The sequence below is a fragment of the Bradysia coprophila genome, unplaced genomic scaffold (genome assembly GCF_014529535.1).
Source record: "Bradysia coprophila strain Holo2 unplaced genomic scaffold, BU_Bcop_v1 contig_193, whole genome shotgun sequence".
NCBI classification, from domain to species: Eukaryota; Metazoa; Arthropoda; class Insecta; order Diptera; family Sciaridae; genus Bradysia; species Bradysia coprophila.
In genome coordinates this window covers 2,385,316-2,643,888 of record NW_023503456.1, presented here as the reverse complement: position 1 = coordinate 2,643,888, position 258,573 = coordinate 2,385,316, and the positions used below count along the sequence as shown (strand labels likewise).

Sequence of the window (258,573 nt, the reverse complement as noted above, 5' to 3'; positions counted from 1 at the left end):
GACTGGATTGTATTTATTGGTTTTTGTTGATCCGATATGACCTAATTGTCCTTATAACGTAGCTATTGTTGTCGATATAATTATTGTTGCCGGATGGAGTTTAATCCAATAATTTGGTGTTGGTCTTCCCGACCCCAAGTACGTTCATCAGCTCTACAACGAATTTCTTTTGATTGGCCACCAACTCATCAAGGATTTGTTGAACAATTTTCCAATAATTTCCAAACGGTAACGCCCATTCTATGATTTCGAAAAAAAATTGTCACGTTCGGACCAAATTTGAAATACGTTGAATTAAACGCAACGCCTTTAAATGGAAAATCTTCGATTCTGCTTGCTGCTAACGGTTGATTGATTCAAATACGACGTAAGGGTTTCGTCGATTGTAGGTGCGGTAGACTTTCGCTAATTGATGCTGCTGCTTGTTGAATTCTGGCGAGTTTGCCAGAACAGTGCCATTACATTTTCTTTTTGTTGTTCGATGACCCTCACTACCTCGCTTATTTGAATTGATTGATTGGAACTTTGTGCTTCCAGAAGGTCGAAGTATGAATATGTCAGCACAACGGAAGCATCGAAAATACTGAAAGCTACGTCATACTTTTTCGATACAGTTTCTTCATGTTTGATTTGAAAACTAAAATCTGTTGACTCCATCATCGTTGTATTAGCATCGTAAATTTTGTCCCATAAAGTCGTGACGACCTTGAGTTTTCTATCGAGAAGTATCTTTGTAATTTCATCGACCTTCAATTCCTCGTAGAATTCCTCCAAATCTTTGATATTCTGTTCATGTATCTCCAATAATCTTTGCATTTTAATATTTTCTATTCATTTCCAGATATTCAAACACAGAACGTTGATCAATTTGCTCATGATGACGAGGTCAACTCTACGACCGGTTTAATTATGAATTTAATAGATTCCAATGTACGGTTGATTTTAATAAAATTGTTGAATTAGTTGCTGACTTCGTTGTTCCTCTTCACCAAATTAGGGAACCCTTGGCCAGATGAACTTTACGTTAATGACCGTCGATCCACAGAAAAATGTTATGCTGGCAAAGACTGTTTCTCGTACTGTGTATAGTATGTGTGGCGAACTTTTCTTTTGTTCGTCCGCAATTCGTTTACTGATGATGGTTTGCACTTTATGTGATTTTATTAAAAAATTAATCTTGTGCGGCCGTTTAATATGCTGTTGCCGATTATTTGATTTTATTACAATTTATTTGTGGCCGTTAATTTTTCAGTAGCCGTTTCTTTAATTTCTCGGTTTTTTGTCTGTTTGGCCGGAACTTTTTCACTGTCGGCGTTTTAACTTTGTTTAGCCGATAGTTTTATGTAATTTTATTTTAAATTGTTTGGTGTAATTGATCGATATTTAATAAATTTTTAAATTCGCAGCCAAATTACAGATGGCCTTCCTTTGTTCTTTAATTCAATTTTTAATAGTGGACTGTATTTTATTTTATTTCACTGGGGAATTAAAAAATTTGACTATTGTCTCTCGCATCGAAATCAACAAGTAGAAATGTATGACAAATCAACAAGCACGACCACTTTTGTATGCATAATTTATGCATAGAAAAAAAGACTTGTGTAAGTAAATAAGAAAAGTATACATCTAATCCGGGTAATCTCTAAAGTTAAAAAAATTTTCTCACCAACTAATTTGCTATAGACCAGCACTTTATTTCTATAATGCATATTTCTTCATACATATTTATCTTGAAATCGTTAAGTTTTGTCCTATTGAAGGCAATTTTCTTCAGTCCATCTTGCACACGCAAATTTAATGCTTATTATCCCTTTTACGAAATTTTAGTGAAGTAAAACTGTGTGTGAGTTCACCTATTACGCAGTTGAAAATTGCGTTATTTTGCACCGTGTGCCAAATTACCACACGCCATTCAGCTCACTATTTTATAGAAAAAAGCAAATCAAATTTTACGTCTAACGTCTTAATGTCAGTCTTTATTTCTATGCACAAATTATGCATACAAAGCGACGACAGTTGTCGTGTTTGTTGATTTTTGCTATAGGTCAACGCACTTCAAGCAAAAGTGATCATAGTTGACAGCTGCCAAATAGAGTAATATTTTGTATGAAATGGTTTTTTACAGTGCTGTACAGTTGTGTGACACACTGTCACGTTTCGGTACCCCATTTAGAGTACCACGCATGCTTGAAGTGCGTTGTATCGGTACATCTCATAAAAGTGAATTTTTGAACGTAACTTTCACAGAATTTTTGGATCTGTAGGCAAAAACGGTCGTTAATCGAGAGTTAAAATGCAGTTTAGGGAATAAGTCGTAATGAAACTAAGTCAAATCATCACAAAATCCTTCGCTGATAACATTTATGTAAGAATTGGCCCGCGAAGCCTATGTTATGATTTTACTTGAACAAACATACGCCTCTCTGGAAGACATTGTAAACGTTCTGGTTAAGGTACTGCGAAATTGTGCAACTTTTTTTTTTATTATCACATTTGGAATCAATTTTCATAAATTATTCTGTGGAAAGAAATTTGTATCCAAAACGACGGGCCCATTATAGACACTCGGTGGCTACATGCAGATTTGCAACAGATTTGTTGGTGTAGTCTTCGTTCTTCACTCTAACACCAGCTCGAACACCAGCTTTATGTTGCGCAGAGGCATTTCGTTTTTAGATGCGACAATTAAATGAAGCGGAGACGCTTAATTGAGATCGTGCACAAACGACTCCATATATCCACTTGAATCGACAGAACAAATCAAACATTCTTCAGGTCATCTTTAATGATCGCTAAACGTAGGAAATTGCGACTTCCTCTGATCCATCTGTTCAGTTTTTGATAACCACATACAAAGCTCTCTTTTTGTCACCGTCCGATCGAAGTTTCAAGCAGTCGCAGAGGCAGATGAAGCGGTGATACAAATTTCCTTAGCAAGCTATCTTCTCTCTTCGTAGTTGACGCAGTGAATCTAAATCACAAGCACTTCTTATCTAGAACACAGCATCTACCTCCGGTCCCAGTAACAACAAATAATATTGTCATTCTTTGGCTGGCACTATGCGACCAACTTTCATGTAAGACAAATATCTGTCGAGATCTCAAAACTGTTTTGTCCTCCCGAAGTAATCCATGAATTGTCGGCATTTTATTTGCTTTTAGTGTAACACTTTCAAAATAGATTTAATTTTAACATTTAAAAAAGTCAAAAATGCAAAAAAAAATGATTTTGTCATTGAAAAATAGATAGAAATGACAAAGTTGCCGATCACAAAAATATGTCGTCGATGTATATGCATTTTTTATGCATAGCAAAAGAAGGCAGGAACATAATATTTGTCTCGCAGTTTCTTTGCGCTAAATGAATTTCACTAAACAATACCACGTATATCATCTTATTGACATTGCAACTACAAAGTTCAACTTTCTTATAAGAAAAATATTCCTGTCTTATTTTCCTATGCATAAAAAATGCATTTTAAATCGAGGACATATTTTTGTGGTCGGCAAATTCGTCAATTTTAATTTTGTTTACGATATCTCAAAACTGTTTATTCCCCCGATCTTATGGAAATAAAACCGATTTTGATTATTATTTTTTTTAATCGACGAAGAATGGAATTCCGAGATTAAGTTCAAAGATGGGCCTACGGATCTAGAAACTTTTCCAGAAAAACAGGTTTTTACTCTGTTGATAGTTAAATGTATTATTCCGTCGACTAGAGATGAGCGGGTTGGGTTTTTTTTTGTCTTACATGAAAGTTGGTCGCATAGTGCCAGCCAAAGAATGACAATATTATTTGTTGTTACTGGGACCGGAGGTAGATGCTGTGTTCTAGATAAGAAGTGCTTGTGATTTAGATTCACTGCGTCAACTACGAAGAGAGAAGATAGCTTGCTAAGGAAATTTGTATCACCGCTTCATCTGCTCTGCGACTGCTTGAAACTTCGATCGGACGGTGACAAAAAGAGAGCTTTGTATGTGGTTATCAAAAACTGAACAGATGGATCAGAGGAAGTCGCAATTTCCTACGTTTAGCGATCATTAAAGATGACCTGAAGAATGTTTGATTTGTTCTGTCGATTCAAGTGGATATATGGAGTCGTTTGTGCACGATCTCAATTAAGCGTCTCCGCTTCATTTAATTGTCGCATCTAAAAACGAAATGCCTCTGCGCAACATAAAGCTGGTGTTCGAGCTGGTGTTAGAGTGAAGAACGAAGACTACACCAACAAATCTGTTGCAAATCTGCATGTAGCCACCGAGTGTCTATAATGGGCCGTCGTTTTGGATACAAATTTCTTTCCACAGAATAATTTATGAAAATTGATCCAAATGTGAAAATAAAAAAAAAGTTGCACAATTTCGCAGTACCTTAACCAGAACGTTTACAATGTCTTCCAGAGAGGCGTATGTTTTGTTCAAGTAAAATCATAACATAGGCTTCGCGGGCCAATTCTTACATAAATGTTATCAGCGAAGGATTTTGTGATGATTTGACTTAGTTTCATTACGACTTATTCCCTAAACTGCATTTTAACTCTCGATTAACGACCGTTTTTGCCTACAGATCCAAAAATTCTGTGAAAGTTACGTTCAAAAATTCACTTTTATGAGATGTACCGATACAACGCACTTCAAGCATGCGTGGTACTCTAAATGGGGTACCGAAACGTGACAGTGTGTCACACAACTGTACAGCACTGTAAAAAACCATTTCATACAAAATATTACTCTATTTGGCAGCTGTCAACTATGATCACTTTTGCTTGAAGTGCGTTGACCTATAGCAAAAATCAACAAACACGACAACTGTCGTCGCTTTGTATGCATAATTTGTGCATAGAAATAAAGACTGACATTAAGACGTTAGACGTAAAATTTGATTTGCTTTTTTCTATAAAATAGTGAGCTGAATGGCGTGTGGTAATTTGGCACACGGTGCAAAATAACGCAATTTTCAACTGCGTAATAGGTGAACTCACACACAGTTTTACTTCACTAAAATTTCGTAAAAGGGATAATAAGCATTAAATTTGCGTGTGCAAGATGGACTGAAGAAAATTGCCTTCAATAGGACAAAACTTAACGATTTCAAGATAAATATGTATGAAGAAATATGCATATAGAAATAAAGTGCTGGTCTATAGCAAATTAGTTTGGTGAGAAAATTTTTTAACTTTAGAGATTACCCGGATTAGATGTATACTTTTCTTATTTACTTACACAAGTCTTTTTTTCTATGCATAAATTATGCATACAAAAGTGGTCGTGCTTGTTGATTTGTCATACATTTCTACTTTGTTGATTTCGATGCGAGAGACAATAGTCAAATTTTTTTAATTCCCCAGTGAAATAAAATAAAATACAGTCCACTATTAAAAATTGAATTAAAGAACAAAGGAAGGCCATCTGTAATTTGGCTGCGAATTTAAAAATTTATTAAATATCGATCAATTACACCAAACAATTTAAAATAAAATTACATAAAACTATCGGCTAAACAAAGTTAAAACGCCGACAGTGAAAAGTTCCGGCCAAACAGACAAAAAACCGAGAAATTAAAGAAACGGCTACTGAAAAATTAACGGCCACAAATAATTGTAATAAAATCAAATAATCGGCAACAGCATATTAAACGGCCGCACAAGATTAATTTTTTAATAAAATCACATAAAGTGCAACCATCATCAGTAAACGAATTGCGACGAACAAAAGAAAGTCGCCACACATACTATACACAGTACGAGAACAGTCTTTGCCAGCATAACATTTTTCTGTGGATCGACGGTCATTAACGTAAGTTCATCTGGCCAAGGGTTCCCTAATTTGGTGAAGAGGAACAACGAAGTCAGCAACTAATTCAACAATTTTATTAAAATCAACCGTACATTGGAATCTATTAAATTCATAATTAAACGGTCGTAGAGTTGACCTCGTCATCATGAGCAAATTGATCAACGTTCTGTGTTTGAATATCTGGAAATGAATAGAAAATATTAAAATGCAAAGATTATTGGAGATACATGAACAGAATATCAAAGATTTGGAGGAATTCTACGAGGAATTGAAGGTCGATGAAATTACAAAGATACTTCTCGATAGAAAACTCAAGGTCGTCACGACTTTATGGGACAAAATTTACGATGCTAATACAACGATGATGGAGTCAACAGATTTTAGTTTTCAAATCAAACATGAAGAAACTGTATCGAAAAAGTATGACGTAGCTTTCAGTATTTTCGATGCTTCCGTTGTGCTGACATATTCATACTTCGACCTTCTGGAAGCACAAAGTTCCAATCAATCAATTCAAATAAGCGAGGTAGTGAGGGTCATCGAACAACAAAAAGAAAATGTAATGGCACTGTTCTGGCAAACTCGCCAGAATTCAACAAGCAGCAGCATCAATTAGCGAAAGTCTACCGCACCTACAATCGACGAAACCCTTACGTCGTATTTGAATCAATCAACCGTTAGCAGCAAGCAGAATCGAAGATTTTCCATTTAAAGGCGTTGCGTTTAATTCAACGTATTTCAAATTTGGTCCGAACGTGACAATTTTTTTTCGAAATCATAGAATGGGCGTTACCGTTTGGAAATTATTGGAAAATTGTTCAACAAATCCTTGATGAGTTGGTGGCCAATCAAAAGAAATTCGGTTGTAGAGCTGATGAACGTACTTGGGGTCGGGAAGACCAACACCAAATTATTGGATTAAACTCCATCCGGCAACAATAATTATATCGACAACAATAGCTACGTTATAAGGACAATTAGGTCATATCGGATCAACAAAAACCAATAAATACAATCCAGTCAGCCATTCAACAACAAAAAGAAAAACAAACTCACTGACCGTATCATCACAAAAATTCCGGAGCGTTTCATGAAGTCATACAAATTTTCGAGTCACATCCATATCATGGTCATCCGATACAGTTTGATGACCGAATCGTTTGAAACAACCCACGAACATGGTTGTTCCAGTACCCATGTTTGGGGTCGCTATTAGTCCCTAACTTGGCCCACTTGCAAACCTAGGATTAAGTAAAAGGGAAGTTGACAAATGTAGATAAAATATCAACAAACACTTAGCTTTGATCGAGTTTCAGTTAAATTTTTGTGTTGGTTCATCGCTTTAATAAACAACTGAATCATCCAACGTTGCAGTATTGGTGTCGAATTACAGGACTTGGCCGTTGGTTTACTCCACCGAACGCTTCCTTCCTTTATCACCAAACGATTCATCTTAAGCACGTTTCGTTCCCATCAACTAGTGCTCCATTTATGAAATAAATATTCGTCACACACTAGTCAAGCAAAAACCAAACTCATCACTTCAAATGGGTTCTCGCTGAGAATTTCATTTTTCTGGTCGATCTGGTTATGGTTTATCCAACAAGGTCCTTTAAATTTCAATCCGTTTAGGACAAATTTATCGAGCACAATTTTAGTTGAATCAAAGAGAACGCGGCGTCAAAACAAGTGTTTCGAGTGGAAACTGGTCAACGATGTCCTTTGTTATGATTATGAATACGAATGTCAATCACCACCTCACAGCTGATCAATTGGCTTAGTTCAATGACCTGTATGCGATATCAACAGCTGAGCAAACGAAACAATCGTGGGAAACAATTCAATTTTGTATAATATCTTGCTTTTCTTTTCCTCACTGAAGGGTTCAGGCCATTCTCCGGGTCAATAACGTTAATAGCGCCACCGGTTAGGAATTATTATAAGTAAAACTCTTTGTCATCGTATATGCCTACGGGCGATGATATTTGTTAGCAATCATACGGGATTGAATTCCCACAAATAAATAAGTTGGAATCATTTTCAAACAAAATTTCTGAAATAACTATTATATCAACTGGGGAATTTAAAAAGTTACGAATTTCTTCTCAAACAATCTCTGGAAAATTCAGAGATTTTGTACACGGATGAATTCGACTTTTCTCACTGAACTACATTGCTAGTACAGGCAGGTTCCGTTCAACAGAAAATGTTACAGAAAATGTTCCTCGAGAACCTTGTAAGAATTAGCCCCGGCGAAAGCCAATTTCTGTTTTGTCATTTTCCTTTTACAAAACATGAAATACATTATTTGTCTTCGAGCCAACTTAATTCTCCTTATACATAATGGAAAATATAAATCTAACTTCCGTTAGCTCATTCCTACAGCGGACGATTTTTCTACAATTTGACTAAAAAAAAGTTTCATTCTGTTCCCTAAACACAATTTTTGCCCTAAACTGAATGTTAACTCTCGATTTAACGAGCATTTTTGTCTACAAATCCGAAAAGTCTCTGAAATGTACGCATAAAAATTCACCCGCATGCCGCATAGAACAAATCAACAAAGACGACAATAATCGTCGTCGCTTTGCATGCATAATTTGTGCATAGAAAAAAAGACAGGCAATCTTGATATGTGCTGCAAGCAAGTGAGAAAGGTAGACTTTGTGGATCATCCGGGTAATCTCTAAAATTACAATGTTTCGTACTACATAACTACAATTCAATTTTCGAAGGACGCTTTTTTCTGAAAATAGTAAAACTCGCTGAATTTTAACTAAACAATTTTCTCGCAGGGAATGTACCGTCTATAAACAGCCCAGCTCACAAAACCATTTTGGTGTTTATTGTTATGCTACCAACTTTCTTGTAAGACAAATTGCTTGTTCCTGTTATGTCTTATTTTTCTATGCATAAAAAATGCATATGATTCGACGGCATATTTTTGTGATCGGCAACTTTGTGAAATCAAAAAGAAAATGTACGCGTACGAGATAACTTCAGATATAATACCATTTGATTTCGATGGGAGAGACAATAGTCATTTTCTCACCTCCGATGAACCTCCGGATGCCTTGTGAAAAATTATGTGTCGACCTCGGGGAAAAAGTAGGAAATTTCATTTTCTCGGGTGAAAAATTCGCTACGCTCTGGCCACAAAGAAAACACAGTCGAAATGAAATTTCCATTTTTTTTCCTTGGTTAACAAATAACTATTATATCAAATGGGGAATTTTAAATGTTTCCAACTACAAATTCCTTCTCAAAAAAATATAAAAAGGTTTGTGGGCTCCCTCTAGGTATAATTACTCGTAGATAATTCGACTAAAAATAAGTTCCCTAAACAGAATTTTTGCCCTAAAGTGACTCTCGATTTAACGAGCATTTTTGTCTACAAATCCGAAAGTCTCTGAAATGTACGCATAAAAATTCACCCGCATGCCGCATGAAATAAAGAACAAATCAACAAAAACCTTGTAAAAATAAGCCTCCGCGGAGACCAATTTCAGTTTAGTCATTTTCCTCTTACATTCGGGCGAACTTAATTTTCCTTATACGTAATGGAAAATATAAAATAAGCTTCCGCGAGCTTATCCCTACAGAAATTATATTGGACGATTTTGCTTTAATTTGACTAAATATTAGTTTCATTCATTCTAAATATTTCTTAAACAGACTTTTTGCCCTAAACTGAATTTGAACTATCGATTAATTAGCATTTTTGCCTGCAAATCTTCGAAAGATTACTTGCATTTAATCTTTCGAAAATAATCTGTCGATGGATTAGATCGAAATCTTCAAAGGGATTTCAATTTTATTATTTTGAAATTAAAAAATTTTTTCCAACATTTATTTGAAATATTGAGTCAGATTTAATTGTTTTATTTATTCTGAAATTGGAAATATTTGTTTAGTTGAAATTAAATGTTTTTTTTTTTTACTTAATTTGATCAGGATTTGAACTCGTTCACCTCGGTACCTCCGTATCTCCAGTCCTGTACTTTACCACTGAGCTATTGGGTTCGTAATCTTAGCAAGATTTATTTTCGCACCGTTGTTACGGAGATTTTACTCTTTCAAAGATTAAAAAATTAATCTTCTGAACGAAAAATTTGTACCAACTGAGGTAACCATCATAGTAGACGAGTTCAAATCCTAATCGAAGGCAACATTTTTTTTTAATTTTACCAATTATTTAATAAACTATTATCATACTTCATAAATCTGTATGAGCAACGATAAGGAAGTTGAGCCTGGCAAAACTATTGAAAAGTACCATAAGCGTATGGAAAATATTATAATAACGATATTTTTCACCCATATTTAATTGTACCATTGATTAAGAAGTATAACAGACCAGTTTGCATGGAAGAATTATTTACTTTTTCACCGATTTTCTTTACTCGAAAATCAATATCCTTTAAGAAAAGCAAAAAAAAAAAATCTGAAACATTTGGATGCTGTGGTTTTTACTTTTGCATCGCTAACAGATGACTAAAAATTACACATGGCAGTAGCTTCTAATCATAAACTCTAGATACCAGGACAATGAACTTTTAACAAAAACAAAACATTTTCGTGGCAAAATCTTCACTTCTAATTGCTACTATCAATTTTAGACATTTTAAACCGAAACTCAATCTATCGAAAGATTTAATTTTTGTAATCTTTGAAAAAAGATTGAAACGAAATCTTTCGAAATATTTAAAATATTCGTAATCTTTCCGTAGATTAAACATTAAATCCGAATTTTTTCTCTGTGTATTCAATTAATAAAATGATTCAAATAAACAATTGAATTGCTAAAAAGTATTTCACCGAATGTTCCTTTTTAAATGTATTTGCGGTATTCAATTTACTTGTCTTTTTTTATATGCACAAAAAATGCACACAAATCGACGACATGTGTGCTGAAACGAAAGAAATGGTCGTCTATTTGCGCTAAATGAATTTTACTAAACAATTCGACGTTATATCATTTTATTGACATTGAAACTATAAAAAAAATATTTTTCATTTCAATCCAAATTTTAATTGTCTAGAATGCTCACAAAACGATTTTGGTGTTTATAGTTGTGCGACCAACTTTTATGTAACACAAATATTACGTTGTATGTTACTGTCTTCTTTTGCCACGCATAAAAAATGCATAAAATCGACGACAAATTAATTTGTCAACTTTTATTTTGTTTACGAGATCTCAAAAATGTCCCCCCGAAGTAATCCATGTAATTCGAAGTAATTCTATTTGCATTCAATGCAACATTTCAAAATGTATCTTATGGTTGTAATTTTAACATTAAAAAAAAACTCGAAAATGTAAAAGGAAAAACTGACAAAGTTGCCGATCACAAAATATGTCGACGATCTATATGCATTTTTTATGCATAGCAAAAGAAGACAAGTACAAACACCGTAAGATTTGTCTTACAGGAAAGTTGGTATGTACAATACACGGAAAATAATTTGTTATCTCGTATCACGATGAGTAAAAGTACCTAGATTGGAAGCTACTATTTTTTATATAGTTTCAATGTCAATAAGATGATAATAACGTCGAATTGTTTAGTAAAATTCATTTAACGCAAATAAATGACAATTTCTTTCGCTTGAGTACACAAATTTGGAAAAAGAATGGGACATTTCTCTTCCATAATGTAAATGTAACACATAAACAATTGATTTTGCTTTGTTTAAATTACATGCACATCACTGATGTTGATTTATTATAAAGATAAACATATTTGTATAAAATGATAAACATTTGGTGTGATAAAAAAGTATTTCACCGAATGTTCGTTTTTAAATGCATTTGCGGCATTCGATATAGTTTCTTTTTTTGCTGGGATTGGGTTTTTGCTACTGGGAGAGAGAACGTACTAAAACGTAAAAAGCTGTCAAAAGATGTGACAGAAGGATTAGCTAAATATACTGAAATCAAACATTTTAGAGAATTACTCACTGTAAATTGTTTGAAAAAAAATCTATTTTATATTTTTTTTATTTTATGCGAATCATTTTTAAGAAAGAGTGGAGCATTAAAAAAAAATCCGAACCCCTTTGATCAACCCCTTCACTTTATTTGGCTTGTTTTTGTTAGTGCGATTTTTTACCTATAAAAATTATGAATACGTTTCTTAATGATCTTTAAAAAGTAATTAGGTTATGATTTACATCTCAAAAGTTTTCAGTTTTTTTTAATGGAAAATAAAAAAAGAAAATTCTTTACATTTTCCAAAAATTTCCAGAAAATTTCCCTTGTATATGAAATCGTATCAGTAAAAATGTATGTCTTTCTACTAAATAGTTTACATGATCTTTTTGTGTAAATTTTCAAATAAATTTCCTCTAATTATCTATGAATTATCAAATAAATTTTCTCGAGTTTTCCGTGAATTAAAAAAAAAGAAAAGGAAAAAGCATCACGAGCGATTCCACAAAGTTTTTTTTTGAAAATTTTATTTAATGAAATTCACTTAATTTTCAAAAAAAACTCGAGAAAATTTGTTAGAACTAGAGAAAATTTATTGGAAAGCTCACGAATACATAAGATCATGAAACTTTTGTAAACAAATTTAAATAATATGGAAAAGTTCACATCATAACAATAATTAATTCTTTGAATTATTAGATAAAATTACGAAAATCGAAGACATCTACTACTTCGAAATGATAAATTATTTCAGGTATAAATAGGAAACACATTTTTCAGGTCTTTTATTTTCAATGTATCATTTGATATTAGTAAATCAGAGCTTTCCAGAAGAACGTTTTAGACTTTTTAGTTTAGTGACACAACCAATTAGCAGAACATTATGTTTAATTGTCTCTGCTTTGTTTTTATTTTTTTATTTTTATAAAGACCTAGACATGTTGCAGCCACTAATATAACATAACAATTTTATTTGACGATAAGAACAGGTTAAACATAAAAAAATTCATTAATTTTATCTAGTTTATCAATCAAACTGATAGATGCGTCATGTTTTATAATTTGGTTGAAATTACAAAAGCTTTTTCAGAAATGAGCAGTATAAAATATTTTAAATTAAAATAATTCCAAGATCTACAACTTCATATTTTCATTAGAAAGTCATACATCAGATCTAGTTCTTCATTCTTCATTACTATGCAAATGCAACGGTTCACGTGTGACGTGAATTCAATTATTTCAGTATTTCTCATTGTTTCGATTAAAAATGAAGACTCGCATTGTGATTCCTTTTCGTGAACTGGCAAATGTCTTAAAATTAAATTACAATAATATTAATATCCTGATATTGTTTGGTGTGACAGACGTGTTTCGCTTTGCTCGTATGATTTTGTTGGATTTCTTGATATTTTCGATCGTTTTTTGAGCTTTTTGCTTGACTTCAGTATAATTGTGCTAGAAAGTTTGCATTAAAAGTGTCGTTTTAGTGAATAATCACAACAAAATACGTTTTTTTGGACTTTTTGGAATCAACAATCAAAGTATAGAATACAAAAAGGTCATTCCCATTGTTCCGATTTTGTTCCTGCCGATATTGTGAAACGGAGAGTAAAGTGGAGAGAGAAAAATTTGTCATTTATCATTCGCTCCGACTGGCAATGGCGTCAAAATGCTATAAGTGCGATTGTTCGATTACTAATTCGGACTTTGTTTCATGCGCCGGAATTTGTCAACAACTATTTCATATCAAATGCGTTGGTGTACACAAATCAATGCTGAATGCTGTCAATACGTGTCCTAATATTCATTGGTTCTGCCATGACTCCAACAGTGGAAACAGAAACATTGCTGCATCGGTAGATCGAATCAATGAGTCAATTGGCTTATTGACAAAATCACTGTCTGGCGATCTGGTTGAATTTGTTCACGGCTTTCAGTCCTTGACTGAAAATGTTATGTCGACAATTGGTGCAGCGGTTGCAACGAATTCCACGAATTTCATCACACCATCAGCGAATGATTGTTCAGACGAAGGGATTGTTCGTTCGTTCAACAGTAGTCCAGTGTCAGAGCTTGAGCATCAGTCGTCATGTGTTGGAAATATGGTGAAATCGCATGACGTTCCCCATTGTGATCGTGAATCTTATAAGAGCGTTGTTGTTTCGAATATTGGAAAGGATGTCTCTGCCGATTACTTGACCGAATATTTAGTTGATAAGCTGAACTTCGTCAGAGGGAAGACTCGTGTGTCGCTTCTGTTACCCGCTGGTAAAAGTATAGACGGCTTGAACTTTTTCCAATACAAAATAACTGTTCCCGAAGACAAATATAGCGTAATAATGTGTCCGAATTCTTGGCCGCCTGACGTTTGTGTTCGAGATTTTTTTCATAAGCGAAAGATCGACGTTGTGCCGAAGCGAAAGTTTATAGACCAATAATTCTTGATACCAAAACCTTGAGCTCATCATGTTACATTTTTGAATTTACAGTGAAGAACTTTAAATTGACCTGAGTTGCTTTTGTTTTTGTGCTTTGTGAAATTAGGCTCTCATTATGTATGCTGTAGTATTTTTGTTTTTGCAAAATATGAACTGAAACTGAGAAATTTTGTACTTGATCATGTCCGGAGCGATAGCGGAGGACTTGACGCAGTCTAACTTCCAAAAAAAGAACGAAGAAAATTTTTTGAGACGCGGCAACTATATATAGGCGAGAATTTAAGTTTCTTTCCTTTGGCCTGTATCACCACAAATCCTATTCTATCTTATTCGCGCTTCAAATACGAGCAAAACGAGCTATCACTCGACTATGTAACTTTAAAATTGCCGGAGATACATCGTTTTGAAGTTGGTCATTTTGATAGAAAATGCACCAAATTAACGTTTTCCAAACAATCAAAATCTTTCAACTTACTCTGTATGTTTCTATCTGTCTATCTGTCTATCTGTCTATCTGTCTATCTATCGACGGTCGATCTCGGAAACTAGTCAGCCAATCTCCATGAAATTTTGCAGGAACCTCAGGGTGGGCATAAAAATGAAAATGTGATACGCCACTACCCCAGGAAAAACCAGAATTTTGTTTTATTGGCCTCGAAGTGGTTTCTGAGTGTGGTTTTCGAGGGTCGGGAACGCGTTTTCAGCTGTAGCTCAGCTGTATTGAAACCTGCAGGGGCGTGTGACCCATCAAATGAAAGGTATTCGCCACACGAATCGAACAAAAACATAATTAGAAAAATTGGTGCAGATTTGGTTGAGCTAGAGTGGTCAGAGTGACCAAATTTTGAGCTACTCGAGCGTAGGATGAAAGGACTAATATTTTTTGGCTTATGAGAGATAGAGATTTACTTTCTTCGGCAAAGTCTCAGAGTTTTACGAGTAGAACACTTTGGCATATGTGAAAAATGTCGAAAGTTGGAAATGGGTGGGTCAATTATGTTTTTAGAGGTATTTCTTGAATGGTGGCAGATAGAGAGTTACTTTCTTCGGCAAAGTCTCAGAGTTTTACGAGTAGAAAAGAAGGGCATTTGCGAAAAATGTCGAAAGTTGGAAATGGGTGGGTCAATTGGGGTTTTGGAGATATTTCTTGAATGGTGGCAGATAGAGAATTACTTTCTTCGTCAAATTTTCGAATTTCGTCAAATTTTCGATTTTCGTTAAATTTCGTCGAATTTTCGAATTTCGTCAAATTTTCGAATTTCGTCAAATTTTCGAATTTCGTCAAATTTTCGATTTTCGTCAAATTTTCGATTTTCGTCAAATTTTCGAATTTCGTCAAATTTTCAAATTTCGTCAAATTTTCAAATTTCGTCAAATTTTCGAATTTCGTCAAATTTTCGAATTTCGTCAAATTTTCGATTTTCGTCAAATTTTCGATTTTCGTCAAATTTTCGAATTTCGTCAAATTTTCGATTTTCGTCTTTTCGAATTTCGTCAAATTTTCAAATTTCGTCAAATTTTCGATTTTCGTCAAATTTTCGATTTTCGTCTTTTCGAATTTCGTCAAATTTTCAAATTTCGTCAAATTTTCGATTTTCGTCAAATTTTCGATTTTCGTCAAATTTTCAGGGAATAGTCAACATAGCTGTCACTACACAGTTTACATTACAATTCGGAATCAATGGCACCTTCTCAATGATACAAACTTAACGACAAAACGTTGGCCACGTTTGGCTAAAAATGTATATGTTCTCTTCTATGAAAGCGTTTCTACACGTTAAGTTATATAGAATTTAGGTTTTCATATTATTTGCATTTGTAATGTGTGCAACATTTACAACGATTTTAATAAACATTTTATTACCAACTTTTTTACTTCAAAGTGAAATATGGTTTCATTGAGCGGCGTCTTACAACTAATATTGGTATCCTATGGATATAGACCGTAATTGCGCTAGGTTAGAATGGTCCGGAGCACTGAGTATGAGTATACTAGATGCGGCACTTTTATGCAAAGATTACTGTGTAGAGGTAGACTTTACTATTGCGAATTTTGACAACATGCACATACTTGAAACATTTCAAATCAAAGATGTGCAAAATTAGCGTAACAAAAAGACTTTTGAAATTTTTGCATATCCTAAAGTGTATAAAAAGAGACAAAATGTGGAGCCTTGATTATCAACACTATTTTTGTTCACAATTATGGACCATTTCATCATTGGTACGTATTAGCGTGTTACTAAAACAACTTTATGCAACTCAGCATCACAATGTTATCAGCTGAGTTCTTTCGAAGTTTGAAACTAAGTCAATGCGCCGTTCTGAAATAATTTAGCCTATTTTAAAACCGGCACACACCTCTAATTTTCGTCAACTTCCGACTTAACTTCTAAAACGACTGATATCCCGGCAAAAACTCTTTCAGAGCAAAGTTGGACGCAGTCTACAGTCTATATGTGTGATAACTTCTAAAACAAGTGATATCGCTAGAGGTGACGCTGTCAGCGTCGTTACGCAAAATTGAATTTCACAGCCAATTAATTGAAATTAGCTGATCTAGTTTTCCAAACCATTCGCCAATTTTTTTTTTTCAGAAAAAATGTTAACCAACAGAATTTTGACTGAAAAATTGTCAACAAAAAATTCTGCGTCGCATGTGGCAGATTAAATGTTCTCGTAGGTTTGTCCGTGAGCATCTGCCACTTTGCGACGCAGAATTTTTTGTTGAAAATTTTTCAGTCAAAATTCTGTTGGTTAACATTTTTGCTGAAAAAAAAAAATTGGCGAATGGTTTGGAAAACTAGATCAGCTAATTTCAATTAATTGGCTGTGAAATTCAATTTTGCGTAACGACGCTGACAGCGTCACCTCTAGCGATATCACTTGTTTTAGAAGTTATCACACATATAGACTGTAGACTGCGTCCAACTTTGCTCTGAAAGAGTTTTTGCCGGGATTACTTTTTTGGAAACGATATGTCTTTTGATTTTGTTATTGTTATTGTTCATTTAGTCATTTTGAGGCTGTGCTCTAATTTAAGTGTTCATTGTGTGTTTAAATGATGTAAATAGTTGAGATGTCGTCAGCCAGTTAGCTTTTTGCCGTTGGCTCAGAAATAAATAAATAAATATCTCAAGTAAAATCCAAACATAATCTAGACAGTGATGAGCTCGAAATTGTTACAGTTAAACTGCGTTCTTTTTACAAAAATTTTAACAAGAAATTGCTGAAGTGTTCAAATTCTTTTGAAAGTCTTTTAAAAGACCCGTGGATGCGTGAAAAGATCGAAGTAGAGCTGAAAAAGAAAGAGGACCTAAAACGGAAAGTTGGCAGACCGACAAAAGAATTCGATGAATGTGCTGCACGGACAAAGAGACGAAAAGTGCAGCAAGTTTGTGAGTCCATCCCGAAAGATCAAATTGAACGTGCTGCTATTCGGAATGTCAAGAAGCCAGTTGCAAAATTTGTGAAACAAATTTTACATTCATCTGTTACTGAAGTAAAGGAACATTGCTACAAGGCCACCAAAGAAGATATTGTGTCACTTACGGAAGCACAAGCTGTGTCACTTTTGGTTGAAATCGATCTTAGCGTACATCAATATAAGACACTCCGAAATGTGTGCAAAAAGCAAAACGCTGATATCTTCCCACCATACTACAAAGTGTTAGAAGAAAAGAAGCAGTGTTACCCAAAACCATCATCGATTGAAATCACCGAGACACACGCGTCCATCAAATTGCAGGCACTCCTGGACCGAACATCGGAACGTTTGTTGCAATCGTTAAGTACCAGTGACCTATCGAAATTGCCGTTGAAATTAACGCTCATGTCTAAGTACGGGGCTGATGGAGCTGCAGGGCAGAGCCAATATAAGCAACAATTCAAAGATGACAATAATGGAAATGATGCACAAGTATTTATGATTTCGGTTGTACCGATACGAATGGTTGATGAGACGAACTTGAAGAGTGTTTATTGGCAAAATGATTGCACGGGCTCACCTCGTTATTGTCGGCCGATAAAATTTATGTTCGCTAAAGAATGTAAGGAACTGACAAACACCGAAGTGCAGAAAATCAAAGAGCAAATCGACGATCTCGAGAGCAGTATGATTTCGATCGCTGAGAAACGTTTTTTCGTAAAACATAAATTGTTTTTATCGATGGTGGATGGTAAAACTTGTGCATATGTAACGAACACCGATTCATCAACAAGTTACGTGGTATGTAAAGCGACACCGAACGAAATGAGCGACGTGGATGCACTTTCTCTTAAAACTGTCGATGAAACCGTGTACGACTTTGGTCTTTCGCCACTCCACGCGAAGATAAGGTTTATGGAATTCGTGTTACATCTCGGCTACAATATGACATTCAAGAACTATTATGCTACAGTCAAAAATGGGTATGCAACTGAAAAATCGCAAAATAAAGCACGCATCCAGAAAGGCTTTAAAGAAGAAATGGGTCTAAGTGTAGATTTTGTAAGACAAGGAAGTGGCACAAGCAATGACGGCAACACAGCTCGTCGCTTCTTTGCTAATCCAGATGTCACTGCTAGAATTACTCAGGTTGATGAAGTTATTATCAAAAGGTTCCGAAATTCTAATTTTTTATTGAAAAACAACTATGAACTCTGTTTCGTTGAAAGATTGGACGTAGTGCTAAAGACGTTGGCATGTGGACGCGACATTAATCCGGAAGCGTTCAATGTATACTCCTTGGACACGTATAGAATGATCGTAGAGAAATATAATTGGTACAAAATGCCTTGGTCTGTGCACAGAATTCTGATGCATGGAGCAGCGACAATCAAACACAACGTACTACCAATTGGTCAGCTCACGGAAGAAGCGGCTGAGGCCAGAAATAAAGATTTTCGTCGTTTCCGTGAACACCATGCACGAAAGGTCAACAGAGTTCTGACAAATCAGGACATTTTAAACGCTCTTCTGGTAAGCTCTGATCCATTAATATCAAGTTTACGATCAACCATTAAGAAAAATCATTTGGAATTGCCGAATGAAGTAAAAGACTTGTTAGTGGGAGATGATTCTGATAACTGCGGAGATGATGTTGAAGAGGAATGATTTAAATTTATTTTTTTAAATTTTTTTCTCCTTTTTCTTTTTTTTTACTTTTTTTGCTTTTAAATTTGCTTTATTTTTCTTATTTTATTACAAAACTGAATTTATGAACATTCTTTTATTTTAAACGTATTTAATTGATCTATTTTAACACCAATTTGAATTGTTAATAATTAAAGCATTTTCAATAACTAAATTTAAAAGATTGAAAACGTGCAATTGTCTGCAGTGATATTTTGAAATGTTTAAAATATTTTTTATATCAAAATGGAAATAATATTTTATACGATTTTTGCGTTCCTATTTTCTTTACGTTTAATCCAAAATTAAACTGGAAACGAATCTGATTGTGATAAAAAAATAATAAAAACTTAATTAATTTTTAAAGCCAAGCTAAACTATTGTAAATTAAAAGGATTTTGAAATATAATTTTAAAAAATGGGAAATGTTGTTCAATAGTTTATATTTCCGGAGAAAAATCTACGAAAACTTTCATCTGTTTATATCGAACTCTCAAAATTCCTTAGCAATAAAATAACAACCAATTAAAAAATACTAATCTGTTACCGACTACCAACTACAACAGATTTATTTAAACTTTCGCTTCCAGATATCGATCGATCAGTTTATTTCATTAATAGGGAAATTACCTTTCCTCAACGAATATTAAGATTCCCTCAACGCACAATTTTACTAATATCAAATGATACATTGAAAATAAAAGACCTGAAAAATGTGTTTCCTATTTATACCTGAAATAATTTATCATTTCGAAGTAGTAGATGTTTTCGATTTTCGTAATTTTATCTAATAATTCAAAGAATTAATTATTGTTATGATGTGAACTTTTCCATATTATTTAAATTTGTTTACAAAAGTTTCATGATCTTATGTATTCGTGAGCTTTCCAATAAATTTTCTCTAGTTCTAACAAATTTTCTCGAGTTTTTTTTGAAAATTAAGTGAATTTCATTAAATAAAATTTTCAAAAAAAAACTTTGTGGAATCGCTCGTGATGCTTTTTCCTTTTCTTTTTTTTTAATTCACGGAAAACTCGAGAAAATTTATTTGATAATTCATAGATAATTAGAGGAAATTTATTTGAAAATTTACACAAAAAGATCATGTAAACTATTTAGTAGAAAGACATACATTTTTACTGATACGATTTCATATACAAGGGAAATTTTCTGGAAATTTTTGGAAAATGTAAAGAATTTTCTTTTTTTATTTTCCATTAAAAAAAACTGAAAACTTTTGAGATGTAAATCATAACCTAATTACTTTTTAAAGATCATTAAGAAACGTATTCATAATTTTTATAGGTAAAAAATCGCACTAATAAAAACAAGCCAAATAAAGTGAAGGGGTTGATCAAAGGGGTGCGGATTTTTTTTAATGCTCCACTCTTTCTTAAAAATGATTCGCATAAAATAAAAAAAATATAAAATAGATTTTTTTTCAAACAATTTAACAGAGTAAAACGATTTAATGCAAGTTTTACATATTCACCCACTTTCACCACCCCCACCACCCCCTATCATGATCGAAAAATTTACATCTAATGCATATATGATACTATGGTTCTCTAGCTCTCGATAGAACCTTAGTTGACCAAAATCGGTCCATTACTTATCAAGAAATATAATTTAGACCGCTTCGATGTCCAAATTACAGTCTGGTCGGCGTTTGTTGGTCAACAATATTCCCCTCCTTAACCTTCATATAAACGTCCAAAATTTGATTTTATTCACATCTTCCATGTTGGAGCTCGTTTGGATCGCCGTTGGCGGTTGGCTTGAATATCGACTATTCGAAGTTTTTGCGAATTGACTCTTAAGCAGAATTTCCGTGAATAAGAATTGGCTGGAATTTTGATTCACTGAAATTATCATTCCCGAGGACCGTGGAGCACCAAGGTATGGTCAACATAGTTTGCTTTCTATATTAAAGACATTCCTCTGGATAATTGCACATGAACAAGTTATGTTCGTAGTATACACACACCTACCACATAAATTGTATCATCAAATCCTATCCTTTCAATAAAATCATGAAGTTTCAGTACTTCTTATGCAAACAATCGTACAAAATGGAATTAGAATACCCAAGAGAATTTCCCAGTATACCAGGCAACGTTTGTTGTATACTGTTTATTGGTGTAGTATACGTTCCATATATTGTAATATTATATCCTGTGTGTACATATCTGGTTGATATGGAATAAAACTTATGCATCGACACTCACCAAGAAGTTTACCTTGTTTGCATTTGAAATTTTGTTTTGAGAAAATTTTCACAGAAAAAACATAAACAATTCGGAGTGAATTGAAATGGATATAACATGTAGTTTGGACGAACATTACATGTGCACCGGATAAAATATTAAAACTGTTTGGCCCGTATTCAAACTGAAAGTCAGAAACTAAATTTCAATTTCGTGGCAATTAACTTATTAATTAGTAATTTGGTTATTGAAACCAAATAATTTCAAGCTGTACAATGTATGCATATAAGCGAGTGTAATTATGGTGCTCAGTTTGACAATTTTGTAAAACTTTCTCGATTTCTCATTGGTACTATGTCCCACTTTTGGGGTGGGTCAGGTCCCTTGACTGCACCGATTCTAATGCGAACGTAGCTGTTGTTATTTGCTGGACTAGTGTAACGTTAACAACTTAATTCATCAAGAGCAGACGTTAAATATTCGTAACTTGACAGTTGAGTGTATAAAATCCCAGAAGAACTGTCAAGTTACGAATTCTTAAAGTTACGAAAATACGAGAATCTGCACCCTGACGTATTTTCTTAAAAATTTCGCAATCCTTTTATTTTATAGACAACACATTTTTAGCATAAAGTCTTACATTTTCAAATGATCGTAAGTCCTATTATGGAGAAGTGTCGTGAATACAACATCGACATAGTCTTGCTATTCATAGACTTCGAAAAAGCTTTCGATTCAGTGGAAACATGGTCGATATTGGACGTATTAGACGAATGTAGAGTAGACTCAAGGTACTCCAACACAATTCGATATGTGTACAAAAATGCTACTTCATGTATTCATGTACTTCATAAAAGCACGGAGAAATTCAGAATCGGCCGAGGTGTAAGGCAGGGTGACACTATTTCACCGAAATTATTCACGGCGATTCTGCAGAGTGTTTTTAGCAAGTTAAACTGGAGTAAAATGGGAATAAAGATAAATGGAGAGTACCTGAGCAATCTCCGCTTCGCTGATGACATTGTACCGATAGCAGCGAATCTAGGTCAGGCTCAGATTATGCTACAACAGTTAAGTGAAGAGGCAAGCAAAGTTGGCCTCAAGATGAACTTATCGAAAACAAAAGTCATGACCAACATCGGGGGCATTGAACGTTTATTCATTGAACGAGTCGACAGCTACGTATATCTAAGACATAAACTGAAGTTAGGTCTGGACAACCAAACTGCAGAAATAAGACGTAGGAGTAGTCTTGCATGGGCAGCGTTCGGAAGTCTCAGCCTAGTTTTCAAAAGCAAAGTGAATAATAGTCTGAAACGCAAAGTTTTCGATACTTGTGTCCTTCCAGTGCTCACTTATGGAGCGGAAACGTTGACTTTAACGAAAGCATCCGGAGATAAATTGAGAGTGACACAAAGAGCCATGGAACGGAGTATGCTTGGAATAACACTCAGAGACAGAATGACGAATCAATGCGGATTCGACAACAAACCAGGGTCGTTGATGTCATGGAAAGAATAGCATCTCTGAAATGGAGCTGGGCGGGACATATTGCAAGAAGGACAGACGAACGTTGGACCAAAAAGATCATGAACTGGCGACCATATAAAAGACGAGCTATAGGTAGACCACCAGAGAGATGGACAAACGGAATTAAGAATATTGCAGGTACAAACTGGCAGCAAATGGCAATGGATCGTACGAAATGGAAAGAAGTTGGAGAGGCCTACATCCAGCAGTGGATAGAAACAGGCTGAAAAAGAAGAAGAAGAAGAAGTAAGTCCTATTGTCTGCTATTGTCAAAAAGAATTCTTACTTATGTCTTGAACAAAAATGAAACTCGTGTGCATAGCAAACATTCGTTCAATTTCCAATACTCTAATACAATTAGTTTCAAGAGTTGTTGCTAGATATTCAAAAGTTTTCTTGTGTTGCTATCGAGTTGTCAGGCTGAATCTGAAGTTAACCTATATTCAAAGTTTATCGTTAAATACGTTTCCCCACCGAACGAAACACATTAATATATTGATCGATAGTTTACCTGGTTTATGTAACGAGACGTAGTACCCTCGATCCATAACACTAAATTAATACCTCCCAATCCACACTTAAAATAATATTTCTTCATCCACTAGTTCGTTCTACGTGCAAGATGTACGAAGAAAAAAGTGTTTTTCGTGTCTCAAACGAATATGCATCACAATTTTCCAAATAAATATTGATGACTGTGCTCAAATTCCGAGTGTCTTGCTTATATCAACCTCCATATAATATACACTTTGTGAAAGTAAGTGTAGAATATTTCTTCTGGCTTCTGGTTTTTTTTTTGTTCGCTTCTCTCTTGCCTCCCATATACCCGTAGCACGAAAGACATATTCTTGTTTTTTATTTCAAACATTTACTCAAAGGATTTGCATATAAATGTGTATATCATGACACATCTATCTAATAATAATACACACACGCATAAGGGCTCTGGCATACTTGAAAAATATCGTTTCGAATATATATATATGTATGGCCCGACAAAATGCATGGTACGACCGTAGCATATCGAAAATATTGTGTAATGTTTTCTTCTGAAGGAGGAGGACACATTGGGACACATTTTACTCGAGTTTGTTATATTTCCATTCCGTTTTCTTATATATATTTGTCAGAATAGCTGATAGGAATTTTGTTGCTCGGTCTTTCATGTCCCATTTTTATACTCGGTTTTTTTGTTGTTGCTGGGAAATAAAAGATATCAAAAATTGATAATATTCATAAATAATTTTTTTTTCCCGTAGACATTACGAAGTATCCTTTTTGTACGTAGAATATTGAGAAATAATTTTGATAAAGGCATGAAGAGCCGTTGAGAAAAAAAAACCGCTTTAGTCGAACAAACATCCTAGCAAAATCGGACGGTTATAGGCTTTCAATATTGGATGGGTGTAGTATATGGTTGGAAAATGATAAATGTTTTCGGAACGAAAATTGATTGCGAATTGTTTTAGGAAAATTGGAAAGTAGTGCAAGACACATTTATCGGAAAAGGTTTCGAACCCTTACCCATCAATATCAAATGTTGCACGAAATGATGTCTGTCAGTAAAATGTTAGACTTGCACACAAAATGTGCCGCTCACAATGTTGTCATGCCTTCAGAATGGAAATGTGAATGGTACGAACACTCGAAAGTCAAGCCATCACCGATCTAAATGATTTATAGTTCCGATTATTGCAAGAATATTTTTTTCACGACCGGCATGGCTCACGTAACTCAAATGTTATCGAATAATAAGAAAAATTAAATTTCATTGATATCAATATTGTGAGTTTCTTTTCAAATAGGCTAACGATGCCAATAGAGAAGCTTCTTTTTTTAGATAAATTGAAACAAAAAAAAAACATCATACAGTGAACGACATCGCAAAAGTCTCATACATTATGATTTCCACGTTTTCAATGAATTCCACACAATCCACACAGCTCACACTCTGTATCAGTATGATCCGCTGTGGTTGCCAAGGTTGTATCAGTATGATCCGCTGTGGTTGCCGAGGTCGTATATTTTAGGATGTAGCGCCAACAGCCTTTTTTCGTGGTGACAATAAATTTTAAAAAAATGGTCGCTGGTGTGTTGTGTTTCAAGTAAGTTGAATTCTTCATTGTGACATTAACGCAAAAAAGAAGTGATAGCTGCGAAGAATTCACCTTAATAAAAATAATCTCGTTTACTGTGACAGTGAATCGCGCAACCATCTAATTAAATATCTAAGTCGATGCGGTAATTTATTTGGTTTCATTAGACGTCACACGACAATCCTATAGGGAGAGATTCTTTTGAAAAACAGCCTACCGAAATCGGGCGTGTTTTCTAGTGGAACTTTTTATAGGTACCTAGAAAGGACTTCGACCATAGAAGCCAAAACCACTCTCAAAAAAATTCTTCGAAGCTTTTATGGCTGGTGAAAGGTGATCGAAAGCCGAAAATTTGCACTTTTCTTACCAAAGTTTCTCCGGATACACGAGCCGTACAGGGTCGTGTGGGGTGTCATTAGAAAGGTAATCACATGTTCTATTGAGCCGAATAGAGACTCATTGGTTTTAAAATTAATCCACACTGAAATATGTGCAGTTGAAGTTTTCAACAGAAAACTTGCACTTTTCTTACCAAAATTTCTCCAGTTACACGAGCCGTACATGGTGGTGTGGGGTATCATTTGAAAGGTAATTTTATGTGCTTTTGGGCCAAATAGGGTCTTATGGGGTTTGTATGAATATGCGATGAAATATGGACACTTAAACATTTCAACTTCTCATATTTCATCGTAGATGCTTTCAAACCCCCATAAGACCCTATATGGCCCAAAAGCACATAAAATTACCTTTCAAATGATACCCCACACCACCATGTACGGCTCGTGTAACTGGAGAAATATTGGTAAGAAAAGTGCAAGTCTTCGGTTGAAAACTTCAACATCACATATTTCAGTGTCGATGAATTTTAAACCCAATAAGTCTCTATTCGGCTCAATAGTACATGTGATTACCTTTGTAATGACACCCCACACGACCCTGTACGGCTCGTGTAACTTTTTTTTTTTTTTTAAAAAAAACATGGCATGAAACCATGTTTTGACACCTTTATTGGTATGCTATAGTACAATCTTAACTTATATGTTAATTTATTACTATTGATGACAAATGTTACCAACTGTCTCTCTGTTAGAGACAACCAGCCGAACGTGTGTGAGTTTTTCCATTCCATTGATTGGATCTCATTTTGATGATGGTAGCATCGTTCACTGCGACATCTGTATTTCAGCAACCCAGACCTTGAGAACATTCTCTTCAACGACATAGCCAAGCACCTTACTATATCGCTTGCTTGATTGCTGATTGAAGAGCTTTTCCCATGATAATACCGACCAGAAATTCTATGAGAATGTCTTCTACGACGTAGCCAAGCACCTTACTAAATCGCTTGCTGACTGCTGACTGAAGAGCTTTTTGTTCCCACCATTTGCTGATAGATGGCGATTGGTGTCTGATGTATTCGCTCGTTGGATTCGTATATCACATAGCATTAATAATTTTTTTATTAATGTGTCAGCGATTTCGAACTTACGAACTTTCAGCACAATAATTCAGTGTGAGGCTAACGACTTACACACTGCGCTATTGAGTCGACGGCTCGTGTAACTGGAGAAATTTTTGTAAGAAAAGTGCATGTTTTCGGTTTTTGATCACCTCACACTAGTGATCCTTTCTAGGCACATATAAAAAAGTCCACTGGAAAATGCGTCCGATTTCGGTAGGCTGTTTTTCAAAAGAATCCCTCCCTATAGGATTGTCGTGTGACGTCTAATGAAACCAAATAAATTACCGCATCGACTTAGATATTTAATTAGATGGTTGCGCGATTCACTGTCACAACATACCAGCGACCATTTAAAAAAAAAAATTATTGTCACCACGAAAAAAGGCTGTTGGCGCAACCGCCTAATAATATACAACCTTGGCAACCACAGCGGATACAGAGTGTGAGCTGTGTGGATTGTGTGGAATTCATTGAAAACGTGGAAATCATAAGATATGACACTTTTGAGAACTTAGAGTAAATTCATTACATTTCATTTTTCACCATTTAAGACACATAAGAAAAGTCTGCGTAGGAATTGGTACAAAAAATAAAGATGCCAGAAATTGGCTTAAAGGGAATTTTTAAAGGGTTTAGATCTTCCAAAAATAAAACCAAAATAAGACCTAAACGGTCCAACTGCGATTTATTCTGAAAAAAGTAAATTCAAAAACATAAATGACAAACTTGATTTAGGTTCACATGTATGCCTTTAATGGACGACCAGATTAAGCAATACTGATTGAGTTCCGAGTCTGTGGCGAAAAGGGTGTTTTTACATCTTTAATATCAAAACCAAGTTTCCCGTCTTCGCATTATTTATACAGCGGCGGCCCAGAAAAAGCAGACTATGTTCACCGTACTTTAAAAAGAGAGAACACCGTCACAGGCTCTCGCCCAGATGACGAAATGCCGTTGCGGAGCTCGTCTCTTGAAGCTCAAGGATAAATCCTTAACAACAAATGTATTCAATCGCTTACGATATATGACCTGCTCGATGGATCGGACGGAATGACCGAAAATATAGTTATTTGTGTATCTGTTTTGGACGATTGATTTAAGGCAATTTCGCGGATTGTATGCCGAACGAAGTGAGAGCAGAGTGCAGAGGGCCGAAAACCTGAGAAAATTTGAAAAATTACACTCACTTTTGGCCCCGAATCATGAAAATGCAATTTCCGTCGACGTGGTAAAAACATATATGCGAGTGGTGAAAATATGCTAAAATCTCATGACAAATGATTTTGATGTAATTGATACGTATACATTGTATACTATACAAATGCAACAAAAGGAAACGATGCGATTTCCGTGAAGTTCTTACTCCTTTTTATAAAAAAAAAACAGCGTCGTCCTATCGCGATTTAATTATATTTTCATTTTTATTCCTCCATATACTCGAAAGCAGCACATCTTACCCTTAACTACACAGATATATGCATGGAAATCTTCAAAGTATTTTTTTTTTCGCTGGAAAAGCAACATTTCAATCGTTTTAAGCAAGATTTATGCACCGAAATTTCGAGATACCTCCATCTAAATTCTAAGTTCGTATATAATACATATGGAAGCATATTCAATCGCAACTACACGTAACATTCCGTTTGCCGTTCGAGTTTGTGAGTTTTTTTTTTATTCTTTCAATTTTCTTTCTATATTTTCTTTTCTTTTCGGTTTTATTTTCCCTCCTATTTGTAAAAGTCTCTATCTTGACTAGAGAAGGTAAATTGCTGTATGCATTTTTTATATGAAAGCGTTTATTATTTTTTAATGCGGAAAAGGTGGATGAATGTGAATGAATGCCAAGCTGCTGTGTATAGACGAGAACTTGCCCTGATACATTTCAGTATCATACATGTACTCTGTGTACATTGGAATATATATGCTTTTTTCCGTTCGTTTATGTGAGACGATATAGGCCTCTTCGTCCGCCAATGAATGCAAGAGTTCAACAAAAAAAATTTATTGAAATAAATTTTTATGTTTTTCAGGATAAACAGATATTCTCCACAGACTAAATGTGAATCGTTACGAAATTATATTCTAAAATCGGTATACGATCGATGTTCTGTGCAATAGATAGAAGATAGACGTACGTACATATATGATAATCGTAGGGATGCTTCTAATTAGTTGTTCGTACGAGATTGTTTAACGGGTCGCATGCAATGTGTAACAATCAGTGATCACACTTCACCACCGATATCGATCCGCCAAGGCATTCCGCAGGGCCCTTCGTTTTTAGCCCCGTACGAAGTACTGGGGGCTTTAGTTTTCGTAATGTTTTTCGCTTTATTAATTTATCTTTCTTTCTTTTACTTTATTCTTTTATTTTTCTTTTTCGATGATTGAGGCTCTTGTCGTTTATTAGTTTGTTTTTGTTTAATTCTTTTTTGTATTTTTTTATAAGTTGCTGATTTTGAATTATCTGTGAACATTTGTATAAGGAGTGATCCTTTTTGTTCTGAATTAATAAACCAAATTGAAATTGAAATGTTAGAAATGTTTATCCATCCGGCAAATCATCAATTACATCTCCAAAATAAAGCCATCCCTAATTCTTGAACAAAAATCAGGAAAGAGAAAGTGGCTGTGAAATGATTTTGCAGGAGACACTTGATTACGTTTCCTAAATCATAACTATGTACCTCTTAGGGGCCCTTTGAGAAAACTCTTTTAATTATCTTCGCTCCGCTCCTACACTCATTCCAAAGTGCTTTCACTTGTTTATAAGGGTGAACTATGGCCTTATAATCAAAAAATCAAACAAATTTAGAGGATTTTTGTGGGGGATTTGCAATAAATTTGAAGATTTTCTTTCAACTGCTACGGATTCTCAGTCATTTGGCAAAGGAGTTTTAATCAAATTTATTTGGTCACGGGCACCTTCTGAACCAGTCGATTCTTATATCCTTTGTAGTCACCGTTGCATGCGTTGTAGTCGTGAAAGTTTTTGCTCGTCGAATTTTTCAGTATTTTGTGTGTTTTTATTGTTTTTTGTTCGGTTTCTGTTGTTTTGTGATCTGATAGACTCGGAAGTGTGTTCAAGGTTGTGGGTATGCTGGTTTTTTGTTCCAATAGTTGCGAAATTCGACGAAGATTGAAAGTGGAGAAAGAGCATCAAAATGCTGTATTATGGCAGTTTCGTGTTTGAGGGCTATGGTGTGTGGTAGGTCAATGTAAGTAACGTTCCAGTACAGGAAAGTGGCAGGATGGAAAGTGTCACGTTGAAGTTGCGCTGGACTGAATGAATGGTATGGTTTCTATGAATGGTGTTGCGTGAAAGCCGGAAGCACGGAAGCAGGTAAACTGTAAGAACAGGAACTTGAATGTATTGAAGTTTTTTGAATGAAAAGATTTAGTAGAGTAAAGTAGGGCGAGTGGCGGCCCAGCGCTGCAGACCTTAGACTGGCCTGGAGAATTCTCGAGAGACAACCAGGACAGTCTCTGGACAGCTTGAATGGCCGAAGAGTAACAGGAAAACACGACGTGCTTTTCCCTTGCTGTTCTAAGAGAGCCTGACTGGGATCGGAGCCTGGTCCCCAGCTCAAGATGTGAAGTCTGAGTCTGAGTCAGGAGCATCTTCTGAACCAGTCGATATCTCTCAAAAAAAAATTACTTCTCTTGGCTAACGGGATCACTGAATGTCCCGTGCAGTAGTCGAAAAGTAGAAATTCTTTTCCGAGCCGTAACATTTTGAAAGAGCAGTTGCAGTCCACTTGATTTATGGTGAACGAAATCCAGAGCAACATCATAAATAAAAGCAGCTTCATCTAAGCCCATCAAAACTTACTTTTTTTGTATTAAAAAAATCAAATTAAATTTTTGCAGATTTTGTGACGAACAACACAAACCATTTCCGCAATGCAGTCAAAAAAGCTTCATACATTATACGATCTTGCTGAGGCGAAAGTTATAAATTATATCCTTTTTACCTCATCATCATAATAATTTTGTACTTCAGACGGAATGTACAACCAGAAAGGTATGAGAGAGTTTTGCTTCACGGTGTTGTATGTACGTTACGAGGTGGAAAAAGTTTCGGTATTTCACTGTGTATGCTATACACAAAATCTTATTGTTTGGTTTCATTCAACGGTAGTTGGTGCATTATATTTATGTGCTTCGAGGTTTAGCTGCACGAATTAAGATTTCCATGCAATTGCTTATACACTTGAGGTGTTTAATTTGTTAAATTTGAGTCAAATACTTTGAAATACAATTAATTTCTGCTGGTTGGAAGGTTTGATTTAATATTGAATAAAAAAAGTCCATTTCATTTCTGTAATGAATAGTGAAGGGTATTTTACTAAACATTTTATTTATTAATTTGGTGAACATACGGGTTGGACATTAGTATTTGTTTCGATTGCATTCTTGTAGATTTAATGAATAATTTAAACGATATGTTCAATAATCTACTAATCTACAAGAAGGCCTAGCCGTCTATCTCTTCATGCAGATCTGAACACAATCATCCAAAACGCTCTCCATTCGGCTACCATTTCTTCGAGAAGAAACCACCAGGAGTGTTTCGTGATGATGGGAAAAGAGTTGACGGAGTAACCCTTGTGCCATGGAGTCATGTTCCGCCACACGTGCACCATCTTACTTGAATCAATCATCTTCCAAAAGTGGATCGGTCGCAGAGTTGGCAGCAAAAAATAAACATCGAAAATACAAAGGACTACTAGAGCATAATTTCTTTATCCTTCCATTTGCTGTGGAAACTTTGGGGGTTTGGTGTTTAGAGACGATAGATTTTATCGACAAACTCGGCAGAAAAATATCACAAGCAACAGGAGAAAGAAAATCAAAGACGTATCTAAAACAACGGATAAGCTTAGCCATTGAAAGAAAGAATGCTGCGAATGTGATGGCTACATACGTTACGTCCGAAAGTATGAATGAAATATTTTACATTTTGTAAAACGTTTTGTATAAAAATTACTGTTACCTCATCTCATTAATTCAATAATTAAGAGCGCTCACCCCTTGGCAAATTTCTAGCCTACATTTGTGCGCAAAAATATTCGTTTTTTGATGATTTCTATGAACAAAAATCTTTTTTTGAAAAAGTAAAAACATTAAAACATGCAAAAATGTGTCACTGGTGAGTCATAAGTTTACCCACTTGGAGGAACCAATGCAAAGTGTAATTTACACATTTTGCAAAGGTATCTCCAAGTGGGATAAGTTATCAACCACAAACCAATTTTTCCTTTTAAGAGTCATATCGCCAAGACTTCAGGCGATTGGGGAACAATCGGTCTCCGATTTTAATGAGTGATAGCTCGTTGGTTTCATCTTTCAATTCTAGGAAACACGTATATTTCTCTTTTTCTAATAAAAAAAATATTTTCTGTCAAAAGCTCTCAAAAGTAAAGACATGTCAGAGGGTACCGAAAACAGTTTTTCGGCAATAACTCAAGAAAAATTATTTTAAATTGTTGTAATGTTGTACGAATGTCGGCCTTGGAAAGACCTACGGGTAGAGTATACGCACTGCTTGGTGCGAGTACATCCACGAGAGTTATGACTAAAAATATAGTGAATGTTCGGAGAGTCCGGATTCTCTGCAGCTTCGTTGTTCCACGGAACTGAGTATGGGGTTTTGTAGCTGGCCTCACCCACTATCGTTCCAAATATAAATGAATCCAGTACTTTTGTGCTGCAAGCCCACAGATGTGTTGGAAGAAAAGTTGGTGACAAAATGCAGATTTTTTCTTTTTTTCTGAGGACTCTACAGCTGGAACAGCATCTGGAACGGTACTACGGCAGTAATTTTTTATCGTCTACTATTCCTTATCAATATAAAAACGTTCAGAAAAATCATCAAAAAACGAATATCTATCGCACAGATGTAGGCTAGAAATTTGTCAATGGGTGAGCGCTCTTAAATAATTATCACTGCAAAGATCCATCAGCAAGCTAAATAACTATTTAAAGGAGCTACTTTACCAACCGTCTCAATATAAAACTAGTCGAGAGGGGAACGGAAGGTCGGCGTGTAAGTAATGGTTTTGCGCGTTGTGATGACAGTTCGCGGGATAGTTGTTTGTCAGCATAGGGTGACAAAAAGTAGGAAATTTCATTTCGACTGTGTTGTTTTCTTCACCAAACTGTCACTCCGGTTTTTATTTTGAAATAGCGTAACGAATTGCAGTTTTTGTTTGGATAATGTGTGCCCTTGTAAATTATGTGGTCAATTTGGGGGATTCTCTGAATATTTTGATTTTCTCAATATTTCAATCGTTTTCAATCGATAGGACGGACCTTACGATTTGGGGCTTAATGAAAGTAATTCTTGAGGAAATTGAATGTTAATTCGAAAGACTGGTTTCGTCGAGATTCGATAATTCCTGTGTCTGAAGATCATACCGCAGTAAACTTTTTTTATTCACGAACGAGTTTAAAAGTATTAAATCATGAGCTATACAATCTCGTTCGTTCATGATTGTTATCTACCTTCAACGTTTAAAAACTTTAAAAAATATTTTTTTTTATTTCATAAATATTTTTGTTGTTGAAAAATAAGTTCAGCAACTTTATAAAGCTCGTTGCGAATTCCATTTTCTCTTTGTTTAGAGCAAAAGTTAAAAAAAAAACATAAAATGAACTCAACATATTTCGTTTGCGGTTCAACTTTGTTTTCAGTGTATATATGCTCGCACAGGCTTTTTTTTCGAAGAACTATATGAATGAGTGGTATCATGTCTCACATTAGTACAGAGTGTGTGATGCAAGTCCAAGCGACAAGAAATTTCTCTGGCTATTTATTTTTATGTGCACTCTTGACTTACTGACGTTTATTTTCTATGATATGTCACTGATGATCGTACTCGCCAGGACAAATAAAAAATTTTGTAGATACCAATTTAAACGTCAGTACCACCAGAGAGTAAAAAAATACCTTCTTAGAACGGATGCTTATGTCATCTCTTCGGATTACATCGTTATTTAGGTATATGTTGTCGACAGTAGATTTTAGGCAGGTTCGAGAGTTGTAGCCAGAACGATGTGAGATCATAAAGTTTTTATACAATTTTTGCTATTGACAACACTGTCCAGAGGTATTTTTGTGACTAAGAATCAATTCTAAAATGTTGATGGCAGGTTTTTCTACAAACCTAATCAAAAAGAATTGCCTGTCACTATCAAGCCAAATAAAAGTTCGCAATAATAGCAGAAAATCTGCCTTCTAGGAAGCGTGGATATCTTGACCAGGCAACAGAGAAAAGTTCGAAAGGCACTGGCTTCAACTTGAAGGTGTGGGATTACCTCAAAATTCTGGGCTTTTCCGGGTTACTTTTCGTGACAACTCCCGCATCGACGCCACAAAAAAAGTTGTTCTACAAAATGTGAGCACATTCAAGGGAAAAAAATTGAAAAATCTTGTATTACAGGCTTTAACATTTCAAATGTCTCACTGTCATTTTTTTCAAGGAATGTCATTGTGAATTCGCAATGACACAATGAAATTCTCAGAAACATTTGACAGTGAGACATTTGAAATGTTAAAGACTGTATTCAGGAGAAATTTCAATTATAAAATTTTATTCATAGAAACAGCTTTTCCGGCCGGAAGTAAAACTTTATAAAACGTAAGGGACTGAAGTAATGGGACCCATTAACTAATTATCGACGTCCGAGTGAGAATTGGGGTAGTAGTCAAAACGTAACACTTGTTACCGCGATAACTTGAGTCTTAGCCGATTTTCAAAATTTTGGTTTTAATCGACGGAGAATGCATGCAATTTTTGCAATTTTTTGGTTGGCTCTAAATTTCTTGATAACATGTTATCTTGAGTAATTCTCGGTGGATTTCCAATGGATCTAATAATCTTGAAGTACTTCTCAAAAGTTTTTCTGATTTCTTGATAGCAAGATCACTTATGAAATAAAATATTTGAACGAGTGTGAACTTTGCCAGGCCGTAAGCGAAGCGAGTGCCGTAATTTACACGAGTTTAATTTATTCAAGAGGTAGGCAAGAAATAAGCCATCTTTTTAGCGCTTCTTAGTACTCATATTTAGTGGGAGTAAAACATCGCTCGCTGAACCCAAAGCTCTCCCAACTAAAAGCTCTCTTTTTTTCTTCAGAAAATTAAAATGAATTTGAGTTTTCTAAACGGCCAGTGAAAATAAAAGAGATGCACAACTAATGATGTAGCACATAGACCATTCTTGCATCACTTTTTAATCTAACTCATCTGACTATAATTTTGTGATCTTAAAAACCACCTCATTTAAACATGGTAAGAAAGCTGGGACTGCAATTATTAAAAAATAGTCAGTCAAGGGACTTGACCCACCCAAGAGGTCGAGCACAGTAGTTATTAGATTCTCGCAGTATGGCTTTGGAATGCGACCTGCATCACGTTTACACTTGTTTTGTGAAATTTTTCTGTAAATGCGAGAGAAAATGCAAGTTTTTGTTCGAATAAAAATCTGGGGGTTGGTATTTTGAATGAGATGTTTAAACGGATATTGCGACAAAAAAGAACTACAAGAACACCAACAAAATACCTCGTTGCTAAATGAAAAAAATTAAAATAAACGAAATAATTAATAATAGTGGATTAAATGGTATGAATGTCTAAACTTGATAGTATGATGCTATGTTGAGTACATGCATCACCTGTATATATACCCAGTTTTCGGGTGTCATGTGAAACATTTCGTACTTTCAAACCATTTAGTCGTCCATTAGAATAATCCACTTAACTAATTACAATCTTCCTAGGGAAAGCTTTCATACTTTCGCGAAAATTTATTCCATTCTGCTGTCTGTTTTTTTAAAATGTCCCCATTTGTTACGTCTAGTTCGTGCCCCGGTCTAATATTATACGTCAAAAAGGCTTTTGATTGTAATCAGTTTGCGAATCTTGAGAAAAATGTAAATGTAAATGAGTTACATTTTTCTGATAATTCGCTTGTCATGCACATGCATAAAACTACGACTAGCATCCTTCTGTTTAGAGTACCTTTGCCACTGCCTGTTGAGTCGCAGAAAATGTTACCGATTATTTTTGTCGATAACATCGACATTACACTTTAGTATTTCAGGGTTTGCAAAGTGGCCAATGTGTGAGAGGTTCGTTGTTGCAGCATTTCCAACACATAGCAGATACAACGTTATATCGTTAATTACTACTTAGGTCTGAATAACGGAGGGACAGGAGACAACACTTCAACGTGCAAAAATAAAACTTTTCATCCTGTAGTTCGAAAAACGTCACATTCTCTCACCAAAGTTAGTACCAAAACAGCAACATTCTCCCCCACACTTTTTTCCCACATTTTTCATTCCCGCTTATGTCATTTTCAGTCCTATCTCTGTTCTTTCCCAGATGTGTACTATAACAAATGAAGTGCTACACATGTGATATCACATGCGATCTCGCAAGAAATTTTGGGATATCGATTGTCATCTCGCATGTGATTTCGTATGAGATTTTGTGTTATCGCATGTGGTATATACCAGTTGCACTTCTATAGAGATCGCAGCTGAACTCTGTTGTTATGTTTTGTTCGGAATGTGACTTTAGTACTCCAGGGTGAAAAATCGTATCATCACTCGGATCAAAAGGTGTGTTTTCGACCACAGTGGTGAAAACGTCCGAGGATGTAGCGACGCGAAGCGAAAACACACCTTTTTGATCCTAGTGATGAAATGTACTATTTTCTCATTAGTGCGAAGCAATTTTATTGCACTCGAAACCTGCCTGTAACAATCTTCATCATTACGTTATCGAATACAGGTATTCTCATATCCAATGTATTAATAAATTAGATAACTTGGATGATACAAAAAGGATATCTTCAAAAAATGTATTTTCTGACTGTCTCAGTGGACCATACTGTTCTCAAAAATCATAAAACATTAATACACGTTCGTGCAATTTTGCGAACAGTTTAAAACAGTTGAGATGGTGTTTTTCGTCACAAATCTTTTTAGGCTTGATTTCCACTTACTCCGTGTGAGAGACAAAATTTATTTTTTTCAATTTTTGTTCTGTTTAATTGACAGTTTGCTCTCTCACTGCTCTCACGGAGTACTTTTTGTTGAGTGGAAACCACACTTTGCGGTCCAAGCGCCTACATACTTTTTATTTCAGAAAATTGCTTTTCAGACATGGACATATAAATTGGTACGCCGAATACTACTAGTCAAGTGCGAGTTGTCCAAAAAAGCCGTTTTGCCTTTATTGAAAAGCGATTTTATGGTTGATTATCGTAGATGGATCGACCAGTAACTCAAATCGCGATGTTGCCAAGCTGGTATCGGCCTGGTTTGGTCTAGGGGGCCGACGTTGCCTAACACTTCTTTTTGCTCTATGAAATTTTGATTTTTGAAAATTTATTTAAAAATACAAAATGAAATATTTTTGACATGGTTCCTTGGGCCAAGGTATTCCGAAAGGTGTCTATTTTATGTTAAAAATAAAAAAAAACATTAATTACTTAAAAAAAAGCATTTACCGGATTTTCCAGATTTGCAAACTTTTTTGTATTGATGGGCGCCATCTTGAATTACAGCGCCATACTGCATACTGCGTACTTTTTCAAGCACTTATATTTTTCTCGTATGCAGAAATGTTCAAGGAACACAAGATTTTTTTCCCCACTCAATTCGGGTCAAAATTCAATTTTATAGAGCCGAAAGAAGTTTTAGCTGACGGCGGCTCCCTGGCCCAAACCAGGTCGATCCCAGCTTGTCAACACTGCGATTCGAGTTCTTTGCCGACCCACCTACAATAATCAACCATAAAATCGCTTTTTACATTCAATATGAGCGAAAGGACAACACCAGACTACAACAGGGTACATTCGAAGAGAGGAACTGGTCAATAAGTGTTCTCTAGTTCGGAAGTACAGGCTGTGTGGTAAAGAGTGTGATACAAATTTCTTCAATGAATCCTGCATAATCATGAAATCACTTTAAACCATTTTTGAATGAAATTTGATGTAAAAATAAGCAACATTTACCATTACACATTATCAAAATACCATTCGGTTTTTTTTAATTAATTAAGAAAATTATTTTAAGAGAAAAGTCTGACGTCAGACTAGTGCGATCGCTTATATGTAATGTAATACATACACTCATACTCTGAAATGTCAACATCGAAGTGAACACATATCGATTGTTGTCATTTCATTTCTTGTGAAACTGTTTGTTTTGAAATGAGTTTGAAATGCATTCTGAATGCATGTTTATGAAATCAGTTCTGAATGCATTTCGACCCAATTTTTTTGTACACCTGTGATGTCACTAGTTGTTCGATTATTTACATCCCAACATAAAAAAAAACGATAATATTAACAAATACATGTTCTTATGTAAACAACTACTAGTAAATGAAAATAATGACGTCGACGATTTCATAAAATTTGAACTGTTGATTTAAAATACTAATTAACATAATTGAGCGAACAAAATTTGTATTCATGGGTTTTAGGACCTGAATAACCCGAATAAAATAGATTTGGATACTCATGCATGTAGTATATTCAAACTTAAGGGCGTGATGTTAGTAATGAAATTGTCCGCATGAATAGATCAATAGATTAATGTTAGCTTACTTAGCATGTGTTCATTCCATATAAGAAAAGCACAGGTTTCCAGAGGGTACAATGTGAAAATAAAACAATCAAAATCTAACCACTGCTGACCGGTGGCGACTCGCTTGTCGAACGAATAATGCAAGATAAAATTCATTACTCTGTAGTATAGAGTCTATACGCTGAGTAACAGAGCAGCACTTTTATTTATACTTTTTATGCGAATAAATATTTTCTTCTCTGTAAATTGGCATTCAGGGTGCAATATCTTCTAGCTACGGCCCTGAGCTCTATCTGGAAATTGACCGAAACGAAAATAGGAAAATTCGTCACTTTTTTTACAATGGACAACAGTATTGTATTCGTAACTCTAGAATGGTTTTGGTGAGTAGAATTAAAGGTTGAATAGGATTCAATGAGGTAATCAGGTGGATTCTTTTTGGAATTGCGTTTCAGCGTTTCCGAAAAGCGTTTCAGATTTTGAATATAGCAAACAATCAAACCGTTAACTTTTTTGGACACGTAAATACTCAGCGACGAATGCACTTTTTTATCTCTCCAAAAATATGGAATGGACTCAACCATCATCGAATCACAAACTAACCAATTACAAACATTTCGGTTGAGCTGTCGAAATTTCGAAAACAAAATTTTTACGCGAAATGCCTTCACACAAAGGTGACATCTAAATTGAGTTGTTTTGAGGTGGAAACACACACCGAAATGAGAGACTTGTTAACGAAATGAATTGAAAGAGACCGTTACATTCTGTTTGGAAAAGAAACAGCATGCGAATAGATACCCAAATGTTACCCCAACTGAAACAAGTATATATGCAAGAAAATGTGGTTGAATGGTTGTTCCACTCTAACTGAGTCACATCTGAAGCTTTTTACACAAACACAGACACCACAGAGCTTTCCACAGAAAAAGTGTTTGTATAATTTCGTGTAAATGCAACCGAAACGAGATATTGAACATAGAGGCCACAAAGCTACTGCTACGTACATTATACACATATACACATAAATGTGTGTATACGTAACGAGTAAGAATTGTTTAATTATTAAACAATGCCTAATGAGTTTTGTGTGTACATACAGATATGTGAGGACGATAAAAAAATACGGCTCGGCATTTCTCTGTATAGGTTCGACAGGGATGGCTTTCAGCGCTTTTGATTATGAATAAAATTTGTAATTAAAATTAATTGGTTTTTCACGTATACGTATTGGGATATATAAAATTCTCGCATTGTTTTCTGTTAACTGCACGGTCGTTAATTTGAAAGTATTATTTGGCATCGGGAAATCTGGCGGTAACGGGGGTTGAGTGAGTGCGAATTAACTTTTCCACTACGGATTTTATTGGATTTCAATTGTGGCAATTGATTGATGCATCTTAAGTTTGGATGGTAGCGCTGCAAGAGCGAAGGAAATCTTAGGCGTATCTAAAGGAAAGCGAGGAAGAAGAAGAAGATTGAAAAAGAAAAACAAAATGTTTTTGAAAAAAAAATTCACACAAGGAAATTTGCGTCACACTGATTCGGCAGATGACTCGGTTTTCTGTCGTTTAAATTCTTTGAGTACATTTTTTAACCATTTTCCTAACAATAGGATCCTCAACATCTGCCACTTGTGACGCAAATAAATTTTTGTAAAATTTTCTTTCACAAATTTTTTGAGTTAATTTTTTGTTGATATAACTTTTGCTTCACATTCAGTCCGGTGGTTCAGATCGTTGACCGCTTGCTTCATACGCAAGAGGTCTCGGGTTCGAATCTCATCAGAGCGCGTATAACAAAAATTTTATTTCCAAATTTCAATTTGATTTCTCATACTTTGCACTCTTCAATTTCAGAAATTTAACTAATTTTCATACAAAAACCAAAATTTTAAAATTCAAAATATCTCAGCCAAATTGTAACCTACTTCAACATGTGATAGCTCGTTGAACTCGTATAGATTCTAAATATGTTTGGGGGTCATTGAAGTTAAGGGGGAGAAGTTAAGAAGTTGCTGTAAATATGCTCCGCTGTAACCAAAAAAAAATTTTTTTAAACATTTTTGGACATGCATCACGCCCACTTGCGTAAAAATTGTTATGCGAATCAATCAAAAAAAAATACTGTCACTGCGCAGTGAACTTTTTTTTAGCATTTTCTTTTAATAAAGCCATAGAATAATTATTTTTCACGTAAAACCCTTAACCCTTAAAATCTCCTGACGGTCCTTTACTTTGCTGTTGAAATTGATACGGATAGTAAGGCTGTGGATACATGCAATCCGGACATCTTCCAGCCTCACCTGCTTGTCCTCTTGGACCTTGGGGACCTAAAAAAAGGCATAGACGATCAAGCGTCACTAATTTCTAATCTAATTCGAGGAGCATATTTACCCGGCCTTCCTGTGTCACCTTTGTCGCCATGCCTTCCGGGAGCACCATCATACCCAGGTGGACCTGGAATGTTAACAAAATCCCAGATAAACGCGATTTTCCTGTCAGTTTAAAAAATATTCTACTAACCTTGAATGCCCTGTGGTCCTGGTGGTCCTTCGATACCTTCGCCCGTTTCTCCACGATCTCCTTTCTCTCCGCGTTCACCTTGTGGTCCCGTTGGGCCTGTTAGACCTGGATGACCTAATTTTTTTTTGCATAAATTGTTTTTGCAATGAATTGACGAAGAGATGAAGTCATCTGATATATCCGTATAAGAATCGTGTCAATTTACCTTGTGGTCCTGGCATTCCCACGTAGCCCATTACACCTTGACGACCTGGCTCACCTGATTATATAATTGAAAATGCTTGAACTCCTTATCAAATTTATCATTTGAGAAGACAAATTCTAAATTTTGATCTTGTCTTCTTAAATGAGAGGATTTTTAGAATTACAGAGAACAATGTACCCAACAAGGATGGGCTCAGTGTTTGGAATGACGTGCTTTGACATTTTTATGATTCGAAGTAATTTTAACGAATTAAGTAAGAAGTAGTGGTGAGCAAAGATCATAGATCACAAACAATTCGAAAAGAACATCATTTTCTAACACTTCAGTATTGCCTTACCTGGTGGTCCAGGCGGTCCTTGTGCTCCTGGATTATTTGATTTACATTTTCCCGGAGGACCAGGAGGACCGACTAAAGTGTCTGCGAGAGCGGCTAATTGTTCTAATGAAATGTTGCGTCACTTCTAATTCGATCAGAAAACATTTGTGTCAAACCTGCCACAACTACAGCGCAAATATTTCTTATGTCGCCTTCATTAAGTCCATTGCCATTACCATCGCTTACAACAGGTCCTGGCGGTCCCGCTGGACCTCTTTCTCCATCTCTACCAGGTAATCCAGGCAAACCCTGATAAAAAGATGTTAACCAATTTTACTACGATTCAAATTGAAATTTAAATACATCTGTTCCATTATGGCCAGGAGGTCCCTGTGGACAAACAGGACATTCTTCTTCATAAGGGATTCCATCTGGTCGACGTCCGGTCGACGCTGGAGCTACATAGCTTTCCTATAAAATGTGCTTAATCTTACTAGTTTCGAAAATAGAAACAGGGCAACATATAGCATACCGGAATTTCGTTGCAGTTTTGTCTGGTTGGTCGAGTTGGATCACAGCTTAAGACCATCCATTGCAAGTCGATCTAAAAATGAGTGGTTCAGTGCAAATTTTTTGCCGAAGTGAAGACTCGCAAGACCGATATTACAGATAGTCCAGTCCCTTGTGTCGCAAAAAGGTTTTTTTTTTCTTTTTTTCTTTATTTCATGCGATGGAGCATGAAAAACTGTGTCGGAACTAAATTTTTCCCCAACGAACATTCGAACGGCACTGACTCTAGCTTTCCATAAAAAAACTCATTTAATGAAATCGGTTTAGAATCGACGGTGTGAGGTAACCTCAAAGTTTAGCAATTTTTCGTGTCAAACCCTAAATCAACGCCATTTTGTCTCACAAGGAAAAAAATATGTTCCGCGAAATGTCAAATCAAACTTCAAAGCAAAAAAATTATTTCAGAAAATGTTGTCTCGTTCAGGAGGCATTCGACTCTGAATTTTTTTTAATTTTCAAATAAATCGATTTTTTGAATTTTTCCCAGATAAAATGTTCCACAGTTTTTCATGCTTATGAGGCAAACAAAAAATGTAAAAAATCTGCAGCGAGCGGATTGACACAAGGGACTGGACTAAGACTAACATTTTCGTAATCTATCGTAGACTGTCGTAATGTATGGGTCAACGAGTCAACGTATTAAAATACTTTTCATTCAACGTTAATGAATTGTCGAGTTCAATGCGATGGCATGCAATGCGCTTAAGATTGTACTAGAAAATGTCTAACTCACTAAAGGCGACGACTGAAATGAAACAATGGTTATAAAGCGACAATTAAATACTGGAACTAAATTGAGCATGGAATCAAAATACAGTCTTTTCGTAATAATCACATACGGGAACAGTTTCCTCAGCCATATCTCTGTGTGTTTTCATCATTTGCGACACATACAAATGACCTCCTCTTGTATCGAATCGGCCTCTGGCCTCCAGTGGCTCCACATAATCACCGTGCACGCCAACAACCTGTTTGCAATCGACCCAGAGTCGGGCTTCATTTGGCGTAACACCAAGCATGACTTTGTGCCAGGACTCGTCAAATAATCGTTTATGTTGAAAGAATACATTCTGCAGACGGCCGTTTGCATCTGGTAATGCTAGCCCTAATGTTTCCTGCTCTGGATACATTGTTACAGCTAGCTGAGATTCTTCATAGTAATTTGTGACATGAAATAGGTACCACGGCGCCGTTGGCGGTTGTCGTGCTCGGAAAGCACACTCGAACGAAAACTGGTGTGGAATACCTTTCGTAATGCGGCTATTATGAGACGAGTTATTCAGCAAACACTAAAGGAGCTAGAGTACCTCGAGGAAATGCTTCGAATGAACGTAAAGTCAAATTAGACTGACGCTGCAAGCGATAAGCTCGCTGTATGCCATTCGATCCGGCAACTTCGGTAATGCCCTCATACAGACTTTCGGATTGGTCCAGTCGAAATTCTCGAATCAGATCAAATGTGTTCAGGTCAGCATCACCAGGCTGCCATTGACCGCAGGGACTTCTGTTTTGATATTCATTGGCATTGTTTTCTGTTGGAAGTTTAAGTTTTATAGTCTTGCAACTGAACAAAACATCGTTTGTAATGGACACTCACGACAAAGTCCTAGCGTTAAGGAAGCAGATAGTGTGAGTAGTCTGAAAACAAATTTGATATGAGTTTGTAGCGATTGTAATTTCACTATTTTATCGACATGCAAAATATTTAAGGTTTTGATTTGATTTCGGCTTAAAGCTATGTGTACTGTTGGTCGTGAATTCCGAACAGTTATTTTCCTGGATACTCAGGAACACACCATTTTTGATTATTTTGCGAAAATCTCGATGGGAAAACTACGCGAGCAAACTCTGTCCCATTTACTTCCATTGGCGTACGATTTCCTATATTTGGTCACCAATAGCAAATAGCACCTGTCCCAGTATTTGCTCTCGTAGTTTGCCCATCGGTAAATCAGCAATATTATAGTTTAGTGGGTTGTGTTACCCACGCAACTGTATCTACGTGACCTTCCCAAAAGTATACACTGTATTACTACACGTATGCGCCATGTACCTACACTGCTAATTATACAGTTCGTTATTATGTTCAGACAAAAGAGCAAGGTTTTCGTAAGTTTCTATGAACTTTAGGCTTCTTTTCTAATAATTGAGACACTTGAAGCCTGCCGGCATGTCACACAAACAAAAATTGTGTCCATGTACGCGATAGCCGAACTTCGAAGATGAAGCGACATAAGGGCTAGACATAAGGTATCCGACTTTTAAGCAAATCTTTGACGGAATTCAACTGTTTCTTGCCTCTTTGTGATATCGTATGAGGAAGAATCGTATGCTCTGGACATTATCACACACGATAATTATTATTAACTTCGGCTTCACATCTAATGCGACAATATAACTTCATACTATCAAATAACAATCAGATGCGAAAAAGCTAATAATGTCGGTTCAACCCCACCCGCGCATCAGATATGGAACTGAATTGTGTTGTCACTGTGTGGTTTCAAAACTTAACCGCACATAGAATTAGAATATCTAATTGTCCTTTTTCGAGTGGTCGTGCGAATTCTACAGATCCTAGGTGACGCGATTCCTGTGAGGAAACTACTTTTCGGAAAAACATCGTCACATATTTTCCTGATATTTAATTCACTTTAAATTTTTCGCAAAAGTATTTGGGAAAATCCATGAAAATGGTCGGAAAATTCAAGAAAATACGTGAAAATATTTTCACAAAAATAGTAGGATAAGCTTACCAATCCTCGGACAAAAATGAGTACTCGGACACCTATTCTTCCCTTTGACAACATAAAATGCACCTAACGTATCACGTTCACTATGATTAAAAATGTATGGAAATGTGATTAAAAAACGTTAAATGTAACTTTGTGCTTTGTGTGTTAACAGATAACTTGAGTAAATCTCAACGGATTTTCAAATAGCTATTTTCATAATAAGGTAGTAAATGGAAGTGTTTTGCGCACTAGATGTGAGATTGCCGATACGAGCGAAGCGAGTTCGGCAACATATCGTGTGCGCAAAACCCTCCCATTTACTTCCGTGTTAGGAACATGGTTTTATCTACAGTAATGTCATAATCACAATTAAAAACTAATTTAAACGAGCCATCAGAACAGTCGGAGCGTTTGCTGCGACTGAGCCCCGTACAAACCCGTATATCTATTGCGTACGTGACCCTAGTGCGTCTGTCACCCTACTTTGACCGTAAGCCTATGCGCCGGTTAAAGTAGTTAAAGTAAAATTATTATGTAATGTGTACATCTTAGAAATTGCGCATAGCGCAATTACGAAGCCCCGTACGACGTTCCTTTCAAATAAAACAAAAATTTCAAATAGCCCTAAAATTTTAATTTATTGAGTATAAATACACATAGGGCCTAGTATCGGCCTCAGTCATAGGATCCAAATATATTTTTTTTCAACTACATTCTATTCGGCCTTTGATTACCTTCCAAATGAAACAAAAAATACGAAAAACGGATGAAATTTGCTCGAGTTATATGTAAAATACACATAGGGCCCTAGTAGCGGCCTTAGTCCGAGGACCCAAATTTAATTTTTTTTCAACAACATTCTATTCGGCCTTTGATTACCTTCCAAATGAAACAAAAATTACGAAAAACGGATGAAATTTGCTCGAGTTATATGTAAAATACACATAGGGTCCTAGTAACGGCCTTAGTCCAAGGAACCAAATTTAATTTTTTTTCAACAACATTCTATTCGGCCTTTGATTACCTTCCAAATGAAACAAAAATTACGAAAAACGGATGAAATTTGCTCGAGTTATATGTAAAATACACATAGGGCCCTAGTAACGGCCTTAGTCCAAGGACCCAAATTTATTTTTTTTTTCACCAACATTCTATTCGGTGTTCGATTATCTTTCAAATGAAACAAAAATTACGAAAAACGGATGAAATTTACTCGAGTTGTATGTAAAATACGCATAGGGCCCTAGTAGCGGCCTTAGTCCGAGGACCCAAATTTATTTTTTTTTTCAACAACATTCTATTCGGTGTTCGATTATCTTTCAAATGAAACAAAAACTACGAAAAACGGATGAAATTTACTCGAGTTGTATGTAAAATACGCATAGGGCCCTAGTAGCGGCCTTAGTCCGAGGACCCAAATTTAATTTTTTTTATACAACATTCTATTCGGCCTTTGATTACCTTCCAAATGACACAAAAATTACGAAAAACGAATGAAATTTGCTCGAGTTCTATGTAAAATACACATAGGGCCCTAGTAGCTTTTCACTTCTAAGGCCCTAATTCACGGTCCACTCACCCGATTTTAAAAAACTGTTTTTTCCTGGATTGGTATTGATAATACCTATCATTTGCCGTGTCATTTACATTTCCATCGTTTATTTTGCCATAAATATCACCAAAAGACCTTAAATCACTTAGGTGGCCCTAACTCACGAAGGGCCGACCCGAATATGCCCATCTTCGAACTTAGCCTCACTATTTTGACTATCTTTCAGGGAATTTTTTTTTTTGAAATCTGATTTGATTTACTCAAGATATCGACGTGACGGACAGACGGACAGACGGACAGACGGACAGACGGACAGACGGCCCAAATTTTTATTGCGGATTCGTCATCTATGAACATAGGCAAACACTTTGCCCTTACCGTCTGCTTCGAATTCCATCAATTACACACGGCATCGTAATCCTATAAGCCCCTTCGTACTTCGTACGGGGCTAAAAATCGAACTGAAACATCAACACACCATGACACCGTCAAATATTCATACATATTCCCCACAAACAAATCTAGTACATACACTGTCAAGAATCTGCCAATTTTCAATGAATAAATGTTAAATTATCGAAGTTAACCGTGCGCAAATGAAACATTAGCGAAATTTTCAGTTCATAAATTGACGTTCTGAGAATGACGTGTTTAAATCTAGCTCATTTAGATTCTAAAAGTGTCACCAAATTGTCAATATTATGACATTACAAGAGACAAAACTTTTTTTTTGATCGGTGAAATATTGAAATCCTCAGGTCAAGTTCGAAAATTGGTGGTATCGGCGAAACCGTCGGTATTTCTCAAAAGAAGACTTTGCAACCAAGATATTACAATAAAAGAGTAATTCTCAACCGATTAAAAAACAAGCCGTCAGAACAGTCGGAGCGTTTGCTTCGACTGAGCCCCGTACATTTCGTAATCCTATTTCGTCCGTAGCTATAATACGTCCCGTAGCCCTAATACGTCCGTAGCTCTAATACGTCTTCAACCCTCTTATGTGTCCGTTATCAAAATACTTCCGTAACCCTATTGCGTACTTGCAATTATTAGGACATTATTTCAGGAACCCAATTTTTTTTTGACAATTTTCGGTATTCAATTACCTCTCATCTGAAATAAAAACTAGCAAAATCGGATGAGATTTACATACTCGATTTATGTGCAAGAGACACTTAGGGCCGAATAGCAGCTTTCAGGGCCTATTATTTGGGAATCGATTTTGGGAATATTTAGGAATTTTGGGAATATTTGAGAATATTTGGGAATATTTGGGAATTTTTGGAAATATTTGGGAATTTTTGGGAATATTTAGGAATTAATTCCAAAAAATTAATCCTTTTGAATATATTCTGCCAAAATGTTAGGTTTCTTTTTTTGTATTGTTATCAACCAGGCTTTATGAGTCGTGTCTAAATGCCACTGACATTTAATGACATACATCAGAAGTTTTTTTTTGAGTTTTTTTGAATTTCGACTGACCGAAATCAGCCCCATTTTTTTCGGAACTTTCTTATATGTAGTGGTAGTATATAAGAAAGTCCCGGAAAAAAAACGCTGATTTCGGTCAGTCGAAATTCAAAAGAAAGCTAAGAGTAGCTGTTCACGAGTGACTTAGGAATATACAGCGACATTACAGCAGGTATTTTCTATCGTATACATTTCTTCAATCTTCTACTTCCCAAATATTCCCAAAAATTCCCAAAAATTCCCAAATATTTCCAAATATTCCCAAATATTCCCAAAAATTCCCAAATATTCCCAAAAATTCTCAAATATTCCCAAATATTCCCAAATATTCCCAAAAATTCCCAAATATTCTCAAATATTTCCAAATATTCCAAAAAATTTGGAACCTCGGACGTAATGTGCTTGACGTGATTAGGCAATGTCAATGCATATTCCTTATGAACAAGTGTTATTTTCATTGCACTTAACACTTAAATCTTTTGGGGTTCCTCCATCGGCTTAAAACAGGTCATTTTGTGTATTAAAAAGTTTATAAGGATAATATCCACTGATCGTTCAAATATTTAAAGGGTAGTTCCTGAGTGAAAAGACATCTGCGTCTCTACAGACGACTTCTTCACTTCAGTTCAATATTTGGGAATTTTTGGGAATATTTGGGAATATTTGGGAATTTTGGGAATTAATTCCCAAATAATAGGCCCTGGCAGCTTTAGCCCAATGACCTAATTCTAGAACTTTTTTCACAACACGCTATTCGGTGTGCAAGTACCTGACAGATAAAACAAATATAAGAGAAATCGGATGAATTTTCCTTCATTTTTACCGATGTATATCGTTTTTATTAAAATCCAATATGGCCGCCGGCAGCCGTTTTGTTAAGAGACCGGAAATAGTACGACCGCTTTGCATTCGTTAATACCTTTCAAACAAAAAAAAATCATGAAATTCGGTCAATTCGGTCACTCCAAGAGACCTAGCTAACGCTATGGTGAATCGAATTTCATCAACTTTTTTCCCCTGTTTGGTACAGTCAATACCTATCTAATAAAGCAAAAATAATCGAAATCTGTTCAAATTTAGCTGACCTATGTGAGAAAACTGCTTGGCGCCCTTTGCCTGGTTCACACCAAGGGCTCTAACTCACGAGTCGGTCATCCGAATTTTAAAAACTTTTTTTTTGCCGATTAGTATTGTAAATACCTTTCGTTTGACGTATCACTTACAACTGTAGCATTTAAATGTCCAGAGATATCATTGAAAAACCCTCATTCGCTTATGGGCCCCAGCTCGGTTAATCACATCAATAAAAAAGAGTGGTTTCCCACTCGGAAATTTCTGAGGTTAGGTACCAAGATTGATTATTTTGCTCTGAAGATCTAGCTGATGTTGCCAACCGAATTTTTGTACCTATTTCAACAGTATGTGACGTTGCCTTGTAAACAAAAACGGATAAGTAGAACTAAAATTAACGAGTTAATTCACACAAGTTTAGGTTTTATTGAAAGGTGTTGAGAAATTTCGCGCCGTGTCATTCACAATAACGCACAAAATGACATCTTCCTTATACAAAATGTGCCATTTTGTCAATTATTGTGAACGACGCGGCGCGAAAGTCCTAACAGCCGTATTACTATTGAGATTTTCAGACAGTCAATTGATCTGACACACCCAACCGGTGGGACCTAGTTATTTCATTTTTTTTTTGACGACTCATTCTTGTCCGATGATTGGTACAAAAACCATACCTGATCTTTGTTTGTCTTTCAACAACCAACTGTAGCACAAATACTTCATTAAATTGACTGAAAGTCAGGGGTATTATGGATGATAAACACTCTAAAATGTTTGTCACACAATGTTCACTAGTATGATCGAAGATGCATGAATGCATGACCAACAACCTTAAATACGTGAAATTGTTTGTTACACTTTGTTCATTCCTTGATAACGCGATAGCTTCTATAATTTTCAACGGATTTCCAACAACGGTTTTTTATTAGACGAAGAATTAAGATCCTGAGGTTAGTCTCGCAGACGCAGACTTATGATTTTGACGAGTAGGAAGTTTGTAAAATTCTACTAGCCACGAAATCAAGGTTTAAACGGAGGTTTAAATAATTATGTTGTGAGTAGAATGGCTCTCCTCACCACCAAAATGAGTTTAACTAATTGAGACCCATAAATAACAGGAATACATAAAATTTGTATCGAACTCTTCGTTTAATTTTCACTGTTTCTACCAACCCAAGATACACTCTTGCCATGTTGTTCGGTTCAACTTGTTCACTATAAATCTGATTATTGTGTCGATTGCAGCAATGCCATATCGCTTATAAATTCTAGCACACAATGTTTAGTATGTCCCAATCTTCTGAGTACCGAATCGAAACTAAAATTTATTGATTCTTCTTTCATCGAAAGACTATCCAAAAAAATTGATTCGTTGATCACAATTTAATTGAATGTCTGATGGTGATACCATTATACAGCCGAAATAATAATAATTCCCTTGACTGAAAGTTAAGGGTCTTATGCCAGAATGTTGATTATAGCCTTAATCGAAAAAGATTACTTTGATGAAATTTGATTTGGTTGGCTAACAAATTTGATAGTTGACTAACACCTTGATAGTTCTCTTGACTGAAAGTCATGGGAATTACGGATAAGAAACACTCTTAAATGTGTGTAACCCAATGTTCGCTGCTAAAATATACTTTGTCACACTTTGTTCATTAATTGATAATAAGATAACTTGACCAATCCTCAACTCATTTCCAACTTTTTTTTAATTCGACAGTGATTTAAATTCCTGAGGTTAAGTTCGAAGATGGGCTATATCAAATTAAACAATTTATGATAAAGTAAGACAAAGAGCTGCTTTGAGCACGAACAATCTATGATGTTTTTGTTAGAATTACAAAAATCTATCATGTCCGGAGCGATAGCGGAGGACTTGACGCAGTCTAACATCCAAAAAAAGAACGAAGAATTTTTTTGAGACGCGGCAACTATGTATAGCCGAACATTTCAGTTTCTGTCCTTTAGACTTTATCATATTCTCGCTTCAAATACGAGTAAAACGAGCTATCACTCGACTATGTAGGTTTAAAATTGCCGGAGATATATCGTTTTGAAGTCGGTCACTTTTCATACAAAATACACCAAATTGACTTTTCCCAAACAATCAAAATCTTTCAACTTACTCTGTATGTTTCTATCTATCTATCTATCTATCTATCTATCGACGGTCGATCTCGGAAACTAGTCAGCCAATCTCCATGAAATTTTGCAGGAGCCTCAGGGTGGGCAAAAAATAAAAATGTGATACGCCATTACCCCAGGAAAAACCAGAATTTTGTTTTATTGGCCTCGAAGTGGTTTATTTAAAAAATATTTAGAAAAATTGGTGCAGATCCGGTTGAGCTAGAGTGGTCAGAGTGACCAAATTTTGAGCTACTCGAGCGTAGGATGAAAGGACTAATATTTTTGCGATTATGAGAGATAGAGAGTTACTTACTCCGTCAAAGTCTCAGAGTTTTACGAGTAGAACAGATTGGCAGGCATATGTGAACAATGGCATATGCAAAAAAATGTCAAAAATTGGAAATGGGTTGGTCAATTAGGGGTTTAGAGCTATTTCTTGAATGGTTGCAGATAGAGTTACTTTCTTCGTCAAATTTTCGAATTTCGTCAAATTTTCAATTTTCGTCAAATTTTCAATTTTCGTCAAATTTTCAATTTTCGTCAAATTTTCAATTTTCATCAAATTTTCGATTTTCGTCAAATTTTCAATTTTCGTTAAATTTTTGAATTTCGTCAAATTTGAATGAAAAATTGAATTTTTGTGTAACGAAGCTGAAAGCGTCAACTCTAGCGATATCATTTATTTTAGAAATTGTACTTCATAGACTGCGTCACACTTTTCTCGAAGAGATTTTTGTTGGGATTGAGAAAATAGTCAGTCAGTCACCAAAAACATTCTTGAAATAAACAGCGTCAGACGAACAAAAATAGTTACATCTTAAAGAAGATCTCAAAATCAATTGGGTTGGGATATGTGCCAGCTGAATAAAAAATTCGACAAATATGAAATAGTAATTTATGCAACTAGTTGCGACATAATTTGTTGCGACATCGTGTGACAGAAACTACCACTTTCGCAACGTGTTGCATACAAAGTTTTCTGCAACAAGCTGCGAAAAATGAACTTTTGAAATGTGAAACATAACTCTACCTTAACATACATTCTATTGTATCAACGAAATATTGTATGAACGATCAAGTAGACTGCTATAATGTACGCTTCAAATATTGGTTAAGGCAGGACAATTTCCCGAAAATAAATGGAAAATTTAATCACAAAAATTCACCGAAAAATTCAAAGCAACTCAGCCCAACTCAATTCTAGCCCATAACCGATCGATTCCGAGCGACTCTTTCTGAAAAATAACTACAAAAATACATTTTCCTCATAGTCGGGAAGCCTCTTTGACTCTAGGGAAATGGTGGAGCGATGCAGAGTGAACACAGTCTATCTTTAAAACATTGCTAGGCACGCCAGAATTACATACATTTTGATTCTGTTGCAATTTAACAGATTGAAGAGGTTTTGCGATCATCTTTATATTGAATATTTCACCTACGGCGTAGTATAGATCGGTCAAAAACCCTTAAAAAGGTAAAAAGTAATGCAATTCCTTGTGTATACTTCCAAAACAACTGATATCGTTGTAGGTGACGCTTTCTGTACCTGTACGCATAAATTGTAAAACAAAAATTTGACCGAAAAAATTCTAGAGCTCAGCTATGCGAAAAATGTGTGAAAATAGATATTTTTCGAAAAGAGTGGCTCGGAATCGATCGGTTATGGGCTAGAATTGTCCCCCAGACACGTTACTAATAAAAAAACTACTTTGGACCTGAATTTGGTTCAAATTTACTCTTTAAACTCTCCGTAAAGGTCAATTTTTTTTAAATGGTCCGCAATTCCTGCAACATCAAACTTCTGTGGTGAAATTTTGATATGTGATGGTGGCTGAAGCCAGCTACCATAATATGTAGACGGCCCATCAGAACAATGATGTTGTAGAGATTCCGTTCTATTTGAAAGTTGAGCATACTTTGAATTATGGCTGGGCATGGGTGGTGAGTGCGACGTCAGAGTGGGCTCAAACTGTCGGCCGTGGTTGGGCCAACAATCCCACAAAGTTTCAACTTATTGTGTTGCTCCTTCCTCAAGTAAATGCTAAAAAAATGTTTTGACCACCCTCTGACATCATATGACATTTAGACACATTACACTCAAAATGGATTTTTTTGAAGAAAAATGGCAGACACCCCTTCGCTAGAATTGAACGACGAATCGAATGAGCTATAACTCAATAATATCGGGGATAGCTTGTTTCAAAAATTGAAAATTTGGCTGACGAATTGGCGAATTGACTCTTAAGATGCTTTGGATAGAATGAAAAATAAGCTGTTCAAAATTACATTGGAAAAATTGTCAGACAAGGAACCTGACCCGCCCAAAAGGTGGGACCTAGTAAAAAAAAACATTTAAAATATCGCCCGAAATAGTTAAATTTGATCGTTTATTTTTCAATTGAGCAGACCAACATATTCATTTTATGTGGTAAGCAGAAGAATGGGAGTTTTAATTTTCTTTATTAAACAACATCAAGGGAACAATTTATGACCCATATGAGACAACCATATCAATAAATTTTGATGTTGAAAATCGTTAAAACATTATGCATCGAACGTGGAATAGCTGTGAAAACAAGTAGTGAAAGAAGTAGCGATTTTTGTGACGCATATGGTACGATTTTAAATATAACGTGCGTTGTAAATGACATTTAATGTCCGGGAACGCGCCTCTTACCTTCTTACCTCAAGCAAAATAAATTCACTGAATTAGGTGGAGGTCATGCAGATGCAGATAATTCACCACGAGATACAAATTAAATTTTGGTGAATTTGTTTGTATGAAAAGATGTGTTCCCGCGTAATGGATTTTGGAAGTTGCTATGGTCAAAACCGCAAAAATCAACGATGACAGAAAGCAGGTCCTGCCGACAGCGTCAATCATTGACAGTCCTGTGAAGTAGTGCTAAAATCCATAACCTATAAAATGGCGATATGCGTGACCTCCCCAAAGTTTACAGTCTTGCTGAATGGTTCCAAAAAATGATAGACTTTATGTTGAATTTCTCAGGAATTTAACAGTAGATTATTCACCTCTGTTTATTTAGACAAGTGTCTAAATAAACATGTGGACAGAGGTGAATACGCTATCTTATCTACCTAGGCGAAATATTCCGCCTTCTTTAGGTTAGCTACAATAAGCTAGCACACAAAATAGTCAAAGTGAACTAAGTACTGTCATTAGTTTCGCCAACTGAAGAGACCTGAGCGAAAACGGTGAAAACAAAATGGAGGAATGACAATTTCCCCTGAATATTCACAGTATGATTTAGACCTCTAGGTATGTTATAACATAACGTCACAACATGGCTCGAATACGATAAACTATTTTTGCGCTTTTTACAACTAGTACCGAAAAATTCAACTTTTCACCACGATTAACAAAATATTCTATTTTGTATGTGACAATGTCACATTGTGACATATTCGTATTTTTTGTTACGAGTGATGAAAAGTGATTTTTTTTGTACTAGTTGTAAAGATCATAATGAGAGATATATACGACATATATAGAAGAAAAACATAGGCCAAAAAAACCTCAGTTGGTCACCCTGATTTTAAGCTAGTATTTCTTGTTAAATTTCATAGTTAAATGAAGCTACGCAAGATGACGCTAGATTGTCCCCATACAACACTAGCTCAAAATCAGTGATACCAGCCTTGGCGTACATATCACTCTTTCATATATGTAAAAATTCCGCTTTCATCACGAGTTACGAACGACGTTTTCTGTGTCTGAGGAACATAATGAGACGAAACCACAACAATCGTAGCAATATCGTTATCAAATATCGGTTTTTTCCATATTCGATCTGTCAAAGTGACGTTTTAAACGTCAAATGAAAACAAATCGTCGAATTGATCGCAAAATCGTTGATTTGTCATTTATACAGTCAGCCATGAAATGATTTGACAGAAAACGCATGCTAGCGAAAAAAGGGCGTTCGGACAAAACAACTTTCGGACAAAATAACCCCGGACAAAATAACTACGAAACACATATTTTAAAAACAAATTGTGAATAACACCCGCTAGCAGAATATATTGCGTAGGGTCAGTGTACCAATCACCGGATATCTATGAGAAGTCGTACAGTCAACATAAACTTTGCGGGGGGTATTTTGTCCTGTAGTTATTTTCTCCGGGTTATTTTGTCCGATGTTATTTTGTCCGGAGTTATTTTGTCCTAGAGCCGATTATCCAAACTGTGTAATCTAACATTTATTTTCGCAGGAGGAAAATAGTCAACTTTCGCATGGGGTGCCTATAAAAGCATTAATATTGTTTTTATAATGCATAAAAAGTTTTCTTAGCGAATGAGAATCGCATTCGCTAAAAAAGCCTTTTTTTCAGTTGCTAACAACGTTTTTCCTATTTTGATGCTGAGATGCTGAGAAATACGACGTTGTCATACAGTCATACAATCATGCAGCCAATATTTCTTATTTGGCAGTTTATCTGTCAAATATTATGGCCATTTTAATATTGTGTGCGAGGGGCATAAATCTATACGATCCATCCGAGTATTTCATATTTGAGTCTTAAAGTGCCATCTTGGATGATGTGTTGAAAGTCAGACCAGATCAGATGTGTTGAATGTATAAACATACTAAAAAAAAACAAGTTTCATTCTCACAGTTTATTGTCGATTCTCGACGTATCATTTTGCCGAGAGGGATACAACGTTTTTGTTTGTTTTTTTATAATAATCATAATTACAATAATATTACAATAATAATAATCATAATAATTTTATATGTCTCTCCATATTTTGTTTGGTAAAAACTAAACAAACGACAAGTCAAATGAAAATAATGTTTGATTTTATCATAATATATAAATGTAGTTTGTGTATTTCAATGTCAATTTAAAGTTTTTCTTTTTTGGTTTTTGTTTTACATAAATATAATTTTAATAAAATTGAGACACTTACATTTAAAAATCGTATTTTTGTGTATTTTATTTACTTTTTTTGTTTTTTTTTTTAATTTTTACTTTTTATTGGACCAGTATTTTTTTACTCAAAATTATCAATGATTTTTAATTAAAAGTTTTTTTTTCCATTTTTTTTAATGGTAAATGTCTCTTAAAAATCTGATTAAATGTACAATTTTAGTCATAGTTAATCATGCAAGTTGGTTTCTTTTAATATTTTTCAAATTAAATATTTTTTTTAATATTTTTAAAGTGACAATTTCGTGTTCTCGTTTTCCTATTTAATTTTTTGTTCTTTTTTATAAGTTTTTTTTATTTTAGATTTTTTTTTTACATTTTTTTAATAATAGGTTCTGGGTTCTTTTTTAATATTTTGTTTTTACATAAAATGTATACGGTTTGGAATATCAAATGGAATAATTTAACATTAAGTTTTCTCTTTTTTACAAATCATTTTTAACCAAATTAGTATTTACTGCATTTAAATCTAAGATACATCTCGTGTCCGCCCGATAAGTCACTAATTTTTAATCAATATAATCAACAATTTAGAAATGGAATCATTAACGCAGAAAAAGAAGTAACGCAAAATATTCTCCATCACAACGTATCAATATCCTTGGATATGCACAAACATAATTCACCTCCTCTTTCTTTACAACCATACGCGATTTACAAACCGATGATAAGTATCCTAACGCATGCAAAAAGTTTTTTTCCTAACGAATAAGAGGTCTCCCGAGCCGGAGGCGAGTTCTAAAATTAAACTCGCTAAAGAAGCCTTTCAGCATAAGTTAGGAACGAAATTTTTCCTAAATAACGTTCAACACTAGATTGGAAAGAGATTTGAAGAATGTCTCGGCTAAAAATGTGCCAGTGAGTCTTACGATTCTATGAAGAATTGGTTACTTATATATCATCAAAAAATAACTAACACCGAGTAGAACGACTTTCCGGCTTGTTAGAAAGGTATTTTCAATAGCTTTCAATCAACATCAAATTTGACCATATCATGTCACTGCAACTGGACATAAAGCATAATTTTTGGATGTTAAATCACCGAATTTGAACGCCATAAAAGTCCAGAGGGAAGTCGAAGAACAGCAAGATAGGGCTCGATATTACTTTTCGATTGATACCAAACACGATAAAATTCATGGACATTTCATGGTCTAAGAAATGGTGATGATTTTCGTATCTTCGAAATATTTTTTGACTTTGGGACAGTGACATTAGCGGTATCAGATTTTTTTGTACTCTATCTTATAATCCCATCTATTCCTTACGCAACAAAAAAAGAAACATGAAAAACGGTTGATTTTTCCCTGAGATTTTACTCACGCGCCGTCTTTTCGGTTTTTTGAAACACTGCCGATGGGTAAGCACCTAACAAACTGTTGTCTAGACGATTTAGAGCTGTATTTGATTGAAAGTTGTACTTTACTTCACTACAAATGCATTTTTTCCCGTGTATTTGTCAAGCAGAAAAAGCTTTGATAGCAGCACAGAGCTTTATTCAAGTTCATTGCGCAACGTAACGAGAGCGGATAAACTAGAAAATCATCTGTCACCCTTTCATACGAAAATCCTCAGAAATCTGGAGAAAAAACTATTCAAAATCCAAGAATAGCTCAAAACTTAAAAATCAATCGAAATCCTTAAAAATCCTGCAAAAACTTGAAAGAAATTCCTAAGAAAATGATTGAAAATCCTCAGACGATTTTCTTTATCCGAAATCTTTTGTTTACAAATATCCCCGCTTCGTAAATTAACACTATTAAGAAACTTGTTGTACCGACACCTACACCTCGATTCCATCAAGTTGCCGCATCGACAGAGCACAATCGAAATAAATTACAAGAAGTCAATGGATCGATTTCAAAATATTGATTCGTTTCTAAATATAAAATGATTGCGTGTGGACTGTGTGGTGTGTAAACAATAATGTATGTTATGTAAGAAAAGACTAAACGAAATTCAGATGAGGGTCTTCATTGATTCAAGATAGCTTTTAAAAGGTTCAATTAACTGCAGCAAATACTAAATAAGCAAAATGATATAGGCCATAATTATCATGTCTCGTAATGTATATTCAAAATATAAATCAAAAACAATAAATTTATTTACAATTAAACGACAGATTCATATAATATATTATCATTTCGTCCCAGATATGCTGTGCATAAGACGACTTTTTTTGTTTGCTTTAGATGTATCTATTTCTCTTTTCCGGGTATATTCTTGGTATATTCTTTGTCGCATTTAAATCTCCCATTTTTTCGGTATTTTATTTATATAAAGATTTTTATGTACAAAACATTCTCTTCTTTTACTATTTTGTTTTCTTAGTAGTTTTTCTGTTGGTTTTGAATTTTTTTTAGTGTTTACTTTGCTAATGTTTTTTTGTATTATAAGTAATCTTCATTCTAAAATTTTCTTCTTCTTCTTTTTGTTTTGATTAAGACATTAGGTTGTTGATGTGTTATGCAAAATATATTTAAGGAATTTTTCTTCTTCTTTTAATTTGTGACAGCTATGATCAAAAGTCGATCTATTCCATCTGTCAAAGTGACGTTTTAAACGTCAAACGAAAAAAAATGCAAATTAGTCACATAATCGTTTATTTTTTCTTAATTCTATCAGTGAAATAGAATTAAGCTTAGTAAATAGTCAGCCATGAATGGAATTTTGATACACAGTGTCGGGCTTTTAATTTTGTGCACGATTTTGATTCAGATGTTCGACCAGCTTTCTGTCACTTTTTTTCGCTAACAGCATTATGTCGCTAACAGATTGTCAATACCTTTTCTGTCAAATCGTTTCACGGCTGAATGTATGCAAGAAAAATCAACGATTTTGTGACCACGTCGATGATTTATTTTCGTTTGGCGTTCAAAACAACACTTTGACATGTGAAATTTGATCCGACTTTTGATCCCAACTGTCACATTTTACGAACTTAAAACCATTGATGTTCAATTTGTTAAATGTTCAGAATTTATTTTTTTTTCTGTTGTATCGCAGCAAATAATTTTTTTATTTTTATTTTGTACTGGGTCGAAGCTCTTCACTTTTAATAAATTACATCATAGCAAAATATATCTCAAAATATATCTGGTGTGTCGGTTGTTTTTACTAAAAAGCAAATTTTAAGTAACTAATTTTTGTGTTTTTAATTATTTTCAGTTTGGGCATTGAACTGGTGTAAAAGAGATTGCGATTTTCATCGGTAGGTTTGACGTAGAACTCACACACACATTTTGGATAAATTACGCATAGTTTTACAGTTTTACACTCGCGGAAAAGTGAAATCCAACTTATTTACTGATTTGGAAGTTGTGGGGGCTTGTAATTGTAACAGTTGGGATCAAAATTTGATCTACTCCATCTCTCAAAGTGACGACTCAAAGTGTATGATTTGATAGAAAAGGCATGGACTATCTGTCATTATTTCACTGCTAGCGAAAAAAGTGACAGAAAGTCCATGCATTTTAAAATTTTATTAACGACTGACTGTATACTTAGCTTAATTCTATTTCACTGTCAGAATTAAGAAAAAATAAACGATTATCTGACTAATTCGCATATTTATTATCGTTTGACGTTTAAAACGTCACTTTGACAGATTGAACAGACACTTTTTTGATCCTAACTGTCACAATTGTTTCTACATTTTTTAACAAATGAAAGTTTAGTTTTAGTGTTTCAGTGGTTCATTGCCAGTGGCGTGCTCGTATTTAGCTAAAATCTAGATTTTCATTTGTTAGGCGAAATTTATGTATGCACATTTAGAAACCACTGTAAATCCCAACCCAAAACAAAAATCGCTATCTCCCTAATATAAAGAAATTGTGTTTTATAAACCTAACGTGACACACAACAAGGTCTGTTGTGTTACACAGCAAATCAAAGCGAAAAACCGATTGCAAAATTTGATCATTGTTAATAAAATTGTTTCAAGCGAAAAACAAATCAAAAGTTTTCATCCAATCGACGACCTATTTTCACATCAAAACTAGTGCCAGGTAAATAGCCGAAGTGCAAATCGAGCAATACCTCGAAAATATTTTTAATTTTGTCCAACGGTCTGTTCTATTCTATGAATATTGAAACAAATCGATCAATCCTATTGAAGTTCTCAAACATTTGAGTAATTTAACACTCAAAACATACTCGTGGACCGAAACATACAGAGAGATTCTTTTGAAAAACAGCCTGCCGAAATCGGACACATTTTCTAGTGGATTTTTTGATAAGTTCCTAGATAGGTATTGGTCCCGAAAAGCCAAAACCACTTTCAAAAAAATTCGTCCAAGCTTGTGTGGCTAGTGAGAGGTGACCAAAAACCTTAAACGTGCACTTTTCTTATGGAAATTTCTCGTAGGCCACGAAACGTACAAGGTCGTGTGGAGTGTCATTATGCTTTTGAAACAAAAAACAAATTTCTTGTTTTCTCTTGGTGATATCGGTGTTATGTTATGCTGCAACTGTCTTCATTGTAATTTTTTTACTAACAATCACAGGGACCACATTTTTTCCGAGTTCAAGAAATCATTGGTGATTTTTGGTATACTGCTCCAAAGGACGTTGGCAACTATTTTCGGTATATTCGAGCAGGTTTAACACTGTTTTAACACTTTGCCGGTTACTGTGACTTGTCGACTTTAGACACCCTGGAAATCAGTAAAGGAGTCGAGGAATACCTGCAAATAAATTTCTAAAAATCAAAAATTAAATTTTCTAAATTTTATTTGGAGGTAACCCTCGACTCCTTTACTACTTTCCAGGGTGTCTAAAGTTCGAGCGTGTGCATTATTCTGCAATATATTAAATAGAATTGTATGAATAGTTATTTCATTGCCGCGGGACAAAATTATAGAAAAATAGCTAAAAAAAACTACGAAGCGCACCCTGCCCTGACCATAAAACGTAAATATTCATCTCATTTCAAGCCTCTATGACTGTTCTATGAAGAAAGAGTTCTGCATTTTTAGACTGTAACTTTGGGAAAACTTACTGAAATACATATGACCGCCATATGACAGATATGCCAAATATGACTGCATCCGAATTCCAAACATGGCCTTGATTATCATGATAATTTTTAGCAATTTTTACTAAATCGTGAAATACAATCGCTAAACCGAACTGGTGTGCATACGTTATTTTGCACCAGCTGTTCCCATTTGGAATTGTATGTGACCAGCTGGTGCAAAATAACGTATGCACACCAGTTCGGTTTAGCGATTGTAAATCAATATATCGAACTTGTGGGGCATGTCCAGCCCACGTTCAGCTCAGACCCAATGTTTTATGTTAAGTTAAGAGGAACGGATGATTTGTTTTAAAGCCTACATCACGGCGCTCTTTCTGTACTGCATTTTTGCCAATAACTTTTTAGAAAAATTCTTTTTGAAAAATGTACGACCGCAGCAACCAGTTCTGCCTGAATTAACGAAAAACTGGCGAGTTTTCTCAGAACTGCCGCGAACAAATCTAATTTTTATTGCAAGTTGTGGTGGTAAGTTTTTCAAGAAGGATTCTGGTGAATATGCAGTACGAAGCGCCTGAGAGCTCTTAAATTGGTTCATAAATTTTTCGCCGAATCATTTTGCCATAGAATAATCACGACAAGCAATGGACGGATTTTGGCAATTGCAGCAATACGGAAAATGTTCATGGTCGAGGTTAATGGAGCTTTTGACATTGTCTAAAAACTGTAAATGAATTTCGTAAGAAATTTTCTGTTTTGTGTGTAGCTCTAATTGTGTTGTAATATCAAAATTTACGTTTTATTTCCATTATACTTTTCCATTTTTATTTATTTTTTTTATTTTTTATTCTTATTTTGAATGATTGTAGTTGTATGTATAAAATACTCGGGATAAACACTATAATTTATAATATGAAAAAATGTACTAAGTATCGGAAGTAGTTTTCTTTCTGTTTAATTTAATTTAATTTTTATTTTTTTTGTTTTCTTTCTTTATTTAATATTTAATGATAAATGTTTTGGTTAATTATTTTACTTTTGTTTTGTTTTGTTCTTCTTCATTTCATTAAACTTTCATTGTGAGATATGGTTCGTTTGTTTTTTTGTGTTGTGTGGTTAAAATAACGTTTCGTCTTTCAAACAGAAAAAACCGAGCATAAACGTAAATTGCGAACGAAAAAAATTGATCCAATGTAACTGAAGTGTTCACTTCCTAATATCCGATAATAATCCGTTCGGTTGAAGTTGATTTTAATTTACTCTTTCACACCAACGACAATCAGTAAGAAAGTACAAAAACTGTCCATATTGTACTCAGAAGACTTCGACATAACTTTGGCCATAACTCAAAGCTCCAGTGATTTCGTAAAATCAAATCTCGTGTAATTTCTTCGTAAAATTGAGCTCATCGAGTGCGGCCTTTTTGTCACATTCGTAAAATATTTTGCAGAGTTATTTGATTAGTTCGTTTGTTTAGAGAACCTCAATAACAGCCCCTTCTACGGCCAATAACAAGTGCAGTCTGTACCACCGGACTAGTGTGACTTTCGAACCACGCCTCGAAGTATGCAATTTCCGAATCACGACTCGAAGTGTGCAAATACTCCTTGAGGAAAATTAGATGCTTAATTGATACCTCGCCTAAATATAGGCTAGACATAAATAAATCGTATTTGCGTTACGTCATAACTACCAAAGTCGTGAAGCTTGATGATCTTACTGTGGATTTACATAGCAACGTAAAAGTGACAGATGCAAAAATTTTCTCATACGGCAACTCGAAATTTCATTCATAATTTTAATTTTATGAATGAAATTTCGGGTTGCAGTATTTAAAAAACATTGCATCTGTCACTTTTACGTTGCTATGTAAATCCACGGTTACGCAACCTGTTGTTGCAACATTGTCGTTCGCCGATTCCAGAATTGATTCAGACTGTTGGAAAAGCCGCCATCTTTTCAAATTGAGAATGGAATACAGCGCCTTCTATGAAAGAATGCGACAACTTTTATAGTTTCCTACATATTGTCGCCAATGTCCTTCGAAAAACTTACTTTCACAAACACAAGCAAAAAGCAAAAGTTGGAACAATGTTTGTTGTAACTAGAACAAGACAATAAGTTCATAGAAACCGATCGAGTTTTATTTTATTTATTTTTAGGTAAGTTCTTTATGCATCTTCGTGGTATATTTTAAATATTTCGATTTTTGTTCTTCGTCTTTGTTGTTTTGAATTTTTTTTAAATTCTTTAATTTCTCAAACACATAATTAGTCTAGGTGCTTATGTCACGAAAAGCTCCCGTAGGATAAAAAATTACTTCTACAAAAATTGGATCTATGTGACATAGTATGAAAAAGTATATGTCCTGGTACTGGTAAACCGGTTGTTCCAGTAATTTTCCGTTTTTTCTTTGTAAAACGAAAAACTCAAAAGTAGCTCGGTTGACTTTACCAGCACTCGTCCAGCCGCCATTTTAGCACTTTTATTTAGTAATTTATCTCAAACGTACACCAATCATGGAACCACTATACAAATTTAAATGAAATTTAAAAACGGTGACTCAAAAGTCCCTAAAGTTATCGTTTTCATTTTGTATTGCCTCCATAAAATGTCGGTAAGTGGGTCTTTCTCATGCAAATAAAAAAAAGTTTGACAAAAAATGTTGCTTCTTCTCTCGAATTACTTTAGTTTTTCGCTTAAACGAAACAGATAAAATACCGAAACTACCTATAGAGAAAGATAAATGTGTCAGTCGAGATCAAGAGATCGTGCAGTAATTCTTCGTTAACGTTAACCAGTGAATTTTGACAAGTCTATAAATTAGATGGGTAAAGCTGTCAAAATTTTCACAGTAAACTTCACCGGCATTACTGTACGCACTCCAAACTTCGATGTATTCCTTCTGTCAAAGTGACTGTTACTGCTAGCATCACTAGAACTCGTTCAGTAACTAGAAACTCGTTACCCAAAGTGAAGATTTTGACATATTTTTTATGAAAGAAGTGTCAAAATCCTCACCAGTGAAACTTAACGAAGAGTTTCTGAACTAGCTCCTAATACAGTCATGTGCAGCTTCACATAAGTTACAGTTAGAATCACTGGCACGCGCTTATCGAATGCGACTTCACGCGGATCGGAGTGTCAAAGTCCTCTTTCCCAGAAAGTCATCGCGGGATGAGCACGTCTTTTTACGTAAAATGAAAAATTTGATTTGACCTAGACGACGTAAGCGTTTTAAATTCGATTTAATTGTATAACGTCCTTAATGAATTGAAAGGCCGGATTGTGGTCGTTTCATAAACGTAAGTTTACTTGAATTTCCATGCTTGAAGACACATTCTCACTGGCATTATTACATATAAAATTATAGCTGCTCGAACATTCGATTCCAATAAGCCATTCACACGAACGTCTCGACTGCTCATTCATTTTTACGACCGCAATACGGATCCCGCCAGCAACAGTGATGTTTTAAACGTCAAACGACAATAAATAAGCGAATTAGTTTCGTTTATTTTTTCTTAATTCTATGAGTGAAAAAGAACTAAGCTAAGCATACAGTGGGCCGTGAAATGATTTGAAAGAAAATCTATGGACTTTCTGTGGCTTTTTTGACTAGAAGTGAAATAATTACAGATAGTCCATACCTTTCCTGTCAAATCAAATCATAAAAGAAAAATCAACGATTTTGTGACCACTTCGAAGATTTATTTACATTTGACGTTTAAAGCGTCACTTTGACAGATGCCATAGTCTGACTTTTGATCGCAACTGTCACAAATTAAAAACCTTGAATACGACGAGATGACATAAGCACTAGAACTAAATCAACTTTACGGAGGAAATCATAATAATTGTTTTGACGTTTTTTTCTATTTAGATTGTTATGTAGCTACGTTAGGGTTTCTTTTTAATTTAACATTTTTGTTGTTCTTATACATTTCAAATTGAGTGCAATCAAAATGATTCTCTTCGGTTAGTTGTCGTTTTTTTTCTCAGTTTAAAATTTTGAAAATTAAACTTTGGTGGTTTTTTTAATATTTTTTGGTTTCTTTAATTTTTTTAAATTTTCTTCTTTTTTTGTTTAAATTTATGTGGTATCATTTTGCTAAGTATTTTATCGTAAAAAAGCTGTACTTTCCTTTATAATAATGTAATTATATGAGTTTTTATTTATTTTTATGAATAATATTTTAAGATTTTCTGTGTTGAGGGTTGACTTTCTTACCTTTTCTCTTTTTTATTATTTGAAGTTTCCATTTCGTTTTTAAATTTTATTTTTAAATTTTTAATTTATTTTTGTAGTTAAATTTTATAATTTGTCAATTCCAAAGAAGCATTTTTTTAATTTAGATATTTTTTTCTTATATTTTTATTAAAAAAATCTGATTTCCGTCGCCATTAGTTCATGCGGTTATGTTACAAAAAAGGTCATCCGTGGGATTACAAGTATTTTTGATTAACAAAATATTTTTAAAAAAAATATGGGAACTGTCTGTCTGAAAAAAGGCAATCTGGTTGCTATTCGAACGGGTTCACCTTTGAACTACCCGAATTAAATTACGCAACTTCTTCTTTCCTTCACGAGCTAATCACACATTTACCCACAAGAAACTAACACAAAGATTCAACCGGTATGAGTTAATAACTATTTTATGTGGAAGACGCTCGTTCCATTCAACTTTGTTTGAAAAGCAGTATCGCATTTGTGTCGAGCCTATAGGAAACCTGCGTTGGCTTGTAGACTGTAGAGGCGAAACAATTTTTTTTTGCGCTTGAAAACTGAAATTCGACGGAATTCGACACGCAAACTATCATCGAAAAGTTCAACTTCTCATAGCTCGTAACTATTGATGAAAGCGGAACTTTTTAGGACCCGTCGGAAGCTTGTCCAACTAGTCCTGAAAAATTCCACTTTTCATCACTCGTAGCAAAAAATACTATTTTGAAATTTGAGTGAGGTCGACGCAGAATACAATTCTTGAGGTTAAGTAGATGAATAATATTGGAGTAGTGAGATGGGAGTTATTTTATGGATAATTGAATAGTGTTCGCTTAAAAAGCATTTCAGAATATGTCTGGAACTATATTTTGTCTATTGAGTGTCGGAGACCCGCTGTTTATAAACTCCGACTTAAATAAACGCAAGTTCTCGAACGATCTGAAAGTATTTCACGATATAAGTTTTTTCGTTTTGCTCGATAACACAATAATGGGTTGTGATTTTCGCCATTTTAAGAAGAAGAAGAATGACGTTTCAGGTCTATGACGCTCAGTAAATACACAATTTGTGAAACTATTTATGTTTCAGGCATGTAGCATACGTTGAATAAAATGGTTTATTGAGTCTATGTCTCAATTTCAATAGATCATTGAAGTGAAAAATCAAAAAGAAAATGTTGACATTGGCGCTGGCGATCAGTTTCGACGGTCAAACCATGAACTTTCATCACAACCCATTTCAATAAGCATTTACTACTGTGTGAAGTTGCCGCCAGAACGAAGCGCGAGATAAATGTTGCTACACTTTGATATACGGGTAGAATCAAGGAGGTCAAGCAGATGCAGATACGAGGGTGACACACACAAAATTTGACAGTTTCATACATTTTCATCGAATGGAACGAACAAAATCTTCTTTTTTTATTATTATTTTAAAAAAATTGATCAGTTTAAGTGACTTGACTTATCGATAGGTAAAATTATCGGAAAAACTTGTTTTTTTTAAACCATTTTAGTTCTGAAACATTTCCGACAATCCCAAGCAGAATACGACATATAAGAATCTCGGAATCCAACAAGATGACATAAACACCCAGACTATGTTCTCTTATTTCTTCAAATTTTTAATCCATTTTTTTAAATTTAAAGTTAATTTATAATTTTAAATATTTTGGTTGTAAATAGAAATTTCAAGATATGGTTTTTTTGGCTTTGAATATTTTTCTTTTAGTTTAATTTATTTTTTTCCTTGCTTTCTTTATCGTGTGTCTTGTTATAAATTTTTGTATGACAATTTGTTAAGTTTATTTTTAAGCTAAATTTCTTTGTCTTCATTGTTTTGTTTTCTTTGTTTTATCAAAATATAGAATTAATTGTGTCTGTACAAACCGCAAAACGGAAAAAATTGAAATAAAAACTCATATAATAATGGGTTTTTAGTTAGATGATATTCAAGGCAAATTATTTCAAAGTAAATTATAAAATCTTAATGTTCAACAATAAATTTATTATTTGTTTGTCTAACATTTCCTTTTAATTATTTACAAAGAAGTTCCTCTTTTTAAAACCTTCTTTCCCCTTATGTCTCATGCAGTAGTTTCTTTATTTTATTACTTTATTCTCTTTTTTTACGTTCAATCGTTTTTTTTTATTTAAAGGAGTTTAGTTTTTATTTTTTAATAATATATTTTGTTTGGAAGGCTTTATGTATGTTTTCTTTACTGATTAGGATAATTTTCTTCTTTTTAGTATATACATATTTTTTCTCTCTCTCTCTCTCCATCTGTCTCTGAAGAGTGTCTTTTTTCTTTGTCCAAGAAGCAGTGTAGATTTACTGAAAGTTAGAAATTTTCCATTGAATTGTCTATCTCTCTTTCATATAATAATACAACGAATAGAAAAAAGCGAAATCGTTTTTGTACGTATCTGTCTTGGATTGCAAACCGTTATTTTACCGAATCATTCAACAGGCCAATTTTAGTCATATAAATACCGGTTTTATATGATGACTTGAAATTTCATTTTCAATTATGTTTCGCTAGAGTTGCCTGCGGTGTGGAAAATGATATATTGTGTTCTATATAGTACCGCTGTCGACATAGCCGGAGAAATTGTATTTGTGAACTGCACATTTACAAATGAAAAATGTCGAAGATGTACTTAATAAGAATGAATTTGTAAATGTTTCGGACAACCAAGATTCAAGCCACATCCGATTCGAATGATCAATGGATTTGCGGAACAGTTGAACTATCCTGGTAAATTTAGGGAAAAACTTTTCTTTGGTTGCCATTCTACTTTTGGCTGTAGAGTTGCCATGTCATACAGAAAAAAAAAATAATTTGTCCACTCAAAGTTGAAGAACTTCGACAATAAACAGCCGATTCATTTGGAAGAGTGAAGGTAGAATTTACAACGGAGTTTACCCAAAAACAGGTCGACAGATGTTCGTATGGACACGGTAGACAACCAAAATCGATATTTGGTTTTCGAGTTCGGAATCTCTTGGACAGCAACAACCAAAAGTAATTGGATATTAAAGAGTGGTCAGAAGTTCAACGACACATTTCATTTTTTTTTTACAAAAAGAAAACGTGTAACCTTTTTTGGAATTTTTATCCGACTTGCAATTGATTATTTAGGCTACGTCGCTTATTGTATAATATGGAATATGGCTCCATGCTGAATTGCCTCGAATCAAACGTCCAAGACAGATAGATACACAATAGTTTTGTTCATGCAAGGGGACGTTTCTTTGCGTCCTCGTAGCATGTACGAACAAAAAAATAACTAAAACATTTGATAAATGGATGAATCTGAAAATTTGATGAAGAGTGGTCGGCGGCGGTGCAAATTATTTCGTTTCAATTTTGTGCCCGCGCAGATTGTCTGAAATACCACGGGCCATATTGTTACATTGGCAAACACTGTGGGCTTAAAGAGTACCTTTACTGCTAGGAATTTCGCGCCGCGTCATTCACAATAATTGACAGAATGACACATTCTGTATAAGGAAAATGTCACTTTGTGGGTTATTGTGAATGACGCGGCGAGAAATTCCTCAACACTCGTTACAGACCATACAGAATTGGAAAGACTGAAAACCCTCATTGTCCCAACGGTTTGAAAACTAAATTTCTGGCACCGAGAATTGAAATAAGACAGACTTCCACCTCGCTTCACTCGTATGGAAAATTTGGCTAGTGTTGAAAAAATCAACATTTCAAAACTGTGTGCACAAGATACTAGAACTAGGGTTCGAAATAAGTGTTTCAGTATTAAACAAACGAACAATTTAAATAATGATTCCAGTTGATCCATTTATCAAATGTCTTGGGCTTGTTTTTCGAAAATATTATACGCCATTTTGCTGCAGTTCAGTTCATGGATAAAGATGTGATCCATGTGGACTGTACGATTTAGTAAATATTTACTATGATCTTGCTAAGGCAAGGGCGACGTAAAGTGACGTAAATAATTTGCAAAAAAATATATTGCAAATGGAAAATAAATGACTGACTGACACAAAATGTGGTAATGATTAGAAGAAAAAAATGATCCACTACCCATCTAACACACGTATAATACATGAACATTGCTTAAATTAATTATGATTGGATGAGTTTAATGATATTATAGTTTACATTTAGTCAAATTTGGAATTTACACAATCAATGATACGTCATAATCTGAGAGCACCACAAGATGCTTATAGCATTATCTCACAGGTCGAAACAAGGGTAGAAACCTTTTTTATTTGAACATCTCCGCAATAGGTCGAAAACGGGAGAAACCAATTTTAACAGGCCGAAAACAACCGACTGTCATCCGCAGAAGCAAACATAACCGTAATTTAGAGCCAAACCACATCGAAATTTTCTGTCGTGAAGTAACAGTTTTGACATTGACATTTTTGACGTTGTCATTTTTGACATCTGAAAAATTTCGTCATAACCTCAACCAAGTTCACGTTTTCAAACTTAACACAAAACTTGTCTCTAAACAATTATTTTTGAATAATATTACAGTATTGTCGTAAATATCACATCAAGGCTACTGTAGCACTGTAATATTGTTCAAAATTTAATTGTTTAAAGACAAGTTTTGTGTACAGTTCCTTAGAGTAATTATACCTAGAGAGGAAATTTGTGCGACGAAATGTGGTCCCCACATCAGTTTGTATATAAGATACACATTTCGTATAATTTTACACCAATACTTGACGCTTTTTCGCTTTTGATAGTTCAATTTACCCTCTTAAATAAAAGGGCAAACACACATACCAATATACATTTCGTATTTCATGTTGGGACCACATATTTCACGTAATTTTATTCGAAATTTCCTCTCCAGGTATAATGACTCTTAGTACAGTTCACGTTTTCTATAGGTCTGTTCCAAGGCCGTATGAATTGTCAAATTTCATCCATAGACAACATAACCTAAACAATTTCTCATGAAAAATGAGCTGCCGAAATTAGCGCGAAGCAGCTTCAATACGTAAAATTTTTTGAAAGCTGTCACTATAATTATACGGCGCCTCAAAATTTTTGCAAAAAACAAAGGTTATGTCGTCTGTGGATGGTGAAGGAAGGAAGGAAGGTGAAAATAAAATTTTTCAAATATTGCACAATTCAGACAAATTTTGTAAAATCCATTCTCGGCGTTTAATAGAGCATGGAATCCTCTACCAATATCGCCATGCAAAGTGTTTCAAACATTCTTCGTCTTGCACATATCACCATTCAAAGATGTCGAATTTTCGACTTTAGCTAGCTGTAGCTACGTGGTCAACTTGTCGAGGGGAGCCATTTCAATACGAATTAGCTTAGAATTAGTCCCTCTATCCGTTGCGATAACAATCTGTATTCAAATTGACTCGTCGGTCCCGCGCGGCCATGAGTGCCGGTTCTCCGAAATGGCTGGAAAATTTTGCGAACTGAATGTGGTTCCTTATAGTACTCGAGTCCCTCAATAAGAATATCAAAAGAATTCAGAGGTGGTGTGGCCACTCTATTTAAGTTTTGTTCAGCCCCTCCGTGGGTTATGACGAAATTTTTCAGATGTCAAAAATGACAACGTTAAAAATGTCAATGTAAAAACTGTCACTTCACGACAGAAAGTTGCGATGTGGTTTAGCTCTTAAAGAAATTCTTTCGTTAAAACTTCAAAGTGAGGTTGAAGGTTGGCTTCTCTATGTATGGAGATTGACATTTCATGAACAGACCTATACAATTGACAATTAAAAGTGAACGCGGTCTCTTAATTTGATATAATGGGTTGTGATGAAAGTTCATGGTTTGGCCGTCGAGAATGATCGCCAGCGCCAATGTTAACATTTTCTTTTTGATTTTTCACTTCAATGATCTATTGAAATTGAGATATAGACTCAATAAACCAATTTATTCAACGTATACTACATGCCTGAAACATAAATAGTTTCCCAAATTGTGTATTTACTGAGCGTCATAGACCTGAAACGTCATTCTTCTTCTTCTTAAAATGGCGAAAATCACAACCCATTGGAATTTTAAAATATTCATTTCTTGACCGCTACACGGTGAGCTTGAAAATGTCCATGTCCATTTATGTTGGGCACATGATTTTTAGCCCCGTACGAAGTGCGAAGGGGCTTATAGGATTACGATGCCGTGTGTAATTGATGGAATTCGAAGCAGACGGTAAGGGCAAAGTGTTTGCCTATGTTCATAGATAACGAATCCGCAATAAAAATTTTGTCCGTCCGTCCGTCCGTCCGTCTGTCCGTCCGTCTGTCACGTCGATATCTTGAGTAAATCAAATCCGATTTCAAAAAATTTTTTCCCTGAAAGATAGTCAAAATAGTGAGGCTAAGTTCGAAGATGGGCGATTTTGGGTCGACCCTTTCGGAGCTGGGGCCCAATAAGTGCCTAACTGTTTTTCGACGATATCTCCAGACATTTAAGCACTACACTTGTAAGTGATCCGTCAAATGAAAGGTATTTACAATACCGATCGACAAAAAAAAAGTTTATGAAAATTGGATGACCGACTCGTGAGTTAGACCCCTTGGTGTGAACTAGGTACAGGGCGGCAAGCCGTTTTTGCTTGTAGGTTGGCCACATTTGAACGTATTTAGATGGATTTTGCTTTATTAGATAGGTATTGACCGTACCAATCAGAGAAAAAAAAGTTTATGACATTCGATTCACCGGAGCGTGAGCTAGGTCTCTTGGAGTGAGCTTATATGTGGCTACTCGGCCGTACAGTGAAGGTGGTGTTTTTTGTTAATATCTCGAGTAAACTTTGACCGAATTTCATGATTTTTTTTTGTTTGAAAGGTACTAACGAATGTAAAGCAGCCGTACTACTTTCCACCTCCTAACAAAATGGCCGTCGGCCGCCATTTTGGATTTTTGTAAAATCAATATAAATCGGTGAAAATGATACTTACTTAATTTTAGGTCAATTCGAAATTTGTGTTACATTTGAAAGGAACGTCGTACGGGGCTTCGTAATTGCGCTATGCGCAATTTTTAAGACGTACACATTTCATAAGAATTTTACTTTACCGACGTTTACGGGCGCAGTAGGCTTACGGTAAGAGTAGGGCGACGGACGAACTAGGGTCACGTACGCAATAGATGTACGGGTTTGTACGGGGCTCAGTCGCAGCAAACGCTCCGACTGTTCTGACGGCTCGTTTTTTATTGATATCAGTAGAGGGCAGCCTAGTGATTAAGAATCACATTAATTAAAATCAAGTGTACGGCAAAATTTTGATATAGACGAATTTTTCTTTGTTTGGGAGCTGCGTTAATTATTTTTTCACTGTAAATTTGTATTGCTGAGTTAGCTTAGAGTCTCACCTTTCCAACGATACCAAACGTGCTGTGTTTCAACATGGACAAATAACTTTCATACGGACTTAAGGGCTACCTAAGGACTAGCTTGGGTACGTAAGAAAGTTATTTGTCCATGTTGAAACACAGCACGTTTGGTATCGTTGGAAAGGTGAGACTCTAAGCTAACTCAGCAATACAAATTTACAGTGAAAAAATAATTAACGCAGCTCCCAAACAAAGAAAAATTCGTCTATATCAAAATTTTGCCTTGATTTCAATTAATGTGATTCTTAATCACGGGCTGCCCTCTACTAATATCAAAAAAAAGTAGTCATGTGCCCGACATATCAGTAATGGACATTTTCATGATCACCGTGGCTAAAGATTTAAATTTATATGAAAATCCAACGACTATTTTCGTTACTATGTTGGATTTTCATACAAACCTGGCTGTCAGATGTACTTTCCGTGCTGAGATCGACAATATTCTGCTGTATTCACGTGTGCAGCACTACAAATCTACAAATCAAACTACAACACAAAATGCAGAATAATTGTCGATATCTGGAACGCCAAATGGTGGTGTGCTTACGACCTTTCACTCTGATTTGACTAAATGACCACCACAATATTTTGATGACGAAAACAATAGATTACTCTACCAACATGCAATTACTATGTGACATACCTATTTACTAGAACGGGAAAGACGATCCGAGAGTCTACTAAATAATTTTTCTAGTGATAAGTGGTAAAATTTTGATTTCTATTTTTAGGTTTTCTTTTTCTTTCTTAGAAGTGGATGTTAGACAGATTTATAGAAAAAATTGATCAAAATTTAAATTATGAACGTAGTGTCTAATAGATACGCCAAATCTGTATCGATCTTGTATAACATCAACAGTTGTTAAACACAATAAATTACAAACACAATAAAGAGTTAAATCATATAGAAAAGGAAACAACAGTTCAAATTAAGTAAGAGAAAAAACAAAAATAGAAAGAGAGAGAGTGACTGTACAGTTACAGCTTTAAAATGTTCGTTTTTGACGTGAAAACTACCTTACCACACAAGTGCAAAAGTGAATTTAACTGAGGAGTCTCGGGAAAGGTACATTTATTTCAAACACCTCCACCCCTTGTGTGTCTGTTTTTCCTACACTTCCAGCCAGTCTGGTTGTTCCGGGAATATTTTGTATTACAAAAAGGATGTCAGTCGCATCAGCTATGTAAAACTCAAATAACATCACCGGCCGGTTATATGACTTTTATGCCGATGCGTATTCATCTATGATCACCATCTGGATAACACTATTTCCTGATGCAAACAAACTTTTGCACGTAAAATATGTCATACGAAAATCCGGTGGTCACATTTGAATCACAGTGAGACGTGCGACCAAATGTGATGCACAATTACCTTTCCCGCATCTCAATTTTGTGTCTGTGTCATTTTTCGAATTGATAGACTTTGTTGTCAAATGTTATGCATGCATGACATACGTGTCCTTGAGACTGAAGACTTTTGTTCTAGGTCAAATTGTTAGGTCAGTGTTCTACGTCATTGCAGATTTCAGTAAAAAAATAAATGAAATTTAGAGTCCAGTTTGATAGTAGGATGGTATTTGCGTACAACAAAAACACAGCAAATTTTATGGTTACATGATGTTTGTGTTTGCGCCTTGAATAAATGGATTGGAGCGGTGGAATAACTGGACAATTGACAAAATCACAAAAAGAAAAATTCGAATAAAATAAAAAACGGAACCAAAAAAAACGAACGGTACATGAATGACTTCATTTGGTTTTATAGCTTAAGTGAGTCGAGTGATGCTAATGAAGAACGTCTAGATAGACCCAAACTGGGTGGTCCACTGACCAGTGATGTTGTTCCAAATAATTTGTACCATCCAATGACAATATTCGATAAATTTAAATCGTCCAGCATAATTTGGGCAACACCCATGAACACTTTTTTTCCCTCGATGCGACCATAATCGCCCCAAACAGTAACCTGTTAAACGAAAAAAGAAAATGTTTTTTTTATCGAAACCTTTAATGCTGTGCAGATGATTCAAAGTAAATTTCCCGAAAAAATTAGTATCCGCTCCTCCGTGAAAGTGTTTTTCTTGCTCACGTAACTCACGTTTCGGTTGAATGAATTTTTATTAAACATGTGGATGCACTTTGGATAGCATTACTCAGTTTGAACAAGGTTCCACAAAAGAAAAAAATATTTACGACCGCACCTTTTGGTGCAGCGGAATCCATAGCATCTACGGCTACAGAGAGAACTGATTTGAAAATCAGAAAATGACTAGCCCGACATGCTAGTTTTCGGTAACTTGACAGGTTTGAAGTTAGATTTGATTTTATCAGGCTCTGGTCAAGCAGGACATACCGTCATCATCACTCTTAAAGAGAGCAATAACTAAGTGTTAGTGTACCTACATTAGTAATCGGACTTAAGCGAAACTTGATGACTCACAAAAACTCGGCCAGCAAACTTTTTCAATTTTTTTTCTTTTTTATATGTTAGAAGGGACCTCATAGAAAGATAAAATGCTGTTTTAAGGTTGAAAAAAATGTTCAACCTGGTCACGGTGGTTTTTAGAAAGGGAAATAATCGGCTACTCGAAAATTTTCAAATTTTGATTTTTCGCAACCCGGAGATGATGAAGAAAAAAGTTTGTATGTGGCTTTTTGGTACCTATGGGCCACTAGAATTTTTTCTGGAGGGGTCCATTTCCGATCCCAAAAAATCGACCACCCCTAACCTACATATCGACGTGAAAGAGATCCAATTAAAATTACTACTATTGTTCTTCTGTCAAGTTCGACAGTGGAAGAACAAAATAAAAATGTTAACTAGGTCTTCTTCGCGTCATTATGTGCATAGCTAGCGTAATTTTATCTGAAGGCAGACAGAACTAAGAAACTATGTTTTGCGTAATGTTCTTCCTGACTTCAATTATTCTTACCTGCAGAATACACCCAGCAAACGGTTCTCGAAATGCCAATTGTTGTTGATATAATGGATCTAATGTTTTTCTAGCAGTCGTTGTTTTCATTTTAACTAAACATTTTTTACCAGACACTAAATATACTTTTACATAAGGCGCGGGAAGAATTTTCGAACCAGGCTTTGACTGAAATTTTCAAGTTATTGAGAAACCTCGAAATTTGTGGACTGTCATTAACATCGAAATATTTACTTGTAATCCTCTTGCTCGTATGACCTCCACTTCCAGATAACCTTTTTGATGGCACATTGACAATTGAATATCACCTCTAGACGGATCGCCGAGAACTTGTCGTCCGACTAACTGACCCGGACCCAAACCGTCAATAAAATCGGACAACGGTCCACCATCAGCCATGCGCAAAGACGGTGACCATCTGTGTTTTTCGCATCAATTAATCATGCAATTGAAAAAGTTTGTATTTAGTGTAATGGAAGGCAACGGTAAAAAATACGAAATAAAGAAACAAAAAAAATTAAAAAAAAAAATCTTCTAAATTGAGCATGAGCTTCAAAATGGTGAAGAATAAAATTTGTGTGTTTGATTGAGCAATACAGTTATGAACGCCTAAAAGCGCCACCATGTGCTATAATCTCGTATTTGTTTCAGACCACTTCGTTCCTTGTGAATTAAGCGCATGTGAAACGCCTGTGAAAGTGTGGTACAAAGTGGACTAAATGAAAATGACAAATTGATACCACGGCGACACTTTTAGCTGTTCATAACTGTATGAAACGATTCAGAAACAAGATGTTAAAAAAGTTGAAGTAAAAACACAATTTTCTGATTAAAAATTCCGTTGTTGTACAGGGAGATATAGATCTAGAAAAATAAAATGAATCTAAGGCGACAATCTAATACAACAAGGCCAGTCTACATGAACAGCACAAACATTTAAAATAAAAATACTTAGAACTAAACGTCCTTGTCCAGTCCACAAATACCGTGCAAATTTTGTCGATTTCAATCATTTAAGGGTGTCATCTCTGAGGCGACTGAAGTATTGTAAGTATATGTACGTGTGTTACAATTGCTTGCAGCTTTCACGAGTACGGTTGTGAAGATTGTTTTATTGTAATAGATTGTTGTGAGGGAACGGAGCCAATTCAATATAATAATGAAAAAAGCAGAGAGATGCTAATACGACGACTGGGTCGTTTCGACGGATAGGGGGAATATGTCGAATAATTTTGAAATTGGTTAAGCAAACATGTATTGAATTCTCTCTCAAAAACCCAACTGCCATTCAACATATTCCCTCTTCTCTCTCAAAAACCCAACTTTCATTCGACATATTCCCTCTATCCGTCGAAACGACCCAGTCGTCATATTAGCAACTCTCTGGAAAAAAGACGGTATTTGACGCAAGCTTATGTTGATCGATATAAGCTTGCGTCAACGCAGTCTGTTTTCATTGAGCCGGAGGTAGCTTAGAATTGTAACGCATACTGGAGCTATGCGGTGCGATTAGTTTAAGAAATGGCTTTTCGAAATAAATGAAATTGAAATGAAATTAAGGTATTGTGATAATGAGTTGGCGGCGTCTTTGTTTGCAACGTTTTTTTAGTATTCAAAAGTTTGCCAAGGTCAAATTGTAAAAACGTTATGTAGTGTTACGATTCTTCTTGTATGTTGTGTATGTTGTTTGTGCATTCAACATCAACCTCGTAATTACACATACTTTAGCTAGTCGTATTTTCTGTTCAGTGTCGTCGATCAGTTATGAAAGTTGAAGCATCGAAAGTGCACAATTCTTGATTGATCAAAGTTCTCTGAATTCGTCGTTGTTAACTATAGTTAACAGGAAAAGTTCTCAAAGTAGATAAATTGAAGAAAACTACAATTTTCCGTAGCTGGAAAGTAAAGGGGAAATTTCATATTCACAGACCTCCACATCCGTCTGTGATAGAACAAATGTCTCATATTCACATTTTAAGATGGTATGGACTTACCGGAATGTCTAAACATGCAACACAAAAATATTTCTCTAAAAAGTCAGCGTTCATAAGAAGTGAGTCGTCAACTTATTTCCTCTACTCATGCTCAAAGCATAACTACAGTGATAACCATCACGTCGATTTCAGCTGTTCTAAACGAATAACGTTCGTGTATAACAAAATGCATGCACTGTTGTGGTAATAGTCGAGGTCTTAGAATCATTCATCTCGCATCCAGTTCGCACCTGGGTGCATTAGGCATTATTCGCACCCGCCCACAATTGACTGGTGTCCCGAGGAAAATATCTTCCTCGGCAAATAAACTTTTGGAAACTTCCCTTTTTTGTGTTTCAAGCAATAATGATGTTCCCATTTTTCGTTTTTTTTTTTATTCCGTTCCCAGTTTATACTGACACCTTTTATGATCTACCCACTCATCTTGCTTTTTGGAACTGCTGAAGTAAATATACCGTAAACGATAAATGTCTACTTCAGATGCGTATGGAATAACATAACCATACGTGGACGATGTATAACATACATGCTGCAAGTATTAAATTTTACTGTGACCACACTCAGAGCCATTGTTTTCGAATCATATGGCTTGTTTGTATACGGTTTGTTTGCGGCTTTTCCAGCGTTTAATAATCACACTCAAAGAGAGGAAGCCGTGTTTTTTCTAACGCCATAGACGCAACGATTTGTACAGACTTTTCGCCTGTTGGGGGCCTCGATTCTTATGCGTTCGTAACTCCAAAATATTCGTAGTGTATAAGAACTGTCAGGTACAAACGTGTGAGAATGCAGAACCTGTGATCTAAATAGTTTAATTAATTTAAATTTGGTGATTGTGTCTTTTCATGTGTCCATAGCTTTTTAATTCCGAATGTAGTAAACAAAGACATCTCAGAGCTTATCGAGTTTGACCCGTACGACCGAAATCTATCAAGATCCAATCATAGAAGCACATCGATGTGAAAAACAAAGCCCAAATTTACTCATTTTGACATTGTCCATAACCCCAACCAAAAAAATTGTTCTCCCAATGCTCTCTTACTCTAAAAAATTATCTTTTGTTCAGAGAGATGCTATTATGACGACTTGGTCGTTTCGACGGATAGAGGGAATATGTCGAATGATCTTGAAATTGGTTGAGAGAAAATGTATTGAATTCTCTTTCAAAAACCCAACTGTCATTCGACATATTCCCTCTATCCGTCCCAGTCATCATATTAGCATCTCTCTGCTTTTGTTTGACCATTTAACAAAAGCAAAATTTGAATGAGGTCTCCTTCGCATCGATTTGTATAGCTATACAGTTATTTCGCACTGGAAAACGCATATTTTCGATTGAAGCTTTGTGTACATTGATTCAGTATTGTTGACACTGAACCAGAGACGTTTTTGGGAAAAACATTTTCCCATATTTTCTTGAGCTTTCGCACATTTTTCTAATTTTTCCTTAGTTTAAAAAAAACATATTTTTGGGAAAATTTGGAAAAAATTGTGTAAAAGGTAAATGATTCAGGAAAACATGGAAAAATATTTTCCCAAAAATAATCCATGCACTGAACTGTCAATATTATTTAGTCACGTGATTAGATGTAATCTGCGTGATTGGTGAGTCTTTTTCAATTCAGTTAGCTTAAAATTGACCGACGCATTGGAAAAAGAGAGTTGCGGCCAGATTACGGCGACAGTAGTGGTTAGGCAAAACTTTTATTTCGAGAAAGTCAAAGGTTCTAAAGAATGTACACGAAGGAGGGTGTCGAATCATTATTAATATACTTGGGGAGAGTAGACATATACCTCACACATGCTGTCCTGCGTTGCGCTCTTCTTTTTTTAAATACAAAATATAGCTAAAATGCATACTACACGCACAATTTCCGAAAAAAAATAAATGGGAAATACATAGCCACATTAAAATTATTGGTTGATTAAATCGAATAAAAAATGACACCAAGCAGTCACAAAGAAATGATTTGTTCGAATGTATAGTTGTCCAACAATATGGAGAGTTTTGATTTTGTCATAAATGTTATAAAAGTTGGAGACAAGTAAGAGGAGAAAGACATAGATTTTAACGTTTATATTTAAACTATTGTTTGATTGGGCCAACAAAAATAGAGATAAAATGACCACAGAGAATTATTTGATTTTTTTTTTTGTTACATTTTGTTTTAATTCAACGTAAGAAAAGAAAATTCAAAATAAAAATGGAAAAAGTTAGAAATAAAAAACAAGAAGATTTTTGTGTCCAATTAGATTTGAGAAAAAAGTGACGAAACTCAAGCAAAATTATATTTTCTCTAAACAAAACAAAAAACAAATTCTTTAAAATTTTCTTAATTTTTGTGTGGTTATTGTCACTCTGTTATTTTTGCGCAACTTACAATGAGCCTTCGGAACTGGTAGATATGGAATGAAGACTTCCGGCATGACAAGTGGATTGAGCCGATGAAGCAGGCGATACTTCAACTGATCTTTGAATACTTCCCGCGGATGCCCTTTTTCGTTGTGATGATCCCTGGTCTGTATGGTATACATATTTGAATAATGTCAGTATTTTTATAAGAATTCATTTTGATTGGATTTTGACTTTAATTTTATTTTAAATTTTGTTTTTGGTTTTTATTTTGTGGAATTTAATGTGTTTTTAAGTGTTAGAGGGAAAATTGGGGAAATTTATTAGAGAAAATAGTGGAAGTTTGACGATGATGATCAGTAGTAGGTTTGAAGAGCACCATAGTTTAGTCGAAATTTTCGTCATGTCTACTAAATGATTTAAAAAATCCAATGACCAATAAAGACAATCGTAGAAATAATAATTTCAGCACTGGCCTGACACTCAACGATACTGAAACGAAGTACCGATTTCGTTAGTCTAAACTCAGTGACTTACATTTACTTTCCAATGAAAGTAGGAAAAAAGAATCTCTAAATTCGATGATTGTATTTCATTAACTTCTAGACTTATACATCCTTCGTGTAAACGATTGTAATTGTCAAAAAAAAATTTCTTGCAGACGAACTGCACATTGCACAGTATGAATTTTGTGTAGAAAATAACAACGACCACAAGACATTGAAATTAGTTTCGAGTGAAATTTCCTTCCTTTTCAAAGGTTACATAACGGTTGATACATACGACTCTGTATGGATGGTAATGTTGATATCGCATTAGCAATGAATGACATGAAATGGTTTTGTCGGATCTTACAATTCCACGCCTGTAGTTCCAAGTAAAGGAAAAAGTCAGAGGATAAATACTTAGATTAGGCTCCCTAATCACAAACGGTACGACGTTTAATTCGAAACTCAAAAATTTTCGAAGCGATTTGTTGTTTCGATTTTTTTACAAACGTATTAAAAAAGAGTAATAGATCGTTTGCAAATTTGCAGCCAACATTTAGGCGGAAAAGTATTCTCTTTTTGCCGATTTCCTGAACCAATTTTTTTTTTTTTTAAGCAAAACCACGCAAATATGTGTTACTTCATTAAAATCAAGTACACGGTGGGGCTGAACCAAATTTAAATAAAAAGGTATGATAACCTCAAATTTTTTTCATGAAATGTTAGCATGGGTGGACTGTAGATAATGTACATATAAAATATAAAAAAAAACCACCGAGCCGTTTTGCAGAAAGTTCTTTTCAACTGTTTGTAGACGTTGTTTTGATATGCTAAACTAACGTAAATATACCAAATTTATTTTTTTATAATAACCAATGCTCTCAGCTTTCGATTGATACGATACTTGCCATGTAAGTTTGGAAAAATTAGCTGCTACTGGCCACAGTATTATTTTATCTGATTCCCTTGACAGGGTGTTATGCCGGAAAATACCCTAAAATGTTTGTAGGAAAGGTTGTATGAAATGTTAGGAAAAACGGAATCGTTTGTCACAATATTTTGCTTTTAAACACGATAACTTGAGTAATTATCAGGTTGCTAGGAATCTCGCGCCGCGTCATTCACAATAATTCACATTTTGTATAAGGAAGATGCCACTTTGTGAGTTATTGTGAATGACGCGGCGCGAGATTCCCTAACACCAATTATCAACCAATTACCAATTTTATTTTTTAACAGCTATCACGGTGATAGTCAGCTATCATGGTGATAGTCAGCTATCACGGTGATAGTCAGCTATAACGGTGATAGTCAGCTATAACGGTGATAGTCAGCTATCATGGTGATAGTCAGCTATCACGGTGATAGTCAGCTATAACGGTGATAGTCAGCTATCACGGTGATAGTCAGCTATTACGGTGATAGTCAGCTATAACAGTGATAGTCAGCTATCACGGTGATAGTCAGCTATAACGGTGATAGTCAGCTATCACGGTGATAGTCAGCGGTGATAGTCAGCTATCACGGTGATAGTCAGCTATCACGGTGATAGTCAGCTATCGCGGTGATAGTCAGCTATAACGGTGATAGTCAGCTATCACGGTGATAGTCAGCTATCACGGTGATAGTCAGCTATCACGGTGATAGTCAGCTATCACGGTGATAGTCAGCTATCACGGTGATAGTCAGCTATCACGGTGATAGTCAGCTATCACGGTGATAGTCAGCTATCACGGTGATAGTCAGCTATCACGGTGATAGTCAGCTATCACGGTGATAGTCAGCTATCACGGTGATAGTCAGCTATCACGGTGATAGTCAGCTATCACGGTGATAGTCAGCTATCACGGTGATAGTCAGCTATCACGGTGATAGTCAGCTATCACGGTGATAGTCAGCTATCACGGTGATAGTCAGCTATCACGGTGATAGTCAGCTATCACGGTGATAGTCAGCTATCACGGTGATAGTCAGCTATCACGGTGATAGTCAGCTATCACGGTGATAGTCAGCTATCACGGTGATAGTCAGCTATCACGGTGATAGTCAGCTATCACGGTGATAGTCAGCTATCACGGTGATAGTCAGCTATCACGGTGATAGTCAGCTATCACGGTGATAGTTGGCTATAGTCAGAGATAGCAGGTGAAAGTCAGCTATCACAAAGGATAGTTTTCTACAACGGTGATAGTCAGCTATTGAATCGTTATTCAAATGTATGAAATGACACTAAAAAAAACAATCAATCAGAAAACTTTAAAACTCCGACGAGTGTGAAGTTTGCGGCCAGAGCGAAGCGAGGGCCGTAATTCGCACGAGTCGTGCTATTTTATTCATGATTAAAGGTTTTGTGAATGTAGAAAGTACCGGGGGCTTTCTTTTTGTACATAAGTGTAAGGGAAGAACGACTGCTAAGAATTTCGCGCCGCGTAAGAGTCCTCTAATCGTTCCAAATTCGCATCTTTTACTTTTGTTTAACGTTACAATAAGACTATAAAACTGAATAATAGACGACTTGTACGAGTGGAAAGTTTGCGGGCAGAGCGGAGCTAGAGCCGTAATTCACACGAGTCTCTGTCTACTTATATATTGTTGATTAAAAATCTGGCCGCAAATTTACAAGAAAATAGAGAACAGAAAAAGTGGTTTTCCAAAGAACTTGTACTCAAGCGAAGGTTTTAACATCAGTTATTTGTGATGTTTCGGAAGATTGACAACGAAAAATAAAATGAAATTGATTAAAAATATATTTTAAACAAATTGTCTGTCAGGTGACCTGACCCACCCAAAAGGTGGGGCCTAGATTCTGTTTATTAACAAAAAACGACTTTAAAAAAATGTTTGCTCCTAAAATCACTCTTTTTTTATACCACACAATAGGGACGGTAGCAGCTAATTTTTCCAAACTTATATGGCAAGTATGGTATCAATCGAAAGCTGAGAGCATTGGCTATAATAAAAAAATAAATTTGGTATACTTACGTTAGTTTAGCATATCAAAACAACGTCTACAAACAGTTGAAAAGTACTTTCTGCAGAACGGCTCGGTGTTTTTTTTAATATTTTATATGTACATTATCTACACTCAATCCATGCTAACATTTCATGAAAAAAAGTTGAGGTTATCTTACCTTTTTATTTAAATCTGGTTCAGCCCCACCGTGAAATGTACGGAAAAACGTTGAGATAGACGATTTTTTCTTTGTTTGGGAGCTGCGTCAATTTTTTTTGCTCTAAATGTGTATTGTTGAGTTAGAGTCTCACCTTGTCAACGATACCAAACATGATGTGTTTAAACACAAGTCAATTAATTTTCTTACGGACTTAAGCTACACTGAAAATGAACCGAACCAAATTTTTTCACGTAATGGATCGTTTTCGCATGGAGCAATCTGATATGCAGTGGTCAATTTTCGAGTGGTGCATAAAAATCATTTTCACGAACATAATTGATCCGGAATGTAACGAAAATTCAGAGTAAAATATTGTTTCAATAACACTTGACATAAGAAGTGCACACCATAAAATAAAAAAAAATCGGAAATAGTTATTTATGCAATTCCGTCGCAGAATCGTATAGATAAACATTTTACGATCAGTCGTTCGGTACTGGATACAGGATATTATTTCAATTATATAATGGTAAATAAAAATGTTTAAAATTAGTTAATACGATTATGATTATGTATAATAATAATGTTAGCGTGCAAATATTTCTAAGATTTTTTTTGGCAATGTCATTTTTTCTAACCAATTATACGCCCAATTCGAAATGGATTATGTACACGCCCATTAATAATGTAAAAAATTATAAATAATGCTAAACACTACAATCGGTATTTTGTTCCGCTAAAGCATCTAAGAAGCTACACTTTGCTTCTATGTCTCCCTGTGTAGATTATTTATTGTCTTATCAATTATAAATTAAAAACAGAAATGATTGATGTTGAACATTAAACAACTCAATGAATTCGATTGAGTTCTCGACAACAACAAAAAAATAAATAAATGAAAACTAAAGACGACGATGCACTATATTTCGTAAAACTAAAAAAACTGATCAATCAACAAATCAAAAATTTAAAAGAAAATCAAAAAAAAATCTAATCTCTCGAACCTGTCACCGTCGCCACCACTTCCCTCGCCATCGCTTGATGCTGAAGAGCCTCGCGACAGGCCCCCTCGCATTTCCCCTGGAAGTATTTCTTCGCTTCGATGTACAGTAAAGGAATTCTTACCCTTTTTTCCGAAACCCATACGTCTCTTTCGACCTTAATCATACAACATAATGACATTAATTTTAACAAAATATAATCATCGACGAATGTTGCTCTGCGGGTGAATTAACATAATTTACAATATATGTGTTTCATAAACTGCTCTACAATATTCTTATATTTCGTAGTGTAAGTGTGACAAGAGAGATAGACAGATAAGGAGAGGGGGAGTGAAAAATGGAAAAAGGTTGGCGGAATTGGAACTTTTGATGTTATTGTTGTATATAATAGTCGAGTGAGCTAAGTACAGAGAATGTGAGTTTGAAGTGAGAGAGGAAATTCTGCACTGTAAAAGTCAGAAATTCGACACAAACATTGTACGTGTGTGTTGTTTTGCCTTGCAGATTAAGAGCAATGGACCCTTTGCAAATTTGTAGTCTATATTTAGGCGGAAAAATGTTCGTTTTTTGATGATTTCTCTGAACCAAAATCTTTTTTTTTTAAGTAAGACCAATAAAGCATTTATGAAAACTGATCTCTATGCACTTGCCTCTCCATTTCTAATGAATTTACTTCGACTTTGACGCCAATGTACGGGTATAATTGGATTACTTAATTTCAACCGAATTGAACGAATTAGTAGTCCAGGTGCTTATATCATTTAAAGAGTGGCTCTCTGTAGGATACAAGTTCACAAGTTCTAGATGATAGAGTGAAGGGGAATGCCCCGACATGATACCTACATCAGAGCTCTGCTTCTAGCATGAACCGAAGAAATATTTGGAGTCTTATGCATAAAAAAAGGCATTTTCTCGTAAAGATACAGGAAACTGGTGCGATTGGTAACCGTTTTCCGGAAACACTGCGCAAAAAAACACTAAGTTTGAGGAACCCTACAGCCGACATGTTTATTTGACTGTCGACGTAGGTTCATGATTCATGTTGCTATGCGGCCCATTAACAAATAGTCGATGTCTGAAAGTTATTCGAGTTTTTCTTTTTATAGAAAAACGGTAAAAATACCGGAACTACCGGTCTAAAAGAGCAGGGGAAAAATTTAGTTCAATACTTTTTCATACTCAGGACAAAAGTGACCGAATTAAAATTTTTATTGTGACAGAAGAACAAAGGAAAAAATTGAATTCTTTCTTTTTAACTCTTTCGCGTTGCTTTGTACTATGAGTAATTACACCTAGAGATAGGAAATTTCGAACAAAATTACGTAAAATGTGTGGTCCCAACATTGGTGTAAAATTATACGAAATGTGTATCTTATACAAACCGATGTTGGGACCAATGAAAGTAGATAAGTAGGTATGGCCAGTCCATACAAGTCGGAGCACATACGGATTTGCATGGCGCCACCTCAAACGAACTCATTTCTTGTGCAAATTTCCACTAGAACAAATTTGAACGTTTGGCCATACCTATCGATTTACTTTCATTGGTTGGGACCACATTTCGTCGTTCAAATTTTCTCTCTCGGTATAATTACTCTTAGGCTTTGTGTAGGTCGGTTCGCTTTATTTATCATAAAGTTTGTTAGAATGTTTAACTAATTATGAGCGTCATGGGTTACGTGAATACTTCAGGACTGATACTGATCTTCAATACGAATTCAGTGTTAGTCCCATAGTCTCGGACGCAGCACCTTTTTTCCGATAATTTCAAACTCTAGTCACTAAAGAGAGCTAAAATTTCAATTTTGTAAGAATCTGTGCTGGTTGGCATGAAGCTAATATATTTGAATATCTGATGCTTAATTCACTCGACTATAAGTCGTGTGTGGAATTTTTGTGGTTACGATTCCGTCATTTTAATAGAAACTTTGCGCAGAGTTCTTAATAATAGTCTCACCTGTGGCCGACAATTGTGATGTGGAGTTACTTTTCTTTCCCATACCAGAGCCGAATCGATCTCTGTCCCGATTGAGTGACGTTTCACTTTTCGGCGAACGTTGATCAGGTCGTCGTCGTGACATCTCCAATCCTTGTAAACTAACTGCTGTATCACTTAAGCTACCATCTTGAAGTCAGAATTTTTTTTGTTGTTGTTATTGTGTTTGAAGACAGATGTTTCCACATTAGACAACAGAGCAAAAGTAAATCGTCTTACCAATCTTATCATCTGGTGTTCCCTCCGCATTCGACATACTGCGGTTAAATGAACTTCGGTTAAATGATTCTCTTTGTTCCCGATCGCTCAGCCCTCGGTCTGAGTCCCGTTCACGATGGTGCCTGTCCCGATATGAATCTCGGCCACCATTACTGTTCCGGCCACGTCCTCGATCACGTACATCATAGTCACTGCTTTGTTTCAAATGTTCGTTGGATGATTTTTTGAGTGATGCACGTTTTGGGATTGCAGGTAACGGAGCAGTGCCAAGCGATTTATGAAAAGTGGAAGCAGAGTTAGCAATACTACCAGCTGGATTGTTTAAGTCAGAAAGCGTGGATGACTTTGGATCAAATTCATAGTATTCGGGCTGATCGTTTATACTAACGGAACTACGATTTCGATTTGTTAACTGATTTGACGGAAATGAAGGATTTGATGCCAATGCATCCAAACTACTGCTACGTCGTTTAATGAATCGGGGACTAAGTTTACGATTTGGTGACTCAAAAACATCATCTGAACCACTGTCAGTTGATGGAGTAGACACAGCTTTGTCGTCTTTCGAATGAGTCTTTGCTTCGGTCGTCGTAGACTTCGCCTGACAGACCATAATTTCTTTGCTCAACCTTTCAGACAGTTTCCTCTGGTGGGCCTCTGTCGTTTCGGTTCGTTTTTCGGGACGTTCATTTCTCCTGCGAATGCTAGGTGATTCTAACCTTCGATCTACAGGATTTTTTCTTCTTCTTGACGTTGCAAATTTCGAATGATCATCATCATCGAACTCATTCCACTGCCTGACTATATTTAACGACATGCTCGATCTACGAAAATTATGTGTTCCACGTTCAACCCATCTTCGGGTCATGTTATCATGGCGGTTACATGATTTTCTGTCAGTGCGTTGATTACTCCAATTGGGTTCCGAGTCATATCCCCCAGTCGCATCAAAAAGATTGGTCGCAAAGTTATCAGAATTTCGAGTTCTCAGATTTTTTTTTGCTGTCGAAAAGCATTGATCGAATGGAACTATCTTCTTCGGAGCGCCACAACTCAACGCTTTCAATGATTCAGATGATGTTGGATAGGCATATGTGCCAGCATTCAAATTGCGTTCGTTTGTTCTTTCGTTGAAAGATTCGGCTTTTGGTTCCACATTGGAGAATGACTCAAAGTATCTGGAATTGGGGACAGACATTGACATGACGTTGGCATTCAAGTCGTCCGAATACATGCCCTCAAATTTACTCGAAGGTAAATTGTCTAAGAAATTGTTCAATGTGTAAGCATCAAGATGATCACTACCTTGCATATAGCGATATTCGAGCATTGAATTACGGTTGGGTACCGCTTTTTTCGCCATACCAATTTTACTGGGGACATTCAAGGAGTTAGACAATGAATTACTTCTGGGTAAACTTAGGTTAAGATGGGATAAAGGGTTTTGGTTGATTTTACAGTCGGTGTGACTATTTGGGGAATAGTATCCGGTAGAGGGTACTATAGGTGACATCAAGTTCGTTGAGCACGTGTGAATCGAGTTTTTACGAAAAGTTTCCAAGTTCGTTTGACGACCCGACAAGTATCGCGATGGTAAACTTTGCTGCTTATTTGTTCTAATGTGAATGTTGGTTGGCATGGTGGTACACAATTAAATAAAATGTCAAACACAAAAACCAAACATTACCTGAGTCCACGAGATCCTCGTGGTCGTTCCGATTGTGTTGAAAATGCACTTGAGGTAACACTAACTACCGATTCCATATCCGAATCACCGAAATCGCCCATAAAGTCTTTATCTGGAGACAACGAATGTCTCGGTCTTAATCTTGGCTCCAGCGAATGCATTGTCAAATCACTATCCGATAAACCGGCATAGTGTCGCTCCCAGCCGCCCATACCAGTACTTCGATACGTTTGTTGATGCTGATGATGCGTTTGTCTAGCCCGATGCCGACTAAAACGTCCGACACCGCGCTCCTCAAAATCCTGCACTAACCGCTCTCTCAGCGCCGATCGACTATTCGATGTGTGTGGTACCTGTGGAAGTTGTCGTTTCTTTGGCGATCCAGTTGGAGTGGCTGTGGCAGACCGTGACTGAAATCTGGATCCATACTGTTGAATCGGAAGAGCTGGATAATCGGCGTACCGCTCATCTGGTGGTGATAAGGAACCCCTTCGTGGACTATTGCTACGATAATGGTCGCTTGGCGCAGCCGAATGACTTCGCTGATTTAAAGACATTGTACCGTTTCGTGGTGGAATTACGTTCTGGATTAAAGAAAATTGGTTAAAATATGGACGTCGTTCTTAGTTCTGATAAGTGTGAGGCAATTACACTAACGAAACAGCGGAAAATGAATGCAAAAGGGATGTTTTTGAGGCTGCTGACCAAGCTTTGGAAAATAAAGTTTAGAAGAGATTACTACCATAACACCTGATCAACTGTTTTCAGTCGAATGGAGTACTAGCGCACATGCTTCGAAACCTGTTTGTTGGTTCCCAAAGTTAAACTACTCCTCATGGTCCATCATCTTCCCAGTTCTAGAACTTTAGGATTTTAAAGGATTTGTGAGTTTTTTTATTGGGTTCCCTTCTTGAATTTTGAGATTGTTGAGGTAGTAGTATCGTGGTTCCCAAAATATGAGAAGGTTGGTTCCTAAGATTCCATCATAAATTTATGGTCGTGAATGCTTTTTCCTAAATTTGATTTTTTATGAAAGGTACTTCGGACGGCCTTTCGTAACTGCGCAATTTTTAGGATACATTCGGTAAAATTGTACGTGTCGCACTTGGACTACGCGGGAAATAGGATTCAGTATACGTTATATGATCATGCATACAACAGGTATACGGGATAGTACGCTCTTCACTTGTTTTTACAACAAAATCTAACTTGACAGCCAACTAACAATACCCATACGGTTCGATGGAAATCAACGGCTACAGAACAGAATATACTTACATGTGATGTCACTTGATTACTGTGATAGCTTTGTCCGATCCCCGAAACCGTTCGACAATCACGTGCTACCATTGCAGTTGCTCGTTTACGACCTTGCGGTGACATGTCCCGCCGAGATCGCCTTTCCAAAGACTCCGCCTGAAAATACACCATGGAAAAATGTCGTTTTAAGCCACAAGCCATGACCGACTGATGGATCATTCATATACATATTGTTCTGCTTACTTTTGACGTGGATATACTTTGATGTTAACTCAAAGTAGCTAAACAATATGTATAAAAACGTGGTTCGTTAATTCGTAAATTTTGTTTCGACGATATAAGGTTTTACTATTTGAATAGAGATTAATTATTGTATATGCTTAGGTTTAATCAAACAACGCCCAACGTTATTACTAAAGCTCTACTAGTCCGGGTGCTTATGTCATCTCGTCGAATTGAATATTTTTAATTTGTATTTCTGTTCTATGTGATAGTGTCCAAAAGTGTGGAACGATTTTTTTTCCCGGGTACGGTAAACCGGTAGTATCGTTTTTACCGTTTTTTGATTTTATGAAGAAAAATATTTAAAAAGCTCGATATAAAGAAGCAACATTTTTGATCCAACTTTTGTGAAAAACAAAATGGCGGATAGCTGACTATATATGTTCCACCAGCGTTACAATAGTACCACTCTTTTAGTTCCACTTTTTTCGTAAAAGGAAAAAGTGGAACTATCTTCACGCCACATATATGCAGCGTTACAATAGTTTCACTTTTTTAGTTCCACTTTCCTTATACAAGTAAAACTATTGTAACGTTGCATATATGTGGCGTGACAATAGTTCCACTTTTTCCCTTTTACGGAAAAAAGTGGATTTAAAAGAGTGGTACTATTGTAACGCTGGTATATGTTCCGGAAACACTGCGAAAAAAAACAGCTAACTTTGAAGATCTTCAGAGAAAAGCAAGAAAAGATTCTCAAATCTTAGAAAAATTTTGAATCGTTTTCTCAAATTCGAAAAAATGGAAAAAATTAAGGAAAATTCGAGAAAATCATGAAAACTTTTTTCTAAGATAGACAGTACTTTGAGCCACTCTCCAACCGTCATCTTTATTTAATTTTTATTTTGGGTACACGGTTCATGTAGTAATGGAGCCCAATAATACCTTTCTCGATATCTAGCAGTGAAAGGTGCATGCGATCCTAAGATATTTACCAAAAAGTTATTAGTCAGTACTTTTGGTTCACTTTAATATGTTACGTAATGATCAGAGCGGAAGTTCCGAAGGCCAGTTAATTATAACTTGCCTTGGGATATTTGATAAATTTTTGACATATACTCCAAGGCTTCTTATCATACAGAATTGCATTGCCTGTATTAGAATGGCAAAACAAACCATTTTTGAAGCCTTTACAGTTTAGCACTTTCGTTTAGTCATTTATTTTAAAGTAAATTTTGACTAACGACTTTTGGATCGGGGTCAATTTGACCATTATCCTAACCAAATATTTTGGGATCCTGGAAACCTTTCTCTGACGGACATCGAGTATTGGATTATGAGTCCTGTAGACGATACATAAATCATGAACCCACGATAAAAATTAAACAAAAACGGTGGCTGGAAAGTGCCTCAAAGAAAACCGTTCTTTTCAGCAGTGTTTCGGAAAATAGTCATCTATCCGTCATTTTGTTTTTCACATAAAAACATTCTTCCATAAACTGTCGGCATTTAAGGGGGCCTTTCAAAGACACAAAAGGTTAAATTGAAAATTATTCAACATTACGTGCTTTTGGTCAGTAAATGCAATTTTTTGAGCACATTTTTCGCATTTACCGACCAGAAGCACGTAACGCACTGTACGTACGAGGTTCCAAATTTGTCCTCTTCGGGCCGGGCCATAACGTCCCCACTCGTCAAAATAAAAATTTGGAACCTCGGACGTAATGTACTATTCTTGAATTATTTAAATTTTTCGCTTTATACTTAGTAAAACGGTAAAATTATCGTAACTGCCGGTTTACAAGAATCGGAAAAAATTAGTTTGATACTTTTCAGTGCCTATTTTCAGGAATTAATTTCTTAAAAATTCATAAACTGATCTCATCATAAGAATACAATTTTGGTGGATTTCGTTTGTTTCTTTCGTTTACATACGTACTCTACCACATAAAAGTAGCGTTTGTATTTACGTCTCTCCAATTCCACACGCACGTGTGAGTGAAACGTCACTATTTGCGCTTCTTTTGTTGACAACGTGTAGAACGTAGTGGAACGATTAAAACTAGAATGCAAACCAATTGCAAACTTAAATTGAGTTGAGTTTAATATTCTTAAAAAAATTAATAAAAATTCCTTAATTTCTTCACTTACTAACTAAGTAATTTTAAGAATTTTTTCAAAGAGTTTTTTTTTGGAATATTAAGAATTAAAAATTCCAAAAAAATTGGTCCTGATACTTTCTCATACTCTATCACATAGAACTAACTTTTGTTGAAGTAAATTTTTATCCCACTGGAGCCATTTTTCGTGATATAAGCACCTTGGGCTATACATAATTTTTCTAAAAATAAAAAGAAAATTCGACTAAGTCAAAATATTGTGTCATATAATCGAACAAACCGACTGATAAGCGAAAGCTGTGATCATTCTCAAATAAATAGATTGCATTTGGTAAATGGTTATGCATTTTTTTACTTTTACTTTTATTTTATTGTTTTTTTTTTACCTTAAACCTAATGGAAATTTTGGTGACTTATTTCGAGGTGTGAATTATTATATAATACGCTTTTCATGTGTTTGGTGTGTGTTGTGTAGTTTTTATTTTTATTCATTTTTTCGAAGAAATTAAATTATTTGCTCTTTCTTCCTCTCTCTCTCGATTATTTAAAAATTCGAACGGAGAATATTAAAATGTGAAAATAAAACGTACCTCTCTCGTTAAATACTTATTTTCGATAAATACTTTTTTTTCGTTTAGTTGTTAAAAGTGTGCTTGTGTTATGTTAAGTTTCAGTATAATAAAAGTTATTGTATTGGTGACACAAAGAGACTGAAAAAAGGAATTTATAGTGAAAAAAGATAGAGTTAGTATTAGGCATATTTGGTTGTTTAAAAAAGAAAATTCAAAGATGCAATCTTCAAACAGAAAATGGAACAATTTTTATTGGAAATCAAAAGTAACAGCAACTCAAAATCTAAAATTAATCACTGTCAAAACCATAAACTCATTGTCTGGACGGATGAGGCACAGATCATTTGCATGACATTGTAAACGTCAGACACGATCCCATGTCGAACTATATCGAATGAATTGAACGAACGATTTTCATGTAAAAACCAGTAAATTGAACGCAGTTAACGTCAATTAATTGAGGTTAAGGACTACTTGACGAAAAATTAAGTGGTTTAACGTTGACGAGTACCGTATAATGAAAATTATCTATTGCAAAATTAGATAGAGCGATGGTTTGGCAGCACAGTCGACCAATTAAAACGTGTGTTTCGCTCTATAACGTTTCACAAGACATATCATTTTTTCGTCGAAGGGAAAACGACGCGAGCAACAGATAGCGATGCACATAGCGAAGGAGACCTACAGTGGGGTTTTTGTAGTTCTAACCGTATTTGAGATTTTTTAGTTTTTTTTTAAAAAGTCATCGATGTTCCCGGTCAATACGTATTAGCGAATTCAAATTTTGCGCCATATTATAAACTGGTAATCATGTTATTGACATGAATGACTTTTAAAACTAAAATAATAATCTAAAATTCCTCACTTGGAAGAAATGTCATTTAGCATTTAGAAAAATGTCAGGATTTGACTCATTCCAAGTTCATCGTCTTAAGGTGAACAAACTGTCATTCAAATTTCTTCTTTTCTTCTACTGTCAAGATTGACAGTAAATATAACAAAAGAAAATTTTTAATTTATGTCTCTTGCGGCGCTATATGTAGCGACAGTATCTACTCCTAGTGTTTAGCACCCATTTTCATTCGGGTCCATTTCCTTCTATTGACATCATATCAATGACAGGCGATTTACTTTTTACTAGTAAGATAACACAAATGTTTCGTCAAGATTGGTTTTCTTATAAAGAAGCCAAGTGTCCCAAAAGGTGACAGTTCCGTGAAGGGTCCTATATAGTAGGAACGAAGCGCAAATTGAAGAGTTTAGATTTTTCGTGAATCAAATGAATTGAAAAATAAATTTCAACGCATGAGAATGTCATGAATTGTTAGCCATATATGGCGCTACATTTGATTTGAGTTTGAAACTTGGACCAATTTGAATTTTTAGTGGACTTACGGCGTCAAGAGAAGAAAATAGTCGCAGGCCAATAGTTTCTTCCTATTCACTTATTATTATCACCAATGGCGACCCTAGAGATAATTTGCTCTTTCACTCTTCTACTTGCCTCCTGAACTCCTAACGACGAAAGGAGATATTAGCGAATACGGCACATTTTGGAACATCCGTAAAGTCGCTGAGTGGGAAATGGTCAAGCGGAATTCAACGCGATTTTCCTAATTATTACACAAAAAACACAGTAGTAGCATCATCGATATCATCGAATAAGCGGCACAGGTTATGGGCTGCATTTTAAAACTAATTAGAAAATCTGTAGACAGGCGTTATTTGTCAATATTTCCGAGCCTACACCAATAACGTTTACTCAATCTACAAAACCTGACGTGACATTTCATTATTGTAGTAGCATCTCGACACAAATGGTTCCCAAAATTCGTTAATGAAGAAGACTTAGTATTCACGGTTTCAGTACAAGAAGAATTCATTCATTTGCTAGAAGTGAGAAAGAAAAAAGAAAGAAAAACAAAGAAAAAAGGAAACAAATTGAAATAAAACGTAAAATCATGAAAATTACACGCATCCTCTGGCATTTTTGTTTGTTTGTTTTTTTTTTTCTGTGAATGTTTACCTCTGGTGGAGGACTCGATGAACTTCCTAATGATGATATACTTGCACCATCTCGGCTTGCCGTAATGCCATCAATATCACATTCAGATGTTGTATCCGAATCACTTAGGCGGGATGTTGTGCTTGGCGGTGATAAATGATCAGTAGGAGTTAATATCATTTCCATATCATCATCTCTACGTAACTATAAAGATTTTATTAAATTTTATGCCATTTTTTGTTTCTAAAAGTTTAATTTCGAAGTTAGGTTTTCTGTTTTTTTTTAAAGACATTTAGAAAATAAGAAAAAAATTGTTGGGGAAAACAAACTACCCACAGCACGACTGAATGGAATTTCATTGAAATTAGGATTCACTTTTCATATTTTTTGAATATTATTAATCAGCAAGGAGCCCTGAACAAGGTTCCACAAGTATTATTGATTTTCTACCTCATCGGTAAGGTAAGGCTTGGAGTGCAGAAACTACGATTTGCTGTAGATCGTATAAGTCGGGAATCATGCGGAACCATTCATTTTTATTAGTTATAGCCATAGTGTCTAATGTTCTCAAAAAAGAAATTTTTGAAAATGATCTGTACGAACGCTCACTACTGTTAAAGGATTTGCACGCTTTCTGAACAATTGAATGTCACTGTTGAATAGCTGTGAGTGCCAATACAGGTCGTTTTTAAAAATTTCCTACAATAATTCCTACAGCAATGTTCTCCATGTATTCGTTATGGAGAAATAAGAAATTTATAATCATGATCCTTGCACCCTAAGCATCAATTTCTTGTACTGCCACTGTCAGTTCTCTATGACTCTCTCATTTGCCTTAGGTGCCGTGGGATATGTGGAACCAAATGATGCGGTTAAAAAAAAGTGGAATCTTGTTCAGTCAAATTCGCTCCGAGCTGAATAATAATATATCCAAAAAGCCTTAACTGTCTATTCAAATTCCAATTAAATTCCATTCAACCCCTACCATTTTACCTAAATCGGATGCATGTTCACTTTTACCTATTTTTTTTTTTTTTTGGAAAAAATAGATTGGTCACGGGATATTAGATGATCCTAGACAAGAAAAGGTTGGGGCATTTCCATTACACATTACTTAGATTGGACGAAGATATCATCAAATCCGAAAGAGTCATCTCAAAGAAAGACGATTCTAATCGAATCTGAGTCCATGGTGTATTCCACAACATCTATCAAAAATGTTGCAAGTGCAATTGGAGGAGTGATTTCACTGGCAAGCGAATCGCTCCTCCAATTGCACTTGCAACTATTTTTGACAACATTGTCGAACTTTTTGAGCTATTATAATAATGTTCAACTCTAGTAGATTTGGTAGAAAATATTACTTTTGCGATCTTCGCAGAAACATCTATATAATCAAGCAAAAGTGCTTTTGATGACAGCTGACAAATAGATTAATATTTTGTTTGAAAATTTGGACAGTGAGCAACACAAGAACTTGAGACCAAAACATCTGTCTTAAGTGTCCAAAACTGTCTGTAAGCAACACTATATAGCACTCAGCATAGCAAGCTGTTAATCTGGGACGCTTGGTGTTTTTCTTAGAAAAATCTAACTTGATTAAAAAACATAATTTTCGTCAGGTTGGATTTTTTTGGTTGTAAATAAACCAAGCGTCCTATGAATTGACAATTCCGCGAAGTGGTATATAGACTGCGGTTGCGGAACATAAGCATTCAAATAGGGAACGTCAGATTTTCTGAACAGAAAACACAAACGGAAAGGTTTGACAGATTCACATAAAAATAACTAAATTCTGACTGCAAGGATTTTAATTAAACAAAATGTCATTGTGTAGCCCATGATCTCAGGAATCTGGTAAACTGATTGTTTTTTCCGAGCGAATTGCATGTACTTCCGGTGTAAATAGGGTCTTATTGGGCTTAAAATTCATTCACATTGAGATATGTACAGTTGAAGTTTTTAATCGAAAAGTACTGAAAACTTACACTTTTCTTCTCTCTGTACACGAAATGCACATGGTCGTGTGGGGTGTCATTAGAAAGGCCATTACATGCACTTTCGGGGAAAATAGAGGCTTATAGGGGTTTGGAAACATCTACAATGACATATGTGAAGTAAAAATGTTCAAGTGTTCATGTTTCATCGTAGATACTTCCAAACCCCCATAAGACCTTTTTTGTCCCAAAATTACAAGCAATTACCTATCTAATGATACCCCACACGACCATGTACGTTTCGTGTACCTCGAGAAATTCTGTAAGAAAACTGTAAGTTTTCGGGCCTTTTCGGTTGAAAACTTCAACTGCCCATATCTCAGTGTGAATGAATTTTAAACCCAAATATTTAATAGGGTCCTATATTTGCCCCGGAAGTACATCCAATTTTATTCCTAATGACACCCCACACGACCATGTAAGGCTTGTGTAACTGAAGAAATTTCTGTAAGAAAAGTGCATGTTTTCGGTTTTTGATGACCCCACACAAGCTTCGAAGAATTTTTTTTGAAGTGGTATTGGCTTTTAGGGTCGAATACCTTTCTGGACTCACGTAAAAAAGTCCACTTCAAAATAATCCCTCTCCGCATATATTGGAGGAATCAATTAGTGAACTGGACTTGGACTACTGAGATATCATGTGCCACAGAATGGCATTTTACTCAATTAAAATCCTTGAAGTCAGAATTTAATTATTTTTCAAAGAATCTGTCAAACTTACTCTTTCCGTTTGCGTTTTGGTATGTGCTATCGTTTTGATTTTCTGTCCAGAATTATACCGAATAATACCGAAAAAGGGCGAACAGGAAATGCGTCCGATTTTGGTAGGCGGTTTTCCGAATTTAAAAAATCCCTCAACCAAAACGAAAGAAAAAGAAAAATTGATTAAAATTCAATGGAAAACAATGTGAGAAATCGGTGGTTGTATAGGAAACATAGACAAAAGTTGGTCAACGAATTCATATTACGCAAATTTACTAAACGGACAAAGTGGCGACTGAGGAATTATACAGTAAAATATTCTACAACTTAATCAGCGATTAGAAAATGAAATTTTCAGCTCTGAAAATTGAAATGAAAAATTCAAATTAAAATTGAAAAAAACGAAAAATATCAAAATTAGCAACATGCTCCCTATGACTAAGTTTGAAACGAAAATCATAAAGAAAATGAATATCGTACACACGACTGACTACCAATAGTTCATTTAGTAAAATATAGTTTTACGCCTTACTATAGTCAATTGGTAAATAGTATTTTTGTTTGCAAATCAATTTCATTTTTTATTCACATACGTGGTAGTTGTGGGAATCATGATGCGAATGTAATGTATACCATTCAGCTTCATCATCCAGCGGATGATTCGATAAACCTAGAACTACTTCACCAAGAAAATCATTAGCACCAAAGCGTAGATAGTCCCAAGCAGTAATCTAAAAAATAAAATATTTTCTTTGAATTTATCGACAAGATCAACGGCCATTGAAGAAAAAAGGGTTTCATCGCAATGCTCTCGGCATTGCTGCAAAAACCAACATCTCCCACATAGGCCACCGTTCATACCCTGAAAGACTAAAGGTGCCAGCGCACTTCATTGTTTTGGGTCTCCGTTTAGATATTGCGCATGATCACAGAGAGAATTTTCTCTCTGCGCATGCGCATTGTCAATAAAATTCTCTCTGTGAGCATGCGCAATATCTAAACGGAGACCCAAACCGGTGAACTGCGATTGCAGCTTAAGACTAAAATGCAATGCAAATATTTACCGACCACAAAGATCGTTTAAGCATTTGCCACGTCTTTACGGGCATGGTAGAAGTACTCTCAATAACGATGCTAATCATAGTTTCATGCATGTGCATGTTAAGCGAATCATAAGAAAAATGATTTTTTTACCATTTACCGCTTAACTATCCATGTATCAAGCTAAGACTAGCCATTGCCTATAGAAATGGCAAATGTTTTGGTTGCTCAGTGTATAATGGTTCTGTGTTGTTGCATCGAACTAGTTCATTCTGTCACAGAATGTGACTTAATAGTACCATACTGTTTTGCTGGAACATTTTTTGTTGAGACGTGTGGGACGGTTGTATTTCGAATACATCCCACACGTCGAAACCAAAAAAAAAATCCAGCAAGACAGTATGGTACTTCATTGTCTTGCGGACAGAAAATGTGAAAAACTAGTTTTGAGCGAGACGGTAATGAGCCGTTTTCTGGCCGCAAGCCAACAAAACATTGTATGCAACACGAGCCGTATACTGGCGTATTTTGTCGCACCGGACTAGAGCAGCCAGAAATTAAAAACTTTCGAACTCGAATATGTCCATACTGAGACAAGAATGTAGTTCAGACAAAACGTCTAAAAATGTTACATTTAGCTTTCGTGTCGGATGGATTACTTTTTACTTTAAATAAAATATTAGAAAAGAATCGCTCGACATGTTCTCGAATTAGTCGGATTCTGTTACAATAAGCACTACCATGTCAATAGCATTTCCCAATTACGTAACGGTAACCAAGGCGTGTCGTTTCGCTTACCTCGAGTACTTTATTATTTAAGTCAGTCCTCCTGAAACCAGAAAAAATGAACGTTTGACCCCAACGAGGATCGTTTGTGCTGGCTAATGTTGTCGTACGACGTTTCGATTTATCACTTCGATCGGGAAGCAAGTAAATCTGAAGAAAAAAAAAACAAAACAAATATTTTGCTTCTGTTCTGGTGGCTCAATAAACTCTGCATAAAAACGCGGACTCACTTTAAGATATGGATTCCTAGAAGCTCCGTTCGCTCTAAGCGTCAGTCCGACTGCACAAATAATTGTAACAATCAATTGCAAAGAACTCGATTCAAAGCCCAGTTTTATTTGAATGCGTCCACCAATGTTTGACTCGATCGGTATTGGTCCAGCTGGTGTTAGTCGATTTGCGTAACGTGTTGTTTGAGCGGTTGTTCCACGACCACTTATGTGTATGTCTGGCGAACCGGGTGATGTAACTAATACTGCTGGCTTGTCACGTCGATCATACGGTTCTGGAAGTACGGTTCGGTAAATATATTTTTTTTCAATCAAACACTCAATTTTGATTTAATTCGCCTACGAATTCAAAATATTGTGACACACAGTTGGACATTCTAACGCATCAGTTGATAAAATGTATTGTATAAGGAGTGGAACACCTGTCGCGCCTTATACTTCAAAAAGAAAATGGTCCGCGATTAGTCTCCCGCGTTCGGTAATTTGTGATGTTTCTGATTGGTAGAAGCAATAGGAGAGGCGGGAAAACGAAGACATAATATTTTCGTTTGAAACCAACGGAACGATTAAACTAGAGGATTCGCTCAGTTTCGCTGAACATGTTATTTTAGTCGCTGTACGGTATTGTTGAAATTTCCATTTAACCCAATCCCAGAGAATGAGAGAAACTCATAATTTGCTAGCAGCATATCAGCAGACATTTATGTATTTCTCTCTTTTAATAACTTTCTGTTCAAAATATGATTTTCAAACGTTCATCGGTTTTCACCATTTTGACTTAATATTCAACGTTTTGTTGGCCGATTGTCCGTCAAAAACATTTTGAATTTTTTGGCGCAATTAGGTAAAAAAAAATTAAAAATTAATAAAATTCTGTTAATGTGTGTAATGTGTGCCCTATTAAGAAGGTTAACTTGTTTGATGCGTGGTCCATTATTGTGTTTTTACTTGGTTTGTGTTTAAGAACAGTGGAAATCTTCGCTATAAATTCTCAAGTTGTTGCTCCCATATAATTCAAAAATATAATTTTGTTTTTGTAAATCTTTCAAACTATTGACTGATTCGATATACTTTGTCTTTTCAATTATATGAGGAAATTTGTTTCTTCTTCTTTCTTTTTTTTTAAACAAATAGTCTAGCTCAAAACTAACTCAATCAATTTAGTAAACAAAGGACATTTATGGTAGTATACAATAGTAAATGATCAAATTATTTGTTATACAAGTTGACTACTGGGTGACAATGAGGAACAAATAAAAATTCATTTTCGTCGACAAAACACAACAAAAGAAAAATGTTGATCGTTTGGTTGTTTAATGGTACCTTTGTGATAAAACCTAGTAGGGGAATGAGAATGAATCCAAGATGACTGAACAGCTCTTCGATTTGTAGCTGCTATTAAGCGTGATACAATTAATTCTACTTGAGATTCTTGCCTACTATCGGCAACTAAATCGGCAACCTCAGCCGACGATAAGCCATGTAATGGTCTTCCGTTCCATTCAATAACTTCATCACCTAAAACATATCATTTTAAGTATAATTGTACTGCGCACTGCAAATTATTTTAGATCGGCAATTAAGATCGACTTTACGTATTATGCTTGCACTTCAATATAACAACAAAATCTATGGAAGTTGGTATACACACAACATCTGCAGACAATATATTTTGATCACCGTTGATAGTTGATTCCTTACTTTAGCTATACACAGCGACGCGAAAGAGACCTAAATTTAAAAAAATAATATTTTGCAGTCGAACTTCTGAGGACAACAAAAGAAACAAATTTGAGTTAGGCATCCTTCGCTTTGCTATGTGTAGCTACAGTTGACAACAAAATAATTTTGCTAAAATGACAATACTGATTTTCAATGCATATAAGCTGACAAACCTTACGGTATGCACAGTCGAGGTGAACAAACATTAAACTGAACGTAACGATCACAAATAAAAATTTGAGATTAGGATTTTAGGTCAGTGTAGGATTACTTTCGATTCGTTTGGAACGGTTAGCGATTATACAACAGGCATTTTTTTTTCTCCGTAACAACGATTCGAAATAAACTACGACTGGATTGCAATGGGTCATAGTGGTGTGCTGTATGTCGTCATAAAAAATGTCTCCCTACGTGTAGTAATAATTCAACTTTACCGATTCGAAATGTAATGAAAGTAATGCCTGATGGAATTAAAGTTTAATTCCAGAAAAGGTTCGGTTTTCTGTTAATCTCTAAATTATTTAAATCTAGCTCCATATTTCCATCTGCGCTCGAAGCGATTACGTTTATAAAATTGATTTCGTTTGATTTTGTCAGCAGGCATCAGAGACTATTTTGAGGAACTAATTTTTGGGAAAATCACGGAAAATATAAGGAACTACTTTTCTTATATTGTCCCAAATTTTTCCACAAATATTTAATTGGAAAAAATCGGAAAATTTGGGAGAGCACGAGAAACGCAATATTTCCTCATACGTACACCATACGAAATCTCACCACTGCTAGCTAAAATCATTTTTAGTAGTGGAATTATATTTTTAGCAACAGCTATCTCAAGCGGTGAACCATTTTCAACACATTGGAAGGTCAATGAATCTGCAACCAGGTGAAACTTTACGTCGAGTCTATATTCGTTTGAAAGCCCTTGAAATTCCCTTTAAAATGAGCTACGACACGACTATTTTGCTTCCCAGTCACAGATTTTAGAAAGCTTTAACTCCAAAAAATTTCTGGAAAAGTCATGGTCGGGAACACTTTTTGTAATGTTTCAACGGTGAGTCGAATTTTTTTAAATTTTAAAGTATGCCAAATTGAAGCCACAGTCTCTACGAGTAGTTAACACTTAACAAATTTGTTTCAACACAGGCGGTAGAACTGCTCTCACTATGGCTCTGTGAGCAAAAAGTCGGTTTTCAGAGATGCGCATGGGAGCTTCGAACTTTAAAACTTTTTTTTTTTTTCGTTATCAGTGGACCATTCTGCATCAAGCCTACCGGCAGGCCTTAAAAAAATAAAAAAGACTGCAAAACGCTACACCCAATTAGTTATGTGCGTGAATATTTGTAGCGAATCATAACGAAAATGAACGCATTGATTTGGTTGTCGTTTTAAATTACAAAGATTATTTAGTAGATCATCTTGACCAGTGGTATTTTGTAATAACTTGCCACAAGCAAATAAAACATTATTGTTGTTCAATTCAACCTTCTACCGTCATTTCTCAGGGCAAAAATTAGTAGAACTTTTACTTCATCGGCGCACACATCCATGTATTATTATATTGCAACGCATACAGACAATAAATAAGTGACGTTGGCTGTCTTGATTGTTCCGAGCTATAAAGAGCTTTCAATGACATCAAATACAGTTTTCATTAAAGCTTTCGCTAAGCATTGTCATAAAAAAAAAATTGAAAGAAAATTAATCAGTAAAATGTAACGTTATGTGATCATTGACATCGAACAGAAAAAAAAACAATTCGAAATAGTGGAGTGCAAACACAATACATTTATTAAATAAAAAAATAGACGGACAAAAAATGATAATAGTTATTTATGCAACATGAATCGTATGCTGGTATATTATCGATGTCAACATCGACTGCGCCTTCCGTACAACTTATTATGCAATTCTGTGACGGAATGAATGAATGAATTTTGACTACGCCAAAATATAGAACCGTACATTATCCGATAAAAACCATATATTACCTGGCCATGGCAGCCGTTGCAGTCCCGAGAGCCTGCTGCGCAATGCAAATGTTAACATTTTCATGCAAAATTAGACGAATGCTCGGATGAATATTACACATGACTGATAACTATGTCACGCTGATCAGTCTAAGAAAATGTCGGTCGGAATGTGGATATCGTTCCAAGACATATCGCTTATACATTGGCCAATTCTTTGCAATGGCCCATGCATTCTCAACATAACGAGACTAGTCTTAGCTTTATATGCATGTGCATGTTAAGTGACTCATAAGAAAAATGTGACTTTCTATGAGAATTTTCTGAATTTGTTACATTTCTTATGGTTAACATGCATTTATTGAGAGTGTTTATGGCACTGTCTGTTGACACGTGTCAATTGGTTGAAGATTTTTGTTGCCATTAACATTTGAATTTCACTTTAGCACGGCAGAGTAAAGTAAACCAGACAGGAGCGCTTGATTTGACTAGAGACCTGATTTTTTTCCCAATTTATGTCAGTGTTCATTTGAATTTATTTCATACAGTGTATATTAGGTCCCTTATTTGAAGTTTCAAAAAAGAACCGCTCCTGCCTGGTTTATGTGAAAGAGGTTTGCTGCTGTAGTATTTTGACGAAATATATATGGAGTCGCTCCCGGCAACACTTTGGAGTTAATATTTTTTGCACGCTAAGCCTGTGTGCAATGATCTTTCTCATTACGATACCACAAAGAGCCAGTTCAATTCCGTCACAACATTGCCGAAAGAAAATTGACTTGCATGCCATTTATTATTGTTTCATGAAATATGCACGTCCATCAACACAAATTTCATGCAACAATGCTAATCGGACCGGAATAATTATTCGTTTTTTGTGTCTCTCCTTCCACAAAATTCGAATAAATGTTCGTTTTATCACGGTCAACAATACAAAAAAAAGATATCGTTCAGCGCACTCTCAGTCGAAAAGAGTTTAAATTGTTGTTCAAATTACCTGGTCGGATATGTCCTTCTTGATCAGCTATCGATCCCCGCTTAACTTTTTCAATAATTGCACCTAATCGCCCGCTGGATAATATTTGACCACCAACAATTTTCAAACCCAATATATCATCACCTTCATTACTTTTACGTAGTATCATGTGACCGATAATACGTAGGCCATCCGATGATACTTGCCAATTTACAGGATTCTAATGGAATGTCAAATTTTAATGTTTATACACGTGTGAAGGGTGTGCTGCCAATTTTTAAGTTTTTCTTTTCTTTTCTTTTCGCTTTTGTTTTGCTTTCAAGTTCTGCGTTTTGTTCTTTTAATTGTTTCATTTCGAATTCGCAGATAGATAAATGTTTCGCAAGTGTTTTTCTTTTTGTTCTGATTAATTCGTTCGATTCATATGTTCAAATGCTCGAAGTTAAATTACAAACACACACCAAAATGTTAAGTGGTATAATGGTAATTCTATCAAGAAACATGCTCATCGAAAACAAAATCAAATGATTAGGGCATCTAGGATAAATTCTTTCATGCAGTTTATAGACTAATAAAATGAAATGGGAAAGTCGTTAAATATTTGGATGTTAGGGATACGATAATTGTATGTGATTGCATGCAAGTAGAAAAGATACGACCAGTCTAATCAAATCATACTCATATTAAGAGCAATAGACCCTTTGCAAATTTGTAGCCTACATTTAGGCGGAAAAATTTTCGTTTTTTGATTATTTCTCAGAACCAAAATCTTTCTTTGAAAAAGACTGCCAGTTGAAAATATTTAAATTTTTGGCGGACTTATGGCGTGAATTCAGAGTTGATGTTAAATTGGCTCATAATGAGAGCAACGTGAGTTCCGCAAAGTCTTCAAACATTTAAGAGTAAATTTGCCAATACTTTCAATAATCAAAATTCAAGCCATCTTACTGGCTATGGCTGATCGTGACTTTGACATCAACTGGTGTCGCACCAAACGTGTTTTTTTAAAGTGAAACTCGTTCAACGACTCGTTTACTTGAAATTCTATTTCTGAAGCATGAATTGTTGCTCTAACTTCACATATCGACGCGAAAGAAAACTAACTCAATTTTCCATTTGTTATACATGTCATACTTAACATCACAACAAAATAAAAATTTCGATTACATCTCTTTTGCGTCGCTATGTGTAGCTACAATCTATCAATGAACGTCAACACAAGGTATGGTCGAACGTCAAACTTTGTATGGAGCGGAAGACATAGCGATTTCATATAAACGAATTCACCTCTCATGAGAGGTTTTTTATTTATATGAAATCGCCACGTCCTCCGGTTTGTATGAACCTGGTTTGTACATTCATTGACAGTTTAAAGGTTTGTTCCAATTAACTGTAAACCCGAACTTTGACAACACGAACGACAGCGATTTCATCCACAGAGATGAACATAGCCTAAACGTCAACCAATTTCTTTGTAAATTTTTCGTTAAAATTTTCGTCAGTCTGAAAAGGTTGAGGTTAAGTTGCCTTGCGTGGATTAAATTTGACATTTCGAAATGACTTCGGAACAAACCTATGTGCAGTGCCGGACTGGCTCAAAAAAGCCCTTCGGGCGTTGTATGAAGAAATTTTTCAAAAGACCATTCGTTGCCATTTCTTCATACAAAAATCAAAAGGCCCTTCGGGAATCGCCCGAACGCCCATAGGGCCAGTCCGGCACTGCCTATGTGCAGCGTCCGACACTTTAGGCCAATATGAGCTTAAAAATTGCCATCTTCAAAGTCTAGCTCAAGAGGACTTTGAAGCGGAGTTTTTTTTATTGGGTGGTCGCTCAGCAACAACCAGTTTTTGTTTTCTTTGGACACAGTCCCAGACCTGAAGCAAAAATTTTCTTTTTCCAAGAAAGATCCACTCAAAATTTAGGTAAAGTCACAGGAAAATTAAATGTAACAAAAAAGTTTGGTGCAATTTGAGTCTGACTGGTAATACACTCACATTTAATAGAAACGAGACGGTAAGTATATCACTACTACATAAGGAAGCAATGTTACTGTGTAAAATAAAAAGTTCCGACTGCTCTAGGAGCCTAAGAATTGTTTACAGCAAAATGTTTCTAATAATTTTTGGCGCTTCATTTAAATAAATTACTAAAAAAAAATTATGAATGTTTTCATTGATACGAAAAAAAAATTTGTTTGTTGTAAATTTGTACTGTTCGATTGACGATACCTTCGGCACATCACCACGATTCGAATCTTCGCTACTCGTAAACGTACTGCTAGTTTCGATACCCGAATCCTTTGTGGCAGAATCTTGACTACCTTGCCGTTCCGCTTCCCATCTGCTCCAATCGTCCGAGTCCTGTCCATCAAATCTTACCGTTTTCTTTCTTCGTTCGGTAAATCGCCGTGTGTCCGCTTGTTCATCCCAATATGGATCTGGATCGATCGGATACCGATCATATGTGGTTAATGATTGTTCCGTTGTTGTTAAAATATGCTTTTGATTGATTGGATGTCGTTGATGGTTTGAACGATTGTAATTATGATGATTGACATCCAGTTTTGTTGGATTATCGATTGGATTTGAGCTGAGCCGAGTATGATTAAGTGGCTTGGTGTGAGTGGCCGCTGGAAATAATTTTTTAACATCGGTATACACAGTACTTTCAGTCGACACCTGGTTTTTTTTGTTATGTTAAATCATTTAAAGATTTTTAGAAGATGGTACTTCTTGTCAAGAATCGAATCGAATATATTTTTCAAGCTGTCTGTCGTGAAAGAATATATTTGAAAGGTAAGAAGCAAAAAACCAAACCAATCAAATAAGTCAATAAAAATTGTCTAAGATATATCTTTGTTAGTAGCAGCTTGTGCCGTGGCCGCATCGCGGATACAGAGGTATCCAAAGCATTATTTCGCGTCACTTTTCAACCCGACAGCAATCGGCTTCCTTGAGTTATATCGATCAAACGAATAGTTAAATGAAGAAGGGGCACATGTCTCTCATTAGCGAATTGTAAGAAAAATTAAAATTCATTTAGCTCCGTTTCGAATCAGCCTTTTTGACGAAGAGCTAAATGAATGAAATTGAATTTTTCTTATAATTCGTTATTATGAGACATGACCTCTTTCTGTATTTAGCTATTCACATTATGACAGCCTAATGTCAAGTTGAAAATCTAGTGTTAGGTTGTGGTTTTGGGTAGTAAATGAATAGCTACACATTGTCGAAATCAGAGCTGTATACTGTTGGGAAGGGTAGCATCATTACAGGCTCGCTGGTACAACTGTATCAAAAATGTCACTTCAGCACAGGATGTGAATTAATGGCGTTGTTGAAGTGATATTCTTTTCGACTACTATGCGGCCTGGATGAAAAACAGTAGTTAAAAATATCAAAGAAAGAGAAGCCAGAAGCAGGAAACAGTAGTGTCGAACAAAGTATACGTCCGTGACTCTGCCTGTAGATACACATAGAAATGCCAAATAGATCTAATTCACGCCGTAAGTGTGCCTAAAATTTGAATTTCAAGTGAACCAGTCGACGAAAAAGTGAACCGAAAAATGCATTTCAACGCTAGAGCTCGTTCAGGAACTCTTCGTTAAGTTTCACTGGTGAGAATTTGGACACTTGTTTCATATAAAATATGTCAAAATCTTCACTTTGGGTAATGCATTTTAGTTCCTGAACGAGCCCCTATATGAAAATGACGCTGCGTTAGAAAGACTTGCGTGAGAAACATTTTGAATTTCGACCGCACTTACGGTGTGAATTCAAATTTTTAGGTGGATTAGGTCTCCTTTGCGTGCAGCTAGAGTAAATCAATCTTTTGACAATAGGCTGCCTCTGAATTTAAGAGTGATATCGCCAAAACTTGAACCAATTTGAAAACAATGGTTCGGCGATCCAGGCAAGCTATAGCTCGTTTGAATCATCTTTCAATTCTACGAAATAGGGATCTTTTACTTTTTCGGTTAGTTTCCCATTTTCTGAGTGAACACGTGAAAAGTGATAGCATGTCAAGGGGTGGTGAAAACCGTTTTTTTGTGATAGCTCAAGATAGACATGTTTCTAAAAGTTGAAAATTTGTAGGAATATAGGCCTTTGACAGACCTTCATAAAGAGTATAATCATCGGTATGGGCCGCCACCCGTTCTGGACTTATGACTCAAAATATGGTCAATGTTTGGACAGTCCTACTGGCTTGCAACAGAATTTATCCGCGGAACTGACTATAGGGTTTTGTAGCTGGACTTACACTCTTTCGTTCCACATATAATAAATCTCAGATAAATTCTGTTGCAAGCCATAAAGTTAGTCGAAGTAAACTTTCGCTCCAGGAGACCCATATTTTTCAGTGTTTTCAACTTGTTTTTGGTCTTCAAACAGGCTGGAGCGATGGAAATGAAATAAACTAAATCAAAATTACATGTTCAGTTTTAAAATAAGAACATTAGACGTGACCTGTTCTTATAAAATATTTTTCACCAACAACAAAAAATCGTGTGTAAATGTGATAAAGAAGTGACTTATGTAAGCATAACCAAAAGCTTCTTTCATTTTCAAAACATAAGCAGAATTGCAGAACACAAACAGAGACAACAAGAAGCTATTTATTACACAATTTCCCATCGACAATGTATACACAACTATCGTAACAAAGTTCGATTATTTTTTTTTTTCTCGAAAAGAACTTTATGTATTGAAAATTGAAGTAGGAGCAACAACACCGTCTTCTCTGTCGTATGTAGGACTGATAAATAATTTATGAGTAAGCTTAAATTGTCCTAGTTTTGTACACTTGTCGTGTTGTGAACAATGTATTGTTTGTGTGTGTGTGTGTGTTTGAAAGTGTGGTTGATAAGTATTTCCAATTAGATCGTTTCCCTTATTTTCTTTTTATTTTTCAATTTTGTGATTCGTTGTACTCATAACAATAATTTTAAAATAAAATTGTTCATATCGATTTAAGCGGCCCAGTGACAATATATTCCCTCTACCATGGTCAAGAAAAACATAGACAGAAAATGACGAACAAAATTACGTAGAATTTGTGGTCCCAACATAAAATGGACAAATTAGCGCAAAACATTTAAATGTTTCTACTAGAATGATCAAAATTTTCAACGCCTTCATGTGTTAGTGAAAATTTCTACGAAAAATTGTGCGAAATGTGTATTTTACACAAACTGGTGTTGGAACCTCATTGTATCGTGCAAAAATACCAGTCCATGGTCCATGAATGACTAGTCTAAGCGACTATCACTATATTTTCAGTCCGCTGTCAATTTGATGTCACTACACTGTCAGTACAACAAAATCATTATAGTGTCAGTTTAGTATACTCTCAGTTTCGTATTGTTGTTTTGAGTGAATGGATCCCATAACAAGAATAGTATGAAGGTACATAGTCGAACTAGATGTCAATTGTCAACCCGAAACGAAACCTTAATATACCAGAGCATATGATTAATTTTGCATGCAACACTGTGACGGAATGAACTGTTTCTATGCCAAAACACTAAAACGTACAGTTTACGCCACAAACCATATTGCCTGGCCAGGCTAACGTTCCACTCAGTGGAAAAACGATCCCATAAGGAGACTAGTCTTAGTATATGTTCTGGATATGTTAAGCAAATGATAATGTTGAAACGTTGAAAATGTCTGAAAATTTTCTATGCGAACGATTCTATTTTTCTTATGACTTGCTTAACATGCATGAAGCTAAGAGTAGTCTGCTTATCTTGAGAGTATTTTTGTTGCTTTCTGGTGAGATGTGGCAAATATTAATTGTATTTTTGTTGTCGGTAGCATTTGCATTCCTACTTTCAGGCCCTGAAATTCAGGGTGTGAACAGTAGCCCATGCGGAAGAGAATTGTCTATCGTTGATTATCCCTCACTAAGCCTAATGAGGACATTACAACTCAAAGATGTAAGAAATAGTTTAATTCCGTCACAGAATTGCGTAAAATGTTGTTTGCAATACATTTCGAATACTGGTATTTTATCGCCCACTATGTCTTCTAGTCAACCGAGGGAAGTTGCATACATTACAATAAATGTTCGATTTATAATGAATGAAAAAAAAATGGTTCAGACATCTTCCGGGACTTTGAATATTTAATGTCGGCTTTTCGGAAAATGTGTTGCACTCATTCATGTACAAAATTTCAAATACAAAAAAAAAAATTAAAATGAACTATGTGTAATGAACACCTTCTCATATTATATACATATATAACTCCACTACTTACATTATATACTCTTTTGCTATATAAAATTTGAAAACATAAAATATTGATTGACCAACATTGAATGTGTACTTATACACAGCAATAGCAACAAAAAATAGATAAAAAAAAGAAAGAAAATATCGTACATGTAAATATGTTCAAATGTTCAAGTAGCACACCCACTACCACTTTCAAATATGATGGAAATTATTTCCCAGAATTCTTTCATTTATAGATCGGAATTAAAATCAAACATCGCTTACAGCAGCACAAATAGCCATTCTCGATGGAAATATATAAATTTTTCATAGATTATAGGAGAAAACATACCAGCAGCGTTTGGTTATATTGATTTTTTTTTAGGTCGAACACTTCCTCCGCGGTACCATTCCGTTAAAAAAATTTCATTTGGCTATTACGATGAAAAGTTGTAAATCTACAGAGGATCAAACCAATGGAACCCAGCGAATATGATGAATAGCAAGAACGTTGGAAACATATTTCAATACTGACAAAATCCTATTAAGATCGTAAGGGCTACACAATGAAGTAAACAGTACTGCATCCGAATCGTGGATTCCGTGCGCATTTTCCGGATTGGCATCATCTGTCAGTGGATGATGGGAGTGGAGAATCCGAGTGAAATGTGTGTAAAGTCAGCCCAAAGTTTAGTAAAGACAGAAAAGCCTCTGGTGAATTTAGCAAAGATTCGAACCGTAATTAAGTCAAGTAAAGTAAAGTCGGGGATTGCATCGATTTACAGCTTTGTTGTTGAAATGAAATCGTCAAATTTCGCAAAAGTTCTAAAATTTTACAAATTTCGTCGAATTTCGTCAAATTTCACAAATTTCGTCAAAAGTTCACAATTCCTAGTATATAATAAATTCAGTCAGTTCCCTGAATGAGGAAACACTGTACCGTTATATTGATCGGATTTAAATACTTCCCGTGTGTGTTTGTGTATCCCATAATATGCACTACATTATTGAGTGTCATCTATAAAGCATAAACTATGGTAAACGAAAATAGGAATGACTTTTCCATGAACCGACGTTAAACAGCTAATTAATTTCGGAAAATATAACTCGGTAACTATGTTAAATACGAATATAACTCTGCCCACACACAAAAATATTCTCGTAAAATCATAACAAAACACGAAAATATTTTAGAAACTTTTCTAAATTAGAAATAAAAAGTTTTTATTATAAGCCCAAGCTTACCGGAGTAAAATCAAAGTTTTTTTTTCCGATTTATAATGAGGAAAATATTTTTACCAAACATTATTTTTACCTTTTTTTTACTTCATTTCCCAGAATTAAATGATAATAATCACTTTCTGATGACACTATATTGCGCTGCTGGTAACATTATTCCGTAATTTATGTGAAAACTTTTTTTCTTATTTTTATTCCAACTTCGATGAAAAGCAAACGGAGAAAAATTATATCGAAATTTTTATGGTGTATACATACAAGAACTATGCATGAACGGGAAAATTTATTTTATTTCGCAGTAAATTACTGCGATAACACAAGACAGAAAAACAAAAATGTTTTTTCCGAACTCAGTACAGTTTTTTTTCCTCGCAATTTAATCAATTACATAAAGTTTCAGGTTGTCTTTCTGTGCCACACATACTCTTATTATATATGTACCTCTGGCCCGTCACATATGTATTCCCGAATTATGTTTCACTATTTTCATTCAAGCCGAGTATTTCTCCGTTATTACAGTACAATGAATTCACCAAATTCGGTCGAAATAACAGTTAAGGTAGCCAGTTTCAAATCATCAAAACGTTTTCGCTTCAAGTTTATTCAACAAACAAACAAAAAATGAATTCACAGCACAATGATATATTACGTATTGATCATTTTTCAATCTTCGAACGGACAAGTCGACAGTTGGCGCTAATGTGAAACAGCGCCGAATAAACCTACCTTCGGCGGTGCATTTCGATCAATGGAAAATTATTCCAATGCTAAACTACTCACGAAATACACACCACACACACATACCCATACATTCACGAACATCCGATAAATTCTCTTTTCCACCGAAAAAATATATAAAAAATTTTATAGTCTCTCCATGCATACATATATAATTACACGAATAAGGGTTTTTCCGTTTCAAGTGAATCAGAAATTTGTGCCACACAACTCTTCCAAATTTCCATTTGGTCACAAGTGACTTGTGCACACATTATACATATACACATAATGTGTATTTGCGATGGCATTGTTTATTTTGAGATAGAGAGAGAGAGAGTGAAAGCACACATTATTTCAACACTACACCAAAAATACACCGAACAATTTCGCGTTTACCCCTAAAATATTCCGAATCCGAAATGAACCGAACAGTTGGAATGATTCATATCTAGAGAGCACAGGGGTGTAATAACTTAGAACAATCTTTATTGACGGTGCCTTAGTACATTTTTGATTTTTAACTAAATTATAAAAATATTGTGTGTTTCATGACTAATTGCCTTAAATCGATGGTATTTCGATGGTACACCAGTGGAGAACTATCTTCATACATACACTCATTCGCTAATGGAGAGAAACTTGGAAAATTTATCACGTGACGTCACATTGGAAAGCTTTGTTTGCTTATTTTTCCCACAATCAAATACATTCTCGCATAACTTTACTTCATACTACAGTATACGTATATATAACGGATGTGTGCTCCGCTCTGTACTTTTGTAATGTATCATCAGAGGAAAATCCAGATTCTTTCGATGGAACTTTCGATTATATGGAACTTTCATACTTTCATCATTTGTTTGTATTGGTATTTCTTTATGACGCACTGCATCGGAATCAATATGTATATATATTAAGTAGACAAAACCTCACATTTTCTGTTAAGAGCACTAGAAAAGAGCCAAAGAAAATGGAAAACTTTACAGCCAGAATGGAATTCGATTTAGAAAAATCGGAATTTGTACCGGAAAAATCGCACATCCATTGAGTGAGTCTTCAGAGACGTCGGTAGAAATGTGCTGGTATTGAATCAATTTTCGTTTTAGCATGGCAATAACAGCCACCACTGTACTGCATATTGTCAGCCGCTCAAGACTTGACTGAGGCCGTTTGTAGTCGCGGGTAGACGAAATTTGTTTGAGCTGCCCGGTAGCTAGTATATGTATATGTTTGACCACATCTTTGATCAGTATAATGTCTCAGAACAGAGTAAAATCCAAGATGTGGGTATGACATTTTGTAATTTTTTAATGGACGGCTGTACGTTTTGTGACGACTTATAAACAAATCGGTTCATTTTAGTGGGATACCGTAGAACATTTCTTGTTTAGATTCATGCTTTGCATTGATTAACAATAAGTTGGTTGGATGCTCCAACCTAATTTTAAACTCTTCACTAGTCGCAAATGTATAAATCGCACCGATTTGGAGGACATCAACACCATAGTCAGAGTAAAAATGACAAAACAAGGACACAGTCCCTCTACTCGGTGTCGAGACCATTGTCTTTCTACCACAGTAATCTACTACTATTACTACTTATTACTACATGTCTTTAAGTTCGTTCGTACAATAAATTTTGCATGCGGTAGTGAATCATGTAACCCAATAATTTATCCCCCGTTAGTCCGTTATTGTGTCAATTCGCTCGGTTGACGTCTGTCAATTTTTTTCTTTCTTTGTCTTGTGTGATTAAACATGAAAAACTGTGCAAACTGTGCCGAATAAAATTCAAATCAATAAGTGCTGGTACTTAATCCGGCTTTCAATAAAAAAAAAGAATTTTTGAAAAATGTTGTTTCATTCTGCACATAGTCGACTATAAATAAAAAAATGTCTATAAATTGCTTTCCCGGCCCGGAAAAGCGATTTCCCATATTCCGGAAGAAAAAAATTCTAAGAACCCAGACCACTTGAGACAAAGAAAAAATTTGAAAAACGGAAACCAACTTTTTTTGACATGGCGTGCCAGATATGTCTTCTAACAATAAATCCATCTATCAGTTGGTCAATTTTACCTATTTCAAGAGCAGATATAGTATTCTAGTTAGTTATAACACAAGCCTGAACTGTTTGAAAACTGTACTAACTGATCCGATTATTCTCATTGTTTTTCCGAAAAAGTACAATATACCTTCCAGTTCGTACTAACACAATTGTGATCCGCAGCCTGAACTATTCTAAAACTGTGCTACTTCATATTGAAACAATTTGATCGCTACAGCCTCAACTTTTCGGAAACTGTGCTAACTGTTCGAACTGGAACACTCTATACTAGCTGAGATATATGTTGAATCTCAGACTTTTTCCAATACTACAATGTCCTTTATACCGAGCATGAACCAATGATGCAATAACTTATCAAAAAAAAAACTTGAAATCTCAGTAGTACCAATTGTCCTTGAATGGAAAATGCACATTTTTATTGTTCGGGATGAGTGTGCATGTAATTAGAAATCCACTTGAAACATGGAGAAAATAACACTAAATTCAATGTCATTTCAACCTCAATTGATATACGTACATGGGTGTATGAAGAAAAACACACAGTGTACACAACATAAGTAGTTTCGTTTCGTTACAACCTTCCACATCCACATTATGTACATTATCCATATAAAAAGTCTGACGCGGACAGAACAGCATCATTTCAATCAGCACATATATTTTCTGACAATGACAATGAATTTGAAACGGAAAGACGACGGTATGGATGCGAACGAACGAACGAACGAAAAAAAAGTTGATTAATTGCTATCTCTCTACCAGTGGATGGGGGTGTACTACAAAATATATTTCACAGCATCAGCAGAGATTTATTTCGTTTCGTTTTTTTCTTTTTCTTTTTTTCATCGATTCAATACACAAAAAGGGGTATCCTTTGGAGCAGATAGAAAATTTACATACAGAAAAACTGACAATGAATGGGGGGGAAGATGCCTCATAGGAGGAAGACAAAGAAGAATTTGCAAATTGAGCCCGAAACCATAAATCTTCTGTGAATGATTTTCTGTAGGTGCTAATTTCTGTTTTGTCTGATCCAATTATAAATGTCATTGATGTAGCGCAGCCCACACGACAGACGTCATTAGATGACACCACAAAGTGTAAAGTAATTGCATTTTGTCTATAATCATCCGATGCCATGCACTCCACACACACACACACACACACACACACGCACAGTGGTCAGAATTAATTACGTATCTTATACCAATACCACAACAGTCAGCCGTTTAAGTTCATTCATTAATTATTTAAAGTTTTAGCACTCGTTGTCCGTTTCTGTGCAATGAAAAAGTTAACTTTGCTCAAATGTCCGTTTCTGTGCAATCTTTGTCGCCCATTGGGTTTGTATAATGTTTAATCTTTGTTTTGCAATTGGGTAGTGGGGGAAACCAGGAAGCTAGAAACACCAAATCGACAAATAAATCTGCAGTCATTTTTATCAGAAAAAGCAATCAAAATTGCAAAGCGAAAACGATCTGTTCGAACCGGTTGGAAAATTATTTGAAACCGTTTTGATTTTGTGATGCCCAACGATACCGAACAGGGATGTAACGGATGTAATTTAGAACAATTTTTATTGCCGCTGCTTAGAACATTTTTGGTTTTTGTACCAGCCCTGTTGAATGTCGTTCAAAATGATCGACTTGTTTTTTAAATTTTCTGAATGTTACAGTCCCTAAACCTGTAGAAATGTTTGATTTGAGTAAATTTAGCTTTTCTTCTGTCACATCTTTTGGCAGCTTGTATCGTTTTAATACAATTTTTATGGTAAAGTGGTACACCCAACGACATTCCGAAACCACCTACGCCACTATTATATACTTACTGTTTTATATGGATGGATGAAAACTTACTCACCATATGTCTATAAAGTGACGATTATTTTCAAAACTCAACTTTGTTGAATTTTGATTTTATTCCATTGTTTAAATTGAATGGAATAAAATCAAAATTCAACAAAGTTGAGTTTTGAAAATAAAATCGTCACCAATCACTCGATGAACGACTCTCTCAAACACATACGCAGAAAAAGCCACGTGGGTGTTTGAACGGAACGATAAAAATGTTTGAAAACCTTCACAACGACACAATTGAAGTTTTAAGTTCGTTTGCGTGCGCTGTACGTTTTTTGCCATTGCATTAACACACATAAACTAATACACACACAGAGATGATTCCACACCTATACACACTAGTAAACTAGATTTCTAACGTTTTTTCTGCTCTCCAAACTATCCAGAATCTTCTAGTTTTTTTTCGAGATATCGACACTCTAAAAGCTTTCTTGTCAATGCCAAATGGATAAGAGAAAACGTTTTGTTGGCACTTATGTATTTGCGATGGTATGGCATTGTTTATTAATTGAGAGAGAAAGCTTATTATATCTTAGTGTGTGTGAGATAGAGAGAGAGTTTAAAGGGGGAATGGCAATAAAATATATACACTCAGATCAAGCAGGCAAAATCAATTTTCTCTCTCGCGTATAAGGGAAAAAAAGCTTCATTCTTCCTGCTTTCAAGCATTTTATACGTGTGTGACACTTTGAACGAACTACAAATAAGAAAGACCAATGAAACGCAGATTTTGCTTTTTTGTTTGGTCTTCTGTAATTAAATTAATAAAAATCTGATTTTATTTAAAAAAAAATCTTTGATACGAGCTGAACAATCCGTCTGATTCCAATTGTATTCCAGAAATCGGTTAAATTTGCATTTAAAATGTTTGTCGATTTATTTGGCTGGGTTAGCGGAAGGTAATCAAAATTCCAGATCATATGGAATGTTCTGCTCGTCCCAAAGTTTTTTTTTTTTACAAAAAGAATCAGATTTTAATTAATTTAATTGGAGAACTTTGGGTATATTCAAGATGTGATCTGACATGAGCATTATAAATGCTTGCCAGACACTGAACGTTCCGGAATTCTGCACAAATCCTCTTTAAAAAGCCCAACATGGAGAACGCTTTGGCAAAATTAAAGCTCCCCTTTTACTCACTCGACAGCCGCCAAATATGTGGCTAAGGCCATTCGAAGCGGCGATGTGAAAAAATTTGCCGTAGTTATCTGGTAGCTAGAACAATCAGTTAAAAAAACGGTAAAAAGTAAATGTGACGTAAAAGTTTTATCAACAAAAATTGACCCAAAAAGTTTTTGAAAGAAAATTTTACAAAAATAAATTTGTGTCACCAGTGGCTTTCTTCCGTTTAAATTCCGTGCTTTCAGCCATTTTTGAAACATTTTCCTAACAATAGTTTCCTCGACATCAATCGAAAGGGTTTTGATTTTGTAAGTATGTCAACAAACCTAAAAAAAATCTAGAGAAATCAGTCTGAATCCCAAAATCTAGGAACCAATCTTGGAACACTCATGTCGAATATAACTAAAATCCATTTAAAACTCCGAAGTTAAAAAATGCCAGAGGAATGATCCGTCATCCGAAAATTGAGGAACCAACCCAGTGGAAGTTAATGCTTAATGGTCCCTACAATTTCCAACAAGAACGCTATCCATCCAAAAACAACACACAACTTTCACCGCAATACCATCCATATCATGTGCCAGAATTATACAACACACACATGCAAATTAGCTTTTATATGGCATTTTTATGGAGACTTAGGTAGGGCTCCCACGGTATATGTTGTATCCAGCTTTTGAAAATTGCATTCTTATTTTTGGGACATTATCATGGCCCTACGTTAGTGAAGGGCCGTGACGCAGGTCCGTTCACACTGAAAAATTTGACAATTTTTTTTTTCTGTAGGACTGAGGAACATATATACACGAACTTTTTGACTTTTCCCCCTTTGCTCCTACTACCCCCAAAGTATTTTATTCATAATCTGTGCGTCCATACGAGTTCAACGAGCTATCACACGCCTCATAAGGTTAAGATTTGGCCAAGATATTAAATTTCAAAACTTGGAAATTTGTAGAAATTTGTATGAAGAAATGGATTTTCATGCATTTTGAATTAGATGAATTTTACCAACCTTTGTTACTTTGTCACTTTGTTACAACGAAACTTTTGAATTTACTGGTGGATTTGGCTGAAATTTTCAGGGTATGTCAAGGAAACTAATTTGAAGTAATTTTCATAAAATCTTATAATTTCGGAGCTATGAGCGTTTTAAGCTATTGAACTATAGGACCCATAACTCAGTCGACACGTGTTTCAGTGTTTTCAAAAAAAAATCTATCATTTGGGAGCTATGAGCGTTTTAATTGCGAGCTATATCAGCTATGACCGAGGCTATGACTCGGAAAATACGGCGGATGGAAACCTCGTGTAAAAGACAAATTTATAGAGTTTCAAATTCTAGTCGATGCGTGTTTCATGGTTTCCCTAAAAAGTCGCTTATTTGGTAGCTATGAGTGTTTTAAGTGGCTATGTCCACAATAGCTCGGAAAATATGGCAGATAGAAACCTCGTATAAAAGACAAAGTTATAGAGTTTCACATTCTAGTCGATGCGGTTTCATGGTGTTCCTAAAAAGTCGCTTACTTGGGAGCTATGAGCGTTTTAAGTGCGTCAAATTTTCGATTTTCGTCAATTTTTCGATTTTCATCAAAGTTTTGATTTTCGTCAAATTTTCTAATTTCGTCAAATTTTCAATTTTCGTCAAATGAAAGCTGGAAGATTCAGATCAAAGAGAAAGTTATATAGTTTTGTAAGAAGAATATTTTCGTTCAAACTGCACAATCTGTTATCTGCCACCAAATTCTAAATAATCAAAACTTACAAAAGAGCTGATATCGCCCAAAACCACTTACAGTGGAGGTGTGACGCAAGTCCTGTTATCCACTTACAAAAGAACTAATATCGGTGTAGGTGAACGCTTACAGATTCGACACACAAAAAGATATGCGTCACAAATGGCAGCTGATGAGGAAAGCACGCGAAAGTTTGATCAGCAAAAATTTGACCCGAAAAATTTTAGGAAGAAAATTATAACAAAAAAATTTGCGTCAACAAGTGGCAGATGATTCTGCTTTCTTCCGTTTGAATCCCATTCTTTAAAGCAATATACTTCACAATTTTAAAAAATTTCCTTCCTCAACATCTGCCACTTGTTGACGCAAACTTTTTTTATAATTTTCTTCCTAAAATTTTTCTGATAAGATTTTTGTCGATAAAACTTTCGCGTACTTTCCTCATCAGCTGCCATTTGTGACGCATATCTTTTTGCGTGTCGAATCTGTAAGCGTCACCTACACCGATATCAGTTCTTTTGTAAGTGGATAACAGGACTTCCGTCACACCTCCACTGTAAGTGGTTTTGAGCGATTGACCTATAGCCAAAATTTCGGGAAAATCTATGGAAACGTTTAGGAGTTGCTGGATCCACTTTTCCATGGAAACTAACTAACGTATGCATTTTTAGTCATCTGAAAATGTGAAATTTTGCTTATTTTCATACAAATGTCCGAGTTTAGGGGTCGTTGGAGCCAAGGGAGAAAGTCAAAAAGTTGCTGTAAATATTTTCCTTAGTCCAAAAAAAAAAAGTTTTGGTAGTGGACTTGCGTCACACTTGATTAATAACATGCGGGCATGATATGTTTGGCCGCTTTTTCAATCAGTAGAATATCTTAAAACAGCCTAAACTCAAAAAAATTAGGTCGATCATTTCAAAATTTTATGTCGGCGGCTGCGCGGATTGACGTTTGAACCAGTTTTATAAAAAAAATCGGTGTATTTTAGAGGAATGCCTGAAAGTAATTTTCTGCTTAGAATGATTTTTTACATCGATTTCAAATAATTTACAAGAATTGCCTCGATTTGTGCGAACAAATGTTTTCTATGCCTAGAACTTTGCTAAGTCGAGTCACAGTCTATGAAACTATTGGTCTCGCTGAACTTACTCAAGACATGATGTATGTGTGTTACTCTAATGAATAATAATCGCGACAGATTACTGTCACGCTGCTGGCTAACGATTAGTGCAGCTTCAGGATAGTGATTCAGACCATCTGAATCAGATGAAATTCGTTTCACGACACCATAATTTTGGAACAAAACACACCTAACGTCTCAGTCAAAACAAACAGATTATGTTACATCCCTTCTAAGAAGTGTGTCTTCAAGTATCAGTATAAAAAAAACGAAATTTTTCAAATATACAAAAGAGAAATCCCAAAACAAAAAATTGCGTCAAAATGAATACTTACCATCAAAATCAGTGGGTGTGCAACGTAGTTCCTCCTCGGAACTGCTAAATGATCGTTGTTGCGTTAGATATGGTCCTCCGAGAGGTCGTTTGTGCTTGTTTTGTACGTCTGAACTAAGACCTAGTGTTTGTGGCATTGAATGATGCTGGATATCGTGTTGTTTTTGTTGCGTGTAATGCTGTTGTTGCCTCGGATGCACCAGGTGTGGATGTTGACGCATAAGTCCATCAAGTTCACCCTGTGCAAATGGTATACTCTATTGAGTAAATTGACTAAAAACAAATGTCTCCCATCAGTCGGCGGTGTTAACACGTACCTGATAATACTTCGGATCATCATCTGGATACATCGAATGTGTGTGACCGATCACAGAATGTTGTGCATGAAACTGGTGCGGATTGTTTGTACCAATTTGTTGTTGGTGACTTTGATAAACGGATGGTTGTTGGTACTGTTGATGGTGTGGCTGTTGATGTTGTGGTTGCTGCTGCTGCTGCTGATGTTGAATTTGTTGTTGTTGTTGTTGTTGTTGTTGCTGTTGGTATTGTTGGTTCTGTGATTGCATTCGCCGTTGTGGCAGCATCATTGTACTATCCACACCCTCTGAGGACATTCGTCGCGGTGGCTCTTGCTGTGAATATTGGCGTCTCAATTGGCTGCCCGATCGTTGTAGCGGTTGATTTTCTTTTTCTGCAGCGCTTCGGGCCCGTTCCAATTTCGGTCGCTTATCTGACATATCTTGTGAATCCGGTAGAAGTGACTGAAAATCGAAGGAGTTTATGATTTAGAAACTAATACAATGTCGCTCACGCCTCAATTCGCTTACTCCACTCATATGAGGCTCGATGCGACGAATGTAGCTGTCACTTTCAGGTACTTTATTTATCCACTGACCGGTTTTCGATAAAAGTTCTTGTTTTTTGCGGCATAGGATACAGACCCAAATTACCTAGAATAGAAGAAAAGGCAAAACTATAAGAATATGACAAGATGTTTGTGTAATACAGATACACAGGAAGGCGATTGGTAGAAATAACGACATTGTGATGTAAGACATAATTCGACCACTGTTTCGATCTAAGAGAAAAAGCATCTAAAAAATATCATCAGACCATGGCGACAGTAGCACTATATCATTTTGTGCACGAACAATTCTAGCGAATCTTAATTGAAATGAAATTTCAGTTCATCACTAAACCTAAAACCTGCAAACTGGTGTCTAAACGCTAACCTCGGTTTTTCCCTTTCATCCACAGCACCAACTTCCATTGTAATTTGAACAAAGGAAACAAACAGAAATTTTCTCCGACACACCGCATTGAGTTGTCGTAATATTTGAATAAAACCTGGACAATAGACAGTAATTTCCACTACCAACATCCAACTCAACAGTTTCCATTCTATCCGTTTACTTGTCTGGGTCTCGTGTTATGCTAAATAAAACGGAAAATTACTTCTACATTCACATTGTGTCAACGTTCCAAATGCACATACAAAGTGCAACAACAGAGACTCATAAAATATTGTCCGAAAAATCGGTAGACCAGAAAGTGCAAATTAAATCGATGAAAATGACGGAACCTGCTGCATATATATGTGACTTGACCACATCAATCATTTAACTATTAAGGTCAATGCGTTGCAATTGAGTTAATATAAGAGGAGACTACCGTCGAATATTCCAATTTAGTTATTTCCCATTTTCCGAACGCATCGATGGACATAAAGTTGTTGCGTTAGAAGAACAACGTATTGCAGTTCAATTAGTTGAGTGAAAATTTGTCTGAATTTACCCCTAGTGATTTGAGTGAAGACGATAATATGGGAAAAAATTGTTCCTTTTAAGAGCAATGTGTAAGAAAGCAATTTTCATTTTACTTTTGTTTAACGGATATGTCCTGAGCACAAGTTCTGTGGCTGACTCCTGGTCGGATTTTGCAGAGACTATGAAAGATTCAATGAAAAAATGTCCAGTGAATGTAAGTGTTGCCTATTCTCGGTAGTCGATATAGAAGTTTAACAGAAATTGATTGTTTTATGTGTTAGATGTGAGATTACCAATAAGTGTTAAATGTAAATTGCTGGCATCAGATGAATATCTAAATGTAAAAAGGGGACGTGTTAAATTAGCAAATTGTAAGAAAAAATGAATTTTCATTTCTGATAGTCTGATAGTAGAAGGTTTTTAATTCACAGAGGAAAAAACATCGTCAGCCTATTTGGAATGGAGTCAAATCATTGAAATTTCATTAGCCAATTGAACACGTCACATTTTTGCATTTAGATAATCATGGCATTACTATGTGCATCGAACCATTCTCTTTTTCGATGTACGAAAGAGGCAGAAAGACATGCATGTACAGATATCGAATTATAAGAAAAATGAAATTTCAGTGATGTAGTTTCATTCCCAATAGGCCGACGATGTGAAACAAAGTAAAATCAATGAAATTTCATTTTCCTTAAAATTCGCTAATTTGAGACGCCCGCATTTTGCATTTAGATATGTGTATCGGAATGCTGTTGTTTTGAATATGCCCAGAATATGAGAAGAATACGTAAATAGCTATTTATGCCACTCGGTATCATAATATGCAAAATTTGCAACCTTTGGATGCCTCTGTGGCATAAAACGTTGTATGAATCTCGGTGCAAAGTACTTTATTAGGCTCACGATGTGTATTGTGACTCTCGACCTGCGGTCTCGAGTCACAATTACACATCTAGAGCCTAATAAAGTACTTTGCACTCAATGTCATAAATAACTATTTCCTAACATGAGCGTAAATGTAAATTTAGCGCAATAGATGTCAAAATTGTCAACCCGAGGCGAGGTCGTTGTCGACAGCACATCGTATGAACAAAATTCCTCTTAAATTGGGGAACACCATTTCGATATAAAGATCAGCCTCAAAATTCTTCTCCATAGATCTTAGCAATGGAATTTACTTTCAGCTCAACATGTTTGATTGCATCAGAGACTGCAGTCTTGATGTTTTCGATAATATGATAGCATCCGATGTCATACCATTGACAGTTGAAATGAAACTCATACGAAAACATGCACTACAACAAACACCGATTGCTGACATCGAACAACCCCTTGACAAAACAATAGATCGCAGTAATACAGCCCTATCAAAAGCGTCCTGGTCCGGTTATATTTTAAAAAAATTGATCAATCTCTTGAGCACACATACCCTTAACATTGATTTAACTCAAACAGCGGCTGTGGGAAGAGGTTTTGATAGATGGATGTGTTACTAGAACTGAATTGGTTCGCTAATGAATACCTTCCTGCTGAAACAGGTCCCAATCGACGTAATCGTAATCAAATGATACCGATGATGATATTGGGAGTAACTGCATTGGGCGCCTTTACAATACCAATGGGATTTCAGTTCCTATCGATAGTAAGCGGGAAGGCTCTACTACTGGCTAAAATGGCACTGATTATGGCGATAATGAACGGAGCGAAAAGGGTAACATTTCTCTCATATATGAATGCATTGTAGTTTGACTACACGACTTTCTTGTTGTTATTGTTCATTGAAGCGATATGCGCTTCTCTGCAGAGCACATGCACTCTGATTATTTATTTATAATTACAGGTAGCATCGTCAGGCGTACATTACGGTCTATATCACTCGGAACCACATCATCAACATGGCTATCATTATTTGGATAGAGGCGATACCAATCAACCTAGATTCAGTCGAATGTAAAATGAAAAAAAAAACAATTCTGATCGTGAACGGTCATAATGCCAATAAAAAATGTTTTGTTTTGTTTTGTGTGAATCCGGATTGAACATTTATTTTCGTGTATGGAACATTACGCTCTTTGTAAGAAATATTAAAAACAATGGCCGCATTTGTGCCCGTGAAAGGTAAACAAATTCTTAGAAACTGAGCCCCCAGCTGAAAAGTGTTAAAAATTATTTTTGAACTTGAAGCATCGAAACCTATTTTCAGCGAAGTAATTCCGTGACATTTCAGGTCAGAGTTTTGGGAACTCTGCCTTTTTTATAAGTTAGGACAAACTTTGAAACGTACTGCTGTCCATTAAAAAAATACGAAATCGCGGACCCAGTCTACGATTTTCCACTATTTTGGAACATTCCATGTAATTCTATAGTTCTGGGCTAGGGAAGACAGTGGACCATGAAGACGTGACTTATTTTTAGGAACTGACCTCTGGTGACTTCAAACTTGTTAAAAGTTCAAATGTAAGCCGAAAAAATTGCCAAAAACGTGAGAAATGTCTGTCTAGTGTCTAGAACAAAGAAGAGCTAGAAACGTAAGGATTCGACATTATTTTGGATGGGTTACTCCATAGACAGTCACAAAAATTATTTCATCCTGGAACGGGACCAATAAAATAGTTATGTCACACGAAAATGCTTTCGTAAAGTAAAGAAATATTTTCATAGGGAATAGAGGTGAGCGCCGGCGCCAGTTGCGCCGATCGCCGCCGAAAATTTCAGTAAAAATTCAGCCGCCGCCGGTTGAAATTTTTTAATTGTTCAGCCGATTGCGCCGCCGCCGGTAAAAATAAAACACTGCGCCGCCGCTGCGCCGCCGGTTTATTTTTTCCTCATTTTTCGGCGCAAAGTAGAGGTAATTGGGAATGAATTTGTTACACTAAGTACGAGAAAAAATAAATTTTTATCAAAAAACACAATAGAATTGAGTGAGGATAACCAACATATTGCATGTGTCCAAAATGAGAACGCATGGTAGACAACTAATACGTGACTAATGATTCGAAAAATCTGTATAAGTGATGGTATCTTGTGAAAAATGGACTCGCGTGTAAAGTCAACTCCTTCGCTGCGCTCGTATACGTTGATGTTGATAAAAAGAGAAAATAATATTTTGGTAATTCTATATCACCAATTAATAACTGACAGATTTTTCAACTTTCTTCTTTATTGACCATGAAAAAGTTTGAAACTAGTAAAGATTTCGAAAAATCTGGCAAAATAAGTTTGAGTTTCGGCTGGTATGTAGCTGATTGGAAAATCGAGACTTTTTCGGATACTTTATGTACATTTTGGATTTTGAGAACTTGAAACTGGTGGAACATTGGTGGTCTTTTTACATAAAGTTTAATAGAAAATCAATTACTTATTTTTCCGTTTGTATGTCCAATTTTTCTGGTAGCAGCTATTTGAAATTTGAGTAACAACAAGATGAATTAAAAAATGGTTTCTGAGGTATTAGTTTCACTGAGAATGTCTTGAACCGGTTTTTGTCTAAACAAGAAATTGAATATTTAGGAATGGTCTTCAAATGAAATATTATAAATCTAGAGTGAAGCGAAAAAACTTTTCCGAAAAGTAATAACAATTCGCCATATAGCGCCGATTTTTGCGCCGCCGCCGCCGGTTAAAAATTGTATTACGCCGAAGCGAGCCGACGAAAAAAAACTTCAGTCGATTCACGCCGCCGCCGATACTCTGAAAAATGTTTACAGCCGCCGCCGAACAAAAGCTGAACCGGCGCACACCTCTAATAGGGAAAACCATCAATAACATCCCAAATATGGAACTTCCCATAATCCTTGAACCGAAATCAAGGAGAGGGGAAGTAGTGACGAGTTGTATGTATAAGAAACACTGGAATTAGTATCCCAAATTATAGTTACCTATCTTTTATTGATCTAGAAAAAACTTGAAAAATCCTTATATGGACGGACATACATGACTTTCCCAGGTCATATCTCAGGCTCCCGAACATGGATCATGCCCGGCCGGCTGAAATCAGAAGTACTTGAATGTAGCTTTCGAATGACACCACTTTTATGAAAAATAAATTCGAAATGGCCAGGGAAAATGGCTTCAAAGTTGATGAATTTTCCGGGACACTTTTTAGGTGAACCCTAATAACGACTCCATTCCAACTCCTCTGAAAAAAGTTCTTCCATGAAATATCGGTAATGAGCCATACTTTCAGAACAGAAGAAATTTTTCAAAAAAACATTGTATTTTCGGAGATATTCGACTTTGAAGGTTTTCATATGAATGGCTTTTCCGGCCGGAAAAACGATTTTCCATTTTCCGGAAAAAAAATTGTTCCACAACTTTTCGTGGCAAAACACATGGAACAAAGAAAAATCTTAAAGAACTTAAGGCGCACGGAGCCCTTTTTTACGACACAAGGACCTGGACTAAATTTTAGTAATTCCTTTTTCAAAGATACGCCATGTAAAGGGTTCATAAGATCAGGGCCGAATTATCGATTCCAGTGCCATGGGCAACAGTTGTTGTAAGGTGATGGAATTATCTTGGGCGGAGCGAGCGAGAAAATTTTGGTGCTTTTACTTTCAAAATGTTCTATTTCTCAATTCTCATTACATCGCCTTAAACAGTTCCAGCATCCTGCGCCGGGCTCTTGCCGCCCTTGCCTAAGATTTTGTGAGTAGTATACTTCCAGATTAAATTTGATCGAACGACTTCACTTTTAAACTTCTCGTATACGTAGACGTTCAGTTATTTTTATCAGCGTAAATCATGTGGCGCCAAAATTTCTATCAAATGTTCGAAGTTATTAACAAATGAGAGACAAACTTAGCTCAGATATTCGAGTTACGTAATTTAAAATATTTTGATATAACACGACCATCATTATAACAATATTGAAATAAACTTCCATATAAAGCACCACACGTCTGACTATATGTAACGCTTTTCATGTACATGTATTTAGAGAAGAGCAAAAAAAAAGAAAAAATGGGGGATGATAAGTTGGTTTGGCATGGCTCCAGGAAAATATAGCTGTTGTGAAATATGTTGAACTACAACACACACACATATATATACACACTACTATTCTTATAACATTTTGAGGAATATAATTTTCGGGTGATTCACTTTGAATTTTGTGTGGTGCTTTTCTTCTTCTTCATTTTCAGATTTTGTATTTTATGAACTTTGCATTTTCACATATATGATTATGGTTGGTTCCTATAATGGAACCGATTCAGTATGGTTGGAAAATATGTAACACTTTTTTTTCACTGATGCCGATGCGATGCCAAGAACCATTATCTTATAAACGAAGAATGAAGACATGGCAAAAAAATAAATAAATTTGAAATTGCTTTTCAATTCATTAAAAGTCAATTAAAAAACTATTAGCCAAACCATATTTTTTGTGTTCGTCTACTCCTTCGCTCCTTCTTTAAATTATATAAGAAACTTGTTGTGTGGGTTGACGATTTCGAAAAGAAAAGAATAGGGATGAGTCCGTTATGTGGGAGCAATAGGTTGCTGCACTTTTACCCACTTATTTTCAATGATTCAAATTGAATCAACGCAAAACATTCTTCGAAGCATGAAAACCAGATCCCTTCTTATGAATGCAACCCTTTATCAGCCATTAAATACAATAAAAATTAAATTTATTTAATCCTAAATTTGTACATGACACCAATTCCACCCATGGAGTGGCTTCTATTAAATCCCAGAACATTAGATCGATTTTGTTCATGGATTTGATTCTTCAATGAAGGGTTCAAAAATTTTGAAAATTTGTTCCCATCTAGAAAATAGGTAAAAATTCTTTTGGGGATAACGGATAACTCCGAGATCATTGTTGCGCAGCAGCATCTCAATGTGATCAAAAATATTATTATCATCGAAGAAGTCAACGACAACATTGCCTGACTGAACGACATGGCCTGAAAGCGGTCATTCGCCTGTCTGAATCGAATTGGAACAGTTGTCATTTAAGTTTATCATTAAAATCCGTCTTTCAAAGTCGCAAAAATTTAATAATTCAAGAGTGATTGAGTTTGGTCTTGTTAGCTGATGTTCCTAAGGAAGTAAACTTTTCATTGAGTTTTGTTGTTGCAAAGTAAGTCTGAATTCACGTTCACCATCCATTTTCATTCCGTCTTGTCTTCGTGTACAATGTATATGACAGTTGACATTTCATACAATAGAGCAAAGTGGAGACAATGTGGAATCAAAACGGATGACTTTGAGGCTACCTTAAGGTTAAATCTTAAATCACTATATGATTTGGACTCGCTTTAAATTAGTAAGGGCGGTTCATCAAAGACGTTCAGTCGTTTATGGTTTTTTGGATTCCGCATTTCGGTACAGCCAATCCGATTTCAATGATTTTCCCCCTCCACTTTTAGCACAGTTTTCGTTTTTGTAGTAGTCCTAAGGCCTTCAAAACTTTCGTAATTTTCGGAAAATCTATGATAATTGTTAGACGGGTTAGACGGGTTAGACTAACGATAATGACGCTAACAATATGGTTAACTGTAGAGGTTTCATTTTTCGATTGCCGATCTAGGCTTTTGATATTTTTACATTTTTATAGATTTAAAGAAAAGCCGCCATACAAAAGCTCACTGCTCACGTACCTTATTGCTACGCAAGGTGACCTTTCCTCCACATCGCGCACAACACCTAATATTACAATAGTGGCATATGTGTCCGACACCATCCGCAAATTTGGTCTTCAAACAAATGTGGCACGTTGCGTCTAATTCCACTCCAGCTTTCTTTTGCTGCTCCGATCGTTGCCGTATCGTATCTTCGAGCACTGCTACTTCGTCTTGTTTTCGCCTGAAAACGACGACCATCGAACGCAAAAAGTTAGTTGGGATCACTCCACCAGTCATCGACAATTTAAAAAAAAAAGTTTTCGATCTTACCTCATTATCTCGTTTTCTCGTTCCTCCTCCTGTTTCTGGCGCATCATCACACCCTCGATGATAGCTCGCTCTTCAGCGGTCAGATGCGATAAATCGGGCATGTCGGCCATCTTAATCTGGTTGCCGGAAAATTAACGCTAAATTCCCGTTTGCACGCGTGGCACACACCAGATTGTTACTGGAAATTTCACAACATACACATGTAGCACGCACACTGATCGTCGTTTAACATTTTTTTACAGTTTTCCACGAAACATTATTTTTGTTGTGAATTTTTGAATTTTTTTTTGGATTTTAAATTATTTTCAATATTTATCGCGAATGTGTTTTTGCTCCGCCTCTGAATTCATTCAAACCGGCATGTGGTCTTATAATCTAAATTTTAATTGCAAATTTCATTAGTTTCCGGAGTACCAATAGCGCCGGTATTATCATTGTGTGTGATGTCGTGTGAAATGGATAGAACAAGGACATAAAATAGGAAAAAGGGTCTTCCCAATTTTTAGCGCACTTTTTGAACCTCCTATCTTGCGCCTACATTCGGAAAAACTTGTAAAACTTTAGTATTCGAGTTTAGAATGATAAACCGTTATGGTTCGTAGGTATAGAGTAGTGAATTGGTTCTCGCATTCTTTACATGCATTGGTACATTATACCCCCTGAAAACCCGTGCTTTCACCTACAAGAAATGCATACTATGCGAGCTAATTGTAATTTCGTGAAGTTTTGACATTTCACGATTTCACCCATATATTTTATGTCATGATGACGTAACCATTAAGTAATTTATTCACGCGAAAATTGATTACAAAAAAATCACGTAAAATGAGCCGAAAATATTCTTTCTGTAATGGATCACTGCTATGTGATGGTAAACTTTCGCTTGGAGAAGGCCTTAAAGAAGGATTCTTTTGAAAAAAAAGCCTGCTGAAATCCGACGCATTTTCCAGTGGACGTTCTTAAATGTGTCTAGAAAGGTAGGTATTCCCAGAAGCCAAAACTACTTTCGAAATTAGTCCTCGACGCTTGTGTGGCCAGTGGGAGGTGATCAAAAATCTACAACATTTCTTATGGAAATTTCTCCAGGTACACTAAACGTAAAAAGTCGTGTGTGGTGTCGTTAGAAGCTAATGTCATGTACTTTCGGGGCTTATTGGTCCTATTGGCTTTCAAATTCACTGAGATATGAGCAGTTGAAAAAAATAGAAAAAATTGGACTACTTCGAGTTGAGGAATAGGGTGTAGCGTTTTGCAACCTTTTTTTAATTTTTTAAGGTCTGCGGGTAGGTTCGATGCAGAATGGTCCACTGAACACGAAAATACGATTCACTCGTGCTACGGGTGTAGCAAGCATACAAAACTGAATACGTCACGCGGAAATGTCCTTGTGACATAACTGTCAAACTTACATAGACACCCATGCAAAATGATTGAAAAATGTTGACATAAAATATGTGAGCCATATGTCAAATATTTTTCATGCTTGATGTAAACGCTTATTTTTCAGACATTTTACATGTATTTTGCACGGTCTCGTGATTGATAAGATGAGTACAAAGTCCGTGAAAAATACATACAAAATCGACCACTACAAAATGCTTGCACAATATGATCAGATAGCCAAATGGCGGAAAAATATGTGGAATTACAAAGTTACCAAAAAGTGTATGCCAGACGGTATGCTATTTTCCAGTCATTTTTCAAACATTTTTCAGAAACTGTATACTCATTCTTCAGGTTTACACAAAGGTAAATATATTGGCAGAGGTAATGCCATACAGACACGCGGCCTAGCACAATACTTCGATCCTAATGACACCTTTTTTTAAATGGTTGACTATGATTTACTTGTGTTTATAGCGTTTATAACGAACTTTCGTGCCACTGCACATCTGATTCGGTTATATATGGCATGGCATTACCTCCGCCCATATATCTACCTTGGTTTACACTGAGCTTCCATAATATTTGACAGATAAGTCATACATTTTATGTCAACATTTTTCAATCATTTTGGCGTGGGAGAATGAAAATGGAACTTAAAACTTAAACAAAATCCCAAAAGAAACATGTAATTCGACAATTTTGGCCAAGCATTGTTGGCATTAATACAGTAGCACAACTATTTTATGAATGGACTTTGTGTAGCGAATTTGAATGAATTTTGCGAAGAAAATAAGCTTGGCAAATTTTCTGCGAATTTATACAAATTCAAAGTGGAAGAGAAAGAGAATAGACGAATGGAAAAAGTCAATGTGGGAAAGGGGGACGGCGTACGATATATTCTTTTATTGTAGCTAGGAATTTAGATTGAAATTTTTTTTTTGTGCTGCGACATAGATATTGAGATGCGAAAATTTAATGCACTCTTGGTTTTTTAATTAATTTTCAATCAAAAATTAATAAAATCATCTACGATATTGCGTATAAGCGTAAAAGCGTTTATTACAATGGACACGTTACAAACGTTACTGTGATGTTTGAATTCAATTGCTACATTCATGGCAACTATTGAAATAGATGCAAAAATTCTGCTAGCAACATCAGCTTGTTCGTTAGACCAACATAATCTATCTTAGAACCTAACCTCAGGAATTGATTCCATTCTCCACCAAACATTTTGTTTTTAAATCGGTTGAGACTTACGCCAGTTGTCGTGTTAACAAAGAGCAGAAAGGGCTTCTTTCGAGAACTACCACAGATGGTTGCACCGATTCCTCCCATTTTCGAACTTGACCTGAGGATTTCACTACTTCGTCGAATAAAAAAACGTTTTTGAAAATCGGTTGAGATTTACTCAAGTTATCGTGTTAACAAAGGGCACAAAATTTTAACATTTAACGTTTTTTCATCACATTTCCATACATTTTTAATCATAGTGAACGTGTTACGTACGGTGTATTTTCTTTTGTAAAACCCATGACTTACAGTCAAGGGAATAACAAAGGAAAAACAAAAATTTGAAAAATTGGCTAGATTTTGAACCTGAGTTCGAACCATTCGAACTTTTTCGCATTGAATTTGCAATAGATTAAGTTGAAAAAAGACTAGATGGTCTACAAGGGTAAATTGACAGCTGACAACAGTAATCTTCTTCTTCTTCTTTTTCAGCCGGTTTCTATCCACTGCTGGATGTAGGCCTCTCCAACTTCTTTCCATTTCGTACGATCCATTGCCATTTGCTGCCAGTTTGTACCTGCAATATTCTTAATTCCGTTTGTCCATCTCTCTGGTGGTCTACCTATAGCTCGTCTTTTATATGGTCGCCAGTTCATGGTCTTTTTGGTCCAACGTTCGTCTGTTCTTCTTGCAATATGTCCCGCCCAGCTCCATTTCAGAGATGCTATTCTTTCCATGACATCAACGACCCTGGTTTGTTGTCGAATCCATTGATTCGTCATTCTGTCTCTGAGTGTTATTCCAAGCATACTCCGTTCCATGGCTCTTTGTGTCACTCTCAATTTATCTTCGGATGCATTCGTTAAAGTTAACGTTTCCGCTCCATAAGTGAGCACTGGAAGGACACAAGTGTCGAAAACTTTGCGTTTCAGACTTTTATTCATTTTGCTTTTGAAAATTAGTCTGAGTTTTCCGAACGCTGCCCATGCAAGACCAATCCTACGTCTTATTTCTGCAGTCTGGTTGTCCAGACCTAACTTCTGTTTATGTCCTAGATATACGTAGCTGTCGACTCGTTCAATGACAGTGTCACCAAGTTTGATTTCTCTATCGCCCCCGATGTTGGTCATGACTTTTGTTTTCGATAAGTTCATCTTGAGGCCAACTTTGCTTTTAATTACTTTATTTCACTTTAGTTGAACAAAAGTTAACGAAAGTGATCAAAAGTGAACTGATAACAGCTGCCAATTTACCCCTATAAACCATGTCGTCTTTTTTCTAACGTTACAAAGTAACACTTAATACCCCGTTATTTTTCTGCGGAACAACGGTACGAAATTAACTCTAACAAGATGCACTGACTGAGAAGTAATGAAGTAAATCGAGAAATTCAACATGGAATGCTAATATAGCAAAACTGCAATAAATAGCTCTTTGAATATAGTCTGGAACTAAAAGAGGAAACGACGACACGTTGAAAATGGGCTTTGTCGAGACAGAGTAATGCGTTGACCTATATTTATGAGTCAGATAATGGTTTCGCATCATCATCGGAAAAATGTCACTCTATATTCAGTTAGACTTGCAGTCATTGCATATCGCACAAAATATTTTTTAAATAATGAGCTGATGGGAAACTGCTATATAATGTACATACAATCAATAACTATACTGGGCCGGATATTACAATGATAAACCGATTACCACCGCCAAATGAGAAGAATGATTCTGTGGTTATTAATTTGGTAAAATGAAGTTATGGCACGAACAGCGAGCTAAAAGAACTGAACGTGAGAAAAACGGAAGAATGGAGTGCATTTCTTTTGCAATCTATAATATAACATAGTGGAGAAACAGGTGAAAAAGAAAAATCCCCAAGAGATCACGAACGTTGCGAGGACGAGACAGTACATCATATTCGCAAAATTTCATTTGAGACACAAGTTAGGAAATAGTTATTAGAGAAGCGTAAAATTACGAAAAACGTTGTGCCTAACTTGTGCAAAGAGACTGTTTTAGCGAGTTTTACCGATGTTTGTTGTCGCTAAAATTACAAGTGCACCATAGTGTCAATGTGTCTATGTGTATGTGTCAACCTCGCTTTCGCCTCGGGCTGACAATCGGCATCTAGTGCGATGATACCCCTTCATACGATTCTTGTTGCTTAAATAACTAAATTTATGCTCACCAAGTTAGGAAAACTATTTTATGTAGAGTAACGGTATCTGTTGGAATTGTAATTCGTACTAGTCATATGGACGTTTGATTTAGGCTTGTTCTGTTGTCTTTATGTAAGTTGAACTTGTCATCGAATAAATCACTCTTGTCTATCACTTTGAACTGTAAAGAAGTTTTTATTTACACTGCGAAATATATATGAACAACAGGTTATGGCAGCCCAGTTGGCATTAAATAAAAGTCGAAAAGTGAATGTAAGAATCAAGTGAATCGTCTAAATTGATTTTCGTGAATGGATGTTTTGAGATTCCTGGGAAATATTCAGATTGAATTGTGACAACATCGCTGGTCTACAAAATGTTAGGTGAAGAATCGAGCACGAATCGATCAGTACCGAAGCTGATGGGAAGACACAATTATGATACGTGGAAAGTGTACGCAAAATCGTTTCTAGTCATCAAAGGTTTTTGGACGTGTACTCAGACAAAACTGGAAGAAAATGCGAGTGCAGTCAACAAAGAAACGGATCTGAAAGCATGGTCGACAATAAATTTGCATGAGAGTATCTTGTCGTACATCATTGATACCGCAACAGCAAAGGACGCATGGGATAATCTTCAAAAAGCATTCGAAGACAGCGGATTGTGTCGCAAAGTCGAACTACTGAAGGAATTGGTTCAATTATCTTTAGAAGAATGTGACTCAGTGGAGGATTATATAAATCGATTGACGATGACGTCACTCAAAGTAACAAAAACCGGATTGAAACTGGACGATGAATTGCTGGCATCACTAATGTTGGCGGGCCTACCGATCGAATGTAAACCGCTAGTAATGGCAATAGAAAATTCAACTGCGAAATTGACGTTGGATTCTGTGAAGACATTGCTTCTACAAGACCCGAAACTAGCTACGAAGAAAAGTCGCGGTGGTGCATTGATGGTAAGATCGTCGAAAAATGGAGCGTTTAGGTTTCGTTGTCATACATGCGGTGAAAGGGGTCACATGGCGAAAGACTACGAAGAAACACGAAGAACGCGAAACAGACGAATGGAATTGTTCTACAAGAAGAGAAGTAGAACAGAGAACGCCGAATTATTCTACAAGAAGAGAAGTAGACTCTAAAGTATCGAAAGGATTTTGAATTATTGAAGACAGTGAAGTAGTTGTTTTACGTAATTTGCCTTGAAATTTTTAACTGAAGCGAATTGATCAGTTTAAGGGACTTTCCCATTATTGTTTTGATATGACCGTACGCATTAAGGAAGTGTGTTGGAATCGTAATTCGTACTAGTCATATCAACGTTTGATTTAGGCTTGTTCTGTTGTCTATCACTTTGAACTGTAAAGAAGTTTTTATTTACATTGCGAAATATATATGAACAACAGTATCCTCATGTTGCGAAACGTCAATTTTACGCACTAGTGTGTGTATGAAAATCCATTAACGCACTACTGTACATAATTCCTGTATCAGGAAAATTTCGCGACTCAACACAATGGTCACAAACATAGGAGGAAATCACCTACACACAAGAAGTGTATTCCAAAAGCAGTGTACGAAATTCGAATGGAAAATACTTTTGTCCCACCTCCATTAGTTTTTGATATCTTAGTTGATGAAATTTAAGGTTATTATCCATAGGATACTCGCTACTTAATGGCTGTTGGTAGTGTTGTACATTGTGAACGGGAAAATGAATGAAACTCGCTAATTTTACACTTTGTACATCAACACCACCAACTACTGTAAGTTATCGAAACAAAGAAGAAAATCACATGATTTAACAATGTAGCACCGGTATTTGTACTGGCTAACACATTTTTCACAAACTCTTTATCATCTCCACTGATGGAAATGACCCAACTGCCTCATTAGTTTCACCGCGTCTCGATAGTCAATTAAAGTCAATTTCTGAATATTTTACGAAAAACTGGTGCCGACAATGAAGAACATGACCACAGTTTTTATCACAATTTCCGATTTCACATGCTAACTCAACAACTGTTTCGGTGTGTTACAACCGATCGATTTTATCAATTTAGTTTTCGCAGTACACCCCGAAAAATCGAAGAAAATCATCGAGAGACTAAAACAAAGAAGTGTGCACACATATCATCCCACTTATATTCCACATTATTTCACAATAGAGGACAGCGACCCAGAAAACATATTCGTCGCTATGCATAGATTGATGAGACGGATTTCAGATGTTCTTTCGGGATTGGAAAAACTGATTTTCCTCCTTTTTGTTCAGTTCAAATTGTTGGATAGCGATTTCGACACATTGAAATTAAACACCGAAAAAGGGTCACTGAAATCTTAATTGTATGAACCCGCTGGTAAAGCGAACAAAATTTTATTGGAAGAAGAAAATACAATTAATCGGCGCATGTCCAAACAATTTTTTTTTTTCACAGACATAAATTGGATGTGTATACCATTGTACATGGCCTCATAATCTGAATAAAATCAAAATGTAATAGTGTAATGGAAGCACAGCTGTTCAATCTGTTCAATTCGATGACAAAAAAAAAGTTTTTCTTTTGTCGAATTAGTAATTCCGAAGATAAGATCAACAAAAATCAATTTGCCACTTTCAGAATGAAAAATGTTTGAAAGTCGTAAAATGGGACAAGTGATTGCCAAGCGTCAATAGAAATATTTTCTAACGTTGTTGTCTAAATTTCGATTTCTTAAAAAATAAAAAAATAAAACGAGTCGAACAGGGGCTGATAAAAAAAACAATCAAGAAAGTACTCATCGGAACAATAAAATGGGTTTCAAGTTAATTGTGAACTACTGGTCTTTGCACTCTATACCGAAAAGTAACAGTGTGGTATTGCAGGCATTAACCTCTAGCAAAAAAATCGGGGTAACACAAAAAAAATCGCTAAGAAAAGTCTGCATTCGCACAGGCCATGACACTTTCGCACGCTACATTTGACTATACATTAATTATGTTCGATTTTGCATTTTGATCGACTAATAATCAAAAAATAAATTCGACAATTCTGTGGCAAGTGATAATTAATTTTCATTTGCCAAAAAATATTACTAATTAACAGATTAATTAATAAGAAATAAAGAAAATGAAAACAAAATCCACATTTGATCGTGTAGCATTATAACTAACTTTTTAAAAACGAAATTCGTGATAATTTGGAAAACATTTGAGCGTTTCAGAAATATATCATCGCCGTGGTTAGAACACATTTATTTTTGCGGGTGGGAAATTGTTTAAAAACAAATCCATGTCAATTTGTACAATATTTCGGTAAACAAATTAGAGCACATAATTTCACTGAAAAAACGATGATTGGGTCAGACACACAATAGAATTCGCTTAGACACACACAGCTTTCCTTTTTCTTTAAACAATTTATCACTGTCCATTTGTATGCGATATTCATTGATATATACACAGTTCTCTTCAATTCTTCCTACTTCAATTAAGAAACAATTTGCGAGCATCATTTTAAGACAGCCTGCATACACGGTTGTAATAGGTGAAAACTCTACTCGAATATCAATCAAATATCAAAAACAAAAAGAAAATCCTTATCGAGAAAGCGAGCACAATGATATGGCTGACAGTGTTGTGTGAAAATGGTCCGCAACGAGAAAACTTTTTACTCACACTTTTTTACACAGAAAACTTTTGTAAAATGGCACGTCTGTTACACGAATCGATCCGCATACGTACGGACATTGTTTTGCGCGTGAAATTTTCTAGTTTTAAACATTTTTTCTGCCGAAAATATCACAAAAAACCCTAAGCACAAGTCGTAACAAATTTCTTCTTTTTTTCGTTTAATTCGGTGAAACTTTGGTGTGTGTCGTTTCGTTCGTTTACTTGACGTCACACAAGCAGTATTGATTTTTTCCAAGTTTTACTTGGAAAAATTGACGGCAGAGCTTTTCGATGTACCAGATTGTAGAAGGGTTTTTTTCGTTTTGTTAGGTTGTTTTTCCTCCTACACACACACAAACACATTGTTCGTCCAGGGGTGCGGCACCTTTAGTTTGCATTGTGGTTTTTGGATTTATATCTTTTGAAAAGGCTTTGTTTCAGCTTTTTATGGTAAGGAAAGTCGGGGTGAAAAGTGAAAGTAAATTTTCTGAGAATTTTTTCTTGAATTTTCATTAGTAGTCCAGGACCTTGTGTCGTCAAAAACGGCTCAGCTTGTGTTTAATGGAAAAAAAATTGAACACAAATTTTTCTGAGAAATGGAAAACCGATATTCCTTCTGGAAAAGCTATTTATATGAACAACTTAAAAGTCTCCCAAACTAAAGAATCTTTTTTAGAATTTTTGTTCTTGAACAATGCCGATAATTTATGTAAGAATTTGGTTTTGATGGAAATAGTGGAAATAGTAATTTATGCAACTCGAGATCATAATGTTCGAAACTGCTACATAAAACGTTGTATGAATCTCGGTGTGAAGTACTATAATAACTGAATAACTATTATGCAACCGAGGTGCAAAGTACTTTATTAGGCTCTATTATAAATAATAATAAAAAAAAAAATAGATCATGTCCGGAGCGATAGCAGAGGACTTGACGCAGTCTAACCCCCAAAAAAAAACGAAGAAAATTTTTTGAGGCGCGGCAACTATGTATATGCGAGAATTCTATTTTCGCCAAAATGTCCAACATCGTAACTAAATTATTGTCACTTGAAATACAAAGAAAATTATCTATCATACGCCTACCAAAGTGCTCGGGAACCGGATATATTGCGTTTTCAGCATGAAAAATGCATTCTCCAAACAATAAAAATCTTTCAAGTTACTCTGTATGTTTCTACCAATCGATGGTTGATCTCGGGAAACCCGCAGCCAATCTCCATGAAAGTTTGCAGGAACCTTAGTCAGGTCATAAGAACTTAAGTTTCATTCATCATTATCCCAGGAAAAATCAGAATTTTGTGTAATTAATTAATTAATTAATTTTCGGAACATATAAAAATGTACAGCTATTTTGTGATGATTTTGTGAAGTTGGTTGTAATTTGGTCGAAATTTCAAAATTCAAAGCTTTTGAATATTATGGTTACCCACAACCCACCATGTAGGTAATTAGAAAAATTTGGGCAATTTCGGGGTATGTTGGGCAACTGGAAATATTTGGTCACTTTCGGTGTAGCTGATTTTCACCAAATTTTCAATTTTCGTCAAATTTTTGAACCTCGTCAAATTTTAGATTTTCGTCAAGTTTTGTGAAATTTCGTCAGATTTTTAACCTAAAACTTCCAAAACGAGTGAAATCCTTTCAAAATTTCTACGAGAAAAGTGTGACGCAGTCTTTGTAGTACAATATCTAAAATGAATGATATCGCTAGAGTTGACGCTTTCAGCTTCGGTACGCAAAAATTAAATTGTGCACCCAAGTAGTTCAAACAAGCTGGCTTAGTTTTCCTCATCATCTGCCAAATAATTTTTACAAAAAAAAGATTGACTGAAAACAACAAAAATCTGCGTCGCATGTGGCATGCATTGACAACCAATCATCGACTGAAGTATGTCATTGTTTTGGCAGAGATGTTTACTCTTTGACAGCCAATCACCGACTGAAATATGTCCTTGTTTTGTCAGTGATGTTTACTCTTTGACAGCCAATCATCGCCTGAAATGTACCATTTTTTAGGCCGAGATATTTACTCTTTGACAGCCAATCACCGACTAAAGTATGTCCTTGTTTTGTCAGAGATGTTTAGTCTTTGACAGCCAATCATCGACTGAAGTGTACCATTGTTTAGGCCGAGATGTTTACTCTTTGACAGCCAATCATCGACTGAATGTCCTTGATTTCGCAGAGGTGTTTACTCTTTGACAACTCATCACAGATTGAAGTTAGTTTATAGCATATCAAAAACTAAATTATTGTATCGGCGATAGTTATTTAAGATACTTAGGAAGTTTAAGAATGAAAAATAAGCTGATCAAATTTTACATTACAAAAATTGTCAGTCAAGGGAACTGACCCACCCAAAAGATGGGACCTTTTCAGATGATCTTTAAGACGTAAATATTGTTCCAAAGGAAACAGTTTCGAAAAAGGAAAAAATAGCTTCCAGGCCCTCAGTCCCACATAGCCCATCTTCGAACTTAATCTGGGGAAATTAATTCCATGCACTGTAAAAAAAGATTAATCGAAATTGGTTGAGAATTACTCAAGCTATCGTCTCAACAAAAAATTGTTACCCATATTTAACGTTTGTCATAACATTTCATCATTGCGAATCACATTTTTCTCCGCCGGCGTAAGACCCTAACTTTCAGTCAAGGGAATAAATGTCGTGGTAAGCAATCAAAAAACTATACGAATGTTAAAACCACTGTAATCACTGTAATAAGAAGAATCGAGTGGTAGTTTTGAATTTGCCGATGGACCTGACTAATTCATAAGAAGAACAGGTAAGTTTCATCAATTTTTTACTTTTATTTTATTCATTAAAATTAACTAAAAATAAAATTTGCCACCGCAGACGGTAGGATTCGAACCTACGCTCCCAGAGGGAATCTGATTTCTAGTCAGACGCCTTAGACCGCTCGGCCACGTCTGCTCTTGCGTCGAATGCATTTAACGCCATGTACACCACTTTAATGTGTTAGAGAGAGTAAAACACTCAATAAAACGAAAAAAGAGAGAGAGAGAAATTTATGTAGAGCGATTCTCTCTACATTCATTCATTCATTGGAGCATTTTAGTGAAAATACACGTCGGTACACATTTTATACCATGCACACCATTGCGAAGAGAAAAATACTGAACAAAGAGAAAAATGCTCAAAAATATTATAATAAAAGAGAAAATTGTGTGCGTACTCTCTGTGTCTGTGCATCCATTCATTCATAAGCGCTATTTAGAATTATACCAGTCGTCGGTCGACCGGTGTTTTCGTATTATCTTTATACCAAATTAGATTTCTTCGATGTAATGAGTAAAGATGCCAGGTGTTTTGTTGATATGTTTGCTTTTGAAATATAAATAATTGTAGAACGTCTAGGCCAATGTTAATTTCTTGTTCAAAATTGTTCAAGACTTATTCCGGCTTTTAACTTAATTCCCTCCTGGAAACTACACCCTTGGAAATTGCATTATCAGGAAACCTCGGTTGGCCTACAGTAGAGACGCTACAATTTTCAGTACTTTATTCTCTGTGCTACTCGTACACTCGGGCGAATAGTCCATAAGATGAAACCTTTTGATTTATTTGGAACAAATTTTTTCTTTTTTCGAAATCGATAAGACTTCGATAAGATCACGAACGCTTCATATATAAATAAGCAGCACACTCGAAACAAAAGCAGCACACTTTCTCTGAGTAGTTGCACTCGTAAACACACAAAATAACAATGAAACACTACGCATTATCGTGTCTCATTTTAATGTCTATCCAGGCGACGCCGATCCATTCATTACCAAATCCAATAAATAAAATTTTACTGGAAAAAATTGAAGACATTCGTAGCCGAATGCCTTGCGGAATAAATGGAGGACCTGGTCTGGTACCGTTTCGTGAACAATTTGTCGATGTTACCTATAACAACAGCACCAACATTGGGTGAGTCGGCTTTCGTAATTACCAAAATGAAAAGTTTGGTTCAGCCCATGTCCTTAATTTCTAAAATTTTAGAATCGATGGTTTCCTGCAAGATCTTCTAATCGACAATCTAAATAGCTTCGTCGTGGATAAAATCGACTTTAGCCTTCTACGCCTGAAACTGGACTTTGGTTTCACACTACCGCATACACTGATTCAAGGTCAATACAATATTACCGGCCAGTATTCGAGTAGAATCAAAATCTGGGGTAGCGGACCATTTTCCGTTGAATTGAACGGTATACGACGTACAGATGCTTTTGAGATACTAGCCCGAACATAGAAAATGATATCTGTGTGTCTTTCCGATGCATACAATGCTCCTTTCACTCAAATGTAACACTACGTATCCGTTGGTCCTAATAACGTCTACCTCTAAATTTATACAATTTGAATTACGCAAATCGAGGTTTCTCCATTCGGAGATATCCCCTGCACCAATAACTGTCCCATTATTTTTCAAACTTTCTTGTGAAGCGGGTGCAGCCGTCATTGGGACTAACGGATGCGTGTTTCATAGTCAGGGCACCGAGACCATAAAAAGTATCAAATTGTTGAATCTTCTTCGTTCGGACTAGTTTCTCCAACAGCTCTACAAATTAGAAAAAGGATTTTTCCTCAAGAACGGAAACCAATCGAAACGTTTTCTACTTTCCCAAGATTTACAGCTAAGCGGCTCACTGCTTCTAAGAATTCACCAAGGCTATTTAGATATGACACAATTACAGACTTTGCTAGCGTTAAATTCGCTGAGCTCGAACATTGCTGGCATCTTAGGTTCCGACGAGGCTTCATTCGTTTTTAACAAGATGATCGAAGAGTTGCTACCAAAAATGCTCGATACATATAGCACTGACATTGGACAGATGATAAGTGAATATTTGCGGCCAATTGCTAATCAACATTTGCATAAACTGACCCTATCGGATATTATTGGTGGAGGAGGAACTGATAAACCACCATGTGACGTTTGATATCATTCAGTTGTTAGATGTTAAGTACTTCAAAACAAGAATCGAACTTATTGGAAGAAAATACAGATCTTGGATCGATCAAATCGTCTAGGCCAATGTTAATTTCTTGTTCCAAATTATTCAAGACTTATTCCGGCTTTTAACTTAATTCCCTCCTGGAAACTACATCCGTGGAATAGCATTATCAGGAAACCTCGGTTGGCCTGTAGTGTAGAGGGCGCTACAGTTTTCAGTACTTCATTCTTTGCGCTCTATTTTACTGTGAAATAACTTCACTCTGGTCCAGTCTCTGGTAAATATCCATGAAATGTCTTTGCAGTTTGCCTATTTTGATGAATAGAATTTTAAATTAACAGGAACTTCAGAAGAATTATCTTAATAGAACCTGCATATTTACCATCAGGTATGATCCACCCTATAAAATCCAAAGTCAGTGTGCGATGATGGATTTGTGATATGTATTTCCTAACTATTTTCAAAAACGAATCAATGAGCAACATTTACAACGACGAAATCGATTTGGTATAATAAATACGACAACTGAACCTATACGAACTATACACTGACCGACATGTATTCTCACTATATTGCTCCAATGGTCAATGAATGAATGAATGTAGAGAGAGTCGCTCTGCACACATCTTCACATAAATTTCTCTCTCCGTTTTTTTTTTCGATTTATTAAGAGGGTTTTACTCTCTCTAACACATTAAAGTGGTGTGCATGGCGTCCGCCGCAAAAGCAGACGTGGCCGAGCGGTCTAAGGCGTCTGACTAGAAATCAGATTCCCTCTGGGAGCGTAGGTTCGAATCCTACCGTCTGCGGTTAACAATTTTATGCTTTTTTATTTTATTTTATTTTTATTTTTGAATAAATGAGCATGAATTGGTTGCGTAAACTTGTGACAATCGTACAGTTGGATGTAGGTCTAAAATTTATTTATATCTCAAGTTCAATTTTTGTTTTCGTCCATCGGGTTTCAACGCATGTGAGATGTACACATACCCAAATCCAAAAATGGAATTGTTAACTGGAGCCCAACAGGAACTTCCTTTTCGTATTGACTTTTTTCAACTTCACCTGTTGTTTGTTACGCCTTCTTTCTAATGGAAAGTAAATCTAAAGCACGCTAGGGGAGAGTTTTTGGGTATGACGGTGAGTTTTGTCTGTAATTTACATCTCTCGATGGATGGCTGTAACTGAAAATTGTGAAAAAAATTCTCAAAAAATTTCTGCGACTTTTTGCCGAAAGAATAATTCAAATATTCTTCAATAAATTGGAGTGTGTTCCACCATTTTGAAAAATCTTAAAAAAAAATACATAATATACATCGCCCAAAACCACTTACAGTGGAGGTGTGACGCAAGTCCTGTTATCCACTTACAAAAGAACTGATATCGGTGTAGGTGACGCTTACAGATTTGACACGCAACAAAATTTACGTCAAAAAGTGGCAGATGATTTGGCTTTCTTCCGTTTGAATTCCATTCTTTAAAAGAATATATATCACAATTATGAAAATTTTCCTTTCTCAACATCTGCCAGTTATGACGCATTTTTTTATAATTTTCTTTCTTAAAATTTTTCGGGTAAAATTGTGCAGTTTGAACGAAAATATTCTTCTTACAAAACTATATAACTTTCTCTTTCATCTCAACCTTCCAGCTTTCATTTGACAAAAATCGAAAATTTTACTAAATTCAAAAATTTGACGAAAATCCAAAATTTGACGAAAATCCAAAATTTGACGAAAATCCAAAATTTGACGAAAATCCAAAATTTGACGGAATTCCAAAATTTGACGTAAATAAAAAATTTGGCGAAATTCGATAATTTGACGAAATTTAAAAATTTAACGAAAATTGCAAATTTGACGAAAATCAATAATTTGATTAAAATCGAAAATTTGGCGAAAATCGAAAATTTAACGCACTTAAAACGCTCATAGCTACAAGATAAGCGACTTTTTAGGGAAACCATGAAACACGTGTCGACTAGAATGTGAAACTATACAACTTTGTCTTTTAAACGAACTTTCTATCTGCCACATTTTATGAGTTATGGGTCCTATAGTTCAATAGCTTAAAACGCTCATAGCTCCGAAATTATAAGCTTTTATGAAAATTCCTTCAAATTAGTTTCTTAAAATTACGTCCTTGACATTCACTGAAAATTTCAGCCAAATCCACCGGTAAATTCAAAAGTTTCGTTGTAACAAAGTGACAAAGGAACAAAGGTATAAAGGTTGGTAATAGTACATTTCGTACCTAGGACTAAAAGTGTGAGAAGTTTCCAGACATAGCCGAAGGCGAACAAATTTTGGCACTGTAAAAAAATCTTGAAAAATGTTTCATACAAAATAGGACTATTTGGCAGCTGTCATTCGAAGCACTTTTGCTTGGAATGCGTTGCGTACACACTTTCGTGTCAGTTCAATCATCTGTGTGCATTCAGAGCTCCCACTTAACTATTTTCAAGACACATTACTGGACTGATTTCGCGAAAAGTTGGATAGTCCATCTCAATCGACTTTTTGTACAATCACGGAATTTTGAAAACCGACACAGTTTCCATTTTGTGGTTTACTGGCTTTTTGTCAATTTTGCATGTATTTTTATATGAAGAAATCAAAAACTCAAGTCAAACACAGAAACAGAAAATGAGTCGGTTTTCAAAATTCCGTGACTGTAATTCGAATTGCAAACTCTTTGAAGACTTTTGATGGAATATACGTCACTGTGAAGCTTATTATAGTGTGAAAGCTAATTCATTGCTTCGAACTAGCGGATATTTGCAAATTTCGTTGACAAAGGATTTTCAAAAAGACGATCCTATGAGGATTGTCAAGGATTATTCTATTGATTTGATTTTAGTTGGATAAATTTTCAAGGATTTTTTTTTTCAATTTTCAAGGATTTAAAGGATTTTCTATGATTTCGCGGAGTTTCTTTGGCTTTGGCTATAGAGCCTGAGTTAAACTAGAAGAAAACTTTCATTCGAGGTCGAGGTATTATTGGAAAGTGAAAACTAAGAAATCCTTTAATCTTGAAGGGCGGTTAATCGGTAAATGCAAAAAAAATCCCGGACGTAAGAAGTCTGAAAACAGACGAAGCATTGAGAATCTGTTTCGATCAAAGTTTGCATTGTTCTAATGTCACTCTTGACGTTTAACAAAAATTAAAACAATGCAAATTTTCATCAATGCTTCGTCTGTTTTTACCAGGTTATTCGCGTTTTCCCGGTTTTAATCTCCCGGTTACATTCCCTAATTATTTTTTTAAAGATTGCTGGTGGCGCGAACCTATCTGAAGGTAAGGTAATCTTGAAGAAGACATGTGGGACGTCTGTGCGGTGCACATTTTTCCTGTTGATACATAACACACAGTTACACAAAATTGATAATGGTTTTCCATGAATTTGGTTGCACTACAATTTACATAATTGCTGTTTATGCGTGCGGATGTACTCTTATTTATATAAGTACTAGTGTACCCGGCTTTGCTCGGTATTATTTTATTAATGAAAAATTAATAGTATTTTACATAAAAAGGAATAAAAAGATGAAGATGAGAGTTTTCAAGTGAGTTTTGTTGATCCGAGGCGTAACTGAAGTCGATTAACACCTAAAAATTAGACTTTTCATCTTTTCCTCCAGAGTTATGTAATGGATTTTACATGTTGAGGGCGCCGAAAGCAGGTAGAAAAAAGGAATAATTTAATGAAAGTTCTCCAAATCAAAAGTACAATTTAGACTGACTCATACTTCTTCTATGTCGAACTGCTATGATTACACAAATTAATTTGATTGCTAAGACCAATACTCAACAAAATTCTCGCGTCAAATAACGCATGAAAGTACAAAAAAAAACAAATTGGCGCTTTCTTCCTCACTTTCCTGCATTAGTTGGTATGCCAAGTGTCCAGGAGTTTCAGTCTGGGATCTTATAGAGAGACAAGCAAACAAACAAACATTAAACTTTATATTATAGAAAATACATTAAAAAAAAGTTTTTCAGCGAATGGCAGCAAGGTAAGTAGTACATCATATGAATACGTAATTTATGAATGACTAAACTTTTGCCGGAATTGTACTTACGCGATATTTCAGAAAATACGGCACAAAAGCAATTACAATAAACTCATTTTCATAATGCCACGCGTCACTGATCAATTGTTCTTTTTTAATGAATTAGGTTCTCGGTAAAACAAACATGGAATTAGATTATATTTTTTCCTCATTATGCATGACTATGTGATGCGTATAATTATAACGGTTTTAGCAAGAAAGTTTTCTAGGAGTGGTAACACTCGTATACATTGCTGTTTATTTGTGTTTTAGCAAGCATGATCCGAGATCATGTCCGGAGCGTTAGCGGAGGACTTGACGCAGTCTAACTTCCAAAAAAAGAACGAAGAAAATTTTTTGAGACGCGGCAACTATATGTAGCCGAACATTTCAGTTTCTACCCTTTGGCCTGTATCACCACAAATCCTACTCTATCTTATTCGCGCTTCAAATACGAGCAAAACGAGCTATCACTCGACTATGTAGGTTTAAAATTGCCGGAGATACATCGTTTTGAAATTGGTCACTTTTCATACAAAATACACCAAATTGACTTTTCCCAAACAATCAAAATCTTTCAACTTACTCTGTATGTTTCTTTCTATCTATCTATCTATCTATCTATCTATCTATCTATCTATCTATCTATCTATCTATCTATCTATCTATCTATCTATCTATCTATCTATCGACGGTCGATCTCGGAAACTAGTCAGCCAATCTCCATGAAATTTTGCAGGAACCTCAGGGTTGGCATAAAAATGAAATTGTGATACGCCATTACCCCAGGAAAAACCAGAATTTTGTTTTATTGGCCTCGAAGTGGTTTCTGAGTGTGGTTTTCGAGGGTCGGGAACGCGTTTTCGGCTGTAGCTTAGCTGTATTGAAACCTACAGAGGCGTGCGACCCATCAAATGAAAGGTATTCGTAACACGATTCGAAAAAAAAAATAATTTAAAAAATCGGGGCAGATTCGCTTGAGCTAGAGTGATTAGAGTGACCAAATTTTGAGCTACTCGAGCGTAGGATGAAAGGACTAATATTTTTTTGGGTTATGAAAGATAGAGAGTTACTTTCTTCGGCAAAGTCTCAGAGTTTTACGAGTAGAACAGAGGGGCATATGTGAAAAATGTCGAAAGTTGGAAATGGGTGGGTCAATTGGGGTTTTGGAGATATTTTTGAATGGTGGCAGATAGAGAATTACTTTCTTCGTCAAATTTTCGAATTTCGTCAAATTTTCGATTTTCGTCAAATTTTCGAATTTCGTCAAATTTCGAATTTCGTCAAATTTTCGATTTTCGTCAAATTTTCAATTTTCGTCAAATTTCAAATTTCGTCAAATTTTCGATTTTCGTTAAATTTTCGGTTTTCGTTAAATTTCGTCAAATTTTCGAATTTCGTCAAGTTTTCGATTTTCGTCAAATTTTCGATTTTCGTCACATTTTCGACAAATTTTCGATTTTCGACAAATTTTCGATTTTCGTTAAATTTTCGATTTTCGTTAAATTTTCGAATTTCGTCATATTTTCGAATTTCGCCAAATTTGCGAATTTCTGTTATAAACTGTTATAAAAAGCTGTATTCTAAAACTTCTAAAACGACTGATATCCCAACAAAAATCTCTTCGAGAAAAGTGTGACGCAGTCTTTGAAGTACAATTTCTAAAATGAATGATATCGCTTTCAGCTTCGTTACGCAAAAATTAAATTTTACACCTAATTAGTTCAAACAAGCTGGCTTAGTTTTTCTCATCATCTGCCAAATAATTTTTACAAAAAAAAAATTGACTGGAAACAACCAAAATTTTACCAAAAAAAACTGCGTCGCAAAGATGTTCAGGAACAGACCAGCAAGAAAATTTATCTGCCACATGCGACGCAGATTTTTTTGGTAAAATTTTGGTTGTTTCCAGTCAAATTTTTTTTTTGTAAAAATTATTTGGCAGATGATGAGAAAAACTAAGCCAGCTTGTTTGAACTAATTAGGTGTAAAATTTAATTGCTGAAAGCGTCAACTCTAGCGATATCATTCATTTTAGAAATTGTACTTCAAAAACTGCGTCACACTTTTCTCGAAGAGATTTTTGTTGGGTCTATTTTTTCGGAACTCTCAGCCAAATGGTATTAGCTTATATTTGCCTCTTAAGGCTCGTTTCGTATTTTATTTTCCATGAAATCGTTTCAACAGAATCCTTTCTGAAAAATGTAAGGTCCTTGACCGTGATTTGTGGTATTGTGACAATTTTTAACTTTGTACGTCGTTTTCTTGAAATCCTTTGACATCCAGGAGTAATGGTAGACTTTATTATGAAGATTGAACATTTGGCTTCGCAATTAATCAAAAATTAATCGATATTTAAAGAAATTCTTTAACTAAGTTTTTTTTTTTTATTGGATCGAGATTTGCGTTATGGTGTCCGTGATTTGTGGTATTTTATATGAAATTCAATAGAGACCGATATTTGGAGGTATCTAAAGCGTATAACAAAGCTGGAAAATTACCGACCCATAAGCCTATTGTCAACACTCTACAAGTTGTTTATGAAAATCATTACGAAGAGGAACACTAACAAGTTCGACTTCTACCAACCTGTTGAACAAGCTGCTTTCAGATCTGGTTTCAGCACAAACGACCATTTGCAGGTGATGAGAACGCTTATTGAGAAGTGTCGTGAATACAACATCGACATAGTCTTGCTATTCATAGACTTCGAAAAAGCTTTCGATTCAGTGGAAACATGGTCGATATTGGACGCATTAGACGAATGTAGAGTAGACTCAAGGTACTCCAACACAATTCGATATGTGTACAAAAATGCTACTTCATGTATAAAACTTCATAAGAGCACGGAGAAATTCAGAATTGGCCGAGGTGTAAGGCAGGGTGACACCATTTCACCGAAATTATTCACGGCGATTCTACAGAGTATTTTTAGGAAGTTAAACTGGAGTAAAATGGGAATAAAGATAAATGGAGAGTACCTGAGCAATCTACGCTTCGCTGATGACATTGTACCGATAGCAGCGAATCTAGGTCAGGCTCAGCTTATGCTACAACAGTTAAGTGAAGAGGCGAGCAAAGTTGGCCTCAAGATGAACTTATCGAAAACAAAAGTCATGACCAACATCGGGGACGATAGAGAAATCAAAATTGGTGACACTGTCATTGAACGAGTCGACAGCTATGTATATCTAGGACATAAACTGAAGTTAGGTCTGGACAACCAAACTGCAGAAATAAGACGTAGGATTGGTCTTGCATGGGCAGCGTTCGGAAAACTCAGACTAATTTTCAAAAGCAAAATGAATAATAGTCTGAAACGCAAAGTTTTCGACACTTGTGTCCTTCCAGTGCTCACTTATGGAGCGGAAACGTTAACTTTAACAAAAGCATCCGAAGATAAATTGAGAGTGACACAAAGAGCCATGGAACGGAGTATGCTTGGAATAACACTCAGAGACAGAATGACGAATCAATGGATTCGACAACAAACCAGGGTCGTTGATGTCATGGAAAGAATAGCATCTCTGAAATGGAGCTGGGCGGGACATATTGCAAGAAGGACAGACGAACGTTGGACCAAAAAGATCATGAACTGGCGACCATATAAAAGACGAGCTACAGGTAGACCACCAGAGAGATGGACAAACGGAATTAAGAATATTGCAGGTACAAACTGGCAGCAAATGGCAATGGATCGTACGAAATGGAAAGAAGTTGGAGAGGCCTACATCCAGCAGTGGATCGAAACAGGCTGAAAAAGAAGAAGAAAGCGTCATACAAATTTTACCGCAAATCAAGATCCAACATAACCGTGATTTGCGGTATATTTTATTTTACATGTGCATAAGCAAATCACGATCAGGTTTTCGCATCCGCACATCACGGTCAGGGACCTTAAGACAAATGTGCTAGCTATCAATAAAAAATAGATTTGGTTGTAGCCGTTTGACCAGTCCCGAGAAAAGTCAATGCATGCAAATTTCGATAAACTGCTGATTTTTCTTAGGGGGAAACCCTTCTTAACCCTTGAGATTGTTTTTTTTTTTTAATCTGAGCACAGCTATACTTTTTACTGAAATCTGACCTAAACCGTAATGGTGTCAGCGCAATCTCTCTACAAAAAATTTCTGCTTAATTTCCTATTAATTTCACAAACACTTTCTCAGTAACTTCTCTCAACAATTTATTTTTACGATGATAAAATGATCACACAAACACATACACACAAAATTTCAAGAAATTTGTGCACCTTTTCGTGTTGTGACATGCAAGAAAAACCCTCATAAAAAGACCACTGAGTTATGAATCACCTCGTTAACTGATCTCACAATAAGGTGAACATGTATAATGTTAGAGTATATTTGCCTTTCGGTGATTGAATTTTTTTTTTGTTGTAAGCATGCATGTTGTAGTAGGTGAAGTCTTTTGATTTTTATTTTACGTTTGTAGCTGATTCGAGTTCACTTTTGTTGTACCTTTTATCATTCACGGATTGTACTTTGATATGGAAATGTGATTAACTTTGCATGGATCCACTGCTAACGACTTTTTCGCATTATTGCTCCCTTGACTGAAAGTCAGGATTTCACGATCATGTTTTACATTGGTAAGAACCAGAGAAGAAATGATAAGGTGGTATGTCTGTGGTGAGATAGAATAATTAGAATACACATGTGAATGACAGCTTGTCACCTACTTGTGCTGGAAAAATCGTCATTTTCTGTCTTGGTACGAAAAATACTATTCTTGGCCGCAAATACCTCTCTCTGAGAAGTACAGAACAATTAAACTTTATCTACTGTATGTTGAAAAAATTCATAATTTTCAGCAAGTTTATATATTTAGTTATATACTTTATGCATATAACCAATATAGCAACTTATGCGCACGCAATTGACAGAATCCTACTACGATCATATGTAACAGGATTTTGTGCTGATGTGTTTTGCTTGAAAATTATGAATATTTCAACCATTTCAGCTAACAATAGATAAAATCATGTTGCTAATATCCGACCAAGTCGCACTTTTCAGGTACTAGGTGTGAAATAGTTATTTACGTCACAATGACATTTCAATTTCGCGTGACGTATTAAGTTTTTCATGCTTCATACGCGAGCCGAAAGTGAAGAAATGTCAATTTTACTTTCGCCATAGATGATTTTCATTATACGGTACATGTCAACGTAACCCCACTTAATTTTTCGTCAAGTAGTCCTTAACCTCAATTAATTGACGTTAACTGCGTTCAATTTACTGATTTTTATATGAAAATCGTTCGTTCAATTCATTCGATATTTTTCGACATGTCTGACAGTTGGGATCGTGTCTGACGTTTACAAGGTCATGAAAATGATCTATAATTCAAAATTGACATTTCTACTCTCGGCTCTCGTATGAAGCATGAAAAATACTATTTCCTATAATTTCTTCGCACTAGACGGTCTGTCGATTTTGTCGCATATTCCACTTTTTCAACATTTCAACAATCCCAGCCAGTCCATATTTTTGAAAGAGACTAGTATTTTGCCATCCCTCAGCCTAAACATAATTGATGATTTCGGCGCTATTTAGTTTCTTCGATCCATGCTTCCTTCGATAGTAAATTCGGGCCTGACCGCACGTGCGGTAATCAATAGCCCACAACGCTTAAAGAAGTGATTAAAATCATCAGTCATGATAGTGTCAAACACGATTTGTTTTGTAACGTGTTTTGCGTTGTAAGTACGAAATTTCACAGCTTTAGGGTAAATCTACCGGATACGAGCCCAATAACTTTCCGTTATTCTAGGCGTCCGTAAGTAATTCAGATTCGGTTCATAGGTCAATAACTCTAGCTAAGGTGACGGCGAGCTGCTGGGAAACTCGCGCTGGTCTGATACATAATGATACATAAAATGACGCATTTTGTATAAGTAGTGGCGATAGTTATGCCAGTACCACTACACCAATCAGAAGACACGAAAGCGTTATCAGAAAAGATAAGTTAATTGACCTAGTCAAAATCGTCGATCATAACAGTAACGTACCGGCGTTCGAACGGAAAAGTGTTGTAAAATTGCTGGGATGAGACTTGTCAATTCGTGGACTGAATGGGAAACATTAGAAGAGGTGGTCGTCGGTAGAGCGGACAATTCTTGCTTCCCACCGATCGAACCAAATTTTATGGAACCGACAATGCATCACAAAGAAATCGAGGATCGATTACCATGGCCGATGGGACGAAAGAGAAAGGAAGTCATCGATGGGGCGAACCAACAATTAGACATGCTCGTTGCGATTTTGGAGGGTGAGGGAATTGATGTAAGGCGGCCAGCGTCAGTTGATCATTGCATTGCGACAAAAACACCGTCATGGTCAGTTGAATCACAATACGGAACTGCTTGTCCGAGAGATGTCATGATTACTTTGGGTGATATGATATTCGAGGCTAATATGGCGAAACGATCGAGATTTTTCGAATATCTTCCATACAGGAATGTAATTCGAGATCTGTGGACGCGGGACAAAACTATGTTGTGGAAAGCCATGCCGAAGGCTAGCTTCGACAGTGATTGCTTCGATGTTGGTTTTTGGACTAGAGAAAAGACTGCAGGTGACTGCAGGTACACACTTACGGAAAAGGAACCGATCATGGAGGCGGCCGATATTATTCGATGTGGCAAAGATATCTTCATTCAGAAGAGCTTAGTCACCAATGACGCTGCAATAGAATGGCTTTCACGAGAACTGGGTGACAAATTTCGCGTACATCGAATGTATTTCCCGCAAAATCTTTACCCTGTTCACATTGATGCTACATTTGTCCCACTGAGACCCGGCCTATGTTTGACAAATCCGGATCGATTACCCGACAAAGATTCGGGAAAACTTTGGTTGGACAATGACTGGAAATTTATAGTAGCACCGCAGCCGGTATTCGAAGTTCCACCTCCATTTTGTCAGTGCTCAAAATGGCTGTCAATGAATCTATTGTCTATATCTCCAACTAAAGTGATTGTTGAAGAAAATGAGAAACCGCTACACCATTTGTTGGAGGATAATGGCTTTGATGTCATAGATATACCATTTCGAAAGGTGTACGAATTTGGTGGTGCTTTACACTGCACGACGTGGGATATTCGTCGGAATGACAGCTGCAAAGACTACTTTCCATATCAATAGCGAAGATGTTGTTCAGGTTTAGTTGAAAAGACGGTAATTTTCTGCAATTTTGTTCTTTGGCAACTATTTCGCCTCCAATGATTTTTTTTTGCGTATCCGTTTCGTACGATTGATTTTAGACAAGCGAAATTGCCTAAAATCAATCGTACAAACCTGATACGCAAATAACTATTTTGTGAGTAGTGTCGTCATGACGCACTTTATTTGAGTTGATTTTAACAGTGTAGTGGGATAATAGAGCAATACAATAAATATATAGGCCCAAGACTAAAACCTAAGTTTATCTACTGTAATGTCATAATATTAACAATTTCGGTGACACTTTTAAGAAGAAGATGTCTTGATGAATTATTGCGATAATAATGTCTAATTGATTAAGCATTTTATGGGTAATGAGTAGTCGAAGTACGACGGCTTGAGATATTTCGATCAAATGGATTTATAGATTCGATTGGAACTACCTGCAACGTTCTTTTCGGGAACAGAGGAAGGAGTAGGCGGTGTGAAAATAGACGGACGTAAAAAATTTGGCTCGTGAAAATTTTTCTTTGAAAACTAAGAATACCGCTTGATAATTATGAAAATCTAAAGACGAATTGCCAGCAAGAGCGCCCGAATGAATGTGCAAGAGAACCAGTGGACGACCCTCTTTTCTATTGAAACACCTGACCGAATTGTGGACGTGACCCTTAAAGACGATGCAGGAGTATTAGCAAGCTCCTCACCTGAAGGATAGGAATTGTGCTGTCTACAGAACCAAATCCGGAGTAGACTGATCCATTGCATATCTACGATATGGATGTGGTTTGTACGATATGACTATCTGAAGTGGACTACTGGTATGTACATTGCAACTTTAGCGAATTGCGTTTGTCTGTGCTGTGAATGGGACCCCTTGGTAGAACTTGATGTTCTCTAGGCTGTGTGGCTGTCTAGGTGGATACTTTTGACTGACGATTCGCACGAGGATCCTTCCCTAATTCGGGCATTTATTACGAGGAGAATTCTCTGCGGTGTGCAGCTCAATTACTTTTCCGTTGATGTACTTTTGACTGACGATTCGTACAGGGAACGTTCCCTAGTTCTGGCGTTTATTACGAGGAGAATTGTCTGCGGTGTGTAGTTCCATGACTTTTTCGTTGACATAACTATGACTGACAATTCGTACGAGGAACGTTGCAAGTGGGACCACTGTTCTCTTTATGGAATGCAATGGAGTGAATGTGCCCCATGTTGGATTGACATACTGGGCTGTGACTGTCTGATTTGTATGGGCCATGCATCAGGTGACTTTTCTTGTCACAGAAGGTTTGTAGCTAGTCCGATCAGTTTGTCGTGCGACGGCGATCGTTGTTGTTTTGAGCTCTTTCAATCTTTACGTTATGTTATTGCGAATCTAGTGATTTTAGCCTAACGGTGTGGCGAGACATGATGTGTTTACAGATGATTCTCGACTCAGGTGATTTACGATTTCGGTATTGCTACTAGAGTCACGATTACGTTCTACCTCTTGTGTGTGGATCGGATACGATTTGTCGAAAGTCGTATGTGAAAGTTGTTCGTGATGGTTACGTTTGATTCCTCCTTGAGAAGATTATTGTTAGAGCCACTAGCAGTCGGCTCATCTCCCGACTGCCACTTCGCGTGTGGAAATTCACGCTATCCGCGGTATCCTGGACACCGGGAAGTTTTCAGAAAAAATCTTTAGATACCGGGAAATCGAAAAAATCGGGAAAAATATGTGGCGAAAAGTCAAATTTACCATTTTAGATACCGGGACGTGCCACTTAGGTTGAATAGGGTGAGAATTCTCTCATTCTGAATGATTTTGTAAGACAACCGGTACATACAACTCACAACGAACTGCTTGATGAACAGTAATAAAATAATTGTCACCTTATAGATTATTTTCATTATACGGTACTTGTCAACGTAACCCCACTTAATTTTTCGTCAAGTTGTCCTTAACCTCAATCAATTGACGTTAACTGCGTTCAATTTACTGATTTTTATATGAAAATCGTTCGTTCAATTCATTCGATATTTTTCGACATGTCTGACAGTTGGGATCGTGTCTGACGTTTACAAGGTCATGAAAATGATCTATTGTTAAAACACATCAAGTACACGGATGAACATTTTTGTGTAAACGGATGAATTTATTTGAGACTGAAAGCACCTTTAGGACACATCGCAACAGTTATTTACAATATTTTATTATTCAATATCGTTCAACATCATCGGTGATTTTTCAATTTCTCGATATTGAGTGAATTGTAGCTCTAGTAAAATTTTACTTTGTGCTGCAGATTTTGCCACATAGCTATTCGACCTAGGCGATAGGTTCAGATACAATAGTTTCCTGGCTTCCACATAGCACAATTTTACAGTAAAGGTAATTCGCATCGAGAAAAAATATTTTTTGTAAAAAATGAAATTTTATCTTCGGAAGTCTCCGGTTGTAAAACCCTGATTACTCGAAACGAGTGCTGCAAAATTTCACTGCCGAAACTCAATAAATGAATTAATTTTTCCAAGAATAACTATATAATGTACAATCGTGTATCTTTGAGAATTGAATTGCAAACAACCAAAAGTTCCCATTCATTCAAATTTCAGTGGAAAAACGACTGTTTTATAATATATACGATGTATAGTATGTGTCGCTACCTCAGAGAGTGAGTAACGGTGAGAAAGAGAGCCAAAAGAAAATGAAATGGGAACGAAATGTTCCGTCAAACGTTCAATATTTAGTATAGCTGTAGCAGTCGACGCGTGTAGAGATATTATTTATGTTAGCGCAAATCTTTTTCGTTAAAAACAGTTTTCGTTGTGTATGACCAGGAAAACGTGAATTACGCTCCGAATATTAATTTACTTCGAACACCTCATAATTTTTGGTGTATGTTATCTAATTATCATTAAAAAAAGTTAACTGACGAAGGCGACGACCGAATTTTTTTTTATTTATTTTATCTTTGATTCGTGACAATATCGTAACAAGAATTAAATACAAAAAAAAATATTGTGAAATATCGGAACGACTCAAGTATGAAAATTAATAATTTCTTGGAACATTATAACATGTTGATAATTAGACTGGATGCGATGTTGGATAGGAAAAAAATAAATTAATTGCGCTTCCCGTGTGTATAATAATGCTCTGAGTGAATTTCTTTTATTCTTCGAGACATGGTTCTTGTAATATAATTGTTATTTTCACCGAATGCTGACTTGGCGTTTCTTTAAAACTAAATTTTTGTTATTTGAAATAAAAGCACTCTCCTCATCGGTCATCAAGTGTTTGTTTATGTTAAAGAATATTATACTTATAAATGTAACATCATACATAGTGTTGTTGATGTAGTGTCTGGTCCAATGATAAAAGCGAGTTTGAATTTTATTTTAATGAAAATATTATTTTAGTTCAAAGAATATAAAAGCAGATCATTTGAACGGTAATCTAATATTTGAATTGGTGTGAATTACGAAAGTCGAACTACCGGTCGACTTTTTGAACGAAATAAATAAATTGAAAATCCACTTAATCGACAAGAACAATTTTTAAAAAGATAGAAGGGAAAAACCGGAAAAACTTACCTATAAAAGGGACCAATTTGGGACGAAATTTTGTCAAAAGAAATTGGTAGATTCTATGAAAACATTTTATAGAAAGTGTCACAACCGTGGGAAAACCCAGTGCCGATTTTGAAATTCATTCCATTTCAAATAATAATCGATCAGGTGAAATCAAAAATGTTCGGTAGCATTGTTAAAGTTTTGGCTGTGATATCATTGCTAAGTGTGGCCGAAGGCATTGACCATTGTCAATCGAATCAGTTTCACAAATCGCAAAATTCCACCAACATGCAACTAACCAAGGAAGCTGTGAGTCAAGAATATGCTGTGATAGGAGCATTCAAAAGTTTACATTGCTGCGCAAAGGGATATCGAAGTATTGAATGGTATGACTTTATTAGTTGAAACGGAAAAAACATTTTTTGTATAATTGAGAATTGTAGATGATCGTCGGTTGTGAATTTTTGTGTTGGTTTTGACACTGATTCGTTTCTTTTTGTAAAAAACGACCCTCCATCCCCCTTCATCGCGCAAAAAAGGTCAAAATTAACCCAAATTTTGTAGAAACCGTCAGATTTTGTCGAACGACCCCCTTCCCTGACTGTGTCACGTCATCAGCCCCTAACTTAGATCTCTCTTGAAGAGACCTTTTTGATATAACTTGCCCTAGATTTTTCAAATGTGTTGCTTACAGAGCAAGAGCAATGCTCTGAGAGTATGCAATCGTGAAAACGTAGATTTCGCAAATTTTCATACAATTTTACAAACTTTGCCAATTTTCACGAATTTTCGCGATTTTTTTCGAAATTCGTAAAACTGCGAAGTTCGTGAAAATTTGCGAAAATTCTGGAAAATTTACGTAAATTTTTTCACGATTACAAACCTCTGGTTGTTTAGTAACAAAATGCTAACGGCACTGTTCGTTGTAGGAATCATCAATGACCGTTATACTCATGCGTACGTCAAAGGGTTTAGTTTTCTCAAAAAATGATTCAGATTACAGCCAACAAGCCGCACGTTATTGACGTATAAAGCTCGCTTATTAGTGGGTGCTGCCAAATAATATCTGTCAACTGACTTCAGCTTCTCAATTTTTATGAAACAAAACGAGAAGAACGAACAGAATACGTAGAATTGCCATTGGCAGATTCGGTTACATTTTATGTAATTCAATCGTCGTGGAAATTGAAGTTGATAACAAAGCCAATGTTGATGTTATCCCCGATCGGATCCCACAACTTCAACCTACGTAATGCTATTATTGTTGGAAGAGGAGAAGAAACAAAAGAAATTCCCAGAAGTCAATTTAAGCGAATTAAAATTCGGTCGAAAAGAAATATTTAAATTTATCTGCTACATGCCAACGGGGTGATGATATCCGCTTTCCGTTTGATCCATTCGAGTCGCATACGTATAGTAATACGAATTATAATTTCGGAATTGATGGGAGAGTTTCCCAGCTTTTGCCATTTTACTGTACTTTCATCCAGCATCAGTTCATTGAAATTCAATATAATCCCAGCGAAACCATAGCTACCTTTATTAATATGATTAAAAACTTACACAATATTCGCATGCTGCTCCAGCCGCATCGTGCATGACCGTAATTTAATTATTTTCACGAATTTTGCGGTATATTCGGTTTGATGTATAATTTTATCCTGGGCGTAGTGGAAAAGTTTTTGAACAGGCTATGTCAGCCGTAACATTACCGCGTCTGGATCTGCCTAAGTCTTCCGCTGTGTGTCGATGATTATTGAGTTGAAACTATATTAACAATGAATCCTAAACTGTAGGATTCTCTACACGCTAGAACTTATTTGAACGATTCTCTAACCGCCACAAACTTATTATCGCCTGGCTGACACTTCTGTCTTGGAAGACACTCGACTGTATATTTACATAATTATATCGATCATTCGCACATTCCATGCTTGCCATGTTTACTGAAACGAAATTTTTATGAGAAAAACATAAATTATCCATTCCACAAATTTGGGCAAGTTAAATAGAAAAATCATTTCTGACGAAACGACCATTATGACTGTATGCTCTGACAATCGTTTTTCGTTTAAACAATCGGCAAATAGCTTTTAATAAAATGCAAATAGTGTGTTAATACCAATATCAATTATGTGCACAGTTAATGGACTGATAAGCGTGGAGAATTCGTTGTTACCATTATAATATGACTTTTTGTTGCCAAAATCATCAATGTTCATTTCCAAGTATTTTCCATCACTCGTCAATTACGGACTGTTTGTTAATATGATGGTTTTCTGTATGTCACCCGTTTCCTATTAAAATAATTATTTATGCAACAAAAACCTCGGCTTCGCCTCGAGCAATCGACATCGTGTGCGATAATATAACAGAGTATGCGATTCGTGTTGCATGCAACGTCTTATCCAACTCTGTGACGGAAACATGCCAAAACACGGAAACATTTATTTTACGACAACAAGCCATATTGCCTGCGGCCACTGTTGCAAGTTTGTTGACGTTCTGCGTCGAAACAGGTTGAAATGTCCCAACTCTATTCAAAATTGATAGTGTGTTTACAGCCTATCCCTAGCAAAGTATATAAACAATAGATGGTAACGCAAACGCTTAGCGGAATACAAACTGATGTTTGGCGTTATAATGTTGGTGGAATTGCCTTAGTTAGTATTCAGTGTTGTTGGCATGTATAACAATCTAACGAATTGAATTTGACTTGTGGCCAACGGTATGAAAAACAAATTCACCCGAAACTAGGGTTCCGTGAGTTATTGTGGATGCATAACTACTAATAAACTGATGCAAATCTTGTGCGAAACACATTTGAAGTATATTTCTAAATCTTGCACACATTAAGGTGTCAATTATACGTCCAATGTCTTCAACTGGTGCTAAGAGAAGTTACATTTCACCGACCAATCTGAGTAACCTTTGTTGCATAAGAAAGACGTGAATTTGCACAAAAAAATGAGGAGAATCATATAAAAAATCTACTGGAACCGCCGATCCATTTGTCCGTCAGAGCACGAACAGGATAATTCAGCTCCGAAAGCTCATTCCGTAAATTACTATCAATATGCAGTTGGACAATTCCGAGAAAAAAAAAATTGAAAAGTCATGTATGGTACACACCGTACAAAACATTATTTTATGTTCTTCCAACGGGTTGTTTTGCTGCCATGCAGGATGAAAACCTTCGAGAATTTATTTTATATGTTCAACTCTGAATCGTATGCGCCACAGTCGGTAAATTGCAATGAGTTCGGCTTGTGATATTATATACCTACAAGCAAACAAGCCGTTTCATGTAAATTTCAATAACCTTGCAGAAAGTATGTGAATTCAAAAATAAAATTAATTCCTGGATCCTTGGCTCCTTTCGGAGAATTTTCTTTGTGTGTTTAGTACACACTGACTCAAAGGAAACATTTCAATTGCTATGTGTTTTCAATTCGGAGAATTCAACGTCCAAAGCAACGTCGCATGGGGAAGCATTCATATTAGACGTGGCGTTATTTTGGATGGGGAGTATAACGACGTTGGCTTGTACGGCTTGAGTGTTGTGAACTTTACATGGTGTGTGCCTATATGTTCGCAAGTGAGATGGAAAATTAATCAGCAATGCATTAATGTATAAATTGGAGGCTTTATGCAATATCGAAATATCTTATCATTGATTGATTGCAAATTACCGAGAATTTTGAATTTGGTCACATGTTCATTATGCTCTAACTCACATGTGACAGAAGATGATCTTAACTTTTAAGTATAGTTTCCACTTAAAAAGAGCACTTCGTTTAGCCTCCGTCTACATGACAGTTGTAAAATAAAACAAAAGGACTGTCACGCAAACGGAGTGGAAATTGAATTTATTTCAATTTTTTACTCCGTTTACGTGACAGTTCCTTTGTTCTATTTTACAACTGTCATGTAGACGGAGGCTAAACGAAGTGCTCTTTTTAAGTGGAAACTATACTTTACATTACGAAGTGAGTTCGGTGATATACACAACTTGAAAATGCGGATATTGACGCTGTATGTCTGCTGAAAATTCTAAAAGCAAACAGAACTGTTCAAGTACTCCCATTCACGATGTTCTCATAGACTGGTATAATTAGAGCGAGAACACCGAAGACCAGTTAATTTTAACTTGCGTTGTGAGTCTTTCACTCGCATTATATGAGAGTCGTTTTTCAATTCAAATTCTGAATTTATTCTATAAATCCGGAATTAAAATTCTAATCCCGGCAGGGATTACTTCCAGCAGGGCCTAATATTTGACAAATATTTCACAAATGATTACCGAATGTTTCACAAATGTTTGTTAAGAGTGAATTCGCCAAAACTTCGAACAGTCGGGATTCAAGCCGGCGGCGATCCGATTGAGGTATGGCTCAAATGAATCGTCGTTCAATTCTAGGAATATCATGGAACAACTTTTTTCCCGAAAAAATTCTGTTGGGCTGTCATGGTCCTTAGAAAACAATTTTGAGGTCGACTTTCAAATAATTGGTGAGGTAAAATTTTGGCATTTTGGTTCATTTTAGCAGTTTGGCCTCTACAAAAAAGATCTATGAGACATCTTCTCGCTGTATCAAGTTAGTTTTACTAACTATTATCTCGTAAACCTAAAAATAATAAAATTCGCTCGAAAAAACCTTATTTGGGGAACTTTAAAGTTCGATGATTTTCCAAAATTTGATGGGTTGGGATACATTGTGAAAAATCAACTCCATTTCTATCTGGAACGGTGGCTATGGTCAAGTGGGGTGTCAATGGATAGATCTTAAAGTAAGCTACAAAACTTCGGGTTACAGCTTCCTGCTACTAACTTTCCCAGCCGCCCAGAGCCCTTCAAAAATTTCGGTTTTTTCGAGGTTTTTCACATGTTGCGGCGGCTGGGTGGGCCGAACATAGGCGTTTCTTGGTCAATAATATTCAGCTCACTGACCTTCATAAACGTGCACAATTTGACATTATTCACATCTCGCATGTTGGAGTAATTGATAAAAAACGATTTTCGGGACCTCTTCGGAGAAAAATTTTCTAAGGACCATGACAGCCCAACAAAAAATTTTCGGAATAAAAGTTGTTCAACAATATTATCAGAATTGAACGACGATTCATTTGAGCCATAGCTCGATTGGATCGCCGTCGGCTTGAATCTCGATTCCATATAAGCTGTTCGAAGTTTTGGCGAATTGACTCTTGAGCATTTGTTAAATTTTGTCAAATATTCAGGCCCTGACTTCCAGTTAGAAATTTTTCTGGGATTAGATTGTAATCCCCTGCTGGGGATTATGGAAATTTGAATCTTCTGTAACAGATAGGATTTCACGTCTGTAAACGCTTTACAATTTTCTAAGTCTTTAAGTTTTTCCACAATTTGAATCATTTGGATAAAAATTAAAAAAAAAATTAAGAATTTGAAATATTTCGAATGTGGGCTCGTGATTTTTGCATTGAATGGAATTTGCAATTAAATATCACATTTAATCCCTCGAGGGCCATTTTTCTCCGAAACAACGGCTCGAAATAAACTCCAAAGGAGAACGAGGTAGCTCAGTGTAAAGATTCTCGACTGGTGTGTTAGAGGTCCTGTTAGGGTTCAAATCACGTCAGGTAAATAATTTTTGTTTAATCTTTCTCATTTGTGAGACCACTTTACCAGTAACAGATCTGCAATTTTTTGGACTTTGCACGAAGTTATCTATAGATTAAAATAGAATCCCTCCAGGCCCTAATGATGTGGGATTCAATGAAAGTAATCTCTTGAGGGAATTGAATTTTAATTCCAAAAAAGATTCAGTAGCGTACTGATATGTTCTTACATTAAATTTCAAATTCAAGGATAATCTTAGAATATAGCACAATATAGTCTTTGATGGTTCGATTGAGCTGCACCCTTCTAATTGGCTGTTGTCGTTTGGTTGATGATGTGTGTGTGTGTGTGTGTTAGTAATAGGCCGGGCTATTGTTGTTTGTCGATGATGTGGTTATGGTTATAGTGATGACTGAGAAGAAATCCGTCCTAATGCTGATCCAGCCATTTGCTATCTGTGACGAAGGATAATACATTAGTCAACGGTACATCAGCAAATTCGTCTAGTAAAAATCTACAAAAAATCTCCTAGCCACTTTACTCTCACCTGTCTCAACACTTTAGAATACTTGAACAACTGTATATTTCGCTGTTTTAATAGTGTCTGCATACTAAGAGTTACATTTCATTAAAATTTGGTTTACTACTCAGCCCGTAGTTGAGTCAATCTGCTCAATGTACAAAATTTATAAAATCTCAAGTAATTTAGTCCATGCGAGACACTTACACCATCTGTTTATTGTCTTACCTTTCGTATTCGATTTTTCTTTCCGTTTTTTGCACATCTAACACATCACAGACCATTTATCTTACATGGAGAAAAAGAAGCACCTGTGGCTGTTCAATGTTATGTGCATGTATTTACAAGCAATGGTACATTGAAAATACTTGTTAGAATCATGTTACTGTAATGCTAAAATTCGATAGATCAACCACTTTTGCAATTTTGCTGTTTCGTTGGTTGGTTTCTTCTTTAATATATTCAGTTTAAGCGAAGATGATTCGTTTTTTTTGTTGCACGCACACAATACAGCGTGATGCATACATTAGGTTCAAGGTATGTTGTTACCTGAGCTTGCGTCAAATTAACATTTTTGTATATAAAGCAAAACATGTCTTCAATTGGTTCATGCTAAAAATTATTGGGAAAAAATGCCGATACGATGACCAAAATCATTTCGCGGTTCCAAACGAACGTGTCAAATTGTTGCATATTTATCGAGATCTGCTGACATTTTTGAACGATCCCATACAGCTTAAGAAGCTTCTGTATGTACACTGTGTGTAGTGTACAAATCAGGCAGATTTTCGACTTTTGGCGAAACCATCTCTTGCGCTTAAACGTTTTTTCGTAGTCTAATTTTACTGGTAAAGATTTTACCGGGTCGAGCACAATGGGATAGAAATTATCTGAACATGACATCTGATGAAGTAATTTAATGTTTTCTTTTTCTCTCTGTACCTCTCGACATTTTACAACTGACTCGGGCATAAAAAGAAACATACAATTATTACTTATTATGTTGATTATCTATTTATTATGGAGTGCAGATAATAGTCTAGTAGACGATTGTATACATTCAGCACTCAGCAATTGCCGACATAAATATATATATGGAAAAATCGAGTGTAATGCAGCGTTCGCAAAAAGAACTGTGTTTAATCTTTAATTCCATTTCAATGGAAGGAAATTTATTTAAAAAAAAAATTGCTGCCATTCGTACACAGAAACACGGCAAGATCGTGTAGTACTATACAATATCGGCATTACTTTGTCTGCTTCGATTAGACTTCTTTGTTGAATTACTCAGAAATGCATACGCACAGCAGCTGGTAATTGGCTTTTTCTGTGCAATTTTGCAACTATAATAATGCGCTTTAAGATTGCATAAGTTCTCGGAGCAACATTGTTCGGGTTTGGCATTATAAACCACAACCATCTTTTATGGTTATTTGTTACGAACAACCAGTTGTATCGTATCTAATCTCCCATGAAAATTCAATAATTTTCAATTTTCAATAATATGCTGTCGATTGAGTTCGTTGCATTTTTATAGTTACAGTGCTTTTGAGTATAGCGAGGTGTCAGGCACCACTTCGTGAACCACGAAGAAAATCGTTTTGAGTATTTTCAATGACTTTCTGATGATTTTCTATAAGGTTTTTGCTGTATTTTCGATGGTTTTCATCAATTTTTATGGATTTTCTTGATTCCAAGGATTTTTTTAAGGATTTTTCAGAACTTCCATTCATTTTCTAGAATTTTCCTGAAAAAATGCAAAGTTTGTATTGAAGAAAATATGAAAAATCCAGGAAAATGTGGGAAAATTCAAGACTATGAAGAAAAATGTTTTCCCAGAAATAGTGCCAAGGAATTTTCTTTGATTTTGAGAATTTTTCTAGTTTTTACCAATTTAAAAAGTATTTTCTATTCATTATTTTTCCGATTGACAAATGATTTTCTAATCTATCAACACCACAGATCATGTAGTTTTCAGTTTTAGAACTTCGTGGTAAAGCAAAATTAAGCCTCGGAACAGGTTAGGCATCTCGCGGAGAATTCCAGGTTTGAAACCTCTTTTTCGCAATATCGTCAAAAACATTTTTAAAGCTCTGCAATTGTTGATTGCAAAACTTCCACGCTTTTCTTTCCATTAATTTGAGTCTTCGATATTATTTGAGTGCCATGAAATCGGGTGATGAAATGATATGAAATTTTACTTTCATTTCATTTACAGTTTGTTCAAAAATGAAATGCACAGTTTTTAGTATTTCGAGACATTTCAAAATTTCAATCTGTCAGATAGTAAAGGATGCGTTTAATATGATATAGAATATTTATTTTAAATGCGACAAAAAAGACTGCTCACAATTATGGCGCAGCCGGTAAAACATCGATCTTTTCTCAAAAATTAAAAACTACAGTAAATAAATATCATCGATCTTCTTCTTCCCTAATGTTCCCAAAATACAAGCAGCGTTACCACGTTGAATTGCGATGGAAATTCTTTGCAGAAGGTATTCTTTTGATTTTACCTCACCCGTTGCCTTTTTCATTAAAGAGCCCAATTTATCAATAAATTTCTTCGTTTCCGGACCCATGCAACCTAAAGTCTCGAAAGCAAGTGGGGTTAGCAAATAGTTTTGTTTCAAAGAAACGTAATGGTTATGCTTATGTCTCTCTGCTTTTTCAGCAATGGACCGTGCTTTCTTTGATGAATCATTAATATATGATGCAGCCATGGTATCCCGGACGGTAACATCCCACAAGAGTGATCTCCCATGACTCCATGGTATCAAAGTCATACCGTCAGGTCTTTTACCATCATCTCTTGAAATACCTGGAGGCTGTACTATATTTGGAACACCTGCACTAGAGAAAGCATAAGCGAATATGTTATTCATAATATCATGTCTAACGTATTTTCCTTCTGAGCATTTCACACAAGATAAACCATGCAATCCATCTTTTTCGACTGTTTTACCGCAAAGACATTTATGTTCCTCACATATTTGAGTGCCTAATCGAAGACCAACAGCAATTCTAGCAGAATTGTTATCCAGTAGTAATCCTAATTGACTCGATGGGATCACTTGCAACCACTTTGAAGATTCTTTAGTCGATGATGCAAGTAGTCTGGCACGACTTTTCAGGTCACCATTTTCGAACAATTCATTAAATTGATTTTTGATCTTCGGGATGTCCCAATTCTTTTGTTCCTTTTTAAGAGTATCGTTTTCTGGAACGAATTCTTGAGGAATTTCATTAATTAATTGTACAATCTGTTCATCAATTACTCGTAAATCAAATCTTTGAAGAATCACATTTTATTACATTATTACATTATTATTACATTTTTTGCAGATATCATTTTAATAGTAGGAAACTTAGATTCGTCAGAAGAATTTGCGAACGGAAAAATGTAAATTTATTTTTAGTCTGAGTATTGTTCTACATCTATAATTTCTCTTAGATCGTGTCTTTATTCAAAGAAATCGATGGTGTTGTACAGCGGCTAACTGTTCAACTTCAATTAGCAGCAAAAAATCATCACGAAAAAAAAAATCAATTATTCGAAGCAAATTTAATGTTGAAAATTTGGTTCGAATATTTAAATATTTGTCACAAATATTTCAAATATTTATGAGAAATAAATTCAAAATTATTTGTGACAAATATTTTAAATTATTTGTCTCATTTTTTTTTTAAATATTTATGACAAATAATTTTGAATTTATTTCTAATAAATAATTTAAATATTTGTTGCAAATCTATAAAATATGTGTCACAAATAATTTAAATATTTGTCACAATAAATTTGGAATTTATTTGTCACAAATATTTAAAATATTTATAACAAATAATTTAAAATTATTTTATATTTTATATATTTGTCACAAATAAATTGCAAATTTATTTGTTACAAATATTTACATATTTGTGCCAAATATTTATATATTTGTAGAAAATAATTGTTGACAAATTTTTTTTCCCTGGTGCTTATTCGTGTTTCCAATATCGTCACTTCAAGTGCTGATAAAACTTTTTGTAAAAAATTTGCTAAATGTATGAAGCAGACGGTCTTTCTACAGATTTGAGTATTCAAAGACCATCGATTTGTTTGAATAGAAACACGATCTAAGAGAAATCATACACGGAAAAAAAAGTTTTGGAAAGAATTGTTTGCTGCAAATATATTTATATTTGTGACAAATAAGTTTATATTTGCCACAAATTTTTCAGGTAATTTATTTGTCACAATTATATTTAATTATTTGGGACAAATTGTTTATAAATATATTCGTGACAAATATATAAATATTTGTCACAAATATATAAACATTTGTAACAAATATGTTTACAGTCGAGGAAATTTAGTTTTCGGGTTTTCCAAAGGTATTAATCTTATTTAACCCACACTTTATCCCACAACAATGGAATCCACAAATTTAAATTTAGTTAACACAACGGTCACAATGACGGCGCTGCAGTCACGATGTCAGAATGTGATATAGGGTGGCTAATTAAATTTTGGTTTTAGCTACATTTTCTCTTGCTTTTTAATTATTACATCAGGCTTCTAAATTAAGAGTACCTTTATGCAATATAAACCGTTTGAGTTTGAAAAAAGATGTTTTGTATCAGTGAACGATATAGGAAAGCGTTCAGTACGTCTCAACAAACAAAAGAACGTAAAACATATTTGTATATTTAGCCACCCTACGTCCGTCATCGCTTCTATTGTCTTCAAAAACATATTGTGTGCTTGTCATGATATGTATCAGAAGTTTGTTTATTTATGTGTCTCATCTAAAATGCTGGCCAGCAAAATTTTGATCATTAATTTCAACGGCAAAATTGATCTAAATGTTAAAATAATTGTGAATAATAGTGAAGTTAATGTGGTTTTGTTTTCTCTTCATAAAGTAATTTGCATCAGTTCGACGTAAAGTGCGGAGCACCATTAGAAAAAAAACTTGTCGCTGAAGAATGATCAAAAAGTTGCTGGACGCATAGCTACAACTAATGCTTTGCAGGATATAGAATACAAATTAGAGAAACACCAAGAGCCGTACATTTGAAATCTTCACAATCATCATTTCAACTAAAGGCTTTTTTTAACGAAACGGAAGTTCGCCCGCAGACTCGGATCGGAACATCTCATTCGTTTTCGCTAAAGCTCGTAGCCGTCATGAATCAAGATTCCCATGAAGAATCGCCAAAAATAAAAAATCGGCAAGTGATGAAGAAATGCCGGCAAAAACAAAGAATGATAAATTTGTCTTTGTTGCGTTTCTTCACACTTTGGCGATTCTTCGTGGTGATTAAACAAATCCTTGGAAATTTATCCTTTTACGAAATTTATCTAAAAGGCGTTATTTGTTCGAAGCTAGTGAATCTATCCTTTTATAAAAGTTACGAAATGCTGCCTGGTTCGATCCTAAGGAAACTCTTATTTTACGTCAGGTAACGGCATCTTGTTAGATCCTAGGGAATCCATACTTTAACGGAAGATCCCGAGGACACTATCATTTCATCCTCACACTCTGGTGATTTTTCTCTTCTTCTCTTCACACTCTATCGATTTTTCTTGGCAATTCATCATTATGGTTGATTTGTTAAATCAACAAGAAATATTGCCATAATGTGAAGAAAAACCAAGAAATATCGCCAAAGAGTAAAGAAACTCCAAGGATCATAGAGAATTGAAAATTTGTCTTTATGGCCAAAGCACCTAGCAGGGTAATAGAGGTTTTTACACGTCAAATAGAGTAGTATTTTGATACCAATAATACCATTAGCAGCCCTAATGGTAATTTTGCAATGACATTAAGAAAAAAAAGGTATGGAAATATTCGCATACTTCGATTAAAGTAGGACTCTATTTTTTTTCTATTACCCTGCTAGGTGCTTTGTTTTGGCGTTTCTTCACACTTCTGAGACTTTTCTTGATGATTTAACAAATCAACTAAATATGATGAATTGTCAAGAAAAATCGCGAAAGTGTGAAGAAACTCCAAAATATGACAAATCGCCAAATAATACAATATTGTCGATTTGACTATAACTTTTAATTTAGAAAAAGATTGTACGGGACAGTATGTACTGCATATCATATAATTCCTCTCTCTTGTGTTTATCTGTGTTCTACGAAGCCAAAATATAATTTCGGACTACAAGTAAACCGTCTCGACTGCCCAGTAGTTATTTTCCTAAGTTCCTAATGAGTGCAAAAAGGAGGCTATTTCAACATTAGTTAGGAAAGCATAATTTTTATGTGAATGTTTCTGAGGTTTTTCATCTTAATATTTTCATGAAGTTACAAATAATCCACAGAAAATTTTATTATAATAAAATCCTGATATGCGTGTGAGGGCTATAAGTGGACTTAGCACCCCCCTTTTTTTGGCATATAGCTGTGTAATGTATATTGCGAAGACTACAGTTAAAATAGCTGTGTAATTTATATTATAGCTGTGAGCCACATTTCAAATCTATCACGAGAAATAAAAAAAATTTCCGAAACGTTCATGAATTTTGCGGTCACCCATCAAGTACTTACCGCGCCGATTGATGCTTAACCTGAGAATCCGACCGTCATCTATGCTGCTGATGTACTAATTTTGCTTGTGCTTTAACACGTTCTTATTTCGAAGCGTTGCTACGGCAATATAAATCCTGCAGCTATATTATGCGGCACGCAGCCTAATTCAAGTGTGTAGTTTTTATATTTCACTTTTGTGAGTTGTCACTACAAGGATTGTTCTAGGTTCTGAAAGAAAGTGAATTGAAACCGCGCGAAGAATCACGAATTCAATTATTTTCTGTGAAATGACGAGTTTGGTTTTTACGATTTTGCTAATTAACTAATTCGTTTCTAATGCAGTGAAATTTCTGATATTCTCATTCGTCTGTGTTTCTACGGATTCTGACTATATTAAAAAGGTATTCTGATCATCAAGCTTCATTACAATCAGCCAAGATATTTTAGAACAGTTTTTGTTTGTATATTAACATTTAGTCCGACTTGAATGCATGGTCCCATACATTTTCTCATATGCAGCACACAGATATATTTTTGATGCGTCAAATATGCGTTACACAGCTATGATATAGAGTACACAGCTACAATATGCAAATCCTAGCTATAAAATGTGTCCACGGTGCATAATGTAGCTCTGTAATCCATAATATAGTTGTGTAACTCATATTGCATGTAAATAACCAACATTAACAGAATATGCGTTTAGTAGCTATATTATAAAAACTACAGCTATATTATAAGTTACACAGCCTTTATCGAAATTCACGGATTTTCCGTGTACCCTAGAACGAGGTCGGAAATACGTCAAATAAATCAAATAGAAAACAGACTTGGAAATTGTTATTTTGTCTAAAAGGTGATATTAAAATTCTTTGGAAATCGTAACATCAAGCATAACTGCATGAGCAGGCATCTCAGGATTATAAATCAGGAACTTTGAAGTTCGTCATATTCATATTCTTATCTTATTCCTGACCAGATTCTGTTTTCATGATTGAGCTCAATCAGGAGCTTCACTTGTACAAAGAGTTGAATTTATTTCCTATGCCAAATTGTAATTTGGCGAAAAAGAATGTTCCGAATCTGCGTTTCGTTAAAAAAAGCCTTTAGTTGAAATGATGATTGTGAAGATTTCAAATGTACGGCTCTTGGTGTTTCTCTAATTTGTATTCTATATCCTGCAAAGCATTAGTTGTAGCTATGCGTCCAGCAACTTTTTGATCATTCTTCAGCGACGAGTTTTTTTTTTTCTAATGGTGCTCCGCACTTTACGTCGAACTGATGCAAATTACTTTATGAAGAGAAAACAAAACCACATTAACTTCACTATTATTCACAATTATTTTAACATTTAGATCAATTTTGCCGTTGAAATTAATCATCAAAATTTTGCTGGCCAGCATTTTAGATGAGACACATAAATAAACAAACTTCTGATACATATCATGACAAGCACACAATATGTTTTTGAAGACAATAGAAGCGATGACGGACGTAGGGTGGCTAAATATACAAATATGTTTTACGTTCTTTTGTTTGTTGAGACGTACTGAACGCTTTCCTATATCGTTCACTGATACAAAACATCTTTTTTCAAACTCAAACGGTTTATATTGCATAAAGGTACTCTTAATTTAGAAGCCTGATGTAATAATTAAAAAGCAAGAGAAAATGTAGCTAAAACCAAAATTTAATTAGCCACCCTATATCACATTCTGACATCGTGACTGCAGCGCCGTCATTGTGACCGTTGTGTTAACTAAATTTAAATTTGTGGATTCCATTGTTGTGGGATAAAGTGTGGGTTAAATAAGATTAATACCTTTGGAAAACCCGAAAACTAAATTTCTTCGACTGTAATTATTTGTGGCGAATTTTTTCAAAATATATTTGTGGCAAATAATTAAACATAATTGGGACAAATATTTATATATTTGTAGCGAATATATTTAATTATTCGCTACAAATGTATATTGTAATATATTCGCCACAAATATAAATATATTCGATACCAATTTTTTACACTAAATTGGTAATGAATATTTCTTTTTTTTTTTCGTGTAGATGTAGAACAATACTCAGACTCAAAATAAATTTACATTTTTCCGTCCGCGAATTCTTCCTACGAAATCTAAGTTTCCTACTATTAAAATGCTATCTGCCAAAAATGTAAGAAACTTAACATGCAAAAATATGTAGCTGTGGAAAAAATCATTCAAATTTCAAATCTTTTAATGCGCCAGGTAATTAAACGCATCCTTTACTATCTGACAGATTGCAATTTTGAAATGTCTCGAAATACTAAAAACTGTGCATTTCATTTTTGAACAAACTGTATGATTCACTAGATGTGTACATATAAAAAGGTATGATCTACTTCAGAGAGATAAACACTTTGCCATATTAAATTACAGCATTATTAAATGCAAAGTGTCGTAAGATGCTTGTCCCACTTCGGAACAACGGCAGAAACATTTTCCATCTGAGGATTTTGCCGAATATTCTTTGCAATTTTTACTGGATTTTCTAGTATTTTTACAAGGGTCGAACTGGGTACCGAAAGGCGCTCCTGTGATATGTAGGGAAAGGTGCCTAACACATTCAAAATAATTGCGGCCTGTCAACTTTCGGCACCCTGGACTTTATATAAATAGTCGTGGAATACCTCCAAATAAATTTCTAAAAATCTAGAATTCAGTTTTTGATTTTTAGAAATTTATTTGGAGGCATTCCTCGACTATTTAAGTAAAGTCCAGGGTGCCGAAAGTTGGCAAGCCGCAATTAATTTCAATGTGTTAAAGTGGGGAAAAGGCGCGAAAAAGCTCTATTGAAAAACGATAGTATAGCACACAAAAAAAACTAAAGACACACTTGTGATTTTCCAAGTCGCCTCATATGGCCATTCCGGCCTGATTGTTACCGATTTTTAGGAAATGTCGTCGTGGACTTGGATTGTTTTTTTTAGTTTTCGGAGAATATTTTGAGGATTTACTTCAATTTATAAAATTTTCTGATCAAATGTTTTTCAAGTTTTCGTATTCGAAAATTTGCAAAAAAAAATTCCAAGGTTTTTTATGTTGACGATTCAACTGTATTGGTTGAATGGATCACATGACAGATTTTACCCGATCTAATCACAACATGTCCGGCGACGATTCTGTTTTTAAATCTATTCAAAAAATCGATACTGCTATATAAATGTCACATTTAAAATGTGTGTCCAAGTATGAGTCCTAAATTAATTCTAAGACTTCAAACCATCGAACTCGCACATTGGTGTCGATCGCCGGCAGAACTGCAGATTCTGATTATCGAACATCTCTCCATCGAAAATGAAATTTCGCAGAAGTATTAAGTTTCCATTCCACTCAACAAAAAGTACTCTGTGAGAGAGCCGTGAGAGAGCGAGCTGTCAAATAGACAAAGCAAAAATTGAAAAAAATTCAATTTTGATTCTCTCACACGGAGTAATTTTTTGGTAAGAGGAAATTAAGCATTAAGATGAAAGTTTTTCAAATCCACACGATTTGTTGCCACCCTACCCTAATTCTACAATTCTTGTCCAATTAATTGATATAACTTGCCCTTTTCGTGTTTAGTTTTGGTCATCGAGATGTTCTGTGAAATGTATACTGAAGATAAACCAATATCACACTTATGGGAGACGAAACAACAACAATTTTTTTTTACCTGATACCTTTCCATAATCAAGTCGAAAACTTCGCTTGAATGAACATGCTGTATCTTGTTTCACAACGCTTTTTATGAAAAAAAAAATTATTTTCCAGAAATTTGTGTTTTGTGTCAAACCCAAACAAAAGGCGGTTTTTTGTATAGGAGATGAAAAATAAAAGAACGAAACCAAAATATTAACTTCTACACAACAAACGGAAAGCATGTATCCATCCAAAACAGACATTTAACTTTCGATGAACTAGGAGGTCTTTTACGCTGATGCGTTATAAATATTCTTCGGAAATTAATCTTGTTTTCTCTCTCTCTCTTTTGCTTTTCATTTTTTTAAACTTATTTAGTTCGCTTATTTCGAAGGATTGTGTTAAGTGGTTGTCAAAATATGTATAGGTGAAGGCTACATAAATATGAAAAAGAAATGCGATAATAATGGGGCTTTTGTTCGGTGCAATCAATTGAAATGTTAATCAAGCCACCGCTCTGATACCGCATAGTGTTAAAAGATGAAGTTGGAATACAGTAAAATTAATTAGTTTTCGTCTTTGAAAGCCAGAAGTTAGTTTTAGCCGGTATAGATTGTAGGGATGCGCTGTTTGAAAGGATGCAACTCGCCAATCTCACCGAAAGTTACCACTTCTCGAGAGAATATAAACATCTGGATCTGTTTTGTGAATTCTCTTTCTTGCAAATGCTTGATTTTCTAGATAATACTCCATATGATCCGGACTGCGCTATAGCGTCACGCTACACCATCTTCTCATAAAATTTTGACATTCAACTGCCAAATCAGTGTTACCAACACAGGTTTTTGTTTACCTACGAACATTCAACTTTGTCGCATATTTCGCTCCTTCATATATGCTACCAACAACACCCTGAGACACCCTGAGACACTGCAGTACAATGCAAATGGTACCGACATCAATAATCGCTAACATTTGCCACGTCTCAACAGGTAGCTTGGCAAAAAATACTCTCAAAGGAGGCTAGTCTTAGCTTTATGCATGTGCATCTTAAGCGAATCATAAGAAAAATGTTACAAATTTTTGCCGCAGACAGTTCATTCCGTAACAAAATTGAGTAAAACGTTGCATGGAACACGAATCGTATGCTCGAGGCGAAGCCGAAACACTGTTCGATGGTTACGACATACGATTCTCGTTGTATAAATGGCTATTATTATGTGGTTACGCATGGCAGCACATTAAAATCCATATTTGGAAATACCAACCGAATAAACACAAATCGCATTATAAAACGATCACTGAATGTTTTCGATGAATGTTTAATGATAAGCAAAGTCGATAATAAATTCACTTTTATCATATGTGTGCAGTTTATGACAAATGTCCGACAGTTAACAGTCGGCAGTTATAGACATGAAAATTTGGATGATTACTGGTAAACATGTTCCGGGTACTTAATCTCCTAGAAATGAAATGATTCACACTTTAAAAATTGATAAGATACGAAACGTTGAAACGCAGTAATGACTAAAGTGTATATGTGTGTAATAGACGAGACACCGATTTAAGTATCGTTAAACAAATTTGTTTTTATGATTATATATTCATTTGGTAACACGGCAATGAATAGAGATCTATTAGTTTTTAGGCACACGTAAAAGTGAAATTGGAATCCATTTCATTCTCACTTATTTTGAGTACATTATCTATATGGGACTAATGGTGGAAAGTGAGCCCGAACAGTTTGATTTATTGATTCATTTAATTCAAAAACAGATTGGAAGGTGTTTCGCCTAGTAATAGTTCATTTATTTACAGTTAAAAATGTTTCAAGAGGTAATGCTGGCAGACAGGTTTGATTGAAAATCCAACCGTTTTTTGCGTTGTTATGTTGGATTGTTACACAAACCTGCCTGTCAGAATCATTTGTATAAAAATTTCATTTTCTACATAGTGTTATGCAGTGCTATGTGTACGTAAATACCTATTCTAAACGCTGTACATTTTTGCTCGTCTCGTTGGTCGAGTTGGATAGGCGCTGTATTTATAAGCCAGAGGTTGCTAGTTCAAGCCCAGCTGTGGACATTATGAGCAAAAATGCTTTCACTTCAGATTTTGATGTCTAGTATGTTTCACTAAATAAAAATTAAAGTTTGTTGGTTTTACCAGAGTTCACAGGAACTCATATTTCTCGTAGCTGTACAAAGCATGAAATTCTCGCGCAAGCATAAATCTTTTCGTATCCAATTATAAGCAGATCTTATATTCTGCGAAAAGGTTGAAGCAGAACTTTCATTTCGTTGTTGGTTCTTTTTCGACGAAGTTCAATAAATAATATGGTTAAAATCAACCAATCAAACGAAATGTGCTAATAAATTATCGATCCAAAATGTTACTTTTTTGGAGGTCCCTTCTTTGTGGTCAAAAAAGAAAAAAGAAAAATCCAACGGACAACGGATATACAATGCGAATTGGATTAAATTAAATCGAAGAAGCACACGAAAGAAAGAAGGAACGAGAAAAAAAAAACAATCACTGGCATGAATTATGAGCCCAGACAATTCGTGGAAGAATATATGCAACCAAAAGAGTTTAACAGAGAAAAAAATCTATAAATCTTCTGCGAAAATTGGTTTGCATACTTTCAATCGATGCCTTTTTGTGTCTGTTTCTTTTGTTTTGTTTAGCGTTTTTTTAACGATTTTTTTTTGTCGACTCAAAGAATTCGGTATTGAAGAAACGTTATCGGAGTTAATTTTTTTAACGAAATTATATCTTTTTTGCCAACCGGACAGACGAATTTCGAAAAAGAAAAACGAAACATCTGTCAAAGGTTTACCAATAAAAATTGACGCCTGTTTTTTATCATCGACAATTTTTTTTACCGGTTATGTAAAGATGAGTTGAGTCAGTTGAGCAAACCTCAAAATTTATTCGGTATTTTCGGTCACTGTAATCGGTTTGGTAACTAAGTTGCTGAACTGTATGAGAAGCAGGAACATAGTATGTTACGTCACTGTTTGTAAATATTTGTTTAGGCAAGTGTGAGGTTTGCTGAACGAGCCGAAGGCGAGTGGAGTAATCACACGTGCCTAAACAAGCATTTACAAGCAGTGACGTAACACATTTTACATGTTTGTGGACGGTAAGTGTATTTTCCCTGTCGCAAACAGTGATGTAAAGTGCACTTTACCGTGCATAAGCACGTAAAGTAAACTTCGTCTCGACAAAACATACATACTTATGCAAAAATTATTCTCTCGGTATACGAATTCACTCGTATACTGTAATATCGTGGTTTCAATCCTGTGATGCACACAATTTTACACTCGTCACACCATGAAATACACAAACAACAAAACCAAATATAATACACACCGTTCTAAGGTTGAACTTGAATGTGTGACGATCAGTTTCAAAACTCAACTATGCGAATGAGTTGATCGTTCGATGTGCGTGCATCACACTACTCGTTGATACGGAGAGTAAGCTCCGCCTTCGTATCAAATTTCTCTCTTTGACGAATAACATAAACAAACTCCACCATTAAGGAAAACATCGCCTGGATCCCTAGACGTGTCTACTGAGAGAGAACTAAAAAGTGTGGTTTCCGATAACTGTTGACGCGTGATATTCAGTGTTTTCATGGTTTGGCGAGTGTAAATATAGTTTTTCGTCCGCAATCGAGTGTGCCAAGTAAAAGTGAAATTGTTGTAGAGTGATTTCTTTGTTATTGTTTGTGTGTTCCGTTGGACATTCGGTTTATGTTCAAACTATCTGACGTTATCTATTATGATCCTTACGGCACAAAAAACGTCGTTTGTAATTCGTGATGAAAACGGAATTTTTCAGGACTAGTCGTAAGCGTGTCCTAACGAGGCGAAGCATCACTTGTGTTCTTAAGCTGCAATCGCAGTCCGTTTGAAAATACGCATGCGCAGATAGAAAATTCTCTCTGTGCGCATGCGCAATATCTAAACGGAGACCCAAAACGGTGAACTGCGCTTGCACCTTTATTGACGAAAACCAACATTTAAACTCAATTCATTTTATTCCAAATCGATAAATAATTTGCATGTGATTACACTGATGTGTATTTCGTGTGATCGATCGAAAGACTAATTTCATTACATAAAATCTGAGCGATATGATGCGACCGTTCGATCGATGTCAATGAATTGGTGAATGCAACAACTTATAACAAAAAATACTATTTTGTCAGCCGCCGTTTATAGCCGATAAGAAGCTGACCGGTAGCCACATTTTTCATCAATAGAAGTCTGAAGAAAGTCTAAGATCGTAGGCTGTCCCCACGCAGCTTTCGCAATTTTTTAATGGGCAGTTGTAGGTTTCAAGGCTGACTTAAAAATCGGTTCATTTTGGAGGCAAGAGTCTTATTCTTCAAATTGTGTTATGCGTCGATTGATAATGACTTGTCTGTATGTTTTAACGTAATTCCTGAGTGCTACTATTCGGATGGTATACTGACCTAATATCTGAATTCACGTAGAGAGTCGACTCGAGAGTCATATTAACACAGTCTGCAGACATTCAATGAGAACTTCAACTTCTAATAGATATAGATCGCGACTCCATTCCACATTTTCGAAACGATAAAATGAGAAAATTTATGTGAACTCCGTCGTTCCGTAAATTGTCGGACAGGAAACGATAAACTCATATCTTATTATACGATCGTCGCCTCTCTTGACTTTAACTCTTCTTTTTTCTGCTTCGTAAGCCGAGTACACTCTAAATCATGTAGAATTTTGTTGGTATCCAAGTCGTTCATCAAATTATTTTTTTTTCCCACATAAGAACCGGACTCTGCTGTGAAAAATAAAAATGTAAATATTTGTGTGCCAGTGTGCATATGCATTCCCTTTTCATATGTAAAGAGAAACATTTCATGAAAGAAGTTTTTTTTTGTTCTTCGATTCGGTTGATCATCTTATATGCCACAGTTGCGCCGTTCTTTTTATTTACAAATGAGCATTTCACGTAAATGACCACGTTTATGCGAGAATAAAATTTACTTATGGCTTAATGAGTTCTGACTGAAGTAATGGAAATTCTGACTCGGCGGAACATATCAAGGAAGAACGATGAAAAAAAAAGCGAAGAGAACCGATTGCATTGTCTATTATTGGTGTAATTTGCGAATTTTTGTGAGATTCACAAATAATATGCTCTGACCGATGAGTAAAGTTTATTGCCTTGCCACTCATTCCAGTTGTAAGTTCATACATTTCATGGAAAGTCCTTGATGCAACATAAACGTACTCAATATACCTTGTGTTACACACAGTTAACGGGACGAGCAAATTTTGTTTGTTTTGAATGCGAAGGAACGATTGTACTTTTACGGACTTTTGAATCTCAGAACCGGTCACATTTCCAGGTGATCTTGAAAAACGACTCAACTGGGCTGTGGTGCAGACCCACTTTCTTTCGTGGAAAGATGAGAAAATTCTCACACGAACCGGTGGAAAAATTATAATTTCAACAAAAACGGTAATGACGTAGTGAGACAATACACTTTCCATTGCTCATCTGGTTCTTATATCACCAGATTGCTACCAGTAATTTTGTTCACTGGCACAGAAACGCAACAATGTGTCATCCCACTGACGCAGCGATCTGAGTTGGTATCCTGTGTACACTACACATTATAAATCATTGATCTTGATATGCATACGTGCGAGTCTCATATAGTGTCAGTCTGGGCGAACAAAACGTTTTTCATTTCATTTCGTTTTCGACTCTTTTACAATGTCAATATGCAATGTGATGCGATGTGTATGGGCATATGGACACAGAACATAGTGTTATTACATCTTTTGTGTTGCTAGTTCAAATAATGACGAGAAAAAAACAACAACAACGAGACAAAGGGACCATAATAATATTAAGAAGAAAAAGGTAAATAAGAAATCAAAAAATTAGATAAGGGCCACGGAATTCAAATGGAGGACAAAATATAGTGTGAGGAATGTTGTGAAGAGAGTTTCACCGAAATGTTGGCTAAATTTAGTAGTCGACATTGTTTAGATACCTTTTTAACTTTCCACGTAGTCCGTGCCCATGACCTTTATAAAAAAAATTCACAATTTTCCATCGTCTAACGCCAAGCTATTAAGGGTTTTGTCCTTTCTAAGAAATGTGGGAGTCTACAAAGTTTTGAATTACTGGGACTCAATTCTTAGAATACAATAATTAAAGGTAAAACAAAGCGCACAGGGCTTACAATATTGAGGGAAATTACATAATGATTAAATTTTTCTACATTTGTGATGCTAAACACCCTAAAATTGTAACATTTCTCCAACAATCGGTCATTTTTTGTCATAGAAACTTTCTATATCCCGTAGACCTTTGAAACTTTCAGGCAGCTTGGCAAAAATACTCTCAATATAAGGATGCTAAATCTTAACTTTATGCATGTACACGTTAAGCGAGTCATAAGAAAAATGTAACAATTTTTTACCACATTTTTCTCATGATTCGCTAAACATGTCCATGCATGAAACTAAGACTGCTAAGACTGCTAACATATTACACTATTGGCCCAGAACCAATTCATTCCGTCGCAGAACTGCATAAATAGCTATTAAGGGTTTGCAATCGATTGTTTCCTTCCTGGAACAGATTTTTCTGCCGTTCGTCCTTCTATGAATATAAACCAGAATATGTGCGCAAAAGTTACTTTAAATTCAAATATTTTGCTGCTTTTTGTTTCCTGGAAAATGACGATAATATTTTTATGAAAATTTCGGTCTCTGTCTTCCCCATTTCGCTTTTGAAATTCGCAAATAAAACCGTCAAAGCAACTAAAATGCTTGTTCGCCTTACCATGTATATAACACAAAAAATAATAATATCCACGAGAGCCCCGGTGCACCATAAAGGAATGAAACACACAACAAAGGCGAAAAAGGTTTTTCGAGAAAAATTCTACTTTTTAAGAGTTTCTTCCACAACAATATCAAAGACAAAATCTTTTAACAGGAATTACAATTTGAATAGCCTTTAAATCGGTTTCCATTCTTCATATTATACATAATATAATATTGAATCCAAACAATATACACCACTCGTTCTCAGGTAAACAAAATGGAAAAAAAATGTATTTTTGAACAGCTCTTTCAGAGACTCCAATCTGTACAGTATACATGAATATATACACGAAAAAAAATAAATAAATTTCTGAATGAGATGTAAAATTAAATAATGTGCCTGACAAAGTACGTCCATTTTTCACACTAAATCAGAATCAGGTAGAGATACACAAAAATCTAAATAAATATCCAACAGAGACAGTTCTCATTATTCATTCAGCTCAGACTTCTGTGTAAAATGTCAAATGGACCAGCTGAACATTTATTTTCGATATAAAAAAACAGCCGAAAATGCATAAGCAAATTAAGAGGTCGATCAAATTTTAATTATTCCTTGAAAATGATGATGTTCATCAGACATTTTTATCCAATAAAAATGTGACGATAAACGACGATAGAAAATGTAGCAGTTGGGATGTGATATGTTGGAATGTATGCTATAGAATCGGATAGTTTCAGAATGATTAGTAGATTACATTAGATGCTGCGAAAGTATTTAATTGCCATGGGTAACAGTTTTGTGATAAAAGCAAACTCATCGAGCACCGGTAAATGTTTTTTCCCAACAGTGTTTACTCGCCGTCGGCTCGGATATACAATTGCCGAAGTAACTTGCTTATAAAAACACACGAAAACAAACTGCCCTATGGAAGTTACCGCCACTGAATGACAATAAAATTTATTTCTCATCATCGATTGCACATGACAAGCAATGTGTGATTGGCCATTAAGATATATTAATTTTATTTCTTCATTTAGCTAATGATTCACTGAAAAATAGCGTGTATAAAGTTATGACTACCTCTCGTAGTTTGGTCATTTCTTTGCCACTGTCGCCATGGCCTGATGAGAAATGGTATTTTTGAACTGCATAATAATGCAACATGTCGAAAGACATATTTAAGTTTCTCACAGATCGAAACAGTGGCTAAACGTACCTCGAAGATATATCTGTTTCTTTCACACTAATGTAATTGAGTTAGTATAAGAGTGTTGCTTATTAAGAGCGCTCACCCCTTGGCAAATTTTTAGCCTACATTTGTGCGCAAAGATATTCGTTTTTTGATGATTTCTCTGAACCAAAATCTGTTTTTCAAAAAGTAAAACCATTAAAGCATGCAAAAATGTGTTACTTTTAAAGAAAAAATTGGTTTGTGGTTGATAACTTATCCCACTTGGAGAAACCTTTGCAAAATGTGTTTAATGCTTTAAAACACGTTGAAGTTAACTGCGGCTTGTCAACTTTCGGCACCCTGGACTTTACTTAAATCGTCGAGGAATGCCTCCAAATAAATTTCTAAAAATCCAAAACGGAATTCTAGATTTTTAGAAATTTATTTGAAGGCATTCCTCGACGATTTAAGTAAAGTCCAGGGTGCCGAAAGTTGACAAGCCGCAATTAACTTCAACGTGTTTGGTTTAATTTTTTCAAAAAAAGATTTTGGTTCAGAGAAATCATCAAAAAACGAATATTTTTGCGCACAAATGTAGGCTAAAAATTTGCCAAGGGGTAAGCGCTCTTAAGAGGAACCGGTGCTTTGATGAAAATCATACATTTGGGTTTTTTAAATAAAAATTAGTTTTGGTTGTATCAATTTGACCAGCCCTTTGAAAACTGAGCAGTTTATGAAAATTTAAAGCTAACACATTCGGGGTCGTTATTGCGGTCTTACCTTTTTCGAAAATGATTCTGATGAAAAGATATCATCAAACACGAAATACGAGACACACAAAAGTAGGCTACAATTTTATGTAAGTACCGGTGCCTCTTAACCAGCCATTTTCACAATTTTTACTGAAATCTCAGGCAAGATCTTGTACTTTTTGCCAAAAATGTGACTGGTCAACGTGAAACTTTAACTCATGGCCATTAATCGATCAATCTTTGGACTTTCGATCATAAAATTCATTACCAATTCTTTACTAGTTGAGTCGATATCTCGTCGACGCGGATCTCGTAAAAGTACAATCTTTTTTTTTACAATCAGGTACAATAACCGTCATGGCCATAACCTGCTTTGGATCGTTGTTTTTCACTTCGGTTACTTTTAAGACCACTCTGGGTGGTCACAGTTTAAAAAAGAACACTTTGACAGATGTAATACACAGACTTTAAGAGCAGTTGACCCTTTGCAAATTCGTAGCCTACATTTAGGCGGAAAAATGTTCGTTTTTTGACGATTTCTCTGAACCAAAATCTTTTTTTTTCCTTTGTAAGTAACATATTTTTGCGTGCTTTAATGGTTTTGCTTTTTCAAAAAAAAGATTTTGGTTCAAAGAAATCATCAAAGAACGAATATTTTTCCGCCTAAACATAGGCTACAAATTTTCAAAGGGCTCATTGCTCTTAAATCCCAACTGTCACAATTAATATCTTGCCTCAATGTACACAAATTCATCAATTCAACACTGAGAGTGTTTGCATACTTCGAGGGCGTTCTCTGTCGAGTCATTGAGTCACATATTTTGTTGAACGGGTCGTTGTTATTCTCAATTATCAACTATGAACCAACATGCGGGGGTATAATAAAATCGCTTTTCACAGAAAATGTGCGTGATTCGACAATTCGCTTCTGACTAAAGACTAATACTCTGCGTTGCCAATAATAACCATTTCTCGGATATACTTTTGATGAAAAATGGATTCTACAGAGATTTTCGCCGTAATAATATGGCTGTTACGTAAATTATTCGCCAACGATATCTAGAATGCTTTTGACTGAAAATCTTTTTTCTGTTAATGCTCTTCGTCGATTTTAAGAATTTCATCGAAAATTAAATTTAATTTATTTATAGGAAAATTCGTTTAATATTTGAGAATTTCCATGTAAAACGTAATAACAATTTCTACGAAACTCTTTTCTATCCATATTCATATACCGAAAAAAGAAATTCAGAATATCACTACCGTTACGTCATCGTTGCCAATAAACGATATGCCACGTTTAAACGTACAAATCTCTAGAAACATCTAATTTAATTCAATTACGGAAGCACCGAGACCTAAAATTTATATTTGAAATTCTCGAGAATGTAGCAAACGATTTAGCAAATGAATGCCGAATCAGTCAATCAGCAAAAGTGTTTTTTTCGATAAATTTCAGGTATATATACGCGAACATACTGTGTACAATATAAAGTACATCAACAAGCAAACGCAATCTTGTTGACGCGCTTACGGTTCCAAGTAATATTCATTAGTCATTCAAATGTGGTTCGGTGCCATTCAAGTAATGCGCGCTCTCTAATTTTTTTTTCATTTTTTATATCATTTTGCTCACTGCATATGCTAGCCCACGTGTAATTTGTTCCACGGTGCGAAACAATGAAACGGTATTAGTGCGACGTAAATGCGAAATAAAATGAAACGTACAACTTTTTCGGATGCGTGGCCGGCACGATGACATAGCTTTCAATAAAAATTTGATTTTTTTTTCATTCCTACAACGACTATGCTGAATCGTCAGCGCTCTGAAACACAAATGTTCGAACAAACACTTGTCGTCTTAAGTTTGGTTTTCACTCAACAAAAAGTACTCCATGAGAGAGCGAGCTGTCAAGTAAACAAAGCAAAAATTGAATAAATTCAATTTTGTCTCTCGTATGGAGTACTTTTTTGATAAGTGGAAGTCAAGCCTTAGGTGTCCACTAAAGCTAAGTCAGTATAGATATGCATGAACCGAAATAAAGAATCATAAAATTGAGTGACATATTTCTGGCCAAGACATTCTTCGAATCGATTTTTTACCATGAAGCCATGATGGCTCATTTTTTGCCAAATGGTGAAAAATGTAGATCTGGTTGTGTTCTACATTTTTCTCCATTTGACCAAAAATGAGCCATCATGGCTTCATGGTAAAAAATCGATTCGAAGAATGTCTTGGCCAGAAATACGTCACTCAATTTTATGATTCTTGGGAAATGTCTTTTTGTGACGGTTAGTGCATAGCTCTCCTCAAGTATACAGTCAGCTGTGCAATGAATTTTTGACAGAAAATGTATGGACTATCTGTCATTATTTCGCTGCTAGCGAAATATATGCCACTCTGTGGAGTGTTTAAATCCGAGCGAGAAGACAGAAGTCCATTTAACTATAACTTGCCTTGGGGAACTTGTCAAAATTGTTGTTTCTCTTTCTATACTTATATGGATAGATGCCGCACTTTTGGACTAAATGTGATAGATCATCTTCAAGGTCGTTTAAAATGCCATCCACGTTAAAAAAATCTCTTACAAATGAATGAATGAATGAACGAAACATTTAACGAAACTTAAGTGAGGTTACGTCTGAAAGTACCGTATCTTGAAGATGATCTATTGAACCGTATGGGATTATCCCGCTCGGGAGTTGTGCATTTCAATTTAATTCAATTAGTCTATGTAATCCCGTACGATTTAGTCCCATTTAATCATATCTGGGCCAAAAAGTGTTTCACCCGTCGCTCTATATACAGTTCGTTACAAGCAGCGCAATTTAGTCCCATTTTGTCCTATCTAGTCCCTTTTAGTCAAAGAAGTGTGTAATCTCACACTCATTCTTAAAAAATGTCATTATGGCTATTGAATCAACCTGTTCTCTGAATATTTTGTCAATTCAAGCCACAAATGCCTAATTTAGAGTTTACTAACCATTTCACTCTGCTCGCTAGGTTTAAAGATGGAAAACCGTATCCGTGGCCAAATGATGTGTCGTCGTTGATATTGTATCCCGAAGCCGAGAATCAGACAATTTACACACGATCAGCATCCTTTGCCGATGTCGGAAACTATACGTGTACGCTACGTAATGACACACACAAAAGCGAACATCACGTTGCACTTAACGTGCAAGGTAAGCAAAATAGATTGAATTCGTTGAAAACGAAGACATCAACCGGTAATTTCTATGATTTATAGGCAGCGTTCCCGACAATCCATTGCCAACATTCCGACCACAAAATCAATTCGTGCCGTTGGATGAACCGGCGCGTTTGTATTGCGAGGCATTTGTCGGAAAGGTGAAACTGCCCGATGCACGAAGTTCGATTGCATGGTTTCAAGTGTTTGAGAATGCGAATGAACAGGAGGTGGACGGAGAGCAGATACCCATAACGAGGTACTTTCACTACTATTTTGTTTTCGTTGTGTAGACTGAGGACCTCATTTTCCATTTCCTTTTTCCATTTACAGGGAAGACGATCAAATTATCGGAGCCTATCTGATCATTCCGCGCATCAAAACGCACAATTACGGTCGATATCTGTGTCGCGTTGAAATCGGAAACTCAGCTCATCGTTTGGACATGTTCGCTTGGATATTCGGTCAGCCGACGGTTGTCGAAAGTGATTCGGTGCTGGCGCCTTTATGTTTGGCTTTACTCGCAGCTATATTAACGGTTGGCATTTTAGTTTTAGCAAAGTATTTGTTGGCCTGGTGCTCATATCGGCAAAAGAGAGAACTGAATCAATGTCGGGCGCTTGATACAGAAGCGGCACCGGCTCTACGAGCTAGTATTAAAGGTTAAATATTGATCTCTTTGTACGACTGAAGACTTATTGAAAATAATGTAATGTTGCCCAATGACGGGTGATTTAAGTGAGAAACAAAAAAATTATGAGAAGAATTTCTAATTTGCTGGTGCCAATACGGTTGGATGTAAAAAATTTGTTAATGTGGTATTTATTGTAGAAGTGTACTGAGTAAGATTCCAAGTCATGCGGTTAGGTTAAGTTAAATTTATTGTTGGTTTTGTTTTTTACATTTCTTGGACGAAAGTTTTTGTTCGGTCAATGTAAAAGGGGCGGACTGGCCATATGGTGAAATTGAGCAAGCTCGGGCTTGCCTCTGAATTTTTAGTAAAAATCCTATATATTAAAAGACTAAATCTTTCCGTTTGGGCGTCATATGTGCCTTTTGATGGCCAGTCCGACCCTGGCTTGTTTTCCATAAAAGTATTTGTAGTTCGCATTGAGGATAATTTGTCGGAAATTAAATGGATTTTTTGAGATACGCTCCACAAAAACACTGACTATCATGCGTTTGAAAACCGTTCCCTCTGTTCCCCCCCCCCTAACAGTGGGTATTTTCGGATATTATTTAGTGACTGTTTGTATCAAATGCCGGCCTATTCCATCTGTCAATGAGACGTTTTAAACGTTAAACGAAAATGGATATGCGAATTAGTCACAAAATCGTTTACATAAATATAGTTAAAAAAGAAGAAAGATCAACGGCTTTTTGTGACTACTTCAGATGGTTATTATGTTTGGCGTTTAAAATGTCACTTTGACAGATAGTGTTAGACCGAATTTTGATGATAAATTCTAATTTTGTTCGACTCGTCCATTATATCAAGTATTACTTTAGAAAATTATAACTTGTGACGTTTATGCTACTCCAAAATGCCAGATCGAAAAGTCGTTAAAAGAGAATACCTCACAAATACACAAATAACCAGAGTTCTTTTCATTGAAATTATCCATTTTCGAATTCCAGCGAAAAACATTTTCTATTTAAAAAATTTTCCTTCATTCCTTCGCAGAAATTCGATACATAATTCCCAATCATGAAGTTTTTTCTTTCGCATTTTTATTTACTGTATAACCTCTGCTCGGCATTAAAAAATAATAAAAATGTTTCGCAAAAAAGAAGACGTAGAAATCAACGAGCCAATATTGTGCGAAACAAGTGAGACCCGCACGTTGCACTGTTATGTGTCAACCTAAAGTCTTGAAAATTGAAAAAATTCGAAAATTCGAAAACTGAGACAATAGGTTTGTTCCAAGGCCATATGAATTGTCAAATTTCATCCACAGAACCATAACCTCAATAATATTTCTGTGTAAATCGCGTAGGCGACGTTGCTCGATTTGTATGAAATATCACGTAAGCGACGTTGCTATGGATGAAATTGTCGTTGTTCGGGTTGTCAAAGTTCGTGTTTACAGATACTTGGAACAAACCTATTCAAACAATCTTTCATCACAAAGTGTCACAAATATATAAATGTATGATACGATGGTAAAGCCATAAGACCATCAGCTATACGTTGTACAGGTCTTCAACCTATCTATTGTAAACTTCACCGGCCGACGAATTTTCCATGAATTTCATTCTGTTTATTTGTTGCAGATGTATTTATACTTACACTACTAGATACTTAAACATTTACAATCGATAGATTATGGCTAATAAAAAATGGAATTTTCGACTTTTTTGTTGTTGTTGTTTGTTTAACTATACGGTGTTTAAGTAGAGCGAGATGGAAAATCAACGCGAGGTCTGCTGTCATCGATAATACAAAAGAATCTGACAGACGACCCGAGATGGAACAATAGGTTGTTATTTCGCCATCTCTCTCACTTAAACACTCTATAACTACATGCGAGCCGGTTCGAAAATCGTTCATTTCAGCCAAATTTTCTTTGACAAATCAATCTTTAGTAAAGTAAATGAAATACAAAATTGCTGAATTGAAATTTTTACACCGAATTATTGCAAACGATTGTATACGATTCGTCTGGGACGCTTGCTATTTTTTTTACAAGAAAATCCAACTTGACAATAATTATGATGTCGCGAAATGATCCATTGGCGAGAAGCAAGTTTAATGTACACTCTTTACATAAATGAAGAAGAAAGTGTACGGTTTTCGATGCATGCAGCATGAGTTTTAGGGAACGTCAGATTTTCTGAACAGAAAATCCAAACGGAAATGCAAACGTTTGACAGATTCACTCGGCATATATTGATCCGATTGAGAAAACAATTAGTTTACCGGACTCCTGAGATCACAAAGACATTTTGTTTAATAAAAATCCTTGCCCTTTCCGTTTGCGTTTAGCTTTGAATTTTCTGTTCAGAAAATCTGACGTTCGGGCTCGACGATGTAAATGTCATGCAACCAAATTTTAAATTAATTTTTTTTTTTCAAATCAACGATTAACAAATTTACGAAAAAAGAAAAGAAAACCAAAACAAATTTTTAGTAATAAAATCAAAAAATTGTATAGAAAAATGGAAACTCTCTTTTGTCAGATATGGAATGACGCTAAAAACAATTTTAATTTAATTATTTATCGACTCATCAAAATTTTCTTTTGTTTTTATTTTTTTTAACGGTAAATTATAATGTGCTGTTGCTAATTTAAACAAAGAGAGAAAAGTGAACACGACAAATCGAGGCGATTTAAGTTATTTATTACAGAAAAACAAAATTGAGACTCTAAACGAAAAACCCTTTTAGTTTGACTCTACATTTGAAGCTATATTGATGTTTATAAGATTGATTAAGAAAAAACGAAAATAAATTTATTAGAAAAAAACGTGTTTTCATTACTTCATTCTGTACGCTCCATTTTCTGGTGAAATAGCTTCACTCTGATATCCATAAAATGTCATAAGAGTGAAGTTGGATCACAAAAAAAAGAGCGCTGACATTGGTATCTTTATATGGAGGAAGTATACTAAAGACATAAAAGAATTGTACAAAAATCTATTACATTTGACAACTCTCAAAATCGTCAAAAATTCCAACAAGAAATCCAAGAAAATTCTCAAAACTTCAAAATTAAATTAAATGATGAATTTCGTTGAAAATACAGCCCAAACGGAATAGAAAATCCGCTTACAATCATAGCACATCCTCTGAGAATCTTTAGTTCAATTTCCGTCAGAGCTGTTAAATTTGACAGCTGTCATCTCAACCAGTCAAGAAACTATCCACTCTGTCGACGATTTTTAATCGAGGGGGAAATTTTACGCGAATAGATGCGCCGAATGGAAGTAGGTGGAACTGGGACAGAGTATGCTCACGTATTTTCCTCCTCAACGCTGCACCAGAAACTTGGCTCCGTATCATTGCATTACCCTGAGTGTTTGTATATACTTTGTCTCCGAAATTCTGCTGTGACCGTGATCGCACCGAAAATCTTCGAAATATACTGAGGACCTACATGAAATTTTCGAATAATATTTGAACAAACTCCAGTCATTTGCTGAACCGTTTAGAGACGTTCGCTCTGTCAAAAAAAAGTAAAATTAACGCCTGATTCAAGACACAATCTTTTTTTGGGTAATGATTTCTGGAAAATTCTTTAAAACAAAGCTTCTACCTGCCTACGAACTGAACACTCACTAAAGCAACGAGTCTCATTTTATGAGTTCCTACAATGCACTTCAAGCAAAAGTGATCATAGTCGACAGTTGCCAAATAGAGTACTCTTTTGTATGTAAAGGTTTTTTACAGTGTGTTACATTCGTGTGACACACAGACACACTGCGTTAGTTCCTCCAATCGAGATGCGTGAGGTGCATAAAGATTAGAGTACACCTTAAAAGTGTCCTTCAGAATTTTAATTTTGGGTGAATCAAAGGATGAACAAATGAACTTAAAAATAAATTTCAACGCACTCTGATATGAGAATGTGGTGAATTACGACCATTACGACGCTGCGTTTGATTTGTGTTAGACACTTTTAATTTTGAATTTTCAGCGAACTTTCGGCGTTAATTCTCAATTCTCATGGTTATTATGGAAGTCTAGAGTTAAATTGCGTCCCATTAAACCTTATTTATTTTATTTATTCATTTCATCAATGGCAACATGCCCCCTGACTACTTGCATTTACAATTGTTTACATTACAAGATAAAAAGGACAAGATTTATATAACACAAAAAAAACCATGACGTTTAAAAGCAGCAGGTAGATCTGATTCGTGTGACCAATGAATAAGGACCAAGAAGATGCTTTTTGCGTCAACGAGCCACCTGGAAAAGAACGGATTAGTGAGAGCCAATCGACTAGATAGGCTCGGTTTTGCACAAGTCGATGAGACTTGGAGTTTAATATTTAGAAGTCGTGAGACCATTTAGAAGTCGTGAGACCAGATTAGACTAATCGATACGGATTAGAGAGAGAACCATTGGTTCATAATTGCATAATTTCAAGATTAAATCAGTGTAAATCATGATATCTTGGTCTTACCGTTCAATTTGATTGGAATCTTCAACATCTTTACAGTCGCTTTGAATGATTCACGCGGCATGCCCTGGAACCACAGCTGTGAGAAACGGTTAAATTCTTTGCACATGTTATTTATCGGTTCTTGATATCCATACTTTGTCCTGTGATCATCGACAACAAGAAAATCATCATCACGAGTAGGGTGAGGGTTTAAAACAATCTTCCTAGCTATCTGAGGGCGTCAAGATTTCCGTTTAGAAGATCAGAAAGCGAATAGAACACACGCATTAACTCTACGTCGAGCTAGCGGTTTTCGTCACGCCTCACCGTTCGCCGAAGTGCGAACATCAGAAACTTCTTCTGGATCGATTCAATTCTATCAACAAAGGTGCCTTGGTACGGATGCCAAACGACTGAAGCATACTCTAAGTACGAACGTAAGTGCGCGAAATACAAGCTTTTCAACGTTTTAACGCTCTTAAATTCCTTACAAGTTCTGATCACAAAACCAAGCATCGAGTAAGATTTCGCAATCACATATTCGACATGTTTACCGAACGTCAACTTCTCGTCCATAAGGACTCCTAAATCCTTTACTACTTTTGAACGAGTGAGTTGAACACCGTTAACAGAGTAACCGAATTCGACTTTGGATCTCTTACGAGTGAAGGAAATCACATTGCATTTCTTAACGTTTAAATACAGTTGGTTAACTTCACACCACTGCAAGAACCTGTTTAAATCACGTTGGAGAGCACTAGCATCAAGCACGTTCTTAATCACCTTGAAGATCTTTAGATCGTCAGCGCACAACAGGTAAGTGGAAGTTGAGAAAACTTTGGTAGCGTCATCCATAAACAGTAAGAACAAAAGATGGCTACCTTGAGGAACGCCAGATGTCACATTAAAAATTCGGGATGAGTAACCGGCTAATTTGACGAACTGCGTGCGTCCACTTAGATGGGACAAAATCCGAATGAATACCAAAATTTTTCAGCTTGTACACAAGAACCGAATGCTTGACTCTGTCAAACGCCTTCTGGAAGTCAGTGTAGATGTAGATGACATCTAGTTGATGTTTGGACTTCATCACTTCCTTTTGGCATGACTCACAAATTCAACTAAGCTCGTCGAAGTAGACCGGCGTTTCATAAAACCATGCTGAGACTTTGAAATCACTCGATTAAACCTCTCGGTTAAAACGTTGGTCACAATAGCTTCAAACAACTTTCCGATAGTCGGCAAAATAGCAACGCCTCTGTAGTTTTCAACGTTACTTCTAGACCCACTTTTAAAAATAGGTGTCACATACGACGATTTCCATCTAGTAGGAGACTTCCCAGTTGACAGAGACGAGTTAAAAATACGGAGGAGAGGAGAACACAGACTTTCAGCACAGTTTTTTTTAAAGAATGGGTGCGATGTTATCAGGCCCTTCACCTTTTCTGATATCAATACCGCGTAACTGGCTCAAGACACCATCAGCAGTCAAACAAATCGAACCAACATCAACACGTTTATCAATGGGGTAAAACTTACGAGATAAGTCCGATTCATTTTCGCTGTCAACGACGTAGACACTTTCAAAGAACTCAGCGAAGAGATTGCACGTTTCGATAGGAGCAGAAGACTTTTTATCACCCCTGCGCATCATGGAAGGATAGGCTACAGTTTTCTTGCGCGATTTCACATAGGACCAAAACCTTTTCGGATCTGATATCAACATATCCTCAGTCTTAGACAGATATCTGCTAAAGGCTCAATCTCGTACAGTGCGAAATTTTTTACTCAGTGAAAGGAAAACCATCTCTAACCTAGACTTCTCCGCGGGGTCAGTCTCAGAACTAAAACGTTTTCTAGCTTTGCTCGTCCTATTTTTCAAGTTCTTCAGTCGCTGATTGTACCACGGCGGTTCGTCAATCGTCACTTTCTTAAGCGGTACGTATTTTTCGAAGCAGCGTTTCATAGAGTAGGTCAACAGCAACGTTTACGTCAGACACGTTTAACATCAGCTGGTCCCAGTTGACAGAATTCAAATAACAATTTAGCCCTGAGAAATCACCCTTTTTGAAATTATATTCACTAGCAGACTCATCACATTCGACGCATTCGATAACGTCTGCAGAGAAGGCCACTTCGATGGTATAATGATATTTATTTATTTAGCGTATGGTTCTCTTCCTTTCCCTCTACAGCATAAGTACAAAACCTTTCAAAAATTAACAAATCTTTGTCGTCAAGCAAAAATAAATCAGAACAAAATCAAAACAAAAAAACACGGTTTGCTCGGCAACCAAATTCCATTACAACTGGAGCGAATCCAGCCATTTTAGTGCATGCGGCGTCGTTGATTTAATGTCTTCGATAGGCCCCTGGTACGAAAACACGGGACAATTGAGTAGCAGGTGGTCGGTGGTTTGATATTGTTCGCCACACACACAGCCGGGATCATCGACGTAATTCCATTTATGCAGCATGTAATTGCATCTACCATGGCCTGTACGTAGCCGATTTAAGTTGCACCAAGCTTTACGTGGCATCATAAACTCAATTGAACGGCTGGAATGTGTGTTGATGTCGAAAATTGTACTCGGATTAGTCGATTCCGGCCAAGCGACCTTCCATTGTGTGGTCAAGTCCACATTCCTCGACGACATTTCCCTCGCTGTTTCACTTGGTGTGAGTCTTGATTTCAACCGTTGTATGGTCGGATGTTGTATGTCGTGGTACAGTGGTACATTCGGATTGGCGGCAGCTTTCTGGTAGTCTCTCAGTAGTGCTCGCTTTCGCCTGATTTCAGGTGGTTCGATATCACAAAGTGCTGGGAGCCATGGTATCGGCGTTGATGAGACTGTGCCCGAGATGATTCTCATGGTTTTGTTTAATTCTCTGTCTACCTTATGAACGTGAGTGCTGTGTAGCCACGATGATGAACAGTACTCGGCAGTAGAGTAAATGAGGCCCATGGCAGTCGTTCTGAGGCAATTAGCGGTAGCTCCCCAGGATGTATGAGCCAATTTTTTGAGTAGGTTGTTCCTCGAAGCTAGTTTAGATGACACATGATTGCATTGTTCTTTGAACGTAAGTGCTCGGTCGAGCTTCGTTCCCAGGTATGTTGGGTTGAACGAGTGCTTTATGCCGACTCCATCGAACCAGATTCTAAGCTCGAGTTGGGCGCCACGGTTCCGTAGGTGAAAACATGATGCGACAGTCTTTGCCGGGTTGGGTATCAGTCTCCAATTTTTACAGTACTGCACCAGCTGTGCCATGTCGCCATTCAGAGTATTGTTGATTGTGTGAAAATCTTTATGTTGCGTTGTGTAGGCCATGTCGTCCGCAAAAAGGAACTTACGGGACTCTGATGGGGGGAGATCATGTGTGTATAGGTTAAATAGCAAACATGACAATACTGACCCTTGTGCTAGCCCGTTGTTTAACTTACGAATTCCGCTTTTCTGGTATAATGATATAGGTCCACCCGACTCATAGGCTCAGAAAGGAATCAGCTAGTGCTTTTGGTCTTATGTAGACATATAATGTCTGTCAGAGGCTTGATAATGTCATGTAGATATATAATAGCAGAAAAAAGATCTTAATCGGTTGAGTATACAAACCATTCAACTTCATCTTCATCTCACGATCGTTGAACATTGTTTTCAGCAGATTTCATAAGATTTTGATTGGAGATATTCTCTCATCTTCTCGATTTAGGTGATGTCACTACATACCTTGTTTGACCCGTTCTACAAGCATAAATAAAATCAAAACGCAAAACGAATGGCGCAATGTATATCAGTTCAAACGTTAGTCGATCCGTAGGATGAGTGAAAATGATGATTAACGTGATTATAGTTTGCAATCGATGGATGTTTGTTCTATTGATATTTTTGTTGCAAACAGTAAATCTGTGTAGTGCTGACGGTGATTATGACGTACCACCCGCTACTGTTGAAGTTTTCTATCCGAAGGGATTTCGTGTATCAATTCCAGGTAAGGATAAGTTCAGGAAAACAAAAATTTAGCTACAGGATCCTTCATAAAGCATGTCACGCAACGAATGAGACAAAACATCAAAATTGCATACGAGCAACATCTCTTGTCTCATATCTTAGCAGGACCCACTTCACGAATGATCCCCATACCCTTTCGGGTACATTTTGCTTACATTCAATAAAATTTTGAACGGGCATGATGAGATAACACTCTGACTCAGAGTCCAATAGATCAAAGTCGTTGGTTTTGTCCAATTTAATTTGCTTGACTTAATTAACACCTTATGTTGTTTGGAATAACAATTACGCAAATAGGACTGGGACAATCATTTTGTCGCCTGTGCCAAATGGACAATAGCCAGCGACTTAAGTCTATTTGCGTTGTTGTCAACAGCCACACAACACAACTTTAACAACAAAAACATTTTTAGCTGATCCAGACATAAAACTATTCGCCTTCCATGGTAAATTGAACGAGGAATTTGATGGTTTAACTTCGGGTCATTGGGCAACAGATATAACGAAAGTGAGGGACGGTCGTTTCACGTTCAATGAACGAATGACGTCGTTAAAAGTGAGTAATATTGTTGAGGTATTATCGCTAATTATGAATGATTTTGCGCAAACTGAAAGCGATACAATAGAGAACATCAGATTTTTTTAACGCTAAATGCCACACACTAACGCTAACGCTAAATCCGTATGATAATGGCAAATGACGACGATAAAGGCAACATTCATTTCATTTCATTTCATTTCGACATTAATGAGTTAGTCGATGCCATGTTGCTTTTAAATTTAACATCTGTGAGGTCACCAATATCAGGCACTTTTTCATCGCTGAATATATCAGCAATCACAGTTTGTTTAAAAATTAATTCATTGCCATAATTCTAAGGTCCATTAATATGAGATTCGACATTTATTCGCAAGAATTAAAAAAATTAAAAATTAAAAATTTATTTATGAAATATGGATACATGGTCGGCCATTTTGATGTAAGATTAAAGAAATCAAATGCAGTGCAATATGAAATAGAATCAATTCGAATTGGAATCAAAATGTTTGTCGATTTTTTGTAAATTTTATTAAAGCTTTATTCTGCAATCATGTCCGGAGCGTTAGCGGAGGACTTGACGCAGTCTAACTTCCAAAAAAAGAACGAATAAATTTTTTTGAGACGCGGCAACTATTGAATGAGAATTTAAGTTTCTTTCCTTTGGCCTGTATCACCACAAATCCTATTCTATCTTATTTGCGCTTATGTAAATACGAGCAAAACGAGCTATCACTCGACTATGTAGCTTTAAAATTACCGGAGATACATCGTTTTGAAATTGGCACTTTTCATAGAAAATGCACCAAATTGACTTTTCCCAAACAATCAAAATCTTTCAACTTACTCTGTATGTTTCTATCTATCTATCTATCTATCTATCTATCTATCTATCGACGGACGATCTCGGAAACTAGTCAGCCAATCTCCATGAAATTTTGCAGGAACCTCAGGGTGGGCATAAAAATCAAGGCTGTATACTTTGGGGAGGTCACGCAGATCGCCATTTTATTAGATACGCGGAAACACACCCTTTCCGTACAAACAAATTCACCAAAATTGAATTTGTATGGCGTGGTGAATTTTTTGTATGAAACGTGGTGTGTAACCCGCGTATCTGCATCTGCGTGACCTCCCCAAAGTATACAGCCTTGATAAAAATGAAATTGTGATTTGATTTGAAACATTTTTTTAGGTTATGAAAGATAGAGAGTTACTTTCTTCGGCAAAGACTCAGAGTTTTACGAGTAGAACAGAGGGGCATATGTGAAAAATGTCGAAAGTTGGAAATGGGTGGGTCAATTATGTTTTTAGAGGTATTTCTTGAATGGTGGCAGATAGAGAGTTACTTTCTTCGGCAAAGTCTCAGAGTTTTACGAGTAGAAAAGAAGGGCATTTGTGAAAAATGTCTAAAGTTGGAAATGGGTGGGTTAATTGGGGTTTAGGAGATATTTCTTGAATGGTGGCAGATAGAGAATTACTTTCGTCAAATTTTGGAATTTCGTCAAATTTTGGAATTTCGTCAAATTTTCGAATTTCGTCAAATTTTCGAATTTCGTCAAATTTTCGATTTTCGTCAAATTTTCGATTTTCGTCAAATTTTCAAATCTTGCCAAATTTCCGAATTTCTGTTATAAACTGTTATAAAAAGCAGTGTTCTAAAACTTCTAAAACGACTGATATCCCAACAAAAATCTCTTCGAGAAAAGTGTGACGCAGTCTTTGAAGTACAATTTCTAAAATGAATGATATCGCTAGAGTTGACGCTTTCAGCTTCGTTACGCAAAAATTAAATTTTACACCCAATTTTAGTTCAAACAAGCTGGCTTAGTTTTTCTCATCATCTGCCAAATAATTTTTACCAAAAAAAAAATTGACTGGAAACAACCAAAATTTTACCAAAAAAATCTGCGTCGCAAAGTGGCAAATGTTCAGGAACAGACCAGCAAGAAAAATCTGCCACATGCGCCACTCTTTTCTCGAAGAGATTTTTGTTGGGATTGAGTTTTTCCCAACTAATCAAACATATAATTACCGATCGAGGTCGGCCAAATCTATAAAAGGGAACGTTTATATTGATAACTAACACGACACTATAAATCGTTTTGGCAGATTTCCGCCAGCAAATAGTTTTACTTAACAAATCTAAGCATTGGCTAACAACGTCAAAATTAACTTGTTTGAGGATACACAGTGTCGTAGGCGTCTCACGTGTCAAATATAGAAATCACAACTGTCACCTGATAAGTACGGATTAATCGTACAGCAGTGTATGGATCAAGTGTACATCGATGTACGGATAAAACTCCCAAAAACACGATAAGACTCATCCGTAAATTGTACATTTGTACTTTCTACGAGTTACTCGTTAAAATTGGGCGATTTTTTTTGGTGAAATTTTCGTATAATTCTATTACATTTCTAGTACAATTCATCATAAAATACAGCGCTCGGGGATATTCATGGGATATTTTACCAATTGTTAGGCAAATTTTCTTTAGCTGAGTTGTTGTAGAACTTCATGGTACAACCATATTCACATAAGAGAACAAGGATGGTGCTTTTGTAATTTGAGGGTACATTAGTCGTCTCATGCCCTAATAGGCCCAAATATAACACTCATACTGAAGGTAGTGCAAACTCTCAGCGAATCAGAGTTATTTCAAATTCTTACATTCAGTTGAATACATTTTTGTAACGTTGCCATCGTCATTATTCTTGTGAATAATGGTGTCACACCTGCTAAGTTTGTTGGAATCGAATTCACCTCAGCACTAGCTGCAACTTGATGAAACGAACTCAATATCTGTGCAACGTGACAAAATTAAATTCATCATAAGTCTTATGGAAAAGGGACTAGAGTGAACGATTCAAATATCAGTACAACTTCCATAAGACAAGAAATTGAATTATGGTAATTCAGCATCAGAAAAGAAAGATTTTCAGTAAATTCGTGAAAAATTTTCATATCTGAAAACTAAGTCAAGTCAGCATGTACTAAACCAAGGCTGTATACTTTGGGGAGGTCACGCAGATGCAGATACGCGGGTTACACACCACGTTTCATACAAAAAAATCACCACGCCATACAAATTCAATTTTGGTGAATTTGTTTGTATGGAAAAGGTGTGTTCCCGCGTATCTAATAAAATAGTGATCTGCGTGACCTCCCCAAAGTATACAGCCTTGGTACTAAACGACCTATTGGTCTATAGGTTTGTTCTGTCGTTTTTTTGACAAGCCGAAAACGAACGGGAGCATCCACAGAGCCATAGGTTTGTTCCAAATAACTCTAAACCCGAGCTTTGACAAGACGAACGGTAACACGACATGCGCGATTTCCAATACAAAAGTTGATCCGGTTATCTATCGATGAAATTTGACAGTAATTTGACAATTCGTATGACCTTGGAACAAACCTATAACGTCAACGCTTTTTAGAACAATTTGTCAACAATAATTTGGTTATGGCTATATAGAGTGTTATGATGAAAGAGAGCGAAATATTTTGACAACTTATAATAAACTGGTCTTCGGTCCTCTCGCTCTCAACGTAACACGTTGAAAGAGAAAGCAATATTTTGACAAGTACCCCAAGGCAAGTTAAATTAACTAGTCTTCGGATCTCTCGCTCTGATCATAACAGTCTATGGCTGACGCTTTGACAGCTCAAATAACCTTGGAACAGACACATTTGCTATTTGTGTACCATACACCAGCTCAATAGGTTTAGTGAAGTACTTACTTTATACTTTATCACGTACGCGCGGTGTTCGGAGGTCAAAATTATATACCTAGAAGAATAATTCAAAAATTACACTTCAGGTCTATTTTGTTGTCTCGTTTTCGCTTATGTGATAAAATAGAGTACACACTTGTCACTATCAGTCTCGGCAAGCCTCGACTTCTACGTGACAAGTGTGTTATATATATTTACATGCTACATGCGTCGAAAACCGTACTTTTCATGTTTGAAGCACGCCTTTCGACGCCCTCAGCATGTAAAATCCATTACATAACTAGGGATAAAAGTAAAAAGTCTCGTTTTCGTGTGTTTATTGACCTCGGCTTCGCCTCGGATCAACAAAATTCACAAGAAAACTCTACTTTTCATCTTTTTATCCCTAGTCATGTAAAATACTATAAAGTTTATAGAAAGGTTTATTGTATTACTATGAGTCACAGTGCGGTTGAATGGAATTTTTATTCTTTTGATATTTTTGGATCATAGAAGATAAATTAAGCTCGGTGTCCAAAAATTGTAATTTTAAGCTTGTGCGAGTCTCCACCAGCTGGCCGGTCATCTGATGAAATGATTGAATCCACAAGTTTCGTTCAATTAACCATTTTTTTTCTAACTATAGATCGGTGATACACTTTATTTCTGGACGTATGTCATATACAAAGGGCTGGGCTATCGACAAGAGGATGGAGTTTTCAAAGTTGAAGGTATACCGACATAAATGCAGAAATGGTAATGTACAATTAGCGAATTATAAGACCAATTGATTTAACCTCGTATCGAACAGTCTGACGATGTTAGTCGAAGTCTTTCGATACTTCAGAAGTAAAGCAATGAAATTTCATTTTTCTTATAATTCGCTAATTGAACACATGTGCATTTAGATCATATAAAAATCGTGACGCAGGCACCTTGTTGTAATTGATAAATTGAAACGAAATTTCTGCAGGCTATGTAAACGCCACAGTTCCGATTTCAACACCACCAACTATCTTGAATCCGACCAATCGGTTTACAACTCCAGCAGAACAAACGTGCCAACCGTCTCTAACAAAAGTAAACAATGTTCATCCTTGCGCAGGCACACTCATATTTGAGGACGATTTCAATTTCATCGATGAAACAAAATGGACAAAGCTGCGGGAATTTAGCGGTGAACCGGTACATTATATCGTACGAAATTGAGCTATGAAATGGAATAATCTGAATTTTGCCATTAAGGACCACGAATTCGTTGTATACATTCCAAACGAAGACGTTCTTTACACACAGAATGGCTTTCTGCACATCGAGCCGAAGCGATTAGAAAGTGAATACGGTGAAAATGCACAGCTCGGCTCGCTCGATCTTGGATTTAAGTATGAACGAAGAGCGATTCGAGTCCGATTCGTTGCGCGGTAAAGTTTCATATCCTTTTCCACAGATGCACCAGCAAAGAGGGTCAAATGTCCGATTATTGTACTCGAACAAGTGGTAGCACCATTATACCGCCGGTGATTTCCAGCCGGCTGACAACCTTGAATAAATTCAGTTTTCTTTACGGAAGGGTTGAGATTCGAGCAAGGCTACCGTCGGAGGATTGGGTATTTCCGCTGCTTTTGTTGGAACCAGCCAACAATTTTTATGGAGCGAAAAATCTTGCGTCGGGTCAAATGCGAATAGCTTTCGTGAAGGGAAAAGATGGTCTACTGTCAGGTGGAGTACTTCTCGGAGCCACCGAACCGACAAGGTCCATTAAAATGTGTACCAATCCCAATCCAATCAATTTAAATAGCGATTTTCATACCTTCTCATTAGAGTGGAAACTAGGTTCGTGTCGTTGGTTGTCTCTCCGTTGTCCTACTGATTTCATAACTCATTTCAGACGAAATTACACTTTCGATCGCAAATCAAATTTATTGCCGCATCAATCCACAACAGGGATTTTACACCAATTTCTTGTCCCACGGCAATTTTGACAATAATTTTGCGTCGCTCTGGCAGAAAGAAGGCAAAATGGCCCCGTTCGACAAGGAGTTTCGTTTAACTGTTGGCATTGGCGTTGGTGGTCTGAATGACTTTGTCGACAGCGACTCGAGCCATCACATCACACCGACGAAGCCATGGAAGAATACACAAGTGAAGGCGATGAAATTGTTCTGGGACGCCATGAAAACGCGAACCGATTATCCTGGTAACAGGTCTGGCTTAGAAGTTGATTATGTACGGGTCTACTCCCTTTAAGACTGTTTAAGATTGCGAATAGTTCATGTGATTTAATAAAGATGAAGACCGTCTGACATCATCTACCTTTCCATTGCTGTACTCGTTCCGATCGACCACCATTAATGGTAGAGGTCGATATGACTCTAATGTAAGTAAGACCGGCAAGACATATCGTCATGCTGAATCTAGGCACCACAGAAATCCATTCTAATAGCGAAAGTGCTGTGCAGAACGCACAACCAAACACCAAACGTTTCTGTTGACAAAATGTTCGCCTTGCAATTTATTAAACTAACCGAGAAAGATACATGGAAACGATATTAACACACACTCCGTCCCACTAAGTTTCAATCGCTTCGACATCATCCGAAATGAGATATTCTTCGTACAGGATCTCAACGTCGTCGTTCATCGTCTTCCCCTCGATATTCTCTTTGCTATTATGTTTGGCCAGGTGCTTCTTGAAACCACTGTACGACGCGTACACTTTTCCGCAAAACGTACAGGTTAGCGTACAGCCACCTTCGTGTATTTTCTGGTGCAGACGCAGGGATGGCATTCTTTTGAACTTTTTGTCGCACATGGTGCATTCAAAGTTATAAATGTCCGAATGAACGCTCATGTGACGATGGAGATTGGATAGTTTCCGGAACATGAAACCGCAAGTGTCGCAACTGAAAAATATTTTTTTTTTGTATTTGGTGCTGAGAACTGACTGGGTAACTGTTAGGGTGTTCACGCACTTTTTACACATTATTGTGTTTAGCTAGCCACGAAATAATGTGGTTGTGAATGGAGCTCGTTTCACTGTATCATTAGCTAGAGACCGCAAATCGTGCTGCTCGTACAGCAAATATCGATTTTCATAATTTTTGTCAGATTTTGGAATTGTTATTAAATTAATATGTTAGTTCATTCTTCCACCACTCCTTATGGTCCACTATCTCCCAGCTCTAGAACTTTAGTATTTTGAAGAATGGGTTCCTTTCTGGATATTTGGTATTATTGAGGCATTAGTAAGCTGCTTCCTAAAAACCCACCGCCCCACATGGTCCATCATCTTCCTATTGATTTTTCAAGTGTTGTATTTCAGATGTTGTACCATCTTCCTAGTTCTGGAGCTTCAGGATTTTGATGAATTTTTCAGATTTTTTGGATTCTTTTTTGGGTAGTAGGTTGGTTCCTAAGATTAATTAATAAATTTAGGGCCCAAGTGATTTTTGCTAATTTTTTTTGTTGGTTGAAACGTACGGGCTTTCGCGATTGAACTGTGCGCTATTCAAAAGTTGAAAATTTTTTGTGAAAATTTTACTTAGTAGGGTGAAGCACGCAGTAGGAGTACGTACGCAATAGTTTTAGGGGTCGTACGGAATTCGATTTTTGGCAAATCTAAGAGAACAGCTACTCTTCATCGGAATACCCAAAATCCAATTTATTTTCAAGTAAGGCGTGTTTTGTGTCATTTGAAAGGGGAAGGAACGGGTTTCGACACAAAATTACTACTTGGTCAGTTTAGTGAAGGAGCCAAGCTCAAAAATTTCCCCAATTACCCTGACGTAGGCCATAAAAGTCTTTGAATTTTCGAGGTAAAATTTAAAAAAAATTTAGATTTTAAAACCAATTCTCTCGAGCTTCATTCACAACAACCCTACTTCGTGGCTAGCTAAACACAACAGTATTTTACGTGTAAGACACCCTAGTGAAATGTATCACCTCTTTTACCTGAACGGTTTGATTTGATTGTGAATCATCATATGACTGTTGAGATGTGATCGACGCGTGAACTGTTGATGACACAATTCGCATGAAAACTCCTTAATTCCGGCATGGGACATTTGATGACGCGTGAAATCGTGACCTCGGTTGAATGTGATATTACAGGTCTCGCAGTGCAGATTCCGTTCAGATGCTGGCAATTTTGGTATTCGCTTCCGTTTCGGCTTCGATTCATCCTTTATCGCCACATTCTGAATGTTAACTTGATCGGCCAGATACAGCGGCTCATTGGCATAGTCTTCGGCGTCGACCTCTTCCGTTTTAATCGTCAACTCAATCAAATTGTCCGTTTCGTTTGGACCGCTGTCCTGGCTTTCATTCGTGTCCACCGGTTCGTAATCGCACAATTGAACCAATATTTCGTCGTCGTTCACCGATCCTTCCGATCCGATGGTCATTTCGTTGCCATCGGCTTCGAATATGTACTCGGCGGTCAGTTTCTGTTTGCGACTGTCACGTATCGACATTCCCAGTGGTACAATTGCCTGCAGTTTTTTGAATGAGAGTTGACAGGACGTACGAAATGAATCGAAAATTGCCAGTTGACTAGCACAGCTTTCGCAAATGTTGTTGGGATACATGTCGTCTTTGGTGATCTGAAACAGGTTGAGGTTCAATTTTGCAGTATAATTTGACAGGGGAAATACTAGTACCAGCTGAACCAGTCAATAGTTACAGCTGCGTCTGAATTTTGACATTGACGTTACAGAGTCAATATTAACGGAAAACTTTTAACTGAAATTCAAATGAATTCGTTTATCAACTCACCTGCAAACTGGTCAGGTCTTCAGCTACTAATGAGTACGGTCTCTCGACATTTTCGTCGTCAAACAAATCAATGCTTTGCCCATCATTCAAGCTAGTTAAACACAATCGACACGAACTCAATAAGTTTTCCATTCTTCGTAATGTGTTGTCTTGCAGATCCTTCTGCGGAGATATATTCTTCTTCCTATCGCACTGCAATTTTGCTTTCGACATCGTTTGATTAAATTGTTTTGCAATTTTGCTCACAGCTTGTTTATTCCGTTTATGTTTAGCGTGACGTTCATGAAGTATAAGAATCATGTTATCGACGAAGGTAAAGCAGGTACCGTAAGAGACATGATACAGATCAGTTACATGCGTTATGCGCGCACTGAACCGAATTTACAAAGTCGGTAATAAAGTGGAGGTTTACGTTTAAAAATGTAAGAAATGTAAACACCTTTGCAAAACACAATTTTAGATTTACCAGAGTCACAGCACCGCTCGTAGCATGAACACCGAATTCACGCCGTAAGTGCGGTCGAAATTCAAAATGGAAAGTGCCGAGGTCTTTCTAACGTAGCATCATTTTCATACAATGAAGCGTTGAAATGTATTTTTTGGTTCAGTTTTTCATCGAAGCGTTCACTCAAAATTCAAATTTTAGGCATAAATAAAATAAAATTGTCTGTGAAAGTTCCATGTGCTTTGAGAAAAGTGTACCTTTGTTGCAAATTTGGGGCATCGGTACAGTTTTCTCAGTATATTTTTACTCGAAAATGTGGTCGTACATTTTTCAAAAAGGGCTCTCGTAAAAAGATATCAGCGATCAAAAATTTCGAAACGCACAAATGTATGCTACAATTTCAGCGTACGCTCGGAACCTCTTAAGTAAACCCATTAAAGCACGCAAAAACTCACTTGGAGAAACCTGTATATATTACATAAATTTCCACAATCTGCAAAGGTTCAAAATCATAACCTGGCAACACTTTATTGACTGGGAACATCGATGACGTTGTAAACTCTACAAAATCCTTAATATGTTCAGAACTAAACAGAATTATGTTGATTTTAACAATCATGTCCGGAGCGATAGCGGAGGATTTGACGCAGTCTAACCACCAAAAAAAGAAATAAGAAAATTTTTGAGACGCAGCAACTATGTACAGGCGAGAATTCTACTTTCGCCAAAATGTCTAATATCGTAACCAAATTATTTTTTAAATATTCTCACTTGAAATACAAAGAAACTGAGCTGTCACACGCCTAACAAAGTGGGAACCGGAGATATTGCGAGGAAAAAGCAGAATTTAGTGGAATTAATTAATTAATGTTGTGATATTGTTGTGAAGTTGGTTGTAATTTGGTGGAAATTGCAAAATTCAAAGTTTTTGAATATTATGGGCAATGTTGGGCAATTGGAAAAATTTGGTCAATTTCAGGGTATGTGGGGCAACTGGAAAAATTTGGTCACTTCCGTGGTAGCTGATTTTCACAAAATTTTCGATTTTCGTCAAATTTTCGAATTTTGTCAAAATTTCGAGTGAAATCCTAACAAAATCTCTACAAGAAAAGTGTGAGGCATCTCCAACTTCTTTCCATTTCGTACGATCCATTGCCATTTGCTGCCAGTTTGTACCTGCAATAGTCTTAATTCCGTTTGTCCATCTCTCCAGTGGTCTACCTATAGCTCGTCTTTTATATGGTCGCCAGTTCATGATCTTTTTGGTCCAACGTTCGTCTGTCCTTCTTGCAATATGTCCCGCCCAGCTCCATTTCAAAGATGCTATTCTTTCCATGACATCAACGACCCTGGTTTGTTGTCGAATCCATTGATTCGTCATTCTGTCTCTGAGTGTTATTCCAAGCATACTCCGTTCCATGGCTCTTTGTGTCACTCTCAATTTATCTTCGGATGCTTTCGTTAAAGTTAACGTTTCCGCTCCATAAGTGAGCACTGGAAGGACACAAGTGTCGAAAATTTTGCGTTTAGACTATTATTCATTTTGCTTTTGAAAATTAGGCTGAGTCTTCCGAACGCTGCGCAGCTTCGTTGCGCAAAAATCATCTGCCAAATAATTTTGACCAAAAAAAATCTGCGTCGCATGTGGTTTATAATCGATTTCAACAAAACGAAAAGCACAAAAAAACCAACTTCAATAAATAAACAAACAATGTCAGAAAATGTCAGACAATAAATCATGTAACAGCAGTAACGTTTTCTGCCATTTCATCATTTTTATTTTTTTAAAGCGCTTATCGCCAAGCCGATGGGTGAGCCAGCACATCCCATTGAAAAATCGACAGAGGAAAATGTAAAAACAACAGCTACTGATCACACAGAGTACAATTATTAGGAGCATCGGAACCCAAAATGCTGGTTTCCTCTTGCAACTAGCATTTTGATAGAAAAGCGCCATCTTGCCAACTCTCGAGTATAACTCTATGGTGACAGACATTTTCATGCATTTAAGGTTTTTGGTCATACATTCATGCATTTTCAATCATAGTAAACACACATTTTAGAGTGTTTACCATCCCTAAGACCCATAACTTTCAGTCAAGGAAACAAGAGCATCATGTACATCATGTACTGCAACAGATCAAACGACCACAAAAGATATCCCAAAATTTAAATTAAATTTCAATTTCCCGGTTAATCGATAAAGAAGATACATAATGATTAATAACGCGTATGACCCCACATGACGCAATGATTTGACGTTTAATAAAGTCCACGTCATACGATAAAATAATCTCTTTTCAAACTTCGGTGTTTCAGAAAGCATATTTTTGTGTGTTTTAACGCAATTTTATCAACAACATTGAACAATCTATCGATTTGAATTGTTTCGGAACCGAATATCGTCAGAACTTGTCAGTTAAAGTGAATAAGAACAAGTGATTTTCGAGCAAATTAAATTTCGGTGTTGTACTGCAACCAATACACACACCCAAAGTGGGTAATTCTTATTCGTTTTCCGATCAAAGTCTGCGGTTCAGTGTGTGTTGGAAAGTGTTTGTATTTTGAAATCCATTCATTTCTTTTGTCATTCCAATTTATGACGAAACAAACGAGATTAAGTGAAAAACTATACTGACATGGATTACCTATTTCGAGACAAAAACACCGATCCTGCGGATATTAAACATGAATTCTTTGACGAATCAACAGCCAATTTTTTGGTAAGTTCTTCAAGAATATAGTGGCAATACATTCTCATTTCGCTTAAAGTCCGAACCATTCTTGCAGCAGCAATTTTTATTAGTAAAATCAAATTCAATTATATTATATTTATGCGCATCGTCTGGTGCCCCAATTACATCAAGTATAGTATAGTGGCTCTGGGTATGGTTGGATGTATGTTTTGCGCCTTTACATGAAAAGCAAGTTAATAGTCGTGTGGTTTAATTATAACTTTCGATTCCATATGTTAAGCTAGCCGAAACAATGTTAACTGGTAACACGTAGACTGTTCATTGTTTGGTATACAAATGTTCCGCTGAATGAAAAAGAAGAAAAATTGTCGGCGTTAAATATCCCTCTTGATCGTTAGTCAAAATTTTATTTGCTGATGCAATATAACGAAAATTTGTTGTTATTGTTAGTCATAGACAAAATGTCTGGTTTGTTTACGTGGGACGCGATAGGACTGTCACGGTGCGGCTTTATGGATTTCAATTAAACAAGCGGATGCACTTTCGATATTTTCAGATGGTATTAATCAGCTTGGAGCGCCACCAGTTTCCCTTGCATCCATTTCCCCAATTTTGTTGTATACCATTTCTAACAGAATTTCAGCCCAATTCAGTTCTCCACCACTGTCTATGTAGCCGTAGGTGCCTTTGATTCCGCTGCACCAAATGGTGCGGACGAAAAATGGAAATTTTCTTATGGAGCCTTGTTCATGGCTCCGAGCTGATTAATAATATCCAAAACTATCGAAATTAAAGTCAATTCAACAACCCAACCGCACTGTGTTGTATTGAAATCATCTGTCATTGGCAACGACGTCAACCATAAATTTTATAGAATTCTTCTAGCCAAACATTTGGTTACAGTAAACAAGATTTGAAATCAACACCACTGAGCGAATGACTTGAAACAGCAGCCATAAAATGAATCGTTGTGTGTCACAGTCATCAAAGTTGTCATTACGCCGGTGTAATGATAATTGTCGGCGCTTTTAATCTACACAAATTAATATTTATATCGTAAATTAATGGAAAGGAGAGCCATTCATGATAAAGACTCGTGACTGGTAATTTTACAGGAAGATTTGAAACGTTGAAACTGACCTGTTGCGATTGAGTTATTCCTATAAAATTCTTCCTCCTATCACCAATCGAAACGTCTCTACAATTTTATGGCTGCATTCGTTAGAAATCAATGAGTGCAAACCAAAATGGTCTACAAATTACAGGGGAGGTCAGCAAAACTTAGACATGACCGCTATTTCGACCATTTCGACGCAGAACGTTATACTAACAAAAAAAATGGTTTGACAGTTTTGCGGTTTCGGGTGCTAGAGGTTCACCGAAACAGTCAAATTTTTGCCCATACTTTCAACTGATCATATCTCACTGAATCTTATATTTCCATGAGAAAAGTGCATGTCGTCGGTGCTCGATCATTTCGATCACCACCCTCTAGTCAAGAGTCGCGCGCAATTTTTTTTAAAGTGATTTTGGCAGAAGGAACCAATAGTCCACATTCCAAAAAGCGTATCCACAGGTCAACTACTAACTGTCTCCAATCAGTCTTCTCAGCTGTGCGTCATCATCTATCTATATGACTCCGATAATGATTCAATCGTTGCATTTCTTCCGAACATGTTATGCATTCGAAATGAGGTTCACGTATATACAGCAGTTTACTGGACAGCGTGCTGACAACGTTGCAATTTTACCAACAATTTCAATTTTGTGATGCATCACCGTCCCATAATATTTTTCCGAAATTTTGCTGTGCAACATCATTATTGTGTCCTATAAAATTGAGTTAAGGTTGCGATAAGATAACGCAAAGATTTGAAAAGCACTCGCTTAATCACAAGTGTATTATAATGCTGCGTGTTACATGCCATGAATCCGCTCGCACACACATCCAAATATTTATCTCTTGTTTTTACCGAAACGAGTTTGTTTGTAGTAAAATGAGTTTTCGTGGCTGAATTTGTGAATGTGCCATACAATTCGTTCAGTTTTACTAATCCATTTTTAATGTGAATTTTATTTCAAACAACACTCACTCTTGCACACAGACACACTTATTGTATGGAGTTGTAAAATCATTCATTACTAAATTCCCGTCACTGCTTGGGTTCTCTGAATGGTTTTGGTCTATGCGATTTCCGGTATTTAATCACTGGTTGGTAATTGCTTTAGGAGGACAGGTAGTTCACATTAAATTTGTTCATGATTTAGCATCAACTTTGTATGGAGGAGTATTCAGGGACATAAGGTATGGAAATCATTTGATTACCTCAAGTAAACGTCATAGGGGATATCAGGAGGCGAGACGTTTTAACAAAACAAACAGGAAATCGAACACTTTTCACTACCAATATTTAGTGTAGGGAACAGTACTAGTTCGAATCGGGATGACTTTTCAATCTGTTGAATTACATTTACTATTGACAGTTTTGGTATGGAGGATAGAAGTTTTTTTTGTCGACGTACAGGAAACATCAGTGAAATTTCGGCATGATATTGTCTCAGCTGGCCAACTCATACGATCAAAACTGCTCTAACTTTCCTGTTTATCCAAAACAGCGTATCGCATTTGCGGCTTTGCTTCTAAGGAACTGTCGATAGCTTTTCCAATGAAAGAAGCTCTCCAAAGCACACAAAGAAGCTACCGTACATACAACGTATAACAAGAATAGACCGGCTATAAGCCTAGTGAGGTCTTTTTTCTTTTTCCCAATTTTTCAATTCTGAAGCTACCAACTACCAAATACGTGAGTTATAAACAGGCAAGCAGGAAGAATGTTTCTTCAGTTGATATCTTCGACTTTCTATCAGTTTCGTAGTGCCAATTTGGTATTCAACTACCAGTTTGGTATTCAACAACCAGTTTGGTAGTCAACTACCAGTTTGCTAGTCAACTACCAGTTTGGTAGTCAACTACCAGTTTGCTAGTCAACTACCAGTTTGGTAGTATTGTGCCATTGTGCTATTAATTAATCTCGTATGGTGGGACGATTGTGCATGAGGATGGAGTAAAATAAAGGAATGAGAAAATGTGTGAGATACAAGTAAACCGGTAATTCTTCGCTGTGGTCAGACAAGAGGTAATTGACAAAAGACGAAAATTAAATTATATCCGCATTTAGTAGCTAGTCCGATCACTTAGTCGAGTGATTCAACGTTCAAACTCTACTGGGTATGTGCGTGCACAGACACCAGCTCTTGATATGTCACGGTCACGGTCAACTACCAGTTTGGTAGTCAACTACCAAATTATCGAATTATAAATAGGCAAGCAGCCTAAATAATTTTATCAGTCGGTGTGCAGCTCTCAAACAGTTAACATCTCTACCACCTCTTTATCAGCATGGTAGTCAACTACCAAAAATTCAAGCTTTCAATAAGCAAGCAGGCAGAATAATTTCGTCAGTTGGTGCGCAGTTATCGAATAGTAAACATTTCTGCCGAAAAATTACGTTTGGTAGTCAGCTACCAACTACAAATTTTTCGAATTGCAATGCCAACTATGAGCGATTGGTTATCAGATAACAAATAATTATTATTTGCCTGGTGTTGATTTGCTCACAGTAGCATTGCAATTTTGAATCAAGGCTGTTATCGTTTAATTTTTTATTTGTGACACAGACACATGAACAGACAGACGGACAGATGGGGTGTCCACAATAGGGTTTTTTTGCTAAAAGAAAAAAGACCTAAAAACCTTAGAGCGGCAAATTTGGGAGAGAATTTCATATATTTTCTCTCACAAATTCGTCAATCTAAGGTTGTACGGTAGCAATGCGATACGCTGTTTTGGCTTAACATGGCAGCTAACGTCTTTATACGGTTTTAACACTACCACGAGCGTCTCAACCGTTTCAACCGTAGAATCAAGTATCAGCAGTTTTGTTTGTATGAATGGACCAGCTGGAAAAGAGATGAAGTAAATCTCCCATCGAAATTTCGCTGATGTCCACTGTAAAATAGTATTATTAGCCTCTAATATGCACCGACTATTTCAATAAAATAATATTTTGCTCAGTACCTTAGTTACATTGGATGCGGTGTAAGTAATTCATTTTTATTATTTTTGAGCAACAAGCTTCGGTAACTGTTTTTTCGCAAGTGCAGGGTTTGTACATCCGAGCCGATGGCGAGGCATGCAAATTTCATTTTCGCAGGGTTCTGCAAGCTAAACATTTTGCGACGATCAAAAAAAAATCTTGAGAAAACTTCAAGAAAACTCGCTTCGCTCGGGTTCTTTACAATCTGTAATCGGGTTCTGCAATTCGGACATAAAGTGAATGTTTCTTCGAAAACCAAAAAAAAAAAATTTCTCACTTCTTCACATGTGCTAAAATTGGCCACGTGATTTCATTCTGTTAATGTGTTCGCTTCGCTTGACTTCCATTCGACATTTATGGAACAAGAATCAACAACCTACCGGTTTTTATTGTAATGATATACGATGGAAAAATTGGTATACCTTTCTTTCCCATTCAATATAAATTGTTATTCTTCCACTCACTCACCATATTAAAATACCGAAAGCCAATCTTGTGAAATGTTATTATTCATCGGTAGGTATAACTGTAAAATCGAGCCGTGGTTTTGGCTTTTTGATGACTTTAATAATGAAATGAACAGAGAGAAAGAAACGGAAAAAATCTCGGTTTTCAGTGTTAAACCAGTAAACGTGACTGAGTGAAATATATTATGGTTCCAGTCCCAACGAAATAATTCAACGAACACAAAGTGTTATCGGTGTTGTGTTGCAAGCGTATGTAACATTACAATAATATTAATTGATCCAATGCGCGATTATACTCAGCTACGTAAAGTGTGTAATACGTTTATCTCGTTACTGTTTCGTGTGTTTCAGTACGGTGTTGAGCGCTGATCAAACGTTTTCCACAAAATATTCGTAAATTTGATATTATTTCGGTTATGTAAGTGCGAATACATGTGAATGAATTTCATACTGATTGCAAGTACTTCGTACAGTACAGTATACCGATGTCGCATTAATAATAATTATCTTTTCCTCGCAGAAATGTTATTTTGCAATTTAGAACAGAATTAGCAATCGATTGAAGTGTAGAAAACAAATTACCGCATGTGAAAGACATATTTATGACACGTATACGCTATACTGAATACGGTGTTCGAAAAAGTGAATGAAATTCTCTGGCACAATTGAGAGAATTCCGATTTAAAAACGGTTTCCAACTAAAATGTGAATGTTCGACTGGAGACCACGACAACAATGTTCTTATAAATAATTGCATTTGAACAGATGGATACGCGAACTTAACCCCACAATGGACTTAGAACCTGTTTTCGATCTCGTACGTATGAATCAAATTTTGTTTAGGCAATTCTGTGACGGAATTGAAACTGTTTCTGGCCTCTCTTTGTGATATTGTAATGAGGAATAGCACGCCGGATTAGAGTGCCAACAAAAAAGATCTGTTTCGTACTAGTGTACTAGTGTTTCTTTTTGCATTCTCAAGTGTTGGCAGGAAAGACTTCCCCCGAAGTAACATCCAACCATCAACAATAGAAGATTCTATCCCTTAGAAATTCTACAACAATAAAACCTTCACCACATATAGGCCACTGTTCATAACCAACAATAATGCAATAGTTAAGGACAACTAAAATCGGTAAAACATTTATAACGTCTCAACCGGCATCGGTAACAATGCAGCCTAAGCACCATGCATGTGCATTTTAAACGAATCATTAGAACAATATTGAGAAGGTTTTTGCAACTGGCTGGGTGAGGCGTAGCAAATGTTGGCGACTTTTATTATCGTTAACATTGCACTAGAGTCTCTCTGGTTGCAAAAGTGGCCATGCAGTAATGGTTTGTGTTTTGGTATTCAAACAATTCATTTTGTCACAGAATTCGCATAAAACGTTATATGCAACACGAATCTTATGCTCTGGTATCATACATGCTGTCTTAACAACCTTTAAACGATTCTTGTTGCACAAACAACTATTTTAATATTCGTCTTAAATACTTAACTCACTTGAATCTTGAATCCAATGAGTCGAATCCAATGCTAAGCTAAAAAAAAATTGGTTTTTATGTGCTGCTGCTCTGAGTCTGCATCTTTTATACGAAAAGAGAAAGGTCGTTTTCGAATATTTATATGGTTTGATTCGTCGAATTTCTATACTTGAAAAACACACCAAAAAAAAACGCTGGACAAAATTACGTGGCTTTCAATTAAAAAAGAAAATTTTCAACTGTCCTTTCTCTTACACGATGAAAGTTATCACCTACAGATCGTTGTCCTTTGATATGTGATTTCCATTACATTTACATCATCTAACTCAGTTATATTGCTTACGTGGGTTAGTAAACGTTTTTGTAGTTGAATTAGATCATCGACCTTGACCTGCTGAAGATTGTTTTTTGTGCTTTTGAAGATCGACTTGTGCTGGTGATTTCATTTTTTTTGTGTGTCAGAAATGACGATCACAATCAGAAACATCCATAATTTACTAATCAGTTCATCGACTAAAGAATTCATTATCACTAGAAAATGCATGCATTGAAATAGATCAAGATTGGCTCGCCTAGTTCGTGTTTAAACCAACGTAGTAAGGGTTTTTCCAAGGTACATGTCGTTGGCACCCCCAATTTTTTAACTTTTTTGAAATATGTCAGGAATTTAGTGCTTGTTCAGTATTGGCGAATAGTACCACTTATAAGACTTACCAGACTCTCCTATCAGAGAAAAACATAGTTGTAGGCCATAAATATGTCATTTGAATATGCTGAGAGTGAATGGACTCGCAACATGTTACACGTTAGGTTTACAGTTTAGTGCTCATTTAGTGCTGGCAAATGAGACCAGTCCCGACTTTGGTGCTGTGTGTTGAGAGAAGTTATCAAACTTTTTGTTAAAAAAGCATGTCGTTCCAGGGTATTTGGCTCGAAATTTAAAATATTTTAATTTTATATTTGCGGCTCAATAAAGTACTCATTTAGTGCTGGCGAATGAGCCACTCGAGTTTGGTGCTGCCATCTGACCTGAGATATTTAATTTTTCAAGATTACGGTAAAAGCGTAATATCTCAGGTCAGGTGGCAGCACCAAACTCGAGTGAGGGCTCATTCGCCAGTACTAAATGAGTACATTATCGAGCCCAAATTATAAATTTAAAATATTTTTGATTTCGAGCCAAAACTCCCAAAACAACATGCTTTTTTAACAAAATACTTGATAACTTCTCTCAACAGGCAGCACCAAACTCGGGACCGGTTTCATTAGCCAGCACTAAATGAGCACTAAATTATAGGCATAGATTCCAATATGTTATGTACCCATAGAAACCTGGGCCATCTGTTTTAGGATAGGAACAACATTTTGTGAAACACAAGTGAATCATAGTCAACCATTTCAAAAAAAGGTGTCATTAGCATCGAACTATTGTGCTAAGCCGCGCGTCTGAATGGCATTACTTCCGCCCATATTTACCTTGGGTTTTTCAGGTTTTGAAATTTAGTTTTTTCCTGTTGGTATCAAATACTGTTCAATACTGACGCTAATGGGCAAGGTGAAGTCCTTTTCTACCAAGCAATCTGTGTTACCTTCATATTAACACCTTGAATTCGACAAAAGCATGTGTGGCAACGTGTAAAAAACACAAATCAAAACCGCTTTCAAAACCGGTGGCGATCCACTTGTCTCATGAACAATTAATCTATGGTGCTGCAGACAGTATCGTAATGATTGTATGTCATCTGTGCAACCCCTTACTCTCCTGCGGTTCTTAAATCTTTGAAGACTTTTGTTGAATTAACTTTGGCGTATCAGTCTCTGGACACGCTTGAAATCGGATTATTGTGCTTTTGTTGTGAATGAAAGAACAATATTGGTTCCCGACTACTGGTAGCTGCTACGATTTCATACTTTGCAAACCTACTCAATCATAAGACTTGACGGTGTAGTCGCTTTTTTCCGAGTGGGACAAAGGTTCATTTTATTCAGACGACTTGTTAATTCATAAAAAATGTTGCAACACCACTATGCATGCATTCATCAGTAAGTCTGTTTCCATAAAAAGAAACACCTCAAAACCATTTCCGTAACAGAGCTTCATGATGAACATTAAACAGCATCATTAGACGATTGCACAGCAACCGTATTTTGACGGAATTATCGGAATTTGATTCGAAACACTGAAATTGTACTTTTCCCTTCTTATCAACATGTTCGTGTCCATTAATCAGCTTTCTTTTATCTCCAACGTCTTCAACATATCAAAAGTTGAACGAAAATCGTTGAAAAGACTTACATATCGAGGGCACAGACACCGATTACACATATGATTGCACGCGTACAAGCTACATTATAGTAACATTTCCGCTAGGCGCAAAAATGTATTCAAATGATTTTAATGTCTCATCGTGTCTCCAGTTTTAATTTCAATTCGGAGATGTCTCTGAAGGAATCGTCGAAAATACTGTTATGATGTTGGTGAATCTCTCAGGAGATCGGATCAGGGGATCTTTTGAATGTGTACTCTGAACCTAAATGTTGTAGCTAGTCGGACTGTACGCCAATTGAGGGTCAGCTCCTTGTGTGATTGTCCTTTTCCACTTACCTGGTTGGCCTAGCGTAATCTAGGATGCACAGTGATTGAAATACATCGCTCGTATAGTGAAGTCGGAGTCGGAGATGTTTCTGAATGAATTCGCATTTTTATGTTGCGCTGAGCGCTTCGAATTGTCAATATTTTGAACAGTTCTCATAGCTGACACTTCTCGCTTTTAAGGCCATGACACACCACATTTTATTAATGATTAGAGCTGTGAGGACGCAGCCAGCTTTTTTTAATTTCCCCACCTGATTTTCGGAGTCTGGCTTAGGAACTAATGACCTGAATTGAAACTTTTCCGAGACTCCAAGTTATTGGGTTGGCAGGCGTTCTTAACGTTATCACTTTATCGAAAGTTTTGACGTAGCATCGGTATGATCGGTATGCGCTAGAACATTTTCTTTTTCGTTACAATGCATAACATTATTGACGTACTGCAAAAGTAGAGCATCAGCCCGGCAAGTTGAAGGTTGTGAGTTCGTGAAAATCGTTAGAAGTCAATGAAATCATTGCTCGAAAAGGTTGTGGAATTACAGACAAAACAAATAGTTATTGTCAAAAGCTACACTGTTACGATCAATAATGGACGCCCACTGGTGAACTGTAGCTCTTAACAGTAGAAAAATGTCTTTTGTTTTCGGCTCTTTTCGCATTATCATAAAATGGCAAACTTGCATTAGCATTTGCTAACAACTTGCTTGACTGATTTATTTCAAAAGGAAAACTTCAGCGGTGTGATTAACCTTATTTTCTCCACTTAAACAGCCAGGAGCAAATTGAAGTTTTGGTGACGCTCAGTCTGATGACAGTTCGGGGCAGAAAATGTCTATACTTTCAAACCTCTTGTTTTGACAGGGTATAAAATAGAAATTTATGCAACTCGAGATCATAATGTTCGAAAACTATAAACTGCATAAAACGTTGTATGAATCTCGGAGCGAAGTACTTGTAGGCTCGATGTCATAAACAACTATTTCCATCGAACTGTCAAACTTTTCAAGTTAAAATTTTCCCAAAGCCTTACGCGACAACCAATGAATTTGTAAAGAAATCATGCTTTGTCTTCACGTTACTTGATTCATAGAAATTTTTTTCTTACTCGAGAGATGCACACCGACTGATGGTAGCTGACTACCAAAGTGGTAGTTGACTACCAAAATTGTAGTTGACTACCAAAGTGGTAGTTGACTACCAAAGTGGTAGTTGACTACCAAAGTGGTAGTTGACTACCAAAGTGGTAGTTGACTACCAAAGTGGTAGTTGACTACCAAAGTGGTAGTTGACTACCAAAGTGGTAGTTGACTACCAAAGTGGTAGTTGACTACCAAAGTGGTAGTTGACTACCAAAGTGGTAGTTGACTACCAAAGTGGTAGTTGACTACCAAAGTGGTAGTTGACTACCAAAGTGGTAGTTGACTACCAAAGTGGTAGTTGACTACCAAAGTGATAGTTGACTACCAAAGTGATAGTTGACTACCAAAGTGGTAGTTGACTACCAAAGTGGTAGTTGACTACCAAAGTGATAGTTGACTACCAAAGTGGTAGTTGACTACCAAAGTGATAGTTGACTACCCGACTAATACGGATGTTGTAGAGATGTTTACTGTTTGAGAGCTGCACACCGACTGATAAAAAAGGCGGCTCGCTTGCCTGTTTATAATTCGAAAATTTGGTGAATACCAAAGTGGTACTTGAATGAGTACCAAGCTAGTAGTATACAGAAATTTAAAAAAATATGAAAAAAGACCTCACCAGGCTTCAGCCGGTCTATTCTTGTTGCTGTCTTGCGGCTAGAAAATGCGTCATTACTGTCTTGCTCGAAACCGGTTTTTCTGGTCAGAAGACAACAAAGTACTGTAATGTCTTGCTCTGAAATTTATTGTTAAGGTGTGTATGATGCATTCCTCGCCTTCGGCTCGATATACGACCTCCCCACACCCCTTAGCAAAAAATGTCCCAGCAAGACAGTAAAGTCCTATTTCTCGGTGAAAATGAAACGCAAATTCTATTCGCCGACAAAGTATGGTTCATGAAATGGTTCTCCATTCATTTCGTGTCGCAATTGCCTAGAATTACAAACATGTTGACGATTTTCCACTTAATTTACAAAAATGCCTCGACAAAGTGCTGACTGAATAAATACGTTTTTTCAATGAAAAGTAACTCTTATTGAATCAGTTGTCGATTATGTTATTTGTCGTCGATTTGATACGATGAAGGTCACATTTAATTATAGCGCAATGATGATATCACATTTGTCTGTTGTGAAATACTCGAAAATTTAATCTAAAAAAAAAAACAATTCAATTCACCTGAACCCAATAACTCGAGCTAATTCTCCTCTTTTCCATCTATAATTACAGTCGGATGAATGGCCGTCGAATCCGGACGATTTGCTCGACTCTCTTTTCCTGAACGATGGCTTTTTAAGCGATTTCGATGGGAATATCAACTTCAATGACCTACCATCCACCGTGGTGAAAGATCGAATATCGCCAGATCTGTCGACCGAACCGGAATTCCACGGTTTCGTCAACGACATGAACCATAAACCGGTCAACGATGTATCCGAATACATCAATTATTCCGCCAACAATCAGTCGACATCTAGTAATGGTTCCGATAGTGGACTGTCCAGCGACAATATGGATAATATGGAGGTGTAAGTGGTACTATCGTTAATTGATAACTGAACAGATTGCTAATCCGTCATTCATATTCCGTCACTGCAGTGATATAAGTCCCGATTATGAGCCACTGAGTCCAACATTATCGTCGCCAGGACCATCAATTAGTGAGCGTGGTGGTCAGAATTCTCCACCGCGTACAGCATTCATGCAACCAATGCGTCAGCCGATGAAGCCGAAGTCAACGATCATCGCATCTTCATCGAAGGTTGTCGGTAAGCACCAACCAATGCCATCGAATATCAGAACGGCGGTGCAGCAGAAGAAAGAGGTCAAAATCTATAAAATGACTCCGGCCACTCAAGTCGTGACGGCCGGATCGACCAACAAAAAGGTTACGATTCAAATGAAGGATTCACCAATTGCTGTCAAACCGCAGTCGACCGGAAAATTCGTCATCAACAAGCAGAATCCGAATGTTCAAGGTAATTTTGTGGCGGCCATCGCCGACAGTCAGCGATTTGTTCTGAATAAATTCGTTTGTTTAGGTGTGCGCAAATTGATTCGTGTGCAGAATCCGTCGAATCCACGCTCCATACTGTTACCGGTCTCATTTCAAGATGTTAAAGATTTTCGCACAATTAAAATCATCAATGCGTCGAGTCTGAACAACAAATCGTCCAACATAAAAATGGCTGCCGCTAATCTGTTGCAACAATCGAAGAAAGGATTGGTCCCGAAGAATGTGTTGGTGTCCAAGGAGCAGCTTATCGGTAAGATCAACCGACCACTTCCTATTGTGTCTAGAACGTTTCAGGAAATTTCTTCCATTTCTCAATTTCAGACGACTCAATGTCCGACCATACATCCGACGCAGAAAGCTACGTTTTCGACGACGTTATGATGACATCAAACTCATTGGCTACACCATCCGAAACGGGCAATAACAGCGATTCGTCGGACAGTAATCACGATACCCAATCTTCGTATCCGAAATTGACGTTGACCAATGAAGAGAAACGGCTACTGGCCAAAGAAGGCATATCGCTGCCCGGTAATTATCCATTGACCAAACACGAGGAGCGTGAATTGAAGCGCATCCGACGAAAGATTCGCAACAAGATATCGGCTCAGGACTCGCGTAAACGAAAGAAGGAATACGTTGACGGATTGGAGGAACGCGTCAAACAATGCACCGATGAGAATCAGACGCTCATCAAACGTATCAAACAGCTGCAGAGCCAGAATCACAATTTGATGAGCCAAATGAAAAAGTTACAGACACTGCTCACCAAAGGCACCAGTAAAACGGCTCAGCCGGCCACATGTCTCATGGTGCTGTTGCTCAGTTTGGCGCTGGTTGCCGTTCCGAATCTGAAACTTGGACAAAATCCCAAAGAGACTGAATTGACGGACGTGCTGGAGGAGAGCTTGTTACAGAATCGTAGAAGTCTATTGTTTGACACAAAGCAGCAGTTCGGTGATGCGTTAGTGGACGAAGAAATGAATTTGGATGACATTCTTGCATTCAACGACCAAGTCAGCGAACATAACTATGCTGCCGATGTGGAGAGCATCGTTTCCGGCGTATCGATGGCAAAGAAACCGCGAACATTCATTGAGTTCGACGTGGACGATAAAATTTGGAAACCGCCAACCGGTGCGGCAAGCGATTTCGACGGTAAGGCCAACGAATTCCACGATCAGATGAAGAGTTCGCATAGCAGCGGTTTCAACATAGACCGGCCGCTGAATGATGATGTGCTGAGCACACAGCCGAAAGAATTGTACGAGATGAAGTTGGATACGATTTCGTCGTTTGCAAAGGGCGGAGCCGAAGTCGAGATCATGCATGATAAAGTGATGATTGGCGGCAATGACGAGGAAAGAAAAAAACTGAATGCGTCGCAAATAAGTGGCAGTGAAAGGAAGATTTTGATGAAGGGAGCTTAAAGCCGTTCTTTATCGCGAGCGCATTTAGTTGGTTGCTCCTAATTTGTATACGTGTGCACCGTCACCGGATTAAATCTTGTCGGTGTGCGCGTGTATGTGTGTGTGTATGGAGCACGTAAAGTGAGTATAGTTCGATCATCCAAAATCGTTTTTATTTGTTTGCATTTGTCGGAAGCATTCCACGGTCACTGCAAGATAATTGGACTTTCTGTCGAAATACGTCTTCTCCAATTTAATAAAACTGCTGTTGTGAAGCACACAGCATGTCTGTTTTGTATGAGACAAAATAATTGTACTTTACGCCCGTCTGTAAAGAACATTTCTATTTTCAACGCTCATGTTTTCTTCGGAATTGGGAGAAAAAAAATGGAACTGAACAGTAGGTTCAAAAGGAGTTCACCAAAATTATTGGAAGTTCGACCACAGACTGATAGTCGCCAGTTGGCCTTTGTAAATTTTCCAAATTTTTCACAAGAAAATTTCTGTTCCGAAGTCCGATCGACCCAAAAGTTTCAAACGCTACCGGAGTGCAATTACTGCATCACCCAGTCCAATTCGTCTAGTGACTTTTAGAATTCGGATCGGTGATGGTCACATTGCTCAGTGGGGTCATATCCTCCGAATGAGTCGGGTGACCATCGAGTAACTTCAGTCTTTTGCACACGGGATGTGCAAGGTTGGCTAACAGTTTCAAATAGCAATAGCACCGTACAACTCCTCGAAAGTTTCAACCGTTCATTTCGCAAATAAGCGACTAGTCATTTCAAGAAGACTTTGTCTATCGCGGCGTATGATCTAAAATCGGTCACTGACCTCATTTAACTCTCAAGGCTGATTCATTTGAAACGTAATATTCGCCTTAGTTTGTTTAGACACTGAAGGTAACTGTAACGGATCACACAAATACACACGGAACCCAAGTATTTCAGCACCGCAAAGGGACCTAATTCAATTTTTTTTAGTTCTACTGTCAAGTTTGACAGTTGAACAAAAGAAAATTTTTAAGTTAAGTCTCTTTCGCAGAAAACCGAAAAAGTAGGAAAATATTCAGCTTTTGTTGCTTTCTCCCCAACTGTTGTATGTACAGACCCGATTTTCTTAAAATTTAAAGATTTTGTTTCATCTCGTCAATACCTTTCATTTGACATATCGCACACCATTTGTGAGTCAAAACGTCCAGAGATGTGCTTGAAAAAACTAGTGAAAAGCATGCAAAACAAAACACAAACACTGTTCCGGGAACTTGGCTCCAAACTTATGTAGCTGTGTTGGAGCGATTCCAGTTGAGTCACGACAACCTTTTTACACAAGAAAGTGTGGGGGACACACAAACCAGAGGTAAACAACGTAAAACTCAGAATTTTTTGTATGTCCGGTCTCAAAACAGTCGGCGTATTTGCCTGTTTCCCCTTGTTTTTCGACGGGAAATGAGATTTGTGAATCAGCACTACTGATTCAGTAGCTAACGAAAAAGCAATCGAACCGGCGTATTTTGCTTGTTTTGCCTGTTTTACACTAGTTTTTCAAGAGCTGTTTTCCGGGAGATGTTATTCGACGGGAAACAGGCAAGTACGTCGACTGTTTTCAGACCCGACATAAAAAAATCTGAGTTTTACGTTGTTTACCTCTGTATTGCTTACCCACCTAACTTTCAGGAAAAGTCACTGTACCTGTTTTTCACTGGTTATTCAAGCGAGGTATCGACGAGACGAAACAAAAGATTTAATTTTTATGAAAATTGGTTTTGTCGATTAGTAGCTACTTGCGTGAAAGCAAGCAAAATAGCGGGTTTTGCTTGTTTTGCACTAAGTTTTTCTTTGGAAGTTTTGACTCAAAATGGTGTGCGATATGTCAAATGAAAGTTATTGACTAGACGATGCAAAATATTTAATTTTTAAGAAAATCTAGTTTGTACATACAACAGTAGTTATTGGTGAGAAAGCATATTTTCCTACATCTACTGGGCTCCCCGTGTAACTTGAGTTCCTTTTACAGATTTACATTACCTTCGAAGGTGTGTATTCTACCACTACATTCAGAGGGATTCTTTTGAAAAACAGAGTTTGTGTAGCTGGTGAAAGGTGATCAAAAACCAAAAACTTGCACTTTTCTTACCAAAATTTCTCCAGTTACACGAGCCGTACAGGGTCGTGTGGGGTGTCATTAGAAAGGTAATCACACGTACTATTGAGCCGCATTGGTTTTAAAATTAATCCACACTGAAATATGTGCAGTTGAAGTTTTCAACCGAAGACTTACACTGTTCCTTACACTGTTCTTACTGAAATTTCTCGAGGTACACAAAACGTACATGGTCGTGTAGGGTGTCATTTGACAGGTAATTTAATGTGCTTTTGGGCCAAATAGGGTCTTATGTGGTTGGGATGCATCTACGATGAAATAGGAGTTGAAATGTTTAGGTGTACATATTTCATCATAGATGCATCCAAACTTCATAGGATCTATTTAGCCTAAAAGCACAATAAATTACCTTTCAAATGATACCACACACGACCATGTACGTTTTGTGTACCTCGAGAAATTTCATTAAGAACAGTGTAAGGAACAGTGTAAGCCTTCGGTTGAAAACTTCAACTGCACATAATTCAGTGTCGATGAATTTTAAACCCAATAAGTCCTTGTTCGGCTCAATAGTACGTGTGATTACCTTTCTAATGACACCCCACACGACCCTGGACGGCTCGTGTAACTGGAGAAGTTTTTGTAAGAAAAGTGCAAGTTTTTGGTTTTTGATCACCTTTCACCAGCCACACAAACTTCGAAGAATTTTTTTGAAGGTGGTTTTGGCCTCTAGGGTCGAATACCTTTCTTAATCTCTCTCTCATTATTTTGTCGACTTTTTGCATTTAATTGAAATTTACTCATGTCTGTCATTTTCGGAATCTTTATTGCAGTTAAAATAATAAATGAAGTATGAAACATGGACGGAGGACATGAATGCAATCATCCGTGTAATAAGAGAACCAACGCGCGTTAATTTAACTTATATATAAATTAGGTATGATTTAGTGCTACTAGCGTTTAAGTGAAAACTTGTTTTACAGAAACAAATTCAAATTTTGTGAAAAATTATTTTCAGTTTTGTTCTTTTTAGTTCTTAGGTCAGAGATTTATGATTTTACTCGTTTTCATTTATATTGTTTTATATAAAACAAATTTCTTCTATTTTTACCGTTAAAGATTAATAAAAATAATTTTTGAATTAAAAGTAAATTAAAATTAAAATCACTATAAGATTGTAACACCACAGATACACCCACACTCACACACACACACTATATTGTCTATATACGTCACTGTTAGGATCAAAAGTCGGTCTTTTCCATCTGTCAAACTGTCAAAATAAACGATTATCTGACTTATTCGCATAAATATTTTCGTTTGACATTTAAAACGTCACTTTGACAGATGTAATAGACCGACTTTCGACCCTAACAGTCACATGCACTAATCCAAAGGTGAATGCATTTCTATAGAATGTCGTTTATTGTTAGGCCGACACCAAATTTATTTTTGTACGCAATGAGCAAGTAGCCATGATTTCTTACTCTGGCCACACATAGCAACGCTGTATATACGTAATATCAAATTTTTCTTTTGTTCGCCTGTCAAGTTTGACATAATAACGCGGCACAGACCTAATGAAAATTTTGACATTCAAAGCAGCTCATTGGTCTCGTCATTAGGCTCTGTACAGAGTTGCATGAACATAAATTGACTAAAATTTTACGTCGACAACGAATGGATGGTAATAAACGAACGTTATTAGTTTTTGGTTGAACGACCATAATGGATGGGAATTCTGCTACTGAAATAATAATACTGTGAAATAGTGCCCGAAGGACGCTTCGAATTTTTGTATAAAAATGTTCAATTTTTGGGCCTTTTGTAAGTGAGTTTCATGTATAGTACCCGACCAGTTTAAACATGCATACTTCATCTAAAATTAACATTTGTTTTAACAATTAATCAGATTAAGTAATTCGAGTCTATTGAGTCTTCAATCGTCCCACATATACGTTTACCATTTAACGGAATTAATTGTAATGTGGTATCGAATATTCCGTGTTCCATAAAAGTCATTCACTAAGAAGTTTTCATCTTTGCCAATTGATCTACTTGGACATCATTGAACTGTGTTGATGGAAATAAATTCAAATGAAAAAAAAAATCTCACAGCAATGTTCAATGGCATTGTACCTCGGTACATTCATAAAAAAATCTTTTTATTTTAAATCTAATTTTAGCTGTGATTATTCATTAAAAATTATTAATTTTATCATTGGAATAGCAAGCGTGCAAATGGGACTATTTTGTGGGGATCATGCAGAGTGGTTAATAAGTGACCTATTCGTTATTGGTTAACTACAGTAATTGCGCTATGTAAGGGCCTATCATTGTCGAAATTACTGAAAAATTACCGAAAATCGGTAAATTTCGGTCATTTTGAAACAACTTTCGACGAAAGTTTTTCGTTAATTTTTAGCAAACTTTGGTAATTTTCCGTCAATTTTGAGCAAAGTTGCGGTTACTTTTCGGTAATTTTAATCAAATTTTCAGTTGGATAGTTTTGAACAAACTTGCAGTAAATTTTCGGTGAACTTTCGGTTATTTTGAGCAAATTTTTGTTATATTTCGGCCGTTTTCGGTAAATAAAATTCTCAATAATATGCCCTGGCCTAGTATGGTGATGTTCTAACACTTAGTCGCAAGTAGTTTGGCGTTTGAAATTAATTAGCGTTAAAAAATGGAACTATTTTTGTTATAATTTTATGGATTAAGTGACTAAAAGTGCAAGTAATTGTCTAAACAAAATAATCTTTTTGAATATAAAACTTATCGAAGTAAGGTAAAAACCTTTCGAGAAATAAATATTTTCTTTAAATTATATTTCGGTTCTAAGCATGTTTGTTTATACTCTATGTATTTTACTTATTTAAAAAAAAAAAACCAATGGCATCGTTTGTTATATACTTTTCCCAAAATTTATAATTAATAATAGATAGGATAGGCGTAGGCATAGTGAAAATAAAATAAATATTTGTTACAATTTAATTGTTTCCTGTACATTTTACCGAACTTTCAATTCTTAATTCAATTTTATATTACAAATTCAATGTTTTTAAGGACAAACAAAATATATTTTGAAAATTTTAGAAAAATAAATTTTTAATGTAAAACAATTTACGATTTAAATAATGAAATACAATCTATATCTATATCTTATACTGTAGTTTAAGAGAAAAGGCTAAAATGTGCGTTTCTTTTCTGTCCATTTTATAAAACATCGACGAATCCAATAAAAGTATTCTGCAGCAACACGAAGACCTGGTAAGTTGTGTGTATCTTGTGTATGATACCCACTTCGGTAGCAAAGATTCTTGACATCATCGTGACTGTAACACGGTGGGGTTGAACAAAACTTAAATAGAGTCGCGACACCACCTCTGATTTTTTTTTATATTCTTATTGAGGGACTCGAGTACTATAAGGAACCACATTCAGTTCGCAAAATTTTCCAGCCGTTTCGGAGAAGCGGCACTCATGGCCGTGCGGGACCGACGAGTCAATTTGAATACAGATTGTTATCGCAACGGATAGAGGGACTAATTCTAAGCCAATTCGTATAGAAATGGTTCCCCTCGACAACTTGACCACGTAGCTACAGCCAGCTAAAGTCGAAAATTCGAAATCTTTGAATGGTGATATGCAGTTTGTACCTGCAATATTCTTAATTCCGTTTGTCCATCTCTCTGGTGGTCTACCTATAGCTCGTCTTTTATATGGTCGCCAGTTCATGATCTTTTTGGTCCAACGTTCGTCTGTCCTTCTTGCAATATGTCCCGCCCAGCTCCATTTCAGAGATGCTATTCTTTCCATGACATCAACGACCCTGGTTTGTTGTCGAATCCATTGATTCGTCATTCTGTATCTGAGTGTTATTCCAAGCATACTCCGTTCCATGGCTCTTTGTGTCACTCTCAATTTATCTTCGGATGCTTTCGTTAAAGTCAGCGTTTCCGCTCCATAAGTGAGCACTGGAAGGTCACAAGTGTCGAAAACTTTACGTTTCAGACAATTATTCATTTTGCTTTTGAAAATTAGGCTGAGTCTTCCGAACGCTGCCCATGCAAGACCAATCCTTCGTCTTATTTCTGCAGTTTGGTTGTCCAGACCTAACTTCAGCTTATGTCCTAGATATACGTAGCTGTCGACTCGTTCAATGACAGTGTCACCAATTTTGATTTCTCTTTCGTCCCCGATGTTGGTCATGACTTTTGTTTTCAATAAGTTCATCTTGAGGCCTGACTTGCTTCTTCACTTAGCTGTTGTAGCATAGCTGAGCCTGACCTAGATTCGCTGCTATCGGTACAATGTCATCAGCGAAGCGGAGATTGCTCAGGTACTCTCCATTTATCTTTATTCCCATTTTACTCCAGTTTAACTTCCTAAAAACACTCTGCAGAATAGGTTTGTTCCAAATAGCTGTAAACACGAACTTTGACAACCCGAACCACGATGATTTGATCCATAGCAACATCGCCTACGTGATGTTTCATACAAATATGGCAACGTCGCCTACGAGATTTACACACAAATATTTTTGAAGTTATGGTTCTATGGATCAAATTTGACAATTCATACAGCCTTGGAACAAACCTATCGGCGTTAATAATTTCGGTGAAATGGTGTCACCCTGCCTGTGCACATATCGAATTGTGTTGGAGTACCTTGAGTCTACTCTACATTCGTCTAATGCGTCCAATATCGACCATGTTTCCACTGAATCGAAAGCTTTTTCGAAGTCTATGAATAGCAAGACTATGTCGATGTTGTATTCACGACACGTCTCAATAAGCGTTCTCATCACCTGCAAATGGTCGTTTGTGCTGAAACCAGATCTGAAAGCAGCTTGTTCAACAGGTTGGTAGAAGTCGAACTTGTTAGTGTAATGACTTTCATAAACAACTTGTAGAGTGTTGACAATAGGCTTATGGGTCGGTAATTTTCCAGCTTTGTTATGTCTCCTTTTTTATGCAGCGATGTAATTACCGCATTTTCCCAGGCTTCTGGTACTTTTTCCCATTGGAGACATTGATTAAACAAAGCCGTGATTGCCTTTAATAAGGAGTCTCTACCTAGTTTAATGGCTTCCACTGGAACACCATCTTCTCCGGGAAACTTTTTGTTTTTGCCAGTCGCACACAGAAAAAGAAAATTCAGATGATACTGCGGGAATGTTTAAAATTCGTCGGATAGGTATATGATACATGGACAATGTTTTCTGTAAGTGTAAAATGTTGAAATCGTAGTTTCTATTTCTAGATCAGTATTTTATGAAATATGAATTCATTTATGTGAATGCGTTCTAATTTTGCTGCCAATTTTATAATGTGACAAAATAAGTAAGACATATGAATGCGTTCATTTACAGTTACACTATCCGGCTTCGGCCGAGATCACATCTACGAGTTTTCCTTGTAGTTAGTTGGCTGTAGCAACAAATCATATATGGTCGAGATTTACTCCCATTGTGTCATGTTAAAATTGTAATCGACCTACTATGTGTCAAATGTTTTTTTATCGAGTTCCTTGTCCCAAAATTCCCACCCTGTTTCAGCCCCCAACAAGTTCCGAACGCCATCAGAAGTACATTGAATCATTGAAGGAAAAGAGGAGGAAAACTACAAAAAGAAAAGCACAGAGATAGCCAAAGAAAGGCGTGTGGGAGAGAAAAACTATCTGACCGAATTGACACAGCCAGCCAGAAGCCAAATTTTGAATGAGTCAAGATTGCGATGTCGAGAACGAGTGCGAAAACATCGTCGAAACAACTTCGAAGTACTTCGTCGCATCATAACTTCGTTTGGCAGTACCGATCAAGTGAAAATTGTTGGTAAGATGCCAGCCACGAAACATGGCACCGGAAAAGGACTTAGTGAAGACCTGGTTGATATCGTTGAAAAGTTTTATGAAACCGACGAAGTAAGGCGAGTGTCTCCTAACGTGAAGGATTGTCGGATTTTCAAAAGTAACTAGAGAACTTGACCTGGAGAACAACCCTCCGCTGAAACTTTCAAAGTTCTGCAGATCTGCATTCTCGCTAAAAAACATTTAGCCGGCTTGACATTCTTATCTGCTTTATTGGTCGATTTAGCATTCGAAGCTGCTTTATTGGTCGAATTAACTTTCGAAGCCAAGTACCGGGTCGCAGAAAGCAGCTGTGAATGCTAAGCCAAGTACCGGGTTGTAGAAAGCAGCTGTGAATGCTAAGCCAAGTACCGGGTTGCAGAAAGCAGCTGAGAATGCTAAGCCAAGTACCGGGTCGTAGAAAGCAGCTGAGAATGCTAAGTACATCCCTCAAAATTCGACACTACTACAACAGTATGTTCACCCTTGGTTGAATAAAAGAAATTTTTTTAACAATTTGGTCCAGTCAAAGCAATACAACATTTAGTTAACAGTATGTTAACACGTAATACGTAATAGAGGACATACAATCAATTGGGATAATTCAAAAGTAATAATCAAAGAAAGCAATCACCACCTACGATGCATTAAAGAAGGTTTAACAATTCAGCAACACAGCCATTAATGAATATAGATAAAGGTTTAGTTTTAAGTCGAGCATGGGCTCCAATTATCCCCAATATGTTAGATTTTACAAAGTGCTACACATCTTAGAAAAATCATTCAATTTTATTCCCTGATGAAGGAAACTGTTTGTTTCCGAAAGCTCGGAATTATAAAATAAATAATATTTCACAAAAACCACGTAATCCAATTATTACAATGAATGTTCTATTTGACAGCTATCGACTCTGATCCTTTCTGCCTGAAGTGCGTTGATAGTGCTGTCAACTTTCCACATCAAATCCACCTACATACGGAAATAGTCACTAAATGTTTCTTTAGAAGCTTCAATCGTTGAACAGCAGACGCAGACGTTCCTGATCAATGGATGCATCTCTGAGTCGAGATATGATGATGTGCTGAAGTATGCGAAAGTCATTGTTTTGTCGAAGGGGGGGTGACACAACTGAAATGAGCAATTACCGACCGATTTCACTGCTTTCGGCGATGTCAAAGGTAGTTGAGAGAATTCTTTACGAGCAATTGTATTCCAAACTAGACTCAGAAGGTTTCTTCAATATGAAACAGTTTGGGTTCTTGAGGAAATCGAATACGCTGGCTGGCTGCTTAGATTTGTGCACGAATTTAAGACGTGACTTGAACGAAGGGTTGCAAGTTGGTTGTATTTTCATTGATTTCAGAAAAGCCTTCGATTCCGTCAACCACTGTATTCTGTTGCAAAAACTACAGGGCATGGGTCTAATTGGTTTATTTATTTATCGTATGGTTTAGACAACAAAAAGAATATAAACTAAATTTTACAGCAGACATTCATCGAAATCAAAACACCTCATTCATATTGATCGGAAAAATAGATCGAAAAATTAACCACCGCATACACAGTCCGGGATGTCCAAATGGAGTTCAGCAACTGGTTACGGATGACGATTAACCGTTCGATAACGACCTATATCCACTTCTATTGTACGGATGTACGACGATTTCGGTTTCGAAAGGATCAATAATCGTATTCGCAGTCCGGGATGTCTTTTCAGAGTTCAGCAACTGGACACGTTCGATTGACCACTCGAATAACGAAATCGGATTCGATTGTGTCCCTTGAAATGCTTGATTTGTCGATGCCAATGATGTTGCGTTGCCACAATGTGATATGACGTCACTCAATGTGGTGATGCATTTTCTTGTTGAATCAACCGGGATGTCTTACGAGTCCGGTAGCCAAGTGATGTCTATTGTTTAAGCATTTGTGGAATGCTTTTGATAGGCTCTGCGAGCTGACATCCACTATCTATGTCCAATTTCTTATCAGTTTTTCCGTTTGTCGTATATTGTTGAGGTTATGTTGTCAATGGTCGATTTCTTCTATCAATTTTATCGATGATCTGGACGCGAAATTAAACAACTTCATGTTTTTGTCACACAATTAACGGTAATGCATGTTTCTGTGTTACGATTCACAATTTTACGAGTTTAATTGATATTAAAACAACATTTATATACGGAGACAAACTTTTTCCTGTCAACCATCCAGTGTTGCCAGTGTTGACTAATTGGTAATGCATATGATCTCGTTAGGAGTTACTTGACTAACAGGAGACAGTTCGTTAGTGTAGCTGGCGCTGAGAGCACGCCAAAGGAGGTGATTTTTGGGGTCCCCCAAGGCTCTGCGTTATCATCTCTTTTGTTCATTTTGTTTACGACTTGTTCGAGTTTAGGTTCAAGGGAACGCTTTACCTTTATGCCGATGACACGACGTTCAAGTATACGGCGTGTACGCTCACTGACCTTCGAGCGATGAAGCAAAGTGATTTGTGTCTGTTAAATCATTGGTCATCCGAGAATAGTCTCTTTGTTAATGCTTCGAAGTCAAATTATGTGTTGTTCAATAAAAACCTTGTTGAATCGTCAAGATACTTCGAACTAGCCCTCGCTGGTGAATCGCTTGTACGCAATAGAGTTGTGAAGTGCCTCGGACTACTTATTAACGAGAGCCTCACAAGGGGTGACCACTTGACTGGCGTCATTAAAAAAATTTTACCGATTGTCGGTATTTTCAGACGATTAAGGTTTCTGATACCGACTGCTGGCGAGTTTTACGAGTAGCGGTTGTACTAACAAAATATTCTGTTATTTCGGCAATCACCAGCACTACAAACGGAAAGCTTAGACAATGTATGTTACGACTAGCATGTTAGGTTCACATTAAGCGTCATCAGTACCAGCCCAGACCTGTCTAAAGTTCACACAGATTTTGAAAAAAAATTCTTGCAAATTTTTGCAAACATATATCAATGAATCTAATCGAACTAGGCATGACCCGAAAGTACTTAAGCTCAGCTTTCCAAAGAGCCCACTCTCAACCTGAACAATCACTTATAACGGCCAAAAAATTCGGATAAAAAACATTATTTTTCCAAATTCGGACATCTTCCACCAGCAACCAGGAGAGGCTCGAGACTATGTGAGGCCCGTTTTGAGGTCTACTGGCAAAGACCTTTCAAACCATGTATATATCCATCCCAGACGAAATGGGCCCGATTTTGATAGGTGGATTTTCAAAAGAATCCCTCATTACGTAATATTCACGGTTTGAAGTTCAGAGCTTCAGCGAAAGACTACTTTAACAGGTCGATCCTACCAATCGATTATTTTAATGCTCATTGGTTTTTTCCCTAAAGAACGATCTGATAAAACACGATTTTGAAGTAAGAACGAATGGTGACGTCCACGATCACTTAACTAGGGGAAGAAATCTTCTTCATCCGTCATTTTCCCGAACCAGTTTTGGACAACAGGCAGTAGAGATTCGTGGTTTCAGTTTTTTTAATAGTTTTCCATCGGCTTTGCGCGATTTGAATGGTATAAAGGCGTTCAAACGCCATCTGAAAAGTCATTTGTTCGGTATATTCCGATCGTCTCATGACTATTTTTTCAACTGGTGAAAATACGACTGCGTCATTTCTGGTGCTTCGACAGTAGTCTGCTTTCTTTTTTTTATTTGTGTTTTTGCGTTTAAACGAGTTTTCAATTTTGATTAATTTGATTTAATTGTGTCTCTTTTTTCTCTTCTGTGGTAAATTTTATGAAATTAATTGATTTATGTTGGATTAAGAGTTTGGTTGATTGACAACAATATTCAATAGATTTAAAGGAAAACATGTACAGGCCCTGAGCCTTCAATGTTTGGAGTGAGAATAAAATATATAAATAAAAATGTTCAGTTTTCGTTACAACAGTGTGCGGTTCTTCTACAACACGGCAAAGCTAAAAAGTAATGTTCTTATTCGTCGTTTACTATATTATTGGTTTCCATAATTATTCACTAACCAGAAGATACGTCCGTCAGAGAACCAAATGCAATTGCTAGAAATACTATTGACAAAATCGAATCGATCGTACATTTTCGATCAATTTGTGTAAGAGTCACATCGTAGAGAATCGATGAATTTAAATGCTGCAACGAAAAAACATCGAATTGAAACAGATCGTAATAAAGTGATAAAACATTGATCACAATTTAAAAACAAAACCACTGCAATTTCCGCTTCCTTATGCATTTAGAGCAATAAAACTATCCGTTTAATTTGTAACTTCAATCGATTCCATGCTATTTCGCAAATAAATGACATTACACTGGCAATCCATCCATACCACACAACATTGGGTATTCCGAATTCGAATTCGACGATTAACTGTGATTCAACGCTTCTTTGGGCCTGAAGGTGAACGCTTTGCCTTAGCAGATTATTCAACGAGACATGATCCTCATCTATTATCCACTTCTGTATTAATCCGGCGCTGAGTAAACGGTGAACCAAGTCATTTATCGGTTCGATGAAAGGATAATTCCGGAATACCATGAATCCTACGTTGGTTTTTTCTAGATACGGTTCAGCTACCATGTGATAAACTTTGATCCCCAACCGTTTCTGTGTCTCTAGATACAATCGTACTTCGTTAGATAATCCAATGAATGCTGCAGAAGGATTGTATCTCTGAACTTCTTCAAATACATCATTCGTTGATCGCACTTTGTTATCCCATCCACCGTGACGCGACAAATCTTCCAACATCAAAATTACATCATCTCTCCAGGAGTATTCAAGTTTGACTTGGATTGGCGATTTGAATAGATCTTCGATTGTGTTGATTTGTCGCTCGTAAATTGGCACGCTGACATAACTCAGGAATACAGACAAAATGCCATTCACCGCAATTAGCCCAGCAAATGTAAACGGAACGATGATATAAACTTCTGCGCGCTTCAGTTGTCCATACTTGATCGCACCATTGTCATTCATCAACAAATTGATAATGTCCGTAACGCATTTGAAAATTGAAATTTTCTTTGATTGCATATATCCGGAGATACTCAGTAGCAGAGATGCTGCAGCAATGGCAAGAAATGTGTAAATGAAAATCAGCGTCCAGGTTGCGTTTCGTAGATAGGCTATAAAGCCCGAATAGAGCTGTGCGTGAGGAACCATCAAAACAACCGTTAACATACGATGCGGATAGCACGGCCATTGTGTATCGTCAAATGTTCTTTCATGCAGAAGAATATCTGCATCAACATTCTCGTTTCCTGTACTGTAAAGTACATTCAATCTTGACGCATTGAAAACGCAAACGACGATTTCCCAAAATATATTCGCTACATCGCTTACACGTGAAAAATCTGCCATAGCACACCGAAGCGGATGCCCGTGATAATTTGGTACTCTACTCGGAAAATAATTGTTAAGCGATTGGCTCTCTGTCAAATTTATCAAATCAAATGTAACAAAGGGATCGTATCCGAAAACATTAAAAACGGATGTGTTTGTGTGAATCGCGCAAAAAATGTTCACAATTCCAGCACTCCAACTCGAGCGAAATATTCGTTCAACTAAGTCCGTTGATATGACCTCACTGACGAAAAACACTCCAATGTGTCCATTAGCGCCGAGTCGTTTTTCAATCACTCCCACTTGAGATATTAGTTGATCAATTTCCACACCCGCGATCATGATGACTACAAATGTTCTTTTGCCGCCAAGTGACCTTAACGTTGATAATTGCGTACCGTTGCTCCCGACCAAGACATGGTTGAAAATGTAAACGGTTTGGGATATAAAGTTCCCATCATTGCTTTGCATTGATAGATTCAATCGATTATGATTGGTCATGGCGTCAAGGAAATAGACATTATGATCGAAGCCGTAAATGCGGTTCAGCCGACTGATTAGATTCATTTCATGATACAGGGAACACTGCTGGCACCGGCCATTTCCAACGAGGAAGTACAAAATTCCCAAAATTACGGCGTGTTTCATGATACAGCGGTAAAGTGTAAGCAAGAAACTAACATTTGGTTCATAATTTAGCTGAACAACAGGCTGTCGATGTGTAGTAGAGTCATTAAAATAAAATGTTTGTACAGACATAAATTACAGCTTGTCGTTCCATTTAAGCCATCAATATAAAACGCGACCCAAATTAATTATTTAGATTTTTGCTTTAGAAATTGAATTGAGTTGAATTGATTTTTTTTTTGACACGTTAAATTGAGTCGGGATCAGTAATAATTGTGGGTTCGGCATATTAAAGAAATTGTGTCAACTTTGCGCTGGCAAAATGTAAAAAGCTTGGACAATTAGACGTGTGCGCCGCCGACGGCGCGCCGGCGCGGCGTGGAAAAAAGGCTCACGCGCGCCGACCTCTCGCCGCCGACGACGAAAAAATGACCACGCCGCCGCCGCCGACCACTTTTCGTCGGCGTGGCACAAGTTCAAGAGTCCCAAATTTTAATACATAAAAAGTTTAAGTCTGCTGTGTATCAACTATTAGAGTACTAATCTCGAAATATAGAGATTAGAATACATCCAGATAATTATTGTTTGCATCTGGAGTTGAGCCCTGCTGTATGGGTCCTTTACTCTACCTCTGAAGTAGATGTAGTACCGTACCAACAAAAATCTCTTCGAGAAAAGTGTGACGCAGTCTTTGAAGTACAATTTCTAAAATGAATGATATCGCTAGAGTGGACGCTTTCAGCGTCGTTACGCAAAAATTAAATTTTACACCCAATTAGTTCAAATAAGCTGGCTTAGTTTTTCTCATCATCTGCCAAATAATTTTTACCAAAAAAAATTTGACTGGAAACAACCAAAATTTTACCAGAAAAATCTGCGTCGCATGGGGCAGATAAATTTTCTCGCTCGTCTGTTCCTGAACATTTGCCACTTTGCGACGCAGATTTTTTTGGTAAAATTTTGGATGTTTCCAGTCAATTTTTTTTTGGTAAAAATTATTTGGCAGATGATGAGATAAAACTAAGCCAGCTTGTTTGAACTAATTGGATGTAAAATTTAATTTTTGCGTAACGAAGCTGAAAGCGTCAACTCTAGCGATATCATTCATTTTAGAAATTGTATTTCAAAGACTGCGTCACACTTTTCTCGAAGAGATTTTTGTTGGGATATCAGTCGTTTTAGAAGTTTTAGAACACTGCCTTTTATAACAGTTTATAACAGACATTCGGAAATTCAGCAAAATTTGAAAATTTGACGAAATTCGAAAATTTGCCGAAAATCAAAAATTTGACTAAATTCGAAAATTTGACGAAATTCGAAAATTTGACGAAATTCGAAAATTTGACGAAATTCAAAAATTCGACGAAAATTGAAAATTCGACGAAAATCGAAAATTTGACTAAATTCGAAAATTTGACGAAATTCGAAAATTTGACGAAATTCGAAAATTTGACGAAATTCAAAAATTCGACGAAAATCGAAAATTTGACGAAAATCGAAAATTTGACGAAAATCGAAGATTTGACGAAATTCGAAAATTTGACGAAGAAAGTAATTCTCTATCTGAGAAATATCTCCAAAACCCCAATTGACCCACTCATTTCCAACTTTCGACATTTTTCACAAATGCCCTTCTTTTCTACTCGTAAAACTCTGAGACTTTGCCGAAGAAAGTAACTCTCTATCTCTCATAATCGCAAAAAAATATTAGTCCTTTCAACCTACGCTCGACTAGCTCAAACGAATCTGACCCGATTTTTTTACTTATTTTTTTGTTCGAATCGTGTTACGAATATCTTTCATTTGATGGGTCGCACGCCTCTGTAGGTTTCAAAACAGCTAAGCTACAGCCGAAAACGCATTCCCGACCCTCGAAAACCACACTCAGAAACCAATAAAACAAAATTCTGGTTTTTCCTGGGGTAATGGCGTATCACAATTTCATTTTTATGCCCACCCTGAGGCTCCTGCAAAATTTCATGGAGATTGGCTGACTAGTTTCCGAGATCGACACCGTCGATAGATAGACACAGATAGATAGACAGAAACATACAGAGTAAGTTGAAGGATTTTGATTGTTTGGGAAAAGTCAATTTGGTGCATTTTCTATGAAAAATGACCAACTTCAAAACGATGTATCTCCGGCAATTTTAAACCTACATAGTCGAGTGATAGCTCGTTTTGCTCGTATTTGAAGCACGAATAAGATAGAATAGGATTTGTGGTGATACAGGCCAAAGGAAAGAAACTTAAATTCTCGCCTATATATAGTTGCCGCGTCTCAAAAAAATTTCTTCGTTCTTTTTTTGGAAGTTAGACTGCGTCAAGTCCTTCGCTAACGCTCCGGACATGATGATCTCCAAAAGTTATTGCTTATTCGAACCGCTGGACTTTACCGCCAATTTCAGTCTGTGTCAAAAAGATGTGGAATGGCGACGTGTACCGAACCGGTGAACGGGTGAACAATGATTTTTTAGAATAGCTTTATCAAACTAAACGCAATCCATATGAAAATTGTGGGTTTTTGGATGGCACTAAGACAAAGTCTATCTATAAAAACATCTTTATGATACCTACTTAGAGGAACGATATTAGTAGATTACGCACCTGCTTCCAATTTTTTGTCTTGACTAGTTGGTAGGTCTCACGTGTCAAAACAAAAATTTGGAAGCAACTACGTACTTTATTTTACTAGTGTAATGTAAACTCGTTTTTGTCTATACAAGCTCGAGGCGTAGGCGAGGGATGCAATCACACAGGTGAAAATAAGAAGCTTTAAGCCATTACGTAGTTTATTTCACTAACTTTGTTTTCACGCAAATGTGGACGTGCGATAACGAATTTCCGCGGGGTGCTACTCGAAAGATCATCTTTTTAATTTTATAATTTATATACTATAAAAATAAAGTAACGCCGTCAAAACGCCATCGGCGCGCCGACACCGCCGATTTTAGTCCAAATTTCAAACGTGTGGTAAAGTAGTTATACAGCGGGCCGAATATCAGAGAAATAATAAGTTGGTACGCCTGTGGCGGGATGGAAGGAACATATGAATGACAGTTACCTCATAGAGTGTTATGATGAAAGAGAAGAAGATATTTTGACAAGTACCCCAAGGCAAGTTAAAATAAACTGGTCTTCTGTCCTATCGCTCTCAACGTACCACGTTGAAAGAGAAGTAAATACTCTGAGAAGTACCCCAAGGCAAGTTATAATAACTAGTCTTCGGTTTTCTCTCTCTATGATCATGGGTCTACATGGGAGATAATGTGAGAGAATTGCATTTTTATTGAATTCACCTACGATATGGGACAAGTGTGTTGGCATGTAGAGGCGCCACATTTTTTCATAGTACTTCATATAGAGATCAAGGCTCGAATAGCGTTAGAAACGCAAACGGTCGATCCTTAGATTTTTTGAAAATGTCAGCTCAAGATGAAGGTACAGCCAGAAAATTACACGATCTAAAATAAATCAGGACTAATGTTTTTGCAAGAAATTACTTTTATTAATTTTTTAAAGTTTCTTTAACTTTTTGAGTGTTTCTTCATTTCTTCTGCATTTTCAGTTCAATGTTAGTATCAAATATCAATCATTCTTAGCTTCTCCCCGAGGCTTCATTTTAAAAAATTTCCTTGAAATCCTCTGATTTTTTTAAAAGTTTTCTTTAATAATTTAGGAATTTTTTCAGAAATTAAGGAAATTTGTAGTGAAAATCAACCGTAAAGTCTAATTTCAATTTCATTTAAAAACTCAAACTCCACTTTTGAGCCGAACATTTTTTTCGCTACGGATAAAGGGGCCCTTCTGACAGACAAAAGGTGTCATTCTGACAGAAAAATGGGGCACGTCTAGATATTTCCCCCCGGTTGAAAATCCTTATTTTAGGCCCTGCGAGTAAGCAAATTGTTTTTTCTTAATTAAAAGGTCGTTTACTTGATTGGATGATGTTATCAAATCAAAAGTGCTATTCTAGTGGTGATTATTGAATGTTTCATTTATGAAAAACAGCTAAATTTCAGTGTGGGAAAACGATTTAATTTTCGAATAAGTTCCATCCAAAATGATTACGGGCTAAATGCCGTGAATGATTATTTACATAGCGATGAATCAGTGATGTAAATTCAACGTACCGAGTGGAATACGTTAAACATAAGTAAACCGATATCACGCTTGTGTAACATACACGAAATACATCAATAACTATTTCTTCAAATTCTTCAAAAATTCATTAAATCAAAATCAACAAAAAAAAATCCAAAATGAAAAACGAAATAAAAAAAAATTGAAAAAATAAGAAAAATCAGAAGATTGAAAGACTCACAAAATTAGATCGAGTTCGCGTAACCGTTGTGTCGCATCGTTGTGTTTTCAACTGTACCAAAGCATCAAGCATAGTAGCAGAGTACTGCTTATGTCAAATAGAAGAACATTTACGCTGCCGACATTACCTTGAAACAATTTCTTGTACTATGTTTGACATAAGCAATATTCTACTACTATGCTAGGTGCATTGACTGTAGCGAACGCTAATGTAATACACGAAAAGGCTATTCACACAGAGTGTGATTAGTTTTTATTTGATTAATCGCACAAAGTGTAAATAGTGAAACGAAGACGAAGACTGATCGCACAAGCAGAAGCATCACTCTGTCACTCTATCTTACAAATACTTTGTAAAAAGAAGCATCACTCTCTTATACAAGTACTTTGCAGATGAATGTCTGTCTTGCATTTATAATCGACACCAAATGGTCACACGCATTTTGTAAAAACCCCAAAAAGTAAAAATCTTCCTACAAAGTCCCCAAAAATCCATCGAGATTTGCCCTTACTCACAGTATGGTTAGTCCTATCTATGGGTTAGTGTTCTCTTTGGTTTTTGCGGTTCTTTGTTCAGAATAGTGAAGCAATTTTCAGTGTTGCTTGCAACAGATTCAGATTTCTAAAGTCATATTATCCTGGAAAGGAGTGAATGTTGAGAGTCCAGGTTGTGGAGCTACGACAGAGAGGTCAGCACTGAGACCATACAATCTGACCAGTCAACGATTCTACTAATATAAAAGCGATTTGACTGGGGATGACGCGGATCTTGGCGTTGGTGTTACATCCGAGACCACCTCTATCACTTCAATGCTAAACACTAAAAGAATGGCTAAAGAGATTCTTGAAAAAGATTTTTTTTTTTATTATCTCGCATTACAGTACTCGATGAGAAATGACAATTCCATGGACGCATCCAAAAAAAAGCAAACGAAAACGATCAGACATCTAATTCAACCCACTCAATTGACCATGACCGTATTGATGCACTCCTCTTTGTTGATCAGATGGCACGTCTTATTGACCAAGCTCATCAATTCATTGATACCGGTTGCCCAATCGTTCAGCAAATCGGAGGCGGCTTTCTTCTGGGCGAAATGAATGATACCGTCCAGACGGTCGATTTTTACTGTCAGCGTACTGCTGTTGGCCAAACGGGACAAATAGTCTTCGGTTTCTGATTCGGGTAAATTCAGCAATTCGCTCATTCGGTTCAGGTTGATGCGGGTGTAGTAGTTGGAGATGATGCGAATATTCTGCAAACGAAGTGTACGAGACATTAGCTACAAACTGATATGCGGTAGTGAATGGTCGAGTGGGAACCTACATGTTCGATCACACGGTTCTTCAACTCAATCCAACACTTTTTGCCATGCGAATTTGCTTGATTGAATATGTCGAAGTTAAGCAACTCCTCGCCGTAGAGCTTCTGTAATCCATCGAAGTCGATCAGTTCCTTGCACATGAACAGACGGAGTAATTCCCTAGAAGAAGATTTATTCAATTGACGAGTCCGATGTATTAGACGTTGATGTTACCCACTTGTACATTGGTGTCTCGTCCAGCAACTTATTTTTGAACAGTCTTTGCATCATGTCTTGTTGCTCGTTATCGTACGGCGACAAGATGCAATACAATGCTGCGCACGTGATCATTCTTTGGCGACGTTCGGGCTTGCCAACGATGACTTCTGAATCGACAACGGCCTGGTAGTGGCGAGATGTGCGCAAAAAGGATGTATCTTGGTCCAGGCGAATCTGCAAATGAAAAACGTGTTACGAGATATATGCGTCCAACGACGACGAGAGCAACGTCAATCAACCAACCATAATGCCGTAGTATTTGAACTTCAAGTCTTCCTGGCCAGCATCGTCGAAGAACTTGATGTTGATCTTCTTGGCAATGATTTGTGCCCGAACAAAATCTTGTTTCGCCAAACAGAGTCGCATTTGCTCCAATATCAATTCGACCTTCTCGCGTTTCTCCATCGTACCGTACGTTTCCACCTGTAACTCCTCCATAATTGTACTCGCACCGGCAATGTCACCGTCTTCCTCTTTGATTTTAGCGAGGATCTGTGTCAACCTAGCCCGTTCGACTTCGACGTAAATTTTTCCTTCCGTTACCGTGCGCAGCGTATCGATCAGTTTCAATTTTGTCTCCTTGTCTGGAGTCTGATCCACATACGTGACACACTCTTGGACCATTTTGACGACGGCCTGCTTCAACTGGGACCGTCGTTTCACCAGCAATGCGATGTATTCGTTCAGCGCATTCCAATTGCGTGCCTCGAAACATATCTGAACGATGGCGATTAGTACGCGTGAACAGGAGATCATGTCGGCACCCAGGCGGCTGTAAAATTGGAACAAATCATCGAGACGTTTGGAATGTGTGTAGTCAACAACGGCCTTACGTTTGTTTCTCCAATTGCAGTAATCCGTCAATCGATTGATGGAATTTGTTTGGATCTTTGGCGGATTCTTTCAGCAACGGGATCTTTTCGTCACAAGCACCGGTATAGTCGACTTCCATTTTAACGATGCGACCCCCATCGACGTTCGTTAAATTATCGAATCTGTTGTCAACCATGTCTCTGTTGGCGATAAGTAATAAGTAATAAGAGATGAGCTGGTTCAAACTGAGTTCGGGTAGCGCGCTCATCTCTATTTCGCAGCATCTTTAAAGACGGCTACCCAAAAAAATGAGCACAAACATGACCGAATCAGGTTAAAACGAAACTGTCGTTTTCGAACAATGCACAGCACTGCTTCTAGCGAAGCAGTGCTTTGACTACTGTTCAATAGAGTGTTTAAGTGAGAGAGATGGCGAAACGATAACCTATTGTTCCATCTCGGGGTCTGCTGTCAGATTCTTTTGTATTATCGATGACGGCAGACCCCGAGTTGATTTTCCATCTCGCTCTACTCAAACACCGTATAGGGACCACATTTTCTTTAGTCGTAAGTAATCATCTTATAGGGTAAAACTGTCAAAGACGAGCTCCTGATCATCAGTGCCTGATGTTCGTGTTTGTTAGTCTCACCTCACATAATGGAGAGATGGTAAAAGTGAATTTTTGTTGTCGATTTGTGGATGCGGGTGGTCATTGCATTACCTCATTATTGGCAAAAGAAAATTCGGAAAGCGAACCATCGGAAGTGGTTGGCTTCTTTTGAAAAGATTTAAAAAAAGAAAAACCGAAAATTGCATCAATCATTCCCAACCACACAACATAACCTAATATGATGATGACAAGTCAAAAAAAGCGACTTTCGATACAAAGAATCCGGTGGTGCACTTTTAGTAGGTTGGTGCTGCGAACTACGAGCTAACTCACAATTTAGTTACCTTTTTTACTTGTTCTCTTTTCGGCTGTGTAGAATTCTGGATTGGTAAATTTATTTAAATCGGAGAATATTTCTGTTTTGTTTGTTACCAATTTGTCTGTGCAAAGCTTCACACAAAACCGAGAATTATTCACAATAGTTAATTTTGACACATCCAAACGAAAGCACCCGTCTCAAAAAGAGCCACAATTACAGCAAAGCCGCGATCAATGTAACATATGTTTTTTTTACAGCGGACGCTTCTGCCAAAGTATGGACAAAATATCAATGAATGTTAACCATCCAGGCGACCCCAAGGTTCTGAAAGAACAGGTTAAGAGAACTCTGAGTTGATAACGAAGGCACACACAAATTGCATCAGCGGCTACGAAGTTTATATGAAAAAGGCAACTTAACAAAAACAAAATTCCGAATTTTCCTAAAAAACATTTTCTTCAAGTTGATTTCACAAACTATCTGTACTGAGTGTGTTCATCAATTTCGGTGTCACCCGCCTTCGTAACTGTCTTAACAAGTTCTTTCAGAAACTTAAGGCCACGCAGGTATTGTCTAATGTCACTTCGGAGGAAATGACCAAGGTTCTGAAAGAACACCCACGAAGGCTGGTGACGTGGAAATTTTGACAAATATATACATTTTGTTGAACACAATCAATTCTTTAGTTTTTTTTCTTTTGATTATTTTAATTATTTTAATGAAATGATTTGTAATGAAACTTAATTGTAATATTTAAACATATTTTTTATCGGAGTTTTAGTGCGGGAGAGGACGCTTTCTCCGACAATAAATACAGACTATAAAAAAAAAAAATTGAAATGTCAACTCAAAAAAAAAGTTTTTATCAAGTTGACATCTCAAACAATCTATAATGAGTGTGTTCAATAAAAAGCATATATTTGTCAAAATTTGTGGGTCATCGCCTTCGTGATCAACTCAGAAGTGTCTTAACCTGTTCTTTCAGAATCTTGGAAATAACGATTTTAAAAACGGATTCTAACCAGAGAAATGTAACAGAGGGCAAAAATAATGAGTGCGTTTAAGATAAATTTACAGATTTTGAATAATCGGCCATTCCTGGTATGTGTGGTATGCAATGAAACTAAGAATACGAATTTTGCTTATTTCATCCTCAAACGAACTCATTGTCAATTTACATTCACCAAATCGATCGGGTTCAACAAATGAATTAACGTAACCTCACTTGCAGAAAATCGGAAATTTTATGTTTTGAATTAAATCGATATTTCGTATACTCTCCCATGCAGGAACAGTGAGCTGGAAAATTTTAATTAGAAAAATAAACCGCTAATGAAGAAAAAAGAAAATTAGTTGAACGAAAAATTTGTTTACATCTCCAAATACAAACCATTTAGCCAATAACGCACTGTATTTGCAAATAACTTTTTCCAGCTCGCTGTCCCTACCTTAAAGAGTATACGTATTATCGATTTAAGTCAAAACATTGGAGATTATGACTACGCTCGCAATGAATCCTACATTTACATCCTACACTTCCCACATTCAATGCATTCAACTCACCACATGAATTTAGTTTAGGTTTTTCATTTTAGTTTATTGGCATCATTGACATACATTTTTCGTGGTCGCAAGGTTCTGAAAGACCAGGGTAAGACACTTACGAAGGCGGTAGAAACACGAACTTTGACATGTTTTTTTTTTGTGTGGTGTCAGACTGAAGAGCCGCCAAATTTCAGCCGCCGAAAAATGGTGGCTAGGCCCAAAACGACCCGCCGCCGCCGCCGGACATTTTGGTCGGCTAATTGCAGCTAGCCGCCGTAAGCCGCCGCCAGAGGTTTAGGTCGGCTAACTCGGCGGCTGGTGTATATTTTATCCATAAAAGACAAAAAGATGACACAAACCAACAAAATTAAATTCATTTTTTGGGACAATACAGTCACTTGAGAATGTACCCGTACTTTTAATGTCCCTTGCGATGCCTATCTTTAAGATATTTTCTACTTTGATTTTCGTAAATTTTTTGAGAAAAATTGAGAAATTTAAGAAAATTTTCAAGAATTTGTAGAAAATATTGTCGATGGACTGGACATGGTCTTTTGTTTGTGAAATCGCAAATTTTATGAAAATTGCGAAAATTCGATTCGTAAAAGATGTGAAACTTCATGAAAAGCGCAAAAATTCGTTAAAAGCGCGAAAACTTGTGAACAGAGCGAAGATTCGTGAAAAGGATGAAAATTTGTAAAAAAAAACGCAAAAATCGTGAAAATTACAAAAATTGGTCATCCAGCCGCCGCCAGCCGACCTTTTTGGTCGGCGGCTAGGCCCAGTCGCCGCCTGAACTTTTTTGGACGGATAGACGCCGCCGGCGTTTATTTTTCGGCTCTCCACTCTGTGTGGTGTATGAGTTGTGTGAATATTTTGTTTATAAACTCTTGAACTCAGTTTTGTTTTGTTTATTTCCAAATATTTCGCCAATCATTCATTTCATTTCATTTCATTCAATCATTTCATTTTTTAAGTGCGAGGGGTTTCAGGGATTCCATATATGGACATCTATATATACCTATATACAGCTATATTGAGCTATATACAGACATATAGAGCTATATAATAGCATATTCCTCTGTGAAATGTTTATTTACAGTGAAATATAGGTAAATATAGCGGTATATAGCTGTTTAAATAGGAATTTATGAAATTTGACTTCGTACGGTGCTGTCTATATTGCCTCCGGCAATTATATTGTATATGATAACAAGGCAAAGAGTGGATAATGTAAGTGATTTTAAAGGGAGAATAGTTTTTCAGCAGAGAAGAAAATGAAGTAAGAGAAATGAAGAGTTTCACATTAAAGGCTTTTGATACGAATAGGTGTTTCGTACGGGTCGGCGTTAGCTATGTTAATATGCAGAAATAAGAAACTCAAGTAAAACACAGAAGCAGTTAATGTGTCGGTTTTCAAAATTCCGTGTGTGTAGTTATAGTTTAAAAAGTTACAAATTAGAGTCTTCGTGGGAACTTTGTTGAACCAAATTTGCTCGTGCAGTAAACCCACGAAAACTAGACTTTTCAAGTTTTATTCCGAATTTTTTAATGGATTTTACAAGCGGTGGGCGTCGAAAATTCATCAAATTCGATAAAAGGAACCATTTTCGACACGCATGTAAAATCCATTACAGAACTCAAAAAAATGAGGATGAAACAAGGAAAATAGTTATTTCCTCCGGCTTATATGGACAGACCATACCTGACAAACTGCACAGGAGAACAAGAGAAAAATTTGAATTAGGTCTCTTTCGCGTACTTAAAGTCTCGCACCGAACATTGGCTCTACAAATCACCGGCTCTCTTAACCATGCTGACGTGACAGGTCATAAAATACAATATTATGTGACATTAGTTTGACATTTGCTCTTCAAAAAGAAAAAAATATGAAAAATAAAAGTGGCAAATGGTTATCAATCCGGCCGTGGAATTAAATACGAAAATGTGCTAAAGAACCGATGATAAAAATGCAAATGTTTTTATTTGTTTTAAGCTTACCGTCGTCGTTCGTTTTTTGATTGGAGTGCAAAATAAACAATTCCTCGCTACTTTGTAGCCAACGAATTTTATTCCATACTTGGGGGATATAATTATATGCACACATGGTGTCAGACACGATGTGTGTTTTCTTTTCGAAATATGATATGTGTGTGACAACAGTGAAATAGTGTACCTAAATCGCGGAAAAAAAAACCTTTTTTTAATCGCAAGATTTAGTGGATGTATTGAACATTGAAATTCGATTTGAATTCCACAGCAAAACACTAACAAAATGCGTGTAGTGGCTATGATAAGCGGTGGGAAGGACAGTTGCTATAATATGATGCAGTGTGTGGCAGAAGGTCATGAGATTGTCGGTTTGGCGAATTTACATCCGAAAGATCTAGGTTTGTAGTTGATGTTTGCTTTGACAATGACATTTTCCACAAAGAGTACGATAACAGATGATAGTCAGGTGGTGATGTTTTCTGTGGGTTGGAACACACATTACCCCTCTCGTCAACGCACTAATGACTTTACGTCATTGTAACACCCTAGAACACTCTTTTTGTTGATCCAATGTTTGTGCCTCGAAGCACGCAATACCTCACGAAAATTTCCACATTTTTTAGATGAGCTGGACAGTTACATGTACCAAACTGTCGGCCACATGGGCATCGAAAAATTGGCCGAAGCAATGGGGCTACCACTTTTTCGCATGGAAACCAAAGGTATTTCAACGCAGACCGGCAAACATTATGTGCCTACCGATGACGATGAAGTGGAAGATTTGTACAATTTATTGAAATGGACCAAAGAAGAGCTGAATGTGGAAGCGGTTGCCGTCGGAGCGATATTTTCGGACTATCAACGGATTCGCGTGGAGAATGTGTAAGTGCTTTCGATGCAATGTCAAAATGAACGAACTTTCTGTTGTCGTTGCCCTGGTACCTCGCTCAAAACTTCAAGACTCAAATTGAATTTCTCTATCTCTCTTCCAATTCCAGTTGCATGCGCTTAAACCTGGTACCTCTGGCATATTTGTGGCGACGAGATCAGACCGAACTGCTGCAGGAAATGATCGATTGTAAGGTGTTCGCCATAATAATCAAAGTGGCGTCGCTGGGTTTGTTGCCGGACCGACATCTTGGCAAGTCGATTTCGGATGTTCAATCCCATCTAATCAAAATGAAGGATAAGTACGGCCTGAATGTGTGCGGCGAAGGTGGCGAATACGAAACATTTACGTTGAACTGTCCGCTGTTCAAGCAGAAAATTATCATGTGAGTCCCCCAGACCGAGTAATGTCGAAGCGATTGACGGTATTTTTTTTGGCATATCTTTTAGCATATCTTTTCAAAAAAAATTTTGGGTTCCAAAAATTATTTTTGTTTCCAAAAAAAAGTTTTGTAAGTATATAAAGAATTTTGGTTTTCAAAAAAAAAGTTTTGATTAAGTATATAAGGAGTTTGGTTGAAGAAAAAGTAACTAAAAAATACTTCTTTTTTCTACATATGAGAAAATATGGTAATAATTGATTGCAAAGAGAAATTTAGAAATGAAAACTAAAAGAAAATTGAGAAAATAGATAAAAGTGAATAAATGAAAGGGAATATTTTTAAGGGAAAGGATTGGGCTGAGTTTCTTTTTAAATATTGCTCTCTTGATCTGTTGTTTTCTACATTATTACCTATGACTGCGCAAAAACTATAAGTTTGTGGATGATAATGTTATTGAAACTAATCAATGGATGTAATATTTTTTGTTTTTTTTTTTTGTTTTTTGTGTAAAATTGATTTCTAAAATTGAAAAGGAAATAATTTCCGTATAACAAGTAAAAGAAAATTGAGAATGCAGATAATAGCTATTTTGCTAACATGTGCCTAAATGGAAATTTTGCGCAATAGATGTGACGATTGTCAATCCGAGGCGAAGCCGAGGTTGACAACACATCGTATGCGCAAAATTCCAGTTTAGGCACAAGTTAGCAACAAGATTTTATGTACTGTAGCAATTTTACACTTCATCGAATGCATATTTACGCATGCAAAATTAACATATGCGCACTACAGTGCATAAAAGTGATTAGATGCAAGGAAAAGTCATTTTCAGTTGAACCATCGAACTTTTATTGTCCAATTTGTTTTTATGTATATTTGCCGTCTATAATTTGGTTTTGTAAATTTAATTTTTATGAAAAACAAATTACACAGGCTAATTATTGGACGAGGCGAGATAAAAAAAAATTAACTCCTAAGTTACCGACACCGTTCCGGCGCCCGGCTCGCCTTGCGGCCCTCCGCTTCGCTCCGGGGCAATGGGCCGGATCGCTCGGCGTGTTAAAACACTTTTTATGTGCAATAAAAATTGGTATTTATTTCGTAAAAAGACGAACTAAACTCCTTTACGTTTTCGTAAAAGGATGAATTCCATAGGAACCAACAAAACGGCTTGAGTTGAACTTTCGAACTTCTAGATAGATAATCTTCAAATTGCAAATTTATAAAAAAAAATTCCATGATTTCACTTTACTCTCTCAATCTGTTGTTTTCTGATTTTGATTTGAAGTTGTAGTTGTACCTTCGAACTTTTATTGGAAAAAATCGCCAGTGAAGAGAATATATTTGCACTCTCCAAAAAGCAACTTTTCCCAAAAAGTATTCGTGGTTATATTTCACTGTGCTCCACTGGCGATTTTTTCCAATAAAAGTTCGAAGGTACAACTACAACTTCAAATCAAAATCAGAAAACAACAGATTGAGAGAGTAAAGTGAAATCATGGAATTTTTTTTATAAATTTGCAATTTGAAGATTATCTATCTAGAAGTTCGAAAGTTCAACTCAAGCCGTTTTGTTGGTTCCTATGGAATTCATCCTTTTACGAAAACGTAAAGGAGTTTAGTTCGTCTTTTTACGAAATAAATACCAATTTTTATTGCACATAAAAAGTGTTTTAACACGCCGAGCGATCCGGCCCATTGCCCCGGAGCGAAGCGGAGGGCCGCAATGCGAGCCGGGCGCCGGAACGGTGTCGGTAACTTAGGAGTTAATTTTTTTTTATCTCGCCTCGTCCAATAATTAGCCTGTGTAATTTGTTTTTCATAAAAATTAAATTTACAAAACCAAATTATAGACGGCAAATATACATAAAAACAAATTGGACACTAAAAGTTCGATGGTTCAACTGAAAATGACTTTTCCTTGCATCTAATCACTTTTATGCACTGTAGTGCGCATATGTTAATTTTGCATGCGTAAATATGCATTCGATGAAGTGTAAAATTGCTACAGTACATAAAATCTTGTTGCTAACTTGTGCCTAAACTGGAATTTTGCGCATACGATGTGTTGTCAACCTCGGCTTCGCCTCGGATTGACAATCGTCACATCTATTGCGCAAAATTTCCATTTAGGCACATGTTAGCAAAATAGCTATTATCTGCATTCTCAATTTTCTTTTACTTGTTATACGGAAATTATTTCCTTTTCAATTTTAGAAATCAATTTTACACAAAAAACAAAAAAAAAAACAAAAAATATTACATCCATTGATTAGTTTCAATAACATTATCATCCACAAACTTATAGTTTTTGCGCAGTCATAGGTAATAATGTAGAAAACAACAGATCAAGAGAGCAATATTTAAAAAGAAACTCAGCCCAATCCTTTCCCTTAAAAATATTCCCTTTCATTTATTCACTTTTATCTATTTTCTCAATTTTCTTTTAGTTTTCATTTCTAAATTTCTCTTTGCAATCAATTATTACCATATTTTCTCATATGTAGAAAAAAGAAGTATTTTTTAGTTACTTTTTCTTCAACCAAACTCCTTATATACTTAATCAAAACTTTTTTTTTGAAAACCAAAATTCTTTATATACTTACAAAACTTTTTTTTGGAAACAAAAATAATTTTTGAAAAGATATGCTAAAAGATATGCCAAAAAAAATACCGTAGCGATTGGAGTTTAACGACAGAGAAAATTTTTGATTTTCCAGTGACGAAATGCAAACCGTCATCAGTTCGTCGGATCCGGTATGTCCAGTGGGCTATATAAACTTCACCAAACTGCGCCTGGTTCCGAAGGATATGGCCAACCAAATGGATGTGGTGGTGAAAACATCGCTAGACTACTTAAGTGACCTAAACGAATCCAGTTACAATGACCTATCGGATCCCGATCCCGACCTAAGCGAATCGGAATTGGAGCAAATCGAAATGGAAAGTCGACTCAAAGAAGCGATGACCAAAGACGATCTGGTCACATCGCGCAGCAACAGCTTAACGCAGTCGGCCACATCACCAATCAAAATACTTCAATCGAAAACGAAGAGCTGTGACGATGTCCGGCCGTTGAATTCACCAATGAAAATCGTCTACGAACAGATGGACATACTGAACCGTCCCAATTATGTGTTCAACAACAGTGGCTGGATGTGGATATCGGGAGTGGAAGGGTACGGAACGACAGTTGAAGAATGCACCGACGATGCGATGGAAAAAATTAGAGATTTGCTGCTCATGCATGAATATAAGCTGAGTAATGTCTGCTATACGACGTTGTACATAAGAAATATGGCCGAGTACGTCAGTCTGAATCAAGCCTATTCCAAGACCTTTAACTTTCCGAATCCACCCACCCGAGTATGCGTCGAATGTCCGCTTCCGCCGAATTGTGAAGTAATCGTCGAGGTGGTCGCATTCAAAGCCAAAACTGATATGAGCGAATTAAGCAACAAACGGACCACGATGCACGGTATTTCACATAGTTTGCTTACGTTCCAATCGTTCCAATTGAACTGAAAATAATTATTGTTTTTAGTGCAAGGTATATCGCATTGGTGTCCAGCGAATATCGGCCCGTACAGTCAATCAACAAAGATCGGCGACATTACCTACATTTCCGGGCAGATCGCCCTTGTGCCGGGCAGCATGAAAATCATTGACGGCGGCATCAAATCTCAATGCAAACTGATACTGCGCCACATCAATCGCATTTCGAAAGCCATAAACGCTCAGGGTCAACTGCGCGATGTCGTCCAAGGCATCTGCTTCGTTACACATCCCAACTACATATCCGAAGCGAGACGTCAATGGGAGAAGTGCACGACAAATGCCATCGTCGATTACATTGTGTGTCCACAACTTCCGCGCCAAGCGCTGGTCGAGTGGCAGGTGTGGGCACATGCGCATAACGATAACTTCGACTATGAGGAAACTGGTTGCTCGGTCGGTGAGTACACAGTATTTAGTAGACGTCGCTGGAATTACGAAAGTAATTGTGCCGCCATTGTGTGCTATGTCACAACCGGACTAGCATCATCGACCACCCAATTGACTGACTTACACGACGACACAATCAATCGTCATTTTCGCATCGCTCAGCGACTGTCGCCCGAGAATATCGATGACATCCTAACGTACACCGTCAACAAATTGATTAAAGGACAACCGACCAAGACTGAGGGCGATGCTATTATGGTTCCTACGATACCGTCGATACATTTGAAGATTTTCTACCAGGTGCATGCCGTTTCGTCCGTGGAATTGCTGATGCAATCGATACAGGAATTTCGCGAAAAGTCCACGAAAATCGTCAAATTTGCATTCACTCTGATACCGGCCTGTAGTTTACAGAATTTTAGCACATTTTTATCGATATCCGGCGTAAAGCATGAGTAAAAGACAACTTTTCTGTTGGTATGAGCGAGGCTTGGAATCATGTTTCGTGACCATTTCCGGGCATCGTTTTAAGTTGATATGAGTTGTCGCTGGTTTATTTGTTTGGAATTCACTACACGAAGGAAAGTTTTGTCTTCTGTTTGCCATTCTTCCTTTTGGATTTTCTTTTAATTAGAAAATCTTAATTTTATGATCCTAGTTCTCAACCGAATATTGTATAATGTCATGAGGCTGTGTCCCGTGTGTATTAAAATTCAATTTAAAACAACAAACAAACAAATATTTGTCGAATAAAATGGGAAATGACATTGACGTTGGCTTGCCTTTTTTTCTCTCAATCCTTGTAAATCTCTTAGAATATAAAGGGGTGCCTGGCGAAGAGCGTACACTTCATACATCTGTTACACAGGAGTAGAGAGGCTAAAATTGATACTAATAAACGTATACTAATAAACGACCGATAAAAAATAATAAATGACCGATAGCGAAATTCCCGAGTACCGATAAAAATATTCCAAACTACCGATAAGTTTTTACCGATAAAAATTGCTGAAATACCGATAGATTGTTCATTTCATCGATCATTTTTAATTTTTTATCGGTAATTTATTATATTTTATCGGTATTTCGGTATTTTTAATCGGTAAATTATTATTTTCTATCGATGCTTTCTATTTTTGATCTCTCGTATGTATGTTATAATTTTGCTATTTTTCATTGAATTAATATAAACGTTGAAAAACACCGGTAGCAAAGTTCGTAATCCGGCCGGGCCGGCAATGCAACTTCATGGGATCGAAATAACATGCATCCTCTTAAGCATAAATAAATGTTTTGATGGTTGTTATTAAGGCAGATTGAACGGTGGGAGCAGGCATTTAATTTATTGGATTCATTTCGATGATGTCAAATAAGATAGCACGATCTCATAATGCTGAAATTGCACATCATTTGGTTTATTTGGTAAAATGTGGTAAAAATAAGAAAGAAGCAGTTGAATGTTGTATATGCCCAAATAAGTCTTTGATTGAAGAAAATTATTTTTCCCAACAATAGGAATATGACCAATGAAAAATAGCAAAATTATAACACACATACGAGAGATCAAAAATAGAAAGCTTCGATAGAAAATAATAATTTACCGATTAAAAATACCGAAATACCGATAAAATATAATAAATTACCGATAAATAATAATGAATGATCGATAGAAAATAAATTACCGATAAAAAATTAAAAATGATCGATGAAATGAACAATCTATCGGTATTTCAGCAAGTTTTATAGGTAAAAACTTATTGGTAGTTTGGAATATTTTTATCGCAACTCGGGAATTTCGCTATCGGTCATTTATTATTTTTTTCGGTACCGTGTTTATCGGTCATTTATTATTTTTTTATCGGTAGTTTTGAATTAATTTATCGGTCGAATATAATATCCCCTAATAAACGACCAATAAATTAATTTAAAACTACCGATAAAAATTAATAAAGTACCGATAGCGAAATTTCCGAGTACCGATGAAAATGTTCCAGTAGCTTGGATAAGTTTTTACCGAAAAAAGTGCCCAAAATACCGATAAATTGGTCATTTTATCATTTTTTATCGATCATTCATTGTTATTTATCGGTAATTTATTATATTTTATCGGCATTTTCTCATTTTTAATCGAAAAACTATTATTTTCTATCGGTGCTTTCTCGTATGTATTTTAATTTTGCTATTTTTCGTTAGGAACACTACTTTTCTACAAAATCGCCCAAGATCACTTATATTTTTTGAAGATTTGATTGACGTTTTTTTTGCCATACATGCTTCTAGCCATACCGAATATATTAAAACATTTTGTGCATCCGACAACTGATATACGACCTATTTTGCCATGATTTTTCATTAAGAAATGTCAGTTTTTCCCGAACTATATATCGTGCGGGAAAAAACTTCATTTCTTTACGATTTATAGTGCGGGAAAAGAATTACATGAATTTTTCTATGACTATACGATTGATTAAATTGAATATGGTGAATGTGAAGTGTGTATGTTTTCAAGTAAATTGATGTGTTTTGTCTATTTCAGTTGTCCGATGCACAAAACGTTGTTCGTACCTCGACAGGAAATGGATTTTTTCAGCACACGTCCTAATTTTCCTTACTCGCTTCGCTCATAAGGAAAACTTAGGACTGGTGCTGAAAAAATCGTCATTTCCTGGCTTGGTACGAAAAATACTATTGTGATGTTATCTAGTCGTCTTTTTGTCCAATATTGCAACACTATAGAAAAAATGTAGCTAAGTTAAGGGACCTCCGTGAAACCGAAACCACCAAAGCCGACACTGTCGTAACGAAAAACATAAAATTTAAATAGAGAATCGCTCTTATATACCTCGAAGACATCGAAAAGTTACTAACATTAGGAAACTGTAGTCATATTGAACTCTGATTGGTCCTACAATGATGTTACGTACGGCTACTTCGAAATGTTGGAGCGCTGTTCACATATATCGAAGAATCCCATCCTAATTATCACATCTAGTGGCACATTAAGTTCTTGTAACTAGTTGACAGTATTCTGGATCACTTTCAATGATCAGATGACTTACCAAAATTTATATAATAAGTCATTTAGCCCACAACAGCTATTAAAAGTGCTGGAAACGGCCAAATAATGGACTTCAGATGATGTTTTCGCAATTTTTTTCGAAAAACGCCCGCTGCGCCAATCTACCCCTCGAACAAAAGTTGTTTGTTATGACCCAAAAAAAAAGAAATAAAAAGAGAAATCAGAGGTGCAAAATTTTTTGTTTAAATTTGGTTCAGGAACACCGTACTGCCACTTGTGACGCAAAATGTTTTTGGTAATTTTTTTTTCTAGAATTTTTTTGGTAAATTTTTTGCTTTTCTTTTTGCGAGTCGAAGCTGTAAGCGTCACCCCCGCCGATATCAGTTCTTCTGCAAGTGGATAAAAGGACTTGCGTCACACCTCCACTGTAAGTGGTTTTGGGCGATATCATTTTCTTTGCAAGAAGATTTTTTTAGAATTTAGTGAAATTTAGCGGGATCCATCATTCGAAGCGATGTATCGGTCGGCGTTGGCGTACAAAACAAACTGCCTTTCTACGCTTTCAAACGTTTAGATGTGAACATCGCGCCGGGGTGACCGAACCGGGCAGGCGAATTCTAGGTGAAATCGCACGACTGAGTTATAAAGCATTTTTGCAGTGTCGGAGTTGAAACGCCCGAAACATTGGCGTTTGACGAAAGATAACATGGAGTGTCCTTTGTTCGATGATAGCTCGTAGTGTGCGTCAAATGAAAAGATGTCTCTGTAAATTACACAGAGGTCTTTCACGTTATTTACTCGCTTGAGTGGCTGACCATTTATATGATAATCGGCAAGGGCCGGGCGCTGTTTACGGGAGATCGTCATTATTTTGCACTTGCCGGCATTCAATTCTATTTTGCACCTGCCAAATAGAGTAGTATTTTGTATGAAAATGTTTTCATTTTTTACCCTTCCCTAATAGGGTCTTATGTGGTTTGGATGCATCTACGATGAAATAGAAGTTGAAATGTTTAGGTGTACATATTTCATCATAGTTGCATCTGAACTTCATAAGATCTTACTTGGCCCAAAAGCACATTGAATTACCTTTCAAATGATACCCCACGCGACCATGCACGTTTTGTTTACCTCGAGAAATTTCAGTAAGAACAGTGTAAGGAACAGTGTAAGTCTTCGGTTGAAAACTTCAACTGCACATAATTCAGTGTCGATCAATTTTAAACCCAATGAGTCCCTATTCGGCTCAATAGTACATGTGATTACCTTTCTAATGACACCCCACACGACCCTGTACGGCTCGTGTAACTGGAGAAATTTTTGTAAGAAAAGTGCAAGTTTTCGGTCTTTGATCACCTTTCACTAGCCACACAAACTTGGAAGAATTTTTTTGAAAGTGGTTTTGGCTTCTAGGGTCGAATACCTTTCTAGGCACATGTAAAAAAGTCCACTGGAAAATGCGTTCGATTTCGGTAGGCTGTTTTTCAAAAGAATCCCTCCATACGAAAGACAAGTTGCACAGAAAAAGAGTTGCGAAGTGTTGCACGTAAATTAAAAAAGTTGCAAATGGAGTGGTTTGTCTGTCAGAGTTGTTACAAAAGTTTTTATGTGTTACTGGAGCTGTATAAGCGAAATGAAGAAGCTACAAGCCGAGGACTACACATTGAGACCATTATGGTATTACCTATCAGGCCGAAAGCACATGAGTAATTTTGCATTGATGGGATCGACAATTATGCTACGTTTTCCATTGTTTAGCCCGTGGTGAATATCGAATTTCAATGGAAAACAACGCAGCATAATTGTCGATTCCATCAATGCAAAAGGGCTCGTGATTTTTCGGCCTAAGACTAATTTCCCTGACTGTGAAGTCAACGTTCTTACGTTAGAAAATACATCTTGAAGTTCCCTTTCATGAAACATCGGTTGTCGAAAAACGGAAAAACGAGGTGCGTTGATGTAACGCACGATTGCACGATAACTTAAGTAATTCTGGACTGATTTTCAAAAATTTGGTTACAATCGACGAGCAATAATAGATGGACATTGACTGACTTAATGGTCTGGGGAGTAATCTCTAGATAGTTTTTGTCTGGTTTTTTGATGCATTGAATCGACGAGAAGAATAACATTTTTGTGGTAGAGTTTGTAGATGGACTGAATATCGGATTGATGGTCTCGGAACGTTTGCCTACTTTTGATGGGGCGATAACGTCGGTAGTTCTAAACCGATTTTCGAAATATTCGTTTCCTTCATTGAAGAATCGAATTCACGATTCACATCGCATTCAAATTCACGTCAGCAGGCAAAGTACACATATATTCTGTTTTACGAGTGTTAAAAATGCCGACTATTTTTGGCTGACTGCCCACTTTCTGTTGTATTACCGCCTCACCTATGCCTTTGATTGTTATGTTTTTTACAGTGGTTTTTAATAGTAGAAAAACAGGGAGTGCAGAACAGATACTTTGACATAAAAAGCTACAGAAGCTACCCCTTGAGACATGCGTTTATCAGCCACGTTTTTCGAAATTTACCTCGCTTTTTTATATTTTTTTTTGTTCACAATTTTTCGTATAAACTTTATGATGGTGAATCTGGTGAATACGTCAAGCCTGTCATTATCAGAAGATTTTGTCAAGTGTTTTTTTCTGATCGTGCACGATGGCTGTAGAAAAACTTAAATTGAACAATGGTTACGAAATGCCAGCTTTTGGCCTTGGAACGATGTTTGTAAGCGAGTCTAATCAGGGGCCGTCCATAAAGGACGTCCGCACTATAGGGTTGGATAGAGGTTGGTTCGCCAAAGTGTGACCGCCATACATTTGAGTAGTGAAAAAGTGCGGACAAGGGTGGAGGTGGGGTCTGAAATTCCAGAAAAGTCGCGGAAGTCCTTTATGGACGGCCTCAACAAAACTGAAGCAAACCGCTATAAGTATCCCTTCATATTATTAGGCCCGCGAAGATATCGGTGTACAAACGATAAGGGATGCTATTGACGTCGGTTACCGGCACTTTGATACGGCTCATTTGTATGGCAATGAGAAGCAAGTGGGTGACGGTATACGGGCTAAGATTGCTGAAGGTGCTATTAAACGTGAGGATGTTTTCGTTGTCACAAAGGTATGCAGAACTTTGGTTCGGTCATGACAATAATCTTGAACTTGTAACATAAAGCACTTTCCATGTCTTAGCTGTGGAATACGTACCATGAACCAGATAAAGTGGAAATGGCCTTTCGCAATTCCCATTCTAAGTTAGGACTCGATTACATTGATCTGTATTTGATGCACTTCCCAACGGGTTTCGAGTACCGCGGAGACTCTGAGGAAGATCTATTCCCGAAAAATGAAGACGGAACTTTGAGTTTCAAGTAATTTTGGTTTCCATTTATTATTCGGCCAACCAGTTCATGGGAACCATTTTGTTCATGTAGTGAAGTGGACTATATAGACACTTACAATGCTATGGAAAAATTACTTGATACCGGCCTGGTGCGCAGCATTGGAGTGTCTAATTTTAACAGCGAACAAATTGATCGCTTATTGGCCAATTGTTCCGTGAAGCCGGTGACTAATCAAATTGAGGTCGGACCCAGTATCGCACAGAAGAAGTTAACGAAATTCTGTAAGGATCGCGATATCGTCATAACCGGATACAGTCCATTAGGCCGTCCCTATGCAGCCGATCTATTCCCGAATGCTCCGAAGCTGGCGTTTTTGGATCCAAGAGTTATTGCCATCGGTGAAAAATACGGAAAGACCGGAGCACAGGTCGTTCTTCGCTATTTGGTATGTTGAATTGCGAAAGCGACTGCACTTTCGGCGAAGATAATTTTCCTTTGAAATTTTCCAAGTATCAATTGGGTGTGGTTCTGATCCCGAAGTCATCGAACAAGCAACGCATGAAGGAGAACATTGAGATTTTCGATTTCACACTGACTGAGGAAGAAGTGGCTGTACTGGAAACGTTTGACATTGGCGTCAAAACGACGTCACCGTTTTCCAGAGAAGGTACAACAATCGACCACAAATATTGCCCAACCAAAATCGAATTCTAGAGTGTGTGTCTGGTGACGATTTGATCGAATAAATGGAATATTTCTAATAGTAAAATCTCTTTGAATTTTCGGAAATTGTTACAAAGAGTCAATCACACTCGGACTCTGTGCTACTTATCCCGAAATTCGAAGTATCGGGAAAATGTTCCGCAAATTGCCTCTGCATTTCCTCACGCCATCGTACCCTAAATTTTATTTGATAAGGCAACCGATTCTTCGATGGGTAAATACCCATGGCCAATCCCGATTCAAAAGGTTACTCGATTCAAGTTATTTTATCGGACCACCCATGGAACACTACCATCCGTGGTTTGACGTTTTCTAATTTCACGGTGATAGATTCTCCGATCATTACTTGCCATCTTGTCAATGAATTGTCAGAAGAAGCTTTTCCAAAATTTTAATTATAATTTTAGAAGTTTCGATTCTTCAAATTGATTCGGCGAGAACGTCAATGGATCTATGTCAAGGGCAAAAATGCGTTACTTTTGAAGGAAAAATTGGTTAGCGAATCATAACTTATCCCACTTGGAGAAACCTTTGCAGATTGTGTAAATTTATGTAATCTGCAAAGGTTTCTCCAAGTGGTTTAAGTTATGACTCGTTAACCATTGTTCCTTTGAAAGTAACACAATTTTACGTGCTTTAATGGTCTTACTTTAAACGAAAAAAAATTTGGTCCAAATAAATAATCAAAAAACGAATATTTTCCCGCCTAAATGTAGACTACAAATATACAAAGCGTCAATTGCTCTTAAAGCTAACACATTTGTGGTCGTTATTGCGGTGGTATATTAATGGCGATATTAGGCCGATTGCCATTGCTTTAGTGTGGAGAAGATTAGCTAGCAAAATTGGCGTTTTTTCCATTAAAGAATCCGACCGAATCGAATCAAAAGATGGATCAAGCAGAGTGGGATTTTTTGCGTGTTAACCATATCCACAACGAGCTTCTGTCATCCAGTGGTCCGACTGATCGTGCTAGACTTCTTGCGTCATCAACTAAAACATCTTCAAAGTGGCTGCAAGCGGTACCATCACATCAACTGGGCCTCCTACTGGATAATGACTCAGCCATAATCGCAGTGGCGTTGAGATTGGGTAATAAAGTCTGCGAGGATCATATGTGTGTTTGTAGTGGAATTGTCGAGTCGAACGGTCATCATGCCCTGTCGTGTAATCTATCCAAAGGGAAGTACTCCGACTCTCAACAGAATTTTCCTATCGGCATTCGCATCAGCTGGTTTTCCAGGTAAGCTGGAGCCGCCTGGACTTTCTCGCCGTGATGGAAAACGACCAGACGGACTTACTTTTTACCCTTGGAGTCATGGCAAATCATTGGTGTGGGACGTTACAGTGGTTGATACGGTCGCCCCAAGTTATTTGAGATGGAGTTCGGTACGTAGTGGATCGGTAGCTGACAATGCAGAACGTGATAAGC

At 36.2% G+C, this 258,573-nt stretch overlaps 13 protein-coding genes, 3 long non-coding RNA genes and 2 other non-coding genes across 27 annotated transcripts; 10 read left to right on the top strand and 8 right to left on the bottom strand.

Moving 5' to 3' along the window:
- Positions 1–17,305: 17,305 nt before the first annotated feature.
- On the top strand, positions 17,306–19,295 carry LOC119075260. Its single transcript, XM_037181658.1, has one exon. The coding sequence runs from the start codon at positions 17,445–17,447 to the stop codon at positions 19,263–19,265; it is 1,821 nt and encodes a 606-aa protein (XP_037037553.1). The 5' UTR covers positions 17,306–17,444; the 3' UTR covers positions 19,266–19,295.
- Positions 19,296–40,317: 21,022 nt separating this feature from the next.
- Positions 40,318–50,014, bottom strand: LOC119075165 (collagen alpha-1(IX) chain-like). The gene is made up of 12 exons (XM_037181558.1): positions 49,803–50,014; positions 43,399–43,439; positions 43,109–43,333; positions 42,641–43,047; positions 41,764–41,835; positions 41,595–41,702; positions 41,408–41,540; positions 41,253–41,354; positions 40,916–40,969; positions 40,711–40,824; positions 40,582–40,644; positions 40,318–40,517 (listed from the first exon to the last, which is right to left on the bottom strand). The coding sequence occupies exons 1-12, from the start codon at positions 49,820–49,822 to the stop codon at positions 40,390–40,392; spliced, it is 1,467 nt and encodes a 488-aa protein (XP_037037453.1). The 5' UTR covers positions 49,823–50,014; the 3' UTR covers positions 40,318–40,389.
- Positions 50,015–64,736: 14,722 nt separating this feature from the next.
- LOC119075243 (regulating synaptic membrane exocytosis protein 1) lies at positions 64,737–137,453 on the bottom strand. Of its 7 annotated transcripts, none has more exons than XR_005087342.1 (22): positions 137,202–137,450; positions 128,764–129,138; positions 128,470–128,674; positions 120,917–121,039; positions 120,407–120,850; positions 120,091–120,328; positions 105,907–106,307; positions 103,699–103,897; positions 100,333–100,527; positions 99,010–99,284; positions 98,792–98,929; positions 97,546–97,683; positions 94,275–94,457; positions 89,353–89,490; positions 88,075–88,658; positions 86,388–86,581; positions 86,130–86,297; positions 79,596–79,734; positions 75,455–75,638; positions 75,221–75,388; positions 72,928–74,253; positions 64,737–67,249 (listed from the first exon to the last, which is right to left on the bottom strand). XR_005087342.1 is itself a non-coding variant. In XM_037181639.1 (22 exons), exons 2-22 carry the CDS (start codon positions 128,871–128,873, stop codon positions 67,247–67,249), a joined length of 4,377 nt encoding a protein of 1,458 aa, XP_037037534.1. In that variant the 5' UTR covers positions 128,874–129,138; positions 137,202–137,447; the 3' UTR covers positions 64,737–67,246. The 7 variants fall into 7 exon arrangements, 2 of the variants coding, with proteins under 2 accessions (XP_037037534.1, XP_037037535.1); XR_005087340.1 differs by lacking the exon at positions 79,596–79,734 and adding an exon at positions 84,173–84,326 and having other exon boundaries at positions 137,202–137,449; XR_005087343.1 differs by having other exon boundaries at positions 86,388–86,578; positions 137,202–137,449.
- Positions 121,796–123,874, top strand: LOC119075249. The gene is made up of 4 exons (XM_037181648.1): positions 121,796–122,069; positions 123,046–123,331; positions 123,400–123,572; positions 123,702–123,874. The coding sequence occupies exons 1-4, from the start codon at positions 121,941–121,943 to the stop codon at positions 123,813–123,815; spliced, it is 702 nt and encodes a 233-aa protein (XP_037037543.1). The 5' UTR covers positions 121,796–121,940; the 3' UTR covers positions 123,816–123,874.
- Positions 137,454–140,050: 2,597 nt separating the features above from the next.
- On the bottom strand, positions 140,051–140,133 carry Trnas-aga. The gene has a single exon. It is a non-coding gene; the product is annotated as a tRNA-Ser (tRNA).
- Positions 140,134–140,889: 756 nt separating this feature from the next.
- On the top strand, positions 140,890–142,235 carry LOC119075248. Its single transcript, XM_037181647.1, has 3 exons — positions 140,890–141,135; positions 141,208–141,413; positions 141,835–142,235. The coding sequence occupies exons 1-3, from the start codon at positions 140,927–140,929 to the stop codon at positions 142,146–142,148; spliced, it is 729 nt and encodes a 242-aa protein (XP_037037542.1). The 5' UTR covers positions 140,890–140,926; the 3' UTR covers positions 142,149–142,235.
- A 654-nt stretch (positions 142,236–142,889) lies between these two features.
- Positions 142,890–142,972, top strand: Trnas-aga. Its single transcript has one exon. It is a non-coding gene; the product is annotated as a tRNA-Ser (tRNA).
- A 9,422-nt stretch (positions 142,973–152,394) lies between these two features.
- Positions 152,395–153,381, top strand: LOC119075259 (glycine amidinotransferase, mitochondrial-like). The gene has a single exon (XM_037181657.1). The coding sequence runs from the start codon at positions 152,395–152,397 to the stop codon at positions 153,379–153,381; it is 987 nt and encodes a 328-aa protein (XP_037037552.1).
- A 2,749-nt stretch (positions 153,382–156,130) lies between these two features.
- On the top strand, positions 156,131–186,529 carry LOC119075247. Its single transcript, XM_037181646.1, has 5 exons — positions 156,131–156,969; positions 157,123–157,346; positions 185,035–185,216; positions 185,282–185,480; positions 185,555–186,529. The coding sequence occupies exons 2-5, from the start codon at positions 157,138–157,140 to the stop codon at positions 185,886–185,888; spliced, it is 924 nt and encodes a 307-aa protein (XP_037037541.1). The 5' UTR covers positions 156,131–156,969; positions 157,123–157,137; the 3' UTR covers positions 185,889–186,529.
- LOC119075252 lies at positions 176,290–198,450 on the bottom strand. Its single transcript, XR_005087348.1, has 3 exons — positions 198,438–198,450; positions 193,740–193,744; positions 176,290–176,483 (listed from the first exon to the last, which is right to left on the bottom strand). It is a non-coding gene; the product is annotated as an uncharacterized LOC119075252 (long non-coding RNA).
- LOC119075250 lies at positions 176,732–187,651 on the bottom strand. Its single transcript, XR_005087345.1, has 3 exons — positions 187,639–187,651; positions 180,613–180,614; positions 176,732–176,847 (listed from the first exon to the last, which is right to left on the bottom strand). It is a non-coding gene; the product is annotated as an uncharacterized LOC119075250 (long non-coding RNA).
- On the bottom strand, positions 189,999–190,569 carry LOC119075251. Of its 2 annotated transcripts, XR_005087347.1 has the most exons (3): positions 190,351–190,569; positions 190,232–190,259; positions 189,999–190,200 (listed from the first exon to the last, which is right to left on the bottom strand). It is a non-coding gene; the product is annotated as an uncharacterized LOC119075251 (long non-coding RNA). The 2 variants fall into 2 exon arrangements; XR_005087346.1 differs by having other exon boundaries at positions 190,232–190,569.
- LOC119075245 (beta-1,3-glucan-binding protein-like) lies at positions 194,108–200,893 on the top strand. The gene is made up of 7 exons (XM_037181644.1): positions 194,108–194,319; positions 194,753–194,895; positions 199,242–199,326; positions 199,569–199,780; positions 199,841–199,977; positions 200,043–200,428; positions 200,484–200,893. The coding sequence occupies exons 1-7, from the start codon at positions 194,160–194,162 to the stop codon at positions 200,840–200,842; spliced, it is 1,482 nt and encodes a 493-aa protein (XP_037037539.1). The 5' UTR covers positions 194,108–194,159; the 3' UTR covers positions 200,843–200,893.
- A 184-nt stretch (positions 200,894–201,077) lies between these two features.
- Positions 201,078–203,671, bottom strand: LOC119075246 (zinc finger and SCAN domain-containing protein 22-like). The gene is made up of 3 exons (XM_037181645.1): positions 203,369–203,671; positions 202,547–203,196; positions 201,078–201,498 (listed from the first exon to the last, which is right to left on the bottom strand). Exons 1-3 carry the CDS (start codon positions 203,666–203,668, stop codon positions 201,165–201,167), a joined length of 1,284 nt encoding a protein of 427 aa, XP_037037540.1. The 5' UTR covers positions 203,669–203,671; the 3' UTR covers positions 201,078–201,164.
- Positions 203,672–206,080: 2,409 nt separating this feature from the next.
- Positions 206,081–224,611, top strand: LOC119075244 (CRE-binding bZIP protein SKO1-like). Of its 2 annotated transcripts, none has more exons than XM_037181642.1 (6): positions 206,081–206,536; positions 217,524–217,822; positions 217,893–218,272; positions 218,336–218,560; positions 218,632–219,860; positions 222,656–224,611. In XM_037181642.1, exons 1-5 carry the CDS (start codon positions 206,453–206,455, stop codon positions 219,738–219,740), a joined length of 2,097 nt encoding a protein of 698 aa, XP_037037537.1. In that variant the 5' UTR covers positions 206,081–206,452; the 3' UTR covers positions 219,741–219,860; positions 222,656–224,611. The 2 variants fall into 2 exon arrangements, with proteins under 2 accessions (XP_037037537.1, XP_037037538.1); XM_037181643.1 differs by lacking the exon at positions 206,081–206,536 and adding an exon at positions 211,275–211,890.
- Positions 224,612–238,817: 14,206 nt separating this feature from the next.
- LOC119075242 (26S proteasome non-ATPase regulatory subunit 12) lies at positions 238,818–241,474 on the bottom strand. 2 transcript variants are annotated; one of them, XM_037181637.1, is made up of 6 exons: positions 241,325–241,474; positions 240,390–240,569; positions 239,800–240,328; positions 239,516–239,730; positions 239,301–239,457; positions 238,818–239,229 (listed from the first exon to the last, which is right to left on the bottom strand). In XM_037181637.1, exons 2-6 carry the CDS (start codon positions 240,563–240,565, stop codon positions 238,936–238,938), a joined length of 1,371 nt encoding a protein of 456 aa, XP_037037532.1. In that variant the 5' UTR covers positions 240,566–240,569; positions 241,325–241,474; the 3' UTR covers positions 238,818–238,935. The 2 variants fall into 2 exon arrangements, with proteins under 2 accessions (XP_037037532.1, XP_037037533.1); XM_037181638.1 differs by having other exon boundaries at positions 241,314–241,453.
- Positions 241,475–244,693: 3,219 nt separating this feature from the next.
- LOC119075241 (diphthine--ammonia ligase) lies at positions 244,694–250,824 on the top strand. Its single transcript, XM_037181636.1, has 5 exons — positions 244,694–245,234; positions 245,460–245,718; positions 245,835–246,110; positions 248,828–249,585; positions 249,652–250,824. Exons 1-5 carry the CDS (start codon positions 245,120–245,122, stop codon positions 250,509–250,511), a joined length of 2,268 nt encoding a protein of 755 aa, XP_037037531.1. The 5' UTR covers positions 244,694–245,119; the 3' UTR covers positions 250,512–250,824.
- Positions 250,825–255,663: 4,839 nt separating this feature from the next.
- Positions 255,664–257,187, top strand: LOC119075240 (aldo-keto reductase family 1 member B1-like). Its single transcript, XM_037181635.1, has 5 exons — positions 255,664–255,805; positions 256,028–256,195; positions 256,267–256,445; positions 256,509–256,863; positions 256,929–257,187. The coding sequence occupies exons 1-5, from the start codon at positions 255,737–255,739 to the stop codon at positions 257,130–257,132; spliced, it is 975 nt and encodes a 324-aa protein (XP_037037530.1). The 5' UTR covers positions 255,664–255,736; the 3' UTR covers positions 257,133–257,187.
- Positions 257,188–258,573: the final 1,386 nt, after the last annotated feature.

Bases quoted from the DNA above. Each gene is read 5' to 3' on its own strand.
- LOC119075240 (XM_037181635.1), top strand. From the start codon at position 255,737: ATGGCTGTAGAAAAACTTAAATTGAACAATGGTTACGAAATGCCAGCT. The intron at 255,806-256,027 runs GTAAGCGAGTCT...TCATATTATTAG, and splicing joins TTGGCCTTGGAACGATGTTT to GCCCGCGAAGATATCGGTGT. The intron at 256,864-256,928 runs GTATGTTGAATT...AAATTTTCCAAG, and splicing joins AGGTCGTTCTTCGCTATTTG to TATCAATTGGGTGTGGTTCT.
- LOC119075242 (XM_037181637.1), bottom strand. From the start codon at position 240,565: ATGGTTGACAACAGATTCGATAATTTAACGAACGTCGATGGGGGTCGC. The intron at 240,329-240,389 runs GTAAGGCCGTTG...CCAATTTTACAG, and splicing joins CTGCAATTGGAGAAACAAAC to CCGCCTGGGTGCCGACATGA. The intron at 239,731-239,799 runs GTTGGTTGATTG...TTTCATTTGCAG, and splicing joins TCAAATACTACGGCATTATG to ATTCGCCTGGACCAAGATAC.
- LOC119075249 (XM_037181648.1), top strand. From the start codon at position 121,941: ATGTGTAAGAAAGCAATTTTCATTTTACTTTTGTTTAACGGATATGTC. The intron at 122,070-123,045 runs GTAAGTGTTGCC...ATTTACTTTCAG, and splicing joins TGAAAAAATGTCCAGTGAAT to CTCAACATGTTTGATTGCAT. The intron at 123,332-123,399 runs GTTTTGATAGAT...CTGCTGAAACAG, and splicing joins AACAGCGGCTGTGGGAAGAG to GTCCCAATCGACGTAATCGT.
- LOC119075259 (XM_037181657.1), top strand. From the start codon at position 152,395: ATGCATCACAAAGAAATCGAGGATCGATTACCATGGCCGATGGGACGA.
- LOC119075245 (XM_037181644.1), top strand. From the start codon at position 194,160: ATGATGATTAACGTGATTATAGTTTGCAATCGATGGATGTTTGTTCTA. The intron at 199,781-199,840 runs GTACATTATATC...TTTGCCATTAAG, and splicing joins GGGAATTTAGCGGTGAACCG to GACCACGAATTCGTTGTATA. The intron at 200,429-200,483 runs GTTCGTGTCGTT...AACTCATTTCAG, and splicing joins CTCATTAGAGTGGAAACTAG to ACGAAATTACACTTTCGATC.
- LOC119075248 (XM_037181647.1), top strand. From the start codon at position 140,927: ATGAAACACTACGCATTATCGTGTCTCATTTTAATGTCTATCCAGGCG. The intron at 141,136-141,207 runs GTGAGTCGGCTT...CTAAAATTTTAG, and splicing joins AACAACAGCACCAACATTGG to AATCGATGGTTTCCTGCAAG. The intron at 141,414-141,834 runs GTATACGACGTA...TACTTTCCCAAG, and splicing joins ATTTTCCGTTGAATTGAACG to ATTTACAGCTAAGCGGCTCA.
- LOC119075243 (XM_037181639.1), bottom strand. From the start codon at position 128,873: ATGGCCGACATGCCCGATTTATCGCATCTGACCGCTGAAGAGCGAGCT. The intron at 99,285-100,332 runs GTACCATTAAAC...CCGTACTTCCAG, and splicing joins TACTAGGTTTTATCACAAAG to AACCGTATGATCGACGTGAC. The intron at 94,458-97,545 runs GTATGTGAATAA...AAATCTTTATAG, and splicing joins ATGATTCCCACAACTACCAC to TTACGTAGAGATGATGATAT.
- LOC119075244 (XM_037181642.1), top strand. From the start codon at position 206,453: ATGGATTACCTATTTCGAGACAAAAACACCGATCCTGCGGATATTAAA. The intron at 218,273-218,335 runs GTAATTTTGTGG...TCGTTTGTTTAG, and splicing joins GCAGAATCCGAATGTTCAAG to GTGTGCGCAAATTGATTCGT. The intron at 218,561-218,631 runs GTAAGATCAACC...TCTCAATTTCAG, and splicing joins GTCCAAGGAGCAGCTTATCG to ACGACTCAATGTCCGACCAT.
- LOC119075247 (XM_037181646.1), top strand. From the start codon at position 157,138: ATGTTCGGTAGCATTGTTAAAGTTTTGGCTGTGATATCATTGCTAAGT. The intron at 157,347-185,034 runs GTATGACTTTAT...TCTGCTCGCTAG, and splicing joins GGATATCGAAGTATTGAATG to GTTTAAAGATGGAAAACCGT. The intron at 185,481-185,554 runs GTACTTTCACTA...TTCCATTTACAG, and splicing joins GAGCAGATACCCATAACGAG to GGAAGACGATCAAATTATCG.
- LOC119075246 (XM_037181645.1), bottom strand. From the start codon at position 203,668: ATGATTCTTATACTTCATGAACGTCACGCTAAACATAAACGGAATAAA. The intron at 203,197-203,368 runs GTGAGTTGATAA...AACCTGTTTCAG, and splicing joins AAGACCTGACCAGTTTGCAG to ATCACCAAAGACGACATGTA. The intron at 201,499-202,546 runs GTAAAAGAGGTG...AATATTTTTCAG, and splicing joins AATCAAATCAAACCGTTCAG to TTGCGACACTTGCGGTTTCA.
- LOC119075165 (XM_037181558.1), bottom strand. From the start codon at position 49,822: ATGGCAAGAGTGTATCTTGG. The intron at 43,440-49,802 runs GTTGGTAGAAAC...ATTTGTTTTCAG, and splicing joins ATGGCAAGAGTGTATCTTGG to ACTACTCACACTATCTGCTT. The intron at 41,703-41,763 runs GTATGCTATATG...CACATTTTATAG, and splicing joins AAAACTGCAACGAAATTCCG to GAAAGCTATGTAGCTCCAGC.
- LOC119075260 (XM_037181658.1), top strand. From the start codon at position 17,445: ATGCGTGAAAAGATCGAAGTAGAGCTGAAAAAGAAAGAGGACCTAAAA.
- LOC119075241 (XM_037181636.1), top strand. From the start codon at position 245,120: ATGCGTGTAGTGGCTATGATAAGCGGTGGGAAGGACAGTTGCTATAAT. The intron at 245,719-245,834 runs GTAAGTGCTTTC...TTCCAATTCCAG, and splicing joins CGGATTCGCGTGGAGAATGT to TTGCATGCGCTTAAACCTGG. The intron at 246,111-248,827 runs GTGAGTCCCCCA...TTGATTTTCCAG, and splicing joins TTCAAGCAGAAAATTATCAT to TGACGAAATGCAAACCGTCA.